The 219,608-nt window shown below is 56.7% G+C and overlaps 12 protein-coding genes and 1 pseudogene across 12 annotated transcripts; 8 read left to right on the forward strand and 5 right to left on the reverse strand.

Annotated features, from left to right (window-relative positions):
• Positions 1-11,287: 11,287 nt before the first annotated feature.
• Positions 11,288-16,266, forward strand: LRRC3 (leucine rich repeat containing 3). The gene is made up of 2 exons (XM_072807178.1): positions 11,288-12,838; positions 13,417-16,266. The coding sequence occupies exon 1, from the start codon at positions 11,333-11,335 to the stop codon at positions 12,290-12,292; it is 960 nt and encodes a 319-aa protein (XP_072663279.1). The 5' UTR covers positions 11,288-11,332; the 3' UTR covers positions 12,293-12,838; positions 13,417-16,266.
• A 7,167-nt stretch (positions 16,267-23,433) lies between these two features.
• On the reverse strand, positions 23,434-185,788 carry TSPEAR (thrombospondin type laminin G domain and EAR repeats). Its single transcript, XM_072807182.1, has 12 exons — positions 185,207-185,788; positions 78,949-79,169; positions 47,358-47,596; positions 45,261-45,351; positions 43,625-43,781; positions 41,976-42,107; positions 41,086-41,312; positions 39,304-39,490; positions 37,975-38,204; positions 27,836-28,023; positions 26,215-26,316; positions 23,434-23,895 (listed from the first exon to the last, which is right to left on the reverse strand). Exons 1-12 carry the CDS (start codon positions 185,289-185,291, stop codon positions 23,742-23,744), a joined length of 2,013 nt encoding a protein of 670 aa, XP_072663283.1. The 5' UTR covers positions 185,292-185,788; the 3' UTR covers positions 23,434-23,741.
• On the reverse strand, positions 48,670-49,501 carry LOC140621387 (uncharacterized). Its single transcript, XM_072806440.1, has one exon. It carries the CDS (start codon positions 49,462-49,464, stop codon positions 48,670-48,672), a length of 795 nt encoding a protein of 264 aa, XP_072662541.1. The 5' UTR covers positions 49,465-49,501.
• LOC140621388 (uncharacterized) lies at positions 54,270-58,168 on the reverse strand. Its single transcript, XM_072806441.1, has 2 exons — positions 57,270-58,168; positions 54,270-54,330 (listed from the first exon to the last, which is right to left on the reverse strand). The coding sequence occupies exons 1-2, from the start codon at positions 58,166-58,168 to the stop codon at positions 54,270-54,272; spliced, it is 960 nt and encodes a 319-aa protein (XP_072662542.1).
• LOC140621778 (uncharacterized) lies at positions 65,474-66,512 on the reverse strand. The gene has a single exon (XM_072807180.1). It carries the CDS (start codon positions 66,471-66,473, stop codon positions 65,754-65,756), a length of 720 nt encoding a protein of 239 aa, XP_072663281.1. The 5' UTR covers positions 66,474-66,512; the 3' UTR covers positions 65,474-65,753.
• On the reverse strand, positions 96,378-97,507 carry LOC140621777 (uncharacterized). The gene is made up of 2 exons (XM_072807179.1): positions 96,798-97,507; positions 96,378-96,737 (listed from the first exon to the last, which is right to left on the reverse strand). Exons 1-2 carry the CDS (start codon positions 97,470-97,472, stop codon positions 96,693-96,695), a joined length of 720 nt encoding a protein of 239 aa, XP_072663280.1. The 5' UTR covers positions 97,473-97,507; the 3' UTR covers positions 96,378-96,692.
• LOC140621774 (uncharacterized) lies at positions 102,330-103,912 on the forward strand. Its single transcript, XM_072807170.1, has one exon. The coding sequence runs from the start codon at positions 102,375-102,377 to the stop codon at positions 103,485-103,487; it is 1,113 nt and encodes a 370-aa protein (XP_072663271.1). The 5' UTR covers positions 102,330-102,374; the 3' UTR covers positions 103,488-103,912.
• Positions 116,994-118,536, forward strand: LOC140621366 (uncharacterized). The gene has a single exon (XM_072806434.1). The coding sequence runs from the start codon at positions 117,038-117,040 to the stop codon at positions 118,238-118,240; it is 1,203 nt and encodes a 400-aa protein (XP_072662535.1). The 5' UTR covers positions 116,994-117,037; the 3' UTR covers positions 118,241-118,536.
• Positions 128,340-129,612, forward strand: LOC140621389 (uncharacterized). Its single transcript, XM_072806442.1, has 2 exons — positions 128,340-129,204; positions 129,247-129,612. Exons 1-2 carry the CDS (start codon positions 128,377-128,379, stop codon positions 129,610-129,612), a joined length of 1,194 nt encoding a protein of 397 aa, XP_072662543.1. The 5' UTR covers positions 128,340-128,376.
• Positions 163,168-164,504, forward strand: LOC140621367 (uncharacterized). Its single transcript, XM_072806435.1, has one exon. The coding sequence runs from the start codon at positions 163,216-163,218 to the stop codon at positions 164,146-164,148; it is 933 nt and encodes a 310-aa protein (XP_072662536.1). The 5' UTR covers positions 163,168-163,215; the 3' UTR covers positions 164,149-164,504.
• LOC140621368 (uncharacterized) lies at positions 169,089-170,332 on the forward strand. Its single transcript, XM_072806436.1, has one exon. It carries the CDS (start codon positions 169,089-169,091, stop codon positions 170,034-170,036), a length of 948 nt encoding a protein of 315 aa, XP_072662537.1. The 3' UTR covers positions 170,037-170,332.
• On the forward strand, positions 177,760-178,814 carry LOC140621369 (uncharacterized). The gene has a single exon (XM_072806437.1). It carries the CDS (start codon positions 177,805-177,807, stop codon positions 178,537-178,539), a length of 735 nt encoding a protein of 244 aa, XP_072662538.1. The 5' UTR covers positions 177,760-177,804; the 3' UTR covers positions 178,540-178,814.
• A 26,850-nt stretch (positions 185,789-212,638) lies between the features above and the next one.
• LOC140621780 (transcription initiation factor TFIID subunit 9B pseudogene) lies at positions 212,639-213,388 on the forward strand (annotated as a pseudogene).
• Positions 213,389-219,608: the final 6,220 nt, after the last annotated feature.

Consider the following 219,608-nt stretch of genomic DNA (forward strand, 5'->3'; position numbering starts at 1 on the left):
CTTGGTTCTTTATCTAGACGCATCTACCTAGCCAAGCTAGCATTCAACTGGCAGCACCGAATGATGACATTTTAGAATCGTAAAGACTAAAATAATGCATTGTGCTCTGAAAGAACATCTCTAAGTTGAATTTCAGAGAAGCAGACGCTGACTTAGCTTGGCTGCGGTAACAAAATCCCGGACGGGGTGGGGGTGGGGAGGCTCCAACAACAGGCGTTTAGCTCTGGTCCTGGAGGCTGGCGGTCGGTCGGAGCCCCCGGGGCCAGCAGGGTTGGGGGCTGGTGGGAGCTCTCTTCTGGCTGGCAGTGGCCGCCTCCCACTGCGCGCTCACGCCCCGTCCTCGGTGTGTGCACGGAGACGGAGTGCTCTGGGGTCTCTTCCTACGGAGACCCTAATCCTATCACATCAGGGCTCTGCTGGAGGCCTCGGGTAACCTAAGTACGTCCTACGTCCGGAGAGGCCCCACTTCCCAGTACAGCCACACTGGGAGCCAGGGCTCGCCGTACTGGGCGTGGGGAGGGAGACACAAAGCTCCAGGCTGTAACACATGCACACCCCGCGCCGGGCACAGACCAAGCGCTGCGATAAGCCAAGAAACCATGAGAGTGTACGGCAAGTCTCTGTTGGGGCACGCTGGAAAAAATAAAATGTGATCACAGCCTTGCTGGGGTCAGTGGGAGCCGCGGAGGGGCTTGCGGGTGACCCCAGCGCAGCGGCGTCCTCTGGCTCAAGAGGAGGAAGGAGAGGCTGCGTGGCTCGGCGCGGGGACGGCGGGGCTCACGGGTGCGGGGCCGCTGAGCCGCTGGCAGGGCGGGGACAGGTGAATAACCGTAACCCCCTGCACCCCGAGAAGTTAGCTGGAAACCAGGCTGTGAGGGAAGCACCGGAACCAGCGGAGGATGGTTACTATGAAATAAAATGGCTCGAGACCCGCAAGACCATCCGGGTAAACAAATGACCCAGCTCCTGTGTCTTGTTTTCTATTTATTTTTCTCTATCAGCTAAGACCAAGGAAAGCATGATAGCCGGCAGCGTGGAGAAGGCGTGCGGGGCAGACGCTCGCAGAGAAAGGCGCGGACAGAGTTCTCGCAGAGCCACGGCCGCAGGCCTCCTGTGAGGAGCCAGGAGCCCCGAGGGGTGGAGGGCGTCACGGCAGCCTTCGCTTGGGAAGTCATCCCTCGCAGGAGCTGTTACCCCTCCGGCAACACGGCTGCTGCTTCTCCTTTTCCTTTTTTTTTTTTAAAGATTTTATTTATTTATTTATGAGACACCCAGAAAGAGAGGCAGAGACACAGGCAGAGGGAGAAGCAGGCTCCATGCAGGGAGGCCGACGCGGGACTCGATCCCAGGATCCCTGAGCCGGAGGCAGGCGCTCCACCACAGAGCCCCCCAGGTGTCCCAGCACCATAGCTTTTTAAATATATAAAGCAAACCTGATAGAAAGTCAAGGAGAAATTGGCAAATTCGCAGGAATATTTGAGACATTTTCTCAGAAATCGAGGAATCAAGAAGCCAAAGGAAAGCAGAGCAGAATTTGACTAAGACAATCAACAAGACTGAGGTCCGGGCAGCCCGGGGGGCTCAGCGGTTTAGCGCTGCCTGCGGTCCGGGGTGTGATCCTGGAGACCCGGGATCGAGTCCCTCATCAGGCTCCCCGCATGGAGCCTGCTTCTCCCTCTGCCGGTGTCTCTGCCTCTCTCTCTCTCTCTCTCTCTCTCTCTCTGAATAAATAAATAAATAAGTCTTTAAAAAAAAAAAAAAGAACAAAAACAAGACTGAGGTCCTTGTGTGTCCCTGCGGGAGGTGTGTGTGTGTACCTTCATACATACGGCGTGTATTTATGTGTAAATATATACGTATATGTCATGCGATATACACACGTGTGTAACTTAGATGCACATTCATTCACATGCAAATCACATGCAAATTATATGCCAACAACATGCAAATTAGATGTGAATCACATGCAATTTATAGGTAAATTATATGTGAATTATATTAAATAAGTGGGGCTCCCAGGTGGCTCGGTGGGTGAAGCATCTGCCTTCGGCTCAGGTCATGATCTCAGGGTCCTGGGATCGAGTCCTGCATCAGGTTCCCTGTTCAGTGAAGACTCCGCTTCTCCCTCTACCCCTCCCCTGCTCATGCTCTTTTGCTGACTTTCTCTCTTTCAAATAAAAAAATTGAATGGAATCTTTTTAAAAATCACGTAAGTGATGTACAATGTATTTATATATCGTATGAAATGAGTATGTATATGTCGTGCAAGTGCCACACGCACATAGACACAGCACTACACCAACACACCTTGCTCGTGCGTGTGTGTGGTCCTGTCCCCACCCCAAGAGCAGCAACAAGAGGCTCAGAGGAGACGCACAGGACCTTCACCAATCACCCCAGGGAGGGGATCTCAGAACTTTGCAAGGCAGCCCCAGCACGGGGCCACACTCTCTGGCCTTAGCCTCAGGACAGCAACGATGGAACGAGAACACACACCAGAAGGGACAGAAACAGGAGCCTGAGCTCGGGACTGTGGGGACCGGTCCCCTGGCCAGCTGGGAGGGCGAGGGGGCGGTGTCCAGGGCGGGGCTCTGCTGGTGGGGCAGCCCTCTGCCCTCCCTCAGAGCGGCTTCTGTCCTCACCTTGGGCCTCCGTTTCCTCAGGCAGGGGCACTAACAAGGAGGGCCGTGCCTCTGTCCTCAGAGCAGACGCTGTCCTTGTGACCCTGGTCTGCGCTCAGTCCCAGGAGCAGGCCAGGCAAGGCCCCTGAGCTGGGCGTTGTCCAGGGAAGGCCCAGGGGGGCCACCGTGCCTGCCACCTGCCACCTGTGTCTCTAGTGGGAAGCGGACCAACGCGAGACCGTGAGGGGTTCGTGTCACCCCCCGTGGGATGTGGCTGGAGGCTCCCAAGTGAACCTACCTAACCTTAGACGCCCTTGCTACAAAATCAAAGACAGAAAGTGAATGGTCTGAGGTTCTAGCTTCAGAAGCTCAAGAAACGGCTACGACATCGATGCAGGAGCCAGGGAAGCCGGGCTTTACGGAGGAGGGAAAATCAGAGTCGGCATGATGAAGACGTTAAAAAATCGGTTCTCGGAAACGCAGACAAAGCAGAGGGGACGTAGCCCTCCGTGGGCCAGTGAGGGGAACGTGGCCCTCCGTGGGCAGTGAGGCTCTGGGCACCCTTGGTTCCCGGCCCTGCCCCCAGGCTGCCCACCAGCCGCCCTTGAACCTCTCCCTCTGCGCTGCCCCAGCCCCTGCTGGGAGCCAGTCTCCCCGATGGTGTGGCAGGCCGGGCTCCTGTCTGGGGGTCCCCGCGGCGGGGCCAGCGCACACTGACACCCTGAGGAGGGGCGGCCCCCGGGGGAGCGCAGCGCTCCGGCCTCCTCCCTGAGATGTTTTGTCCCTCGGCCTGCTTCCGCCGTGGCCGTGGGCTGGTCCCTGGGGAGATGCTCTCGGCCCCGCTCGGCGAAACCACCTTCCTGGCGGGGAAGCAATTAAGCAGCCGGAGCAGCTGCCCAGCATCCCTGGGGCCGGCGAGCCTGGGTTCCGGGGATAAATGGGTGAGCTAATGGGCCCTGAGCCCAATTACAGTCGGAAGCGCAGCGACGGCGGGCAGACCATGCGGCCCGGAGGCATCAGGAGCTTCTGCTGTTCCTGAGCGACGCTCCCGGGCTGTGGCCTGCGCCTGGCTGGCGGCCAGCACCCCCCGAGAGGCCGGCCCTGCGGCCGGGGGCACCGCTCAGCGCACCCTGCAGGCGAGCGCCCCGCGTCCGTCTGCCCCGCTGTCCATCGAGGCAGAGCCACCTGAGAATAGCAAACCTGTGTGGCATGTTATTATCTTCTGCTGTGGAGGCAGAGCAAAGGCATCCGGGCAGATGTGAACTACGAGCCACCAGCACCCAGATCAAGATCCAGAACATACCGTCCCAGGAGCCCCTCCTGCCCTGTCCCATCACTGCCCTCCGGAACTTTCCGTAAGTAGAACCACACAGCGTGGGCTTGGCGTTCCGGCCTCTCCCACTTTGCTTTTTATGTCTCTGGATTCCCCTGCACTGACACTGTGCTTGTTGGTAGCAAACCCATTTAATTTGTTTAATTTGAATATTAAAATATTCCTGACCTTTGGGGTTCCCATTTGGCGTCTATGTGATTTGCCTTATACGTTGATGTACCAGCAGCTTCAAGGCTCACATTATTTTAATCTCCAAAAAGAGAGCTGGCTGCTGAAAGCAGAAATAATCACGCGTTACGAGGCCCCTACACACGAGGACGTGCGCGGGAGGACAGCGCACAGCACCGCTGCTCAGGCTGTGTCCAAACGTGCCCTGAAGGACTGCCCTGGTGAGCAGCCGCAGCCGGACACGTCGGCCTAGGCCGCCGCTGAGATAGCGTGGCTGGGGCGCAGCTCCGGACAGAAGGCACAATCACAGAATCCCGTGCTCCTAAAGGAGGCAGGAGAGAGGAGAAGGGAGCAGGGCAGAGGGACCGGAGCCCGAGCCCTGAGCACGGGCTGTCGCAGCCAGGACGGCACCACCAGCCAGCACGATGGCCTGGCCCTCGCCGTCCCCGGGCCCCATCGCAGTCAGCTCTGCTCTCTCCTCCGTCTTCTCCAGTCTCTCACTGACCCAGCCTTTCCTTCCTTGTCTTTTTTTTTTATAGACATTTTATTTATTTATTCATGAGAGACACGCAGAGAGAGGCAGAGACCCAGGCAGAGGGAGAAGCAGGCTCCCTGAGGGGACCCCGATGCGGGACTCAATCCCGGGACCCCGGGGTCACTCCCTGAGCCAAAGGCACACACTCAACCACTGAACCACCTGGACGTCCCTCTTCCTTGCCCTCTATGAAGTGCACTGATCAGTCACTTGTAACATGTCTTTCAGTTTGGGAGCGTCTGAAGAGCTCTCACTGCTGGACAGACACTATGCATGTTTGGCACGAATGTCACAGAGGTGCTGTTGTGTGTTTCTCCATCCACTGCATCAAAGGCTAACTGACACCGATCTCTCCTGATTTCTTATTACTGATGACTTTGACCTTGGTCGCGTAGGCAGGGTGGTTTCTGCTGTGCTTCTCCACTGTAAAATCATTGTTTCCCCTTTGTAGTTAATAAACATATGGAGGAAGAGACTCTGGTGCTATAGAAACCGTGCAGGTAGCAAAGTGTAAAGACACGGGTATGAGGATGGAACTCGACACCGCGGGCTGACCTGATCGCAAGGAGGCTGCAGTGGCTATGCTAGTGTCAGACAAAATGATCCGGGGGTGAAGAGCATTACCTCATAATGAGAAAGGGCCAATTTATAAAGAAGACATATTAATCTGAATAAAGGGCTTCAAAATACACGAAGCAAAAACTGATGGAACTGTAAGAACAGCAGACAAATCTACCATCAGTCAGAGACATCAACACCCCTCTCTCAATGATTAATAGAACACATGAAAGATCAGCAATGATGTAAAATGCTAGACTCACACTATCAGCCATCTTAACCTCATCAACACTTCTAGAACATTCCACGGAGCAGTCATACAACACGTTTAAGTAAACATGTAACAATTACTAACATGGGCCACTTTCTGGGCTATAAAATGAGTTGATAAATTTAAAAGGACCCAAAGCATATGGAGTATGTTCTCTGACAATGAATTTAATAATCAAAATCAGAAAGCACTCTGTAAAATCCCTAAATATCGGGAAACAAAACACTTCTAAATTCCTGAGTCAAAAAAAGAAATCAAAAGGTGACTTAGAAAATGTTTCAAACTTAATGGATGTCATTAAGAATTTCGGGGATGCAGCTAAAGCAGGGCTCGGAGGGAAACGTATAGCACTAAAATCCCCATACTAGAGAAGAAGGAAAATCTCAAACTGTGAAGTCAGCTTTCACCTTAAGAGACCAAAACAAACAAACAAATAAATAAATAAATAATGAAAAATAAAATAAAATAAAGAAGAGAAAAGTAAACCCAATGTAAGCAAAAGGTCAGAATGGGAGTCAATTGGGAAATAAAAAAGAAAAACAATAAAGAAATCAATGAAACTAAAAACTGGCCCTTTGAAAATGTCAATAAAATTGATAGACTTCTACCCTGAATGATAGTAATAGAAGAAAGAAGATGCAGATTACCCATATCAGGAATGAACTGACATCACTTTGTACTCCATATTGTAAAGGTAACTAGGGGACATTATGCATAACTTTATGTTGATAAATTCAACAATTTAAATAAAACAGACAATTCCTTTTTTAATTATTCAATTAATGGATATATAGTGTATTACTAGTCTCAGAGGTAGAGGTCAGTGATTCATCAGTTACGTATAACACCCACTGCTCATCTCATCACATGCCCTCCTTCATGCCCATCCCCCAGTTACCCCGCCTCCATCCCCTCCCCTCCAGCAACCTTCAGTTTGGTTCCTGTGATTGAGAGTCTCTTATGGTTTATCTCCCTGTCTGATTTCATCTTATTTTTTCCTCTCTCTTCCCCTGTGATCCTCTGTTTTGTTTCTTAATTTCCATATGTCAGTGAAATCATATGATATTTGTCTTTCTCTGATTGACTTATTTCACTTAGCACAAGTTCCATTTGGTTCCATCCGTGTTGTTGAAAATGGCAAGGTTTTTTTGATGGCTGAGTAATATCCCAGTGTGTATATAGACCACATCTTCTTTATCCATCATCTATCGATGGACATCTCAGCTTTTTCCACAGTGGGCTATTGTGGACATGGCTGCTGTGATCATTGGGGTGCAGGTGTCCCTTTGGATCACTATGTTTGTATCTTTGGGGTAAATACCTAGTAGTGCAATTTGCCTGGTTGTCAGGTAGCTCTATTTTTAACTCCTTGAGGACCCTCCATACTAATTTCCAGAGTGGTTGCACCAGCCTGGGTTCCCACCAGCAGGTAAGAGCTTCCCCTTTCTCCACATCCTCACCAACATCTGTTGTTTCCTGACTTGTTAATTTTAGCCATTCTGATGGGTGTGAGGTGGGATCCCACTGTGGTGTTGATGTGTATTTCCCTGACATGGAGGGATGTGGAGCATCTTTCCACATGTCTGTGGCCACGTGTAGGGCTCTTCTGGAGGGATGTCTGCTCATGTCTTCTTCCCGTTTCTTGACTGGATTGTTTGTTTCTTGGGTGTCAAGTTTGATAAGTTCTTTATGGATCTTGGATACCAGTTCTTCACCTGATATGTCACTTGCAAACATCTTCTCCCATTCTGTAGGTTGTCTTTTGGTTTCCTTAGCTGTGCAGAAGCTTTTTATCTTGAAGAAGTCCCAATAGTTCATTTTTGCCTTTTTTTCTCTTGTCTTTGGAGACATGTCTAGCAAGAAGTTGCTGAGACCAAGGTCAAAGGAGTTTCTGCCTGTGTTTTCCTCTAGGATTTTGATGGATTTCTGTCTCACATTTAGATCTTTCATCCATTTTGAGTTTATTTTTGTGAATGGTGTAAGAGAATGGTCCAGTTTCACCGTTCTGCATGTAGCTGTCCAATTTTCCCAACACCATTTGTTGAAGAGACTCTCTTTTTTCCACTGGATATTCTTTTCTGCTTTGTCAAATATTAGTTGACCATAGAGTTGAGGGTCTATTTCTGGGTTTTCTATTCTGTTCCATTGATCTATGCGGAAACAGACAATTCCTTGGGAGAGATGAACTATCAACATTCAGTCAAGGAAAAATATAACCTCAGCAGCTCTATCTCCATTAAATAATTTAACAACATATAAAAATGATGATACATCATAACCAAGTGGGATTTATTCCAAGGACACAAGGTTACTCAACACTTAAAAATCAGTTAATACAATATTGCATAATAACATATTAATTTTAAACAAGTTTCTCAATGGGTGAAGAAAAGTCAAAATGCTTCCTGATAAAAACTCTCAGCAAACTAGAAATACAAGGTATCAACCTTAAAAATAAAATGGCCTGGGATGCCTGGGTGGCTCAGCGGTTTACAGCCTACCTTGGACCCAGGGTGTGATCTTGGAGTCCTGGGATCAAAAATGTGTTTATTCAGTAATAGCAGAGGAATTGCAATTTGGAACAAGGCAAATTATAGTGAGCCATAGGCAGGTCCAAAGAGACAAAGGGAAGGTCAGCTCTTTTTAAGTTTCAGGAGGAAGTTGTGGAGGATTGTTTTGAACAGAAGTCTATTGGAGAAGAACAAGAGTTCGAGGTTATGACACTTCCTCATTGGCAGTAAGTGGTGGCTAGTTAGCGTGTTGTTGCTAGGCCTGGGAGGGATCTTCCTTCCTTCCTTCCTTTTTTTTTTTTTTTTTTAAGCAGGAGATTAAATTCCAATGGGAAAAATGTCCTCTCCCTCCAAGATAATTCTTATCTTCCTTCTTCCTGCTGGTGATGCAGTCCGCAAGGAGTGGTACATGCATAACAGTGCATCTTTGGGGTTGCCTGACTCCATTTTCAAAAAGTTTCCTGCATTTTTACAAAGGAAACTTCCTATTACTGATAACAACAGCTACAAAAAAAAATCTATCACCAACATTATTCTTAAAAGACTGAATATTCTCTCCCTAAGATTGAGATGAATTAAGATATATGCTCTCAGTCTTCTTACTCAGTATTGAACTAGAGAGGCTGTAGCCAAAGCAATTAGGCACAGATTGAAGTAAAAGGCATCCAGACTGGAAAACAGAATATTCTTTTTTATTTACAGATAGCATGATTGTATATGTAGAAAATCCTCAGGTATCTCAAAAGAGTTACTAGAACAAATAAGTGATTTTAGTAAAGTTAAGATCAGTATGCAAGAATCATCCTTATTTCTCTATATTTGCATTTAACAAGCAGAAATTGAAATGAAGATACCATCATCAATAACAAAATTATGAGAAATAAGTCTGACAAGAGATATGCTAGATATGTAAGCCAAAAACTACAAAACACGGCTGAAAGAAATAAAAGCAGTTCTAAATAAATGAGAAGATATACCATGTTCATGGACTGAAGGACTCAATATTGTCAAGATATTAATTCTCTCAAACTGATCTAGAGATTCAATGCAATCCCAAAAACCCACTACGCTTTTTTGGTAGAAGTTGGCAAGCTGGTTCTAAAATTCATGAGGAAGTGCAGAGGATCTAGGATGGCAGAGAGAACTTTGTGAAAGACCAAAAGTGGAAGATTATACTACCTGATGCAAGAATTATTATAAAGTAATACCAATGAAGATATCTTGGAAAATTGGCATAAAAATAGGCAAATAGAGGGATTCACGGGTGGCTCCTTGATTGAGCATCTGGCTCTTGATTTTGGCTCAGGTCATGATCTCAGCATGCTGAGATCAAGCCCCTAGTGGGGCTCTGTGCTCAGGGGGGAGTCTGCTTGATATTCTCTCCCTCTCTCCCCTTCCCCCACTCTCTAAATCAGTCAAATAAATAAATAAATAAATAAATAAATAAATAAAATCTTTTTAAAAAAAATAGGCAAATAGATCGATGGAACCCAGGGAGCACATAAATAGACTCACAGAAACACAGGACTACTGTTTTCCAACAGAGGTAGAAAGGCAGCGCAGCAGAGAAAGAATGGCTATTTCAACAACCAGCCCTGGAAACCAGATAGCCATAGGCAGAGAAAACAAGCTTGAATTATATCTCACACCACACACCAAAATTAACTCCAAACGGGTAAGAGATGAAAAATGGACAAAGCACGGAACATTCATATAATGCATTGCTACTCTGCAGTAAAAGGAATAACTATCGATTATTGCATCAACATGAGCAAACTTGAAGTAATTATGCGGAGTGACAGGAGCTAGGCAAGGGCGGACAAGACCACGGCTCTGTTTATACAACTGATGGGAAAGCAGACTGATGCGCAATGACCTTGCAGACCAGTGCCGCCCTGTGCAGTGACCCCCGCAGACCAGTGCTGCCCGGTGAGCGGCTGCAGGTAAGGGAGACTGCGCTGTTCACCTTGAAGATCCTGGGAAGGGCTGCACAGGTGTACCCGGATCCAAACAGGGCGACTGCAAACACGAGGGTCTGCACCTCCTTACACCACAATGAAGCTGTTTTTAAACCTCAAGCTGGCTCCGCTCCAGCTTCAACGCTGACCCCACCCCTGCTTTCCCTCCCCGGACACGGAAGGGTCTGCGGCAGGACCCAGTCCCGCGGACACCGAGCCCCATTTCCCCTGCCTGGAGGCGGGCGGGCCCGGGGGAAAGGCAGGGGCCCCCTGCCCCAGCCGGGACCGCGGGGCAGGGGCGGGGTCTGTTGCCCTACGCCCGCCCTCAGCCCCGCCCCCGCCCGAGACCACGCACCCCGCCCTCCGCGTGAGAGCGACGCTCCGGCCTCGCGGATCCCAGCCTCCATGCACGCCCCGCCCCGCAGCCGCCCCAGGCCCAGTCCGGCCCAGGTCAGCCCGCCTTGCAGGGCCCCCGCTTCGTTCTGGCCCCGCCCACCCAGGCCCCGCCCCCACCGCCCAGGCCCCGCCCAGGCCCCGCCCCGTCCCTGGCAGCCTTAGATCCCGCCTTCGGCCCCGCCCCGTCTTGCCTCTCGGCCCCGCCCCCGCCCCCGGCGCAGGCCCCGCCCCCGGCGCAGGCCCCGCCCCCCGCCCCGCCCCGCCCCGCCCCGCCCCGCCCCGCCCCGCCCCGCCGAGCCGCAGGCCGAGCCGCGTGTGTCCCGAGCGGCCGCAGAGGTGGGCGCAGGCCCGGGGTCGCCGCGGCGCCGGGTGTGGCTCGGGTCGGGCTCCGGGCGGCCGGGACCTCGCCGAGAGCGGCCTCCGGACGCGGCCGCGCAGGTAAAGCCCCTGCCCCGCCCTGGGCCGCCCCGGGGGTCCCGGGGTCCCGGGGTCTGGGGTCCCCGCCCCGGCCGCCGGGCCCCGCGCGCGCCCCGCCCTCTCCCCGCCCCCCGCCCCCCGCCCCCGCGCGGCCGCGCGCCCCGGGCTGGGCTGGCCTGCGGGCGGCTTCCCGGGGCCTCGGGCGCGCTGACATGCGGGGCGCCGCCCCCGGGGCCGCGTGCTCGTCCCCGCTGGGCGGACAAAGGGCTCGGTGCGCCCGCAGCCCCGCGGGGGTCCGGCTGCGCCCGGCGCTGAGCTCCGGAGCTCCGGCAGCCGCGCCCCGGCCTCGAGCGCCGGCCTCGGGGGGCCCCCAGCCCCGCCTCCCCGGAGTGCGGCCCCGGAGCGCCGAGCAGGTGGACCGTCGTCCCGCCGCGCCCCCGGGCCCCGAGGCGCGCCGTGGGTGTGTCCCGGGCTCCCGGGCCCCGGCGCAGCGCGACCTGCCCTCGCTCCCCCGGGGGCCTTTGCGGATCCCTGGAAGGAAGTCACGGGCAGCCCCGCTGGTCGGATGCTGCGGGCGCCCCGACATCCCCCCGAGTCAGGGCGCTCCCCGGGGCTGCCCTCTGCGCTCTCTTTCAGAACTGGGAGGAGCCGGAGTCGATGCCCGGTCGGACGGCCGCTCGCACAGGGCGCACAGGGCGGCCGGGCAGGTGAGGAAGACGCCGCAGCGCCTGGGGCCGCAGGTGTGGTCAGCATGGGCCCCGTGGGGAGGCAGAGCCCCGCACCCCTGCCCGTGCCCGCGGGCGGATCCTGCCTCATCCTCCTCTTCTGCCTGCGGCTGGGCGCCCCCTGCCCGCAGAGCTGCCAGTGCCCCGAGCACGCGGGGGCCGTGGCCGTCCACTGCAGCGCGAGGGGCCTGCAGGAGATCCCCAGGGACATCCCCGCCAACGCCGTGCTCCTGAAGCTCGACGCCAACAAGATCGCCCACGTCCCTAACGGAGCCTTCCAGCACCTGAACCAGCTCAGGGAGCTGGACTTGTCCCAGAACACCATCGAGACCATCGGCCCCGCCGCCTTCGCCGGCCTGGCCGGGGGCCTGCGGCTGCTGGACCTGTCCCATAACCGCATCCGCAGGATTCCGAAGGACGCCCTGGGCAAGCTCAGCGCCAAGATCCGCCTGTCCCACAACCCCCTGCACTGCGAGTGTGCCCTGCAGGAGGCCCTGTGGGAGCTGAAGCTGGACCCCGAGTCGGTGGACGAGATCGCCTGCCACACGGCGGCGCGCGAGGAGTACGTGGGGAAGCCCCTGATCCAGGCCCTGGACTCCGGTGTCAGCTTCTGCAGCACCCACCACAAGACCACCGACGTGGCCATGCTGGTCACCATGTTCGGCTGGTTCGCCATGGTGATCACCTACGTCGTGTACTATGTGCGCCAGAACCAGGAGGATGCCCGGAAGCACCTGGAGTACCTGAAGTCCCTGCCCAGCGCCCCCGTGGCCAAGGACCCCGTCAGCCCCGTGCCCTAGTGCCCGCTGCCTGAAGCAGGACACCGCCGACCTCGGCCCCGACACTCGGGTAGCAGATGGCGACCGACCTGTGCTTTCGCCGCGGAGCAGGGGACCTCACAGCCCCTCCTGCGCGGCGCCCCACCCCACAGAGCCCTTCTCGCGCTGCCTTCAAGCCACCCCGCCCCGCTCCAACCCACAATGTTGCCATCGGCCCACTTGACGGGCCAGGAAGCCCGAGCCTGAGAAGTGGCATTGCCCACCACCACTCCGTCGGGCGGCCACCCAGCTGGGACTCCAGCCCGGCCCGTCTGTCCACGTCCCTTGCGCTCTGCGGCTTCATCCACGTGGCGCCCCTAGGGTGTGACGGCATCACGAGAAGAGTGTGCTCGCCCACGCGCGTGAGGCCTGCCCTGCGGACCGTGGGGTGTAGACTCCTCTGTGGACGGCACAGAGCATCCTACGCGGCAGGACTCGTTGGCCTTGTCCCCCTGGTAGCGTTCCCCGAGCCCATCTGACCACCAAACTGTCTCCAGAACATAGTAGAGACCGGGTTACACTCGAGAGGTAAGTGCAACGTGTCCTTCACACTAAACTTTGAACGGCTTTGTTTATTCTCGGAGCGTTGGGTAAGGGCAACGCTGGGGCCAACGCCACTCCGGGGAGTGGGGCAAGAACCCTGAAGCCCCAGACCCAAGAAAACCACGGACAGAAACGGGAGAAAGGTCCGGATCACCCAGGGGGCAGTGTCCGCGGCCAGGCCGGTGCCCCTGCCCCGAGGCCTGCCCTGTGTGCCCGGCTTGGGGCCCGCATCCTGGCTCGGGCCGCGCCTTGGCCCCGAAAGCGGCTCCCTCTCAAGGACGGCAGGACCGGCGCTGGGTGTCCAAGGCCCCGCAGCGGGTTGGTGCCCTCCTGCCGGCAGCAGGGACTCCGCCTCCCGCCCTCTCTTGGCCTCAGAACTCGCTCTGCGCTGACTCTTACCTGTGCTGCGTGACCTTCGGGGTGGACGTGACCCCCACCTACCTAACTGCGAGTTTTATTTTTTGAGGTCTTTTTTATGAGTGCTTATTTTTAAATTGCTTCAAATATCCGGGGAGGGGGAGGCACACATTGGGATAAATTGCTTATGAACTTAAGGTGTACAGGTCACAAGAGGTTTGTACCTGGAGAGCGTCACGTGACCTGAAGTGGGCCGTGAACACGGGATCCTGTCTGCGCGGATTCAGAGACCCAGACCCCACAGCGGACACCCCCAAAGGCCCATCCAAACGAGGAAGGTCCTGACTTCACCGATCATGGTGCATTAAAAAGGAACGACTGACAGGTCCCAAATACTCTCCCGCGCCCGCCACCCAGACTAGGTGTGGGGGGACAGGAGGCAGGGCCCGGCGCCGCCCCCGTGGCCTGTCCCTCTCCGGGGCGCAGGTAAGCACTGCCGCTGGCCGAGCAGCAGGGCGCACAGGCTCCTTGGGCGGTTTGGTCCTCCTTCCCCATCCATCCCAGGGTGCACGCTGTGGGGAGAGGGGCCCCCCCACCCAAGGAGCTCACCACCCATGGGTGTGCCCGACGGAGGGGAGCCGACAGAGGTGTGGGGGCAGATGCCAGGGTCCTGCGGCTGCCACTCATGTCTGGGGGTGCCTCTCCTTCACGTGGGGAGCCTTAGCCCTGTGGGGGCCCTGTCGCGCTGCCGCGGAGCTCCCCATTTCCTCTATCACCAGAATTAGCCCAAAGCCTGGCTTTCACCCGAACGCAGCTCTTCAGGGGTGCATGGGGAGTGCGGAGGGGCCCCTTCCCTCCCGGCCCCTTTCCGAGGACCCTGGACACACCAGAAGGGTCCTCTCCTTATCACCCTGAGCCCAGAGTTGGGCTGCAGGGCCCTCCTTCTGGGCCTTTCTGGGAGCCTCACCCTTCAGGAGTGTCCCCGAGCGGACACCTCCCTCCAGGGAAGACCAGCGGGTCCCTAAACTTCAGGACCACGAAGCTCCCTCCTGCTCCTGGGAGCTCACACCCCTGGTACCTGGGAACCTCGCTCTTCTGGGGTACAGCCACCTTCTCCCCCCTTTCCCCTGCCTATCTCTCCCCCGAGGGACCCCTGGAGACGACACCTGCCTGGCCCACCCCCTCCTTGTCACCATGTGTGAGCACAACTCGCTGGACACCCCGTGGGCCCTGCAGCTGCCTCAGCCCTCACCCCTGCACCGATGGGTAGCTGACCCCGTCTTAAATCTGCAGGGGCTGGGCGGGGTCAGGCTGGCCTCATTGAGGAAATCAGTGTTGACAGTGTCCGGCACATGACAAAAGGGGTGCCTCAGTTGGCTCATCTGTCCAGGACAGCAGGGTCACAGCCTTATGGGACACGGGTGGCCCCCGGCTCTCACTGTGATACAGATAAGGGACCTTCAGAGCACTTTATGCGCACACATGGCCTGGTGTGCAAAGCGCTTTTGTCATGGGAGATGACACTTCACAAGGCTGAAGTCAGGGCAGGGTGACTTTGGGGCTTCCTGTGGGAACAGACACCCCAACTTGGGGTGGGGACTGGGCCTCATCTCCTTCCCATGGGGGTTGGTGGTGGGGATCTGTCTTCCAGGGAGGCCTTACGGCCAGAGGGTTAGGGGGCCGGTGAGGGGTGCAGGGAGCTGGTGAGGAGTGCAGAGGGGTGCAGGGGGCCGGTGAGGTGTGCAGGGGGCCAGTGAGGGTACAGGAGGCCAGCGAAGGGTACAGGGAGCTGGTGAGGAGTGCAGAGGGGTGCAGGGGAGCCAGTGAGGGGTGCAGGGGGCCAGTGAAGGGTACAAGGGGCCAATGAGGGGTGCAGAGGGCCAGTGAGGGGTACAGGGGGGCCAGTGAGGGATGCAGGGGACCAATGAGGGGTGCAGGGGGCCAGTGAGGAGTGCAGGGGACCAGTGAGGTGTGCAGAAGACCAGTGAAAGGTGCAGGGGGCCAGTGAGGGGTGTACGGGGGCCAGTGAGGGGTGCCGGGGACCAGTGAGGGGCGCTGGGGGCCAGTGACGGGTGCAGGGGGCCGGTCAGGGGTGCAGAGAGGTGCTCTTGGAGCTCTTCCGGAGCATGGTGTCCCTGCCCAGCCGCTGTGGTTGGGCTTCCTGCTCCCTTCCCAGCCTCACCGTGGATGCCTCTGGAATCCTGAGCCTAGGGGGGGACGCCCTATGCTCGTGGCCTCCTGGCCCCCCAGCCTCCCTCCTGTTTGGGCTTTGGGGTCACTCCCTTGGCCCAGGGGCGAAGATGGGCCATCCTGACCCTCGGGGGCTCTCCCTGGTGAGGAGGCTCCCAGCTCGGCTCCAGAAACCCTTCTACGGCCTCCCCTGGGAGCTGCCTGCAGGCCATGGGGGGCAGGCCGTGTACCCCCCGGGCTGCGGTGTGGCTGGGACGGGGGCGCCGGCTGCTGTGGGTGCGTGGAGCCTCCTGTGGACCCCGCCCTAAAGCCCTTGAACTGGGGGCCGCCCCCCAGCCTGGCCTGCAGTGGGGTGGCTGACAGTTTTAAGTCGGATGTGAGATTGGGTGGCCCTGGGGGTGGCCGCAAGCAGGAGACGAGGGGGGTCCAGCGGTTAAAAGCCGAGGCTGCGTCCCCCCGAGGTCCAAGGCATGTGTGCAGGTGGGCTCCCCGCTGCCGGGGGCTGGCCAGGCCCAGTTGAGCAGCGGCCCAGGGGTCAGCCGGGGTCAGCCAAGGCCGGGGTGCGGAGCACTTCCCCGGGAGCTGTGAGCAGCGGGGCTGGGTGCCGGGGACCCCCGGGGGGTGCCTTCTCCGCGGATGCCTGTAGCCCAGACTCTGACCCTGGACTGAGTCACCTGGGGAGGACGCAGGGCTGCTTGAGCAGACCGTGGCAGAGATGGAACGTTCTGGAGTGGTGGCAGCTCCCCGCAAACGCAGGCGCCTGGGATGCTCTCTGGAGTCCTCCGTCCCGGAAGCCGGTGTGGAGTCGGGGTCTCCTGTCCTCCCCGCTGCCTCCTCCCATCTCTCAATAAACCTCTGTGCTTACACGAGCGGGAGTGGGTTCTGTTTCCTGCCCCCCCCCGCCCCGGAGCCCCTGCCCCTCTCCCCGCAGAGCGTCCGACCCGTCAGACCCGTGAGCCCACGGCGTGGAGGAGCCGGGTCCGGGCTGCGGCGGCTGCCGGAGCCGGAGCCGGTGTGTCCCGGCTCGAGCCCTCGACATCACGGGGGTCGCGTGGGGTTGACCGCGGCCCGAGTCTTCACGGCAGGCGAGGGAAGCAGGCTCTGCTCCCGCCAGGAGGCCCGTGGCCGCCGGGGACCAGGCTGGCGCGAGGGTCACCGGAGAGCGGTGACCGCCTGCTGGGACGGGTTCTCCCCGGGATCGCAGCGGTGCTTGCCTCCCCAGCGTCCCCCCCTTCCGCGTCCCGGCCGCCCGGGCCTCTGTCCCCGCCCCGCTCCTGCCCCTGGCCGCTCTGGCCGGATCACACGTGCGCTCGGTGCCCCCCGCACCCCGGCCCCAGGCGGCGGGGGGTCGCTCTGCCTCTTGCAGGGACTCCCACCTGCCTCCCGTGTCGCGGGCCTGCCATTCCCAGAGGGATCCCAGCCCCTCCCCCCGGCCCGGGAGCCCCTCCCCTTTCTGTGAAGGGTGAACTCTTCCTCAAGGAGAAACCTTTTTCTGTAGTTTTACCTCTTCCAGAAGTTGCGGGTGAACACGAAACCATCATCACGCCGAAGATTATAGTGGCTCCCGACCGACGCCATTTAGCGGCCGCGTCTCCCGGGTGGCGTCGGACGGTTCCCGGGTTGGTGGCTGGGAGTCGGCGACTCCAGGAGGGGCGGCCCTTTCCCCGTGAGGGCTCCGTCGCCCCGGCCGCGGTTCCCCGCGGTTCTGTGCTGTCCCGTGGCCCTCCCCCGTCTGGGGGTGTCCCGCGGGGGCCCTTCACGGCGGGCGGGATGTGGGCACTGAGGTCCGCTGGGGCCCGGGGCTGGTGCTCGGCCCCGCGGCCCCTTCTCACAGGGAGGAGCAGCTCCCCCAGACGTGCGCTGCCCCGTGGCCGTGGCCGGGGCACGTGGGAACCGCAGGCGACTGCCGGGTCTCTATCCGTTTTCACAAGAGGATGTTGCTTCCTCGGAAAATGACCAGGAATTTTTTTTTTTTAAGATTTTACGTATTTATTCATGAGAGACACAGAGAGCTTGCCCTCGAGGCCCGACCCCCGTGCCCCGAAACCCCCGCCTGGTGTCCCTGTGCCCCCCCGCCCCCCGCCCGGCACCCGGCGAGCCCGCGGTGCTCTCGTGTGCTCCCCGCCTCGTGCCAGTCGCACAGACGCCCGTGTCCTCGTCCCAGGGGCCCGGGAGCGGGGGAGAGGGACGAGCCGCGGGAGGCGGGAAGGAAGGCAGGCGCCCCTGGGGGCCGGAGAGGCGGGGGCGGACCCCTGGAGCCCCCCGGGGCCCCCGGAGGAGCCGTCCTGCCCACACCGTGGCGGTAGCCCCGCGGGACCTCCAGAATCCAGGCGATCAGCTTGCGCTGTTGAGGCTGCGAGGTGGGTGGCTCTGGTTTCCGCAGCCCCAGGGACGGGAACGCTCCCCACTTCGCGAGTGGCCGCTGTGGCCCGAGCACGTGGCCGCCCTCCTCACCTCACGGGGTCTGCATTCTCGGGTCAGGGTGCGCTTGGCGCCCTGGGGAGCTCGCTTCGCCTGCGGGCCTCCCTCCGTCAGCAGAGGAGCGGTCACGGGCCGCAGTGGGGGGGTGCAGCAGGTGTACCCACAACACCACACGCTCTCACGCCTGCACCCCGCGACACACGCACACGATGCACACAAGTTCACACGTATAGCCCTATATGCACGTGTGCACACACTCTCGCTCACTGTGCACACGTACCAGGCGCACCCCCTCACATGCGTGGTCCCACATGTGCACACACACACTCACACAGGGCCACACTTCTCCCTCTCATGCAGGCCCCCCCGACCGGTGTACCCCCCCACACTCATCGTTTCTCCCTCGGAGCCCTGTCAGCCTCGCCCACAGGGGCTGCGGCGAGGGAGAGCCCTGCCGACCATCTGGCCTGGGGCCTCTGGGCACGCGGGTGGGGGCTCGGCGGGGCGCTGGGTGTGCGGCTGGAGGCGGGTGGGCATGTCAGGGGAGCAGGTGCTTGACACTGCTTTGGGGAGGGCGGGGATGGGAGCTGAGCACCAGAGTCAGAGGGTGCGCGGCCTACGGGGGGGGCGGGGAGGTCGGGGGCGGCCCCCCGGGCCCCAGGTGGACCCTGCACGGGCGGCCCCCCGGGTCGGGAATATTTCCATTTTCAGCTGAGAAGCCAAGACCTGGCGGCCTGGGGGGGCAGATGCCCGGGAGGCAGCTGCGGGGGCCAGGCTGGGCTGGGGTCCAGGCCCCCCCACACCCAGGCCTGCAAGTGCTCACTGTCGAAGCAGAGGGAGGCCTCGACCTCCCCGGGGGCAAAACCCAGGTGCGAGCAGGAGCGGAGCCGTCTGTGCGCCAGCGAGCCTGGACTGCGGGGCCTGCGTGGGGCACCCGGCTGGACGGGGCGGCGCAGGGGACTGCCAGGCCACCACCGGGTGCTGCTGGGGATGTTGGCTGCGCCCGCTGGGCGTCTGAGCAAAGGAGGTGGAGCGACGGGCCCCCCGGGCCCACTTTTCCTGTGGCCCAGACGCTCTTGGAGAGGGTGGGCGTCCGGAGAGAGGGCCGCGGACGCAGCGGGGGGGGGGGGGGCTGGCAGGTGTGAGGGCAGGTGGCCGCCAGGCAACGTTAGCAAGTGGGGGCACGGGGCACAGGGTGTGACCCGGCTGCGGGGGGCAACGGACGGCAGACAGACACGGGCGCTGACCCTGAAGCCTCAGCAGCCAGGCGGACGTGCACCGTCCCCTCCTCCCCCTGCACCTCCTCTTCCTCCCCCTACACCCCCACCCCTCCTCCCCTTGCACCTCTTCTTCCTCCTCTGCACCCCTCCCCTCCTCCCCCTGCACCTCCTCTTCCTCCCCCTCACCTCCTCTTCCTCCCCCTACACCCCCGCCCCTCCTCCCCCTGCACCTCTTCTTCCTCCTCTGCACCCCTGCCCCTCCTCCCCTTGCACCTCCTCTTCCTCTCCCTGCACCCCTCCCCTCCTCTCCTGCACCCCTGCCCCTCCTCCCCCTGCACCTCTTCTTCCTCCTCTGCACCCCTGCCCCTCCTCCCCTTACACCTCCTCTTCCTCCCCCTGCACCCCTCCCCTCCTCCCCTGCACCCCTGCTCCTCCTCCCCCTGCACCTCCTCTTCCTCCCCTTCACCTCCTCTTCCTCCCCCTACACCCCCACCCCTCCTCCCCCTGCACCTCTTCTTCCTCCCCTGCACTTCTGCCCCTCCTCCCCTGTACCTCCTCTTCCTCCCCCTGCACCCCTCCCCTCCTCCCCTGCACCTCCTCTTCCTCCCCCTACACCCCTGCCCCTCCTCCCCCTGCACCCCCCTCTCCTCCCCTTGAACCCCAGCCCCAGCACAGGCTTTTCCAAAGGGCAGGGAGGACCTGGGGCATCTCTGAGCATGGTCATCTCGGTGCTGGACTTCCCTGAGTGCCGGTTGTCTGAGGCCGTGTGCAGGGTGAGTCCCCCTGGCACAGCTCTGAGGTGCTGCCCCTGCCAGGCCCCACCAGGGTGCTGCAGGTGGCCCCCTTGGATGGGTGCACGCTGTCCTGAGCCCTCACTCCTCCCGCTGCCTCACAGCCCGCACCCCCTCTGCGCCCACTTCTGGGCACCGACCAGGGTGGGCCTGGCTTGGCCGGAGGCTGGTCCCACTCTCTGTGGCGTCAGTGGTGCTGACCAGAGGGCAGCCCTGCGTGCGCTCAGCCGGAGCCAGTTCCCCACCAGCCTCCCCTGCTCTGTGGTTTCTCCAGAGCCGCTTGCTGGACTCGCTGGAGCGAGGGCTCAGATTGGACGCCAGACCTCCTGTCCTTGCCCTGAGCTGAGAATCAGAGCCTGTCAGTCGGATGTCACAATAATTAGGACACCGAGCCTGAGGTCTTCCAAGCCAGTAACTTGCATCGCCAACGGACAGGAAGCACTCGCTCAGTTTTTAACTGTGTAGCAGCCCCGCGGGACCGACTGGGCAAGTCCTGTCATCACGACAGGCCCAGGAGCACCTGCCGCTGTGACATCCATGATGACTTGGGGATGTAACGCGTCAGGATTTTTTTAAAAGGACAACATTTAAAAATGCTTCAGAGTCACAGAGCCACCGCCTTGCCGAGATGCTCCTTCTCTACTCCAAGCTCGTTTGCGTGCTCCTGGCAGGACAGATCACTGCAAGGGCTCTCCCAATAAGAAACTGTCCTTCCAGGAGTGAAGAACCCCCCCTTGGGCGTTCTGTGATTTGCTCAGATGTGGTTCGAATCAATGATTCTATGTTCAGACATAGGAGAGCCTTTTCCTTTCTAATGTGACCTGAAGTACTCCCACATTGTTTAGGGAAACATGCCTGAGCAGGTGGGTGGCGATGAGGCACGTCCAGCCGTTCCCCGCTCACCCCTCCACGAACCCTGCTACGGGCCATGCGGCGTCCATACCGTGCCATCCTGCCACGGTCCCAGGGGAGGGGTCTCCCTATTTTAGACCCAAGGGACTTCAGGAGACCAAGGCCGACGGAGTTTGGTGACTTGCTCGATTCAAACAGCAAGGGGAAGAACCAGGGCTTGAACCCCTCTCAGTCTGACTGGAAAGCTGTGCCCTTCACAATCCCACTGCACTGTCTTCTCAGCAAAGTACACCCGGAGCTGGGGAGCACCCAGAGCACCTGCACCATGGGGGAGGCCGGGAGCACCTGGGGCACCTGCACCATGGGAAGGGTTGGGAGCACCTGGTGCACCTGCACCATGGGGAGGAACACTGAGGAGCCCGTACCGAATCTGCACCAAAGTTTCAGAGGAGGAGCTGGATACGAGTCAGTTGGCAGACATGCATGTTCCAAGTTTCTCTAAGTGTTGTGCAGTGAGGTGCCAGCAGGTGAAGTGAGGGGGTGTTTTGTGCCCAATGGAGTGTGGGGTGGGGGCTTCTGTTGACATGAGTCAGGGTGGGCAGCTTGGAGGGGCTGGGTGAGGGAAAGCTGAGACAGAGCACAAGAGAGGTGTCCAGCCTGGAGGGGGGCAGGTGGCCCGGGGTGGGGTGTGGGTGCAGCCTGAGAGCCTGGGCATTGGGCAGAAGAGGGAGGAGAAGACGGCCAGGGTCATGCAGGACCCTGAGGCTCAGCTTGAGAAATCCGGGTGTTAACCACTGGAGAGTTTAGTGGTGGCTGGGACTGTGTGGTCATGTGTGTGTCCCCAGACCCCGCAGGGCAGCTGGCACTTAGTGGGCACTGTGTGAGCAGACAGCCACTGCCACCCAGAGCATCAGCCAGCACTGAACTTCAGCTGAGCCAGGCCCCAGGGGACTGCCGAAGACACAGCCCTCGGCTAAGAGGGACTGGGAGACATGTGCACACCTGTGTGTGTGAGCACGTGTGTGCACAGGTGTAGGGTATGTGTGCTTGTGCACATGTGAGAGTGTGCATGCCTGTGTGTACATGTGCCGGTGTGTGTGCATGGATGCGTGCACATCAGTCTGTGCATGTGTGCAAGTATCTGTGTGTGCGCATCTGTAGATGAGTATATGTGGGGTGTGCATGTGTGTGAGGGACATGAGAGTGCGTGTATGGGTGTGTATGTATGTGTCCATGTGCAGATGACTGGGGGTGTGAATGTGTACGTGTGTACATGTGCATATGTGTGCATGTGCGTGGGGGGACATATGCGTGTGCGTGAGTGGGTGTGTATGTAGGGGTGTGCACGAGCGTGTATGCGTGCACGCCTGTGTGGCAGAGGGCGAGGGCCGCGCTGGGGGTGAGGTCAGGGGCGGCGCACGGGGAGCAGGAGCTTTGCCGGGAGTCCTGCACTGACTCACCTGACAGGTGGTGAATCGGGCGAGTCCCATCTTGGCCGGACCGGGGGGCACATGTGAGCCCGCACGGCGGGTCGCGGGGAGCCTTGTTCGGGTTTCGGGAGGGAGCCCGGGAGTGGGGAGCCCCTGCAGAAACTGCCACAGGCATAGCTCTCTGGGAAACCCCGGCTTCGAAGAAACCACCTCGAATTATGTGTCACAGTGAAGACCCTTGAAGCGCCTCGCACGGACGGACGAACGAGGCCCGGCGCGGCCAACGCGATGAGGCGGTGCGGCTGCCACCGTGGCAGGAACGCGGCCACGTCACAGCACAGGCAAACCCACGTGGAACCGATGCCGCCTCGCAGACGTCCGGCCGCGGGACGAGACCCAGAAGAGCTCACTCGGAAAAATGTAAATATTTTCACGTTCCGTCCATTCCCCTCTTGTTTGCACTCCCAGCTTAAACACGTCTTGGTTTACATTTTTCCCTTTCCACCCGGTAGAACGGGGGTCGGATATGGTGCCAAGGACGCGGTGGCACTGTTTGTCGGCGAGGTTGCGGGCCGTGTGTGCTGCTGTGTCACCTGCCGCTTTCCTCCCCCCTCCCCGGGGCCACCCCCAGCCCCCCGGTGAGCCAGATGCCACAGCGACAGCAGCCAGGCCAACAGGAAGCCGCCCAGGCCCCTCCCACACGGGTAAACTGAGGCTCGGTGATTGGGAAGAAGCAAGCAGAACCAAACACGAGGCGTCCTGGCTCCCGAGTGCCTTTGCCCGTGAGCCCATTGTGCTGGCCAGGGCTCTCCGGCAGGACAGGACGGGCAGAGGGACAAGAGCTTTGTCACGAGGGCTCGGATGGCAGGGGCTGCTGAGGGCTGCCGGCCTGGGGACACCCGGCGGGGCCGGACACGCAGCTCCAGTCCAGTCCAGTTCCCGGGGCACGTGTCGGGTCCCACCCAGCGGCCGTCCTGGGGAGGCAGGAGGCCCCCCACCCCCCGGTGTAGGGCTGAGGCATTAGACACGGGGGGAGCTGAGGCGTTCCAAGTCCATCCCGCACGCCCACGAGCCCAGCGACAGTGACCGGGGAGCCCGCCTGCGTGCAGAGCCATGGGGGCCCCGTGGACGGGCGCTGTCCTCATGGAGGGACACACGACCCGCACCCCTTGGGATCCCTCCCCTAAGCCCACCCCCACGGCATCCCCGGGAGAAATGAGGCCGGAGGAAGCTGCCCCCTGCAGGCCAGAGGTGGCTAGGGCCCCAGGGGTGCGCCCCCCGCTCGGGACCTGTTCACGGGGAACCGTCCCCCCAGAAACACACAGACGCAGCTGCGCTCTGTAAGGAGCGTCATAAATATGTTTCTGTATAGTTAGGATACAATAAATAGCCGGTACAAAACACGGAAGACGGCATGAGGCCCGCTGCCGTCCGGGCTGCGGGAGGGGGCAGGGTCACCGGGGGCGGTGGGGAGGCCCCGCTGGTTCTGAGGTAAACCTTTGTGTGAGCTTTTCCTTGAAAGACAAACCCCTGCAGGAGGCGCAGACTTGCGGGGCAGCGCCGGGCTTCGGGTCGGCTGCCGGTCACCGGGGCCCGGAGGTGGACGCGCGTCCCCGGCCGGTGCGGGTCAGCCCGTCCTCAGCCTCAGCACGCGGGAGCGGGGCTCCTTGGCGCTGGAGTAGACGAGGTAGGAGCCGGCCGCGGTGCGGAAGGCCTCCCAGTCCCTGCAGCCGAAGGTCGGGAGGCTGTGCACGGCCACGAAGCCCTCGTAGCCCTGCCACCTGCGGGAGACACGCCGTCAGCCGGGCCGCGGGGCCCTGCACGCCGGCACCTGTCCAGCCCGCCCCGTCCCCCGCTCCCACGTGTCCCTGGGCTGCCCAAGCTCCCCTCTGCCCGCGCCATGCTCCCCTCTGCCCGCGCCATGCTCAGCCTGCAGAGAGGGAAACTGAGACCTGGAACGGGCACCCGGCCCTCAGACCCCGCAGCGCCTCGTGTCCAGCCTGGGTCCTGCCCTGGCCCACAGTCCCCTGCAGGCACCCCCAGCGGGTCCCGGTTGTGCCAGGTGAACCGCAGGGGCCGAGCCTGGGCCTCCCCGCTCCCGGGCCGGTGTTGACAGTGAGCCCCTGTCCCCAAACACAGCTGTCAGCACACGGGCGGCCGCCCCCGGCCCCCCACGATCTGCCCCCCCATCCCGCCCGTCATGCGGCCGGCAGAGTCCATGGTTCTAGGCTTTCCCCGCCCAAACGGACCTGCAGCGGGTGGTTCATTCTCAAGGGGTGGAGCCCCCGGGGCGGCGCCTGGGCCATAGGGTGAGAGGGTTTCCCTTGGGGCAATTGTCCCGGCCGCTTCCCGGGGTGGCTCCCGTCCTGCCCACGCCCGAGTGCCGTCCTCCAGCTTCCAGAAAATGACTCCTCGTGCTGACTCACGGTTTTCATTTTCTCCCCGTGATTCCTGTGCCTACAACTCGCCCATTTCTCTAAACTAAAACAATCTTTTCTCCACTTGCACGGGTTGCTTTATCCGCCCCGTGTGTGGTCAGTCGTTCTCTCCGATATTGAATGCAAAGCCTTTTCCGCAGAAGCCCCGAGGTTTAGGGAGTCACCCGGCCCCTCTGCCGCCTGCTTGGAGGAGGTCGCGGCACCGGCACCACGTGGCCGTCAGGGCCCTCTTAGCCTTTCTGTTGATGTTTCTGCTGTTTCCGTTTTTTTTTTACGCTTAGATTTTCAACCCCTGGGAAGTTCATTTCCATGTAAAGTATGAAGCCAGGCAGATCGTGGTCCCCGTCCAGACAGACGGGAGATGACATATTTTATGAGGTAACACGTAACGGGTCGCTTCCCCGTTGACTGAGTCACAGCATTTACCGCGTGACACGGCTGCGAACCGCCGTCTCTCTTGGCCCGGCTGTGACCACACCTGCCCGCCCACGTTCGGTGGGAACCAGCTGCGGCCTCCACGCTGCGAGGGCCGCCTTCGCTGTTCTTCCTTTTCAAAGTCTTGGTGGCCACCTCTGAACACGCGGTCTTCCACACGAGCTCTCCAGCTACTTCGTCACGTTGAAAATTCCACTTTCTACTAAGTCAGGAAGTCGGAAGAGGATCGGGGACGTTTCTAGTGAGACGGGGAACGACCGGGATTGTTGGAGAAGAGGTGAAAAGCCTGGTTACCCCGGTGGCCGCGGGGGACACCGAGGCAGCTGCTCAAGAGACACCACTGACAAGGAACGGGGCCCGGGCGGCTTTGTAGCAGAGTTTAAGCCAACGGCAAAGAAAGCAGGTCCTGCATCTGGACCCTCTCAGTCCGCGGGTGCGGGTGCAAGACTCTGCACCTGTATTTATAGGTTAGGATCCAGATCAAACGGGATAAAGGTAAGTCCCCAAAGAAAATGCCGTTCATGCGGCGCCTGACTGGCGCCCTGGGGTCCCGGGATCGAGTCCCACGTCAGGTTCCCTGCATGGAGCCTGCTTCTCCCTCCGCCTGTGTCTCTGCCTCTCTCTGTGTCTCTCATGAATAAATAAATAAAATCTTAAAAAAAAGAAGAAATAAGGAGCAAAGTTGCTTGTACTCATGGATGTAATTATGCCCCTAGAAATTCCACGAGACTCTTCTTAAAGAAAACCAGCAGAAAAAAAAAAAAGAAAAAAAAAAGCAGAACTGAGATGACAACGTGGTTGGGCAGCTAGATGCTAAGGTTAAGTCATGACGAGCGGCTGCAAGTGGAAAGGAGAAGATCCCAGGTGCTGTGCTCTCGAAACCGGAAAGCCTCCCAGAAGCGAATCCAGGGCCGTGGCCCAGCCCGGATGAGGACCTGGGAACTTGTACTGAAGCGCACGTGGCAACGGGAGAGAGACACCACCGCGCTCCTGGACGGGATCGCTTAGAAAATTGCCAACCATGCTGGAAGCCTGCACACCTCCGGCCGGAATCCAGACCTCTGAGCGCCCGCGTGACCGGCGGGGCCACCTGGCCGAACTCGGGGCGTGACCCAGGCTCGGCCTGCGACCCCCGGCGGCTGGTGGTCGCCTGCACGGAAGGTGAGCCCCTCCCCTCCCCGGTAAACCCAGGCGGCGAGGAAGGGACAGCCTTGGGAGGCTCTTTACCTGTAGATAATACTGTTTACGGAGAAGGTGTTTCCATCAAAGGAGTTTGCAACCACCAGGAAATAATCTTCTCCCACCGAGAAAAACTCCCAGTCGAGAGCGCTGCGGAGACAGGGGAGCAGAGGTGAGCACACCCGGGCACGGGTTCCGGCCGGTTCTCCTAATCCCAGGACCCAGGGCCCCGTGGCAGCCCAAATCCAGGGCGACTTTCCTGCACAGTGAACTGGGTCCACTCCAGGGAAATGCATACCAGTCGTTGCCTTTTTTTTTTTCAATTTTAAAATTTAAATTATAAAATACAAATAGCATGATATGTGCCGTCTTGACCGTTTTCACGTGGTTTGGTGGTGACAGGTACATCGAGAGCGCTGTGCAGCCGTCACCGGCGTCCATCTCCAGGCCTTCCTCACTCCCCCAAACTGAGTCTCTGTCCCGTGGAGCACGAGCCCGCCCCCCCAGCCCTGGCGCCCCCACCCTACGCTCTGCCCCTGACGTTGAGCGCTCCAGGGACCTTACGAGTGGAATCACACCGCGTGTGTCCTCGGTCTCACTGAGCATGGTGTCCTCAAGGCCCGCCGTGCGGTGGCCTGTGTCACTGCCCCTCCCTTTCAGGCTGGATGACAGTGCACTACGTGGAGGGACCCGTTAGCTGCCCACCCATCCATCCTTGGACGGTGGGCTTGCACACGCACAACGCTGCTGGGCAAAGAGGGCGAAATCTTACAGTTTAAAGAGGTTGAAGTAGGGGCACGCGGGGGATCAGTGGTTGAACGTCTTGCCTTCGGCTCAGGGCGTGACCCCGAGGTCCTGAGATCGAGTTCCCCATCAGGCTCCCCACACGGAGCCTACTTTTCCCTCTGCCTGTGTCTGCCTCTCTCTGTGTCTCTCATGAATAAATAAATAAAATCTTTTAAAAAAATAAAAAGAAAGTGAGCCGTCTCGCTGTGAGTTCCCGCTGTGCCCCCAAAGCAGGTGTATTTCTGTTCAGAGCCACGCCCTTTGGTCAGAGGTCCATCAGCGGGCGACGGCTGGGGTCACCAGAACGGACCCGCCCGCATGATGGACTACCGATCGGCCGTGAAAGGCAGCGAAGGGTTGGCGGGCGCTCCTACGCCGAGGAACCGTGAGGACCTGTGCTGAGTGAGAGCAGCTGGGCACCGGGGTCGCCTCCCGCGGGTTCCACGCACACGCGGCGTCCGGAGCTGGTTGCTCCGTGGAGGCGGAAAGTAGGCTGCTGGCTGCCGGGGCTGGGGCGGAGGGAGGCGTGAGCGCCGGCGGGTGGGGGTTGCTCCCTGGACTGGCCCGAAAATGTTCTAAAATCACCTGCTGGTCATGACATATCTGCACTTTTTTTTTTTTTAACCTGCACATTTAATAGAAAATCGCTGACTTGCAGCAAACAAAGCACGGTGTCGGAAGGAAATTAGAGCCAAGGTTCCAAATAGCAGCCCCAGAGTCAGCCCACAGCCCCCGGAGGCCACATCACACCCCAAGGGCAGGGACGAGCCCTCACCGCTGCCGCCACCGCGTGTGGCTCTGGGGATCGCGCGCGGCCTTCAGGCGCTGGCTCCGGGGATAGCCCTCCCGTGCCCGCCCTCCCGGCCGCCCGCCCCAGGCACACCTGCACGTGGGGATCTCTTGGAACTTGACGAACGCCTGCGCGGTGACGTTCAGCTCGTAGATGACCGAGTTGACGACATAGGAGTCATTGTGCACCTGCGCCTCCACGTCGTAGCTGTGGCTGTTGGCCACAGCCAGGAACACCCTCTCTCCAATGCGGAACACTTCCCAGTCGGCGGCCCCGAACGTCTGCGACAGACAGAGCGAGAAGGAGTGCGGGGTGGGGGGGGCCGTGCGGGAACAGCGACCCTCAGGACGTCCCGGTGCTGCTTCGGGCAAACAGGGTGCCCCCCCACCCCCGCCTGGCTTTGCCCCCTGCCCGCACGAGTGTGCCCTCACCCGGAGAGATCATCCCTGCAAAGTGCTTCTTGGCCTTCTGTGCCTTCCCCCAGGGCTCCCGTCCTGAAGGTGCAGCTGCTGAAACACCTCCTCCAGGCAGCCCTCCCTGCTCCCCCCAGTCCTGGCTCTGAGCTCCTGAGCAGCCTCTAGATATGTGTGTTTCTGGCCACAGGCCGCCCCTGGCCCGAGGCTTTCCCTGGGCTCCATCAGCAGCCCCACCTCTGGGCTCCCGGGTGCTGCTCCTCTGGGAATCACGTATCACCCTCAAGGAGGGCAAGGGGCGCACGGGCTGCGCTTATGCACGAATGGCGAGCCCGGGAGCCCTTGCCCCGACCCGGAGCCGCATGAACGGGGCCCCCACGCGGACCCACGAGGAGGAGGTTCGTGTCCAGCCTACAGCCAGCATCTCAGGGGTTCTGGTGGGGCCGTGCAGGGCGGCAGAGAGGTCGGGGGTCCAGATCCAGGCCCCGACCTGAGCCCTCAGGAGAAAGGATGGGGGCAGAAACACATTTCCCTGGGGAAACGGGGGGGGCACGGGGGGGCCGTCTGGATGTCCCCACAGGAAGGCGGCAGATGGTGTGGGTGGCGCAGGAGGAGAGCGTGGCTGCTCCCTGTGGCGGGGTCTGCGGCGCGTGTCACTGCCCCCGGGGAGCCCGAACCACAGGGAGTGGACGCTGCCGGGCTCTCGGTTCCCGTGTCAGCAGAGACCCCGTCGGTCCCCGTGGGCTGCTGATGGCTGCAGAAGCTCCAGCGGCACACTGGCATTCAAGTTGTCTTTAAATGTTTGCCCCCCGACTTTCAGCTTCTGATAGCGGCAGAGGGATGCGGCCGGCCCGGCCCCCCTGCTGATGGCAGTTGTGAGCGGGACTGTGCGGGCCACCGTGCGACGCGACGGTTCTGGGGAGTGGGCACTGGAGGGGCCGCGACCCCCGAATGAAGGGAATCACGTGCATGGGGCGCCTGCTTATCCGACCTTTCCTCTGAGGACTGTCCTCACCGCATGGCGCGTGGGCACGGCGCTCGGCGGGTGCGGCCGGTGACCCGGGGTGGGGGTCCCCAGGTGAGCCCACGAGTGGAGCCGGAAGAGAAGGAGAAGAGGAGGAGAGGGAAGGAAACGCTCAAATGCACGAGGGCTAGAATGTTTCCAAATGCGGTTGAAGACACCAAACCACAGATCCGAGAGGACCAGAGACCCAACGCGTCCCGTTCCGGGAGCTGACAGAGAGGACGACGCGGGAAGCCTAGAGGGGATGGAGAAGACATGTCCCGGGCTGCACACCACGGGGACAGCGGCGCAGCGACACCCGAGACCGAGGAGGCTCGGCGTCAATGGCAAGACGTCCTCAGAGTAATCGAACGGCAAACGTGTGAGCCCTGAATCCCAAAACCGGTGAAAACAGCTTTCGCAAGTGAAGGTAAAAATAAGGTCATTTTCAGAGAACAGTGACAGAAGGAATTGCCAGGGGGCCCGATTTCCAGGACAGGCTGGAGGCGGTGGGAGTGCGGGCGGCCACGCGGCCGGGGCAAGGGGAGGCGAGCTCGGGGCGCACACGGACCGCGGGGTGTTCGCAGGTCGCGGGGCTCCTGTGACCAGAAGCCGCGTGAGGATACACACGCACACAGCACCCGATGGCCAGGCGGGGACGCGGTGTTGTCACGGGCTGTCATTCCTACGTATCAGTAATGACGATGCAAAAAAAATAAAAAAGAAAAAAGAAAAAAGAAAGAGAAAATGTGGGCAAAAGACTTGAACAGGCATCTCACAAGTGAAACTACAGAAAGCCAGGAAACCGGTGGGGACGTGTCCGCGGTCTGCAGTCCCCGGGGAATTACAAGCTTAAAGCACCCGAGACACCACTTCACACCCAACGTGTAAAACCAAAGGTCCTGGTGAAAGCAGACGTTTCCCCGCATCTTGGATCCTCCGCGTGGCCAAGGCGGAGCCAGAGGACGCGCTTGCTCCGCATCCAAGCTCCACCTGCCCCCGGAGGGAGGGGAGGGCGGGGTGGGGTCCAAGGGCAGCCCTCAGCTTTCCAGCTGCCCAGAGAGGGGCCCGGGATATGGGGCCCGGGATATGGGGCCCGGGATCCCTGCTCCCCGGCCTCCCCCGAAGCAAGAAAGAGACGTGCTTTCAGGACGTTAGATCCGTCGAGGCACATGCTTTGCCGGGTAGCAAGTCCTGCAGCAAGCTGAGGACAGGGAGTCGCCCCGCACCTCAGAGGGGGCATCCCCGCCGGCCGCTGTGCCCCCGACACCGCGACGCTCTCATGCTGGGGCAGCAGGTGGTTGTTAGCACCCTTCCCCCCCGGCACATGTCAGGGTCACGCTCAGGGCCAGGCTCCAGGAGGATTTCCGTTGCGTGAACTAGGGCCTGGGCCTGGGGACACAGGGATGCCCACAGCCCCCCAGTGGGCAGGCTGGGGACCGGGCTGCCTCCCTGGGGACAGATCCCTGAGTGGCCCCGGGTAGTCCTGGCCGGGCCAGAACTGGCTACATGGCAGGGGCACCCCGGGCCGACCGCTGCCTTCCTCCCTGCTTCCCAGTGCCCAGCGAGGCCCATGCCTGAGGGACACCCCACATCCCTGACCAGCCACGGCCAGCCTCACGTGCCTGCCCCTCCTCGGCACATCTGCCACCTGCTGGGATGCCGCTGTCCCCACATGCAAATCCAGGATGTGTGGCCCAGCCCACCTGCTTGGCCCTCCGTGGCCTCACTCCCTGCTTGGCCAACCTCAACCACAGGCAAAGAACATTCTGCCGTCGAGGTGGCATTTTCTCCAGGCCCAGCAGAGGGTGCCATTGCCGTGGCCCAGCGGGCCTGGCCCTACTGAGACGTCCTGGCGCTGCCTAGTCCAGCTCTAGAACGGGTCTGGCCCTGTCCAGAGGGGACGGACCGGGAACTTCCGGCTACAAGAACAAGACTCACCAGGACAAGGACCAGGGGACCAGGACACCTGCAGGTCACTGACTCCACGCGGGCGCCAGGAGCTGGGCTAGGGCTTTATTGGATTAGCGTGTCCTCTGCTCATGTGGCTCCATGAGGTGGCACCGTCTGTGCCCTGGGGCCGCCTCACAGCACCCGAGCAGGCTCACACACACTGGGGTCCACGGAGCCTTCAGCGTCATCCGCTCTGTGGCTGCTCCCCGGGACAAGTGCTGGGGGCCCACACCCGCGAGGGGTCACACGTGGCGGCTCTGCGACTCCCGAGAAACCAAACAGGAGTCGTCAGACCGACAGACCACAGGCTCTCTCCAACCCTGCGCTGAGGAATCCACGCGGCTGAGAAACCGCAACCTGTAAGTGCACAAGCCTGCACACATTCATGTACACACATGCACACGTGCACACACAATGCACATGCCTGCATGCACCCTCGTGCTCCTGTGTACACACAGCTGCGCCCACAATGCACACACCTGCATGCACACTTATGCACCTGTGTACACGTACCCACACCCACCTACACATGCCTGCATGCACACTCATGCACCTGTGTACACACACCTGCACACACAATGCACATGCCTGTATGTATACTCCTGCACCTCTGCACACACACCTGCACATGCCTGCATGCACACACATGCACCTGTATACACACACCTACACATGCCTGCATGCATCCTCATGCATCTGTGTACACATGCCTGCACACACAAAGCACAAACCTATATGCACACTCATGCACCTGTGCACATGCCTGCACACACAATGCACATGCTGCATGCACACTCATGCAACTCTGTACACACACCTGCACATGCCTGCATGCACTCTCATGCACCTGTGTACACACGCCTGCACACACAAAGCACACACCTGCATACACACACATGCACCTCTGTATATGTACCCACACCCACCTACACATGCCTACATGCACACACACACACCTGTGTACCCACATGCACACGTCTGCATGCACACATGCACACCTTTGCAGTACAAGTGGCCAGCAGGTGGCCTGAGGAGAGCATCTCCCTAGCTGCCAGGCTTCCTTTGGGCGCCGAGGCACGCGACCTCAGACCACTCACTCGTCACGGAGGGGCGTACAGCGGGGGGTGAGGAGGGGCTGTGGAGGGTCCGGAGACGAGGCCAAGGGTGTGGCCGGAGCAGGAGGCAGGGAGGAGCGCTCAGGTGCGTGTGGGCAGAGGGGTGCTCATCCTGCCTCGGTGCCGCGTGCCCACCCGATACAGCAAGTACGGGGGTGCCTCATTCGATTTGAATTCCAGACCATGACTCTTCAGTCTGTGTGTATCCCACGCACTACTTGGGGTGCTTTTACTAAGAAGTTATTCACTGTTTACCCAGAATTCAAACTGAACTAGGCATCGGGGTTTTATCTGGGCGGAGGGTGGCAGGGACCCACGCGAGGCCGAGGCCGCGGGCCGCCGAGGAGCCCTCCTCCCACCCAGAGGAACAGGGCCCACCCCTGCGCCCTCAGCCAGAGCCCAGGCTCTTCTAGCTCAGAAGTGAGGGTGGGGACAGCGCGCCTGCGGCGGCACCAGCCCGGGCAGGGGGTGCGGGCCCTGGGCCTGCTGCAGGAGGCCCCGGTTCTGGGTACTTTAGGGACTCATCAGAGAGAGAAGAAATCCCCACATCAAACAGCCCTGCCAAACCCTGCCTGGCACCGAGCAGGGTGGCCAGGCACCTGCTGGGCTGGGCGCCCCCCCCCACGGAATTCCCCTGCCACCCGCCCCAAAGCCCCCGGCACGGTGCCTGGCAGGCCGCGCAGGCACAGGGCGACGGCGCTTCTGGGGCTTGGCAGCGGGTGCACCTGGAGCCCCCGACAGCCTCCCTCCCCCGAGGGCGGGGCTGGGGGGGCTCCTCTAATCAGAGGATCAGCTGCTCGGCCAGGAGGCCCTTGGGTTCTGGCTTCCATGGAGCAAAGAATCAAGGCCTGGGAGCGCCTGGGGGACAGGATGGGGAGGTAGGGCGTGCTGCCGGGAGGGCAGGCTGCCCCCCAAAGGGCAGGGGGGGCCGCTGTCCTCAGGTGGGCAGCTGGCCAGGTGGGCAAGGGTCCCACCCGACCCAGGAGGCTGCAGGGGGCGGCGCCCTCCCTGGCGGACTTCTGGATGCCCCCCCCCAGGCTCCTGCCCACTGAGCAAACAGAAGTCCCCAGGAGGAAGCCCCTTCCCAGGGCCACCGGGCAGTGCTGACCACCCAGGGGCGCTCCCGCACCACCCAGCCCACGTCTGTGGCTCCCAACACCCCCCCCGCCCCGCTCCCACTTCCTGCCTGCACGCGTACCCACTTGGTGGACACTAGGTTTCTGACAAGCCCCCAGTTTCGCCTGCTGACCTGCTTCCCTAGCGCTTGGCTCTCTCCCCTCCGTGTCCCGTGGGCACTCGGCCAGCCCCTCTTGCCCTCGGTTGTCATTTCCAGCAGCTCGTCTCCAGGACAATCAACCCTGACTCGGCCACCTGCCCCCCTCCCACGCCGTGACCACAAGCCCTGCAGCCAGTTAAGAGCTCAGGGGGCAGAGATTCCAGTAGCTGGAGGCCGGACTCCCCGTGGACCGAGGCCATGCCTTCCTGGACACACCCAGCTCCGGCCTCCTTGGCTCTAAGACTACGAGGCCAAGTCACTGGGGCCTTGGTCTCTGCCGTCTGCAGGAAGGTTCTGGAATTCCTGGTGGGAGAGGTGGGGAGATGCAGAGGGTGGGGCTGGGAACGTGCCCGAGGGTGAGCAGCCCGCCTCCCCCTCACACCAGCCACAGGCCTGACCCTGTAGGGCCAGGGCTTCCTGGTGACACCCCCCCGCCCCCTACGGCCAGCCCAGCCCCCCAGCAAAGGCCCCTGTGAGGTCAGCTCCTCTCCATCACGTGTGCTTTCAGAGCACCCGGCACAGTAAGGCGATGCCAGGGCCTAGAAGGATTTGAACACAATGCAAAAATGCTGGCAAAACATGAAAGTGGGGTTCTGCGGGGTCTGACGCGTCACGGAGCCGTGAGGAGACGGCAGCGTCGAAGGGAAGGCCCCTGGGCAGGGTGCGAAGCTCTGGCCATCCCGGGCCTCCATTGGCGGCCTGCAGGGCTGGGGGGTGGTGGTGACCCCGAGGGGCCGGGTCCTGGGTCAGCCCCGCCTGCAGGGCTGGGCACAGACCGGGGCTGGATCCTGGATCCCGGATCCTGCCTGCAAACGCGGAGCGGCCGCCGCCTTCGGGCACCGCTGGTCCAGTGCCACCAGCGCCACCAGCGCCGCGGAGCGTGGAGTCCAGAACCCACCCCTCCCAGGGCCCCGGCCCACACCCCAGGCTCTGCCCAACCTGCGCCCCGCACTGGGTTCCCTCAACTCTCGCCTCCGTGTCCTCACTTGTGAAGCGGATCTGACGAGCGATCACGAGCCGCTGAGCAAGTGCAGCCGCGGACCTCCCCTCAAGTACCTCTGCAAACGCCAGGAACATCTCAGGGGACGCGAGAGAGGTTGCCCACCAGCGGCAACCCCAGGGCTTTGGCACGAGGCCGTGGGGAGCAGGGCAGCCGTGCCCCGTCACAGGCGGGGCCCACGGCCACTGTGTTCTGCTTGTTGGGGAGCCCGGCCCGCTGTGCCTGCCCCCGGCACCGGGACACAGAGCTGCCCCCGCCTGGGGCCCGGGGAGACCCCTGTAATGCCTGGTCTGCACCGCACACCCCACTGGAGCTCTAGGAGGAAGATATGGGGCCCCTCCCTTCCTTCACCTCCTCTCGCCCTTGTCCCGCCAACGAACCCCAACATATGCACTCGGGGTCCGACCCCAGCCCCGGCCCCTGGACATCATCCGCAGGATGACTCTAGACTCGAGATGTGAATGTCGGCGTTTATGGGGTCCTGGCACATCATGATGTCACTCTCGCAGAGCCCAGCCCTTCCCGGGGGGTTTCGGCAGCAGGAGGAGCTCGGAGCACCTGCCCCCCGGCCCCTGGGGACAGTCCCTGCATGCAGGTCAAGCAGCCCCTCCTCGGAAGGTGACCGCTCTTCCCGCGGCTCAGCGAGGCCAGCTGCTCCCTGTGGACGCCACGTCTACACCTCAGGACAGCACGTGCCCCACAGGCCCAGTGTCCCGTGTGGCTCATGTGACCGGGGCTGACCCTGAGCAGCGGGGGTGACAGCCAGTGTGGCTTCCCGCCTCTCCTGGCCCTGACCGTGGCTCCGACAGAGCAGCCGCAGGGCCGAGGAGACCCGGGGAGCCTCGTGGGGCCACACGCAGGATTCAGGCGGGAGTGGGCTCCCTCGGAACCCAGAGGGCTGCGGGAGAGGAACCCGCCCTGTGCCGCGTCCTGAGCCTCTCCGGAGCTGTCCTGGCGTCTCTGGAAGGTTCGGGTCTTCCCGTTGCCTCACAGCCAGTCCCGCGTGATGTGGTGTCCAGGGCCAGTGACCCGGCTGAAGGCGTGTTCCGGGCCCCCCAACGGCCCCGTTGCTCTCTGCTCCTGCGTCACTCCATCCGGATCTCCTGGGTGGATCCCCTCTCCCTCCCTCACCTTCTTGCTCCACATTCTAGAAGTCTCCCCCGCCTTCATTTTCCAGTGCGGTTGACGAGTATCTTCTTATATGGGCAGCGACCGTATTTTTAAGACCCGAGGACTGTCCTTTCATGGCACCCGCAGCCACTTTATAAACACGGAGTCTGCTTGGATACCTCTGACGGCGACTACCAGGCTTCAGCCTCCCTCGTGTTTCTGGGGCTGGCTCGGCTTCGTCCAGTGCGGGCGTGTGTCTACACTGCAGCCCGACTACCACAGTTTCGGGTCCTTTATCAAATCCCGGAGACCCCTCGCCGTCTGCCCCGTGACGGGTGAGGATGGCGGCGGGTGGCATGTGTCCCTGGCGGGCCGGGCCCCCGGGAGCCGCGGCACCTGCTCGCCGCCCCGATGAAGTGCCGCGAGGAAGAACAGCTTCCGGACCTGGCCTTTGGCTCCCGCGGAGGAGGCGGAGGATCACGGCGTGGGAGCCGCGGGGCGATGATCTCAACGTGCGCTCCGACCCACGGCAGGAACCGTGTTCACGCCAAACGCAGGCCACGGCCCTGCCCAAACCCGGGGTGAGGACCAGAAAGCCGCGGGCCACCCCAGTCCCACTCCTCCCGGGGGTCCCTCTCGGGAATCGGCAGCCCCAGGAGGGTCGTCCTCCTGCCAGCAATCTTGGGGTCGTGCTGCCTCCCTGCTCACATCGGGCCCCCTGGTCCCACCACGGCCCTCGGGAACCGGCTCCCCCGACGTGCTTGTCTCGCCCTGGCACTGCCCCGCCCCATGCACACTGGGCACGGCCGCCCTGGCCATAGCACGGTGCGGGTGCCCTCGCGTGCGGCTCTTGGCGGAGGCCGCCTTCCACCTGCGGGGCACCGCGCCCCGACTGCCCTCCCGCAGCGGCCCTCCCCCTCGGGGGCTGGTCCTCACGTCCCTGCCTGAGGGAACCGCCTGCCGCGGACCCTGGACCGGGTGCCCTGACCGCACTGCATGCTCTGAGGGGTGCGGGGCAGCGAGTGGGTGTCACCTGGATGGCGGAGGGAATGGCCCGCGGAGGAGCCTGCGCTCCGGGACATCATCCCTCCTTGCGTTTGAGACCCGCCCTGAGGGCAGCCTCCGGGCCTCGGGGCCTCCGTGCAGGGGCTGCCTAGCAAAGCCCCCACCGCCCTCCCCGTTTCCCTGCAGACCCGACGGGAGGGGGTTCAGCGCGTTCCCTCCTCCACCAGTGACGTCGAACGCCAACGGGGTCCCCACCCCAAGGCTCAGGGAGCCCTCAGCGCATTTCTGCTGGGTGAATGAGGGCCAGATAAACGAGCAAAGGGGTGTTCCGGAAGGATCCAGGGAGGAAGGCGTCGTGTTGGCGGTGACAGCCTCTCCATGACGATCCCAGCACGTAGAGGGAGTGCCCACAGCTCCATCAGGAACACAGGTGGGCCGCCAGCTCCAGCCCCGCCTCCTGAGATGGCCCGTGTGCACCCGCCTGGCACCTGTGCGGCCCTCCAAGATCCTCGGCCCTCGAGCCAGGACCAGGGCCAGCACGATGGCTCCCCGGGGCGCCCAGCGCCATCCACCCAGAGAGATACTCGTGCCTCGCTCGACTCAAAGGTTTCACCGGCATGTGCAGCCAGCTGAGGGACATCCGCGTTCTGAGGGGAAGCGGACCGTGCTGCCCCTCCCCTGCACGCGCCAGGTCAGGGCCAGTTTGGGGCCAGGTCAGGCCAGGTCAAGGGCCAGGTCTGGGTCAGGTTGGGGCCAGGTCAGGCAGGTCAGGGGCAGGGTCAGGGCCATCAGGGCCAGGTCAGGCCAGGTCAAGGGCCAGGTCTGGGTCAGGTCGGGCCAGGTCAGGAGGTAGGTCAGGGTCTGGTCAGGCCAGGTCAAGGGCCAGGTCGGGGCCAGGTCAGGGTCGGGTCAGGCTAGGTCAAGGGCCAGGTCAAGGGCCAGGTCAGGGGCCAGGTCGGGGGCCAGGTCGGGGTCAGGTCAGGGGCCTGCTGCCCGGCTGCCCCAGGCAGGAGCCTGACACTCATGGAAGGGCCAGTCATTGGCTGAGGCCTGCCCAGGGGCCACAAGGCCCGCCGAGCCCCCAGCGCTGCCTGGAAAAGCTCTGTGCCAGAGGGAGGGCAGGGCCAGGGCACCCTCCTGCCTCGCTTTAGGGCTCCCCAGGCTTCACTCGGGGTAACAGGGAACACCTCACCCTGAGCCATACGCAGGGGGCAGTGCTCTGGTGGGGAGGGTCTGGGGTGAGGGTCAGGGGCCGGGCGCTTGTCCTGGTTCTTGGGGCCCCAGTCCTGTGTCCTCTGTCTCCCACTGCCACGCGGCCTGCTGGAGGCTCGACGTGGGGGTCCCCCCGGCTTCTTACCAGGAAGGCCTGAAACAGCTGGAAGGAGCCAAGGAGCCAGACATACAGGTGGGAGTGCACCTTCGTGGACGTGCCATTGAAGGCGTTGGCCACCACCAGGAAGGAGTAGGGCCCCACGGTGAAAAACTCCCAGTCGTAGGCGCCCGACGTGGCAATGGTCTGGTTGGCCTCGAAGAGGCGGGTCCTCGGGTTCCACTTGTAGATGACACTGTCGATGTTGTGGTTGTCACCTGCAAGCCGAGCGGCCGGTGAGGGAGGGAGGCAGACGACTGAGGCCCTGCAGTGGCCTCGGTGCAGCCCTGCCCTGGCCCTGCCCCTGCCCCAGGCCCTGGGGGTCCCTCCACGGCAGTCATCCCCCTGGCCACCCCCATGCTCCCTGCCCCTGTGCCCAGATGAAAGTCCTCCCTGTGTCCCTTAGAGACGGGACCCCACCCTCCCTGCCTCCCCTCTCACACTGCCCAGGACCCCGCAGCTCTCGCCGTCACCCACAGGTCAGGCCTTCACACCTTCTGTTCCTCTACCCAGAAGCCCCGTCCCTACATCACTCTCCCTGGAGCCCCCCTGGCTGGGCCAGCCTCTCTCAGGACACCCACTTCCCAAGGAGCACTGGTTAGCAGGCCTCTGGGGTCCCCCTGCCCAGGAGCGGGGGGACAGGCGCTCCTCCCCAGGCCCCTATGGAGCTCCCTGGCCCGTTGGGGCCGAGGCCTGGCCAGAGATGCCCTCCAGGGCCCGCTGCCTCCGACCCTGCCCTCTCCCATTCCCCGGGAGGGGCCAGCTGTGCTCACGCAGGCCGTCGCTGGGCCAGAAACCAGCCCCCTGGCCTCTGCCGGGCCTGTGCCCCTGCACCCCCTGCACCCCCTGCATCACGGAGCCTGCGTCCAGAAGGCAGGAGCCTGTCCCCAAGGAGACAACAGCCAGCACCGACTCTCCAGCACGGCGTCCCCACCACCGTCCCTCTGCGGGACCTCGGCTGCCGGGCAAGCGCTCGCCTCCACACCGATTGCAGCCAACTCCTCCCACGAGGAGGCCAGTTACTTAGTTGGTTGGTCTGTTAGTTTGAGATGAGGCGGTGTGCGCGGCCAGGTGGCCCACGCTCCCATGACCCCCGTCCTGGGTGCCCACACACTGCCTCTGTCTCCCCACCTGGACGGGGAGAAGATGCTCAGGTGCCTCGGCCCGGGACGCCGCTGTCAGAGGGCCAAGCCCGGAGACCCGGGCCAGGTGCGGTTTATTGCAGTCTGTTAACGGGGTGAAAGCAGGCCCTGGGGGGGTGCAGGGGGTGCAGGGGGCGCCCCCCGGGGTCTCCTCCCACGCAAGGCCGCAGCCTACCTTCCCGGTGGTTGGCCACGGCCAGGAAGTGCTCCCCGGCCACCTCGAAGGCCTCCCAGTCCCGGGCGCTGTGGGTGGGGACCCGCTGGTACGGCGTGAACCTCAGCTTTCTCTGGCTCCATTTGTAAATGACGGAGAACTCCTGACCCTTCTCATTCGGCTCAAAATTGGCCACGGCCAGGAACACCTGAAACACACGCCCGCGAGCCTGGTTCCTGCCGTCTGTGCCCGGGCCGGCGCTGAGGCCACCGAGCACCCGCGTCCCTGTCCGCCCGCCCCGTCTCTGCGGATCCGCCCCTAACGTGTCTCTTCGCCGGCCCGTGGTGCCCAGACTCAGGGACGCTTCATGCACAGAGTGGTCCTTGTCCCCGGGGTGAGCAGAGCACCCCGGGCCGCCTCCGCTGGGAAGCACGCGCCTGTCGCGTGGCCGAGTGTGGCCGAGTGTGGCGCACAGGTGCCCGTACCTCATCAGCATTTCTTTAAAAACAGACAAAAAACTCCCTTCCCGTCCCCTCCCCTCTGAGGAACCCGGGGCCAAGCCGGCTGGGCGCGGGGCGGGGGGGGCACACCCGCGGAACACAGAAGCAAGTGTGCGCTCAGCAAGCCCCACACCTGAACGGGGACAGGACAGACCTGCCCCACCTTGTTTTTCTGAATTTCCTGGTATTTCTTTGATGGGAAGTCAGCATTTTTTGTAACGAAAATGTTGCCAACCGGGGCACCTGGGGCCTTCGGCTCAGGACGTGACCCAGGGTCCTGGGATCGAGTCCTGCATCGGGCTCCCCGCAGGGAGCCTGCTTCTCCCTCTGCCCGTGTCTCTGCCTGTCAGTCTGGGTGTCTCATGAATAAATAAATAAAATCTTAAAAAAAAAAATGTCGCCAACCAAAAGGCCAGAGCGCCAGCCAGCCATTCGCCACGCTGGGCTCGGGCACGGCTGGGCCTCGGGGGGGCGGGGGGGGGCTCTGTGAGCAACAGGAGCGCAGAGGCCTGTCCGTCCCGCTCCTGCTCATGCTCGGGTGGGCCCAGCTGAGGACAGGCCGCACCTGGCTCCGGTCAGCGAGCGATGCGGGAGGCACAGGAGGGCGGCCCCAGGACTCTCCCCCTGGGGTCCAGGGGGCAGGGGGCGCTGATCAGAGAATGTGTCGTGCTGGGGGCAGCCCTCGGCCCCTCCGGCCGTGGTTGCGCAGGGGCTGCCCGCGGGAGGGGTCCCACACCCTCACCTCCGGGCCCGGCCCCCTCCGTTTGGATACAGAGTCCGCGGAGTGAGTGTCTCTGTCGCCAATGATTTCCACGCTGTGGACCCGCTCCTGGGAGCCCACAAGCTGTTAATTTAGCCCCGATGGGTTACCTGGACCCGGGCGGCCGCTCGGGAACGGTCGTGCCTCCTATTTTGTAGGAAACCAGACTTCACATCCTGGACTTAGAGGCCCCGCTAAGTGACTGTGAAAGCTGCTTAGAACCGGAGCAGGACTTTGAAACCACGAGAAATACTTTCCCGACTACACGAGCAGAGCCAACGTCTGGACTCGGGGTTTTCCCAAGATAAAAAGGATTGAGAGGAGGAGGCTGGAGGGCAGCCCGGGTGGCTCAGCGGCTTAGCGCCGCCTGCAGCCCGGAGCATGATCCTGGGGTCCCGGGATCGAGTCCCACGTCCGGCTCCCTGCATGGGGCCTGCTTCTCCCTCCGCCTGTGGCTCTGCCTCTCTCTGTGTGTCTCTCTTGAATGAATAAATAAAATCTTAAAAAAAAAAAAAAAAAGAAAGTGGCTGGAAGCAGACTTGCCTTTTTCCCGATGGTGAAATGTCGCCAGGACTGCGCTTGGTGCGTGCGAATGTTCTGGTACGAGGCGAACTTTCCGTCCGTCCACTTGTAGATGGCGGACGCGGCCTTCCGGTTGGCGGCTGCGACGAAGAGCCCGGCCTCGGGGATGGCAAAGACCTCGATGCCCAGCGTCTCCGAGCTGGTGAACAGGCTCTGGTACTCCTCCACATAGTCCAGCTTTTCCTTGGCTGGTGAGAGAACCGTGCAGCCCCGGTCACGCCGCCCGGAACGGAGGCCACCGGCCGTCGGGGAGCGCGACCCAGGCCCCAGGCCCCGAGCCCCGAGCCCCGAGCCCGAGCCCGAGCCCCGAGGCCGCGGCCCTGGCCCCCGTCGGGGGTCTCCGGACGGCGAGCTGCCCCGAGCGCGTCTCACCCGCACACAGAGGCCGGCAGAGGGGCCCTAGCGTCTGCGCGGGTGTGGGGTGTGCGGAGGCCCCGTGACATGACGGGGTGGCCTGGGTCCCTCCTCCATGCTTCCCACGCTCACTGCTTGGTGCCCGAGGGACTGGGCTCCAGGCGGGTGAGCAGCGCTGCAGGCGGCTCCCGATCCCCGCGGGCGAGGGTCCCGAGCACCCTTGTCCCCACGCGGGAAGGCCCCGCGGGACGCACTCGGGAATGACGATCTCCAGCATCTGAGATCCCAAGGGCACACGCGGTGCCACGAGGCTGCCCCCTCGGGGCCTCGGGGACTCGACCCGGACGAGGGGAGCGCAACAAGCCCGCCCCCCACGTGCCATGCCCAGAGGACACACGATCCAATGAAATTGTGCGCGGGCCTGCTGTCCTGGGGGGCCGCTCCCTATTCCCAGGTAACCCTGACTCCCGGGCCGGGGAGCCCGCCGCCCGCCTCACCTGCTAACACGGAGACCCACTCGCTGCCCACACACAGGAACAGCCCCTTCCGGCTCGCGTCAAACCAGAACTGGGCGTCCTCCGCTTTGGTGCACGGGGGCCGGGACCCCAGCGTCACCTTCAAGTCGGTTTCTGGGGGGAGACAAGGAGGGTCCAGAGTACAGGAGCTGGGCGGTGGCCCCTGGCCCAGGCGGTCCTGCCTTTGCCTCTGCGTGCGGGGCCCATGAGGACACACGGGTCTCCACGTGGCCCCGGGGAGGGAGCGAGGCCCCCGCACAGTGGGACGGACGGTGCGAGGCCTCCCTGCTGCCTCCCCCCCACTGTGGACCACGGCCCTCCTTCCGTTGGAAAATCCTTGGCCAGGGGCACCTGGGAGCCTCAGTGGTTGAGCGTCTGCCTTCAGCTCAGGGCGTGACCTCGGGGTCCTGGGATCGAGTCCTGCATCGGGTTCCCTGCAGGGAGCCTGCTTCTCCCTCTGCCTGTGTGTGTGTCTCTCTCTGTGTGTCTCAGGAATAAATAAATAAAATCTTTAAAAACAAAAAGGAAACAAGAAAAGCTTTGGCCGTTATACAGCTGCCCTGCCCTCCTCTCAGACCGGTCACTCTGTGGTGCCAGTTTACCTAAGCTTGGTGGTTGCCCAGTTCTTGGCATCTGACCCCGTCCTCTGGTGGTCACACCTCCCCTAGGGCCAGGCCCACTCATCCTGAAGATGCTGCGCAGCCGACTTACAGCGACGTGGGTGCTGCACCCGACGGCCAGCGCTGTGACCAGAGCACCTGGGCCGGATGCAGCGCCCAATGGAGGCCTGGGCTCGCACTCCTGCCTCCTGCCTCCTGGACGAACTGGACAGATGTGGCAAATTCCCATTTAGGGCCTGAAAATTTTCTCTGTGCGGGGAAATTCTCTTCCTCTGTGTCTCTTCTTTTACTTAAAGATGATTCAAAATTGTACTGTTAACTAAGGAATCATTCAAAATCGTACTTTTGCTATAAAATTATTCAAAGTGTCATGACAATAAACTGCGTCAATTTGTAGACCATTTTCTCCAAGGTTTATTTATTTTAGGGAGAAGGAGAGAGAGAGCGTGAGCACACATGGGAGCAGGGGGAAGGGAAGGAGGGAGAGAGAGAACCCCAGACTCCCCACTGAGCACAGAGCCTGATGCAGGCCTCAGTCCCACGACCCTGAGATCACGACCTGACCTGAAATCAAGAGTCGGCTGCTGAACCGACTGAGCCACCGAGGCGCCCCAGTCTCTAGCCTCTCCAACGTGAGCACATAAAGAGCAGCAGCCGGTGCTTCTGGAGTTTGGAAGCCACCCCAGGACTGGACCGTGAGGGCCGATGCCCTTGAGGGGCTCCCCTGAGCGGGGAAGCATGGCCAGGAGGCCCGGGAGGGGCGGGCTGAGGGGTGGTGGGAGAGATTTGGCTGCTCCAGGGGCTGCATAAATTACATAAATTACATAATCGGTCCAAACTGTGACTTAACGTGGAGAACCCGCAAGCACACACTAAGGAGAGCCGCGAGGGCACCCTCGGAGGTCAGTTGGATAATCACCCCCGTCTTTGCTACCAGGGGAGGTCGGAAAGTGACAAAGCTCTTGGGGTCTGCCGTCAGTGCGGGGCAGTGGGTGGCTTTGACCTACTAACCATAGGGGTATTTCAGCACCTCATTATCTTCTGGCCTCCCCGAGGGACCTTGCAGGACAGGGGGGATGGACAGGACAGCCAGCTCGGCACTCCTGCAGGGACAGAGCCTCGGGGTGGCGTCCGAGCCGGGCAGCAACACCAGCTGCCTCACCAGGCCCTGCAGAGAGAGGGACAGCGTGTTTAGAACCTCACTTCCAGAGAGGACCTGGACCACTGGGCTCACTCAGCCTGTCCAGAGCCTGGGGGCCAGGCGGGAATGGGGATGAGGGTCTAGCCACCTCGAGAGCTACGAGAGAAGAGTCTGCTCATTGGCTGTGGGGGTGGGGAGCACTGGAGCAAGGGCAGAGAACTATACACCGTTCTAAGGTAATGTGGTCACAGAAGGGGTTTTCCCTGTGAACCAACCTCGGGTGACTGGGCTGCATTGCTCATCCATCCATCTGTCCATCTGTCTGTCCATCCACCCATCCATCCATCCACCATATGTCCTTCCATCACTCACCCATCCACCCATCCATCCATCCATCCATCCATCCACCACTCATTTATATGTCCATCCATCCGTCACTCACTCATCCATCCATGTGTCCATCCATCCGTCACTCACTCATCCATCCATGTGTCCATCCATCTAGCCCATCCATCCATCCACCATATGTCCATCCATCATTCATCCGTCCATCCATATGTCCATCCATCCATCCATCTATCCTTCCATCTGCCACTCATCCATCCATCCATTCATCCATCCATCCATCCATCCATCCACTATATGTCTATTCATCACTCATTCATCCATCCATCTGTCCATCCATCCATCAATCCATCCATCACTCACTCATCCATCCATGTGTCCATCTATCTAACCCATCCATCCATCCATCTACCCATCCATTCATCCACCATATGTCCATCCACTCATTCATCCATCCATCACTCTTCCATATATTCACTCACCCAACCACTCATTCAGCCATCTGTCACTCACTCATCCATCCATCCATCCATCCATCCATCCATCCCTCTTCTGTATGTTCACCCACCCACCCATTCAATCATCCATCACTCACTCATCCATATGTCCACCCGCGCACCCCTCCAGCTACCCATCTATCCATCCACCCAAGCGCGCCATCCGTAAATATTCACCAAGCACCTGCCATGTATCAGGCATGGAGCTAGGCACTGGACAGAGCAGGGAACAAGAGCCCCTACACTCATGCAACAAGGTCCTTCACCTGCACTCTAGGGGAGAGATAGGAAATGAGCAAATGCACAGCTGGTCTGAGGGCCGTCAGGGCTACGGGGGAGAAGACAACCAGGGGAAGGGGCTGGGTACAAGTCTCATCTTCTCTAAGTGGCAGGAGAAGGTGTCCATGGAAGGGGACATGGAGCAGGGCCCTGAGGGTGTAGGGTGTGAGCTGCGCTGGCAGTGGGGCGAGTGTGCCAGGAAGAAAGAACATGGGGAAATGTGCCTGGCAAGAACGGGGCCCTAGTGTACCCCAGGGCTCCTGGTCCTACGTGGCATGCACACCCATCTTTTGAATCAGAGCGTGAGGACACCAGGCCTGTAGTGACAGCCCCTCTGTGAGCGCTGCTGTTGGGAGGCCAGACAGGCAGCCCCTTCCTTCCTTACCGTGAACAGGCCTTTGGTCCTCTTCCGGCTGCCGATGAAGAATCGGGCTCCTCGCACCGACAGGGTGGCCGGGAAGGGCACGTCGGCCATTCTGAAAACAGTTGAATTTGGTTTTAGGGCCGTAGGGAGCAGGGTCACGGCCCGTTTACACAGAAAAGGACAGGGAGAAGCAGCACGTGAGGGGTCTCAGTTTCCCGGGGCGACTGTAACAAACTACACGCTCATCGTCAGGGCTCAGACGGCAGGTGGTCCAGGGATCTGGAGGCCAGAAGGGTGAGATCAAGGTGTTGCAGGGCCGTGCTCCCGCTGGAGGCTCCGGGGGAGGTTTATCTCAGCTTTTCCAACTTTTGGGGGCTTCTGGTCTTCCCTGGCTATAGCACGCGTCACCCTCCCCCCACCCCCCACTGCCTCTGTCTTCACGTGGCCCTCTCTGTGCCTCTCCTCCTCTTATAAGGACCCCAGACTCTGGACCAGGTCCTGCCCTACTCCAGTAGGACCTCAGCTTCACCTGATCACACCTGCAAGGACGCCGTCTCCAAGCAAGGTCCCATTCCCTGGTTCTGGGGGACCTGCATCTGAGGGATGCTCCTTGCCCCAGGACAAGAGTCTTCTGCAAAAGTGTGGCTGCAGAGTGGCTCCTCCATCTCTCGGGAACCTCAGATGGCTCAGACTGGCATTGGGTCCCCCGCCTGCCCACCCTCCACCAAGCCTGGGGGGCACAGATGACGTCTGGTGAGGAGGGATCCTTGCTGGTGGCCTGGGAAGTGTTGGAAGATGTGGCCGGAGCTGGGTCTTGACTCGGACATGGAAGCTGAACACTTGGGGTGGGGGGGCACGGTGGGCACATGCTGGAAGGGACGTCCTGGCCGGAGCCTCTGGAGCTGATGAACCAGACATGTGCTTTCTCCTACTGTCCCCTCCTGCTCCTCGGTGCCATATCCTCCCGTAAGATCACCTGCTCCTTCCGGGCTTGCGTCTGGCTGCAGCTGGCCATGGTGAGGCCAATCCTGACCGCCATCCCAGGATCCCCTGTGCTGCCACCAGAGCTCTGATCACAGGGGTGCCCTCCGTGGCTCCCACAAGGCCTGGAAGCCTGACCGCAGGGCCCGGGTTCCTCCTTGGCCACCAGTGGCTGCAGCCCTGGCTCCTTCCGTCCCCTTCCTTGGCCCCTGCACGTCCCCATCAGAGAGCCTTCCCCCTGCTGGGTCCCCACTGTCATCACCCGGCAAAGGCCCTGATGTACTTGAGGGCATGGGGGGGTGGCGCTTGTAGTAGAGACTTATTTAAACGAAGTGTATGACTGTCAAGGATTTTTTTTTATTATGGAGTCAGTTCCATGGTAACAAAGCAGAGTGAGAGTCTGCCTTTGCAAATAATATTTGGAATAATGATCGATTTTATGTAAGCTGGACAATTTCTGATTAAAAAAAAAAAAAGAAAAAGAGTCTCCAGCCCCACTGAGCCAGGATGGAAGCTGAGGGCGACAGGGGTCATCACTCCATGACGGGGCTGTGGGGACCCATGCGCCCTGGTCCAGCCTGGCGACCAGGTGACGGCGGGACAGGGTATGGACTCAGGCTTCTGGGGCTGGGTCGAAGTTACCGGATAGATTGTTCTGCACCCCATTATGTCACTCCGTCAACCCAGACAAGCAAACTGAGTCTTAAGTCAAGGGATGTGTTGAAAATGGCACAGCAGGAGCTGGGTTCGAGTCAAGACTTCATCTTGGCGCTGGTGCCTGAGCTTTGTGACCTTCCTCTGCGGCCTGTCATGATGGTGACCACATGCTGCAGGGCACATTTCCCCCGCCACGTCCAGTGCCCTCAGCTTGGGCACCTGCATCGGCCCCCCCACCCGCCGCGGCCCTTCCGGAGGACGGTCTGGTCCCCGACCCTGCTGACGACCCCACACTCCTGCCTCAGGGATGCCCCCGACGGCTGTTGGCCCACAGGCCCGAGCGCCCCGGTGCACACTGCACGACGCCAGCCGCAGCCGGGCCAGCCGCCCTGCACCGCCGCCCTGCACCGCAGCCCGGGGCCGCATCTTGGCGGGTGGCCCCCGGCCCCCTTGGCCTGCCCGCCGCATCCTGCCACCTACATGTCCACCGGGAGGCCACAGTCCGTGGTGAGGGAGAAGGAGCCTTCCGACACGGCCAAGACCAGCGTGTGCCACTGGCTGTCCATCAGGGTGGGACTGCGGAAAGTCACTCGCGTTTGCCAGGCTCCCGCCGCGTCCTGGCTCAGGAAGAGGAAGTGCAGCCGGGTGGGCGAGTACCGCAGGCCGAGCAGCAGGGCGTCGGGCTCCTCCGCCACCACAGTGAACAGGTATTCGTTCTTCTGAAAGAGAGCATGGGGCAGGGGAGGCTGGACAGGTGAGGGAGGGGCAGGGGAGAGACAGGGAGGGGAGGCTAGGCAGGGGAGGCCTGAGAGAGGGGGAGGGGAGAGGGGGGAGAGGAGGCTGGACAGGGGAGGCTGGGCAGGGGAGGGGGGAAGGGGAGGCTGGGCGGGGGAGGGGAGGCTGGGCAGGTGATGGTGTGGGGAGCTGGGCAGGGGACAGAAGGGGAGGGGAGGCTGGGCAGGGGAGAGAGAGGGGAGGGTAGGCTGGGCAAGGAAGAGAGGGGGAGGGGAGGCTGGGCAAGGGAGGGTGGGCAGGGGAGGAGGGTCAGGGGAGACTGGGCAGGAGAGGGAGGGGTAGAGGAGGCAGGGGGAGACGAAGCTGGGCAGGGGAGGGAGGGGCAGGGGAGGCTGGGCAGGTGATAACCAGAGAGGAGTCTGGGCAGGGGAGAAGAGGGGAGGGGAGGCTAGGCCCGGGAGGGAGGGACAGGGGAGGGCCAGGAGGGGAGGCAGGGCAGGGCCCACCACAGTGACAAGGTCAGTGCAGCCCTGAAGGGCTGAGGTAGAAAACAGTGCGGGGGCCCTGGAAACGGTGACAGGAAGAGGCCATATGACCCAGCCGCCCTCCCTCGCTGAAGGCCGGCAGTAGGCTCTGGGGGACATGAGGCAACGACACGGCCGGGACCCACCCGCAGAGCAGCCCAGGTACACGCAGACTTCCCGGGGCGCCTGCGGCTACTCGGCCTCAGCCAGGAAGCCCCAGCGCCCACACGGTCACCACCATGAGAGTCAGATAAAAGGAAGCAGGTCAGCTGGTGAAGTGAGTTTATTGGGGTACTTGAGAGGGACCCACAGGTTGGAGGGCAAGGCCAAGTGACCAGAGCAGAGGAACTGGGAGGGAAGGCAGGTGACCCAGAGTAGGTGGAGGTGCGTCCCGGGAGCAGGAGCCCCGGAGAGCCACGGGGTCAGCGTTCTTAGGAGGAAGGTGGTGAAGTCAGCTCAGGAGAGTGGACACCTGGGAAGGCCACCGTCCCTGGGTGGGGCCTGAGCTGAGCGCCCCGGAGGAACGTGCCCCATCAGCAGGAGCACCCGGGACGGCACAGCAGGGACACACTGGAGGCCTGGGGGCAGCAGCTGGGCTGGCAGGGGGAGGGGGAGGCGCAGCAGGCGGGCCTGCACACTGGGCGGCAGAGGAGGGACACGCAGGAGGAGGGTCTGCAGGGGCTGGGCTGGCAGCAGGGGGAGGCCTGGCAGCAGACGGGTTTGCAGCAGACGGGGGTGCAGCAGACAGGGGTGCAGCACACGGGCTTGCAGCACACGGGGGTGCAGCAGACAGGCTTGCAGCAGACAGACACACAGCTGTCTTCCTGGCAGGGGGAGGAGCTGCAGCAGGAGGGCTGGCAGCTAGACTGCTGGCAGCAGGGGGAGGCTGAGCAAGGGGATGCCTCACAGCACACAGGCTTGCAGCAGACAGGGGTGCAGCAGACGGGCTTGCAGCAGACGGGGGTGCAGCACACGGGCTTGCAGCAGACAGGGGTGCAGCACACGGGCTTGCAGCAGAAGGGGGTGCAGCACACGGGCTTGCAGCAGACAGACACACCGCAGCCCTCCTGGCAGGGGGAGCAGCTGCCGCACGAGGGCTGGCAGGAGCCGGGGCAGGCTGGTGGGCAGGGGCTGGACCCGCAGCTCGCAGGGGTGCAGAGGAGGGTCAGGCAGGAGGCTGGGGCGCAGCAGGGGGGCTCGCAGTAGCTCTCGGGACAGTCGTCCACCTGCCAGGAGGGGTCGGGGCAGGAGTCGCCGGAGCCGGGCAGGCAGACGCGGCCGCCGTAGCTCAGGTCGCTGGAGCAGATGGACAGGGTGGAGGCGGCCATGGTGTGGGTGCTGGGGCGGGGTGTGGGTGCGGGTGAGTGTGTGGGTGCGGGTGTGGGTGTGAGTGTGCGAGGTGCTGGGCCGGCGGCTTTTATATGGCCCTGGCGCGTGCTGTCCAGCGACAGGCTCCCGAGACTTCCCCTTCCTCGTTGGTGTTTTGCCCGAGTCCTGCGAGTGCTTATTATTCTGCTGTATTTACAGGAAGGACTTTGCTGCCCTAAAAATGCCCGTCGGGGCCGAGGACCCCCACAGCCGGGGACACCGGGGGCCCGGGAGTCGCGGGTCGTGTAGCCGCTGAGGCCGCCCTCCGGGTGGGGACAGTTGCCCGCGGGCCCCGAGGGCCACATTCTCCATGAGGGCCACAGGGTGCTCATGAGCTGCGGGGCGTCCCCTGCACCCACGGAGGGCGCCCGGTGGCCAGGGCAGTCAGGGGCGGATGAGGGGCTCCCAGGTGGGATGTTGAGGCCACGAGGGGAGTGGATGATGTCGTCCAAATCCAGCCTTCATCAGGAGATTTCCAGAAAGATCCGCCACGGGGAACAATTCTCTGAACAGAGGGAAATGGGGTCTCCAGATGGGGACCGCTGAGCAGACGTGGGATGAGGTGCAGGGAACGGGCGGGTCGAGGCCCGCTGCTGAATCCCAACATCCCAGCCACCCGAGCACCCCAGGTGCTTCCAGAGAGATCGGCACCACACGGCAACCCTGCGACCGGGGGAGGTGAGTTCAATTCTGGGTCCCCGGAGCCAACCAGGGGACCTTGCGACACTACAGCTGTTCTGGAAACTGCCTGGCGTGCACCACCTGGGAAAGCATCGGGACCACCGGGCCGGTAAAACTCAACCAGCAAAAACGAAGAGAAGTAGAACATAAAAGATAATCGAGAGAAAAAAAAAAAATCTGCCAAAAGCTTGCGGTCCTCAGCTTCTTCAGGGAGAGGAGTTTTGCCCGCGTGACCTCCCCGAGGCAAGCAGATGCTCCCGTCCGCCCTCCTCCCCCCACAGGGGACGCGCTGGCAGGTGCGCAGCGCTGAGACCTGGCGGACGCCCAAGGCCGCCACGTGCCGCGCCGAAGTCCCCTTGCGTCCCCGTCCCTCCACCCCAGGCCCCTGCAAGCCCTGACTCCTTCACTACAGTTAGGTCTTTTCCAGAAAGTCACCTACATCCGGTGCGCAGCCGCCCGGGGCTGCTTCCTTCACTGGAGGGGCAGGCGCTTGGGCGGGACTCGGCCTCCCGCAGGGACCCACCATGATCCCGCCATCCTGTCGTGGGAAGGACGTTTCCTGCGCCTCCCGTGCTTGCGGGTATGAACACAGCTGCTGCCATGCGCGCAGGCGTTTACCCGGCTGGAGCGTCTGTTTGTCCTGAGTACACACCCGGGGGTGGCGCAGATGGGCCACAGGGAGGCCGTGTTGGATGCGACACGAAACGGCCCAACTCTTTTGCAGGTGCCTCTGCCGTTTGCACCCTCACCCACGGCGCAGGGCAGTTCCGCGCCTCTGCATCCTTGCCGGCCCTGGACGTGCCAGGTTTTTAAAATTATTCAATATCAGCCATTGGTGTGCGGTGGCATCTTACCGGATTTAGTTTGCGATGCCCTGATGCCCAATGCCGAGCCGAGATTCCTTACCACGCTACTTGCCCCCATGTGTCCCCAGGGGTGTGAGACACTGCAGTCCCCCGGCGCTGTTCGAGCGCCCCACTCCCCGCGTCCCCGCCAGCGCCGGGCGTGGTCAGGCTTGTCCCCGGTGGCCCTTCTGAGAGGCGTCTAAGGGTGTCTCGCTGCGGCTTCAGTTTGCATCTCCCTGATGAGGAATGGTGTTGGGCCTCTTTTTCACGTGCGTATTTGCCATCTCCTGCGTCTTTTGCGCGTTTCTTCAAAGTGCAGGCCTCGTCCTTTCTTAGGTGTCCTTGACATTGCATTTTGAGAGCTCTTTCCGCATTTTGGAACATGAGTACAGTTGACCCTCGAATAACGTGGGAGTGTAGGGTGCCAACCGCCTCGAGCCCTGACTGCCCAGAAACGAAACTGCTAACAGCGTCCTGTGGACCCGAAGCCCTACTGACAACGCAGAGTCCATGGACACATCGACTCGTGAGCTAGAGAAGAAAATGTTCGTACAAAAGTCAGCAGGAAGAGAAAACACATGCACGGAAGGACTTGTATTTCCCGGAAACACCGCGTCTGAGTGGGCAGCAGCCGTCCACACCCGTGTTGCTCAAGGGTCAGCTGTACTTTGCTCAGATGTGACTTGCAAATATTTTCTGCAACTCCGTGGCTTCTCTCTCCATGCTCTTCACAGCGTGGTTTGAAGAGCAAAATGGTTTAATATTGGTAAAGACCAACTTATCAATTTTCTTCTTTTTCAGACCAAGCTTTTGGTTCTTAAGCCTAAGAACTCTGCTCAACACAGAGATTTCACAAGGATTTCCTCTAGTGTTTTCTTCTAAATGCTTAAAATGCTTACATTTTACATTTAGGTCTATGATCATTTTTATTGAATTTTTATACTAAGTGTGAGGTATGGGTCAAGTCTCCTTTCTCTGTTTTTTTTTTTGTTTGTTTGTTTTGTTTGTTTTTTTTTTTTTGCATTTGGGAAGTCCAGTTGTTCCCAGTACACTTCTGTCTTTAACTTGACTTTGCGTTTCTGTCAAAAATCAGCTGACTGTATTCATGGGGATCTATGTGTCTATTCTGTTTCATTAGTCTACGTAATTATATCCCTTTGCCAACATCACGTTGTCTTGATTACTGTAACTTTATAGGAAATCTTGAAGTCAAGTGGTGAAGTCTTCCAACTTTGTTCTTCATTTTCAAATGATGTGGATACTTGAGCTCCTTTGCCTTTCCAAATAATTTTTTTTTCTTTCCAAATAATTTTAGAGTTAGCTTGCTCATATGGACGGGAAGCTCCTACCGGATGTGGATCGGGATTGCCTTGAACCTATTATAGACCAGGCTGGAGGTCACTGACACCATAACAATATTCCAACCTGTGAACATGATCTAGCTCTCCATTTACTTACAGCTTGTTAAACTTCTCTCATCAGTACTTTGATAGTCCTCATATGTCCATATTCTCTGAGATGTATACCTCAGTTTTCACCATTTATTCTATTGCAAATCACACCTTTAAGCAACATTTTTCAATTCCAATTATTTGTTGCTACTATATAGAAATGCACTTAATTTTAATTATTTTAGACTTGCACACTTCAACCTTGCTAAACTCTCTGATAGTTCTGGGAGATTTGTGTGGATTCTTGGGGATTTTCCATGTGCACAGTCATGTCCTCTGTGAATAGAGAGCATTGTATTCTTTTTTAAGATTCTATTTATTAATTCATGAGAGACAGAGAGAGAGAGCAGAGACAGAGGCAGAAGGAGAATCAGGCTCCATGCAGGGACCCTGATGTGGCACTTGATCCCAGGAACCCAGGATCATGCCCCGGGCTGAAGGCAGGTGCTAAACTGGTGAGCCACCCACGGATCCCTGAGACCATCGTATTTCTTAATTTCTGACATGTATGCCTTTTATTTCTTTTTCTTGCTTGTTGCATGGATAGGACTTCGGAATGATGTTGAGTAGGAGCAGTGAGAAAGGACGTCTGTATCCTCTTCCTCATCTTTAGAGGAAAGCTCTCAGTCTTTTACAGCTAGGCATGGTGTTGGCTGTAAGTTTTCTTTTCTTTTTCTTTCCTTTTTTGTCTGTAAGTTTTCAACAGATGCCTTATATCAGGTTCACAGTTGTTTTTTTTTTTTTCCAATTAATCCTTGTTCACTTTAGTCTTTTTTTAAAAAAGATTAAACAAGGTGGAAGAGTCCCCCATTCATTCTATGAGGTTTACATTACCCTGATAACAAGCCAGTCAAAGACATGATAAGAACAGAAAACCACAAACCAATATCCCCCATGAACAATGATGCAAAAGACCTCAACAAGATACCAGCAAACTGAATTCAGCAGCATAGTCAAAGGATTATATGCAACAACCAAAAAGTTGTATCGACTTCTGGAATTCAAGGACGGTTCCGCATATGAAAATCAGTCAATAGAAAACCCCACATTCGCAGAGTAAAGAAGAAAGTACACGATCCTCTCAACTGATACAAAAAAAGCATCTGACAAAATTCAAGACTCTTTCATGGTCAAAACACTCAACAAATTAGTAATAGAAGGAACTATCTCAACATAATAAAATATATATGTGAAAACCCCACAGCACACACACACTCAATGGGTAAAGACAGCTTTTCTTCTAAGATCAAAAACAACACAGGATGCCCACTTTTCCTGCGTCTAATCACCACAATACTGGAGGCTCTAGGAGAGTAGTTAGACAATAAAATAAATAAAAGCAGTCTAAATTAGAAAGGAAAAAATGAAATCACCTCTGTTCACAGATGCTATGATCTTATATGTAGGAAATCCTAAAGACCTGTTAGCACTAGGAATGAATTCAGAAAGATGGCAGGATACAAAGTCAATGCACAAAAATCAGTTGCATTTCTATACACCTATAATGAACAGCCCAAAAAGCAAATTATAAAAACAATTCCACTTACCATTGCATCCAAAAAGAATAAAATAAAGGGAATTAACCACGGAGGCAAAAGCCTGGATGATGAAACCTAAAAAACGTTGCTGACAGATGGTAAAGAAGACATGATTCAATGGGAAGACATTCCATGTTCACAGGTTGGAAGGCTCAGGATTGCTAAGACGTCAATACTACCCAAAGCAATCTACGGACGTGATACAATTGCTATTGAAATCTCAATGATTTTTTTTAAGATTTTTATTTATTTATTCATGAGAGAGACAAGGAGAGAGAGAGAGAGAGAGGCAGAGGGAGAAACAGGCTCCATGCAGGGAGCCAGAAGAGGAACTCGATCCCGGGTCTCCAGAATCACACCCTGGGCTGAAGGTGGCGCTAAACTGCTGAGCCACCCAGGCTGCCCTCAATGATGTTTTTACAGAAACATTAAACCCCTCAAACTCACATGGAATCTCTGTATAGTCAGAACAATTCTGAAAAAACAAGGCCAGAGGACATACACTTCCTGATTTCAAAGGCACAAAGCTACAATAATTAACACAGGGTGGTACTGGCATAAAACGGGCGGCCATGTAAACTAATGGAATAGCATAGAGTCCAGAAATAAACCTTCACATTCAGGTCAAATCATTTTTCACAAGGATACCAAGTCCATTCGATGGAGGAAGGACAGTCTTTTCAAAAAACGGTGCCAGGAAAACTGACTATCCACATGCAAGAGAATGAAAGGCCCCTACCTCACACCACACACAAAAATGAACTCAAAACAGATCCATGACACAAATGGAAGACCTAAAACTATAAAACTCTTGGAAGAAAACAAAAACACAGGATGAAGGCTTCACAACACTGGGTTCCACAGTGATGTCCTGGATATGATAGCAAGGCACAGCAACATAAAAAATAAAAAACTTGGAGTTCACGAAAATTTTAAATATTTTCGCCTCAAAAGACAATACCAATGGAGAATAAAACATAACCCAGAGAAATGGGAGAAAACATTTGAAAATCACGTTCCGTTAAGGGATTCATATCTAAAATGTTCAGAGAATTCCCAACACTCAATAACAAAAAGCCAAACCACCCCATTCAGAAACAAGCAGTGGACTTGAATAGACGTTTTTCCAAAGACGTACAAGGTATGTGACCAATGAGCAGATGAAAAGATGCTCAACATCGCTCATCATTAGAGACATGCGCATCAAAAGTCCAATGAGAAGCCACCCATTTTACACCCATTAGGATAAATATATAATATTTATGTAAATATTATCACAACGAGGAGATAGTGTATATGATATATATGCAAGAAGAAGATAGCAAGTGTTGATGAGGATGTGGAGAAATTGAAGCCCTTTGGGGTTGTGAGTGGGAACGTGAACTGGCCACGGCCACTATGGAAATTAGTACGGTGGTTCTTCAAAAGATGAACAGTAGAATTACCACACGGTCCAGCACTTATACGGGCATTTGCTCAAGAGAACTGGAAGCAGGCCTTCAAGGAGATCTCTGACAGCCGTGGTCACAGCGGCATCATTCACAAGAGCTAGAGTCGAGCGGCCCAAGCGTCCACCGAGGGATGAGTAGAGAAGCAAACGCGGTCCCGCCCGCGGAACAGTGTTCAGCCTTAAAGAGGAAGCGAGTCTGACTCCAATGTGGGTGAGGCATGAGGACCTCGAGGCCGGAGACACAGGGCAGTCACAGAGAGACAACTAGGACGTGACCCCCCTTCTCTGAGGTGCTTCGGGAACAGAGGAGTGAGGGTGCGTGACAGGGGCGGCGGGAGGGGTGATGGCGAGTCTGTGTCCCACGGGGACGCGGCTTCATTTTCCCAAGAATGGAAGAGTCTGGGGGACCGGCGGCGGGATGGTCGCCCCACGTCAAGAACGTGCTTAGCACCCCTGAACTGTATGCTTGAGGACGGTTAAGAGGGTAGATGTGGTGTTACGTGCATTTGGCATCAATAGAGACAAATTTTAAAAAAGAAGAATAAGAGGAAGGGAGCGTTCACACCGTGAAGAGACGCAGAGGAAATTTACACACCCCGGCGGGAATAAAAAATCCACCCACGGAGTCCCCGCGCTGTCTGTGCATCCTGCCCTAGGAGGTCCCTGGAAGGACCCAGGGTGGAGATGCTACGCCAACAGGTGCCGCGGGCTGCACCGGAAGGGTGGGGTGGGGCACAGAGCGACCCCGGACTGTGACGGGGACCCCAGACCCAAACACTGGCTGCCTGTGCCTCCCCCAGTGCCCAAGGCCATCTGTGAACTTGAGGGTGCCCGGAGCTCCGCTGGGGTGGCCCTCCTGCATGGGGCCAGAAATATTCTCCAGGGGGTGAGAGCCCCAACGGCGATAAGCACCTTGTGCTTTTCCTTCCCCGCTGTGGTTGTCCCGTGCTCCTCGGGTCCTGAACCTGACACGCTGGCTTCAGGGTCTTGTCAGGGCTCTGGGTTGGCCCAGGTGGGAAGGTATCCAGTCCTATTACCCCATCTTGGCAGCAACCTGCATCCCACAGCCTGCCACCTCTCCAGGGGATGAGAACAGCACTCGGGAGGACCCCAGGCCCCCAGGAGCTGTGCTGCCCGCAGCCCCAAGGCCGGCTGTCTGGGCCGCTTTGCCCAGCTGGGGTGGTGGGTGGAGATGGGCCCCGGCCCGGCGCCCCAGGCCTCGCCCCATGTGCAGGTGGCCAGGCTCCGGAGCCCCGGGGACGCATGTGGTGCCCAGCAGCCCTGACCATCCTACGCCAGGGCGGGAGACCCACCCCGCAGCCCTGACCAGAGCAGTTGGGCCCTACCCTTGGGGACCTCTCATCCTTACTCCCAGAGATGTTTAGGCAGGACGAGACCACTGTCAGGTCCAAACCCGGGCACCCCACCCCCGTGAGAGTCAGATGAAAGGAAGCAGGTCAGCGGGTGAAGTGAGTTTATTGGGGTCTGGGGAGGTGCCAACAGGTCGGAGGGTGAGGCCAGGTGACCAGAGCCGAGCAGAAGAACTGGGAGGGAAGGCAGGTGACCCAGTGCAGGTGGAGGTGTGTCCCGGGGGCAGGAGCCCCGGAGAGCCGCAGGGTCAGCGTTCTTAGGAGGGAGGAGGTGAAGTCAGCTCAGGAGAGTGGACACCCAGGGGGACCCCGTCTTGGGTGGGGGCAGCTACCTAGCACAGGTAAGGGCTGGGCTGAGGGGTGGCCGGGAGGCCCAGCATCCTTGGGTTGGGACCTGAGCTCAGAGCCCCAGGGTCACGTGTCCCATCAGCGGGAGCACACGGGACGGCACAGCAGGGACACGCTGGAGGCCTGGGGGCGGCAGATGGGCTGGCATAGGGAGGGGGATGCACAGCAGGCAGGTCTGCACACGGGGCGGCAGAGGAGGGACACGCAGGAAGAGGGTCTGCAGGGGCTGGCCTGGCAGCAGAGGGAGGCCTGGCAGCAGACGGGTTTGCAGCAGACAGGGGTGCAGCAGACGGGCTTGCAGCAGACAGGGGTACAACAAACTGGCTTGCAGCAGACAGACACACAGCTGTCTTCCTGGCAGGGGGAGGAGCTGCAGCAGGAGGGCTGGCAGCTAGACTGCTGGCAGCAGGGGGAGGCTGAGCAAGGGGATGCTTCACAGCAGACGGGCTTGTAGCAGACAGGGGTGTAACACACGGGCTTACAGCAGACAGGGGTGCAGCAGACGGGCTTGCAGCAGACAGGGGTGCAGCAGACGGGCTTGCAACAGACAGACACACAGCTGTCTTCCTGGCAGGGGGAGGAGCTGCAGCAGGAGGGCTGGCAGCTAGACTGCTGGCAGCAGGGGGAGGCTGAGCAAGGGGATGCTTCACAGCAGACGGGCTTGCAGCAGACCGGGGTGCAGCACACGGGCTTGCAGCAGACAGACACACCGCAGCCCTCCTGGCAGGGGGAGCAGCTGCCGCACGAGGGCTGGCAGGAGCCGGGGCAGGCTGGTGGACAGGGGCTGGACCCGCAGCTCGCAGGGGTGCAGAGGAGGGTCAGGCAGGAGGCCGGGGCGCAGCAGGGGGGCTCGCAGTAGCTCTCGGGACAGTCGTCCACCTGCCAGGAGGGGTCGGGGCAGGAGTCGCCGGAGCCGGGCAGGCAGACGCGGCCACCGTAGCTCAGGTCGCTGGAGCAGACGGACAGGGTGGAGGCGGCCATGGTGTGGGTGCTGGGGCGGGGTGTGGGTGCCTGTGAGTGTGTGGGTGTGGGTGTGCGTGTGAGTGTGCGAGGTGCTGGTCCGGCGGCCTTTATATGGCCCTGGCGCGTGCTGTCCAGCGACAGGCTCCCGAGACTTCCCCTTCCTCGTTGGTGTTTTGCCCGAGTCCTGCGAGTGCTTATTATTCTGCTGTATTTACAGGAAGGACTTTGCTGCCCTAAAAATGCCCGTGGGAGTCGAGGACCCCGAGGGTGTCCGTCTGGAGCAAACAGCCGGGGGCACTGGGGGCACCGGGGGCCCTGAGTCGCGGGCCGTGTAGCCGCCAAGGCCGCCCTCCGGGTGGGGGACGGTTGCCCGTGGGCCCTGAGGGCCACAGCCTCCATGAGGGCCATGGGGTGCCAGTGAGCTGCGGGGTGTCCCCTGCACTCACGGAGGGCGCCCGGTGGCAAGGGCGGTCGGGGGCTGATGAGGGGCTCGCAGGTGGGATGTGGAGGCCGCAAGGGGAGTGGATGATGTCCAAATCCAGCCTTCATCAGGAGATTTCCAGAAAGATCCGCCACGGGGAACAATTCTCCGAACAGAGGGAAATGGGGTCTCCAGATGGGGACAGCTGAGCAGACGTGGGATGAGGTGCAGGGAACGTGCGGGTCGAGGCCCGCTGCTGAATCCCAACATCCCAGCCACCCGAGCACCCCAGGTGCTTTCAGAGAGATCGGCACCGCACGGCAACCCTGGGACCAGGGGAGGTGAGTTCAGTTCTGGGTCCCCGGAGCCATCCAGGGTCCTGAAGGTAAAGCCCTTGGGACACTACAGCTGTTCTGGAAACTGCCTCGCGTGCACCGCCCGGAAAGCATCGGGACCACCAGGCCGGTAAAACTCAACCAGCAAAAACGAAGAGAAGTAGAACATAAAAGATAATCAAGAGCAAAAAAAAAAAAAAAAATCTGCCAAAAGCTTGCGGTCCTCAGGTTCTCCAGGGAGAGGAATTTTGCCCGCGTGACCTCCCCGAGCCGAGCAGGTGCTCCCGTCCGCCGTCCTCCCCCCACAGGGGACGCGCTGGCAGGTGCGCAGCGCTGAGACCTGGCGGACGCCCAAGGCCGCCACGTGCCCGCCGAAGTCCCCTTGCGTCTCCGACCCTCCACACCAGCCCCCATGCGCGGCACAGGGCAGTTCCGCGCCTCTGCATCCTTGCCGGCCCTGGACGTGCCAGGTTTTTAAAATTACTGAATATCAGCCATTGGTGTGCGGTGGCATCTTACCGGATTTAGTTTGCGATGCCCTGATGCCCAATGCCGACCGAGATTCCTTACCACGCTACTTGCCCCCATGTGTCCCCAGGGGTGTGTGACACTGCAGTCCCCCGGCGCTGTTCGAGCGCCCCACTCCCCGCGTCCCCGCCAGCGCCGGGCGTGGTCAGGCTTGTCCCCGGTGGCCCTTCTGAGAGGCGTCTAAGGGTGTCTCGCTGCGGCTTCAGTTTGCATCTCCCTGATGAGGAATGGTGTTGGGCCTCTTTTTCACGGGCGTATTTGCCATCTCCTGCGTCTTTTGCGCGTTTCTTCAAAGTGCAGGCCTCGTCCTGTTTTAGGTGTCCTTGACATTGCATTTTGAGAGCTCTTTCCGCATTTTGGAACATGAGTACAGTTGACCCTCGAATAACGTGGGAGTGTAGGGTGCCAACCGCCTCGAGCCCTGACTGCCCAGAAACGAAACTGCTAACAGCGTCCTGTGGACCCGAAGCCCTACTGACAACGCAGAGTCCATGGACACATCGACTCGTGAGCTAGAGAAGAAAATGTTCGTACAAAAGTCAGCAGGAAGAGAAAACACATGCACGGAAGGACATGTATTTCCCGGAAACACCGCGTCTGAGTGGGCAGTAGCTGTCCACACCCGTGTTGCTCAAGGGTCAGCTGTACTTTGCTCAGATGTGACTTGCAAATATTTTCTGCAACTCCGTGGCTTCTCTCTCCACGCTCTTCACAGCGTGGTTTGAAGAGCAAAATGGCTTAATATTGGTAAAGACCAACTTATCAATTTTCTTCTTTTTCAGACCAAGCTTTTGGTTTTAAGCCTAAGAACTCTGCTCAACACAGAGATTTCACAAGGATTTCCTCTAGTGTTTTCTTCTAAATGCTTAAAATGCTTACATTTTACATTTAGGTCTATGATCATTTTTATTGAATTTTTATACTAAGTCTGAGGTATGGGTCAAGTCTCCTTTCTCTGTTTTTTTTTGTTTGTTTGTTTTTTGTTTTTTTGCATTTGGGAAGTCCAGTTGTTCCCAGTACACTTCTGTCTTTAACTTGACTTTGGGTTTCTGTCAAAAATCAGCTGACTGTATTCATGGGGATCTATGTGTCTATTCTGTTTCATTAGTCTACGTAATTATATCCCTTTGCCAACATCACGTCGTCTTGATTACTGTAACTTTATAGGAAATCTTGAAGTCAAGTGGCGAAGTCTTCCAACTTTGTTCTTCATTTTCAAATGATGTGGATACTTGAGCTCCTTTGCCTTTCCAAATAATTTTAGAGTTAGCTTGCTCATATGGACGGGAAGCTCCTACCGGATGTGGATCGGGATTGCCTTGAACCTATTATAGACCAGGCTGGAGGTCACTGACACCATAACAATATTCCAACCTGTGAACATGGTCTAGCTCTCCATTTACTTACAGCTTGTTAAACTTCTCTCATCAGTACTTTGATAGTCCTCATATGTCCATATTCTCTGAGATGTATACCTCAGTTTTCACCATTTATTCTATTGCAAATCACACCTTTAAGCAACATTTTTCAATTCCAAATATTTGTTGCTACTATATAGAAATGCACTTAATTTTAATTATTTTAGACTTGCACACTTCAACCTTGCTAAACTCTCTGATAGTTCTGGGAGATTTGTGTGGATTCTTGGGGATTTTCCATGTGGACAGTCATGTCCTCTGTGAATAGAGAGCATTGTATTTTTTTTTTAATTTTTATTTATTTATGATAGTCACAGAGAGAGAAAGAGAGGCAGAGACACAGGCAGAGAGAAGCAGGCTCCATGCACCGGGAGCCGACGTGGGAATCGATCCAAGAGCATTGTATTCTTTTTTAAGATTCTATTTATTAATTCATGAGAGACAGAGACAGAGACAGAGCAGATTCTATTTATTAATTCATGAGAGACAGAGAGAGACAGAGGCAGAAGGAGAATCAGGCTCCATGCAGGGACCCTGATGTGGCACTTGATCCCAGGAACCCAGGATCATGCCCCGGGCTGAAGGCAGGTGCTAAACTGGTGAGCCACCCACGGATCCCTGAGACCATCGTATTTCTTAATTTCTGACATGTATGCCTTTTATTTCTTTTTCTTGCTTGTTGCATGGATAGGACTTCGGAATGATGTTGAGTAGGAGCAGTGAGAAAGGACGTCTGTATCCTCTTCCTCATCTTTAGAGGAAAGCTCTCAGTCTTTTACAGCTAGGCATGGTGTTGGCTGTAAGTTTTCTTTTCTTTTTGCTTTTCTTTTATTGTCTGTAAGTTTTCAACAGATGCCTTATATCAGGTTCACAGTTTTTTTTTTTTTTTTACCAATTAATCCTTGTTCACTTTAGTCTTTTTTTAAAAAAGATTAAACAAGGTGGAAGAGTCCCCCATTCATTCTATGAGGTTTACATTACCCTGATAACAAAGCCAGTCAAAGACATGATAAGAACAGAAAACCACAAACCAATACCCTCATGAACAATGATGCAAAAGACCTCAACAAGATACCAGCAAACTGAATTCAGCAGCATAGGCAAAGGATTATATGCAACAACCAAAAAGTTGTATCGACTTCTGGAATTCAAGGACGGTTCCACATATGAAATTCAGTCAATAGAAAACCCCACATTTCCAGAGTAAAGAAGAAAGTACACGATCCTCTCAACTGATACAGAAAAAGCATCTGGCAAAATTCAAGACTCTTTCATGGTCAAAACACTCAACAAATTAGTAATAGAAGGAGCTATCTCAACATAATAAAATATGTATGTGAAAACCCCACAGCACACACACACTCAATGGGTAAAGACAGCTTTTTTTCTAAGATCAAAAACAACACAGGATGCCCACTTTTCCTGCTTCTAATCACCACAGTACTGGAGGCTCTAGGAGAGTAGTTAGACAATAAAATAAATAAAAGCAGTCTAAATTAGAAAGGAAAAAAAAATCACCTCTGTTCACAGATGCTATGATCTTATATGTAGGAAATCCTAAAGACCTGTTAGCACTAGGAATGAATTCAGAAAGATGGCAGGATACAAAGTCAACACACAAAAATCAGTTGCATTTCTATACACTAATAATGAACAGCCCAAAAAGGAAATTATAAAAACAATTCCACTTACCATTGCATCCAAAAAGAATAAAATAAAGGGAATTAACCACGGAGGCAAAAGCCTGGGTGATGAAACCTAAAAAACGTTGCTGACAGTTGGTAAAGAAGACATGATTCAATGGGAAGACATTCCATGTTCACAGGTTGGAAGGCTCAGGATTGCTAAGACGTCAATACTACCCAAAGCAATCTACGGACGTGATACAATTGCTATTGAAATCTCAATGATTTTTTTTAAGATTTTTATTTATTTATTCATGAGAGAGACAGGGAGAGAGAGAGAGAGAGAGGCAGAGGGAGAAACAGGCTCCATGCAAGGAGCCAGAAGCGGAACTCGATCCCGGGTCTCCAGGATCACACCCTGGGCTGAAGGTGGCGCTAAACTGCTGAGCCACCCAGGCTGCCCTCAATGATGTTTTTACAGAAACATTAAACCCCTCAAACTCACATGGAATCTCTGTATAGTCAGAACAATTCTGAAAAAACAAGGCCAGAGGACATACACTTCCTGATTTCAAAGGCACAAAGCTACAATAATTAACACAGGGTGGTAAAGGCATAAAACGGGCGGCCATGTAAACTAATGGAATAGCATAGAGTCCAGAAATAAACCTTCACATTCAGGTCAAATCATTTTTCACAAGGATACCAAGTCCATTCAATGGAGGAAGGACAGTCTTTTCAAAAAATGGTGCCAGGAAAACTGACTATCCGAAAGGCCCCTACCTCACACCACACACAAAAATGAACTCAAAACGGATCCATGACACAAATGGAAGACCTAAAATTATAAAACTCTTGGAAGAAAACAAAAACACAGGATGAAGGCTTCACAACACTGGGTTCCACAGTGATGTCCTGGATATGATAGCAAGGCACAGCAACATAAAAAATAAAAAACTTGGAGTTCACGAAAATTTTAAATATTTTCGCCTCAAAAGACAATACCAATGGAGAATAAAACGTAACCCAGAGAAATGGGAGAAAACATTTGAAAATCACGTTCCGTTAAGGGATTCATATCTAAAATGTTTAGAGAATTCCCAAAACTCAATAACAAAAAGCCAAACCACCCCATTCAGAAACAAGCAGTGGACTTGAATAGACATTTTTCCAAAGACATACAAGGTATGTGACCAATGAGCAGATGAAAAGATGCTTAACATCGCTCATCATTAGAGAAATGTGCATCAAAAGTCCAATGAGAAGCCACCCATTTTACACCCATTAAGATAAATATATAATATTTATGTAAATATTATCACAACGAGGAGATAGTGTATATGATATATATGCAAGGAGAAGACAGGAAGTGTTGATGAGGATGTGGAGAAATTGAAGCCCTTGGGGGTTGTGAGTGGGAACGTGAACTGGCCACGGCCACTGTGGAAGTTAGTACGGTGGTTCTTCAAAAGATGAACAGTAGAATTACCACACGGTCCAGCACTTATACGGGCATTTGCTCAAGAGAACTGGAAGCAGGCCTTCAAGGAGATCTCTGACAGCCGTGGTCACAGCGGCATCATTCACAAGAGCTAGAGTCGAGCGGCCCAAGCGTCCACCGAGGGATGAGTAGAGAAGCAAACGCGGTCCCGCCCGCGGAACAGTGTTCAGCCTTTAAGAGGAAGCGAGTCTGACTCCAATGTGGGTGAGGCATGAGGACCTTGAGGCTGGAGACGCAGGGCAGTCACAGAGAGACAACTACGACGTGACCCCCCTTCTCTGAGGTGCTTCGGGGACAGAGGAGGGAGGGTGCGTGCCAGGGGCGGCGGGAGGGGCAATGGCCAGTCTGTGTCCCACAGGGACGCGGCTTCATTTTCCCAAGAATGGAAGAGTCTGGGGGACGGGCGGCGGGATGGTCGCCCCACGTCAAGAATGTGCTTAGCACCCCTGAACTGTATGCTTGAAGATTGTTAAGACTGTAGACGTGGTGTTACGTGCATTTGGCATCAATAGAGACAAATTTTAAAAAAGAAGAATAAGAGGAAGGGAGCGTTCACACCGTGAAGAGACGCAGAGGAAATTTACACACCCGGGCGGGAATGAAAAAGCCACCCACGGAGTCCCCGCGCTGTCTGTGCATCCTGCCCTAGGAGGTCCCTGGAAGGACCCAGGGTGGAGACGCTACGCCAACAGGTGCCGCGGGCTGCACTGGAAGGGTGGGGTGGAGCACAGAGCGACCCCGGACCGTGACGGGGACCCCAGACCCAAACACTGGCTGCCTGTGCCTCCCCCAGCGCCCAAGGCCATCTGTGAACTTGAGGGTGCCCGGAGCTCCGCTGGGGTGGCCCTCCTGCATGGGGCCGGAAATATTCTCCAGGGGGTGAGAGCCCCAACGGCGATAAGCACCTTGTGCTTTTCCTTCCCCGCTGTGGTTGTCCCGTGCTCCTCGGGTCCTGAACCTGACACGCTGGCTTCAGGGTCTTGTCAGGGCTCTGGGTTGGCCCAGGTGGGAAGGTATCCAGTCCCTATTACCCCATCTTGGCAGCAACCTGCGTCCCACAGCCTGCCACCTCTCCAGGGGATGAGAACAGCACTCGGGAGGACCCCAGGCCCCCAGGAGCTGTGCTGCCCACAGCCCCACGGCCGGCTGTCTGGGCCGCTTTGCCCAGCTGGGGTGGTGGGTGGAGACGGGCCCCGGCCCGGCGCCGCAGGCCTCTCCCCATGTGCAGGTGGCCAGGCTCCGGAGCCCCGGGGACGCATGTGGCGCCCAGCAGCCCTGACCATCTTACACCAGGGCAGGAGAACCACCCCGCAGCCCTGCCCAGAGCAGTTGTGACCTACCCTTGGGGACCTCTCATCCCACCTCCCAGAGATGTTTAGGCAGGACGAGAGCACTGTCGGGTCCAAACCCCGGGACCCTGCCCCTGTGAGAGTCAGATGAAAGGAAGCAGGTCAGCCGGTGAAGTGAGTTTATTGGGGTCTGGGGAGGTGCCAACAGGTCGGAGGGTGAGGCCAGGTGACCCGAGCCGAGCTGAGGAACTGGGAGGGAAGGCAGGTGACCCAGGGCAGGTGGAGGTGCGTCCCGGGAGCAGGAGCCCCGGAGAGCCGCAGGGTCAGCGTTCTTAGGAGGGAAGAGGTGAAGTCAGCTCAGGAGACTGGACAGCCAGGGGGACCCCATCATGGGTAGGGGCACCCCATCATGGGTAGGGGCAGCTACCTAGCACAGGTGAGGGCTGGGTGGGGCCTGAGCCCAGCGCCCCGGGGGCACGTATCCCATCAGCGGGAGCACATGGGACGGCACAGCAGGGATATGCTGGAGGCCTGGCGGCAGCAGCTGGACTGGCAAGGGGAAGAGGATGAGCAGCAGGCGGGCCTGCACACGGGGCGGCAGAGGAGGGACACGCAGGAAGAGGGTCTGCAGGGGCTGGGCTGGCAGCAGGGGGAGGCCTGGCAGCAGACGGGTTTGCAGCAGACAGGGGTGCAGCACACCGGCTTGCAGCAGACAGGGGTACAGCACACAGGCTTGCAGCAGACAGACACACAGCAGCCCTCCTGGCAGGGGGAGCAGCTGCCGCAGGAGGGCTGGCAGCTAGACTGCTGGCAGCAGGGGGAGGCTGAGCAAGGGGAGGCCTCACAGCAGACGGGCTTGCAGCAGACAGGGGTGCAGCAGATGGGCTTGCAGCAGACGGGGGTGCAGCACACGGGCTTGCAGCAGACAGACACACAGCAGCCCTCCTGGCAGGGGGAGCAGCTGCCGCACGAGGGCTGGCAGGAGCCGGGGCAGGCTGGTGGGCAGGAGCTGGACCCGCAGCTTGCAGGGGTGCAGAGGAGGGTCAGGCAGGAGGCCGGGGCGCAGCAGGGGGGCTCGCAGTAGCTCTCGGGACAGTCGTCCACCTGCCAGGGGGAGTCGGGGCAGGAGTCGCCGGAGCCGGGCAGGCAGACGCGGCTGTCATAGCTCAGGTCGCTGGAGCAGACGGACAGGGTGGAGGCGGCCATGGTGTGGGTGCTGGGGCGGGGTGTGGGTGAGTGTGTGGGTGCGGGTGTGGGTGTGAGTGTGCGAGGTGCTGGGCTGTCGGCTTTTATAGCCCTCCTGGTGCGTGTGTTGTCCCAACAACAGGCTTAGTGAAGCCTCCCCTTCCTTATTGTTCAGCGTGTTTATTCCCACGGCTGGTCACCGTCTGCCGCTGGCTTGTGGGGCTCCTGACCTGCGTTTGTCCTCAGAGGAAAGACCGTGGAAATGCCTTGATGCTTTTGTGGAGACCATAGCAATAGGTGATTTTCTTAAAGTGACAGCTTGTGCTCCCTCCCACGGTGGGGGGCAGGGGCGCCGTTCTCCTCAAGGGAAGGGCTGAGGCGGGAGCAATCCTGGAACGTGGGCTTTGAGCGGGAGTGAAATGTTCAGCTCTGGACAGTTCTGATGAGGCTCAAGCGGCCTGGCCATGGGGTTTGTGGGCTGATGCTGCTGGTTGTAGTGGGTGTTGATGGGGCATGGGTCTCCCAGGACAGAGCCCTAGGGCAGGTGTGAGAAAAGTGTCCTGGGGGCAGAGACTGGCGCATAGACGGGGCCAAGGACCCGGATGCAGGTTAGCACATAGGAATAACCATGATGGGCAATGCATTTGCTTCATTGCTTCCTGCCCAGATACTTGGTTCCACGCCTGAGACGTAGTGAGTATGCAACACCCTGCACGGCCCCTCATGCCCTCACGGACACTTGGCCGCCATCCTCTGCCGAGTTCCTGAAGCGGCGAGGGCAGGGCCTTGGTGATGCTTTGAGCTGCAGGGCTCCATCAAGACTCGTGGGGACCAGTGGGTGTCAGCGTTTAAAGCCTCATCAGCTCTGATGGGTGGGACTGGGGGCTGCCCTGGGGGCGGCAGGGCAGTCAATCCTCAGTGGAGAAATGGTATCATCTCAAAGAAATAATGACTTAAATCTTTCCAAATCTATTGAAAAACTTTAATCTACACATCCAGGAACTCAATGCACTGCTAATGGGGCAGGCACAAAAGACCCACAAACGGACCCATCACGGTGAGGGTGCTGACAGTCAAAGGCAGGAGAAAAGCATCGAGTCACCCACAAGGGCACACCGTGAGTTCCACAGCCGAGTTCTCATCACGGACGGGGGATGAGGTCGTCAAAGTGCTCAAGAGAAAGGAAGTGTCAATCAGGAATCGTCTGTCCAACAAGGCTAGTTTTACAAATGAGTCAGAATACATTCCCAGGGAAATAAAAACGGAGGGAATTTGATGTTGGCAGGCCCCCCCATAGAAGATGCAGTGAGGGGAGTCCCTCAGGCTGAAGGGGAGCAACCCCAGCTGGGAATTCTGATCCCCAGGGGGACAGGAAGCACACCAGTGAAGGTGGTCACGTGATTACAACGGACGGTGCAGATGCGTGCTTTTCTCCCTCACTGAGTGAGTCTTAGACGGCTTGCTAAGTTGGAAAGCAGCTGCCTACACAGAATTGCACGTACCGCTTTGCTGGGCCTGTGTGTGATGTGATGTATTTGACAACATGGGACCAACGAAGCAGGTGGGAGCAAAGCCGCATCCAGCGGAGGAAATGACCCCGGATGGCAACTCAGATCCACAGGAAAATGTGAAAAGAACTAGAAGCAATAAAAGGCTGTAAATAGAATACTCACTTTCCCGTCTTCTCTCAGCTTCTTAGAAGTCATAAAAGCATCTTAGGTAATAATTATGACAATATATCGAGTGTTTTTCAACATTGACAGATGGAGTATATGTAAGAGCAAGACCACAAAGAGATAGGAAGGGATGGAGGTCTGTAGAAACAGCGTGTTTTTACGCCATGGAATTGACTTAGTGTAAACAGGAAGCTGATTCTACTAAGTTAAAATAAATATATGGAAGCCCTAGAGCAAAACTAGGAAAAAACTTAAAAAAAAAAAAAGAAAAAAAAAGAAAAAGAAAAACCATTAAAGATACAAAATGCTGAATGAGAAAATATTCACTAAGTGCAAAAGAGTGTGTCAAAGGAGAGAGAGAGGAGCCCACACGAGAAGACACAAGACAGAGAAAGCGGAACGGCAAAGCAGCAGGCGAGATCCAGCTGCAGCCAACTGGAGCCGCTGGTGGAGATCGTGTTACGGAAAATCGCGAGGCATGCTGGGTTAGCCCAGCGCTCCCAGTGTTAGAACTAGAGTTAGGTTCCTGTGGGCCTTTGGTCCCATCTTCATCAACCGATCAATACAGAGCCTCCTTGTGTGTGTGTCTAGGAGAATCGCAGCCTCTTCCTTCACTGTAATGCTTGTGACAGCAGGTGTGTGGGTTTTTCCCACCGACCAGCCCTCTGATGCTCTCTGGGTGTCCCACGACTCAGTTCCAATCCAACCCTAACCTAGTGCAGGCAGACTCCCAGGTTAAGGACTCAGGCCCGCAAGACTGGCTCCACTTCAGATGCCAGCAGTAGACACCCCGTCACCCACAACTTCCATCTGACTCAGCTACAAATCAGAGGTTCCCATGACCTCCTCCTCGGGTTCAACCCTCAGCTAGGGCACCTCACAGAACCCAGGAAAAGAGCTGACTTCCTATTGGTGACCTTATTGCAAAGGATATTTTGCAGACAAACAGCCACGTGGAGGGATACACAGGGCGAGGTCTGCGCGGGTCCTGGGTGAAGGAGCTTCTCTCCCTGCAGAACTGGGGTGCGCCACCCTCCTGGCACGTGGACATGTTCATCAAACTGGAAGCTCCCAGAATTCCATACATTTGGATTTTTAGGGAGGCTTCAATGTGTAGGCATGGTTGATTATTAATTCAATTTCTAGCCCCTCTCCCCTTTCCTGAGGACAGGGATGGGGCTGAAAGCACCAGGCTTCTAATCAGAGCTTGGTCTTTCTGGTGAGTAGCCCCCATCCTGAAGCCAACTAAGAATTACCTCGTTATAACAAATTCATTCCTATCACCCAAGAAATTCCAAGGGATTTAGGAGTGCAGTGTTAGAAACTGTGGTCAGAGACCAAACTTTAGTGAAAACCAAGGACAGAGACATATATATTTTACCATATATATATATAATATGTCAAAATACATTATTATTTCACAGTGAATACTTAATATTCATTGCTGACTCTTTAACACTGAAGTTCCTTCCAACAGCAACATAACACACCTGAACGAAGCTTATCTATCACATGTATTTTCTCTGTGAGGCACATCACAGCCTTCCTGATTTATGAGGCCATTTCAAACAGTGACATCACCAAAGAGAAGCACAAGAACATGGAAAGTGTGGCACTAAATAGACATCACAGGACACTTGTTTGCAGCATTAACTGAAATAAGACGTGGAGCATCTTGTTTGACCTCAGCTGGGAACACGCATGTGGGGCCACCCAATGTTTTGCTGTTCTGTGCATGTCCACAAATGAATGTGAAGCCACCGTGAGTACTGACTTTGAGGCTACAAATCAATTTCAGTGAGTAGGTGAACCTGTAAATGCGATATCCATGAATAATGAGGATCAACTATATATCAATAATAGCATCAATTGTGAATTAATACAATCAAAGGGAAGATTGTTCTTCTGAATAAAATTGAGATTCAACTATACACTCACTATAGGAAATGCACTTTTATAGTAAAAGATACAGCTAGATTGAAAGTAAAATGATGGAAAAAGATATACCATGGAAACAGTAACAACAAGAAGATATTAATATTTTACTAACATCAGATAAAGTAGACTTTAAAACAAAAATTGCTACTGGAGACAAAGAGTGACATTTTATAGTGATAAAAGTTCAATCCATGAGGAATATATAATAATTATAAACATACACACAAATAATAACAGCACCAAAATACACAATCAAAAGCTAACAGACATACAGGAAAAAAACAGAATAATATTCATTGAAGACCTCAATATCCCAATTTCAACAATGGACAGAACAACCTGAAAGAAGATCAATAAGGACACAAAGAACAGCGCTGCAAACCAGCAAGACCTAATGGACATCTGTCAGACACCTCCGCCACCAACAGCAGAGTATAGCCTCTTCAGAAATGCACATAGTATCCTCAGAATGGAACATAGGCTAGGCCATAAAACAAACCCTAATATGTTAAAATAGATAGAAATAACACAAACTGTGTTCTCTGGCCACAATGGAGTGATATTAGAAATTAGTAACAGAGGGCTCCTAGGTGGCTCAGTGGCGGAGTATCTGCCTTCAACTCAGGTTTTGATCCTGGGGTCCTGGGACCGAGTCCCTCATCTGGCTCCCCACAGGGAGCCCGCTTCTCCCTCTGCCTGTGCCTCTGCCATTCTTTCTGTGTCTCTCATGAATAAATAAATAATATCTTAAAAAAGAACTTAGTAACAGAAAAAACTGGAGGGATTCATAAACATGTGGAAATTAAACAACACACTCCTAAATAACCAAAAGATCAAAGCAGAATAAAAAAAGAAAATCATACAATACTTTTAAATGAATGAAAGTGAAAAACAAAATACTATAATTTATGGAATGCAGCTATAACACTTCTTAGAGATTTACAGCTGTAAGCACCTATACTAAGAAAGAAGAAAGGCCTCAAATCAGTTACCTAAACTTTCACTTTAAGGCACTGCAGACAAGCAGAAGGAAGGAAATGATAAAGATTAGGGCATAAATAAGTGAGATAGAGAATAGAAAAATGAGAAAATCAATAAAATTGGCTCTTTGAAAAGATAAATAAAATTGACAATATTTTAGCTACATTGATCATGAAAAAGAGAGGGGGAGAAGACTCAAATAATGAGAATCACAAATGAAAGAGGGGACACTGCTATCAGCCTTACAGAAATAAAAAGGATTACAGAGAAATGCTATGAACAACTATATGCCAATAAAGTATATAAATTAGATTAAATGGATACTTGAAAACAAGATAACTGCAAAAGTAGTTACTCTGAGAGCTGTAGAGAATCAGTTTTGTTTTTTTTAAAGATATATATTTTTTAAAGATTTTTATTTATGTATTAATGTGAGACACAGAGAAAGAGGCAGAGACACAGGCAGAGGGAGAAGCAGGCTCCCTCCGGGGAGCCCGATGCAGGACTTGAACCCAGAACCCATCATGACCTGAGGCAATGGCAGATGCTCAACCACTGAGCCACCCAGGTGTCCCAAGTTTTGTTTTGTTAAAGAAAATCTAAATCCATGGGAAAACATCCCAATTCAAGGATGAGAAGATCTGACACTATGCAGATGGCAGTTATCTCCCATTTACAGACTTATGCAATCCTTATCAGAATCCAAGTTGACTTCTTAGTACAAATTGAAAGTTGTTGTTAAAATTCATATGGAATGCAGAATAAGCCAGAACGGAATAAGCCCAAACAACCTTGAATAAGAACAAATTTGGAGGCCCCTGGGTGGCTCAGTTGATTAAGCATCTGCCTTCAGCTCAGGTCATGATCCCAGGATCCTGGAATGAAGCCCTGCATCAGGGTCCATGCTCAGCGGAGCCTGCTTCTCCCTCTGCCTCTCTTCTTCCCCCTGCCTGTGTGCGCGTTCTCTCTCTCTCTCTCTCTCCTTCCCCCCTCTCTCTCAAATAAATAAATAAATAAAATCTTTTAAAAATTGGAAGACACACATTTCCCAATTTCAAAATTTACTACAAAGCTATACTTACTAAGACAGTATGGTACTGGCATAAGGACAGACAATAAATTGGCATTTATTGATTCATCAATGGAATACAATTGAGAGTCCAAAAGTAAATCCATATATCTATGGTCAATTGACTTCAACAAGGGTTAAGACCATTCAATAGGGAAAGTATGGTCTCTTCAACAAATAGTGGTGGTACTGCTGGACATCTGTGTGCAAAAGAAGGAAGTAGGCCACTACCTCTCACCAAAATTAATTACAAAAATTAACTCACAAACTCACACAGACCAAAGACTAAAATAAAAGCACTAAAGCTATAAAACTATTAGAAGTAAACATTGGGATAGGTTTTTTTGACCTCAGATTTGGCAATGGATTCTAAGATATGACGTTAAAAGTATAAGCAAGAAAAGAAAAAAAAAAGATAAATCTGGCTTCATCAAAATTAAAAGGTTTTGTAAAAGCTTCAAAGAACACTACAAAGGTGAAAAGACAACCTACAAAAGAGGAGAAAATATTTGCAAGTCATATATGATATGGGGCTTCAATTTAAAATACATTGAAAATTCATCACTCCACAACAAGAAAAAATTCACTTAAAATTGGGCAAGGGACTTGGATATGTATTTCTCCAAAAAGATGGACAAACAGCCAACACACACATGAAAAAACATACAACATTATTATTCATCACAGAATGAAAATCAGGACCCCATGAGATGCCACTTGCTGCCCATGAAGATGGCTAGATTAAAAAAATAAGATCATAAGAAGTGCTGACAAGGATGTGGAGAAATTGCCAGATAGTGCAGCTACCTCGGAAAACAGTCTGGCAAGTCCTAAAAAGTTAATCATAGAGGGATGCCTGGGTGGTTCAGTCGGTTAGGCGTCCGACTCTTGATTTCGGCTCAGGTCATGGTCTCAGGGTTGTGAGATCAATCCCCACGTTGAGCTCCAGGCTGAGCTCAGAGCCCGCTTAAGATTCTCTCTCTCCCTTTCCCTTTGCACCCCTCTTAAAAATGTAATCATAGAGTCGCCATATGACCCAGCAAGTCCACACCTAACTATATACCCAAGAGAATTAAAAATATATGTCCACACGAAACCATGTAAGTAAGGTTTATAGGAGCACTATTCACTGTGGCCAAAGGGTAGAAACAGCCCAAATATCCATCAGCTGATGAATGGATAAACAAATAGTCATAGGTCCATGCAGTTGAAAATGATTTAGCCAAGAAAGGAAGGAAGTACTGATGAATGCTCCACACACATGAACCTTGAAGACACGCTACATGAAAGAAGCCAGGAGCAAGACCATATATATGTGAATGGATCCAATTACATGAAATGTCCAGAGTAGGCAAACAAGTAGGACATAAAGTCAACTAGTTGTTGCTGGTTACAGGGGGTGGGGCAACCCAAGGGCATAGGGGGGTCTTCCTGAAGTGGTGGCAAGTGGCAAATTGCCCACAGCAAGGGCTGCACAGATTGCTGGGGACACTGAACATCACCAAATTGTGCACTTGGCACAGAGAATTAGGGAATGGTGTGGTATGGGAAGTGTAGCTCAAAGAAGCTGTTAAAAAAAAATCATCTTTCAGACCTAAAAATGCACAGAGATTGAAAGTGAAGGGGTGGAGAAATATCTATCATGCAAGTGGATGTCAAAAGAAAGCTGGAGTAGCCATACTTAGATGGGACAAAATAGACTTTAAAACAAAGCCCATAACAAGAGACGAAGAAGGACACCATGTCATAACAAAGGGGACAACCCATCAACAAGATGTAACAACTGTAAATGTTTATGTCCCTAACTTGGGAGCGAGCAGCCAAATACATACAACAACTAATAACAAACATAAAGGAACTCATGGATAACAATACAATAATAGTAGGGGACTGAACATCCCCCTCACAGCAATGGACAGATCATCCAAGCAGAAAATCAACAAGGAAACAAGGGCTTTGGATGACACATTGGGCCAGGTGGATTTCACAGATATATGAGGAACATTCCATCCTAAAGCAGCAGAATACACATCCTTCTCGAGGCACATGCAACAGTCTCCAGCACAGATCACACACTGGGTCACAAATCAGCCCTCAACACGTACACGAAGATTGAGATCATATCATGTGCATTCTCAGACCACAGCGCAGTGAGACTTGAAGTCAGCCACAAGAAAATATTTGGAAAGACCACAAATACATGGAGGTTAAAGGACATCCTACTAGAGAATGAATGGATCAATCAGGAATTAAGGAGGAAGTTTAAAACACATGGAAGTAAATGAAAACGAAAACACAACAGTTTGGAACGTTTGGGATGCAGCAACGGCTGTCCCAAGAGGGAAGTATATAGCAATGCAAGCCTACCTCAAGAAGGAAGAAAAGCTCAACTACAGAACCTAACCTTACACCTTAAAGGAGCTGGAGAAAGAACAACAAATAAAGCCTAAATCCAACAAGAGAAGAGAAATAATAAAGATTAGAGCAGAAATAGGGGTGTCTGGGTGGCTCAGCTGGTGAAGCATCTGCCTTCAGCTCAGGTCATGATCTCAGGGTGCTGGGATCCAGTCCAGCTTCACTACCCCTACTCAGCAGGGAGTCTGCTTCTCTCTCTTCCTCCACCCCTCCCCCTGCCATTCTTTCTCTCTCTCCCCCCATAAATAAATAAATAAATAAATAAATAAATAAATAAATAAAATATTAGATCAGAAATAAACAATACAGAAACAAACAAAAACCCAGTAGAACAGATCAATGAAACCAAGAGCTGGTTCTTTGAAAGAGTTAATAAAATTGATAAATCCCTAGCCAGTCTTATCAAAAAGAAAAGAGAAAGGACCAAAATAAATGAATCATGAATGAAAGAGGAAAGATCACAACAACACCACAAAAAATAATCATAAGAGAATATTATGAAACACCATATGCCAACAAATTAACAACCTAGATGAAATGGATAAATTCCTAGAACCATTCAAACTACCGACACTGAAACAGAAAGAAATTTCTAGAAAATTTGAACAGATCAATAACCAGCAAAGAAAATGAATCAATAACCAAACACCTCCCAACAAACAAAAGTCCTGGGCCAGATGGCTTCCCAGGGGAATTCTATGAAACATTTAAAGAAGAGTTAATACCTATTCTTCTTGAACTATTCCAAAAGACAGAAAAGGAAGGAAAACGTCCAAATTCACTCTATGAGGCCAGCATTACCCTGATACCAAAACCAGATAAAGACGCCACTGAAAAAGAGAACTACAGGCCATTAACCCTGATGAACATGGCTGCAAAAATCCTCAACAAGACACTAGCAAATCAAATCCACAAGATATTTAAAAAGTCATTCACCACGATCAAGTGGGGTTTATTCCTGGGCTGAGGGGTGGTTCAATATTCACAAATCAATCCATGTGATACATCACATCAATAAGAGAAAAGAGAAGAACCATATGATCATTTCAATAGACACAGAAAAGGCATTTGACAGAGTACAGTATCCATTCATGATAAAAACCCTCAACAAGGTAGGTTTAGAGGGAACCCACCTCAACCTAATAAAGGCCATATGAGAAAGTCCACAGTGAACACCATCCTCAGTGGGGAAGAACTGAGAGCCTGTCCCCTGAGGTCAGGAGGAGGACAGGCACGTCCACTCTCACCACTGTTGTTCGACCTAGAACTGGAAGTCCTAGTCTCCGCAGTCAGACAACAAAAAGAAATAAAAGGCCTCCATATCGGCAAGGAAGAAGTCAAACTTTCACTACTTGCAGATGACATGACACTCTATACAGAAAACCCGAAAATCTCCACCGAAAAGCTGCTGAAACTGATTCGGGAATTCGGGAAACTCTCAGGACAAAAAGTCAAGGTAGAGAAATCTGTTCCATTTCTGTGCATCAGTAAGGAAGCAGCAGAAAGAGAAGTTAAGGAATCAACCCCATTTATAATTGTACCAAAAATCAATAAGCTACCCAGGAATAAGCTTAACCAAAGACGTAAAAGATCTGAAAACTACAGAACACTTATGAAAGAAATTGAAGATGACACAAAGAAATGGAAAGGCAGGATCCCTGGGTGGTGCAGCAGTTTAGCGCCTGCCTTTGGCCCAGGGCGCGATCCTGGAGACCCGGGATCGAATCCCACATCAGGCTCCCGGTGCATGGAGCCTGCTTCTCCCTCTGCCTGTGTCTCTGCCTCTCTCTCTCTCTGTGTGTGTGACTATCATAAATAAATAAATAAAAATTAAAAAAAATAAAAATAATAATAATAAAAAAGAAATGGAAAGGCATTCCATGCTCACAGATTGGAAGACCAAATATTGTTAACATGTCCATGCTACCCAGAGTGATCTACACATTCAGGGCAATGCCTATCAAAATACCAGCAGCATTTTTCACAGAGCTGGAACAAACAATCCTAACATTTGTGTGGAACCACAAAAGACCCCAAATAGCCAAAGCAGCCCTAAGAAAGAAAACCGAAGCCGGAAGCATCACAACTCCAGACTTCCAGCTGCACTACAAGGCTGTGATCATCAAGACAGCCTGGTGCTGGCACAACAGCCGACTCACAGATCAATGGAACAGAAGCGAGAACCTAAACATGGACCCTCAACTTATGGTCGGCTCATTTTTGACAAAGCAGGAAAGAATATCCAGTTGAAAAAAGACAGTGTCTTCAACAAATGGTGCTGGGGAAACCGGACAGCAGAGGAGTGGAACTGGACCGTTTCCTTATACCAGACACAAATACATTAAAAAATGGGTTAAATACCTAAATGTGACACCTGAAACCATAAAAATCCTGGAAGAGAGCACAGGGAGTAATTTCTCTGACATCTGCCATAACATGTTTCTAGATAAGTCTCCGGAGGCGAGGGAAGCTATTGGGACTTCGTCAAGATGAAACGCTTCCTCACAGCAAAGGAAACAACCAACAAAACTAAAGGACAACCTACAGGATGGGAGAAGGTATTTGTAAAGACAGATCGGATAAAGGGCTGGTGTCCAAGATCCATGAAGAACTTATCAAACTCAACAACCCCAAAATGTAAAAAATCCAATTTAAAAATGGGCGGAAGACGTGAGCAGACACGTCTCCAGTGGAGACCCACACGGGGCCCCAGACACGCGGGAAGATGCTCCACGTCCCTCGCTGTCCTGGAGACACACACCAACACCATGTGGGACCCCCCACCCCATCCCGCACGCCCGTCAGGACGGCCACCGTCGGGAGGCGACAGGTGAAGGGAGGATGTGGAGAAAGGGGAGCCTCTCTGCGGCTGGTGGGAACGCAGGCGGGCGGCCACTGTGGGGACGGGAGGGGGTGGCCTTGGGGAGCCGGACACAGAGCTGCCCTACGATCCCGAAAGTGCACTGCTGGGTACCGACCCCGCAGCCCAGAGGCGGTGAGCTGCAGGGGCACCTGCACCCCGCGTTCCCAGCGGCCATGTCCACGGGGGCCGCGCCACCGGAGGAGCCTCGACATCCACGGACAGATGCTGGAGGGAGGAGACGTGGTCCCTGCGCACCCCGGGTGTCACTCGGCCGTCAGAGCGGGGAGATCTCGCCATTTACACCGACGTGGGGGGAGCCGGAGGGCGTGATGCCGAGGGGGGCGAGTCGGCCGGGGAGAGACATGATCGCACGGCCTCCCTCATACGGGGTATTTAAGAAATAGAACAAAGGAGCAAAGGGGAAAAAGGGAGAGAGACAAACCAAGAAACAGATGCAACCCCAGAGAACATGCTGCCGGTCACCAGAGGGGAGGCGGGGGAGGAGATGGGGAGTCGGGCGTGCACCTGTCCTGATGGGCACTGGGTTCTGTTGCAAATGTTGAATCATCCATTGCACGCCCAAAACTAATATTACCCTGTATGGCAACTACCTGGAATTTATTTTTTTTAAGATTTTATTTATTTATTCATAGAGACAGAGAGAGAGAGAGAGAGGCAGAGACCCAGGCAGAGGGAGAAGCAGGCTCCATGCAGGGAGCCCGACGCGGAACTCGATCCAGGGTCTCCAGGATCACGCCCTGGGCTGCAGGCAGCGCCAAACCGCTGCGCCACCGGGGCTGCCCAACTACTTGGAATTTAAATTAAAACTTTAAAAAAAAAAAAAAAAGCACTCTTTAAGGGCGGTACATGCGTGGGAATCGTCCACAGAATGGAGTCCTTGCATCCAAATATTTGGAGTCGTGCTCAGGACAGTAGCTGAGAAGATGGAGGCTTTAAGCTGAGAAGTGGAATTTATATAAAATAGAAGAAAATGGAAATTATGGAACAGGGAAAACGCAAAGACTTGGGAGAGAAAACGCAGCCGAGTCGAAGGCACGAAGAGAGGGCTTTCGTGAGCAGACGTCCCCGGGACGGGGAGCAAGCCCACGGGGAGGATCGCGGCCAGGGCGGACGGCCTTTCCGTCCTTATCTGAGATTCCGAGTGGGTCCCAGGCCTACGCGCAGCACCGTCCGGGGCCCCGCGGGGCAGCAGCGCTGGGCACTGAGGGTCCTCAGCTTTGGGGGCGGCGGGCCGAGGGGGGCGGGAATGCTGGCTGCATCTGGGCTGAAGGGGCCACAAGCCACGGGTCATCGGGCCCCGAAGGGCACGCTCTCCATTTCCCGAGGACAGATGTCAAACTGAGAAGTCCAAGCATTGTCCCCGAGCCTTGGACCGGTCAGCCCACCTCGCGATGATGCCACGGGCTCCGCCTGCACGCGCGCTGTGATGGGGACCTCACTACCTATGGGGTCGGCCGCTTGACCCTGAAGATGCCCCGGAGCCCGCGGGAGGGGCCTGGCCACGGTGGGGGGGTGGGGAAGAGTGTCACTGACCTTCGGGGGAAGACTGGGAACTTTCAAGGTTATGACGATGGAAAACTCTTCAGGGAAGAGGTCGCACCGGAAGAAAATCCTCGAGGCAGGGAAGCTGACGGCGTGGGGGGCGGCGGCCGAGAGCTGGAGTCCTCGCACGCCGTGGGCCTGGGTCACCCTGATTCCGCCCGCGGCGCCATTCGGAGGGACGGCCTCTGCCAGGATGTCCAGGGGGCGCAGGTCTGTGTCGGGGAAACCACAGGTAGGTTAGACGCGTCCGCGAGCGTCCCCTCTGCCGGCGAGGATCGGCGCCCCTGGGTCTGCAGGGACCCCCCACCCCGGGTTTCCCAGAAGGAGCTACACTCGCACATTCCGGGGCTCGCTGCCTCCCGGCTGATGGCCTCGCGCCGTGCTGGGCGTGCGAGGGGACAGAGGGAGGACGGCCCGGGGAGGGCATGCCCCGTGCTTGCCATGGAGCTCCATGACCCATGTCCCCGCGTGCCGTGGAAGCGTGCAGCCTCCGGTGTGCCCCGCAGGCTGCCCGGGACTGGGCACTGCTCCTCGCGCGCACTGTAGGGAGGCAGATACGGCGCCGCAGAACCTCTGCCTGCACTTCAAGGTCGCCGGAGCGTGGCTGATGGGCGGGCCGGCCTCCGCGAGGCCCACGGCGGGAAGGGAAGTGGGGAGCCCACGCAGCGCCGGGGCCAGAGGGGCCCAGCCTCCGGAAGGGAAGGGAGGGGCTGCCCTGGAGCGGAGCCACGGCCACCGCCTGGACCCCCACCTGGACCCTGCCCGACCCCGACTCCGACCCAGCCACCGCGTGCCTGGCTAGGTACGGAGCCGGAATGAATTAGCTGCTTCTGGAGCCGCCCCTGGGCCCAGGGGGCCTGCTGAGGGCCTGGGCCTCACACGGGGGTGCTGGGCCCACAGCCCGCGGTCAGCAGGTCAGCAGCGATGACAGTGGAGCTGACCTGAGCCCACGGTGGTGCATCAGGGATGCCCCTCCCCCCTCCCTCCCGGAGCCACCGTCCCTCGATGCAGGGACACTCCCAGGAGGGAGCAGCCTCGCCAGGACAACAGGCCCTGTGACCAGGGCCTTCAGGGGCTTTCTGGGCAGTGACAGCCTGGCGAGGCTCCCGGCACGTTCCCACTCGTGTGGGCGTGGGGCACAGCGGCCTGGGTCCGCTCCCGACAGTGGGGCCTGTGCACATCGCGCACCTGGCGACTCCGCGTTCCCAGAAGTGCGCGGCCAGCGCCCGGCGGGCAGTACCTGCTAAGTAACCGTCTCCCAGACTGAAGCAAGGAGCCTCCAGGGCCGGGCTGCGGGCCGAGGACCGCGACCAGCCCCGCGGCGAGAGCCGTCTGGAGCTGTCTGGACCCAGGCATCCGGACCCCGGCTCCCGTGAGCGCGCAGCGCCATCCGGGTTACCCGTGGGCTTGACGCCGAAGAAATTCGGCCGGTCACTGCCTGGTCCAAGGGAAGCGGCTCTTCCCAGCGGGGTCACTGTCACCAACAGAATCCAGGGAACCGTAGCCGTCCCCGGCCGTTAGGGAGCCGGCAGGCTCTGTCCCCACGGGCGCTGGGCGGACGGGCACTCTTCCCGTCTGTGTGGCTCTGACCCCCGGGCCTGCTGGCAATGACAGATGGCCAGTGTTTGGGGGTGTCCACAGCGTGGCCCCGGCTCGTGTGGCTTCAAGGGTGCGGCTGAGTCCTCGACCCCAGGAAGGCCTCCAAGGCCCTCAGCAGGGGGCAGAAAGGGTGCCCAGCCCCCTGCCTTCTGAACCTGGGCAAGGACACCTCGTGGCAGAGCCGAGGGCCCCTCCTCAGCGAGACCGGGGAGCATCGCTCCTCTCGGGGGCCTGAGTCACACGGCCACCCACGGGTCATGTGGGACCAGCCCTGGGCTGGGGCAGACGCAGGCCTACAGCTCCCAGGCAGCCCGCAGAAGGACCCAGAAACCCCAGAGACACCCCTACTTAGGGGTCAAGCCCTTGCTCTTCCTCGAAGCACCCACGGCTGAGGCCCAAGTGGGTGTGGAGGTCCTGGGTCACTTCCAGCCTGTGGGGGCACAGGGAGGTGACACGAGGGCCCCAACCCTGTTTTTGCAGGAAGCACAGTCAGACGGCAGCGCCGTGAGAATGGCGGTGGCCACCCATGTGGCAGAGGGGCCCTGAGGCCCGCGGGCTCTGCGGCTCAGCGGATGGGCCCCGCTGCACACACCCCACGCCTCTCCCAGGACAGGGCGGGCTGAGCCCGGAGCCCCTGCCCCTCCAGCGGCCACTCCCTGCAGGGGTGAACACAGCGGGAACGCAGCCTGGGACGAGGGCGAGTGGGCCCCGCAGTGGAAGGTAGAGCACAGTTTCCTCCATAAATCCAGGGAATTTAGAAAAAGTGCCAGAGGGCAGGCACCCAAGGGCAGAGAAATGACGGGACCCCCTAACGTGAGCTGCGGGAGAGCGGTCAGAGTCGGGGGGAGCCCCGACCCGAGGGGCCCAGGGGCTGCGGCACAAGGGGCAAAGTCAGGACACAGGGGAGAGGGAGGGGGCTGGAGACAGAACGATCCTCGGTGAGTGTAGACGCTCCTACCACCTAATAACCCCCCTCCGGAAGCCCGCCGGCTGTGCGCCCAGGGCCTCACAGGGCCTCACAGGGCAGGAGCCCCGGGGCAGGAAGCGCACTGGACACGGCCCAGCCTCGCTCACTGCCTGCAAGGAGGGTGACTGAGGTCACACCTGCCCATCCCCTGTGACCGACTGCAGGTATGGAGCAGGTCACCAGCCTGGGCGCAGCAGGGGACACTGAGGTCCTTCCGGAGGGGGCTTGACAAGGGTGTGGACGAATGGCCATCCCAAGCGCACTGCTGGTGGCTGTCAGGTGGCGAGGGGACGGTGGGGCGGGAGTGGGGGCTGAACCGTCGGGAGGACACTGCCCGATGACCTCTGGGGCGCACTGTGAGGACGGGCAGACAGATACGCAGTCATTCCTATTCACATGTTGCAACTGCAAGCAGAGAGCGAGGTGAGGGGCGCCCGGAGGGACAGACAGACGGAGGGACACTGGACGCTGGAGCACAGCAGCTCCGTGGAGCGACAGCGGGCGATCGCGGGACGATGGCCTGCATCCTCCAGGTTTCCGAACACCGAGGGGTCACCCCCGAGGCAGCTGTGTAGGTCGCTCTGAGGTCCCACACCGCCTAGAGGGAGCTCGCTGGCACCGCGGGCTGGGGCGAGCCTGTGCTCCGGGACCTGACCCTGGCGAGCCTCGGGCTGGTGGGCACCAGGCTTGGAGTCCGGGTCCTGGGCGGTTGGGTCTGGTCGGGGTCCCTGGAGGGTGTGAGGCCCCAGTAGACACCGTGCCCTAAATCCACCCTCAGCCCGCTGTGAGACGCTGGGCCCGGCCTGGCGGTTTAAGTGGACGCCCCCCAGGGCCTGGCCCCTCATTCAGGACCCACGGGTCCACCGCCAGGCAGGCTGCCAGCGCCGAGAACATGCCTCAGCCTGGCTGAGCCCCGGGCACAGGCAATCAGGGTGCGTGAGCAGCAAGGGGAACCCCGAATGCGGCTAATCCCAGGGAGAGCCTCTCCCTCCATTGTTTGGCTGAGCAGCCTCTTCCCCTCGCCCCACCCCTGCCCCTCCAGCCCATGCAGATGAGCAGGCTTTGCTCTGACAGATGCTCAGTCTACGGTATCCGGCTCCCCACCCACACCTTGTCTGCAGTCTGCACACACAGTTGGAGGGTTTCCAAGGTTTTGTACCTCCCCGGAAACCATCCTGCTGGATGCAGGGATGAGGGGTGACCGAGTCCACAAAGTCAGAGCCCCCGCTGGAGGTTCAGACACACACGGCGATGAAGCTCTGCAAATTAATTCTAATCCGTTAGACACACGTTCACCGCAGCTGCTATATTCACGCTGAGAGGCTGTCTACACAAGCAGACCGTGACCGAGCCACCTGCGCACAGTAGCCGAACCCTGACACGTGGCCCCCACACCAGCCGGGACCTGGCCAAAGACTGAGTCTCTCTTTTTCCACTGTAGGCTCTCCCCCTCCCCTGCTTGGAGTCTCTGCCAAACCCAGTGCTGTGGGGGACCCCCTGCTACAGCCAGCTTGCTTCTTCTCATCTAGGTGGTCTCTGTTTGTTCTACAAAGGCTTCTTGAAAGGGCAGCTTCAGAAATCGTTTTTGTTCTCAAGGTACTTAGAGTTTAGCAGAGAAGATGCAATGGTAGCCACAAATACATTAACTCAAAACTGGCTGCACAGAAGGTCCTGAACTAGCCTCAAGGTCTTAAGGTCTGGCCCACAACTGACTCACTGTGCCGCTCAGAACCTCAGTTTGCTCATCTGTAAGATGGGATGGCAGTGACCTCCCCCGTCAGGGACCCAGATGAGCAGCTGGATATTGGGGGAGCCCATTACAGCAGCAAGCCAAACTGGAAGAAACAGTGAAAACTTTAGTCACTTATTTCAAGAGGCTAAAAGCACAGGAAGTCCTGACCCCCCACCCCCCACGGAAGGACATGTGGTGGGGGTCATGCCCAGGAGCCCAGGATGAAAGCCTGCCATGGGTTGATGAGCCCTGGGGCCCAGGAAGGAGGAAGGAGGGCTGGGTGTAGAAAAATACCGGGTACTGAGTCAGAGCGGGGTGCGGGCAGGGGAGAGTAACTTCAAGGCGCCCCACAAGGAGGCCTCTGATGGAGGCACCAGGACTACAGATGCAGACGTACATCCGAGCATGGCAGGCAGGCCTGGGTCCCTGCCACGTTTCCCCCAGGACAGCAGTGCCCTGGCTGCGTCCCAAGCCTGGTGTGTGGTGGGGCTGTGTGCCGTCCGCTGGATGAAGACCTTATGATCGCCTGTGGCTGGGCCTGATAGATCACGTATAGGATTTTTGGCCAGGAGCCAGACTCCTCGTGCCCCAGAACTGGTTCCTGGAAAGACTTTCTATACTGGGGCCAATCAAGACCCAGATTATTCAGAAGAAGCCACCTGCCTTGGCTGGGGGTCCAGGTGTGAGCCACAGCCCCTCAGCCAGGTAGACTCTGCACACTCTAGACAGTCTCTAAGGAGAGGACCCTCCAGTGGGGTGGGAAGGGAGGCAGAACAAAATGGCCAAGAAAATCCTCCTTACTCTGTGGATTTCACCAATTTAAATTGTGTGCCCAGGGCCCCGGAGGAGTTTATTTCCAGGAATTTAGGTTAGGGTATTGTAAGCGTTGCCCCACTGGACAGTAAGGCCGAACGTATAGCCATCATCACAAAACAGGCCAGTTTGGGCCCAGGAAGAGGCAGGTAGACCCATGGAGAGAAGAGATGGAGATCTGGAACACCCATGGCCAGTAGTCCACGCAGATCAGTGAGGAGGCCAGGGTCATTGGGAGAAAGTGATTGCAAGGCTGAGTGTCTATGGGGAGAAAACCAGGCTGAACTCCTCCCCGACCAGGATACACAGTTCAGTTCACCTCTGCAGGAGGGGTGGTTGGAAGCCATTTCTGTGACTTTGGGGGTACAGATGATTACAACAAGCTCAATAAGCACAAACCATCAGAAAGAAGTCATTACACTTGCTCACATCAAAACAAGACCTTCTGCTCACGAAGAACACCATGGGCAAGGCCAGTGGTCCTGGGACAGAATGAGAAAGTATTTGCCATAACACGAGAGGTACAGAAGGAACAGGGAGCCCCTGAAAACCAACAAGGAGAACATCAGAACTATCCCTTAAAAAAAAAAGGCAACCTAAAAAAGAAGAAACCCAAAGGGCCCACATATGACAAAATGCTCAAGTCAATACGAGTCAGAGAAATGCAAATTAGAACAGTAATAAGTGATCACTTTTCTCCTACTATACTAGTTTTAAAAAGGAAATAGGAAAACAATGTAAGATGGAGCATGCATGGGAAAATAACTCATGTCCCTTTTGTGTGTTCAAACCTGCTTTTTAAAAACTTGTTTTAAAGGAATCCACAGGATGTGGACCAGGTTGGCACACTGGGCTTTGAGCGGGACTCCTGGACTCTGGGGCTGCAGCAAGGATGCATGGATGCCTGGGAAGGCAAAGGCAGTGTGGCCATCAGGCCGCTGAAGCCTCAGGGAGGCACCAAAATAGCAGCGACACCAATAACCTCACAAAGGCGTGATAGGGTGCTCTGTGGCCAGCCGGCGCTAAGCGCTCCACACACATCAACGCTTTCAAAACCACACTCGTCCACTTCAGTCACCCGGCAGAGCCAAAGCGGTCTCAGGATGCACCACACTGCCCAAGGGGTCAAGCAGACAGTATAGCAAGGACCGCGGCCTTTGCCCCCAGCTCTCCTGGGACGCGCTATGTCCTGCGGTTTCTGTCATCAGCCTTTCAGAGGCTCCGTCTCCTCATCAGCAAAAGGGGATGTACCCTCCTTTCTTGTAGGGCTGTGGGAGGGACTGGAAAATACTGTCTGGCAGGCAGAAGTCACTCCCCAGAGGCAGACTACAGTGACTGAACTGGAAATGGATGACCCATCCCTCAGGATGCAGTCAGCCTTGTGTGGGCCACATTTGCGCTCAACTATTAACTTCCTGCATGAGTCTGTGGGAGGATATGTGTTTGACTGCGGGAATGCAGGCGGCCAGGGCTGGCGAAGCAGGACTCTTGAGTAAGACCCACGCAGCTAGTACACAGCTGATGTTAGGTTCACTTTACATAAATCGGCAATGGGGCATCCGGGTGCCTTAATCAGCTGACACAGAAAAATCCGCACGCAGTCTGGGAACAGGCCCACTTGCTGGACTCACACTGGCCAGCCCCAAACCAGAACCTTCTTTTCTCACCTTTCTCGCATGTTGTCCATTAGGTATAACAAGCACCTGGCCTCTCTGGGCACGTGGACATTCAGGAGGCAAAAGACAATGCACACATCACACAGACCTGGCACAGGGACAGGGGGTTTGATCTGAGCTCTTCCCGAGACAGGATGCTCAGCTGCCCTCAGGGTCCCACCCACAGAACTTGTCTCTAATGATCCAAAATGCCACCTCTTAGTCTCCTCTGCCAGGAGCTGAGAGGTGGGAGAGGCAAAGATGAAGCAGCAGTCCCTGCCCCCAGGGGACCTTTGTAATAAAAACACCTCTCTCTCCTGCCAGGCATGATTATCTCTGCAATCCAGCCAGCTTTCCATGCTCCCTTATCTCACGTCCTCCTGGCGAGTGAGAACAGGAACAGAGGATGAATCCGGCTATAGTGGCCTCAGGGATGTGGAAGTCCAAACGTCAGCACCTAGAGCTTTACCTGCCTTCCAATCCCATTGTGTGAGCGTCCTCATCAACTCTATTGCCCTTCAAATACAAGCACTGAGTCCAGGAATCACAGAATCGCAGCTGGAAAGGGCCAATAGATCAGGGCTATCGACACAGACAGGGCTGGTCGGGGGCAGCTAAAGGAGAAGGAGGTTTACAGTACTAAGTGTTTCCATTAGAAGAGACGACAGGAATCAGATCAACCATCTAAATTTTGACTTAAGAAACTTGAAAATGGAAGGGTAAGTCAGTGTGATTGTATAGAATACAACTCAGTGTACATGAAAACAAGAAAAACAGAGATCAATTGAAACAAAGCTAGTTCTTTGAGAAGATGAATAAAATTGATAAACTTCCAGCTAGACTGACCAGGGGGGGAAAAAAAACAAGAAGAAATAATTTACCAATACCAAGAATAAAAGATGGGATATTAGAACCATTTTTCACAAATTAAAAGGATAGTGAGGAGCTCTATAAACAACATGATGCCTATATATTCGAAACCTTGTGTGGGGGCACCTGGGTGGCTCAGCAGTTGAGCACCTGCCTTCAGCTCAGGGCATGACCCCGGGGTCCCGGGATCAAGTTCTGCACTGGGCTCCCCACATGGGGCCTGCTTCTCCCTCTGCTTGTGTCTCTGCCTCTCTGTATCTCTCATGAATAAATAAATAAAATCTTTAAAAAAAAAAAAACTTGAGTGAAATGGACCAACTCTTCAGCAGGCTCTCATTAAAGAGGAAACAGATGACCAGAAAATCCTATTTCTATTAAAGAAAACTTCAGTTTCTCAGGAAAATCTCCTAAATATTTAAAGAAGACCAAATACTGACTCTATACAATCTTTTCTAGAAAGTATAAGAAGAAGAAACCCTTACTAACACCTTTTACAAGAGTGGCATTATCAAAACTGAAGACATTCCAATAAAAGAAGGCTACAGACCAATATCCTCACGAAAATCCTAAATAAGATATTAGCAAGTCAAGTCCAACAACATAGAAAAAGGATGATACATCACAACCAAGTAGGGTTTATCTGGGAATTCAAGGCTGGTTCAACATTGAAAAATCAAGTCATTTAAGTACATGGCACCTCTGTGTACTGGCTCAGCAATGTCCTTTCATCTCTAATTATTTCAAAATAAAAATCTTTAAAAATCAATTAATGTAATTTGGGATGCCTGGGTGGCTCAGCAGTTGAGCTTCTGCCTTCGGCTCAGGACCTGATCCCAGCGTCTGGGATCAAGTCCCACATCAGGCTCCCTGAGTGGAGCCTGCTTCTCCCTTTGCCTATATCTCTCTCTGCCTCTCTCTCTCTCTGCGTCTCTCATGAATAAATAAATAAAAATATTTTTTAAAAATTAGTGTAATTCACCATATTGACAGACTAAAAGAGAAAATATTATCATTTCAACAAATGTATAAAAAACATTCCGTGAAATCCAACATCCATTCATGATAAAAATCTTTCAGTGATAAGAGGGAGCTTTTTAGCCTGAGAAAGCTGATCCAGACAAAGCCTCAGCGACCACCAGCCAGCCAGCATGAAGACTGAATGCCTCCCCCTAAGGCCAAGCACCCGTTCGTACACTTCCTTGCTCTGCCCACGAAGAGGTGACACCCCGGCAGCAATGAGCGCACCTCGCTCCAGATCTTGGTTTCTAAATACCATCATCCACCAAAAGGAGCAGTGTTCCCTGAAGAAGTGGTCAATTCCAGGGATGCGACAGGGAGAATTTCAGAGGAGCTGGGGCCAGAAGTGAGATGTCGGGGAGTTGGAAGCCTGCTGAAAGTTACCAGACCCAAAATGAAGGAGGTCTCAATGCTCAATGCTGGGACAATCTGAACAACAAAATAATAGAAGAGTGAACTATAAGTCAAATAACAAAAACAAATATTCTTTGGTCCATAATGAAATAAAACAGAACAGGTAAATAAATGGAGGAGACGGGATAACTCCTCCTTATAGAAGGATTCCAGTTAGTAAGTGGAGGTGGAAGGCGGAAGTAGAAGCTCACCCTCAGAACACCACAGTGGCCTTGCTGCAGGCACGGCCCCCAGAGGGACGCTAAAACCATTGGGCAAACATTACGGCAGAAACGGGACATTTGCAAAGTCTCATAGAATCTCCCCCCACCCCAAATATGTATTAATTACAGAGGGAAAAACAACCATATCCCCAGGGACGTGACACATCCTCATCATGTACCTCTGCTTCCCTGGACTCATTACTTCTGTGAGATTCTTCCCCAAACACAATAACCTCCGTCTAACGGCGAAGAAACTTCAGACAACCCCAAATTTCTTCTGCAACACACGTGACCAGGGTTCTTCACAAGCAACAAGACATAAAGGATAAGGAAGGACCAAAAAGCTCTCTCAGACTAGAGAAGACCGGGGAGACCTTACCAATGCTGCGGGGAGTTCTAGGCTAGAGAGGGGCCATTCACGGGAAATAGGATAGATGCCAATGCTGATTTCTAGGATTTGTCATCGATCTATGGATACGTAAGATATTACTAGAGGAAGCTGGGCGAGGGCATGGGTAAGCACACAGATAAGTGTCCCATGAGCTCAGCTGTGCCTGGACAAGCAGGAGATGTGCGTGCGCGGCTGGCCTGTCAGGCCACGCGCTACCTGCGCCCCATCCTTCCCTGCCGCAGACCACAGTCCCCAAGAAAGGAGACCCGTTCCGCATTTTCTCCCATCCCAGATTCTGGCCTTGTCTGCTTCCGAGCAGGTGCTTGCTAAGAGTCGAAGTCCTAACCCCTAGTATCTGGGAAGTGACCTTTTTTGGAAAGACAGTCTTCACAGATGATCGAGATCCAGTGAGGTCACTGGGGAGAGGAGTCCTAACCCGATACAATTGGCGTCCTTGTTAAAAAGAGAAAATGTGGACGCAGACAGGCACCCAGGGAGGATGCCGTGGGAGGATGCAGGCAGAGAGCGGGAGATGCTTCTCCAAGCCAAGGAACCCCAGGGTTGCCAGCAAACCCCCAAAGCTAAGAGAGCATGGGACAGCTTCTCCCTCACGGTCCCAGAAAGAGCCAACCCTGCCCATCCTTGATCTCGAGGCACAGGCCGGTGCTCGGCCAGCAGAGCGCTCAGCCCAGGGCCTAGGAGCCAGCACCCGCCCCCAGGTATTCCACCCCGGGCCCCCAACAACCCTGCTAAAACAACAAGAAACCTGCACTCCACCCCCAAGTTTGCTTTCTAGGACTAAAAACAGGTAGAGACTCCCAGGCCAGATTCCAGAGTTTCATGAACTGAGCAAGGACTCTTGGAAGTTAAAAGCTGTGGCTGGTTCTGCAGGACCCAGCACTTAGCACCGAGGAGGGAAGGGCATCGGAGACGACTGCTGGGACAGCACAAGCCAGGAGGGTATGAAGAGAAAGTCAGGGCAGCTGGTACACCCACACCCACCCGCACCCACACACTCACCCGCACCCACACCCCGCCCCAGCACCCACACCATGGCCGCCTCCACCCTGTCCGTCTGCTCCAGCGACCTGAGATACGGCGGCCGCGTCTGCCTGCCCGGCTCCAGCGACTCCTGCCCCGACCCCTCCTGGCAGGTGGACGACTGTCCCGAGAGCTACTGCGAGCCCCCCTGCTGCGCCCCGGCCTCCTGCCTGACCCTCCTCTGCACCCCTGCGAGCTGCGGGTCCAGCCCCTGCCCACCAGCCTGCCCCGGCCCCTGCCAGCCCTCGTGCGGCAGCTGCTCCCCCTGCCAGGAAGGCTGCTGTGTGTCTGTCTGCTGCAAGCCCGTGTGCTGCACCCCCGTCTGCTGCAAGCCCGTGTGCTGCACCCGTCTGCTGCAAGCCCATGTGCTGTGAGGCCTCCCGCTGCTGCCAGCCCAGCCCCTGCGCCCCCTCCTGCTGCAGACCCTCCTCCTGTGTCCCTGCTCTGCCACCCCATGTGCCTGACCTGCTGCAGCCCCACCTCAGCCCAGAAGTCCTGCTGCAGATGGGGCGTGTCCCCCCCACAGGTCCACCCAGTGACTGCAGTCCTCCCAGCCACCCCTCCTCAATCTGGTCTTGCCCCATGACGAGGGGCTGCTGCTCCTGAGGACGGGGCCGGTCCCACCTGGAAGCTGACCACCATGTCCTGAACTGCTCCAGCACATGGACCAGTGTCTGCTGGTCCAGTGTGCGGCTGAGCTGGACATGTAGAAAAACTAAACATCCGCATGCAGTGCCACGGCCCTGGGGAGGTCTCCTAGGAAGTCCCCACGGCAGCGGCCTCCCCTCCTTATCTCCCACCCCTCAGGAGGGTCAGCCCAGCCTCTTCAGCTCAGTGACCCTTCAGAGACCCTCAGACCCTCAGAGACCCAGTGTCCAGTCTCTGGACACTGACTTAAGCAAGCTGACCAATAAACGCCCAAGACCAAGTAGAGCACTGGCTCCGTCCATCCTATCATTACCCCCCACCCCGACCACACGTCCGCTTCTCCCCTCTGCGCACAACATTGCCGCCCTGCAGGACCCTGTGTGGTTTCCTGCGACTCCCTGAGGTCCCCGCTGGGCAGCAGAGGGTGGGGGTGGCTATTGTAGCCCTTTGGCCACTTGGGGTCTTCCCGGGCTCATCCTTCTCCCTCCTGTACTGTCATCCATTGAATAGCTCTTTTCCTTGATTTGCCCCTGCCACTCCTCACGACAATCAGGACTAGGATCTGCTAGATCCATGTTTCTCCAAAGCATGTCCCGATGTCCTCCTAACTTTGAAACTAGCAATCTTTATCACTGTATTGCCTAAAACCTTCTCACACGCCCCACTGATATTCCCCGTGTGGCGTCGGAGCACACCGTGTGATCTGTTGCTTACATCCTTCCCTCTCTGGGTCTTCATGTCCTCTCCAAGGTCAGAGTAATAGGACTCACTCTTGCAATATTTGCAAGGATTGGCAATAATGGCAAAGGGCAAGTGCATTCTGATTACAGTGAACGTGCAGGGCCCAGGCGGACTGGTCAGGACAGAAAGACACTGTGGAGACTTCCGGGTATTTTAAGAACTCTTTAAAAACTATGCTTGGAATACTGATGTGTTGGAGTCCTTGGAGGAAGTACTGATTCTCTTCCAATGATGATAAAATCAAGAGGGATTTTGATGTGAAGATGTCTGAGGCTTGCCCACAACTTGACTGCAGAAGAGGCGGAGGTTGTATGGGACACCGGAGCACCCACCATGTGGAAAGCCTGGTTCCAGGATAGATGAGAGTGTTCACCACACAGGGTGCCCACAACACAGCTCGATGTGCCAACTCTAACACATGGAACAAGAGAGAACAATAATCCTGAGAACGGGAATTCTGCGGGGGAGTCTTCAGTGGCCCAGCAGAGATGGCCATTCCCAGTCATGGCAACCAGGGGCCTTCCCAAAGTCAACTCTGAGTGCAGAAGGTAACATGCTGGCAGGTGGGGGGCAGGAAGGAGGAAGCAAAACCCAGCAAGATATCCAACACTGTCACCCACTTCCACTGGCCATTTGGGAGGGGCCTCATCTCATTAAGACTTATTTCACAAAAACCAAAATCCCTGTAGTGGTAATTCATTCACTAAGAGATATTCTTTCCATTTCTAAATTAGTGATAACACAAAGGTTGGAGACTCAAGGGACAAACAAAAACTGTGACCAGAGGTCATATGTACCCCCTTGAATAACTGGTGATGGTCACTGAGCCCAGAGACCAAGACCCCGGGATGTCCCCCAGGTCTGCATCCTCAGAACCTGGGGTAAAGACTCAATGTTCCCATGCCCTCGAATGAACCCCGATCTGTGAAATTCATTATCACCAGGTCAAGCACTTTCCTAGCTTGTTTTAGATGCCTGAGGGTTCCTCTCTGTTGCTACAGACCAGTCTGATGGAGTACATTTGACCCGGGGAATCTGCAAGGTCCATAACTAAGCACATGCTTTGGCCTCTCAGAGCGGCTTCGGACTCTTCATGCATGTGCCATTTCTCCCTAAAAATGCTCTCTGTTCACTGACTAGAACTCACCAGCAATACCAGGATCCAAATCCAAGTACCTCTCTTGGCCATTCCTTTTATTTTTAAGACTGATTTATTTTGGGCAGCCCAGGTGGCTCAGTAGTTTAGCGCCGCCTTCAGGCCAGGGCCTGATCCTGGAGACCCGGGATGGAGTCCCACGTCAGGCTCCCTGCATGGAGCCTGCTTCTCCCTTTGCCTGTGTCTCTGCCTCTCCCTGTGTCTCTCATGAATAAATAAATAAATAAAATCTTTAAAAAAAGACTGATTTATTTGTTTGAGAGAGAGAGAGGAAGAGACCACAAGTTGGGGGAAAGGCAGAGGGATATAACTTTCAAGTAGACTCCCTGATGAGTGTGGAACCCAACTTGAGGCTCAATCTCACCACCTGTGAGATCATGACCCTGAGATCATGACCTGAGCCAAAACCAAATGTTGGACGGTCAACCACCTGAGCCACCCGGGCATCTCCCCCTCCTCCCTTGGCCACTCTTACCCACAAAATTCTTAGCTGTATATCTGGATTTTGCCTGAATCACTCCATAGATGGGGCCTTCAATTAGGGCTTGACATACTTACTATGGGATACAGGCAAATAGGACCCCATTGAACCTTGCGTGGGATGCAAGATTGGTGTTGTTTCTCATGGAGGTCGGAGCCCCAGAGAAGTTGGGTTGAGGCTCCAGCATCCACTATGAGAGTTCCCACTTGAAGACTGTTGGCTACATGCTCCAGTCCTGGGGCAGCAGGTAAGTCTCAGGTTGGGCTTCAGTCTAGCTGGAGCATTTCCCAGAGTGGAAGAAGGAAGACTCAGTTTCAGAGTCAGGGAAGATCTCGAGTAGTCAAAGAAGGAAGCAAGGGATTGGCTAGAGGAAGAACCGAAGTCTCAAAACAAAGGAGTGAGGCTTTGCTTCAGGACATGATGGACCTGACTTGTCCTCCCACCTTAAGTAACTAGAAAATGAGACAAGATATATAAGAAACCCATTTTCAGACATTGGACAACTGACAATGCAGAACTTGGATTCCTAGGAGAAGACAAACAGGAGATCCCTATGATTGCCCCAGCCTCCTGGCTGGGTTTCTGGGCTGCAGCATGTGGAGGGGAATGCTGTCAGTATAGGGGTTGCTGAGCTGAAGAGAGGGAAATCAGAGTCAAAGAGGCTGAGGCACCCAGAATTTGTGGGGACAGACACAGAAGAAGAGAGAGATATACAGCAAAGAGCTCCACGGGAACACCTTGAGTCCACTGCCCAATACTCAGCCATTTGTCAGAACTCAGAACCCCATGAGTCTGGACAAGAACAATCACGGAGCTTGAAGGGGAACAAGTCCCAGAGCTTAAGCAAGGCTAAGAGGCAATGGGTTTCCGAACGACCAGAGTGGAGACCGCACTGGGTACCAGAGGCATTCAGTACAGATCCCAGAAGTCACATATCAAGAGCCGTGCTAACCCTGCCTGAGAGTAAAGGCCTCTCTAGATCCGCCGTAACAAAACGTGGGAACAAGCACAGAAGCATCACCATTATCAAGCCGGTCCACGGGTGGTAACTGCCAGATGGAACAAAGCCCAGCACTGTTTAGAGGAAGGAAACAAAGTACAACACTCAACAGTATTACACTATTATTTTATTGAAACCCAGCATCCAATAAAAAATTACTAGACACTTTTTAAAAAAAGATTTTATTTATTTATTTATTTATTTATTTATTTATTTATTTATGAGAGAGAGCTTGTGAGCATGAGAGGGGGCAGGGCAGAGGGGGAGGGAGAGGGAGAGAGAATCTCAAGGAGACTCTGTGCTATGCATGGAGCCCAACACACGGCTCCATCCCATGACCGTGAGATCATGACCTGAGCTGAAAGCAAGAGTCGGATGCTCAACTGACTGAGCCACCCAGGTGCCCCAAAATTACTAGACACATTCAGAGGAAAAAGCTAACCCATAATCAAGAGGCAAAATAGATTATACAAACAAGCCCAGAAATGACCGTTGCTGGAATTAGCAGACAAGGTAGTTAAAACAATTATAATAAATATGTACAAGGATTTTAAGGAAAACATGAACACAAAGCAGAGAGAAATGTAAGATATAAAAGTGAACTAAATGGAACTCCAAGAGCTGATAAACATAAGATCAACAATAAAAAATGTAAAGGATGAGTTTAAAGGCATAATAAACACTGCAGATGATCAGTGACCTAGAAGACATAATCATAGAAAATACCCAAACCAAAAGGCAGTAAAGAAAAAAATTTGAATTAACAGAGCCTCAGTGGGGGCACCTGCGATGCTCAGGGGTTAAGCGTCTCCCTCCGACTCAGGGCGTGACCCCGAGGTCCTGGGATCGAGTCCCGCATCGGGCTCCCTGCATAAGGCCTGCTTCTCCCTCTGCCTGTGTCTCTGCCTCTCTCTGCGTCTCATGAATAAATAAATAAATAAATAAAATCCTTAAAAAAAAAAAAAAAGGGAAAGTGAAAAGCCAAGCCACAGGTGGAAAAATTTGCAGCATACATGTAGGATAAGTGACTGGGACTGGCATCGTAAGGAACACTTGCAAACAGTCTGATTGCAGAGCAGTGGGCAGAGGATCTGAGCAGACGCCTCCCTGCAGAAGACAGACCCACGGCCGGCAGGCCCACGAGAAGCTGACACCGCCCCCGGCCCCGCGCAGTAGCCTCCAGGAGGTGCACACGCCGCTCTGCACACGCCGCTCTGCACACTACTACCACGGCACCCCGCAAGCCTCCCCCAGGGCTTTCCCCAGGAGAAACGAAAACCTGCAGAGCGCAGGCGCTTAGGCGGCTTCATCGTCGTTCAAAGCTGGAGGCGGCCCAGAGGCGCGGACGTACTTCAACAGGTGGATCCCCGCGGGGCCTCGCCGGGCAGTCGGACGCACCTCAGCAATTCAAACGGAGTTGATGCGAGCGCAGGCGACACAAGAGACAAGTGAGTGAAGCCAGACACCGAGCAAACCTGTCGTGCTCCCACCATACCGGACGCTCCAGGAACGATCAACTTTGGCGACGGAGCCCAGTAGCCGCTCCCGGGCCCAGGCGGGGCGTGGTGGCTCGGGCGCCCGGAACCTTCGGCAGGAGGGACAGCTTATACCCCGACCCGAGTGGAGGGTGAAGGTGCGGGTTTTTCTCAAAACTCATCAAACTGTACAATGAAATCGGCTGCGTCCCATTATATGGGAATTTCAAACAGATTTTAGACGGAAGCGCTGGTTGGGGGGGGGGGCGTGGAGGCAGGGAACATGCAGCAGGTGGGCGGTGTGGCGCCGGGGGCGGTGGCTGCGGGTGACGGAGGGCACTGAGCCCGGGACGGCCGGGCTCGCTTTGTGGGTTCTGGCCCTGGACACAGCTGCGGGGAGGGCACCTGGTCCACCTGGAGGCTGGGGGGACGGGGGAGCCAGCTCTGATCCTTCTGGGGAAGGGACACTGGGCCACTGCTTGCAAGAGTTCTGGAACCCTGCCGGGCGACATAGGGGGATGCCTCTGCCCTTGTCAACGAGTGTCCTCGCGTGACGCCAGTGCCATCCTGACATCAGAGCAGCATTGCCCAGAGCACCGGGCACATCCAGGCCTGACGGGGTTCCCAGCTCACTGGGGAGGCCCTGCCCGGTGACTCCGTGTCCCTCCTGCTCCCAAGTGGAGTCCAGACCTACCAGCTGATGTCCTGAGTCCTGCCCAGGACAGGACCCTGGGGCTCCTGCCACCCACCCTGAAGACTGTGCTTCCAACCTAGTCGTTTCCTTTGGGGGCTTGGAGCAGTGCCTCCCCCAGCCTGCCGCCTCTCCACGGGATGAGCAGAGCACGCGGGAAGACCCCAGGGGGACCCCAGGAGGCCCCCAGGCCCCAGGGTCTGTGCTGCCCAGAGCCCCCAAGCCAGCTTGTCTGGGCCGCTTTGCCCAGCTGGGGCAGTGGGTAGAGAAGGGTGTGGGCTGAGCCCCCCAGGCCGCACCCCGTGTGCAGGTGGCCAGCCTTAGGGGCCCCGGAGACCCACGAGGGGCCCAGCAGCACTGACCGTCCGTGTGAGGCCGTGAGTCCCACCCCCCGGCCCTTGGACCTCTCATCGCTCCTCCCAGAAATGTTCACGCAGGAAGGGACCACTGTCGGGTCCAAACCCCGGGACACCACCCCCGTGAGAGTCAGATGAAAGGAAGCAGGTCAGCTGGTGAAGTGAGTTTATTGGGGTGCTCAGGGAGGTGCCCACTGGTCAGAGGGCGAGGCCAGGTGACCCGAGCAGAGGAACTGGGAGGGAAAGCAGGTGACCCAGGGCAGGTGGAGGTGCGTCCCAGGAGCAGGAGCCCCGGGGAGCCACGGGGTCAGCATTCTTGGGAGGAAGGAGGTGAAGGTCAGGTCAGGAGAGTGGACACCCAGGGGGACCCCATCGTGGGTGGGGGCAGCCACCTAGCACAGGTGAGGGCTGGGCTGAGGGGTGGTCGGGAGGCCCACGGTCCCTGGGTGGGGCCTGTGCCCAGCGCCCTGGGGGCACGTGCCCCATCAGCGGGAGCACACGGGGCGGCACAGCAGGGACATGCTGGAGGTCTGGGGGCAGCAGCTGGGCTGGCAGGGGGAGGGGGTGGCGCAGCAGGCGGGCCTGCACACGGGGCGACAGAGGAGGGACACGCAGGAAGAGGGTCTGCAGGGGCTGGGCTGGCAGCAGGGGGAGGCCTGGCAGCAGACAGGGGTGCAGCACACGGGCTTGCAGCAGACAGACACACAGCTGTCTTCCTGGCAGGGGGAGGAGTTGCAGCAGGAGGGCTGGCAGCTAGACTGCTGGCAGCAGGGGGAGGACTCACAGCAGACAGGCTTGCAGCAGACAGGCTTGCAGCAGACGGGGGTGCAGCAGACAGGGGTGCAGCAGACAGGCTTGCAGCAGACAGGGGTGCAGCACACGGGCTTGCAGCAGACGGGGGTGCAGCAGATGGGCTTGCAGCAGACAGGGGTGCAGCACACGGGCTTGCAGCAGACAGGGGTGCAGCACACGGGCTTGCAGCAGACAGACACACCACAGCCCTCCTGGCAGGGGGAGCAGCTGCCGCACGAGGGCTGGCAGGAGCCGGGGCAGGCTGGTGGGCAGGGGCTGGACCCGCAGCTCGCAGGGGTGCAGAGGAGGGTCAGGCAGGAGGCCGGGGCGCAGCAGGGGGGCTCGCAGTAGCTCTCGGGACAGTCGTCCACCTGCCAGGAGGGGTCGGGGCAGGAGTCGCCGGAGCCGGGCAGGCAGACGCGGCCGCCGTAGCTCAGGTCGCTGGAGCAGACGGACAGGGTGGAGGCGGCCATGGTGTGGGTGCTGGGGCGGGATGTGGGTGCGGGTGAGTGTGTGGGTGCGGGTGTGGCTGTGAGTGTGCGAGGTGCCGGGGTGTCGGTTTTTATACCGTCCTGGCTCTTGCGTCCCAGGGCCCAGCGGCCCGCAGTTCCGGCTCCGAGGCCCCGAGGGATGCTAATTTGCAGGCACGTTGTGCAGCTCGTAAATCTCCTGGAGCATCTGACTCCCGAGGTGGCCCACGTGTCCCCGGGGATTCGGGTGCAGTGACAAGGTCTCAGCCCGGGTTCTCAGGGCAGGGGATGGATGGGGTGTCAGGCGAGTGTCGAGACCATCCGGTGTGCGGGGCAGCCCCCCAGGGCAGGTGCTCCCTCGGAGGCTGACGGCGTTGGGCCGCCGCGTTTCTCTGCGGCTTAACACCTGCCCCCTGGGGATGCAGGGCTGTTGCCCCCGTGAAGGCGGGACCCGAGGCCGCGGGGTCAGCATTTCTAGGGGTTACCCCACTGCAGCATTTCTCATCACCAAAGCACGTCCTGTCCGTGTGTCTGCTTTGCACCTGCCTACGTGCTCGGGGGACGGCCTGGCTTGTGTTCAACTGTGTGCCTCCCTCCCCTCCCGGGGCCGTGGTCGTGGGTGAGCCCCCGAGCAGCAGGGCCTGGCAGTGGCGGTGCAGTCACTACCCCAGCCCCCCTCTGGACAGTCCCCGCCAGCCCCAGCCCCCACCCTGCCCCTCTTCCAGCCCCGTAGGACCCCAGGCACCTCAGGGTGTCACTGAGCAGCCCCGGGACACAGAACCGCAGGGAAGGTTAGGAAACAGGGCCAGGGACAGTGAGCGACCCTCAGCCCCGCCTGCCAGCCCCACCCTCCTCTCAGGACGCAGCCACATTCCCCCCCCACCACCGTATCTCTGTGTGTGTCTCTCCGTGTGTCTCACTCTGTCTGCACACACGGGGGCACACACGCGCACGCAGGGCATTCTCATCACAGTAGCCACGTTCTAGAAAGTCGCCGAAAACCTGGCATGAGCAGATACGGGGAACGCTGAACCAGCACCCCTGGGGGAGGCGGGCAGGGGCCCTGCAAGCGCGGGTCACACCTTCAGCAACCTCATCCATTACCTGGCTTGAGTGTGTTTCTGTTCACAGTGACTTAGGTAATAAGTACTTGATACACATCTCACGTAACATTGGACTCAGGGCCCAAGTCTCACCTGAGCACGGCTTACCTGGGATTTTCGCTGTAGGATGCGAGTCCTCCTGGGCTCAGAGCCCCACACCCTCAGGGCGGTGCCTCGCGGCGGCCACTTCCACCCACTAAGTCACAACATAAAGTACAAAATACGGCACGAAGGACACAGTGAAAGGACAGGTGTAGAGTCCCGGAGGCACAGGAGGCAGAACCTGTTCCCGCTCAGCTGGGATTGCACGTCCGCCTCCTAAATTGGGGGCACTCTGCCCATGTCCACGGATGGCCACGCACACTTTGCGAGTCTGGATTTGGGGTTACAGATAAACTGTCGCAAGTAAGTGAATCCCAGCTGAAGAATCCGTGAATAATGAAGACTCTCCTCTCCGTGTGGGCACACACGCGTGCGTAATGTATGTGTGTGCATACATTTTTAAAATACAGATTGTACCACATTCTATCCACTCCGATTTTTTGCGACTTAATATAACATGGAGCCTCCTGCCTATGAAAATACAAAGATTCCTCTTTCTTGTTTGCAGCTGCACAGAATTTCACGTTGTCCTGTGTGTGTGTATCTTTCTCATCCTTGTGCTTCCAATCCTCTGGGCCCTTGTATTCAGGACCCAGTTCTTGGAATTCGCACACATTTTTTTTTTTTTTTTGGTGCAGACTAACAATCTTTATTTGTAAATTGAAATATCTAATAATTTACACTTGTTTTTTTTTTTGGAGAATTGAAGTTATACTTTCCTAATAACACTAAGATTACTACAGCATTTTTATAGACTCATCAGCACACTGGTGGCTTATATTAAACTTTTTTTAAAAAATTGTTTTAAGATTTTATTTATTCATGAGAGACACAGAGAGAGAGGCAGAGACACAGGAAGAGGGAGAAGCAGGGTCTCTGCGGGGAGCCCAACATGGGACTCAGTCCCAGGGCCCTGGGGTCACACCCTGAGCCGAAGGCAGACACTCAGCCACTGAGCCACCCAGGTGCCCCATAATTCTTGATCGAATGTTTGACATCGTCTACGAAAAATTCTAGCAGCTCTGGATGAGTTTCTCTCCCCATGCTAGCTGGCGGCCTGAGAGGGGCAGAGGACCCTACTGACCTGAGGCTGCCCTACATCTGGCTTCCCCACTCCTGGGTCTGAGCTGTCCAGGGGTCCCACCTGAGAACCACTCCTGTTTGGCCATGTCTTCTTGGCAATGAGGCTGCAAAAGCTCTGCTTGGGTTCTGCTGGTTTTCCGCTGGCTTTCTTAGCGTCTTTCCTGCCTAGCATAAACATTTGGCAAATGCCCTGAGATACAAGCTGCGGCTCTAGAGCTCCCTCGCCTCGGTGCCTGCCACCTCCCTGGGGTCTTATCCCCTTGGGTCCATATGGCCTCCGCAGTTGCAGACTCCCGTGTAGTATCTCCACCCTCCCAGGTTTCCAGAAGCTCCACTGGCCTCTCTGTATGCTACTTACTTCCCCTCACACCACACAGAAGATTCATCAGCTGCACCTGGGGAAGAGCCATTTGGAGATGCCAGCTCGCCTCTCTGGAGTCCCCCCCCGCCCCCGCCCCAGCGCATCTCCACATGTTGCCCCTTAATGCTCAGTCTCATCAGCCGCCTTCACAAGCTAGCACAGACACTCTTGTATTTTATCCAGCTTCCGAGCTGTCCTCAGCTGGGTACGAATGTCTGGCAAGGGCTGCCTTGTCATAGACGGCAAACCTCTCCTCTCCCCGTCTCTGCCATGCACTTCCAGCCGACAGATCGCTTCCCGTGCCTCCAGAGGGACCGGAACCTGAGCATGGAAGGCCAGGCTCAACCTGTACTATTTTTGTAACTCAAGACATAAAGAAAGGGCGCCTGGGGGATCCCTGGGTGGCGCAGCGGTTTGGCGCCTGCCTTTGGCCCAGGGCGCGATCCTGGAGACCTGGGATCGAATCCCACGTCGGGCTCCCGGTGCATGGAGCCTGCTTCTCCCTCTGCCTGTGTCTCTGTGCCTCTCTCTCTCTCTGTGACTATCATAAATAAATAAAAATTAAAAAAAAAAAAAAAAAAAAAAAAAGAAAGGGCGCCTGGGGGGCTCAGTGGATTGAGCATCTGCCTTCAGCTCAGGTCATGATCCTGGGGTCCTGGGATCGAGTCCTACACTGGGATCCTTGCGTGGAGTCTGCTTCTCTCTCTATGTCTCTGCCTCCTGCTCATTCTCTCTCTCTCTCTCTCTCTCTCTCTCTGTCAAATAAATAAGTAGAATCCTTTTAAAGAAATATAGAGGGACTCCCGGGTAGCTGAGCAGTTGAGCATCTGCCTTCGGCTCAGGGCATGATCCCGGGTCCAGGGATCCAGTCCTGCATCAGGCTCCTTGTGTGGAGCCTGCTTCTCCCTCTGCCTGTGTCTCTGCCTCTCTCTCTTTCTGTCTTCATGACTAAATAAAATCTTTTTAAAAATAAAATAAAGAAATAAAAGATATAAAGAAACTCAGTCTGTAGTTTAATTGAATTCCTAGAACCCCTCTGCCCCATCATGAACTTCCTCGTGGCTGAGGGGCCTGGGGTGAGAACCACTGCTGCAAACAGAATGGCCAGGAAGGGCGAGGACTGGAGCTCACAGACGTAGCAGGGGCACCACACGCTGCCTGAGTGCCCCCAGAGCCCTCCCCCAGGGGCTCCACGCACCAGGCCGGGCCCTGGGCACCCATGCATTCTCGAGCTTGGCACCACTCCCAGCACATGTTGGGGGGGCTGGCTCCCCAGTGAATAAGTTCACACTTGGAAGGTAGAAGGACCAGAGATGATGGAAATTTATTTAGCAGAGGAAACCAAAACCACTTGGTGGCCACTTGGATATTACTTCCAGAAGAAAGGAAGGAAGGAAGGGGTTCAGATGACATTCAGGTTCCTGGCTGGGGTGACCCAAGGAATTTTTCAGCTAACAATCAAGAAAATCAATAAGAAAGACAAAGACAATCATTGTTTTCCACATGGAGGCTTTGCTGGAGCTGCGCCTTCTGCACGCCTGTTTGTACTCAAGGTTTGCGGTGTTTGGGGCATAAGAAGGCTGTGCCCAGATGCAGAACCCACGGCCTCAGTGACTGGTCAGGCATAAGAGGCCTGGTGGCCACCCAAGGACATGGAAGTGGCCACCCGACTGTCCCACCGTTACCTGCTTGCCACCTGCAGGTGCCGTCAGAGGAGCCCTCCGCACCAGGGCGTCACAACTAGAACACTTCTTGCCCCACAGCTTCTTTGACCCTGGCTTCTCCAGCCTGGCACTCCGGAAGCTGCACCACCCTGGCTAGCAGAGACCCCTCCCCACCCCACTCCACCGGTGTGTACGAGATCCACCCGGGTGTCAACAAAGGGCACTTAGGATTCCAAGGGATGGATTTCTTATGCAGCAACCTGGCCCCAGGACATGCTTTTTGCAGACTCACACCTTTACTAGCTCAACGTCTGTGCTGCACCAAAGGAACCAGAGGATGTGTTAACAGATCCCAAAATATACTAGGAGTTTTATAGCTAAGCAACACCTCATAGGACCAAACATAAAGCCGGCACTAATGAGAGTCCCGGGCTCCAAACACCAACAAGGAAGGCAGGCATGCGGGGCCGGCTGCTGGACAGCACGCACCAGGAGGGGTATAAAAGCCGCCGGCCCAGCACCTCGCACACTCACACGCACACCCGCACCCACACACTCACCTGCACCCACACCCTGCCCCAGCACCCACACCATGGCCGCCTCCACCCTGTCCGTCTGCTCCAGCGACCTGAGCTACGGCGGCCGCATCTGCCTGCCCGGCTCCGGTGACTCCTGCCCCGACCCCTCCTGGCAGGTGGACGACTGTCCCGAGAGCTACTGCGAGCCCCCCTGCTGCGCCCCGGCCTCCTGCCTGACCCTCCTCTGCACCCCTGCGAGCTGCGGGTCCAGCCCCTGCCCACCAGCCTGCCCCGGCTCCTGCCAGCCCTCGTGCGGCAGCTGCTCCCCCTGCCAGGAGGGCTGCGGTGTGTCTGTCTGCTGCAAGCCCGTGTGCTGCACCCCTGTCTGCTGCAAGCCCGTCTGCTGTGAGGTATCCCCTTGCTCAGCCTCCCTCTGCTGCCAGCAGTCTAGCTGCCAGCCCTCCTGCTGCAGCTCCTCCCCCTGCCAGGAAGACAGCTGTGTGTCTCTCTGCTGCAAGCCCGTGTGCTGCACCCCCGTCTGCTGCAAGCCCGTCTGCTGCACCCCTGTCTGTTGCAAGCCCGTGTGCTGCACCCCTGTCTGCTGCAAGCCCGTGTGCTGTAAGGCCTCCCCCTGCTGCCAGCAGTCTAGCTGCCAGCCCTCCTGCTGCAGCTCCTCCCCCTGCCAGGAAGACAGCTGTGTGTCTGTCTGCTGCAAGCCCGTGTGCTGCACCCCTGTCTGCTGCAAGCCCGTCTGCTGCACCCCTGTCTGCTGCACCCCTGTCTGCTGCAAGCCCGTCTGCTGCCAGGCCTCCCCTTGCTCAGCCTCCCCCTGCTGCCAGCAGTCTAGCTGCCAGCCTTCTTGCTGCAGCTCCTCCCCCTGTCAGGAAGACAGCTGTGTGTCTGTCTGCTGCAAGCCCGTGTGCTGCACCCCTGTCTGCTGCAAGCTCATCTGCTGCAAGCCTGTCTGCTGCCAGGCCTCCTCCTGCTGCCAGCCCAGCCCCTGCAGACCCTCCTCCTGCGTGTCCCTCCTCTGCCGCCCCGTGTGCAGGCCCGCCTGCTGCGCCTCCCCCTCCCCCTGTCAGCCCAGCTGCTGCCGCCAGGCCTCCAGCGTGTCCCTGCTGTGCCGCCCCGTGTGCTCCCGCCAGGCCTGCTGCGGCCCCTCCTCGGCCCAGAAGTCCTGCTGCTAAGTGATCTTCATAAGAGCACCCAAAGCTCGAGAGCCCGCCTGCACACCCTGGATTCTTTACTAAGCACCAAGTCAAGTATCCAGTCCTCTTTCCTGGGCTCCTGCAGTGGACACTGGTCACCTGTTTCCCATGGTGCATTTGTCCCACTGACTTTCTTCAGGTACTAACTTTCCCCAAGTCAATATGCCCTGCCTCCTCCACCTGGATTGGCAGTGACTTCAGCAAGGCCAGCTGGGCTCCCCCAAGCCTTTGAACCTCGTGGAGCGAAAGAAGACAAGATAAAGTATCTTTTCCAGAGCTGGTTTCTCACTATTGCCCCTGGACCCGGTATGGCCCTGGCTCCTCCACTGATTCCTGAGCTTATTTCTTCACCAACCCTCATTCTGTAGCTGTCAGTCCCTCCAATAAATTCCTTTTTAGATCAAGTTGAGCAGAATTCATTTCTGGGGTTTCCAACAAAGATCCCCACCTAACACCCCCCACGTAAGGATGGTCCGGGTTGTGCCCTAGGACCACCATGTCCTGTCTTTAGTAGTGTCCAGGAAGTGCCTCTGGCTACATGTATGTCCAGGATGTGGACACATTTTCAAGGACATAAAGGCTAAATAGTCTGATGGCAGTGCCTACCCTGGGGAAGAGCCACCCATCAGGGCGACTTCCCTGAACCCAGACTGTCTCCAGCCCCCGCTCCAGAAGGATGGACTCCACAGGCCCTGTGCAGTTAAGAGTCAGCACCGCAGGCCTTGGGCAGCTGTCTTTAGGCCTGCTCATAAGGTAGGCCCTTAGGGGGTGCCTGGGAATGTAGACTTTGGGAGAGTTTCCACCCATGTGATAGGAGGTCCTCACTGGCATAAACTGTACAAATACTACGGCTTGTGTTGAGTAGTCACTCTTCCTGGAAGCCTGGAATTTTGGTACAAGCCAGGCAGACGGTGCCCATGTGATCTGGCCCTGATAAAAACCGTAGGTGCTGATCTCTGATGAGCTCCCTGGGGAGTGACGCATCATACATGTTGTCACAGCTCCTAGCAGCGGAGTTAAGCATGTCCTGGGTGATCCCACTGGGAAGGGCTCTGGAAATATGTCCAGTATCACTGGCGTCTCCCCACGCACCTTTCCCCTGGGCTGACTTCGCTCTACATACTGAGTCCTGGGAGGTCCCCCAGCAAATCACCAAAATCCTGGGGACCCCAATGCAGAAATGTTCAAGTCTGATGACAACAAGCATCGCCCAAAGTGTAGAAACAAGGTCTGCTTATGCTGCAGGTGAGAGTCATGTTTCAAAGCAAGTCGGTAACATCTGGAAAAGCAAAACCTGTGCACATCCTATACCCCGAGCAGCTCTCCTGGAGAAGACTTATGTGTGTGCACTTGACGCCCACATAGATTATTGTACAATGGAGTCTGAAAGGCCTAAAAGTTAAACACCACCTTTAGTGGGAGAATGGACAACTAGACCACAGTCTATGCACACAAGAAAAGAGCATGCGGTAGTTAGCATGACTGAACTGGAGAAACACAGCATTACAGATGAATGGCAGAAACATAACATCGAATAAAAATAAAAATCACATTGCAGATTGATATGTGCAGAAAAGCCCACACTGAAAGGTTAAAACCACAAAGTGATACTTTGCCTTCATGACTATAAACTTCTCTACAAAAACTACAAAAGCATGTGCAGGAATGTGAATGCCAGCCTCCAAACAGGGGGCTATCCCAAGGGGGGCGGTGGACACATGGCGTGTCAACAACATGTGGAATATTCTGCAAATACAGCAAAATGTTAAGGTTTCTGTTAACTCATAGATATTTGGATGTCTATTCTACTATTTTCTATGCTTCCTGAAATATTTTATTAAAAATATTAAAATTTTATTTAAAAATTAAAAATTTTATTTAAAATTTTATTTAAAAATACTATCTAAAAAGGTAAAAAATGTTATATACAAACCAGTTTCTGTGACAGATTCATTAAGATGAACTTATAAAAATAAAAAGGAAGTTTTGTTTGGAAAATTTAAAGTGCTTCCAAACTGGGGAGTAAACCAAAGCACAATAATCCTCAAGGACATACAGTAGTATACAAGCAAAATTGAGAATAAATAAGATTTCAATTCAGAAACTTCCAAAGGAAATAAAAGAAATAAATTAATAAAATTAATGAATTAAAGCAGAAAAAGCAACAGTAGATATAATCAAAGAAACCAAGCATTTATTTTTTTTTAAGTCTATAAAAGGAGAACAATGTTGGAAAACCTAAAAAAAAAAAAAAGATAATGGATATTAAGTATCAAAACAGACACATGACCAAAGATGGAGAAAATTTTAAATTATGGAAAGAAATATACATCTTTAAATCAATACAGTCAGATTTTGTGGGCTAAGGGGACAATTTTCTAGGAAAGTATCACTGAAATCGGTGTAAGGAAAGGTAAAGCCCTTGAGGAGGCCAGCAATCACGGGAGAGCTTGAAAGGTCAGGGTAACACTTTCCATCACAAAAAGTACAAGATCCAGATGATGACACAAGAGCAGACGCACAGAACAAGAGGCCCCAGGGGTCCAGTAATGACCCTCGCCCTCAGTGTCACTGATTCCCTGATTCCCAATCAGGGTGCCGCTGCAGCTTAGTAGGGTAGTGACGAGACAGGCCAGCTGGTGTCTGTATGCGAGGGTAAAAAAGTAAACTTTGCCGTCTGTCTACCTCACTTCATGTACACAATTAATGAGGGGAGGACAAGGATATCAGAGCTGAATGCAGAAGGCGAAGTGGTGGAGGTCCAGAAGGATACATGGGAGAGTATCTTCACAATGTGCGGTACGCAAAGATTGGCAATGGGACGCCAAGAACACTAAACACAAAAGGCAAGAGTCATCAGCCCTCGACACAAGGGTTTGTAAAAAAGTAAAAAAGAAAAAGGAGGGAAAAAATGAAAAGAAAAAAGAAATAAACAAAAAAGGCAAGAGTCAGGGGTGCCTGAGTGGCTCAATCAGTTCAGCATCTAACGCTTGGTTTCTGCTCAGGTCATGATCTTATGGGTCTGGGATTGAGCCCCTGGTAGGGCTCCTTGTTCAGCAGAGAGTCTGTGTGGAGGTTCTGGCCCTCTGCCCCTTCCCCACACTCACACATTCTTGCTCTCTCTCTCTCTCAAAAGTAAATAAATAAATGTATTTTTTCTTTTTCAAAAGAAAGTGTCATTACACTGGACTTCATTAAAATTAGGAGCTTCTATTCATCCAGGACACCATGAACATCACAACACATCCATCAGGACACCTCAAGTTAGAAAGTCTAACCATCGTGAGTGTCAGCAAAGATGTAAAAGAACATACACATTTGCTGGAGGGAATGTAAACATGTGTGGTCACTTGGGAACCGGTTGGGCAGTCTGTCAATCATACACCAATCATGTGGCCCAGACATCCCACTCCTGGCTGTTTACCCAAGACAAGTGGCAACATAAGTCCACACGAGGAATTGTTCATGAACGTTCATACCAGTTGTGTGTGCATCAACAGCTCAGCGGGATGAATAAATTGTATTATATCCACACAATGGAAAATTATGCAGCACAAAAAGAAGGCAGCCACATACATACTCATATATCTCAATACACTCAAGAGAAGAAGCCAAACCCTAAGAATTCATATTACATAATTTACGTGAACCTGTAGAGAACACAAAGCTAACCTAGATGGGAAGGAGTTCTGTAGTTTCCTGAGGCCAGGGTGTGACAGGGTGGGATTAAGAACACGTGAAATTTTCAGGATGATGGAGAAGTTCTATATGTTCCTTGTGGCAGTGGTCACTCTGGTGCATATTTTTCCAAAACTAAGCAAATAGAAACTTTAGACAGGTACATGTTACAGTATGCAAATCACACCTCAATAAGTTGACTTTTTAAAAAGGATACCATCCAGAGGATGAGAAAAACAAGTCCCTGACTTGGAAGAGACGTGTGTAATGCTTATACCCGGTGGAGTGCTGAAGCACACTTGTACCACTTCTTCCCAGTTCTGTGTTCAAAACATCACAATAAGAGCTGTGGTGTATTTATATCATGGGAACTGGTACATGCAATAAATTAGGGCTTTTTGGTTTCATTTTACAGACAGCCAGTTATCAAACATTTATTACACACCACTGTATACATGCAACAATTAACTCATATTTGGAAAATATAATAAATTTGCATAAGCCAATGAGAAATACAAATAATCCTACTTTTAAAAGCCACGCAAATGACTTAAACATGCAACCTCAGAAGAAAATATATTCAGGTGCTCAATGAGCAGCTTTAGTCATCAGGGAATGAAATTAATGCAATGATGTGGTATCCTTACACCCTTTCCAAAATGGATAAAAATTTAAAAGATTGACAATACCTCATTTTACAAAGGCTATAGAATGACAAGTCATTATACAAGTCATAAGATTGGCCAATAGGGATGTAAATGTGTTTAGAAAGCCGTTGGGACAAGATATATGCTAAACAGCACATGTGCCTATCGTTCAACCCAGAAATTCCACTCATGGGTGCACACTGAAGAGAGATTGCTAAATACATCCACCAAAAACCCCCAAAATGTACAATAATTCTTATAGCAGCATTATTAATATTAGCCAAAATCTGTAAATAGTCTAAATTTGTATCATCAGGAAAAGAGAGTGGATCAATAATGCATCACCCATGTGGCTGCTTATCACAGACACTCTGTTGAGCAAAAGGAGCCATAAACTAAGAAGTAGACTGAACAGGTGAAACCAATCCATAGGGAAATAAGATGAACTAGTGATTCCTTGGGAGAGTTGGGTTAACTGAGAAACAGCACAAGGGAACATTTGAAATTCTGGAAACATTTTATGTCTTCAGCAAAATATTCTAAGGGATAATTCTTCCAATCCAGAAGATTATACCCAGCTAAATTATCAATCAAGAATAAAAGCAGTATGAAGTCATCTTTACTTATTCTATGCTCCAAAATTTATCTCCTATGCACCCATTTTCAGAAAGCTATATGTTCCTTGTGGCAGTGGTCACTCTGGTGCATATTTTTCCAGTTCCAGTCCAGTGGGCCCCCTCATCCAGAAGACCAGTCCAAATGTCTGCTCACACTGCATCTCCCAATTCAGGAGCTCCATGGAGGCTGAGTTCTGGTGGTGGTGATGATAGGTCAGACGGTGTGCTCCACCCAAAGAAAGACATAAGCCCAGAAAGGAAAGGACACTATGTTCAGGAAATAAGAGACCCATTATAGGAGAGAGATGGAGGAAAATCCAAAGACAGTGATGAGAGGAGATCCATGGGTGATGCCTGGAATACACAGCAGACATCATCCCATAAATGGAGCTCTTGGAGAGACATCTCCACAAAATAAAGAGAGCCAGCAGATTACCTGATATGTTCAACCCTCTTGAGTGGAGCTTGGAGATAAATTAGAGGATTTAGTGTTGATCTAATGATAGGTACACAGAGAAAGAAGCAAATAAACATAAGAAGCAATTGTTAACTCTAAAAAAGGAAAAACACAAGCAAAAACAAAACATGTACAAGTGAGGAAATTAAATCTGGCGCCACTATGCAGACCTGCCTATGAGCAACATGCTCTGGTTTGAATGATACAGATTTGACAATGGTTTAACCAAATATTGGGATATTTCTACCTCCTGAGGCTGGGGAGAAGAACTTTTCATGGGGTTGGGGGGGAGGGGCGGACAAGAGAAAGTGCCTTCCTTCACGACACAAAACCACATCCTATTTAACACTGAAAACTCAAGGGGTGGGGGAAGAGGGCAGTTGAGTAGGAGAGCCCTAGTCTCACCTCATCCCATGAATATAATCAGATAATTCATCCTAAATACCCCCCAGAAATTGATCTGAAAACTGCCAAAACAAACTCCACAACTAATGGGAGAGAAGAAGCCACACAAAGAAGATAGAAGTGCAGAGACATGGCTTGGGTGAGAAACAGACCATGGCCACCACAGTGGGGAGGGGGCTGTGGCCACGCAGAGGGGCAACAGACTAAACTAGCACACAGGGGAGCACACGGGGAAGATGAATCCCCACGGCAACTAGCATGGAAAGCGAGAGGGCCCAAATTTCATGAGTTCTTACAACCAGCAGAGCTTAGAGACTGGAGTTTGGATGGTCAATGTGGTTGGCTCTGGGGGAATCTGGAGGAAGTTGGAGCTGCTCCTCGTGGAGAAAATGCAGGGCAAACAGCCCTTGGACATACAGCATGGAAACAGTGACCCGAAGAAAATCTAGGGCACCAGTGGGGAGGTTATTTGCTCATCTGGGAGTACAACCCGGAGAAGCAGCATTTATGGAAAGATGCCTTTGTGAACAAAGGAACTGACAGGTACCATTTCCCTCCCACACTCCTCCAGTATAAGCACAGAGCCACCTGCAGAAACCAGCCCAGTGATGACACTGGCTACCTAACTTGCTCACATCCAGCCCCACATCCCCTGTGCTCTTGAAGAACCACCATTCCCAGTCATGCTCATCTCAGTTCCAGTCCAGTGGGCCCCCTCATCCAGAAGACCAGTCCAAATGTCTGCTCACACTGCATCTCCCAATTCAGGAGCTCCATGGAGGCTGAGTTCTGGTGGTGGTGATGATAGGTCTCATTTCACAAGCAGATCAGAACACACTAATTAATATGCCACATTCAGACCAGGGACCAAACACTAGCCACAACAGGTAAAGAAAGCCTAGAGATGACTGGCCTGAAGGATAAAGTGGCAGGACACAAGAGCAGAGCACACACAGCACACACAGGAGACAAGCCTTGAAGCACAGAGCCCTGGGGAATAGGGGACACTGTGTGGCAGGGGACTACAGGACCTCTTCTTCATAAGAACAGGAGATGTAGCTGACTTTCCTAACACAGGAAAACAGACACAGAAAGTTAGACAAAATGAGAAGCCGAGGAATTTGTCCCAAATGAAAGACAGGGCCACAGCTGGAGATCTAAGTGAAACAGATATTTCTAAAAATGCCTGACAGAAATTTTTTTACATATTTATTTATTTATTTATTTATTTATTTAGAGAGAGAGAATGCATGGGAGGAGGAGCAAAGGGGGAAGGATAAGTAGGCTCCATGCTGAGCATGACCCTGAGATCATGATGTGAGCTGAAATCAAGAGTTGCACACTTAACTGAGCCACCCAGGTGCCCTGCCTGTTGGAAAATTTAAAGCAGTGATTATAAGGATACTTACTAGGCTTGATAAAAGAGTGGAATGCATCAGTGAGACAATTAACACAGAGATAAGGAATAACAACAGAGATAAAGGACTCAATAAATTAAATGAACAACAGGCTGGAAGAAGCAAAGGAACAAATTAATGACCTAGAAGAGAGAGTTCTGGAAAATAAAGAAGCTGAACAAAAGAGAGATAAAAGGATTATGGAACAGAAAAAAAGACTTAGGGAATCAGTGACTCCATCATATGTAATAGCATTCATATTACATGGGTCCCAGAAGATGAAAAGTGTCCAGATAATTTATTTGAAAATATAATAGCTGAGGGATGCCTGGGTGGCTCAGTTGATTAAATGCTGCCTTCAACTCAGGTCATGATCCTAGGGTCCTGGGATGGAGCCCGTGTTGGGCTTCCTGCACAATGAAGGGTCTGCTTCTCCCTCTTCCTACTCCTGCTCATTCTCTCTCTCTCCCTCTCTCAAATCAATGAATTAATAAATAAATATTTTTTTAAAAAAAGATAGAATAGCCAAAAACTTCTCTCATCTAAGGAAAGAAACAGACATTCCGATCCAGGAAGTAGAGAACTCCCACCAAAACCTAAAAAGCAGCTCAATACCAAGACATATTGTAATTAAAATGAGGAAACATAGTGACAACAAAAATATTAAAAGCAGCAAGAAAAAGAAGACATTGAATATTAAATTATAAGGGAAAACACATAGGCTAGCAGGGGACTTTTCAGCACAAACTTTGCAAGCCAGAAGAGAGGGGCATGAGGTATTCAAAGTGCTGAATGGGAAAAATCTTCAGCCAAGAATACTCTGTCCAGTAAGGCTGTCATTCAGAATAGAAGCATGGATAAAAAGCTTTTCAGGCAAAGAAAAACTAAACTAGCCCTGCAGGAAATATTAAAGAGGACTCTTTGAGTGGGAAAGACCAAATGACAGTATGAAGGCAGGGAACACAAAAGGAGTAAAAAAGAACATTTCTATAAAAAATCAGTCAAAGACCTCAGAAAATAAAAGGATGTAAAATATAACAACACATACCTAAAAGTGAGGAGGAGAGGAGTAAAGAATGGTTTCAAACTTAAGTGACCATCAACTTAATATGGACTGTTATTTGCAGAAGAGGTTATATACAAGCCTAATGGTAACCATGTATTAAAACCATTAATAAATATGCAAAGAATAAAGAGAAAGGAATCCAAATATATCACTAAAGAAAGCCAACAAACCATGAAAGATATGAAGATTTAAAAAATCACAGAAAATTTTCAGGAACAATCACAAAACACTAAAGTGGCACTAAATACATACCTATCAATAATTACTCTGAATGTAAATGAACTAAACACTACAATCAAAAGACATATGGTGTCAGAATGGGCAAAAAAAAAAAAAAGGACCCATTCATACTCTGCCTACAAGAGACTTATTTTAGACATAAAGATACCTGAAGATTGAAAGTGAGGGGATGGAGAAACATCTACCATGTAAATGGATGTCAAAAGAAAGCCAGAGTAGCCATACCTATACTAGACAAACTAGATTTTAAACCAAAGACCGTAACAAGAGCTGAAAAAGGACATTAAGTCATAATAAAGGGGACAATCCAACAAGAAGGTCAGAAGATCTAACAATTGTAAATATTTATGTCCCTAACTTGGGAGCAGCCAAATACATAAAACAGTTAATAACAAACGTAAAGGAACTCGTGGATAATAACACAATAATAGTAGGGGACTGAACACCCCATTCATAGCAATGGACAGATAATCCAAGCAGAAAATCAACAAGGAAACAAGGGCTTTGGATGACACATTGGGCCAGGTGGATTTCACAGATATATGAGGAACATTCCATCCTAAAGCAGAATACACATCCTTCTCGAGGCACATGCAACAGTCTCCAGCATAGATCACACTGGGTTAGCCCTCAACGCGTACACAAAAATTGAGATCATATCATGCATATTCTCAGACCACAGTGCTGTGAGACTTGAAGTCAGCCACAAGGAAATATTTGGAAAGACCACAAATACATGGAGGTTAAAGGACATCATAAAAAATAAAAAATAAAAAAATTCATTCTACTAGAGAATGAATGGATCAACCAGGAAACTAAGGAGGAAATGTAAAACACATGGAAGTAAATAAAAATGAAAACACAACATTTCAGAACCTTTGGGGAACTGGGGGACAGTTCGGAACCTTTGCATCTTGGGATGCAGCAAAGGCTGTCCCAAGAGGGAAGTATATAGCAATACAAGCCTACCTCAAGAAGAAAGAAAATCTCAACTACAGAACCTAACCTTACACCTAAAGGAGCTGGAGAAAGAACAACAAATGAAGCTTAAAGCCAGCAGAGGAAGGGAAATAATAAAGATTAGAGCAGAAATAAATGATATAGAAACTAAAAAATCAGAGAACAGATCAATGAAATGAGGAACTGGTTCTTTGCAAAAATCAACAATTGATATACTGATAAATCCCTAGCCAGACTCAGCAAAAACAGAGAGAAAGGAATCCAAAAAATAAAAGCACAACTGAGAGAGGAGAAATAATAACAAACCCCCAAGAAAGCCAAACAATAATAAGAGAACATCATGAAAAACTATATGCCAACAGTAACAACCTAGAAGAAATGGATAAATCCTGAAAACGTACAAACTACCAACACTGAAACAGGAAGAAATAGAAAACCTGGACAGACCCATAACCAGCAGAGAAACTGAATCAATTATGAAGAATCTCCCAGCAAACATAAATTAAAGACTAGACACAGGGCAATTCCACCAAAAATTTAAAGAAGATGTAATACCTGTTCTCAAACTATTTCAAAAAAATAGAAAAGGAAGGAAAACTTCCAAATTCACTCTATGAGGCAGCACTACCCTGATACCAAAACCAGATAAAGACTACACTAAATGGGCAACTTGGGTGGCTCAGTGGTTTAGCACCTGCCTTCAGCCCAGGGCGTGATCCTGGAGACCCGGGATTGAGTCCCGCATCGAGTCCCGCATGGGGGTCCCTGCATGGTGCCTGCTTCTCCCTCTGCCTGTGCCTCTGCCTCTCTCTCTTTCTCTCTCATAAATAAATAAAATCTTTAAAAAAAGACTCTGCTAAAAAAAAGAGAACTACAGGCCATTAACCCTGATGAACATGGATGCAAAAATCCTCAACAAGACACTAGCAAACTGAATCCAACACATTTTAAAAAATAATTTATCATAATCAACTGGGATTTATTCAATATAAAGGGTGGTTCAATATTCACAAATCAATCCATGTGATACATCACATCAATAAGAGAAAAGGAAGAACCATGTGATCATTTCAATAGACACAGAAAAGGCATTTGACAGAGTACAGTATCCATTCATGATAAAAACCCTCAACAAGGTAGGTTTAGAGGGAACCCACCTCAACCTAATAAAGGCCATATGAGAAAGTCCACAGTGAACACCATCCTCAGTGGGGAAGAACTGAGAGCCTGTCCCCTGAGGTCAGGAGGAGGACAGGCACGTCCACTCTCACCACTGTTGTTCGACCTAGAACTGGAAGTCCTAGTCTCCGCAGTCAGACAACAAAAAGAAATAAAAGGCCTCCACATTGGCAAGGAAGAAGTCAAACTTTCACTACTTGCAGATGACATGACACTCTATACAGAAAACCCGAAAATCTCCACCAAAAAGCTGCTGGAACTGATTCGGGAATTTGGTAAAGTCTCAGGACAAAAAGTCAAGGTAGAGAAATCTGTTCCATTTCTGTACGTCAGTAATGAAGCAGCAGAAAGAGAAGTTAAGGAATCAATCGCGTTTACAATTATATCAAAAATAGTAAGATACTGGGGTGCTAGAGTGGTTCAGTCAGTTAAGCATCCAACTCTTGATTTTGGCTCAGGTCATGATCTCAGGGTCATGAGATCAAGCCCTGAGTCAGGCTCCTCACTAAGCACGGAGTCTGCTTCAGACTCTCTCTCCCTCTGTCCCTCCTCACTGCTCATGCTCTCTCTCTCTCAAATAAGTAAATAAATCTTAAAAAAAAAAAAAGATAAGATACTTAGGAATAACCCTAACCAAAGAGTTGAAAGACCTGAATTCTGAAAACTATAAAATGGTGATGTGAGGAATTAAAGATGACATGCTCGTGGATTGGAAAAACAAACATCATTAAATGTCCATATTACCCAAGGCAATCTACACAATCGATGCAATGTCTATCAAAGTACCAGCAGCACTTTTCACAGAGCTGGAACAAACAATCCTAACATTTATATGCAATCACAAAAGTCCCCAAATAGCCAAAGCAACTTGAAAAAGCAAAGCAAACTGGGGGCATCCCAATGCCTGACCTCAAGCTATATTACAAAGTTGTGATCATCAAGACAGTCTGGCACTGGCACAACAACAGACACACAGATCAGTGGAACAGAAGAGAGAACCTAGAAATGGACCCTCAACTCTATGGCCAACTCATCTTTGACAAATCAGGAAAGAATATCCACTGGAAAAAAGACAGTCTCTTCAATAAATGATGCTGGGGAAATTGGACAGCCACATGCAGGAGAATGGAACTGGCCCATTTTCTTACACCACACAGAAAAATAGACTCAAAAATGGTTGAAAGACCTAAATGAGACAGGAATCCATTAAAATCCTAGAGAAGAACACAGGCAGCAACCTCTGTGACCTCGGTTGCAGTAACTTCTTGCAAGACACGTCTCCAAAGCCAAGAGAAACAAAGGTAAAAATGAACTATTGGGACTTCCCCGAGATAAAAAGCTTCCGCACAGCCAAGGAAACAACCAACAAAACTAAAAGACAACCTACGGAATGGAAGAGGCTCTTTCCAAGTGACATATCAGATAAAGGGTTAGTTTCCAAAACGCATAAAGGGTCTGTATTTACTCAATACCCCAAAAACAAATAATTCAATCCAAAAATGGGCAGAAGACATGAACAGGCATTTTTCTGAAGAAGACATCCAGATGGCCAACGGGCCCATGAAAGATGCCCAGCATGACTCATCGTGGAGGAAATACACATCAAACCATAATGAGATCCCACCTCACACCTGTCAGAACGGCTAACGTCAACAAGACAAGAAACAACAGGTGTTGGCCAGGATGTGCAGAGAAGGAAGCCCTCGTGCATGTTGGTGGGAATGCAAACTGGTGCGGCCACCCTGGAAAACACTGTGGAGGTTCCTCAAAAGGTTAAAAATAGAACTACCCTGCGACCCAGCAATTGTACTATTGGGTATTTACCCCAAAGATATAAAAATACTAATTCAAAGGGATATTTGCACCCCGATGTCCACGGGGGCCGCACCGGGAGGAGCCTCGACGTCCACGGACAGATGCTGGAGGGAGGAGACGTGGTCCCTGCGCACCCTGGGTGTCACCCGGCCGTCAGAGGGGGGAGATCTCGCCATTTACACCGACGTGGGGGGAGCCGGAGGGCGTGATACCGAGGGGGGCGAGTCGGCCGGGGAGAGACATGATCGCGCGGCCTCCCTCATTCGGGGAATTTAAGAAATAAAATAAAGGAGCAAAGGGGGAAAAAATAGAAGCAAAGAGAGGCAAATCGAGAAACACTCATAACTCTAGAGAACACACTGATGGTGACCAGAGGGGAGGCAGGTGGGGGACCTGGGGGAAACAGGTGATGGGGACTAGGGGTTGCACTTATCATAAGCACCGTGCGATTAAAAGATTAAAATTAAGACTCCTGAAAATTAAAAATTTAAATAAATAATAAAACTGAAAACTCAAGAGAGTACAGAATATGCACATCACTGGGGAACCGTGCGATAAACAGCGGAACAAGGACAGTGTCGGGCGCGGACTGTGGGAGTCACCCCACCAGAGTCTGCAGGTGGAGCAGGAGATGGGGGGCTCCTCTGAGCCAACACACTCTTATTCAGTGAGGGGTTTGCGGCCACGTGTGGAGCATCTGCAGAGGCCAGAATTCACACCAAAGACACACAAGCAAATACGGAAAGAGGAGCCCAGGTTATCCAGACACACCCAACCCTGAGCTGGTTGACCAACAGGAACTGTGCACCTCAGTGTTTCCACACACAAGCAACCAGGCATCACTGGACACACTCAGAGCCTTGGGGACAAACATCGCACCGCAAATAAACCCCTAAGGGTTGTCAGGAAATACACGCTGAGCAACAAGGAAAAGGAAGGCTGGTGCAGGCTCAGGCGAGGCTCAGCACCCCAGGGACAGGTATAAAAGCCCCGACACCCAGAGCACCTCACTCGCACACCTGTCACACACACCCCTGTCCTGCTCACCTCCCAGCACAAAACTCCAGCATGGCTGACACCTGCTGCTCCCGGACCTGCCTTATTGCCGCCTCCACCCTGTCCGTCTGCTCCAGCGACCTGAGCTGCGGCGGCCGCCTCTGCTCGCCCAGCGCTTGCACCAGCTCCTCCTGGCAGGTGGACGATTGCCAGGAGACCTGCTGCGAGCCCCCCTGCTGCGCCCCCGCCTCCTGCCTGACCCTCCTCTGCACCCCTGCGAGCTGCGGGTCCAGCCCCTGCCCACCGGCCTGCCCCGGCTCCTGCCAGCCCTCGTGCGGCAGCTGCTCCCCCTGCCAGGAGGGCTGCGGTGTGTCTGTCTGCTGCAAGCCCGTGTGCTGCACCCCCATCTGCTGCAAGCCCCTGTGCTGTGAGTCCTCCCCCTGCTGCCAGCAGTCTAGCTGCCAGCCCTCCTGCTGCAACTCCTCCCCCTGCCAGGAGGGCTGTTGTGTGTCTGTCTGCTGCAAGCCCGTGTGCTGCACCCCCGTCTGCTGCAAGCCCCTGTGCTGTGAGTCCTCCCCCTGCTGCCAGCAGTCTAGCTGCCAGCCCTCCTGCTGCAACTCCTCCCCCTGCCAGGAGGGCTGTTGTGTGTCTGTCTGCTGCAAGCCCGTGTGCTGCACCCCTGTCTGCTGCAAGCCCTTGTGCTGTGAGGCCTCCCCATGCTGCCAGCAGTCTAGCTGCCAGCCCTCCTGCGGCAGCTGCTCCCCCTGCCAGGAGGGCTGCTGTATGTCTGTCTGCTGCAAGCCCGTGTGCTGCACCCCCGTCTGCTGCAAGCCCGTCTGCTGCACCCCAGTCTGCTGCAAGCCCCTGTGCTGTGAGTCCTCCCTCTGCTGCCAGCAGTCTAGCTGCCAGCCCTCTTGCTGCAGCTCCTCCCCCTGCCAGGAAGACAGCTGTGTGTCTGTCTGCTGCAAGCCCATGTGCTGCACCCCTGTCTGCTGCAAGCCTGTGTGCTGCAAGCCTGTGTGCTGCAAGCCCGTCTGCTGCACCCCAGTCTGCTGCAAGCCCGTCTGCTGTACCCCTGTCTGCAGCAAGCCTGTCTGCTGCCAGGCCTCCCCCTGCTGCCAGCCCAGCCCCTGCAGACCCTCCTCCTGCGTGTCCCTCCTCTGCCGCCCCGTGTGCAGGCCCGCCTGCTGCGTCCCCCTCTCCCCCTGCCAGCCCAGCTGCTGCCCCCAGGCCTCCAGCGTGTCCCTGCTGTGCCGCCCCATGTGCTCCCGCTGATGGGGCACGTGCCCCCAGGGCGCTGGGCACAGGCCCCACCCAGGGACCGTGGGCCTCCCGGCCACCCCTCAGCCCAGCCCTCACCTGTGCTAGGTGGCTGCCCCCACCCACGATGGGGCCCCCCTGGGTGTCCACTCTCCTGACCTGACCTTCACCTCCTCCCTCCCAAGAACGCGGACCCCGTGGCTCCCCGGGGCTCCTGCTCCCGGGATGCACCTCCACCTGCCCTGGGTCACCTGCCTTCCCTCCCAGCTCCTCTGCTTGGTCACCTGACCTCGCCCTCCAACCTGTGGGCACCTCCCTGGCACCCCAATAAATTCACTTCACCTGCTGACCTGCTTCCTTTCATCTGACTCTCATGGGGGTGGGGTCCCGGGGTTTGGACCCAACAGTGGTCCCTTCCCTCGTGAACATTTTTGGAAGGAGCGATGAGAGGTCCCCAAGGGCCAGGGCCCAACTGCTCTGGGCGGGGCCGCGGGGTGGGACTCACGCCCTGGCGCAGATGGTCAGGGCTGCTGGGCCCCGAGTGGGTCCCCGGGGCCCCTGAGGCTGGCCACCTGCATACAGGGCGTGGCCTGGGGGGCTCAGCCCAGGCCCGTCTCCACCCACTGCCCCAGCTGGGCAAAGTGTCCCGGACAAGCCTGCCTGGGGGCCGCAGGCAGCACAGCCCGGGGGGCCTGGGGGCCTCCTGGGGTCCCCCTGGGGTCTTCCCGCGTGCTCTGCTCATCCCGTGGAGAGGCGGCGGGCTGGGGAAGGCACTGCTCTAAGCCCCCAAAGGAAACGACTAGGTTGGAAGCACAATCTTCAGGTCTTCAGGGTGGCAGGAGCCCCAGGATCCCGTCCTGGGCAGGACTCAGGACATCAGCTGGTAGGTCTGGACTCCGCCTGGGAGCAGGAGGGACACGGAGTCACGGGGCAGGGCCTGCCCTGGGAACCCCGTCAGGCCTGGACATGCCCAGTGCTCTGGACAACGCTGCTCTGATGTCAGGATGGCACTGACGTCACGGGAGGACACTTGTTGACAAAGGCAGAGGCAACCCCCTATGTCGCCCGCCAGCGTGCCCCCGCCCCTGCCCTCACCTCAGGAACGCTTGTCCTCAGTGGTTTGCACAAGTGACCTGTGACTCTCTGGGCTTTGCTGATGGTGCCTGGCATGTGTCACTTCCGGAGGGCCCATGGGGTGAAGTGCCCTGAGCCCACGTGCTATTCCTTTGATTTATTTGTGACAAACACCGCTGGCCTCACCCAGCCCTAGCCGTTCTCATGGCAGTTCGCACTACGGCAGGCACCCAAAGGACGGGGGTTTAAACTCACAGCTGCTCTCTGACGTCTGAGCTCCTCATCCCCTCCTCACCTCCTCCTTACTGGGAGATGAAGTGTTGGGAAAACACAGTAGAGAGACACCCATGTGGCCTGTAGCCAGGAAGCCATAAAGGCCACCCAGGAAAGGCTCCTCTGGGCACCCCTGACCTCCACCCTGACCCCACCCAGCCCCAGGCCACCACGTGTCACAGCATCTGCTTCATGGCCTCCAGCCTGGGTGTCCCAGGGCCACCTGCTTCCCACCACCTGCCTCTGGGCTATGAGAGCTCCTGGGCCCCCCAGGGGCTCAGGGCTCTGCTGGGGCGGCCCCTGTGCAGCCCACCTCCTCCTGCAGCCCAGCTGGCTACTCCATGCGCTTCCCCTCGGGGTCCTGCCTGCCTGACCTAGACTGTCCCCTAAAGGCCCCTGCCTGCTGCGGAGCCAACCTCTCCAAGCTCACCCTTGACTCAGGAGGAAGCCACCCAGCCAGCCATTCCCTTTCACAGCCAGTCTGTTACTGTGGACTCCTTCCAGGGCTGACCCACCCACATCTGCATCCCCCGCCCCCAGAAAGTGCCCCAAAGCACCCCCGGATGCCCTGAAAGGTAGAGCCCAGGGACCCCTCTGGGCCAGACAGGCAACAGGAGACTTCCTCAGCCCCACATGACCCCTGGGCCAGTCTAACCATGCAACTCGCTTCCTGCAGAATAACCCCCAACAAATACTTTAGAGTCTCACACCCTTTTCCTCTGTTTCCTGTGGTGGTTTCACTGACAAAGGGGACCCACAACTCATCTGGGAACACGGAGCTCAGGGGAGCGATGTGATCATTAGCCGGCACCCAAGGACCTCTGTCCCTCCTCTGTGGGGCTTATATTGTCATCTTTGGAGGACCAGGAGCTCCTGAACATGATGCCTGCCATGGGCCATGTCTACTTCCAGTCGTTGCTCTGCTGTCTGGCCACCATCACAGTCTGAGACTTTGTTCCCAGGAAAACCCTGTGGGCACCAAATGGGCTGAGAACAAAGACCCCAACCCACTGTAAGTAGAAGCAGCTCCTCCCCACGCACAGATGAGGGCTGTCCCGACATCAGCACATGCCACAGTCCTGTTGGGAAGTAGGGACAGGGAAGACTGGCAGTTGGTTTGTCTGGTGTCCAGACAGTCTTCTAAGGACAGGTGGCATCCTACATTCACAGACACCAGAATGTCGTGTGCTCCAGCACCGTGCCAGCTGCTGGGATGCAGAGGGCAGAGAAGAGGACACAGCCTCTGGGGCTCCCACCTACTGGGCTGGGTTGGCAGAGAGCAGCTGGGAAAGGATGACTGGAAACAGCAATAGTGGAGAAAGGCCAGAACAGTGTGAAAACATGTCCAGACCAGAGGGTGGGAGCAAATGTCCCATGTCCAGATATAGCCAGACGCAGCTTCCCACACACGTGAGCAAATCTGAGAATGAAGTCCTGGAACTGCAGAGCAATGGGTCAAATGGTGGAGGCAAGAAAATCACATTGCCCACAGAGGGTCCTCTTTACAGCAGTATAGATTCTCAGCATGGGGGTTACCTTTTTCTATCTTTGCCAACTTGATAAGAAATAATACCTTATGGTTGCTCCTTGTCCCTAGACACATAGAATCGCAAAGGGTGATACACCGTTAGGGGTTTATGCAGAAACAGGGGGATGGGCATCTGAAGTCTCTCCAGTTTTGATCATTACAAACAATGCCACCATGAGGGTCCTCACCGCTTACCTGTGTGCACAGGTGTATGTTTTCACCGTGCCTAAATTCCCAGAAGTGGGACTTCCAGGTCAGAGTTTGCTGATTTTAAATTCTGAGAGATATCAACAAATGTCCTCAAAAGGACTTTTAAAAGTTGTGCCTACTAAGAGTGATCAGAAAAAATGGGCAGTAGGGAACTCTAAGGGCCCACCCCTACACCCCCATAGAAACACTGAAAAAAACTGGCAAAGAATCAAATGGTCAAGGGGTTACAATGACCAAGGAAATGCTCCATCAAGAACAAAGTGGTTGCAGCCTGGTGGACTGGGTGCCAGTGAGGGGCCTGGTTCTGGCAAGAGCAAGCCCCATTCTATGAGAAGTGTGGTTGTCTGAGCAGTGGCTCTGGAGGTGCCCACACCAAGGGCTTGGCTTAATTTCTCATAACTTCAAGGCAAAGAAGCAGCTACATGGAGAGAGTTTGTCAAATGAACCCACTGCGGCCTGGGGAAAAGGTATCAGTTGTGGCAAACAGAAGACACCCCAAAAAGCCAAGGACAGAAAGCTGGGGAATGAAATGTTTGGAGGAATAAGGTTTTCAGGTTTTCACAGATGGCTGGGAGACCAGAAGACCCCACACATGCCTGCAAGGGGCCCATGCTCAGAAAGGAGCTGAGAAAGCCCTGGACACTTACCACTGGCTACACGTCCAGTTCTGACAGGCATGATGTGAAGGTGAAGGCAGATCTGTCAACTGTCCAGCCCAGGGCTGTGGGCTGGTCCCAACACACAAGCAGAGCCCAGCCGCCAAGACTGGGAGAAAAGTCTTGTTTGGCTCCAGGTGTTTAAGGAAGTTTCTGTCAAATCAGTATCTGACCACTAGGCTAATGGAACACTGAGCACACCTGACAAAGAGTGCAGTCATTACAATATAGTTTAGAAGGGTCACTGAACAAAAACACAATGACAGGTCACAGCAATCAGCAACAAAAACTATAGAGAAGGGGAGAATCTGATATCCAGAATTATCACATGATAATACTCAAAATGTCCAGCTTTCAACAAAAAATATGAAGGATGCAAAGAAAGAAGAAAGGATGACTCGTTCACAGGTTAAAAAAAAAAAAAAAAAAAAAAAAAAAAAAAAAGCAATTAGCAGAAAATGCCCTTGAGAAAGCCCAGGGATTTAACTTTCTAGACAAAACTTTTATTTTTTTTAAAGATTTTATTTATTTATTTAACACACAGAAAGAGAGAGAGAGAGAAGGCACAAGCAAGGGGAGCAGGAGGTAGAGGTAGAGGAAGAGGGAGAAGCAGGCTTCCTGCTGAGCCAGCAATCCCCATGGGGCTTGATCCCAGGGCCTCGGGATCATGACTTGAGCTGAAGGCAGATGCTTCACCAACTGAGCCACCCAGGCGTCTCTAGACAAAACTTTTATTTTTTTTTTTTTTTTTTTTTTTTTTTTTTTTTTTTAATTTTTTTTTATTTATTTATTTATGATAGTCACAGAGAGAGAGAGAGAGGCAGAGACACAGGCAGAGGGAGAAGCAGGCTCCATGCACCGGGAGCCCGATGTGGGATTCGATCCCGGGTCTCCAGGATCGCGCCCTGGGCCAAAGGCAGGCGCCAAACCGCTGCGCCACCCAGGGATCCCAAAACTTTTATTTTTTTAAGATTTTATTTATTTATTCATGAGAGACACAGAGAGAGGGAGAGGGCAGAGACATAGGCAGAGGGAGAAGTAGGCTTCCTGCAAGGATCCTGATATGGGACTAGATCCCAGATCCCAGGATCACACCCTCAGCCGAAGGCAGACATTCAACCGCTGAGCCATTCAGCCATCCCTAGACAAAAATTCTAAGTAAACTCTCTTAATATACTCTAAGAGTCAAGGAAAATCATGAACAAAGAACTAAGAGAAACCAAGAGCATAATGTTCATGAAATTGAGAATATCAGTAAAGAGACAGAAGTAAAAAAAGGAACCAAACAGAAATTCTAGGGTTATTGAACCAATTGCAATCACTGAATCGATAACTTTACTAGAGGAGCTCAATAGCACATGTGAGCAGGCAAAAGAAAGAATTAGTAAATAAGGAGACAGGACAGTTGAAATACTCTGGTTTGAGGAGTCGATGGGAAAAAGGAATAAGGATAAGTGAACAGAGGCTGCGAGACCCGTGGGACGCCATCAAGTAGACCAACATGCACTCGACAGGAATCTCCTAAAGAGAGGGGAGAGAAGAGGGGCTGAAAAAAAAGTTGAAGAAATAATGGCCAAAAAAACTTTTCGAATTAAAAAAGAATAGGAGTCTACACATCTAAGAAGCTCAGTGAACTCCAAAGAGAATAAACCCAGAGACACCCACACTAATATATGATAACAAATTATACAAAGACAAAGAGAGAATCTTAAAAGCAGCAAGAGGGAAGATTAGCAGCCAATTCCTCATCAGAAATGTGGGAGCAGGAGGGACAGTGTGTGTAAAGCGCTGGAAGAAGGACCACCAACCAAGAATTTCATGCCCCACAAATGTGCACTTGCCAAGTGAAGCAAAGATTAAGACACGTCCAGGTAAATGAAAGTTAAAAGGCTTCATTGCCCATGGACAGACCTGCCTAGGAGAAATGATAATTTGAGCTGAAATAAAAGGACACTAAACAGTAACTTGGAGCCATAGGAGGAGATAAAGGACTCCAGTCAGGGTGTTGGTTTGGGTAGTTTCTGTGTTTCTAAGGATTTTTGCAGGACACCAAAGTCTTTGGTGTCCAGTTAGAACTCTCATATAACCTTTTTCACATACATAAGGTCAGTAGTGATGTCCCCATTTTTATTTAATTTGAGTCTTATCTCTTTTTTTTCCTAGTCTAGATAAAAGTTTGTCCATTCTGTTGCTCTGTTCAAAGAACCAACTTTTGGTTTCGCCGATTCTCTCTGTAGTAGTTCTAGTGTCTGTTTCATTAATCTGTGCTCTGTTTCCTTCCTCTCCCAGCTTTGGGCTTGGTCTGCTCTTCTTTTTCTAGTTCCTTAAGATGTAGAGTTAGGTTGTGGGTTTAAATATTTCTTCTTTTTAAATCAAGTGTTGACAACTATGAATCTGCCTCTGAGCACTGTTTTTGCTCCATCCCCTAAGTACTGGCTCATTGTGTTGTCATCTGCTTTCATATCAAAGTATTTTCTAACTTCTCTTGTGAATTTTTCTTCGGTTCATTGGTTGTTTCACTGTGTGTTTAATTTCCATTTATTTGTGAGATTTCCCATTTTTATTCTGTTATTGGTTTCTTTCCATTTTGGTCAGAGAAGATACTTGGTACGATTTCAGCTTTTAAAATTTACTGAGATTTGTTTTGTGGCCTAACAGAGTCTAATCTGGAAAATATTCTATGGGGACTTGAGAAGAACATGCATTCTGCTATTGCTCAGTATTTTGTATACATGTTGGGTTTAGTTGGTTTATAGTGTTATTCAAAGCTTCTGTTTCATTGTTGATCTTTGATCGAGTTGTTCTATTATGTCATTTTTTTATTAGTGGAAAAGACATTGAAATCTCCAACTATTATCATAGAACTGAAATTATTTCTTTAATTCTGTAATTTGTGCCTTATATATTTGGAAATCTGTTAGTAGGTGCATATGTGTTTATAGTTGTCATCTCTTCTTGATATGTTGACCCTCTTAACAATACTTAATATCCTTTTTTGTCTCTTACAACAAATTTGACTCAAAGTCTATTTTGTCTGATTTTATTATAGCCATCCAGCTCTCGTTTGGTTATTATTTGCATGAAGTATCTTTTTCTATCTTTTCACTTTCAATCTATTTGTGTCTTTGAGTCTCAAGTGAGTGAACTGACTCAAGAAGAAATAGGCAAACTGAATAGACATAAAACAAGGAATGAGATTAAAATATAATCCGAAACCTCCCCCAAAAGTAAAGCCTGGGACCAGATGGTTTCATGCTGAGTTTTGCTAAACATTTATAGAACAATTAACACTAAATGTTCTCAAATTCTTCCAAAAACGGAAGATGAGGGAACACTTCCTAAATCATTCTGTAAAGTCTGCATTATCCTGATATCAAAGCCAGGCAAAAACAAACAAAAGAAAACTACAGACCAATATTCCTTATAGATAAAGATTTTTAAGACTTCCCCCAAATACTATCAAACAAAATCTAGCAGTATGTTAAGAGAATCATTCACCATGATCAAGTGGGTTTATCCCAATAATGCAAGAGTAATTCAACATATGGAAAAACAATCAAACTAATACATCACATTAATAGAATAAAGTGTGTGTGGTGGGGGGTGGGGAACGTGATGATCTCATCTGATGCAGAAAAAGCATCTGACAAAAGCCAACACCCTCTCATAATAAAACCATCAACAAACTATGAGAAGAGAACTTCCCTAGCATAATAGAGAGTAGATGAAAACCCCACAGTGAACATCAGCCTCTATAGTGTAGGACAGAAAGCCTTCCCCTAAGTCAGGGACAGGCAAAGATGCCCTCTTTCACCGCTTCTATTCAACATTGTGCTGCAAGCGCTAGCCAGAGCAATTTGGCAAGGAAAACAAACAAAAGACGTCCAAATTAGAAAGGACACACAGAAGTTACTACAAAGCTACAGTGATCCAAACAGTGGTACTGGCATAATGACAGACATAGAAGTCAGTGGAATAAAACTGAAAATGTAGAAATAAACCCATACTTATCTGGTCAATTGATTTTCAACAAGGGCGTCAAGATCATCTCGTGGGGGAAAGAATAGTCTCTTCAACAGAGGGTGCTGGGACAACTGGACATCCACGTGTGAAAGAATACAGTTGAACCCTACCTCACACCATATACAAAAATCAACTCAAACATCAATCAAACACCTAAATATACATGCTGACGCTCTAAAACTCTTGGAAGGAAACATAGGGGACAATCTGCATGACCTTGGATTTGGCAAAGAGATTGTTTTGGTTATGGCACTAAACAAAAGGAAACAGGTGAGTTGGATTTCATCGAAAGTTACAGTTCTGTGCTTCAAAGGATGCTATCGAGAGAGTGAAAGGCAACCCACAGAATGACAGAAAATATTTGCAAAGCATAATTTAATATCCAGAATACATGAAGTACTCCTGTAACTCAACAAAGCTACAGATAACCCAATTAAAAATGGGCAAAGCACTTTGACAGACATCCCTCCAAAGAAAATATTCAGACAGCCAACAAGCACTTGAAAGGAAGCCCAAGAGTATCAGTCGTCAGGGAAATGGAAGTCAAAACCGCAGTAAGATGCCAGCGTCTTATTACGATGCCAATCATAGCCAAGGGTGGCTACGATTTTTTTTTTTTTAAACCAGAACAGAAGCAACGTCGGGGAGCATGTGGAAGGAACCTTGCCGTTGGAAATGCAAAACGGTGCAGCTGCTGTGGAAGGCAGCCTGGCAGGTCCTCGAACGTTAAATGCAGAGTCACCATCTGATCCAGCAACTCCACTGCTAGGTAGACACCAGGGCGAACTGAAAAGACGCGTTCGAACAAAACCGTGTACAACGTCCACGGCGGCGCTATTCACGACAGCCAAAAGGTGGAAACAACCCCGATGTCCGCTGACTGATGATGAGCAGATAAATAAGATGTGGGGTGGCCGTTTGCTGGAATATTACTCGGCCGTGGCAGGAGTGAAGCGCGGACACGCTGCAACCTGGACGAGCCTGGCAAACATCACGCTCCGTGAAAGGGGTCAGACACGGGGCCACGTACTGTGTGAGCCCTTCCAGGCAGAGTGTGTGGACGAGGCAGGTCCGTAGAGACAGGAAGCAGATTGCTGATTGACAGGGTTTCCTTCTGGACCCATGAGAACGTTCTAGAAATAGATGGTGGTCATGGTTGTACAACATCATGACTTTGCTAAATGCCACCGACTCGTACACTTTAAAAGGGACAAAATCACAAATTGTATCATTGTGGGCCCAATCTGTAAAGATCATGCCTGCTAGGGGTCTCGGGGTGGGGCCCCCACGCGCAGCAGTGCTACAAGTCCGCAACGTCCTAAAGCTTTGTTGATCTTACAGATGTGACATTTTTTGTTTTAATTTGGGAACATTTGATTCTTAATGAGCTCAAGTAGCTTTCCCTGTGCTTATTGGAAACTCGAGTGCTTTGAATTTTGTATGTGATTCTTTCGTACCCTCTCCTGCTTCCGCGGGGAGGACCTTCTCACGTTCATACTAACCTTCTCCTCCATTCATGTTCCAAACAGATTCCCTTTGGGTTTTGAAATTAAGCAATGTTGGATTGTCCTGGATAGACTGTCCCCACGTCACCCTCGCTCCACGCCCACCTCCTCCAGATTAAATCTCAGCCCACTTTCAGGCCCCAACCAGGGAAATGCCTCTGCCAGGACCACTGACCGACCACAGGCTCCGGGGAAGAGCGTTAGGCCCCAAGGATCAGTCCTTGAATCCGGTCCTCCCAACGACCTAGGGAGTTCAGGCCTCCCTGGGACATTCTGGCTCCTCCTTGGGGAGGGTGTGTCGGGCCCTGTCTGTGGGCATCCGCCTCCTCCTCACTGGCCTTGGTGGACACTGGGACCACAGAAGTTCACCAGCCGCCCAGGAGCGATCGGTCCCACGTCACCTGTGCCCTGAAATATGCACCTCTGTCCTCCTGCTCCATAACCCGCTGCTCCCCGTGAGGCCCTGCACACCCGGGCTGGGGCCACACGGGGCAGGTCACGTGAGCCCAGGGCTGGCACCTGGACCCTCAGCACATAACCTGCCAGGAGGGTGCCACAGAGTCAGCCACAGAGTGGGCCACAGGGAGGCTATACCTTCCCCACGGGGCTCCCAGGAGAACTGGGCTCACATCAGGGACAAGCAGCCCTGCCCAGCGGGGAGAAGGCTTACAAGCTGAGCGACATCGGGTCGTGACAACAGGCCTAATGATGGTCCTCACGGCCCAAAACACCAACAAGCCAGGGAGGCGTGGGGAGCGTCGCCTGGGACAACACAAACACTCCACGGGGTATAAAAGCCGCGGCCCAGCACCTCGCACACTCACACCCACACCCGCACCCACACACTCACCCGCACCCACACCCCGCCCCAGCACCCACACCATGGCCGCCTCCACCCTGTCCGTCTGCTCCAGCGACCTGAGCTACGGCAGCCGCGTCTGCCTGCCCGGCTCCGGCGACTCCTGTCCCGACCCCTCCTGGCAGGTGGACGACTGTCCCGAGAGCTACTGCGAGCCCCCCTGCTGCGCCCCGGCCTCCTGCCTGACCCTCCTCTGCACCCCTGCGAGCTGCGTGTCCAGCCCCTGCCCACCAGCCTGCCCCGGTTCCTGCCAGCCCTCGTGCGGCAGCTGCTCCCCCTGCCAGGAGGGCTGCGGTGTGTCTGTCTGCTGCAAGCCCGTGTGCTGCACCCCCGTCTGCTGCAAGCCCGTGTGCTGCACCCCCGTCTGCTGCAAGCCCGTCTGTTGCACCCCCGTCTGCTACAAGCCCGTGTGCTGTGAGTCCTCCCCCTGCTGCCAGCAGTCTAGCTGCCAGCCCTCTTGCTGCAGCTCTTCCCCCTGCCAGGAAGACAGCTGTGTGTCTGTCTGCTGCAAGCCCGTGTGCTGCACCCCTGTCTGCTGCAAGCCCTTGTGCTGTGAGTCCTCCCCCTGCTGCCAGCAGTCTAGCTGCCAGCCGTCCTGCTGCAGCTCCTCCCCCTGCCAGGAGGACAGCTGTGTGTCTGTCTGCTGCAAGCCCGTGTGCTGCACCCCTGTCTGCTGCAAGCCCGTGTGCTGCACCCCTGTCTGCTGCAAGCCCGTGTGCTGTAAGGCCTCCCCCTGCTGCCAGCAGTCTAGCTGCCAGCCCTCCTGCTGCAGCTCTTCCCCCTGCCAGGAAGACAGCTGTGTGTCTGTCTGCTGCAAGCCCGTGTGCTGCACCCCTGTCTGCTGCAAGCCTGTGTGCTGCACCCCTGTCTGCTGCACCCCGGTCTGCTGTGAGACCTCCCCCTGCTGCCAACAGTCTAGCTGCCAGTCCTCCTGCTGCAGCTCCTCCCCCTGCCAGGAAGACAGCTGTGGGTCTGTCTGCTGCAAGCCCATGTGCTGCACCCCCATCTGCTGCAAGCCCGTCTGCTGCACCCCCATCTGCTGCAAGCCTGTCTGCTGCCAGGCCTCCCCCTGCTGCCAGCCCAGCCCCTGCAGACCCTCCTCCTGCGTGTCCCTCCTCTGCCGCCCCTTGTGCCGGCCCGCCTGCTGCGCCTCCCCCTCCCCCTGCCAGCCCAGCTGTCGCCCCCAGGCCTCCAGTGTGTCCCTGCTGTGCCGCCCCGTGTGCTCCCGCCAGGCCTGCCGCCGCCCCGCCTGCAGCTGAGCAGCCTGAACTGCCCCGGGAGCTGCCATCTCAGCTGCTGAGCCCCCCGTCCCCCAACCCCGGGACCCCCTGCCCCCGGTGGACATGCGGCTGCTGCCAACTGGGAACCTGAACAGGCCACCCGCCCCTCTCTGGGGAGACGGCCCGCAGCCCTCAGCAGGGGCGACCTGCGGCCCCGAGGCCCTCGTCTGCAGGAGCCGTGGCTTGTAATCCGCGTGACTAAGGCCAATTACTGTGATCAATAAAGCGTTTGTGTCATGAAGTAGAGACGGGCGTATGTCTGTCCCTCCTCCTCCGAGCCCGGAGAGCCCTGGGTTGGAGCCGTGGCTGCTGGGGGGAGCCGCAAACAGTGACGACACAGTCTCACTCAAGCTCAAAAGCCCCTGAGAGACGAGGTCTGAATGCGGATGTCGCCTGCACGCACCTGGCCCTTCCCCTCCCAGGACCCCCCCACACCCACACTCACACCCACACCCACACCCACACCCACACCCACCCACGGTGCGGAGCCCTCCCAGCCTGGGCCCGGGAGGTGAGCAGGGCCGCAGAAGGCCTGCACCCTGAGTGGCCTTCGGGCTCCGGCCCACCCGGCCCCCTGCCCGTGCAGGTGAAAGGGAGCTGCAGGACCCTAACTGGTGGGACCCCGAGGGTCAGTACCCAGCACCGTGCTGACTCCCCTGGGGAGGGGTCCCCACACAGAGGAGCGGCCGCTTGCTGGGTGGGCACAAGGGCTGGCGCTCTGAGCCCCGCAAATCCCTGTAGACCCCGAGAGGGGTGCAGGGTGGGTCAGGCATCATCCACTCTACTCAAAGCTTCGAGGCCTGATTAAGGAGATGGGGGCAAAAAGGTGCCTTGTGGACAAACCCTTGGGACAGCGGGGGAGGACGGGCCTGCAGTCTCAGGGGACCACAGCGCTGGGGGGCCAGGCGGGCACCAGGCAGACCAACCAGGCCGGCATCAGGCCCCCCTATGTCTTGTGCCAGGAACAGGGGGGAGAGGCCCGGGGGCAGAAGAGCAGGGGCGCGGCAGGCGGGAGAGGACAGGCGCCCCCTCAGAGGCTGGCTCCCCTGGCCCCAGGCGGGCTCTACCCCGGGGGAGGACCCAGAGCCAAGGGGCCTCGAAAGGGAAAGGGGCTGGGCTCTTAAACCCCTCAGTTCGCCTGAATTGATTCAAAACCTGTGCCCATTACTTGTTTATTTAAATTTCATGAAAACCAGACCATCTGCACAGATAAAGGCGGAGACCCGGGTGGATCTCAAAGGGCATGAGGTTGACTCCCCAGGAAGTCAACCTCCCAGCAACCCACAGCCCACAACAGCGCCAAAATAGTGCGTAGGAGGGTCAGGTGGGGCCCTGCGGGAGGCACCCCTGCCCTGGGCTGGTGGCTTGACGCAGGGGCCACCTGACGGTTCCTGCAGGAGGCTCAGGTACCCTGCAAAGGCCTGGCCAGCCTGCCTGTGGCCAACGACCCCTGGCCGGGGCATCTACACGGTCAGCAGGACTGCTCCCAGATGGGGCGTCTACACGGTCAGCAGGACTGCTCCCAGACAGGTTGCTCACAGAGGGGCGTCTACACGGCCAGCCAGATGGCTCCCAGATGGGGCGTGCACATGGTCAGTCTGGCTGCTCCCAGACAGGGTGTCTACACAGCTATCCCAGCTGCTCCCAGACAGGGCATCTACACACCGAGCCTGGCTGCTCTCAGATGGGCTGTCTACACAGCCAGGCCGGCTCACAGAGGAGGCGTCTACATGGCCAGCACGGCTGCTCCCAGAGGGAGTGTCTACACGGTCTGCCCCACAGCTCCCAGACGGGGCGTCTACACGACCAGCCAGCCCCCGTTGCCCAAGGAGAGAATGCGATGGAGGTGTCAGCCTCCGGGTCGCGTGTTCTGCTGCAGCGATGCGGCTCAGCGCTCCCAGCCCCCACTCCCCCACCCTCCGAGCTCCCCACTGCCCCCACCCTCCGAGCCCCCATCTCCCCCCTCCGAGCCCCACACCCCCACCCTCCGAGCCCCCACACCCCCACCCTCCGAGCCTCCACGCCCCCACCCTCCGAGCTCCCCACTGCCCCCACCCTCCGAGCCCCCATCTCCCCCCTCCGAGCCCCACACCCCCACCCTCCGAGCCCCCACACCCCCACCCTCCGAGCCCCCACACCCCCACCCTCCGAGCCCCCATCTCCCCCCTCCGAGCCCCCCACCGCCCCCACCCTCCGAGCCTCCACGCCCCCACCCTCCGAGCCCCCACCGCCCCCACTCTCCGAGCCCCCATCCCCCCACCCTCCGAGCCCCCATCTCCCCCCTCCGAGCCCCACACCCCCACCCTCCGAGCCTCCACGCCCCCACCCTCCGAGCCCCCACCGCCCCCACTCTCTGAGCCCCCATACCCCCACCCTCCGAGCCCTCACCCCCACCCTCTGAGACTTTACACCCCCAGCCTCAAAGCCCCCACCGCCCCCACCCTCCGAGCCCCCCAGCCCCCACCCCGACCCCAGGGAGCCCCTCTGCTGGCGGCGGCCTGGTGCACCCGGGAGCAGCGCGGTCCCCCTCCCACCCCTCAAGGGCATCCCCGGGGCGGGGCCTTCGCGCTGCCTGTGGCGGCCCGGGGGCGCCCGGGGGGAGGGGCCCCGGCTGGACACGCGGTGGGGCTCTCGGGCCGGGGCTGGAGGAGGGAGCCCCGCAGGCGCCCCGGCCGGACCCTCACATGCTCGAGACCCGAGGCCTGGGGGTGCCGGGCGCTCCCAGAACCGTGGGTGCGCGGTCCCGGCGCGGTCAGGACCCCGCGGGCGCTCCCCGGGGACCACGTACTGGTTCAGGCGCACCCCCCCCCCCCCGCTGACCCCGGCTCCCCTGGCGCTGCCCTGCCCTCGTGTGTCCCCGGCGGCCCGCGCCCCGGCCCAGGGAGTCAGCCCGAGGGTGTCCGCGGTCCCCCGCAAGGGGCGCAGGCGCATCGGGGCAGGGCCGGTTGGCGGGTCGGGGGTCCCCACCCGGAGCCACGCGGGCCCCACGCGGGAGCGCGGACGGCGGGCGTCGAGGCTGGCGACGCAGGGGCTGAGTCTGCGCGGGGGCCACGGGGACGCACGCACCGGCGCTGCGGGAGCACCGACCCCGGCGGACGCTCAGGTCCCGGCGGCCGCTCTCTGGGGGGCCCGGTCCTTGCGGAGCGCCCGCACACCTGTCCCCCGGCCCCCGGGCGCAGCGCCGTCCCCGCGCGGGGCTCCCTGCTCCGTGCTCCCTGCACCCTGCACCCTGCTCGGGGCTCCCTGCTCGGTGCTCCCTGCGCGGGGCTCCCTGAACCCTGCTCAGTGCTCCCTGCTCCCTGCGCAGGACTCCCTGCTCGGCGCTCCCTGCTGGGTACTCTCTGCACCCTGCTGGATGCTCCATGATTCCTACTTCATGCTCTCTGCATGGTGCTCCCTGAGCAGGGCTCCCTGCTTGATGCTCCCTGCTCCCTGAGTGGTGATCCCTGCTTCGTGCTCCTTCCTCGGTGCTCCCTGCTTAGTGCTCCCTGCACCTTGCTCAATGTTCCCTGGTCAGTGCTCTGTGCTCCACCACCCGCTCCGTGCTCCCCGCTCCATGCTCCCCACTCTGTGCTCCAAGCCCGCAGCGCAGCATCCCGTTTCCCACGGCCTCCTCTTCCACACACCCCCATCTCCTTCTCACGAATCCCTGGATCACACGGGCCCACCCGGCCCACCCTGCCCACCTCCCAGTGCATCAGCCTCAGGTCACCCATCTGCGGAGCCGCCTCGCCTGCAGGGCTGTATTAACCCATCCTGGGGACAGGGACGCGGGCGACTCCGGGGTGGGGGGGAAGTTACCCCCAGAGCCCTGTCCCCGTGGGCGAAGGAGGAGCTGTGCTCTTCCCCGGAGCATACACGTCTCAGTTTTCGACCAGGTTGGCTCCGTATGTTAGTGGCTGAGCGGGGATCTTTGTACCTAAAAGGCAGGTGGGAAGGTTGGAGACGCACCCTCAGTCCCTCCCAGCAGAGCAAGAACGAACCTCGGTGGTTCGAGGGACAAAGTGGGACCAAAGGAAGCTTCAGGGGCGCCTCAGGCTGAGCAGGAGGCCCACTCGCCCCCTCGCCGCCTGGGCACGGCCACCTGGTAACCGGGGCGCCTCGGCAGAGGGAGCACTCCTGGATCCTAGGGAGCCACCCGGAGAAAGCAGTTTCGAGAAAGGCCCTAAAGGAGACACGCCGCACACACTTGGGGGCTTCGCACACGCTCCGGGATTTATTAGACTGTCGTGGGGGCGGCTGCAGAGCCTGGGCACTCCCACCAGCCAGCTGGGTGCTGTGTGGGTGACCCAGGCCGGGGCCTGGGGACCCAGTGGGCGACCCGCTCTGCCTGGTTAGTGGGGATCAAGTGGCTTTGCTGGAAGATGGTCCAGTTGGGTCCAGAATGTCTGAGGCGGGTGATGCCTGGGCTGCCTGGTAGGAGCTCAGAGCAGCTACTTCTGATTGCAGGGAGGAGGGGTCCTAGGAGGCCACAGCTCAGCAGCAATTGGGGGTGCCACATGGGCCAGGGGTGCAGACCAGGGTGGGGCACGAGGGCTGGCAGCAACCAGAGGACTGGCAGGAGGAGGCCACATACGCGATGGGCTTGCAGCTCACGGGCAGGCACACGGCAGGCTTGCAGCTCACTGGAAAGCACACAACTGGCCTGCAGCTCACGGGCACACAGCTGGACACCTGGCAGGAGCTGGGCACGCAGCTGGACACCTGGCAGGGGCTGAGCACACAGCTGGACACCTGGCAGGGGCTTGACACACAGCTGGACACCTGGCAGGAGCTGGGAACATAGCTGGACACCTGGCAGGGGCTGGGCACGCAGAAGGTCACCTGGCAGGGGCTGGGCACACAGCTGGACACCTGGCAGGAGCTGGGCACACAGCTGGATACCTGGCAGGGTCTGAGCACGCAGCTGGATACCTGGCAGGGGCTGGGCACACAGCTGGACACCTGGCAGGAGCTGGGCACGCAGCTGGACACCTGGCAGGAACTGGGCACGCAGCAGGCCGGCTGGCAGCCCTCGGAGCAGCTGGTGTGGCACATGGTGGAGTGGGGCTGGAGTGGAGTCAGGGACGAGGACAGGCTGGTCTGGAGGCTCCTCCCTGGTGGCCTTTATACCCAGCTGTGGCGTCCCTTCCTCCAGTCGCCTGATGGTTTTCCTCCTCCTCCTCCTCCGCGTCTCTTCCCGGAGTTCCTGGTGCGAGTGACTCAGTTCAGGAAACCCTGTGTCAGCTGCAGGCTCGCCGTGACCCAGCGGCCCAGGGAGTTCTGGATTCAGAGCCCGGGTAGGATGGCGAGGGACCGTCAGCTGGGGACAGGGGACCCCACATCGGGATGTTGGGGGGCCTCCCCGAGCTGATACACCATCCTCCGTCCACACAAGCACCGTCCTGTTCGCCAGACCGGGATCGATTCGGAAACTCCGTGATCCAGAATCTTCCCGACGGACCAGAGCCAAGCAGCAGGGCTCCTCGTGGCCGGCGGCCGTGGCCACATCACACACATCACACAGTCCCAGCCCTGTGCCGGGCACAGGACCCTTGCACGTGGATCCGCTCATCCCTGATTAGTCACCAATCCCTGTCACCATCCAAGGGGTGGGGGGGACCCCACTTACATGGAGGTGCAGTCAGAGTCCCTGACGTGCGGGCCTTCTCACCACCGGGTGAAGCAGCAGGAATCTGAAGCTGCTCGGTTGCACCCTGGAGTCCGGGGCCTCGACCTCGGTGCCAGATTATGCGGGACTTCAGGGGTTTTCTGAGACTCTTGGATCGATAAATTAGAATTTAAATAAAAACAAGTTGGGGGAGGGGAGTCCTGGGTGGCTCAGTTAGTTAAAGATCCGACTCTTGATCTCAGCTCAGGTCTTGACCTCAGGGTGGTGAGCTCAAGCCCCCCGTTGGGATCCACACTGGGCATGGAGCCTACTTGAAAAACCATTGGGGACTTTGGTCCACTATTTACGTCTCAATATCATTCTCTGCTCCTCCTTGGGTTGGGATCGCTCGTTGTTAGACTTCCTGATACGGTCCCCTAGTCACTTTTCGTGTGTCTTAATTCTGTTCTCTCGGCATCGCCTCCACCCGGGGGGGCCCCAAACCACCCACCAGCGCCTTCACTCCTCTTTACCTGCTGAACCTGTTTTTCTTTCTGGGACTTGGTCTGCTCTGGAATCATTTCACGCATTAACTTTCACGCACTCGTTCATTGCTCGCCCTGAACAACGTGCTCGCCCTCACGGGGCCAGCACGTCTCTGTGGCCGGCACACAATACATATGTGTTGCACAAACAAACCAGCTGTTGCATAGGTTACTAGGAGGCAGAAGGGGTCACCTCTCCATAAAGGGAGGAGAGTAACTATTTCAGGCTGGCAGTGGCCTGCTCTCGATAAGCACCCCGCGTTACAGAGCAAGCCCCAGACAACACGGAAGCAAACGAGCATGACTGTTTCCAATAAAACTTTATTTACAAAACAAGCGGAGGCCCGACTTGTCCCACAGACTTCCCTGCTTCCCAGCATAGGGATCCCCACTTTAATGTTCTCTGTGCGGCACAAAAGCTCAGAATGCATCACTGCCCCCAAAGTGCCCCCAGACGGCATGAGGCAAGAAGGGATGAAGGATGCAGTCCGGAGTGGAGCCAGTGGTGCTGTGTGCACAGTGCGGGCCTGGAGAGATCACCCCAACCCCACACAAAGTCAAACCAGAACAACCTGTTTACAGAAGAAGAAATTGGCCTCTACGCTAAACGTATTTATGGTGGAGCCTGACACAGGAGAGCACACCCGCGACAGGATGCGGGGGGAAGCGTGGTGGAAACAACTGAGGAAGTCAACAGGCAGTCATGCTCCAGGACGCTCCAGCCGGGGTATAAAGGCCACCCCGGGAGCACCCTCCAGACACCTCCACCCTCCTCCCTGACACCAGCCCAGCTCCACGCCAACATGTGCCACACCAGCTGCTCCCCGGGCTGCCAGGCTTCCTGCTTCACCTCCAGCCCCTGCCAGGCGTCCGGCTACATGCCCGTGAGCTGCCAGCCCTCCGTGTCCATGCCCGTGAGCTGCCGGCCCTCCGTGTCCATGCCCGTGAGCTGCCAGCCTGCCGTGTCTGTGCCTGTGAGCTGCCGGCCCTCCGTGTATGTCATCCCCTCCTCCCAGTCCTCCGTGTGCCTGCCCGTGAGCTGCAAGCCCCTGGTGTTCGTGGCCTCCTCCTGCCAGTCCTCTGGGTCCTGCCAGCCCTCCCGCCCCACCCTGGTCTGCAGGCCCGTCTCCTGTCGCACCCCGTCCTGCTTCTGCCCATGAGCTTCCCTCCCGGCCGCTCCCAGGGCACGAGGGCCACACCTGTACCCTTCCTGGAACGAGCCTTCGGTGGGTCTCCAGGTTCTGCATGGGGCAGATGAAGAACATGCCCAGCAGACCCTCTGAAGCCAGTGGCAAGGATGGAGCAGGATGATCTGGATCCTTCTGTGACCCTGGGAAGTGTGCTCCCCACCCCCGGGAAGCCCTGGTTTTCCAGGGTCCTCTGTCTCCAGCAGAGAACCAACCCTGTGTGAGCCAAATAAATCATGCCTTCCTGATGCAGCTTGTCCCTCTGGTTTACTCTCACATATTTTGAAGTTCTTATCTCGAAGACATATACAAGCATAAGTACAACAGCCCTTCCTCAAAGAGCCCTTTCTCCAGCAGCTCAGCTGGGGGTGGAGGGCCTTGGAGGGTGCAGGGGGAAGGGGTCATCCCCACATCCAGCACCTGAGACTCACTTTATAGATGGGGAAGGGCAGAGGAAGAGCTACCCCCACTGAACAGGGGCCAGGAATCAGAGCGCTGCAAAAGGCGGGGGGCAGGGGAAGCTCACACAAACCCTCCCCAACTACAAAGTGGAGTCTGGCCATTGCAGGGAGAAGCAGTAGGAAGTGAGAAAGCCTCACCCTCCACGACCCAGGCACATAGGCCTGCTCAAGACTGACCCTGGGCCAGGACAACAGAGCCCTCCTGGTCCAACTTAGCCTGGCTGGTAGAGCTGCAGGAGGAGGAGCAGTCATTGGAGGGGGAGGCAGGCATGTGTAGAGGTCCCCTCCACGTGCCAGACACACGGGGGCAGGAGAAAGGGCAGAGCAAGAACACCGCCTCCAGCCCTTGCCCTAAGCACACAGCCCTGGAAGCCCACCACAAAGGAATCCAAACTCTTAGGTACCTTGAAGGTCATCACATAACAATAAAACACACAGCTAAAGAGGGGATTAGAAAAATCAGAAGGCAGGTCCAAAGAAAGTATCCAGAAAGCACTAAAAAGAGTCAAAGTGGCAAATATGTAAGAGATGTGAATATTTATGGAGGACATGTGGTAAATGTATAGATAAAAGCGTGAGAATGACAAATATTAAATTTAGGATGATCGTTACCTGTGGGATGGAGTGACACATTCTATCGTGTGGGGCAAAGAAGGCTTCTATTAATTAATTAATTGTGATTAATACACAAATTGTGTTTTCACACATGTGTGGCGATGCTTCCCCATACCTCCAACAGTGCTCTGGGACACCACATGGTGTCCTAAAATTTAACTCAGTTCTGACACTATCTACTTGGAGACAGCATCAGACCCAAAGGTTAATTGCTCAGTCCTAGAAGACTGACACCACACCCCACTTCAGATGCCACCTGCAAGCTTAGCCTGTCACCTAAATTTCTGACCAACCGGCTCTGGATCGGAGGTCCCTAGGTTCAACTGATATGTTACAATGCCTCACAGAACTCAGAGAAGCTTTTGCTCACTAGATTTCCACTCTATTATAAAAGGATACAGCTCATAAACAGCCAGAGGGAAGAGATGCAGAGAGCAAGGCATGAGGAGAGGGTGCAGAGCTTCCATGAGTCTCCAGGCTCAGAATATCACAATATGTAAAAGGACAGTGTGTAAAACACAGACTAAATACATGAACAGATAGGGAATTTTGGAAGAGACATGGAAATTGTAAGAAAGACCCAAACAATAATATAAAATTCAAAATACAGTGTCAAAAATTAATTCCTACAATGAGCTCATGAGTATACTTCACACAGCTAAGAGTGGAATCGTTCAATTTGAAGATAAGTAAATAGGGATCCCTGGGTGGCGCAGCGGTTTGGCGCCTGCCTTTGGCCCAGGGCACGATCCTGGAGACCCGGGATCGAATCCCACGTCAGGATCCAGGTGCATGAAGCCTGCTTCTCCCTCTGCCTATGTCTCTGCCTCTCTCTCTCTCTCTCTCTCTCTCTCTGTGTGTGTGACCATCATAAATAAATAAAAAATTTTAAAAAAATGAAGATAAGTAAATAGAAATTTCCCATATTAAAACACAAAGAGGGCCATATGGCTGGTTCAGTCAGTGGAGCATGCAACTCTTGATTTCAGGGCTGTAAGTTCTAGTCCCACATTGAGTGGAGAGATTATTTAAAAACAATAGTAAAATCTTTAAAACACACACACACAAAGAGAAAGTGGGAGGAAAAACAAGAACAGAACATCAAAGAGCTCTAGGAAGATATCAAATCATCACTAATGCATGTAATTAAAGTCCCAGAGAAGCAGGAGAGAGAAAATAAGGCAGAAGAAATAAGAGATAAGAGCTGAGAAAGTGTCTAAAAATAATGAAATACATAAAACCACAGATCCAAAAAGCTCATAATACCTCAAGTAGTATAAATATATCCCCAACCCCTATAAAACATAATGACGTGGACACATCATTAAAAGTGTGACTATAGGGATCCCTGGGTGGCGCAGCAGTTTAGTGCCTGCCTTTGGCCCAGGGCGCTATCCTGGAGACCCGGGATCGAATCCCATGTCAGGCTCCCGGTGCATGGAGCCTGCTTCTCCCTCTGCCTGTGTCTCTGCCTCTCTCTCTCTCTCTCTGTGTGTGACTATCATAAATAAATAAAAAAATTTGTTTTAAAAAGTGTGACTATACAGGGACACCTGGGTGGGTCAGTGACTGAGCGTCTGTCTTCGGCTCAGGGCGTGATCCCAGGGTCCTGGGATCGAGTTCCACATCGGGCTCCCCGGAGGGAGCCTGCTTCTCCCTCGGCCTGTGTCTCTGCCTCTCTCTGTGTCTCTCATGAATAAATAAATAAAACCTTTTAAACAATGAAAGTGTGACTATACAGAAAAATCTACATTCAATGCAAATACCGTCAACATTTTTCACAGAGTTGGAACAAATAATTCTAAGATTTGTATGGAACCAGAAAAGACCACAAATACCAAAGGAATGTTGAAAAAGAAAACCAAAGCTGGTGTCATCACAATGCCTGACCTCAAGCTGTATTACAAAGCTGTGACCATCAGTGTGGCACAGAAACAGACACACAGATCAATGGAACAGAATAGAGAACCCAGAAATGGGCCCTCAACTCTATGGCCAACTCATCTTTGACAAAGCAGGAAAGATTATCCACTGGGAAAAAGAGTCTCTTCAGTAAATGGCATTCGGAAAATTGGAGGCCACATGCAGGAGAATGAAATGGGACCACTTTCTCACACCATGCACAAAAATAAACTCAAAATGGATGAAAGGCCTAAATGTGAGACAGGAATCCATCAAAATCCTAGAGGAGAACACGGACAGCAACCTCTTTGACCTCAGCCACTTCCCTGCAAGGGAAACAAAAGTAAAAATGAACTATTGGGACTTCATCAGGATGAAAAGCTTCTGCACAGCAAAGGAAATAGTCAACAAAACTAAAAGACAACCTACAGGATGGAAGAAGATACTTGCAAATGACAGATACTAGCCCCTAGATAAAGAGCTAGTATCCAAGATCTATAAAGAACTTCTCAAACTCAACACCCAAGAAACAAACAATCCAGTAAGAAATGGGCGGAAGGCATGAACAGACAACTCTCCAGAAGAGACTTACACGTGGCCACAGACACATGGAAAGATGCTCAACATCACTTGATATCAAGGAAAAGCACATCAAAACCACAATGAGATCCCACCTCACACCTATCAGAATGCCTACAATTAACAAGACGGGAAACAGCACATGTTGGAGAGGACGCGGAGAAAGGGGAGCCTCTCACCTGCTGGCGGGAATGCAGGCTGGTGCAGCCACAGTGGAAAAACAGTATGGAGGGTCCTCAAAAAGTTAAAAATAGAGCTACCCTATATGACCCCGCACTTGCACTACTGGGGATTTACCCAAAAGATACAGATGTAGAGATTCAGAGGGGCACCTGCACCCCAGTGTTCACAGCAGCCGTGTCCACAGGGGCCACACTGTGGGAGGAGCCTCGACGTCCATGGACAGATGATGGAGGAAGAAGACGTGGTCTATGCACACACCGGGTGTCACTCGGCCGTCAGAAAGGATGAATAATTACCATTTGCTTTGATATGGATGGAACTGGAGGGTATTATGCTGAGTGAAGTAAGTGAATAAGAGAAAAACAATCATCATATGGTCTCACTCAAATGTAGAATATAAGAAATAACCAAATAGATTATAAGGGAAAGGATGGGAACTGAGCGGGGGAAATTAGAGAGGGAGACAAACCATGAGAGATTCCTAACTCTAGGAAACAAAGGGTTGCAGAAGGGGAGGAGAGGGGGCTGGGGTGACTGGGTGACGGACACTGAGGAGGGTACTTGATGGGATGAGCACTGGGTGTTATATGCTGGCAAATTGAATTCAAATGAAATATTTTTTAAAAATAAATGAAGTTGGAATGTCTATACTAATATAAAATGTATATTTCAGAATACAACATGGTACCAAGGATAAAAAGGAATATTGCATAATAATAAAGAGGTTAATTCACCATGAAAACATTAAGAATCCTAAATGTGTAAGAACCTAATAACAACATTTCAAAACACTTGAAACAAAACAAACCAAAAAAAAACTGAAAGAACTGCAGGGGAAAATGGACAAATCCACATGTTTTGTTATCATGGGACTTGAGCTTCTCAGCAGTGAATCGAACATGTAGACAGAAAATCAATAAGGATGTAAAGGGCCCAACAGTACCGCCAACCAACTTGGCCTAGTTAATACTTATCAAACATCACCCGGCGACTGACGAATACACATTGTTTTCAAGTGCTTATGGAATATATACCAAAAAAGACCATGTTATCCACCATAAAAATAAACTTCAGCAAATTTAAAGGAATTGAAATAATACAATATATTCTCTGACTACAGTGAAATTAGACATTAATAACAAAAGGATAGCTGGCAACCTCCCACGTAATTTGGAAATTAACCAACCCACTTCTAAATAATCCATGGTTCAAAAAAAAAAAAAGAATTTTCCCCAAAACTGATCTATAGTTCCAACACAATCCCAATCAAAATCTCAATATGAATTTTTAAAGATATTGATAAGCTTACTCTGATGCCTATATGGGAAGACAAAGAAACTAGGACTGCCTAAAACAACTTGCGTAAGAAGAAGGAGCAAAGTTGGAAAACAAAGAGTAGGTGATTTGGGGAGTCCCCCTAGAGCTACATTGATCAAGGCAAGGTGGCATCAGGACGGACCCCTAGCCCGCAGCCCGGCTATCCCACTCCTGGACAGTTACTCAGGGGGAATAAAAACATATGCCTACAAAGAAACCTGCGCGTGAGCGTCATAATGGTTCATTCGTACTAGCCAGAAACTCGAGGCAAACCTCACGGCCACCACCACCGAGGGGGTGTCCGACACTAGTCAGCAAATCAGAAGAACATGCTACTGACGAAGGCAACGACGTGAATGAGCCCCAGAGGGACTGTTCCAAGTGACGGGAGCCAGAGAAGCACGGAAGGCTTCGTGCCATGGGTTCCATTTATATGGCGTTCTAGAAGAAGCACACCGGGATCCCTGGGTGGCACAGCGGTTTGGCGCCTGCCTTTGGCCCAGGGCGCGATCCTGGAGACCCGGGATCGAATCCCATATCGGGCTCCCGGTGCATGGAGCCTGCTTCTCTCTCTGCCTGTGTCTCTGCCTCTCTCTCTCTCTGTGACTATCACAAATAGATAAAAATTAAAAAAAAAAAAAAAAGAAGAAGCACACCTAGAGTGACCAGATCGGTGGTTTCCAGATGCTGGGCCGGTCGTGAGGGCATATGGGGTGGCGGGGGGCGGGGGGGTGCGTCGTGAAGTCCTGTGTCACCATCGTGGTGCGGGTGTGATGTAAACCGTACACATTTATACAAGTTCTTTGCAAGTACTCGTAAAAAGACTAAATTTTACTATATGTAAGTCGCACCTCAACACACCTGACTTTAAAAAGAGAGAATCAGGGCTAAGCGGCGCCCCGGGTGGCTCAGTCAGTTAAGTGACCTACTCCCTGGGTTCAGCTCAAGTCATGATCTCAAGGTTGTGGGATTGAGCCCCCGCAACGGGCTCCGAGCTCAGCTGGAAGTCTGCTTGGGGTTCTCTCTCTCCCCCTGCTCCTCCCTGCACTCGTTCTCTCTCTCTCTCCTCTCTCTCTCTCTCTTTCTGTCTCAAATAAATAAATCTTTAAAAGATAGAGCATCAATAAATGAATGAAATATAAAAAAAAAAAAAAAAAAGCAGCTCAGGTGGCTCAGCAGTTTGGCACCTGCCTTCAGCCCAGGGCCTGGTCTTGGGGTCCCGGGATCGAGTCCCACGTCGAGCTCCCTGCATGGAGCCTGCTTCTCCCTCTGCCTGTGTCTCTGCCTCTCTCTCTCTCTCTCTCTCTCTCTCTCTCTCTCAATCTCTCTATGTCTCTCATGAATAAATTAATGAAATCTTTTAAAAAGAGAGAGATTGAGAGAGAGAGCATCAATACTAAGCTTTATCAAGGATGAGGCCCTGGAACCCCTGCCTCCTGGTGGAAGTGTAACTTGGTGGAATCGTGCTACACACCTTACCTTAAAAGGATTTATGTTGGGTATTGTCTAGTAGGTTGAAAATATGCGTGTCCTAAAAACCCGCAACTCAGCTCCTAAACACGTGTCTGATAGAAATGTGTTCACACATCGTCACAAAGGGCACACGCGCAGGTGAGCGTAACGTCTGCGTGGGCCCCTCCATGAGCAGGAGCCAGCCCAGAGGTCTGTGGACCGCAGGCTGGGTACCGTGTGGCACATCCCTACCGTGGGCACAGGGGGAGTAAAAATGCCTAAAATACGTGGGGGGGGGGACCTGCATCCCCACCTATCATGGAGAGGAGGAGGCACGGAGCCAGACATGCTGCACGACTCCATCTCCTGGGTCTCGGAAACGAGGCTGTGCTGTAGAAGCCAGGGCGCGGCCCGGTCGAGGAGGTGATCAGAGAAGCTCTGAGGGGCCACGGATGGGGTCCACGCCATGGCCGCCCTGGGGGCCTTCGTTGGCCAGGGTCACAGGTCATTCGCTGATGAAGCGAGGGCGGGTAGAGGCCTCCGGTTAGGGTGTCCACGGAATTTGTCATCAGTTTTGAGTGAGAGGGGCATTGTTCACAATGGCACAGGGCCCATCGGCCCCCTCATTCCAAGGGGCTTGCGCCTGAGCCCCTCTCTGGAATCTGGAGCCAAGGGCTGAGCTTCGGGCTCAGGGAGGTGGCCGGCCTTGCTGGATGGCTCCTGAGGACATGGATGAGGAGACCAGCACATGTCCAGGATATCCCAGAGGCCAGAGGGGGACCCCACTCTCCTCGTCCCCGACCCCTGCTCCAGAATCCACCCTGTGCCAGGATCGCCCACCCACTGGGGGCGCAGCTCGACCTGGCTTCAAATCCCCGCCACTGCCCGGCCTGGGACCGGCTCTCAGCACAAACAGGGACAGTGATTTCTTCCCCAGAGATTCACAGCGAAGTTTTATCAAGATCCTATGTGGAAGACCCTCCACCTTTGTGGTTCGGGCACGTGGGACCCGCGGGGCTGAACCCTCCTCAGCAGGTTACCTGCTGTCTGGGGCGAGACCTGGTCACCCTTCCCGGGGCTGCAGGGCCTTGGCCCCACCTATCCCATCCTGGGCCAGGCCCGGGCGGCTCCCCCATGGGCAGGGGTGAGGGCACGTCCAGCCACGTCCTCCCATCTTCCCACAGCCAGGCCCCACACCAGCGGGCAGGATGCCTGGCCACCCCAGCAAGAAGAGGCCCAGAAGGGGGAGCTGATAGACCCAGCATGGACAGGCCACGGGGTACAAGCGTCAGCACCCAGCAGGGACACCCAGGGAGCCAGCAAGCTGTTGTTGGGGGGACGACCCCGGGGGCGCCCGTCTGTCCACCCCACGCCAACAGGCCACCAGCCAACATGCCCGCAGGGCCCATCCGGCACCGCGTGGCCTGAACCCTTCCCAGCTGAGGCTGTGCCCTAGGCCGGGGTCACCCTGTGGGGCTGTTTCCCGGAGCCCCCGGCACAGGAAGGGCCATAAGCAAAAACAGCACAAACAGAGGGTGTGTCTGTCGCCAGGACACCAGCAACCCGGGGAGGCGGCCTGCAGACCCGCCCGGCCACGCCCTGTCACACCCCGGCCACACCCCCAGGCCCAGGCCCCCCCACCCCAGGGAGCACCTGCAGGACACCCCCAGGAAGAAGCACGGGACCCGGGGGCGGGCAGGGACAGTGACTTTAGAAGCTGGGAGAACATGTGGATGGACAAACATTAACCGAGGAGAAGAGCTGCAGATGCTGTGTGGTTAGAATAAAAATCAAGTTAAAACTAGAGCCCTGGACACGCAATGCTGATACGTTGCAGGGAATCTGCTTTTATTCTCAGGGCGAGAAGGGACGTGACCAACGCCAGACCGCTGGAGTCCTCGGGACCACGGGGGAAAGACGAGACGGCGTGGGAACGTCACGACCAGGGAAGGGGGAAAACACAAGGAGACTCGTAAAACGTCAGTGCGAGCGCAGGTAGGAGAGGACTGCTCGGAGCGGCGTGGAACAGTGGGGCAAAGAGAATCACAAAATAAGACGACAGAAATAAATTCCCATGTATTTGCGACCGTGATAAACAGAGTGAGATGAAAGTGTCCAGGTGAGAAGCAGGGATTGAATTTTTTTTTAAATAAAATTCAAAAAAAAAAAAATTCAGCTCCGCGTGGTTGCCGTCTACATGGGGGTGCCCGGCTGCGCCCCTCGCAGAGGCCCAGGGCTGCGGGCCTGGCCTCACTGGACACGGCCACGCTCCTGGGCTCGCACACCGTGTGTGGCTATTCGTGCGGCAACAGCAGGGCTTCGTGGCTGCGGCAGAGACCAGGAGCCCGCAAGCCGGACAGACGGACAGATCTGCTCCTACTCCTTTACATGAGGTGTCAAGCCCCGTCCCCGAGGTCAAGAGCAGAAAGGTTGAAAGTAAGGAAGTGCGCCCAGCAGACCCTAACCAGGAACATCAGGTGCAGCGGCCGCAATAGGCGAACTACACCTTGAGGTAGAAAGCGCTGCCAGTAACGATGCGTATTATCATCAGTGATGATGAAATTCAGCGGGAAGATGTGACTCTCCTGCGCTTCAACATACCACAGAGGACAGCCTCGAAATGCAAAATGTGCATTCATGCCTCGGAGGAGCCACGGCCCTTCGCTCACAGGGAGACACTGCGGCACACGTCCCTCGAACAGGACTGGGCAGGAAGAAAAGTGACGTCAAGGATCAACTTACTCAGAATTTGAAAAATTGAGGATACTTTTCTTCAGCTTTTCATGAGTTGTGATGAAGTGAGACACTGGCAAGGAGTGTTTTATCTCGAAAACCTCCAAGTAGGGATGCCTGGGGTGGGTGGGGCGGGGGCTCTGTGATTGAGCATCTGCCTCTGGCTCAGGGCGTGACCCTGGGGTCCCAGGATCCAGTCCCACGTCTGGCTCCCTGCATGGAGCCTGCTTCTCCCTCTGCCTGTGTCTCAACCTCTCTCTCTCTGTGTCTCTCATGAATAAGTAAAATATTTTAAGAAAGAATAGAATAGAATAGAATAGAATAGAATAGATTAAATTAAATTAAATTAAATTAAATTAAATTAAATTAAATTAAATTTTAAAAGGATGCCCGGGTGGCTCAGCGGTTTAGCATCTGCCTTCAGCCCAGGGCATGACCCCGGGGTCCCGGGATCGAATCCCACGTCGGGCTCCCTGCATGGAGCCTGCTTCTCCCTCTGCCTGCGTCTCTACCTCTCTCTGTCTCTGTGTCTTTCATGAATAAATAAACAAAATCTTTTAAAAATATAATATAATAAGCAATGGATGTCACGAACAACTTCACCCCAATAAATTCTCTAACAAAGTATATAGCTTCCCAAAATGAGTCATTTAGAACTTGAATAAGCTGTAACCATTAGAGAAATCGGATCAGGACTCGGAATCCACCCTCTTGTCTTAAGGCCAGACCCAGGGGGTCTGTGGGTGCCAGCTGGCACTCCAAGCAGTAAACCTCTCCAAGCTCGTACAAAAACGAGCCCGCTCCCTCGCCTGTTTTCTGAGCTAGATGAACCCGAACACCAGAAACAGACTGCAGGCTAGCAGGAGATCCCTCTCTCAGTAAGTTCAGAAACAGGGGAAAGTCCTCAGTTGTGCTGGAGATCGGGGTGCTGGCCACCCCAGGAGGACGGGGGCGGGTGGGGGGGAGGCACGGAGGCTCTGGGCACGGGGCGCGTCCACTCCCTGGACCCGCGGCGGTTACAGGGAACACCCACTTTGTGAATGTTCACCAAGCTGTGCCCTCAGGTTTTCTGTACTTTCCTGCATGCTTGTCATCCTATTAAGAAAAAATAGAAAATAAATCTCCCAAGGTGTATCTCCCAACTGTGAGGCTGCCCACGTGGGGGTCATGCAACTGTAGTGGCCACGGCAGGAGACGTGGGACAGCCGATGCCTCGGCGGCTGGTGTGACAAGTGGGGACAGCCACTCTGCAGAGCGGTTCGCACGCTCCAGGGTAGGCGAAGGCCACGGAGGAGCAGGAGCACTTCTGGGGAGAGAACGTCGAGCCACGCTGGCACGTGGGCACCAGAAGAGTTAGAAGAACGGAAACGGGCAGCATTTGGGGCAGCAGCTAAAAATGAAGAAGACCCCAATGTCCGTGAAGGAGAATAAATAGGTGGCAGTCCGCCCCGCGGTGGAATCCTACACGGCCGCGAACAGGAGCGGCCGACGCTGCGGGACTCATCAGGGATGGACGGCTCCGCATGACGCTGACGGGGGAGAAGCATGTTACCAAAGGATGCACAGCTCGTGGTGCCATTTAAATGTCAAAAACACGCCACGGAACACACCGCACTGTTTCAGGACACGGCGGACAGGTGCGCCGGGGTGGTCAGGCCCTGCCCGCGGGTTCCTGCAGGAGGCCTAGGCAGGGCTTCCCGAACCCGGGGAAACTTTTTCCCTTCTCCGGACTCCGCCAGCAGCCTTTTTCTTGCCACACGCTGTCCACGTGGCAAAGTAGCTGCCGGCGTCCCGTGTCGCATCCTATGCTGTGAGCTCCGTGGGAATTCCCACGGCCGGGTCAACAAGGGCCCCGGTGAGCCAGCGCAGTGCTGCGTGTCTGCGTGTGAGTGCCCGTGTGTGTGCACGTGTGTGTGCCCTTATGCGTGTGCATGGGTGTGTGCTCGTGTGTGCATGTCCGTGTGTGCTGTGCACCCATGTATGCGCCCCTGTGTGCATGCTCGTGTGTGGACATGGGCGTGTCCATGTGTGTCCCCTTGTGCACATGTACTTGCCTGTGTGTGTCCCCTCGTGCACGTGTGTGTGCCCATGTGTATGCCCATGTGTGCATGCTTGTGTGTGTCCCCTCATGCACATGTGCATGCCTACGTGTGGACATGTGCATGCTCGTGTGTGTCCTCTCGTGCACGTGTGTCCCCTCATGCACATGTGTGCCCGTGTGTGTGCCCGTGTGCATGCGTGTGCATGTGTGGCCTACAGCACAGGACCGAGTGGGGGAGGCAGACGCAAGGCGCCCAGGTGAGAGGTTCCGGGAGGGAAGCTGAGGGCGGTGCTCTGATGCCCGAGCCGGACACCACGGGCGCGGGTCTGAGGTGCCGTCCACACCACAACCGCTTGGGAGGGCGAGTGCAGGACCACGTGAGAGCAGAGCACCGGGCTCTCCTCTGCAGCGGGAGGGGCTGCCGGTGTCACAGGTGTCACAGCCCGAGCACAGCATCCCACACACCATCCAGACACTTGGGCGGCGGGAGCGTCTGCTCTGTGTTGCCGTCCCCTGCCCCGCGCCACCACGCGTCACACCTGCTACTCCCCCGTCACACCCCCGGGCCAGGGGAGCACCCAGCGGCCTGCAGCCAGGGCTGCTCCTGCCACCTGCCCTTGAGGTGCCAGGCGCCGTGGGGGGCCCTCCTGCCAGGCCTCCTGCCCTCACCTGCAGGCCTGTCTCCTTTGCACTCCACCTGCTGCAGGGCATCCATTCCCAGTCCCCAAATCCTGGAGGAACCACTCTGGTCACGTCAAGGAGCCCAGCGGGAGCTGGCACCCACGCCCCCTCCGCAGACCCTCCCAGAGCGGGTGGGGGCCCAGCCCAAAGGCCGTTTCCCACTTGCTCATTTGCTTCCCTTTATCATGACCTTGAAGATAATTGGACCTTCTTTGGGACCTGACCTTAATTAATAAGTTGGTCAGGGCAGCCCAGGTGGCTCAGCAGTTTAACGCTGCCTTCAGCCGCAGCGTGATCCTGGAGTCCGGGGATCGAGTCCCACATCAGGCTTCCTGCATGGAGCCTGCTTCTCCCTCTGCTTCTCTCTCTCTGTATTTCTCATAAATAAATAAAATCTTAAAAAAAATTAATAAGTTGGTCAGACCTGCACTGTCCTTTGGTGTCTCACGCTCTAAAGCCTCACTTCCTAAGACATTCCCGAGGGGGAAACCCAGCACCACGGAACGGAGGCTCGGAGGGGCCTCAGGGCCCCACAGCCCGCGTGGGGTAGCTTCCCCGTGGGGCCGAGCTGTGCTCCTGCCCTCAGCACACGCTCTACTCCGCGGGTTCACCTCCCTCTGCTAGCCGGGCACACCAGATGCCTCGTGCGTGTGTGACTGTGTGTGTGAGATGTGTATGCGCTGGGGCGTGCATGGTGTATGCGTGTACGTTATGTGTGCACACGTGTGTGCGTACACAGGGCGACGCAAGTACGAGAGGGAGCATCTCCACCCAGGTCGACTGGTCCCATTCCCGGCTCGGCTTTAACCAAGCCCCCCCCTCCAATCTTGGAGGGAGGGGTCAGAGGACTGCGTCCCCTCCTTGCCCGAGGGAAGGGATAAGGGGCTTTACCCTTTTTTTAAAGACTTTTATCTATTCTTGAGAGATCCAGAGAGAGAGGCAGAGACACAGGCAGGGGGAGAAGCAGGCTCCATGCCGGGAGCCCCATGCAGGACTGATCCCAGGACCCTGGGGTCACGCCCTGAGCCGAAGGCAGGCGCTCAACCACTGAGCCACCCAGGCGCCCTCTGGTTGGTGAGCGAAGGAAGCCCCCCGATTTAAGGGCCACACCTTGGGAGCTGAGCCGCCTCCCACCCCACACACGCCTCCTCTGGAATCTGGGAGACCCTAGGGGCAGGGGGCAGTGCTCCGGAGACCACCCCCAAGCGGGAGGGCAGCCAGGCTCCCGTCTGCTGGGCAGGGTCCCCGCCTCCGCCGGGAGCAAAGCAGGGGAGGCCAGTGGACTGTGGTGCTGGCCGGTCTCAAACGCACCCACGTCTCCAACTCAGAAAATTCAGTGCAGAGCAAACCCCCCAAAACAAGGCGTGGAGCCGTGGTGGCTGCGGAGACGAGGTGCATGAGAAGCATGACCGCCGCGGCCTGGTGCTCCCTGTTCCCCGGGGGGTGCAGCTGGCTCCCGCGGGCACATGGCCTCGATGCAAGGGTCACAGGTGCCAAAGGAGGGGTGGGGACAGTCCCCGGCCTGGCCCTCCCACCCCGCATCCACTCGCCACCACACCCGCCCACCTACAGGAGCAGGTTCAACCTGAAACAGCACCACTTCCCCCTCCACCCCCCCAAGCAGAACAGCAGGGAAGGGTCAAGGGGACCCAGGACACAGGGCGCCGATGAATCCCAGCAGCAGCGGGGAGAGGACAAAGTCCATTCCCGGCCGGTCCGTGCAGGATGACCCCTCCCACCGCCCTTCAGAGCCTGCATGAGAAAACCCGCTTTCCGGGGCCACACAGACGCGACGGGCGCGCTCTTTGCAAACAGCACACGATGCTGCCGGTGGTCACCCCGAGAAGCTTGGGGGAGTCAGTGATGGGTCCTAGCACCAGGTTAGGTGGAGGGCTCCTGGGGGTTGATGACAGCAATCAACAACGGATCATCCGCCAATTAGAAATGGGCCACGTGGACCCGTAACAGAAGCGAGTCAGGAGCTGAGAGCCCGAACTGATCCGGTTCTAAGATCTAAGGTCTACAAGAGCTGAAAGCTGGACTCCACGTTCTGAGACGCGGGACGCAGGACACGGGACACCTGACGCGGTGGGGAACACCCGTCCTCACGCTCCCAGGCAGGGGCCGACAGCCAAGGGGAAGCAGAGCAGCCCTGGAAGGACGAGTCACCGCCCCAGGCAGGTGCACCTGCACATCCCGTGAGCCCTGTGACAAGGGGACCGGCCTCCCCCTCGTAGCATGGACTAGGGCAGAAAACACAGAAACGCACAGAGCTGCATCAGGAAGGCACCATTTATTTGACTCACATGGGGTGGGTTCCCTGCTGGAGACAAGGGCTTCCCAGGGTCACAGAAGGATCCAGATCATCCTGCTCCATCCTTGTCACTGGCTTCAGAGGGTCTGCTGGGCATGTTCTTCATCTGCCCCATGCAGAACCTGGAGACCCACCGAAGGCTCGTTCCAGGAAGGGTACAGGTGTGGCCCTCGTGCCCTGGGAGCGGCCGGGCGGGAGGCTCATGGGCAGAAGCAGGACGGGGTGCTACAGGAGACGGGCCTGCAGACCAGGGTGGGGCGGGAGGGCTGGCAGGACCCAGAGGACTGGCAGGAGGAGGCCACAAACACCAGGGGCTTGCAGCTCACGGGCAGGCACACGGAGGACTGGGAGGAGGGGACGACATACACAGAGGGCCGGCAGCTCACGGGCACGGACACGGAGGGCCGGCAGCTCACGGGCACGGACACGGAGGGCCGGCAGCTCACGGGCACGTAGCCGGACGCCTGGCAGGGGCTGGAGGTGAAGCAGGAAGCCTGGCAGCCGGGGGAGCAGCTGGTGTAGCACATGTTGGCACGGAGCTGGGCTGGTGTCGGGGAGGAGGGTGGAGGTGTCTGGAGGGTGCTCCCGGGGCGGCCTTTATACCCGGGCTGGAGCGTCCTGGCAACACAGAGCCGCCTGTTGACTTCCTTGTTTGCGTCTCCTCCAGGCTGTCTCCCAGGACTTGGTTTTCTGCTGCGGGTGTTTTACGTGTTTGGGCCTCACCCTCATGACTACCTGCCCTCGTCAAGCTCCTCTCACACTTGGAAACCTGCCCGGGCGCCTCGCCAGCACCGGCCGGGCCCCGCCTCCCCCTTACGGAGTCGCCAGAGCTACTTGTGTGTGGACCTGCCAACCCGGACGTCCCCATGTCCCTCCCTCTGTGCGCGCCGACAGTCCCCAAACGGCCTCCCCCACGTCAGGAAGGCTCCGGGGCAGACGCCGGGAGAACGAGGGAGTCTGGCCGGTGTCTGAGCGTCCCCGGAGCTTCAGGCCGGAGGCCCAGCACTGGCCACCTGCCCACGGCGTGAGCGTCGCACGGAACTCCCGGCGGGCAGTGACCTCGGACCCCATCTTGAGAAAGCCCCCTCGTTCAAGATGCACCATCAGCAAAACCGCGAACCTCCAGCATGGAGACGCAGCCCCACCAGAAGCAGGGGCGTCCCGGGAAGTGTGCGCGGCCGCGGCACGAGATAGCACCCCCGCACCCATGCAGCCCACAGACGTCACGGCCCCGGGGACTCAGATGGGCAGCTGTTGGCGTCTGGTGGCGGGGCTCCCTCTCCTCCCTGGGCTCTCGCCCGACTCCTACCACCAGAAGGCCAGCAGGGAAGCCCACGCTCCGCCGTCCGCGGGGCTCTGGCTCGTAGACTCCGGAGTCCATCGACACCCCCCCCAGCCCTGACAGTGAGAAGCCCCCAGGATTTAGTGCAGAAGATGGTATTTGTGAAAACAGCTGTGCAAGAGGCTGCTGAATTATAAGACTTGGGACTGGTTTATGAGAATTTTCCAGAACAGGGGCCCAAAGATGGACACACAGTTCAGCGAGGTCCAGGCACCCAAAGGGACACACGTATGGACCCAGAGAAGCACAGGCCACGGCTGTTCGTCAGGGAGGCCCTGTTCCCTGTCCTGGGTCCCCTCCCTGAGGAAAGACACCCATCTGTGCTCCCGGCACCCCCACCCCACCCCGCTCCACTCCACTCCCCTTCGCACTCTTTGCACAATAAATAAATCTTGAAAAGAAAAAGAAAAAAGAGCCTGTGAGCCGGTGCCAGACAGTCTAACGCACAGGTCAGTTCAGTCTCCAGAGGGAAGAATGAAATCAAAGCATAAAATGTGTAGAAGACTCAACGGACAGTTCTCCCAAACTAGATTTAAAAAAAAAAAAAAAAAAAAGGACACTGACCTACAGGTGTCCCGGGATCTTTGAGAAAAACCCAAGCTGGATAAATACACAGACTCTGGGCCGGCCCGTCTGCAGAGGGCACCCGCTGGGGTCCGCCCGCACAGGGCCATCTCAGCCGGAAGACTCTGGCCTCTTTTGGGGGGCAGAGCTGGTGTCATCTAGGATTTTCCAGGACAGCGTGTCACTGACCAGAGTCTGTTCTGGGAGCCACACTCCTCGCCAAGCCCTCCGAGTGTTGTATCAACGACAGCAGGTGGATTGAGCTACGCCCGCTTGATCGCTGCCCCTCTCCCCTGGGGCCCCACCAAGGCCAAGACCAACGGCACCACCTCTGCTGCCTGGACTTGGAAGCTCGCAGCACAGACAAGCGTGGAATCTCGGAGAACAACCCAGGGAAACCCGACGGAGCGACGGTAGCCGTCTCGCCCTCTCCTCAAGCACACAAGTCAGGCACAGTGATGAGCCCTCAACAAGCGGCTCGGATGGGCTCCCGAGAGGAAGGAAACACACAGCGCCCTCCCCCTGTGCCCGGCCCGCTACCCCGGGCGGTCGGTGTCCCAATGGCAGGATAGTGAGCTGGGGGGTCTTGGCAGAACATGGTGGGCCACTTGCTGAGCAGAAACACGGTACTGGTTGGCGCAGTGGAAGCATCTAGAATCTGAAGAGTGGATGGGACACCAGGAAGGAGGGAGCACGCATGAGTCTGTGAGAGTCCCGTGTAAATCTGCGGAAGGCAGCAGGGCCGTCTACACTCAGGGCAACACCACCGGAGGCCTAACATTGAGCATCTGCCATAGGATTGAGAGTACAGGGGCACCTGGGTGGCTCAGTGGTTTAGCGCCACCTGCACCCCAGGTGTGATCCTGGAGACCCGGGATCGAGTCCCACATCGGGCTCCCTGCATGGAGCCTGCTTCTCCCTCTCCTTGTGCCTCTGCCTCTCTCTCTGGGTCTTTCATGGATAAATAAATAAAATCTTAAAAAAAAAAAGGATGGAGATGCAGCCCCCCCAGCAACCTGCTAAGACCCCGTACAGCCACACCCAGGGAGCAGCGACCATACCTACGGTGAGGCCCACTCCAGACCTGCCCTAAAAAGCCAACCCAGGACAGCACTTCCAGAGAAGACAGTTTGGCATCTGAGTCCTGCCAAGAGAAGGAGCTTAGGAATCACTCTGAAGTCTCCACAGACCAGGCGAAGAAGGTGTAAAGCCAGGCTTGGCCACATTCAAGACGATCACCCAGTGATGGACTCTCTGCCAGGACGAACATCAGTAGCCAGTGAGCGAGAACACACAGACTTCCTGAATGTATTAACACTCATTTCAATAGACAATAAAAAAAAACCCCACTAGACAAAAAGGGTATAGACAATGTAATCCGCAGTTAAAGGAACAAATCAATCGGCAGTAATGAAACTCGGGATGGTCTGGACACTTGGCTGGGCAAACGGTGGCCGTAGAGCAGCTACTATAAATGTGTCCCAAGAGTCGAAGGAGGATACATTCAAAGAATTAAAGGAAAGGGTTATTGTCATGACTGAATGGAGAGGGGATGTCAGGCAGTTCAGTGGGAACCAGTGGGAAATGGGAATTAGAACTGAAAACACGACAGTGGAGATGGGATGTCCCCTGGGAAGTCGTCATGGCAGAGTGAAGACGGGGAATAAAGGGTGTGCAAGAGTGAGTGCACCTCGAGGGAGATCGTCTAACCCGAAAGAGAAGGAAGAGCTAAGAAAAATACACAGAGGGGCCCCCGGGGGCTCAGCGGTGGAGCATCTGCCTTCAGCCCAGGGCGTAACCCCAGGGTCCTGGGATCGAGTCCCCCATTAGGCTCCCTGCAGGGAGTCTGCTACTCCCTCTGCCTCTGCCTCTCTCAGTGTGTGTCTCTCATGAATAAATAAATAAAATCTTGAAAAAAAAGAAAGAAAAGAAAAGAAGCCCCCCCCCCCAGGTGGCTCAGTCAGTTGGGCATCTGACTCTTGATTTCAGCTCAACTCATGATCTCAGGGTTATGAGATTGAGCCCCATATCGGGCTCTGCACTCAGTAGGGGGAGTCTGCTTGGGATTATCTCCCTCTGCCTCCGCCTCTGCCCCTCCTCCACTCGCACTCTCTCTAAAATAAATAAATAAATCTTTAAAAAAAGTGGGGGGGAGAAAGAAAAACTAGCCTGTGAGCCGGTGCCAGACAGACTCACGCACGGGTCAGTTCAGTCTCCAGAGGGAAGAATGAAATCAAAGCATAAAATATGTAGAAGTAAAAAAAAAAATTAAAAAAATTAAAAAATAAAATATGTAGAAGTCTTACCAGACAGTTCTCCCAAACTAGATTAAAAAAAAAAAAAAAGGACACCGACTTATAGGAGTCCCAGGATCTTTGAGAAAAACCCAAGCTGGATAAATACAAAGAACACTGTATCTGGGCACATACCAGAGGGATGAAAACCAAAAGGACAGAGCAAAGCCTTCAAAGCAGTGAGAGGAAAATCACTTCACGGAGAAGAAATGGTGACAGCTGACTTGTCATGAGAAGTGGAGACCAGAGGACAAGGTGCTGAGGGGCTCAGGACAAACAGCGCCGATCAAGAGGTGTACGTATAGGGAAAAAAAGGGGGAGAGAAAGAAAAGAAAGGAAAGTCTTTTGAAACGGTGAAATGAAACCTTTCCAGACACTTGGAAGCCAGGAGGGCGGCTCCGGTGCAGAGGGCACGAGCCGGGGGGGTGCCGGGGGGGGGCGGTCTGCAGGCAGGAGGAGGGCAGGCAGGTGGGCCGCACCGGCAGGTGTAAAGGTGCGTTCGTGCTTTCTCGAGAGACAAGCGACCAACTGACATGTGCGACTCCGTTACTGGGTCATGTCTGGATATGTGGTCACCCGTGGTCGCCCCGAATCCTCTTCACGTGGCCGGAGCCAATGGAGGGGTGTGTGGAGGGCTGGCCTCACGGACTCGTGGCTCGTCCACAGGTCACGCCGGGGAGGGTCACGCGCCGTGGGCTGTCGGAGGACGCGGGCTGTTCACTGTCTCAGCACCCACCACAGCGTGAGCCCCTCTGTCCCCACCCGCAGACTCGGGGGGACCCACCAGCGGGGAGAGGGCCTGGAGAGAGGGCCACCCCTGCGACGTGGCGCCAGCGCTGATGTGCGTGCTGTGGCTGATGTATAAGAGCAAAGGGCCAGGGAGCGCGGGGACACCGGTCCACACCCCTGCCCCCGCCTCCACCGCGGAAGGGACTCGGGGAAGGTCAAACCTGCTCTGCTGGACCTGGGCTGGGGGAGCACCCGGCATGGGCCGCTCACCCTCCCCTGCCCAGCTGGGCTCCGGCTGCTGTGCCCCGTCTAGGAAGGCAACTCGCCAGAGAGCTCGGGAGCCACACGGGCCACACAGATGGGACTGACGCTTCCACCTGTCTGTCACTCAGTCTCGTCTGTCCTGGCCGACTCGGGACCTGAGGGTATGTCACCATGGAACCCCTGAAGTCCCGCATAATCCGGCACCAAGGTCGAGGCCCTGGACTCCAGGGTGCAACCGAGCAGCTTCAGATTCCTGCTGCTTCACCTGGTGGTGAGAAGGCCCACACCTCAGGGACTCTGACTGCACCTCCGTGTAAGTGGGGTCCCCCCCACCCCTTGGATGGTGACAGGGATCGCTGACTAATCCGGAATGAGTGGATCCACGTGCAAGGGTTGGGTCCGCACGGTGCCCGGTGCAGGGCTGGGACTGTGTGACGTGTGTGACGCGGCCACGGCCACCGGCCACGAGGAGCCCTGCCGCTTGGCTCTGGTCTGTTGGGAAGATTCTGGATCACGGAGTTTCCAAACCGACCCCGGTCTGGCAAACAGGACGGTGCTTGTGTGGACTGAGGACGGTGTATCAGCTCGGGGAGGCCCCCCAACATCCCGATGTGGGGTCCCCTGTCCCCAGCTGACGGTCCCTCGCCATCCTACCCGGGCTCTGAATCCAGAAATCCTGGGGCCGCTGGGTCACGGCGAGCCTGCAGCTGACACGGGGTTTCCTGAACTGAGTCACTCGCACCAGGAACTCCGGGAAGAGACGCGGAGGAGGAGGAGGAAAACCATCAGGCGCCTGGAGGAAGGGACGCCACAGCTGGGTATAAAGGCCACCGGGGAGGAGCCTCCAGACCAGCCTGTCCTCGTCCCTGACTCCACTCCAGCCCCACTCCACCATGTGCCACACCAGCTGCTCCAAGGGCTGCCAGCCGGCCTGCTGCGTGCCCAGCTCCTGCCAGGTGTCCAGCTGTGTGCCCAGCTCCTGCCAAGTGTCCAGCTGCGTGCCCAGCTCCTGCCAGGTGTCCAGCTGTGTGCCCAGCTCCTGCCAGGTGTCCAGCTGCGTGCCCAGCTCCTGCCAGGTGTCCAGCTGTGTGCCCAGTTCCTGCCAGGTGTCCAGCTATGTGCTCAGCCCCTGCCAGGTGTCCAGCTGCGTACCCAGTTCCTGCCAGGTGTCCAGCTATGTGCTCAGCCCCTGCCAGGTGTCCAGCTGCGTGCCCAGCTCCTGCCAGGTGTCCAGCTGTGTGCCTGTGAGCTGCAGGCCAGTTGTGTGCTTTCCAGTGAGCTGCAAGCCCGCCGTGTGCCTGCCCGTGAGCTGCAAGCCCATCGTGTATGTGGCCTCCTCCTGCCAGTCCTCTGGCTGCTGCCAGCCCTCGTGCCCCACCCTGGTCTGCACCCCTGGCCCCTGCAGCACCCCTAACTGCTGCTAACAAGTCACCTGGAACATCCATATCTGCTATTGACCTCTCCCGCCCTGTCTCATTCCTGAAGCACTGACGGAGCCACAGTGCACAGAGGCTAGAATTCCCTCCTGCTTTTCCTATCCATGAAAGCTTAGTGATCTATTAAAAATAAATCTCTGTGCTCCTCAGTTCTGTATCTTTCTGTGATTTTGTCCTGAAGCTGCTTCTCCCTGTCATCTGCTTCCTTGGACAAGCCAGTGAGTGAGAAGTCGTCCTGTTCAAGGGCGGTTCTCCTGGGACTTCATGCCCTTCCGCAGGTTGGGGAGCCCCTCTGAGACACGTGGAGACCCAGGCTGTTGAATCCGAATGGGGCATTCTTTCCCACTGTTTCAAATGAGGACTTCGTGCACGGTTCTTGGGATCCTAGAAACCACCAACTTCCTTCAATGACAAAAGGAATAGGCACAGCCTGAGTGACCCACAGTAGCTTGCAGTTCCCAAGAAGAGAGGTTCATTGTGTGACACCCCAAAAGTTGCATCAAGGAGCCAGGGTTACAGGGATACAGATCTCCACTCAAGGAAGAAAGAGTTCCCTAAAAGTCAGAGCTACCCTGCAAGATAATGAGCAGCAAGAGGCTGTTCCAGCTTCTGGGTGGGGAGGGCTTGAAGAGAAGGCACATTTATTCCACTCTCTTACTAACAGATCTGGAATCAACCCACATGGCCATCAACGGGGACAGATCAACAAGCCACAAGAGTCCTACAATGGAATACAAATCAGCAATTAAGAGGACCGCACTGCTTTTGCAACAGCATGAACAAATTTCAAAAACATGATGTTGGTGAATGGAGTCAGACAGTAGAGCACCTGCTTCATGAATCCATTTAAGTGAGGCTCTCAGAAGAGCTGAGCTAATTTACTGTTTTTAAAAATCAGAACAAAAATAATAAAAAAAAATATTGAACAATGGCTGTTTCTGGAGATTTTGAGTGAAACTGAGTAGGTGGAGGAAGACACTTGGGGAGGCTGGTGAGGTCCAGGGCCAGAGGGGCGGGCACAGGTCACATCCAAGACCCTGATAAGGCTGGGTGCACGGTCAAGTTGTGGGCCCTGATAGGGTTTGGGCTACTCAGGTGTTTGCATTTGTCAAAATTCATCGAGTGAAACACCTCTAAGATTCATAGGATTTCACACACAAAAGCACAAAAATAAAATTCCTGTTAATGATACGCTTCCTAAGTGTTTGAGTGAAGTGTACTTGTTTGTCACTTACTTTGAAATGCTCAGAAAAATAAGATGTATGGATAAGAAGGGTGGTTTGATGGACAAGTATCTGAGAAAGTAAATGAGGCTCAGTGTTAGCTATGGGCTCCAGGAGTTGGGTATGTGGATATGCACTGTTTAATTCCTTCAGCTTTTCTGTATGTTTGAAATTTTTCACAATAAAATGAAAGTAAAAATAGTTACAAATAATTGTTGAGCTTAGTAGTTTAAAATAAAATTTTCCTTATAAAAAAAATAGAAGCCAAAATGGGATTCCTGCTTTGGATAGGAAATTAAACCAATAGCCTCCATGCTGTGGCAACCTAATGTTCCAAGTGAGTTGGGGTGCACACAAAGAGAATTTGGGTACCCAGCATTCAAATGGAATGAGGGTGGACTGTGGATCAGCCAAATACCCAGAGTATCGGGTGGTTGTGGGAAAGCCATCACTCCAGGAGAGCTGACGCTTCCATTCAAGATGGTGGGCTGAGCCCACCAATCCCATCTCCACCCTCCCAGGACCCACTGTGTGGGAGAAGCCAGCTTATGATGGGTAAGGGACTCAACAAATGCAATGGGAAGCAGAGGCGAGTGTGCTCACCCCAAAGCAAGGCAGAGGACGTAGGAACCAGTGGGCCCTAGAACATGACATCCCCTGCTCCTGATGAGGCCCAGTGGAGGAGGAGTGTATCCTCAACGGAGAGGAACAACCAGGGCCACCGAGTCAGGCACCCCCCCCAAGGCAGAGTGTCCAGCAGTCCCACTTCTCCCCAAACACCACTAGTGTGTACCTCTAGGACAGTTGAGCACCTCACCCAGGAAGGGCTGAGGTTCCCGGGGAGCTGTTGTCACCCGCAGGTGCATAGCTCTCATTCTGGCTTCTGAGCTCCCAACTTTCTTATTCCCGAGACCCCCACCTCCAATCCCAGAGTGCCACGTCAACTTCCCCACACGGGTGAGCTTTCTCTAACTCGACACAGGCTGACACAGGTGGAAAAGGAGCCCAGACCACCAAGGACCACTCCCATCCTTACCCCAGCACATGAGCAAAACCAGTGGCACAAGAAAGAAAGCCTGAGACAACAGATATAAAAATACAACCCAGAGGAAGCATACAGTTTACAAAGCAGAAATCACCTTTTAAATTAAAGTCAAAATTAAATTTAAAAATCTTAAATATAGTCAGACATCAAGAAGATGTTAGAGCCAGAAAGCAAAGGCAAGAGGCTTTGAAAGGGAACAATTAGAAAACAAATGCCCCAGAAGTCATAGATATCAAATGTATTGATGATATTTAACATTAAACAGAGGAGCTTGAAGATGACATGAGAAATCCCTGAGACTTAGAACAAAATGTCGAAGAGGTAGAAAGTACGAGGGAAAACAAGTCAGCATGAACGACCTCCCCCAGGAGTACAGGCTCTGCTGTGGGGGTGGGGGAGCACAACGAGGACACAGGGGAATGAGGAAATGCATTCCTAGAGAGGAACACATCCCACAGTAGAAGATACAGCCTCGAGGTTGAAAAGACTAAGCAATATGCCAAGAAAAACGAATGGGGAAAAACCCAGACACATCCTGTTGAAACCGCAGAGCATTAGGGATAATAAGTGGTTCCCAAAAGCATCTGCAGAGAACTAAACAAACAAAAGTCATCTGCGGAAAAATAAAAATCACATTGGCATCAGACTTGCCATTAACAGCACTGCATATGCTACAAACTTCAGGAACGGCACCCGCAGTCGTGGTGACTGGAATCCACCCTGTGCTTCCACACATGAGCAACGCTACAAATAAACAGATGATTGGAAAAATACATAAACAGTGTGTAAATGAGCAGCGAGCACAACAGCACGTTATTGGTAATAGATGTAGTAAATAAGCCTGTTTTTCTAAAACTAAGTGACATGTATTTTCTCGTGTGGTCATCTGCTTTTCAGCGTTTTTTAAGGCGTTTTTTAAGGCAGTGAAAATCACATCTGAAATAATAAAATATCAGGTTATAAATTAAACGAAAGGGTAAAAGACCTGTGCACCGATAACTATAAAACATGCAGCAAGAGCAGAAGACACGAGCATCCCATGTTCATGGATGGGAAGACTTTACATTATGGTGGCAGGACTAACCAAAGCGTCATGCAGATTCAATGCAATCCTTATTAAAAAACCAAGAACCCGGCAGCCCGGGTGGCTCAGCCATTTAGCACTGCCTTCAGCCCAGGGCGTGATCCTGGAGACCGGAGAGACGCTGTCGGACCCACAGGTAGGAGGGCCTGGAGGAGCGGGACTGGGAGCCAGAGAAGAGGCTGGGGTCAGGGCTGGGGCGTGGGTGGCACGGGAGGCGGTGGCTAATGGGGACAGAGCGCCCTGCACTCACGGCCAGGGGGGCGGTGCCCCCCACACACTGACACACGGAGAAGCGCTCACCCCCCAGGACTCCCCTGGACAGCTCGGGCTGCCGCGAGGACGGCCTGCGCTCCGCCAGTACCTGACCACGGCGGCCCGGCCCAGGGCGGCCTCCCCTGAAAGCTGGACCCACGACCCCAGCTCCTTGCACCGATGTGCCCTGCACAGCCACGGGGTCTCCGCGGAAACACAGGCCACCTCGTCTCCTTGGGGGCCAAGGGCCTCACCCCAGAGTGCCGATCCAGGCCCAGGTGGCCTCGCCAGCGACAACACCCTTCACGTGCCCTCCCTGTCTCGGCACGTGCACGGGCACCCACTCAGCAGCATACCCTCACCTTGGTCCCCCGCGTCACCCTCAGTAATACAATCTGCCTTCCTCGCTGGTCACCTGGCTTCCGCTCACCATGGCGTGGACATCCCGACCACCCAGGGGAGTGGGGGCCGCTCCAGGGGCCTGCACCTGCCTCGGCTCCGGAAGGATGGGCCCTGGCCCTCGGGGGATAGCAGCCTCAGCTCCCCACGCTCCCCAGAGAGGCCCCTCACCACCTCCAGAAGGGGACTCCAAGGCGAGGCAGACCCCCCCGGAGCTCCTGGGCGCGCACACTGCCTGGCCGCTCCTCCATCCCACTCCCCTGGTGACACCAGGCTCCCTCTCTGGACCCCAGGACCGCCACCACCACCACGGACCAGCGTCCCCAGGCCAGACCCCGAACGCGGCACCAGGATGGTTCCCCCTCCCTTCGCGGACCTTCCGCCACAGGGTGGGCAGCCGGGCAGCAATCACGACCTGAAGCTGGCGGGCCTGCGCGGACACTTGCAGGGGCTCCCCTGGCCCTGCCCCAGCTAGGCGCAGCCTCCCAGGGGGCAGATCCCCGCCCCCAGACCCTGGGCCCCACACAGGCAGCCGATGTAGCTCACAAGCGCCCCTGCCCCACACCCGGGACTCGGGCAGGCTGTGCCTCTGCGCTGAGCCCCTGCAGGGCCGCCTGGCTCTGCAACATGGAGGACCCTCCGTCCCGAGTCCTTGGGCGGCTGCCTGGGCCCCACAACCCCAGGGACCCACCCCTCGAGCGCCTGTGGGGCCGCTGCAACCCCAGGGACCCTCCACCGGGGCTCTGCCAGCCGCCTGGGCTCCACGACCCCGGGGATCCTCCCCCTGGGCCCTTGCCCGGCCGCCGCGGCTCTGCCTCAGTTTCCCCATCGGTAAGGTAGAAACCACAGTCATTGTCACGGGGCTGATGTGTACAAAGCTGCTCAGGAGAGTTGCTGGCATAGACCTGTGACGCATGTGTTTGCTAAAAATAAATACAGCTCACAGCCATTCACTGGTTCCTGGACTCGGGAGAGGATTATATCCCCAAAGAAAGATGATCGACAAAATAACGACAATAAAATATGTGTGTGTTTCCACCGCGTGCTGAGGAGCATGGGGTCCAATAGTGGGAAGCCCCCAGGGAGACGCTGGGAGCAGGGGTGAGGGCGGGATCGGAACCACTGACCCGCCTGGATAACCAATGGGCCGAGCTACCCACCGGGGTGCGCGTGACCCGGAGCCTCAGGCACCTGCTCCCACAACAGGAAAAGGCCTTTCAGGGCCTCGTGATGGACAACACGCCGCCCTGGGGTGTATATAAGCCCAAACACCCGACTTCACACACTCACAGCCACACCTGCACCCACACACACTCACCCGCACCCACACCCCGCCCCAGCACCCACACCATGGCCGCCTCCACCCTGTCCGTCTGCTCCAGCGACCTGAGCTACGGCGGCCGCGTCTGCCTGCCCGGCTCCGGCGACTCCTGCCCCGACCCCTCCTGGCAGGTGGACGACTGTCCCGAGAGCTACTGCGAGCCCCCCTGCTGCGCCCCGGCCTCCTGCCTGACCCTCCTCTGCACCCCTGCGAGCTGCGTGTCCAGCCCCTGCCCACCAGCCTGCCCCGGCTCCTGCCAGCCCTCGTGCGGCAGCTGCTCCCCCTGCCAGGAGGGCTGCGGTGTGTCTGTCTGCTGCAAGCCCGTGTGCTGCACCTCCGTCTGCTGCAAGCCCGTGTGCTGCACCCCTGTCTGCTGCAAGCCCGTCTGCTGCACCCCTGTCTGCTGCAAACCTGTGTGCTGTGAGTCCTCCCCCTGCTGCCAGCAGTCTAGCTGCCAGCCCTCCTGCTGCAGCTCTTCCCCCTGCCAGGAAGACAGCTGTGTGTCTGTCTGCTGCAAGCCCATGTGCTGCACCCCTGTCTGCTGCACCCTTGTCTGCTGCAAGCGTGTCTGCTGTGAGGCCTCCCCCTGCTGCCAGCAGTCTAGCTGCCAGCCCTCCTGCTGCAGCTCCTCCCCCTGCCAGGAAGACAGCTGTGTGTCTGTCTGCTGCAAGCCCATGTGCTGCACCCCTGTCTGCTGCAAGCCCGTGTGCTGCACCCCTGTCTGCTGCAAGCCCGTCTGCTGCACCCCCATCTGTTGCAAGCCCGTCTGCTGCAAACCCATCTGCTGCCAGGCCTCCCCCTGCTGCCAGCCCAGCCCCTGCAGACCCTCCTCCTGCGTGTCCCTCCTCTGCCGCCCCGTGTGCAGGCCCGCCTGCTGCGCCCCTCCCTCCCCCTGCAAGCCCAGCTGCCGCCCCCAGGCCTCCAGCATGTCCCTGCTGTGCCACCCTGTGTGCTCCCGCTGATGGGGCATGTGCTCCCGCAGAGCTGGGCTCAGGCCCCACCCAGGGACCGTGGGCCTCCTGACCACTCCTCAGCCCAGCCCTCACCTGTGCTAGGTAGCTGCCCCCACCCACGACGGGGTCCCCCCGGGTGTCCATTCTCCTGAGCTGACTTCGCCTCCTCCCTCCCAAGAACGCTGACCCTGCGGCTCCCCGGGGCTCCTGCTCCCGGGACGCACCTCCACCTACCCTGGGTCACCTTCCTAGTTCCTACGCCTTCCCTCCCAGTTCCTACGCCTTCCCTCCCAGTTCCTCTGTTCAGGTCACTTGGCCTCGCCCTCCAACCTGTGGGCCCCTCCCGAGCACCCCAATAAACTCACTTCACCAGCTGACCTGCTTCCTTTCATCTGACTCTCACGGAGGCGGGGTGTCCCGGGGTTTGGACCCAACAGTGGTCTCTTCCCGCGTGAACATTATTGGGAGGAGGGATGAGAGGTCCCCAAGGGCCGGGGCCCAACTGCTCTGGGTGGGGCCGCGGGGTAAGACTCACGGCCTCGCCCGGGACTGTCAGGTCTGCTGGGCCCAGCATGGGTCACCGGGGCCCCCGAGGCTGGCCACCTGCACACGGGGCGTGACTTGGGGGGCTCAGCCCGGGCCCATCTCCACCCACCGCCCCAGCTGGGCAAAGCGGCCCAGACAAGCAGGCCTGGGGGCCGCGGGCCGCACAGACCCTGGGGCCTAGGGGCCTCCTGGGGTCCCCCTGGGGTCCTCCCGCGTGCTCTGCTCATCCGTGGAGAGCCGGCGGGCTGGGGGAGGCACTGCTCCAAGCCTCCAGAGGAAACCACTAGGTTGGAAGCACAGTCTTCAGGGTGGGAGGCAGGAGCCCAGGGTCCCGTCCTGTTGCTGGGGGGCACGTCCCCCAGGGCCAGCAGGGAACTCTGGGGACCCCGAGCTCTCCCCCTGCCAGCCTCCCAGCTGCTTTGGGTCTGTGTCTTGGGAACCCCCGTGACCGTGGACAGCACCCTCCTCTCAGGCCAGGAGGCGGTTCCCATCACACTCAGGAGAGCCCTTCCCACGCCCACGGCCGTGTCCTCGCAGGGTCCGGCGTCCTGCCTAGGGACCATGTCCACAGGGAGGCCTCGGTGGTCTCACCTCCTCAGAGCTGCTCCGATAAACCGCATAAACCTGCCTTGAATTAACCCCGAGGACCCTGGGCTCTCCGTGGGCCTTTTCTAGCTGAATTGCCAGCCCTCCCCGAGGGCGCCCGGGGCCCCCGCTGCCCGGCCCATCCTCAGCCTCTGGGCCCCTCCAGGGACGCCCCTCGCCGGCCTGGTCCGGGGCTCCCGCCCACAGCGTCGGGGCCAGTCCCAGGCAGGGCGGCCACGGCCACGGCCCGGGCACCCCCGTCCCAGAAGCGGGCCCTGGTGGGCGGATCCTCAGGGACCCGGTCGCGGCGCCGTAACCCTGGGCACCCTCCCCTGCAGGGAGCCCGCAGGACGTGCCCTGAGCGGGGCGGACGGGAGGGGAGGGCCCAGCCGCCCCCGACCCAGCCCCGCACTGCGTGAGTCCCCTGCAGGGTGGAGCCTCCCGCCCCCGGGGACCCTGTCCGTCCCTTACACACTCCCCCGAGGCCCCCTTGTCCCCACCCTCCCGCACCCGGCCCTGACCCAGCCTGGCCCCGTCCCCGAAGTTAGTCTCACCCTGTCCCGTCTCCCGGGGACTGTCCCTGCAGAGCTGGGCCCTGGGCTCCCGCACACACCTCCGTCCTGCCGCGCACCTGAGTTTTCTGGGGCCCTGCACCCTGAGCCCGCACCCCCCACCTGCTGGGGCGTTGAGACCTTGGGCTGCCCTGATGTGTCCGGCCCGGGGCCTGTCCTGGGCGTGCAGGGAGCCCGGGCCTCCTGGGGCGCCCCTTCCCGGGGGTGGGGGACAGCTCTCGGGGTCCCCAGAACCTGCCTGATGGCCCAAAATCTGCCCTCGAACCCTCTACGCGGCGAGGCCTTGGCCACCCCCAGGGACCCTGAAGCCTCGGGCCCCCTGCACAAATTCTGGTCACACCCCGTGCCTGACGGCAGCCACAAACTTTCCAGCAAAGCGCATGTCGCTTTCCTAGGTCGGGGGCCCCGGGGTCCCGCTGTGACGCGCCATCCTTCCTGCCACACGGCCCCTGCCTCTGGGAAGCTGTGCAGGAGCGTCAGGCCGTGCCGTGCTGTCACATCATCCTCGCGGGACCCTGTGACTCGGCCGCCCCGGGGTCCGGTCTTGCGGATGGCCCCTGTGTGGCCAGGGGATGGCAGGTCGCTGCGGAAATTCAGGGAAACTCGGAATCCGGCGGCGGGCAGATGGGCAGGCGGCCAGGTGGGCCCTCGACGCGGGCACAGGCGACCTTACGCCAGGGGGGCAAGGCCCCGTCCTCCTTCGCCTGCAGACCCGGGGGGCGGGGGCGACGGGACCAGAGGCAGAGCTGCAAGGCCGAGGCCCCGCGGCGGGGAGCAGGGCCCCCAGGCTGAGGGGGCAGGAGGGCCGTGCCCAGGACCCCCCGGGGGGCAGCCCTGCCCACACCCTGACCTCAGCTCAGGACGCTGAGACCTGAACGTGGATTGTGAAGCTCAGGGTTGTGGTCACCCGTTACCGCAGCCTCGGGAAGCAGATGCGGGTGAGTTTGATCAAACCTTCCTATTTCTACCCACTCTGGTCTCAGGTGTCAATGAGACAACATAAAATAAAAATTATGATAAAAATAAAATAAGGGCAGCCCAGTTGGCTCAGCCGTTTATTGCCAACTGCAGCCCAAGCCCTGATCCGGGGGTCCCGGGATGGAGTCCCACGTCGGGCTCCCTGCATGGAGCCTGCTTCTCCCTCTGCCTGTGTCTCTGTACCCCTCTCCCTGTGTTTCTCATGAATAAATAAATTTAAAAATCTTTAAAAAATAAAAAAAATTAAAATAAAGCCTCAGCTGCATCCAGCTAAGGAGTCGGGTCCGGCCACCCCCAAACCCCAGCCAAGGATGGAAGCTCTAACCCCCTGGGGGTCTGCCTGCCATCCCAGCCACCCCAGGCCCCCGGGCATGGCCCCTGGACGCCCCCCCCCCAGGGACTGAGACATCAAGGACCCCTGCGATCTGGCCTCGCTGATACCCCGAGCCCCCCAAGGCCCCTGCCGCCTGTTACTTGTCCATCTGTCCCCCTCCGCCTCTTGCAGGGACCCTGGCCCAGCCCAGCCCCGGGCCCCGGGGGTGCCAATTTGAAGAGCCCTCAGGGGCTGCTGCCTGGACACTGAATAGCCCACAGGGGTGTCCCAAGGGCTCACGGAGAGGGCTCCCGGCCCAGCCACCCAGGCAGACGGCATGAGGGTCCGAGTGAGGAGGGAAAGGAAACGCAACAAGCTGCCCCCCAAGGCCAGCCCGGGGCAGCCGCTCGCCCGGCACCACCACGGAGCCTCAAGGCCAGAGCTGCAGGGCCCCGGGACCCACAGCTTGGAAAGGGGACACGCCCCGAGCTTGGGGCCGCTGCCTGGCCAGCACAGGCCCAGCCCATCACGGACCAAGGAAAGAACCCCTCCGCCCAAGGCCAGCCCCGCCCTGGGCCACAGCCTTGCACCACGCCGTGACCACGGTGACCGGGGAGGGACAGCCGGCCCGAACCCCGGACAGCGCCCTCCCAGGTATGTGTCCAGCCTCCCTTCATCTCTGCAGACGTGGTAACAAATGCAAAATCACAGGGATCACCTGCCTCAGAGATGGGAATCACTGCGGAGGCCAGAACCTAAGTCCCCCTCCCCCAGCACCCCATCCCCAAGGTGGCGGCCACTGCACCCCAGCCTCGGTTCAACCCTGGCCAGATGCCCCCATGCCCTCCAATCAACAGGAATGTTGGACCCAGCACATGGGCAGGACTTTTTTTTTTTTTTCCATATTGAATTGATATTTATTTTAGGACATGCCATGTCAAAATAAAACAAAGAGTCAACCCTTGCCTTTAACAATAATAATATTGTATTATAAAAGCACTTTACAACTCCATCCCATCTTTGAGTATAAGTTACTGGTATGTGGGATAATGATTATCTGACAGCATTTCTCTATTCAGACCCATAATCCAAGTGCTCTCCGAATATTACAAGGTGACAATAAGTGGGAATTGGAGAAGGAAGAGGAAAGAGGGGAATAAGGTTCTCCCAGCTAAGGGCTTTGTTGCAATGAGGGGCTGAAGGAGTAGGAATTATTTTTGTTGCCTTTTCATCTTTATACTGTGTTAAGTAATGCTTACAACGTAGATTCAGGAGGCTTTTCCTGAGCTGTAACTCAGAAATTTTCTTCCTGCAAACAATGTATTTACGAACGTATTTATTAACTTACACAGCAATCTCACAATAACTAGTAAAGATTAAAATGGTGCACTCCTAGTATATTTGTTTACGGTGTTTTAAGGGAAATATATATTGCCATGGTGATGAAGCTCTAAATAGATTAGATAAAACATCTAAAAACTGAAAGTAGTTTTTAAAAAAAAAAGGCAAAGAAATATCAAAGAGATTAATTCTAGCTTAAATGTAAAACTAAATCACTGGTTAATTAACCAATTAATACAGATCTAATAAAAAGCAAAACCAGACTAAAAGGTCCAACGTTAAAAAAAAAAAGCTAAAAAATAAGGCATAAGTCTACATAATATTGAGTTATTTCCATTCTCTCCTTTCCCTCTTGTATGTATGCTTTTCCATATCTGACGGGCAGGACTTTTACGAGCTGGGTGGCATCTTCTGGAAAAATAAAGCAGCCCTAATGAGGGGTCCCTGAAAACCAGCTCCCAACACCAACAAGGAAGGGGAAGTGTCCTCAGTTACGCAGGACAACACGCACCAGGAGGGGTATAAAAGCCGCCGGCCCAGCACCTCACACACTCACAGCCACACCCGCACCCACACACCCACCCTCACCCACACCCCGCCCCAGCACCCACACCATGGCCGCCTCCACCCTGTCCGTCTGCTCCAGCGACCTGAGCTACGGCGGCCGCGTCTGCCGGCCCGGCTCCGGCGACTCCTGCCCCGACCCCTCCTGGCAGGTGGACGACTGTCCCGAGAGCTACTGCGAGCCCCCCTGCTGCGCCCCGGCCTCCTGCCTGACCCTCCTCTGCACCCCTGCGAGCTGCGGGTCCAGCCCCTGCCCACCAGCCTGCCCCGGCTCCTGCCAGCCCTCGTGCGGCAGCTGCTCCCCCTGCCAGGAGGGCTGCGGTGTGTCTGTCTGCTGCAAGCCCGTGTGCTGCACCCCCGTCTGCTGCAAGCCCTTGTGCTGCACCCCTGTCTGCTGCAAGCCCATCTGCTGTGAGGCATCCCCTTGCTCAGTCTCCCCCTGCTGCCAGCAGTCTAGCTGCCAGCCCTCCTGCTGCAGCCCCTCCCCCTGCCAGGAAGACAGCTGTGTGTCTGTCTGCTGCAAACCCGTGTGCTGCACCCCTGTCTGCTGCAAGCCCGTCTGCTGCACCCCTGTCTGCTGCAAGCCCCTGTGCTGTGAGTCCTCCCCCTGCAGCCAGCAGTCTAGCTGCCAGCCCTCTTGCTGCAGCTCCTCCCCTTGCCAGGAGGACAGCTGTGTGTCTGTCTGCTGCAAGCCCGTCTGCTGCACCCCTGTCTGCTGCAAACCCGTCTGCTGCACCCCTGTCTGCTGCAAGCCCTTGTGCTGCATCCCCGTCTGCTGCAAGCCCGTCTGCTGCACCCCTGTCTGCTGCAAGCCCATCTGCTGCCAGGCCTCCCCCTGCTGCCAGCCCAGCCCCTGCAGACCCTCCTCCTGCGTGTCCCTCCTCTGCCGCCCCGTGTGCAGGCCCGCCTGCTGCGCCACCCCCTCCCCCTGCCAGCCCAGCTGCCGCCCCCAGGCTTCCAGCGTGTCCCTGCTGTGCCGCCCCGTGTGCTCCCGCTGATGGGGCACGTGCCCCCGGGGCACTGGGCTCAGCCCCACCCAGGGACCGTGGGCCTCCCGGCCACCCCTCAGCGCAGCCCTCACCTATGCTAGGTGGCTGCCACCACCCAGGATGGGGTCCCCCCGGGTGTCCACTCTCCTGACCTGACCTTCACCTCCTCCCTCCTAAGAACGCTGACCCTAAGATCCCCGGGGCTCCTGCTCCCAAGACACACCTCCACCTGACCTGGGTCACCTGCCTTCCCTCCCAGTTCCTCTGCTCGGGTCACCTGACCTCCTCTCCGACCTGTCCGCACCTCCCTGGGCACCCCAATAAACTCACTTCACCTGCTGACCTGCTTCCCTTCATCTGACTCTCACGGGGGTGGGGTCCCGGGGTTTGGACCTGATAGTGGTCCCTTCCCGCGTGAACATTTTTGGGAGGAGGGATGAGAGGTCCCCAAGGGCCAGGGTCCAACTGCTCTGGGCGAGTCTGCGGGGTGGAACTCAAGCCCTGGCACAGATGGTCAGGGCTGCTGGGCCCCAGATGCGTCCCCGAGGCTCCCAAGGCTGGCCACCTACACATGGGGTACGGCCTGGGGGGCTCAGCCCTGGGTCCATCTCCACCCACCGCCCCAGCTGGTCAAGCGGCCCGGACAAGCTGGCCTGGGGACCGCAGGCAGCATAGCCCCTGGGGGCCTGGGGGCCTCCTGGGGTCCCCCTGGGGTCCTCCCGCGTGCTCTGCTCATTCCATGGAGAGGTGGCAGGCTGGGGGAGGCACTGCTGCTGCCAAGATGGGGTAACAGGGACTGGATACTTCCCACCTGGGCCAACCCAGAGCCCTGACAAGACCCTGAAGCCAGCGTGTCATGTTCAGGACCCGAGGAGCACCGGACAAACACAGCGGAGAAGGAAAGGCACAAGGTGCTTATCGCCGTTGGGGCTCTCACCCCCTGGAGAATATTTCCGGCCCCATGCAGGAGGGCCACCCCAGCGGAGCTCCGGGCACCCTCAAGTTCACAGATGGCCTTGGGCACTGGGGGAGGCACTGGCAGCCAGTGTTTGGGTCTGGGGTCCCCATAATGGTCCGGGGACGCTCAGTGACCCCCCCCCCACCCATCCCGTGCAGCCAGCGGCACCTGCTGGCGTAGCATCTCCACCCTGGGTCCTTCCAGGGACCTCCTAGGGCAGGATGCACAGACAGCGCGGGGACTCCGTGGGTGGCTTTTTCATTCCCGCCCGGGTGTGTAAATTTCCTCTGCGTCTCTTCACGGTGTGAACGCTCCCTTCCTTTTATTCTTCTTTTTTAAAATTTGTCTTTATTGATGCCAAATGCACATAACACCACATCTACCGTCTTAACCATCTTCAAGCATACAGTTCAGGGGTGCTAAGCACGTTCTTGACGTGGGGCGACCATCCCGCCGCCCGTCCCCCAGACTCTTCCATTCTTGGGAAAATGAAGCCACGTCCCTGTGGGACACAGACTGGCCATTGCCCCTCCGCCGCCCCTGGCACGCACCCTCCCTCCTCTGTCCCCGAAGCACCTCAGAGAAGGGGGGTCACGTCCTAGTTGTCTCTCTGTGATTGGCCTGTGTCTCCGGCCTGAGGTCCTCATGCCTCACCCACATTGGAGTCAGACTCGCTTCCTCTTTAAGGCTGAACACTGTTCCGCGGGCGGGACCGCGTTTGCTTCTCTACTCATCCCTCGGTGGACGCTTGGGCCGCTCGACTCTAGCTCTTGTGAATGATGCCGCTGTGACCACGGCTGTCAGAGATCTCCTTGAAGGCCTGCTTCCAGTTCTCTTGAGCAAATGCCCGTATAAGTGCTGGACCGTGTGGTAATTCCACTGTTCATCTTTTGAAGAACCACCGTACTAACTTCCACAGTGGCCGTGGCCAGTTCACGTTCCCACTCACAACCCCCAAGGGCTTCAATTTCTCCACACCCTCATCAACACTTGCTATCTTCTTCTTGCATATATATCATATACACTATCTCCTCGTTGTGATAATATTTACATAAATATTATATATTTATCCTAATGGGTGTAAAATGGGTGGCTTCTCATTGGACTTTTGATGCGCATGTCTCTAATGATGAGCGATGTTGAGCATCTTTTCATCTGCTCATTGGTCACATACCTTGTAGGTCTTTGGAAAAATGTCTATTCAAGTCCACTGCTTGTTTCTGAATGGGGTGGTTTGGCTTTTTGTTATTGAGTTTTGGGAATTCTCTGAACATTTTAGATATGAATCCCTTAACGGAACGTGATTTTCAAATGTTTTCTCCCATTTCTCTGGGTTACGTTTTATTCTCCATTGGTATTGTCTTTTGAGGCGAAAATATTTAAAATTTTCGTGAACTCCAAGTTTTTTATTTTTTATGTTGCTGTGCCTTGCTATCATATCCAGGACATCACTGTGGAACCCAGTGTTGTGAAGCGTTCATCCTGTGTTTTTGTTTTCTTCCAAGAGTTTTATAATTTTAGGTCTTCAATTTGTGTCATGGATCCGTTGTGAGTTCATTTTTGTGTGTGGTGTGAGGTAGGGGCCTTTCGGATAGTCAGTTTTCCTGGCACCATTTTTTGAAAAGACTGTCCTTCCTCCATTGAATGGACTTGGTACCCTTGTGAAAAATGATTTGACCTGATGTGAAGGTTTATTTCTGGACTCTATGCTATTCCATTAGTTTACATGGCCGCCTGTTTTATGCCAGTACCACCCTGTGGTAATTACCATAGCTTTGTGGTTTTGAAATCAGGAAGTGTACGTCCTCTGGCCTTCTTTTTTCAGAATTGTTCTGACTATGCACAGATTCTGTGTGAGTTTGAGGGGTTTAATGTTTCTGTAAAAAACATCATTGAGATTTCAATAGCAATTGTATTATGTCCGTAGATTGCTTTGGGTAGTATGGACATCTTAGCAATCCTGAGCCTTCCAACCTGTGAACATGGAATGTCTTCCCATTGAATCATGTCTTCTTTACCATCTGTCAGCAACGTTTTTTAGTTTTCATCATACAGGGCTTTTGCCTCCATGGTTAATTCCCTTTATTTTATTCTTTTTGGATGCAATGGTAAGTGGAATTGTTTTTATAATTTCCTTTTTGGGCTATTCATTATTAGTGTATAGAAATGCAACTCATTTTTGTGTGTTGACTTTGTATACTGCCATCTTTCTGAATTCATTCCTAGTACTAACAGGTCTTTAGGATTTCCTACATATAAGATCATAGCATCTGTGAACAGAGGTGATTTTTTTTTCCTTTCTAATTTAGACTGCTTTTATTTATTTTATTGTCTAACTACTCTCCTAGAGCCTCCAGTAGTGTGGTGATTAGAAGTAGTAAAAGTGGGCATCCTGTATTGTTCCTGATCTTAGAAGAAAAGCTGTCTTTAACTGTTGAGTGTGATGTTTACTGTGGGGTTATCACATGTATATTTTATTATGTTGAGATAGTTCCTTCTATTCCTAATTTGTTGAGTGTTTTCATCATGAAAGAGTGTTGAATTTTCTCAAATGCTTTTTCTGTATCAGTTGAGAGTATCTTGTACTTTTTTCTTTAATCTGGGAATGTGGGGTTTTCTATTGACTGATTTTCATATGTGGAACTGTCCTTGAATTCCAGAAAAGGATCCTTTTTGGTTGTAGCATATAATCCTTTGACTATGCTGCTGAATTCAGTTTGCTAGTGTTTTCTTGAGGTCTTTTGCATCACTGTTCATGAAGGATACTGGTTTGTGGTTTTCTGTTCTTATCATGTCTTTGACTGGCTTTGTTATCAGGGGAATGAAAACCTCATAGAATGAATGGGGGACTCTTCCACCTTGTTTAGTCTTTTTAAAAAAGACTAAAGTAAACAAGGAATAATTGGGAAAACACTGTGGACCTGATATAAGGTATCTGTTGAAAACTTACAGCCAACACCATGCCTAAGCCTGAGAGCTTTCCTGTAAAGATGAGGAAGAGGATACAGGTGTCCTCTCTCACTGCTCCTACTCAACACCATACCGAAGTCCTATCCATGCAACAAACAAGAAAAAGAAATAAAAGGCATGCATATAGAAATTAAGAAATATGATGGTCTCAAGGATCTCTGGGTGGCTCACCAGTTTAGCACTGCCTTCAGCCCAGGGCATGATCCTGGAGTCCCAGGATCAAGTCCCACATCAAGCTCCCTGCATGGAGCCTGATCCTCCCTCTGCCTCTGTCTCTGCCTCTCTCTCTCTGTCTCTCTCTCTCTCTATCTGTGTGTGTGTGTGTGTGTCTCTCAAGAATAAATAAATAAAATATTTAAAAAAAAAAACAGAAATACAATGCTCTCTATTCACAGAGGATATGACTGTCCACATGGAAAATCCCCAAGAATCCACACAAATCTCCTAGAACTATCAGAGAGTTTAGCAAGGTTGAAGTGTGCAGGTCTAAAATAATTAAAATTAATTGCATTTCTATATAGTAGCAACAAGTAATTGGAATTGAAAAATTTTGTTTAAAGCTGTGATTTGCAATAGAATAAATAATGAAAACTGAGGTATACATCTCAAGAATATGGACATAATGAGGACTATCAAAATACTGATGAGAGGGATCCCTGGGTGGCGCAGCAGTTTGGCGCCTGCCTTTGGCCCAGGGCGCGATCCCGGAGACCCGGGATTGAATCCCACGTCGGGCTCCCGGTGCATGGAGCCTGCTTCTCCCTCTGCCTGTGTCTCTGCCTCTCTCTCTCTCTCTCTCTCTGTGACTATCATAAATAAATTTTAAAAAAAATACTGATGAGAGAAATTAAACAAGATGTAAGTAAATAGAGAGCTAGACCATGTTCACAGGTCAGATATTGTTATGGTGTCAGTGACCTCCAGCCTGGTCTATAATAGGTTCAAGGCAATCTCAATGCACATCCCGGTAGGAGCTTTCCGTCCATATGAGCAAGCTAACTCTAAAATTATTTGGAAAGGCAAAGGAGCTCAAGTATCCACATCATTTGAAAATGAAGAACAAAGTTGGAAGACTTCACTACTTGACTTCAAGATTTCCTATAAAGTTACAGTAATCAAGACGACGTGATGTTGGCAAAGGGGTATAATTATGTAGACTAATGAAACAGAATAGACACATAGATCCCCATGAATACAGTCAGCTGATTTTTGACAGAAACGCAAAGTCAGGTTAAAGACAGAAGTGCACTGGGAACAATTAGACGTCCCAAATGCAAAAAAAAAAAAAAAAAACAGAGAAAGGAGACTTGACCCATACCTCACACTTAGTATAAAAATTCAATAAAAATGGATCATAGACCTAAATGTAAAATGTAAACATTTTAAGCATTTAGAAGAAAACACTAGAGGAAATCCTTGTGAAATCTCTGTGTTGAGCAGAGTTCTTAGGCTTAAGAACCAAAAGTGTGATCTGAAAAAGAAGAAAATTGATAAGTTGGTCTTTACCAATATTAAACTTCAAACCACGCTGTGAAGAGTGTGGAGAGAGAAGCCACGGAGTTGCAGAAAATATTTGCAAGTCACATCTGAGCAAAGTACAGCTGACCCTTGAGCAACACGGGTGTGGACGGCTGCTGCCCACTCAGACGCGGTGTTTCCGGGAAATACAAGTCCTTCCGTGCATGTGTTTTCTCTTCCTGCTGACTTTTGTACGAACATTTTCTTCTCTAGCTCACGAGTCAATGTGTCCATGGACTCTGCGTTGTCAGTAGGGCTTCGGGTCCACAGGACGCTGTTAGCAGTTTCGTTTCTGGGCAGTCAGGGCTCGAGGCGGTTGGCACCCTACACTCCCACGTTATTCGAGGGTCAACTGTACTCATGTTCCAAAATGCGGAAAGAGCTCTCAAAATGCAATGTCAAGGACACCTAAGAAAGGAGGAGGCCTGCACTTTGAAGAAACGCGCAAAAGACGCAGGAGATGGCAAATACGCACGTGAAAAAGAGGCCCAACACCATTCCTCATCAGGGAGATGCAAACTGAAGCCGCAGCGAGACACCCTTAGACGCCTCTCAGAAGGGCCACCGGGGACAAGCCTGACCATGCCCGGCGCTGGCGGGGACGCGGGGAGTGGGGCGCTCGAACAGCGCCGGGGGACTGCAGTGTCACACAGCCCCTGGGGACACATGGGGGCAAGTCAGCGCGGTAAGGAATCTCGGCTCGGCATTGGGCATCAGGGCATCGCAAACTAAATCCAGTAAGATGCCACCGCACACCAATGGCTGATATTGAATAATTTTAAAAACCTGGCACGTCCAGGGCCGGCAAGGATGCAGAGGCGCGGAACTGCCCTGCGCCGTGGGTGAGGGTGCAAACGGCAGAGGCACCTGCAAAAGAGTTGGGCCGTTTCGTGTCGCATCCAACACGGCCTCCCTGTGGCCCATCTGCGCCACCCCCGGGTGTGTACTCAGGACAAACAGACGCTCCAGCCGGGTAAACGCCTGCGCGCGTGGCAGCAGCTGTGTTCATACCCACAAGCACGGGAGGCGCAGGAAGCGTCCTTCCCACGACAGGATGGCGGGATCCTGGTGGGTGCCTGCGGGAGGCCGAGTCCCGCCCAAGCGCCTGCCCCTCTGGTGAAGGAAACAGCCCCGGGGCGGCTGCGCACCGGATGTAGGTGACTTTCTGGAAAAGACCTAACTGTAGTGAAGGAGTCAGGGCTTGCAGGGGCCTGGGGTGGAGGGACGGGGACGCAAGGGGACTTCGGCGGGCACGTGGCGGCCTTGGGCGTCCGCCAGGTCTCAGCGCTGGGCACCTGCCAGCGCGACCCCTGTGGGGGGAGGAGGGCGGACGGGAGCACCTGCTCGGCTCGGGGAGGTCACGTGGGCAAAATTCCTCTCCCTGAAGAAGCTGAGGACCGCAAGCTTTTGGCAGATTTTTTTTTTGCTCTTGATTATCTTTTATGTTCTACTTCTCTTCGTTTTTGCTGGTTGAGTTTTACCGGCCCGGTGGTCCCGATGCTTTCCCGGGCGGTGCACGCGAGGCAGTTTCCAGAACAGCTGTAGTGTCGCAAGTTCCCCTGGATGGCTCCAGGGACCCAGAACTGAACTCACCTCCCCCGGTCGCAGGGTTGCCGTGCGGTGCCGATCTCTCTGGAAGCACCTGGGGCGCTCGGGTGGCTGGGATGTTGGGATTCAGCAGCGGGCCTCGACCCGCACATTCCCTGCACCTCATCCCACGTCTGCTCAGCGGTCCCCATCTGGAGACCCCATTTCCCTCTGTTCGGAGAATTGTTCCCCGTGGCGGATCTTTCTGGAAATCTCCTGATGAAGGCTGGATTTGGACGACATCATCCACTCCCCTCGCGGCCTCAACATCCCACCTGGGAGCCCCTCATCCGCCCCTGACTGCCCTGGCCACCGGGCACCCTCTGTGGGTGCAGGGGACGCCCCACAGCTCACGAGCACCCCGTGGCCCTCACGGAGACTGTGGCCCTCGGGGCCCGCGGGCAACCGTCCCCCACCCAGAGGGCAGCTTCGATGGCTGCACGGCCCACAGCTCCTGGGTCCCCAGTGCCCCCGGCTGTTTGCTCCCCGACAGACACCCTCGGGGTCTCGGCCCCGGCGGGCATTTTTAGGGCAGCAAATCCTTCCTGTAAATACAGCAGAATAATAAGCACTCGCAGGACTCGGGCAAAACACCAACGAGGAAGGGGAAGTCTCGGGAGCCTGTCGCTGGACAGCATGCGCCAGGGCCGTATAAAAGCCGCCGGCCCGGCACCTCGCACACTCACACCCGCACCCGCACCCACACACTCACCCGCACCCACACCCCGCCCCAGCACCCACACCATGGCCGCCTCCACCCTGTCCGTCTGCTCCAGCGACCTGAGCTACGGCGGCCGCGTCTGCCTGCCCGGCTCCGGCGACTCCTGCCCCGACCCCTCCTGGCAGGTGGACGACTGTCCCGAGAGCTACTGCGAGCCCCCCTGCTGCGCCCCGGCCTCCTGCCTGACCCTCCTCTGCACCCCTGCGAGCTGCGGGTCCAGCCCCTGCCCACCAGCCTGCCCCGGCTCCTGCCAGCCCTCGTGCGGCAGCTGCTCCCCCTGCCAGGAGGGCTGCGGTGTGTCTGTCTGCTGCAAGCCCGTGTGCTGCACCCCCGTCTGCTGCAAGCCCGTCTGCTGCACCCTTGTATGCTGCAAGCCCGTCTGCTGTGAGTCCTCCCCCTGCTGCCAGCAGTCTAGCTGCCAGCCTTCCTGCTGCAGCTCCTCCCCCTGCCAGGAAGACAGCTGTGTGTCTGTCTGCTGCAAGCCCGTCTGCTGCACCCCTGTCTGCTGCAAGCCCGTCTGCTGCACCCCTGTCTGCTGCAAGCCCATCTGCTGCACCCCTGTCTGCTGCACCCCCGTCTGCTGCCAGGCCTCCCCCTGCTGCCAGCCCAGCCCCTGCAGACCCTCCTCCTGCATGTCCCTCCTGTGCCGCCCTGTGTGCAGGCCCGCCTGCTGTGCCACCCACTCTCCTTGTCAGCCTAGCTGCTGCCGCCAGGCCTCCAGCGTGTCCCTGCTGTGCCGCCCCGTGTGCTCCCGCTGATGGGGCACGTGCCTCCGGGGAGCTGGGCACCACGGGGCACCCCCGCTCTCCCACTGCCTCCTAGGATTTAAGCCAGCAGGATCTCTGGGACTCGTCAGCACAGTGCTCACCCTCGGACCCTCACAAGCAGGCCTGAGCCTGTGCACAGCGTCATGTTGTGCCCAGATGCACCTGAGACCGCCCTCGCTGTCACTGATGGGTCCCCAGGTTGTTTGGGACATCCATGCCCCTGCCCTGTCTCTGCCCCTCCGACAAGTGGTTTGCCTCCCCCCCAAACACACAGCTGAATAAACTAACTCCAGAGGCGCCTGGGTGCCTCCGTCAACTAGCCTCCGACTCCTCACTGCGGCCCTGGTCACCGTGTCCGGGTCTCGAGATCAGGCGGGCGGGTCTGCTTGGGGTTGTCTGTCTGCCCCTCCCTCTGCTCCCTCTCCCTCCCTCCGCCTCTCCCTCTGCCCCTCCCCCCATCGATCAGCCTTGTGTCCATGCCTCTGTGCGCCTCTCTTGCCAACTGGTTTTGTTGCGTGTTTTTGGATCCTCTGGGCTCGCAGACCCTGGTGTCAGCAGTCTTGCTGACGAGCCCCATCCTGGGAGCATCTCCAAGGGCGCTGAGCTGACCCCCACCCTGTGGTCCCCACTTGGGCCTCCAGGCAGCACAGGGTGGCCCTGCTGAATGTCAGGGACCCAGGTGGCCCCTTGCAGCAGGACCCCCGGCCCCAGGCCTGTCTCCCGGGCGGTGGAGCTAGGAGGAGGCTGAGCCAGGGCCCTCTGGGGCCACCGTGGAGGCGGCGCATCTGTGCTCCAGCCAGCCTCCTGAGTCCACCCTGGTCTCCCGTGAACTGCAGGGCTTTGTCCAGAGTGCCACCCTGCTGTCTCCAGCTGCACAGGCCGGCGCAGCGCCCCTTCGCCCCAGGCCCACCCAGGCCGCCCTCGGGGTTCTCACTTGGGGCCAGTCGGGACAGGCCCCACGTGTCCTGGGGCTTCCTGGACCCAGGTTCCCCTCCTAGACAGAGCCACCTCCCAACCTGCCCTGCTGCCTCCCCCCTCGAGCCCACCCGGTACAGACACACCACCCTCGCTCCCTGGAGGCCTGGACCCTGCGAGCCATTCCCCGAAGGGAGGACGGTGGACAACGAACGCCCCCCTTAGAGGACAGGGTAACCGGGTGCACACAGACGAGCGCCCGACAGTCCCCGTCCACATCTGGAGCTGCCCAGGGAGGTGGGAGTCCTGCCCCCCGCCTGCCCCCAGGACCCTGCTATGGAGGGAGGGAGGTGTGAGGAACCAATCCTCCCTGCTGCTCTGGGGCCAGAAGTCCCCTGGGACCCCGCCCACCAGCTCCCCTCTGGCCCCTGCAGCCCCGTTGGACGGTGGCCCGGGGAAGCCCCACCTGCGTCCTCGCCCTCTCTGGGGGCTGCTGAAACCCCGGCCCCGCACCGGAAACATGATCCACGTGTGTCAAATACAACACCGCAGGCGTCAAGGGGACACAACTGTGCGAAAACACAGTCACCAAAATGCTTTCAGAGCGAATGATGCACAGATGCAGGCTCTGCCACTGAGGCACTGACGGGGCGGGTTCTCCTGCCCACGGAACAGGATGCAGATCTGCGATGGGGCGCGGCCGCCGGTGGCTTCACCCGTGACTGGCCCGGGACGGCCAGTGTGGCAGCTGCATCAACTCTGCGTCCCTCGCCTGTTAGTGGGGGGGCGTCAGGGCTCCGAGAGGCTCCGCGCCCTGAATCCCACCCACCAGGCCCCGGGAGCCCGCGGCCCCCTCAGGGAAAGCGCACACCCCGCTTTCACCAGGAAGGAGCCCCCAGCGCCGAGCCCCCGAGCGCCAGTGCCCCCCGCTCTGCAGGGACGCCAGCGGCAGCCTGTCACCCACACCGGTGCCCTTTTCCCCGGGGCGACCCCCAGATGCGCAACACGCGGGGTCCCCAGCCTGCACCCCGGCCAGCGCCCGCTGGACCCGGAGCCGCAGCCCCGCGCCAGGTGGGGCTCAGAGGGATGTCCCCACACCTGGATGCGCAAAGGCCCAGGGGGCTTCCACATGAGTGACACAAATGTTACCCCCGGGGGTTGCCCCTGCTTCTCCCCACAGCACGGAAGCTCTCGCTCACACACGCTCACACCCTCGTGGGCATGCACACCTGCACACGCTCTGGAGCACACGTTCACTCGCGGGTCACATCTGCCCGCCCCTGCCTGGCTGCGGACGGGGCCCACCCTGAGGATGCCAGCGGGAGGCCCCGGGCCTGGGCTCTGAGTCCACAGGGCCCCTTCCACCTGCCGCCCCACGCCCCCTCCCGGACCCAGAGGCACCCGAGGGTACCGGCTTCTGGGGCCCAACTCCCCCTCACTCCGCGGGGCAGGTGGCAGGGGGGTCACAGAGACCCAGGGCCCCCCCTTCAGGCGGGTCCAGGGTGTTAGGAGGAGGAGGGAGGGTAATATCCAAGGACCAGTTCCCCCCGTCGCTCCCCCAGACTCAGGGTGGGGACAGAGAAGTGGGCACCCCCTGCCCCCTAAGCCAGGAGCTCAGAATCCACCTAGGAGGGCAGGGGCGAGAGGCCACGAGGCGGGGTTACAGGGGTGGGGCGGGGAGGGACGGGGTGGGCCGCCCGGAAGCAGGCGCAGACCCCACGGGCCCCGGGGGTGGCTGATTTTCCCGTTGGTGAGTAGCGAACAGTAAGCGCCGCCGCCTAATGGCGGAGAATTTCTAAAAAGGAAACTGAGGTCAGGGTGGCGGGGCCGGGCCCCCCTGGTGGCGGCAGGGACGACTGGGTGGCCTCTTCGGTGCTGGGGAATGAGGGGTGGGGGTTCTGCGACGCTGTCTGGGGAGACTAGGGGGAGGGCGGTGGTGGGGTCTGGGGCAGGGGCCGTCCTGAGCCTGCAGAGACGGCTCGTTCCCCCAAGGGCACATTCGGGGGCGCTGAAAGCCACGGAAATAAAAAGCCTCAGCAGCACGACAAGCGCCCAGACATCTGTCCCCAGCGGCCAGCGGCTCCCAGCCCCGCGCAGCTGTGAAGCGCTGGGGGGGGCTCACCCTGGGTGCCCTGCTTCCCGGGAGGTGCGGCTCGCGGTCCCCTTCCCGGAGGGGCCCCGGCACCCACCTGCAAGGTCGGCGGCTCCCCAACTGCACCCCGGAGGCCGCTCGCCTGCTCCCGGGCGCCGCCAGGAGGGGGCGTCGTGCCCACGCAGTGTCTCCCAGGAACCGCTTCGGGGCCTCCCAGGGGACCCCGCGCCCAGACTGCAGCCACCCTCCTGCAAGCTCCCCGTTAGAGGAAGTCCGCGGGCAAAGCTGGCGCCCCCGAGAGCAGCCCAGGAGGGGCGGGGGGCACGTCCTGCCCCCCAAATGCAGAAGAGGCCGCCCCCAGGGACCCCGCGCTGTCGGAGAGCTTTTAAAGTGCAGGTCTGTCCCTGGGGCCTCCTGGCTGCTTCCTCCACCTGCGGGATGACGGGCGGAGGCCAGAGCGCCCCACGCACCCCTGCACCTGGCCCTCTGGGGTCCCCGCCACCACCCTCCAGGTTTCCTCCTCTGGGGCCACCTGGGCTGGTGGGCAGGCTGTGTGCATACCCAGGGCTGCGCACAGCCCCCTCCCCGCCCGGGTCGCGTGAATGAAGGAGACAAGGCACGGGGAGAGGGTGCCCTAGACTGGGTTCTGGGTGCCACCACGTCTGTCCTGGGGAGGGGCCCACCTGTCCGTGCTCCCGGGTGATGATGCTCCAGGGCACAAGGCACAGATGAAGGCGAGACACTGATCCTGACACCTGCAGCCCAGACTTGTCGTCCTACCCTGTCCCCCTCTGCCCCTCCGCCCCTCACCCCTTCCCTGTACCCAGCCTCTCGGAGCCTACCAGCGACCCAGCCCCGCCAGGGCCCAGCTGTGGCCCCTTTGGGCTCCCACAGAGTCCCGCCACCCTGGCCTCTGGTCTCCGTGGAGACGAGCTGGGATCACCCCATGCCACCCACTGCTGCTGCTCCCCCGACCGAGAACCCACACCCAGGACTCGGCCCACCACGGTGTCCCCCCAGGACGGCCCTGCACCTCACACGCCACGCGGCCCAGAACCTCGGGTGTCCTCCAGGAGCGAGCAAGCATCTTGGGGGCCCCTGTGCCAACCCTGTCCAGAGCCGCTGGCCCATCTCGGGGGAGCTGCGGGGGGCTCCGCGGTCGGAAGACTGGGGCTGCCTCCTGGGGTCACGGAGGCCAATAGTTGGAAAGGGCATCTCACCCCAGAATCCTGTCTGCCACGCCCCACCCCACCCTGCCTCCTGCCCTGAGCCCGGGGCCCCCGCCTGCAGCCCCGCCCCGCTCCCCAGTGCCCTTGTCCACGCCGCCGTCTGTCCGGCCTGGGCTGGGCTCTGGGAGACCTGCCCCACCCTCAGGCGCACCTGCATCTGCGCAGCAAGGCCAGTCCCCAGCCCGCCACCCGCAGGCATTGAACCCAATCTCCCCGTCGCTACAACCCGGGCTTGTGCGAGGTGTCTGGCAGCGGCGAGCCCCCCCAAAGGGCCCCGTGAGCTCACACCAGCCCGAGGACCTGCGTGACCCTGGCCGTGGCTTCCCGGCACGCCCCGCCAGCTCTCCCGCCCAGACCCCGGGCCCCGCATGCAGCTGGGGCTGTCCGGCCCTCCATCCACCCGCGGCCTCCTGACTCGACGTCCCACCGAGCCCTGCCCCCTCCTCCCAACCCCGGGCCACCCCGGCCTGGCTGCCACGGCCAGCCCCGAGTGAGCTCCTTCCCTCCTCCCAGGCGCAGGTGTCAGGGTACCTTCACTGCCCCACTGCGGTGGGGACGCCCGAAAACCCCAGCTGCCACCCCCCGACGGCCTTACAGTGAAGCCTGCAGAAGGGCAGGCCGAGGGGGGGCGGAATCAAGCGCCTGTCTCCCCAGCGTGGCGCCCCCCACACCCAGGGCCAGGCCCGCCGGCCACAGGAGCCCTCGGCGACACCGTCACTCGCCATCGCGCCAGGCTGCTGTCATCGGGGCCCCGGCCTCGGACTTGGGGCCAGGACATCGAGAGCCAGGGTGGGGGCCGCCAAGGCGCCGGGCGCTTCGCCCCCCACCCCGGCTCGCTCACACAGCCTCACGGCGGAAAGCTCAGGTGCCTCTCAAAACGGGACGGAATCAAAGTGGGTTTGTTTGGGTTTTTTTTAACCATTTGAAGTCCTGATGAGCCACGTGCAAGCGTGTTGGGAGGACTCCAAACGCAGTTCAATACGATTTACTCGACTTTTATCTTTCGTCCCGAGTCCCCGGTGTTTAGAACTGGGTCATCTTTTAACTCTGCAGCAGCCTCCGGGGCAGAGGGGGCGGGCTTTATAAATAACCTTTATTATTACTGTGCAGGTTGATTCCGTTCCCAGGGCTGCAGGAAGCATGAAGGTACATGTCGGTGACTCATCCCCCACCGGGAGACTGCGTGTGCTAGGACAGCGCTGGGCTCGGCGCCGCCCGGGGGTCCTTCTGGGGCTGCCGCTGCCCGCGGCCCACGGGGTGGTCTCTGCGCCTTCTGTCCCCCGAGGCCGGGGGGTTTTGCTTGGGAACAGGCTGACTTGGCTTCTGTGTGGTTTGCAAATCACGAGTCCCAAGGCAGGCGCTGCAGGCGGGAGCTCAGGGCGGGGACGCTGGGGGGACCTCGGTCCTGCTCCCCGGGGCCTGCGGGCCTCCCCGCTGTGCCGGACCCCCCACCAAGCATTCCAAACTGGGGTCCTCATGCCCCCGGGGCGTGCCACTGGGAACGAAGGGCCATCGGGCTATCACGGGGAGGGGACCGGGATGAGCGATCTGCAAATAGAACTGGAACCACACGGCAGACCGGTGCGCGCGGGGCTCTGACACCCACGCCACTGACCTCCTGGGGAGGCCGCTCGCGCTCAGTGGGTCTCCAGCCACCAGGTCTCCTTTCCCTGTCGCTTTGTTCTTAATGTTAAATTTGATAAATAAAAGCTCTGGGTAGAAACTCCAGGAAGGGGGCCTCCCGGGGGGCTCCATCAGTGAAGCGTCTGCCTTCAGCTCAGGTCATGATCCCCGGGTCCTGGGATCGAGTCCTGCATCGGGCTCCCTGCTCAGCAGGAGCCTGCTTCCCCCTCTGCCCTTCCCCTCGTGCTCTCCTCTCTCTCTCTCTCTCTCTAATAAATAAATAAAATCTTAATTAAGAAAAGAAACTCCAGAAAGATACAGTGATGTCACGGTCATTAGCGAGCCAGCAGAGCCTCCTAAATCGGGGCGGGGTGGCGGTGGGGCTGCAGACCCTCCCTCGGGGGAGCCAGCCAGTGCCGCTCTCGGGGGCGCCAGTGTCTGAGTCGGGGGCCGTGGGACAGCAGGGCCAGCCCCGGGGCGCGCGGGCAGACCTGGGGTTCTCCGCGTTTGGGGCCGCGGGGGGATGGCTCATTCCTGGAACAGGTGCAAGGCCTTTCCCCAGGACGCCGCACAGGTAAGTACTCGTGAGGCCCTCAGATGGCGGCGGGTTCTCGCTTTGAAGCGGGTCCCCACCCTGTTGGCATTTCCACGGCGAGGCCTCCCCCAGCCCTTTCATCTCTGCCTGGCCCCCTCTGCCCGTCGCCTCTCCCGGGCCAACCGCTGGGGCCGCCCAAGCAAACCCAGGCCTCCAGCTGACCGCGTGCGGCTGCGCCCTCCGCCCAGCGCGATGCCCCCTTACCTGTGCAGGGCTCCCATGGCGGGGTGCCCCGGCCTGGGGTCGCCAGGGCCAACAGCACCACACACAGCGTCAGCAGGACAGACATGAGGGGTCCGGGTCCCAAGCTCCATGCAGGGGCCCTGCCCTCGGCCCGCGGGGAGGCAGCTGCTCCTCAGACACCTGGGCCAGCCGTGTCGGGGTGGCGGCGGGGGACGGGGGGGCCCCGGGGCAGTCACTGTGGTGGCCACATGCCGGGGTCCAGCGACAGGGACAGAGGCGGCCGGGCGGCAGCAAAGCTCCTCCGGGCTCGGCTGGGGGAGGCAGGTGGTCCTGGCGGGTCGGGCTGCAGCCTAGCTCATCCCCGCGCGGGCCTGGGTCCTGCCTTGCAGGTGACAGGTGAGAGCATCCCAGCGGCGGCACCGCGATCAGTCATTGGCAAAGCACGTTGTTCCCAAAGGAAAGAGAAATAGACGGTCGGGCCGAGAGCTGGGGGCAAACCAGAAACCCCGGAGACCCCGTCTGCTCGGGCGCTGCTCGCGGGCCGCTGCCCTAGGACAGCCGCCGCCGGGCCGGGCGCAGCGCCTCCGCCGGCTGGGCTGACAGGCAGTGGCCGTCCCCACGAGGGGCCGGGCCGCCAGGAAGGCTTTTATCTGGTGCCCGGCCCTCCCGAGGGTGTGTGGGTTTGTCAACTGTTGGGTTTCAGGAATTCCCCTCCGGAGGGAAGCCAGTCCTCCCCGGGAACAGCTAATGAGGAGGCTCGGGAGGCTCGCCCGGGGGAGGGGAGCGCCCAGCTCAGGCGGGAGCTCCACGTCGCGGCCCGGGGGCCACCGGGGTCCCAGTGCTCAGAACCTCGGGGACCGCAAGGCTGCCCCAGGCCCCACAGCTCTTCGGTGTGGCTGCTCCTCGTCCACACGCCCTACCCTGCACCAACCCCTCTCCAGAGCCTTCCGGGGCCTGCGGGGAGCTGCCCTGCATGGGGGGGCCCTGCGCCCCGGTCCCACGTTGCTGGCTTTCCTGGTCACGGGCCCCTGAAGGGATGTCTGCATCGTAGCTGCACGACAGTGTCTGCAAAGCCCCCGCCCCAGGTCTGCGCAGAGGCTGCGTGAGACACGGATGTTTGTGACGGGGACGGACCCCACAGGGAGGGTTTGTTGGGGGCACTGAGCGCAGGGCACGGGGGACAGAGACAGATAGAGATAGAGACGCAGGGACAGAGAGAGGGAGGCAGAGGGAGTGTGCAAAACTCTGCGTGAAACTCACCCTGTGCCCGGAGAGACCCTCCCTCTGTCCCTAGACAGGCAGGCAGACAGACAGACAGACAGGCATGTCCTACAGCTACTACCCGACGCCCTCCACCCTCGTCCTGTGATTCTGGTTACCTGAGGCCACAGGAGGGAAACCTGGGAAGGCCCGCGGTGCCCCCGACTGTCCGCTCGGGACCCCTGCCCGCCCAGCACAGGGACAGAGCCTGCCCGGCCCCATGGGGCAGGCGCCCGTCACGGCGTGGGGGAGACGCCGCCCCCCAGAAGCGGGGCAGGCCCCACCTGCAGAGAGAGGCCAGCTGTCTGAGCTGACGGGCAGCCTCCCATGCGCCCGGCCCCATGGGCGAGAACCTCGTGGGTGTCGGCGGCCCTGGGCGGTCACGGGCTGGCACTTCCTGCACGACCCAGACCCAGGCCGCACCACTGTGACTCCCGCGGCCTCCCGCCTGACCGCTGACCTCCGACCCGCGCCTCTTGCTGGCCTTCAACTGGTTGGATCTATTCTAACAGCCGGATCTGAGGAATCCCAGTTAGGCTACCGTGAGCCACTCCGGGAAAACTCGCTTCGGTCGCATTTGATCCGGTGACACCAGGATCCAGCGACACAGGCTCCTTAGTGGAAACCCCGTTCACGTTCACAACTTAGCAAACTGCACCCGAATGCAGGAAAACAGCTCAGAACTTCCAGACTGGTCCCCGCGTCACCCCGGACACGCCACTTAAATGCTCCAAGTCTCAACGTCCACACCCGCAGTAAGTGCCCAGGGAGGCCTGTGCGGCAGGACAGCCCGTCAACCAGGAGCCAAAGCCGCACCTGTGCAAAGGGGTGCCGCACGCTCGGCCCGGCGACGCTGGGGGGACATGCATGTGCAGGGGTCCCTGTCCCTCCGCGGGCCCCGAGCCCAGGACCGTGAGACAGGAAGCCCTCCCCGCAGGCTGCTGGCCTGGGAATCCCTCAGCCCCCGCCGCCGGAGGTCACGTGGATGCAGAACCGGCCGAGACCAGTGGCACCGGGGGAAGAGCAGAGCAGGTCCTGGGCTGTCCTGTGACAGCTCCGGGTCTGCTCGCCGCCTCCACGGGGACACAGAAAGTCTGTCCCTGAACATCCAACTCAGGTGCCCGCGGTCACTCCCCGGGTCCGCTGCGGTGACAGAGGAGGGCCTGGGGACACGGGTTGCTCCAGCAACACACAGGGCGCCCACCTCGTCACGCGGCAACAGTGCTGGGGAGCACGGCCGCGTGGACGGAGCGAGTCGGCCTCCCCGCCGGGCCCGGTGGATGTTTCCCACCCCGGGAAGGACAGTGAGGAGACGGCACAGGTCAGATCAGAGGACTACGACGTTGAGCTCAACCCGCCCATCACCCAGTCTGGGGCCCTGTCGGACTAAGCCGTCACCTACGGGGGTGGGTGACCCCAGAGGCTCAACATAAACATGTTGATTCCTCCGGAGTATGTGCCCTAACTTGACGGTTAGTGACCCCGGGGCTAAGGGGGTTTGAGAGGGTCTCCGGGGAAGAAAGAGCACCTGGCGTGTGACGGGGAGTCCCCACCGACCCCTGGCAAGCTGGCCCCGGCCACCAGCCCACCGTCCTCAGGAGCGCAGGCCGGGATCCGATTCTGGAAGAGATTTAATACGAAACGGCTCGTCACTGACCGAGGGAATAAGAGTTTGCTTTTCCCATCACGAGATGAGTCCTAGGATGGCGGCGCCAGTAATCCTGTCTGCTAAAGGGTGGCTGCAGATATTTTCCCCATCACTTTTTTTTCCTTTTTTGATCCTTTAGTTTAAACCATTTTTCTGATGCTTTTGTCTTTGGCCAAGTATTTTTTTTTTTTTTTTTTTTTTAGATTTTATGTACTTACTCATGAGAGACACAGGGAGAGGCAGAGACACAGGCAGAGGGAGAAGCAGGCTCCAGGCGGGGAGCCCGACGCGAGACTCGATCCCAGGACGCCCTGAGCCAAAGGCAGACGCTCAACCCCGGAGCCCCCCAGGCGCCCCGTCTTCGGCCAAGTGTTTAATAACTTTTATTGAGTCAGCAGCAACTCCCTTAAGAGTATGGTCTTCGGATACAACTTGTCGAGGTCCCTGCTATTCCGCTGTGTGCTTCCGCTGGGCTCCCCGTGCCACCTGGGGTGTGATCTGGGGTAGCTGGAATGCGCCGACGAGCTCTGCTCCAGAAGGCTGTCGTGCACGCACCATGTATTAAGTGCCTCTCCTTTCCCCACCACCTTGAAATGTCACATTTATGATGGATTAGGCCTCCACACATACTTGGAACTCTTCCATTCTTCGTTGTTCTACTAATCTCTTTGTCTATTTCCTTTGCCAGCACATTATTTTGGTGAGTGTTTACAGTAAGTGTTCAGACCTATAGATCAAGGGCGTACACGCTGGCTTTCTCACTTCAAAAACGTATTGGTGGTTCTCTCTTCTTCTCTTTCATATTTTCTCTTTCATGTGAACTTTAAAAATTATTGCCTCTCATTTCTACCTCCAAAACCAAAATCAAACAAGCAAAAATGTCATAGGAATACCTATTCGCGTGGCAACAAGTTCACAGATTGATTTCAGAAAAATGGGCATTTAAAAAAAAAAGAGTAATGGACATTTTTATGATACGAAGTCTTCCCACTCAGAAACACGGCTATCTCTTGGATTATTCCAACCTCAAATTAAGTTCATCAAAAAACTTTTTTAGGGATCCCTGGGTGGCGCAGCAGTTTGGCGCCTGCCTTTGGCCCAGGGCGCGATCCTGGAGACCAGGGATCGAATCCCACGTCGGGCTCCTGGCATGGAGTCTGCTTCTCCCTCTGCCTGTGTCTCTGCCTCTCTCTCTCTCTCTCTCTCTCTCTCTCTCTGTGTGACTATCATAAATAAATTAAAATTAAAAAAAAAACTTTTTTAGTTTTGACTATAGAGGTTCAGCACATTTTCTGTAAAATTATTCCTGTAAATGTCCTATACATTTATTTATAATTTTATCATCATTATGAACATAATCCCCCTATTTCCACCTGTAATTAGTTATTGGTAGTATAAAAAAAAAAAAGCTGGTTCATTGCAGTACAACTATCTTGTATCTAGCCACGTTAACTTACCAAGCGATTTTAGAATCTCCTGTTTTTCTAAAACATACTGTCTGCCTATAAGAATAATTTTGGCTCTTCTGTTTGAATACGTGTACCAATTTGTTTTCCTTCTCTTTTACTTAGAGTAGGAATAACCACTGCATTTTCTCAAAATTTTTTGAATTATTTATTTGAATTCAACTTAGTTAACGTAGAGTGTATTATTAGTTTCAAGGGTAGAACTTAGCGATTCATCAGTTGTACGTAACACCCGGTGCTCGCGACATCACGAGCCCTCCTTCATGCCTGTCCCCCAGTGACCCCGTCCCCCACGCCCACCCCTCCAGCCACCCTCAGTTTGTCTCCTGTGATTAAGAGTCTCTCAGGGTTTGTCTCCCTCTCTGATTCGTCCTGTTTTACTTTCCCTCCTTCCTGTGACCCTCTGGGCTGTTTCCTCTAGTCCCTGTGTGAGGGAGGCCGTGCGATCATGTCTCTCCCCGGCCGACTCGCCCCACTCGGCATCACGCCCTCGGCTCCCCCCACGTCGGTGTAAATGGCGAGATCTCCCCCCTCTGACGGCGAGTGACACCCGGGGTGCGCAGGGACCACGTCTCCTCCCTCCAGCATCTGTCCGTGGACGTCGAGGCTCCTCTCACGGCGCAGCCCCCATGGACACGGCCGCTGGGAACGTGGGGTGCAGGTGCCCCTCTGAATCACTGTCTGTATCCCTCAAATGCTTTTACACATCAATTGATATGATTTCACATATTTTTTATTTTAATTTGTCAGTGGAATTAATTACAGTGCCCTCTCCCCTAATGCTGGGGCATCCTCATGTTCCTGGGGTCACAGTGCATTTTTCTTTAGTATGTTGTGGGATTCCAACCAACACTTTATTTAGAATGCTGCTTTCCTGCTCACGTTCTTCTCCTTGCTCTCTCCCTCGGGCTCCTACCTTCTCCTAGATGCGTGAGGCTAAAAAACATGTGCCACAGCCCCACGCTCCCGGGCGTCGAGAAGGCACCGTCCAGTGCTCCCCACTCAGGGAAGGACTCCCCCTCCAGGGCTACAGGTCAGAAACCAGAAATTCATCCTTGACGCCTCCCTGGGGAAGCCCCTTTGAGCTTACCCCAAGCACCTCTGCCCCCCTGTACCCACCACCTTCCCTGTCCAGCCACTTTCATTCCACACCGTCACTGCCCAACTGTCTCCTGCACCCCTCAGACCCCCTCCTGATGTGAGCAATCTCTGCAGCACCCAAGCCTGGCCGGACTGGTCTCCCTTCTGGCTTCCCACTGATCCCCAAATAAAGACAGTGTTCAGAGAAAGGCCTGCAAGGCCCTGGAGTTTGAACCTGCCCAGTCTGGTGTTGGGCATGGACATGTCACCCGCCATACACACACAGCCTCCCTCTGGGCTCCAGCACATCTCTCCCAGACCCATATCCCGGATGTGGCTCCTCCTACCAGGGCTGTTCCCAGCTTGGGCCGTCTCTGGACACCCTCCTCCCTCCTTGGCCTAATTAACTCCTCTGGGGAGAGCCTCCTCGTTTGGGGCTCCCAGCACACCTCCTCCACCTCTGGGTCACTGTCCCGTGATCCTTTGAGTGACATGTGTCTTTCTCCCCAGGCTGGAAACTCCAGGCCTTGTATCCCGGCGTTCAACAACACGTGATCAATTTGTGAATTGACTACCTTGATTGTAGGGCGATAGTAAGGTCATGCTGGCTAAAGCCAGCTAACTAACTCAAGGGCTTTCTGTGCTTCTCTGCGCTCTAGGAGACTTTAGCTAGTGTACGGATTTGTTTTTTGCAACCTGGGCCTCATTTGTGAAAATGTTTGAGCCTTCTTCTTGCAACATTTTTAAAGACTTTTCAATTCTAAGAAAATTTGACCAAACATTTGCTTTGCCCTGACGCACCCGTTGGTGATGGCTTGTCACGTGTGCACCCCTTGCAAGTCTGCATGTGCCTGTGTAAACATTTTTTCTGTTGAGCCATCTGGACACAAATTGTTAACGCGACGTTCACTCTAGATATTTCTGCATGTGTTTCCTTAAAAAAGAACACGTCCCAACATTTCTATGGTAGGGTCCTCATATCTAAGAAAAATACCATTAATCCAATAAAGTTAGCTACTACAGGGACCATATTAAATTCCAGATGGGACTCTTTCGATGGCAAATGTTTCAGACAGACCTCCATTTCTTTCATTTGTTTATTCTGTTTTTCTGCTCCGTCATTAGCTAATATTGATGACATTTCTCTCTCTCTCTCTCTCTCTCTCTCTCTTTTTAGGTAAACCCTACACCCAACATGGGGCTTGAACTCACAATCCTGAGATCAAGAGTCGCACACTCCACTGACTGAGCCAGCCAGGCGTCCCTGATGACTTATCTCTTACAGAGAGATCACCCACTTCCTCCAAATTTCCAAGTGTACTGCCAAAGATTTAACATAATATTCTCTTAAAATAAAATTAATCTCCTCTTATCTGTAATTATGTATTTTTCTCACATCTAATGTTGCATATTTCAGCATTCTTTTCTGTTAAGGTTTGCCATGAAGTCGTGTAATCCACTGGTCTTTTGAATACCCATGCTTTATTCTCTTACTAACATGGGGTATCACCAAGACCTTAGATTTTCTTCTTTTTCCCTAGACTTGACATTTTATCATAGTTCTTCCTTTAAGTTTGTAGACTTTAATTCAATTATAATTTTTTTTAAGTATACGAGTTGGCAGACAGTTTGACCAGCATTATCCATGAAGTAGTGTGTGTCCTGCAGTCGGGGGGTTGTGTGTGTGCTCGAGCACTCCTGCACTCTCCACTCCACCCTCCCTGAGATTCCACCTGTGTGCTCCTGGGCTTGTGCGCACTCCGCTCCGCCCTCCCTGAGACTCCACCGAGGCTGCGCTGCCCCCTGATGCCATCTTGCCAGGTGCATTCAGGGTGCATTCACGCCTGCGAGCCCTGTATGCTCTCAGCTTATTTTCCCTGGTTGCTCTCTAACATTCCTCCCTCCACGAGCTCTCACCTTTCTAAAATTTGTTGGGTGCATTTACAAAACATGTGCCTTTGTCTCACTATCCCGAGTTGCTGCTTTTTCCCATCTGGGCAAAATACTTTAAGTTGCAGAAACTGATTTCCCCGAAGGAAATGTGGTGACAGGAGACGGGGTGGACACAGAGGCAGAGCCGCCAGCAGAGAGGACCGAGGGAGCCTCTGCGTGCAGGCCAGCGGGAGGCCCGGGGGTGGGGGGCGGCCAGGATCCTGCTGCAGCCTCGGAGCAGCCAGACACAGACGGGACCGGGTTGGGGAGCCTGCGGTGTGCGGGCTCCTCCCTGCATCCTCCGCTGGGGAGCAGAACTTCAGAACCTGCGGGAATGGGGTCGACCCCCACTCTGCCTGAGTTAAGGATGCTTAGGAGGAGAGTCCCCGCCAGAGTCTCCTCCTCCCCGGTGAGAGAAGTTTCACACATAACACACCTCCTTACCCAGAAAACGATATTTGTGTGACATTTTCATTATATAAAAATATAACTAGGCAAAAAAAGAACGGTGCCTAGATTGCACTACAGTAGCAATTCTAACGCTTTGGTGTCGATTCTTCTAGAAGTCTCTACATAAATACACCTGGTTTTGTCAAGCGATGCCGAGCAGTAAACCCTGGCCTGTGCACCAAGTCTGGATGCTGGGGAAGGGGCAGGAGGTGGAGCTGAGGGGGAAGGGGCAGGAGGTGGAGCTGGGGAGGGGGAGGGGAGGAAGTGGAGCTGGGGGGAGGGGCAGGAAGCAGAGCTGGGGGAGGGGAGGGCAGGAGGTGGAGCTGGGGGGAGGGGAAGGCAGGAGGTGGAGTTGGGGAAGGTGGAGGGCAAGAGGTGGAGCTGGGGAAGGGGGAGGGGAGGGCGGTAGAGGGAGGGGGAGGGGAGGACGAGAGGCGGAGCTGGGGAGGGGAGGGGAGGGGGAAGGGGAAGGGAGGGCGGGAGGGGGAGGGGAGGGTGGGAGAGGGAGCTGGGGGAGGCGAGGGCAGGAGGCGGAGCTGGGGAGGGGGAGGGGAGGAAGTGGAGCTGGGGGGAGGGGCAGGAAGCAGAGCTGGGGGAGGGGAGGGCGGGAGGCGGAGCTGGGGAGGGGAGGGGAGGGGGAAGGGGAAGGGAGGGCGGGAGGGGGAGGGGAGGGTGGGAGGGGGAGCTGGGGGAGGCGAGGGCAGGAGGTGGAGCTGGGGAGGGGGAGGGGAGGGCGGGAGGTGGAGCTGGGGCGTGCACCCCGGCTGCCGCCCTCTGCAGCAGGACCTGCGCTCAGGGCTCCTAACCGAGGGGTGCCCGCGATGTCGCCCTGGGGCGCTGCTCCTGAGCTTTCGTGGGAACCGGTGCCGCCGGCATGTGGCGGGGCAGCGTGGGTGTGGGGTCAGGTGCGGGATCCGTCCGGGGCTCCCCGACGCGGGGTCCCTGGCCTGCGCGCACCCCCGGGCCGCCTGCGCTTCGGGGCCTTCGGGGCCTTCGGGGCCGGGGCGCAGCGGGGAGGCTCGCGGGGGGGCGGGCGGGACTTCGGGAGCCCCAGGCCCTGTTTGCGCAGCCTCGGGGATCTCCCCAGAAGCACCGACTGAGCAGCCGGCCCTCGGGCCCCACGGCCGGGCGCGCTCCCGAGAACCAGGCCCCCCCCCCCCCCCGCCTCCCCCGGGACGTGGCTTCGGGCTCGGTTCTAGGATCAAGCGCAGCGCACGGTGGTGCCTCCGCGGGGGACGCGAGGACCCGCGCTCCAGGCCGCGGGGGAGGGGGTCACCAGGCGCGTCCTTGCAGCTGCCCCGGGCTCCGGTTCCCACCTCCAGGCGGAGCGTGTTCTTAAAATTCTTTACAGATTAACCCACATTAATGTAAACCCGGCAAAAGCACGGGGTTGCCGTCCCCCGGGAGCCGCATTGTAATTTCCCGGGCGACCTGCTGAAAGGACCCGGGATCCTTAGCAACCGCGGCGGCCGCAGGGAGGCTGCAATTAGCGGGTGCGAGCGGGCGGCGCACGGGCCCCCACTTCAAAGGCGCGCGGGGCGGGCGCGGGCAGGGCTGTAATTAGCGCCGCGGCCCGGAGCGCAGGGGCCCCGCGCACGCACGGCCGCACCAACAAAGGCGCCGCTGTTTGAAGTGAATCACCCCGAGCCCGGCTGGGGCGGCGCCTCCGCCCTGCGCCCCGCGCCCTGCGCCCTGCGCCCTGCACGGAGACCCCGCGGGCTGCCCGCCCTCCCTCCGCCGAGCAGTGAGCGGGGGGCTCGGCTTTGGGGTGCGTGCGTCCCCTCCCCGGCGCCCCAAAGCGGGGTGCAGGGCGCGTGGCCTGAGCGCCCACACTGGGGGGACCAGGGCGCCCCGGGGGCGGCCCGGTCTGCCCTGAGCCCGTCTGGGGCTGCGCGCACCCTGGGGGCCTGCAGAGGAGGAGGCCCGGAGCCTTCCCATCTGCCCGGGGCGGCCCTTTGCCCCCACCTCCGGCCCGGAGACCAGAACCCCCTCGAGCGTCCTGACCCGGCTCCGAGAACTGCGCCTGCTGCGCCCTGTGCTGGGGTGCCGGGTCCCCGGACAGAGGCCCCAATGCCCCACTGTGCCCGCTTCCCTCCTGTCCTGCTCCGCGGGCTCCCGCCCAGCCCGGCTGAGCCTGCTCCCCCTCCTCCAGGACCGTGGCCGCGGATGGGGCCCCGCTGCAGTGCTGGGGTCGCAGGTGGGTGGGCGAGTCGCTGACAACCCGAAACCATCCTGCGTGCCCTGGATCCTGAGGGCGCAGCTGCTAGGGCGTGGAGCAGAGGGGCGCCGGGTGCAGCCAGGGGCGAGCAGAGGCCCTGAGGGGGCTGGTGCCAGGGTGGGGGCCGGGGTGGGGAGTGGGGTCTGGCGTGGGGCGAGCCACCCCAGCAGTGCGTGAGCTCCGCCTCCCCTGGGGGTGAGGTGGGGGTGCACAGGGCGCCCCTCGGGACAGCCAGCCCCCCGTGTGTGGCCCAGACAGAGGAGCAGGGAAGCCCGGGCCGGCAGGAGCCTGAGGACAACCGGGGTGGCAGCTGCACCAAGGAAGAGGGAGAGATCTGAGGGCCCGGGTCCCGGGGCAGAGCTGCCGGCTGGAGGGTGCTTGTCCTCCCCGAGCCGGGCGCCTCCTCCTCTGCGAGGCCGCCAGCCTGTGGGGAGGCCTACCCCATGCCCCTCCAGGGGCCCAGCTCCATAGACCGCCCCTCTGAGGTCCTGGGGGTCAGGGCTCCAACGTGCGCTCGGGGACACAGTCACCCTAGAGGAGACACGTAGAGCCCACCGTGGTGCTCATGCTCTTCTGGGTGTTGGGGGGTAACCCCGTAACTGGACGGCTGCCCGTGTGGAGCAGGGGTTCGGGTGGGGGGTGAGCAGGCACGGCAGACCCCACCCTGTGGGGTGGCCCCACACGCGCAGAGTGGCAGTATTGGGGGCACTCTGAGGTGCTGGCAGGCCCAGGGCCCCCGCCCCTCACGGCCGCCCCTCCGGGCCGTTGACCAGCCTGTGCTCACGTCTTTGTGGGGTTTGTTAGAAGAACGGTGACAGAAAGGCCACTGAGCGTGCCAGCTTGTTCCCCGCTGGCAGGCCCGACGGGCTAGGGCGCCCCAGCCTCATCTGCCACGGCCCTCGTCCATGATCCCCAGCAAATAAGTGACATCACTTAGACACACACTGGCTTTTAAAAATAAGTTTATTTTTACTACACAAGTAAAAATAGGTTCATTGTTGAAACCTCTTCACGTTCTGCTGAGAAATAGGAGAAAATGAAAATTATTCATAATCTTACCGACAGGATCACTTGGCAGGTTGGCATGAAGCAGCAAGAACTGTGTGCACACACGCACACATATGCACATGCACACATAGCACACATGCACACCACACACCACCCACAGTGTGCACATATGCACACGGCACACAGTGCACACACCACGCATGCACACGCACAATGTCCATCACATAGATGGACACACACATCATATGTGTGCACACACACATCATACCATACATACATGCATGTACACACACCACAATGTAGGTGCACATGCACACACGCACACACGCACACATGAGCCAGCACCCGTGGAGACACACACTTCCCTTCTGCCCTCCTCACAGCCGGTGCTACAGCTGACCCACGGCTCCCACGAGCACAGAGCTCCGGGGCGCCACGCAGGACGGGAGACACCGCGTGCGGCAGCCCGTCGCAAGGGTTCCCTCGCTTCACGTGGACACGCTCCCTGCTGCTGACCTGAGGCCCTTGACCTGTAACGAACTAATCTACCCTCTTGGAGATGTGCAGCCCACGGCCCTGAGAAGGCCCAGAAGGCCCCGGGCACGGCGGCCAGCAAGCCTGTCTGGAGCCGCCTCGGGGCCCAGCGACCTGTTAGCCACATGTTCCTCAGGGCACACGAATGGGTTTTCGGAGCCCCTCTGCACACCTGCAGGCCTGGCCCCCCCTTGCAGAAAGAACGGAGCACTCCTGCTCGTCACAGAACAAGAACCGGCCCTGGCACAGCCCGGGGCACGGGGATAGCTCTGCAGCGGGCACCATCGGTCCGCGCATGACCAAGAAATGTTGCAGCCACGCGCGCCCCGTGTGCGCCAGGCAGAAACCGCGGAGTCGGCTCTGGGACAAGAGGCCACCTTCTCCCCGGCTAAGCAGCCTCCTCCATAAAGCTCAAATTCCCTCCCTCTAGACGATCCACACTCATCTCCCGGGTCCCTTTCCAGCGATGGGCAGCTGACCTGGGCTCGGTGCTGGGAGGGGATCGGCCCCGGCGCCCAGGCGGGCGCCTCCGTGCCGTGGCGGTGCCCAGAGGACCCTTCCCGAGACAGTCCCCGCCCCGGGGCCCCCGTCCTGCTCTCACACGGGCCCTGCGGTCTCCAGGCCCATTCCCAGGACAGAGGCCGGGAGCCGCGTGGACGCTGCGGGGCCAGAGCAGCAGGTGCAAGAGCAGGGAGGGGCTGGCTCCACGGCCCCTGCTACCCGGGTGCCAGCCCGTGCCCCAGCCTGGCACCAGCTCCTTGGTCCTGCAGGAGCCAGATCTGTGGTTTCTTGGGGTGCGGGATGCAAATGGGGGCCCCGAAACCGCGTGTGGGATGTGCTGCCCCAAGGCTGCCTGATGGTGCCGCTGATATGCTCTGAGGGACGCTGTGCAGCCTGAAGAGATGCTCTGGGCTGGAGAGTGGGTGATGCTCTCCGAGCTCCCGGGCCCAGGCTGCTTCTGGGGCTGCCAGGGGCGCCGAGCACTGCCCCGTCCAGCAGCCTGCAGCGCCCCCAACCAGCCTGCACTGGGCCAGCACCCACGCTGGGCACCCCAGGGCTCCCCGGGCATGTTTACCCAACAGAGGCCCTGCCTTCTGACAGCAGCTTAACATCGAAAGGCAAGAGGAAGACGCCGTGTTCCCTGGCTCTGACCCAAGACAGACCGCACAGCAGAACCCACAGGAGCCTCCCCCGCAAGACGCCCCACTCCTGCTAAGTCAAAGCTCCGCAGCCCAAGCTGGGCTCGTTCGCAGAGCCCAGGGGAAGAGGGACAGTTTCTCTCTGTCAGGCGTGTCACGTGCCCTCAGAATCCTCAGGGTCTCACCCCTCCGAGGGGGCCTTGGCAGGGCACGACCCATAGGCAGGCACCACGGCGGCCAGAGGCGCTAGTTCTGTCCACGTGATGTCCAGGTGGGCCTGGCTGACTGTGGGCAGGTGTATTCCCTTCCAGGGCCGCTGGTCAAACGGGCCCACGCGGGCAGCTTAGGTGTGGAGGGCTGTCCTCCCCCTGCTGGGGGCCGCAAGTCCAGGTGAGGGCACCGCGGGGCCCCGCCCTTTCCCAAGGCCCTGCCTCGTCCAGCTCTGGGGCTCCGGGGTCCCCTGGCTCAGGCACATCAGCCCACTCTGCGCCCCTGTCGTCCCACGGCTTCTCAGCCTCCACGTGAGGACACAGCCACTGGGTGAAGGTCCACCGCTCCAGTCCCAAGTCATCTTAACCATATGTCTGTGATGACCTGGTCTCCGACTAAGGTCACGTTGGCAGGGACCGGGTGTCAGGACTCCAGCGTATCTTTTGGAGGACACACTCAGCCTGCAGTAGGTGACCACCAAGGGCTGTGGGTGCTTCTACGAGCTGACCTCCGAGGTCACAAGGTCCAGCCTGGGCTGCAGAGGCAGAAAGAACCAGGGACTTCTCCATGGGAGCAGGGCCTCGTTCCTGGCTGTGTGTGTCATCCCTGAGCCTGCAGGGCCCTCCAGGAAAGCCTCACCTTGGGGCTGTGGGTCACCCCTGTTGCCACATCCCTGGGTCCTGGGGCGCCAACGTCCAACTCTGTCCTCTGGAGCCACAGTGAGGTCCTGAACACATCCACCCCTCTTAGAGACCCCGGCCCCCGTGGAGAGCAGACCCCTCATCTCATCACTTACAAGGAGTCCACACGAGGAGTGGGCATGAGGGACAACGTGCAGGGGGCTGCACCACTGATGGCCCCGGGGTGGCAGCCCAGGGGAAGGTGCTGGCAAGGTCGGGGGCACTGCATCCAGGGGAAGGCCTGCACACGTGCGCTTAGGGGAACCCACACCCCCCATATGTCACTCCTTCGCCCCACTAGCCTTTTCTGGGCTGCACCACTTGTGGAGGTGGATGATGGAAACCAGTGTCCAGAGGGAAGGGGAGGGGAAGGCTGCACACAGGCAGCAGAGAGTGATGGGTGGGCTGGATTAGAGCAAGACGCCCGCAGAAGTGAGTTGACAGGGGAGGCAGTGAAAACAAGGGAACAAGCCTGGAGTTCCTAGGAAACAGCTGGAAGGATGGGGAGGGGGGAGGGGCAGAAGGAGGAGAGGGCAGGGGGAGGGACAGGTGGTGAGGGAGGGAAGGGGAGGGGAGGGGAGGTAGATGGTGGGAGGGGGAGGAATATAGGGGGTGGAGGGAGCAGGGAGAGAGGAGAGGTGAGGGGAAGGACAGGTGATGGGGAGGATAGGGGAAAGGAGGAGAGGTGAGATGGGATGGAGGGGGGAAGAGTGGGAGGGTCAGGACAAGGGGGAGGGGGAGGGTCAGGACAAGGGGGAGGGGCAAAGGGGGAGGAGGGGAGAGCAGGAGTCTGCAGGGCCTCATCCTGCTGGGCCAGGGAAGGGGTTGAGCAGAGGTTGGGGCAGGACCTGAGACTTGGGAGCAGAGGTGGGGGCCCGCGAGGAGGATCTGGGACATTTGGGCAGAGGCTGCACGGCACAGACGGCCTCTGAAGGCCAAGCAGGCAGAGCTGCAGGTGTGTGGGAAGCGAGCAAGAGGGGACCCTCCCCTGCACAGCATGGCTCAGCCAGACTGCAAACAGCACACTGCCACCACATGGCCTCTGAATTTTTCTCACTGTGGCCAAAACCACACTGTCAAGAGTGATCTGGGGGAAATAAGTTTAAAAGGTGTCATACTGCAGATAAAGCATTTTGAACAATAAAGGAAGATGTTTCTAGAAGGGTGTGGGAAGTAAATGACCGCAGCCCAGCACAGGTGCCCCCACATTCTGCCGGACAGCCCCCTGGAATGGGGGACTCTGCACACAACAGTGGAGCAGCGACTGCAGAGCACACTGGGGAGGCTTTCTGGAAGAGAAGGTGTGTGAGGCCGGCCTTGGAGGATGAGAAAGGGTGTCTGGGTGGAGAGAGGAGGAGACTGAAGCTCTAGGTGGGGAAGAACGTCCAGGAGTGTCTCATCATGACAAGCTCACCAAAAAAGCCACCATTGACTGGAAAGTGCAGAGGAGGCCTTAAGAGCTCACCACTGCCAGTGGGGCCAGTGGGGCCAGTGGGGCTGGGGCCATGCTGCCATCCACGCTGTGGGGCAAAGCTTACCCGGTGAGCACGGGGCTCCAGTGGTTAGTCCAGCCTTCAGAACAACGATCCCTTACAAGCCAGTAAATCCTGTTCAGGACATTTGCACATATTTACTCCTACCTCCACACAAAGCCACCTGAGCAAGGCTGTGAGGACGGTTTTGTGTGTAAGCACGGGAGACGGAAACCAGGAGACAGCCGGTCAAGGAGGGCCTTGAGAAAGGCTGGACGCCCATGTGACAGCCACACGACAGCCACAGAGAGGAGGGAGGCGCTTCTGTGAGTGTTCCACGGCACAGGAGCCCAGGCAGGTCACCAAGATGGAGAGGGCCAGTTGCACATCCCAGCGCACGTGGTGAGTGTGCACAAAGCGGGCAGCTGGCAGACAGGCAGGGGAACACGGAATCACTCCGTGTGGCCTCAAGCCACACACATGCATCATCTACTCAGAACAGTCCATTTTAAGCTTAAAAGTGCAGCCTTGAGCCTGACGGCACCAAGTGAGCAGAGTGGCTGGCACTCGGGCAGAGACCACAGAGTGCAGCCACCCAGGGCCCCTTCCCCAGGGCTGGCTGGGGTCACACACACCCCCCGCCCACATGAAGCATGGAAGACCCATCCTGCAGCCCAGCTGTCCCCTGTCCTAGGGCTGGGATGCTGGGCCTGACTCCCCTGATTGGCCTGGGTCCACGGCCAGTGCGCAGCAGCTAGCAGGGTGCAGGGGACTGGGTAGGGGCGCTGGACAGGCCCAGGCCACCCGCAGTCCTGCAGAGAAGCCAGCAGCGACCTCAGCAAGGGAGCAGCAGAGGGAATGGGAACCCCACACCTGGACTAGAGACCCAGCCTTGGAGCAACGGTCCTCAAGTCCCCCAGGGCTTCAGGGACAGACATATCCCTGGCTGCACGCTGAGAGTGTGGAGTGATGAGGGGATGCCAGGGCCACACGGAGCTGGGAAGGCAGCACACGGCAGTTCTGAGGATGTATGGCTCCAGGGACAGTCCTGGTTGAGTGAGGACAATGCCGGGAAGGACTCCAAGTGGCCGTGGGGGACTCTGTGCCCAGCCCGTCACCCACCCACTGGCAACTGTCCCTCCAGGGATGTCAGGGCAGGGAGATTCATGCATGAAGCGGCTTAGCCAAAGGCCTCTTGCGTCCTCTCTGTCCCTCCTGCCCACTTCATGCTCTGCCTCGCATCTCCCCGCAGCCTCCAGAACTTCCAGGAGGAGAAGGTTGGAGGCGTCACATTGTACCCCTGAGGGACCAGGGATGCACCTCTGAGGACGAGGACAGTGTTCCCCTCCCAGAGCCTGGTGGCCAGTACCACAGCCCAGGCTGTGCTGCCGGAGAGGCCAGGTGGTGGAGCAGCACACGCCAGCCAACAGCCAGGCCGTGAGGGACATGGTCAGTGTGACTGTAACATCGTCATCAATAAACGACACACCAACCACGGGAAAATCCAAACCCCCAACTCAGCAAGAGATGCATTTCTAAAAAAGAAACAACAACAACAAAAAAAAGCCTATTGTGTCCTTACATATTTTACCGAAAATTGTGAATCAACGTTTGTACAATTTATCCACTTTCCTGCTAATACTAATTTAAGGAAACCCCAAAAGAAGTGATTGAGAACTTAAAGCCTGATGCTCATGGCATTGTTTTTTTTTTTTTTTTTTTTTTTTTTTTTTATTTATGATAGTCACAGAGAGAGAGAGAGAGAGAGGCAGAGACATAGGCAGAGGAAGAAGCAGGCTCCATGCACCGGGAGCCCGACGTGGGATTCGATCCCGGGTCTCCAGGATCGCGCCCTGGGCCAAAGGCAGGCGCTAAACCCGCTGCGCCACCCAGGATTCCCCATGGCATTGTTTTTGTGGCAGAGACAGATGGCAGGAACAAGGGCCTCTCCGGGGTAAACATGTGATGTGGAGCACGTCTTTGGGGCACCAGCCCCCTTGTCCCCTGCTCGCCTCGGGGTCTCAGCGTCCTTCTCCCACGCTAGACCAGCCTGCTCCCCACGGGGTAGAGGCATCGGACAGCCAGGGCCCAGGCCATGAACCACCCCCGCCCCCGCCCACGGTGCCCTCCAGGGCAGGTGGTGCTCCCGGTGCCCGGCATCGCCTGGGAGCTCATTGGCAAGCTAGACTCTCAGGCGCCACCCCCACCCTGGGAGGCGCTCTGCTGCTGGGGAAGGCCGGGGAAGGGGAGGGGGAGGAGGGTCTCAGCAGCGGGGGTGGAGACCCTTCAACAGAGAAGTCGGAGTCCCCCAGACCCACAGGCACCCGGAGCCGTGGGCGGGGCCCCACACCCCAGAGGTCAGGGAGCCCTAGGACAACGTCACAGAAGGTCAAGAACCATTTCCCGAACGCCCAGGCCCTGCCCGGAGGCCAGGCTAAACCTGCATTTCCCCCCGAGGTGGTTCGTTGTCTGGATGGGCCCACGCCCACGCCTGGGGGAGGGGGGGTCAGACCAGGAGCAGACAGTGCAGGACTTCGTCTCAGGAAGCGTCCAGAACGGGTGAAGCCAGGGCAGGAAAGGGCGTCCCCTCAGGGGACGGGGTGACCGCTGGCGGGCTCGGGGCTTCTCCTGGGTGATGGAATGTTCCGGAACTCACAGGCCGCGGCTGCACAGCAGTGTGAATGTACTAAATGCCGCTGAGCTGACCACATTAAAATGGTTAGTTTTATAGAAATTTTGTCTCAAAAACAAACTAGCTGGCGCCACAGCGTGATTCCATCCCAGCGCCCACCCACACCCTTATTAGCGACATCACGAGCCCCCCGGGGAGCAGAGCTGTTCAGGCCACTGGCCAGAGAGTGGCCGCCCGTGGTCAGCAGGCCACCCTGCCCGAGCCTCCTGCTGCAGGGTGCTGGGGCGCTGCTGTGACACCGGCGCCCTGAGCCCCCGAGCCGCCGAGGTGACTGAGGCTGGGGGCACGCGTGTGCTCCTGCCTCTGGGTGCAGGGGGATCCTTTCCAGAACTGCAGCGCGTCGCGGGTGCCCTCACCCCCTGGGACCCGTCACCCCAAGCCTCCGTCCAGAGCACTGCCCGCGGCCGCTGAACGAGGAAGGCCAGGAGCAGGAAAGGGGGGCTGTGGCCGGCGCTCACGTTCCCACGTCAGCCAGGTTTGGGGGCCGGGGCGGCCAGGCACAGGGCACCCACTGCTGACCCAGGCGACCCCGACGCCTCCCAGGCGGGTCCCGGGAGCTCCCACCTGACCGGGGCAGCCTACACCACTGCCCCCTCCCCTGGTGCCTGCGACGAGCCCCCCATGAAACACCGCCACCTGCCACGCCGCAGTGTCTGTGCTTTACCACCTTCCTGGCGCCCAGGGCCCCCTGGCCGGCGAGTAAACAGTCCTTAGTCCTTAGGCCTGGTGGCGGGTTTGCAGCCAGGCTGGCGGTGGCGCAGGCTGCCCAGCCCCTGTCCGAGGGGTTTGAAGCACTGTGTCAAATCTTTTTTTTTTTTTTTTAATTTTTTTTATTTATTTATGATAGTCACAGAGAGAGAGAGAGAGAGGCAGAGACACAGGCAGAGGGAGAAGCAGGCTCCATGCACTGGAAGCCTGACGTGGGATTCGATCCCGGATCTCCAGGATCGCACCCTGGGCCAAAGGCAGGCACTAAACCGCTGTGCCACCCAGGGATCCCTCAAATCTTTCTTAACCTCATGCCATGATCTCAGCCTACTCCCCCTGCATCACCAGGCTGCGCAGAACAAGTGGGTGGATGCCCGAGCGTCCCTGCCCCAGCGATGCCCCGCTGACAGCCCACCTGCCTTGGATCTGGGGCTCCCCCTCAGCTCCCCACGCCTCGCCTCCCCGGGACCCGGACCCCAGCCTGGGGCAGCAGCTTGAGCATCAGAGGGCCGGGGCGCGAGGCTTCCCCCAGCCTCACCAGGAGCCTGTGTGGTTCCGAGGGTCAAACCGCGTGACACGACTGTGCCCACGGTGCCTCCCAGCTGCGCCCGAGTGGGTTCTCTCCATGCCCCACACTGTCCGAGGCAGGAGCGTGTGCGCAGACAACCCGACCGTGGGGCAATGCAGCCCTGCTGGCTCCTCTCCCTGAGACCCAAGCAGCTTCCCCTGCAGCGCAGTGAGCTCCTCACTCCACCATGGTGGGGAGGAGTCACGCGAGGGAGGATCATATGCCAGCCGGATCGCATCCACGGAGCGGGCGGCTGGGGCGAGGGCACCGAGGGTGACGGCCATGACCGAGCCACAGCCCCTGGGGTCCGCCTGCCCACGTTGGCGCCATTCTCTCCAGCCCTGGGGACACGGCTGGACGCACGGGGCAGAGAATGTCCCCAAGGGAGCCGAGCCTGGCAGGCAGCGTTCCCATGGAATTCACCAGAACACCTGGGGGCCCGCTACGATGAGCACCGAAGGAAGAACGTGCAGGCGAAGGCCAGGCCACCCTCACCTGGGGAAGCCACCGCTCACAGCTCTGTGTGTTTGTGTGCGCACACGTGTGTACATGACGTGCATGTGTGTGCATGTATGTGTGTGCGCGTGGGGCCGTGTGCCCATGCGGGAAGTGTGCATGAGTGTGCACCTATGTGTGCATGCACACATGTGTACATGCATCTGAATGCATGGGGGCTTGTATGTGCCTGCATGTATATGCATGGAGCACGTGCCCACACCCCTGTGTGTACATGGTATGCACGAGTGTGCCCCACAGGCGGTGCGTGCATGTGTGTGCGTGCGTGTGTACGTGATGCGCACACGTGTGTGCGGCCGTCTATGCAGTAGGGCCGACAGCCCCCCCGGATTCTGCGGCCGTGAGTCAGGCCGCCGCGGGGGGTGAAAGCTGGGGGCAGGCCAGGGGCTGCGAGCGGGCAGATAGGATCTAGGCAGACGGGGTGATTGCATCTCCAGGTGGCTGAACGGGAGAAGCTGGACACGTTCCGAGTGTGACTCTGGTTTCGAGGGTGAAGCACCGGGAGCGACATCGCCGTGTGCCATCGCTAATGAGGCGGCTCACGACTCGTCTGGACTCGCGTCTCCCCAGCAGGATGAAAGAGGAGCCCTGGGGGCTCACACGTCACCTCAGCAGGGCTCGGAGGCCCGGGCCTGTCCCAGCGTCCCCGGCCGGCGGGCTGCTCCCAGGCTGGTCATCGGGGCGTGTGTGAAGGGGGCGGGCACGCTTACGAGACACCGCACAGTGTCGCCTACCGTCAAGCCCCGGGCGCTCGGGCCCTCGCCACGGTCCCGCTCTGGGTGCCTCTGCGGCCGCGCTGCCCACCCGAGCAGTAACCCAGGGCTGCTGTGGCTCGCACTCACGCTCTTGCACACGGAGGACCCAGACCCTGCCCACGTCCCCTGGGTCCAGGTCCCAGCCAGCCCCTTGGCCGCTCTGCGACCGTGATGGACGTGAGAATGAGGGCGCGGGGGCCGCCCGGCCGGCGCCCTCCCCCGGTCACGCAGCTCCTGCACCAGCGGGCGTGCTTCCCGGGTGGCCTCGGTGCAGGGCGGAAGCCCGTGGCCGCAGCAGCGTGAGTGATGCGGGCCCAGTGCGCTCTGCCCCGGGGACCAGCGCCTCTGCCCCTGCCTCCACCTTCGCCCGCAGCCTCCCTCCTCACACTGAAGAGGGACCCGGCTTGGGCCTCCCCGACGGCGCCGAGGGCCACAGGCACAGGGCATCACGGGGCCGAGGCCCCAGCGAGGCCCAAAGGCCGAGACAGGGGCCAGCGTTCGGAGCTGCTTTGCTCCGGGGGCGTCGGCCTGCCCTGGGGAGGCGGCTGGGAGCCCCCAGCTCGGAGCACGGGAGGCAGCCCCCCCAGGGGCCCCCGGGGAGCGCCCCTGCACTGCGCCCTCGGCCTGGAGGCCAGCGCCCCGTGGCCACTGTCTGCAGGCGCCTGCAGGGTGAGTCACGCTACCTGCGGAGGTAGCGTCCCGGGCCTCAGCGTGCTGTCACAGCACAGCCCAATACGGTGCCCCGCAAACCAGGGACGGGCACACGCGTTCACACGGCCGCACGAGCAGAGACCGGCCAAATCCACAGAAAGTGGAGACGGGCCGTCAAAGCCTCCGCGGTGGGAACAGTCAGCAGACGTCAGAGTCTGAAGCTCCGAGAAACCAGAAACCAGAAACCACAGCGGGGGGCAGGGGGGGACCGCCGCTCAGGAACCACACGACCTGCACACGCAGCGTCCCCTTAGTTTCCTACAGAAGCACGAACCTGCTGCCAGGGGGCTCCCACGACCCAGTGCACGATCTGGGCCCTCAGGGGGACGCACCAGGCCCACGGGAGATGCACCGGGCCTGTGGGGGATGCACCGGGCCTGCATGGGACGCACTGGGCCTGCGGGGGACACACCAGGTCTGCACGGAATACACCGGGCCCTCGGGATGCACCGGGCCTGCGGGGGATTCACCGGGCCTAAGAGGGACGCCCTGGGCTTCTTGTGGGGCTAAAGCCAAGGCAGCCCCAGGGGAAATCCACTCGCAGCCCAGGGCTCCATCGTCATACGTCCTTCTCCAACGTGGACCCTCTGCCGCCTCCTCTGAGGACCCCGTGAGCCATCAGACCCGCCGGGATAAGCCGGGTCACCTCATAGCTCGGGACCCCTAGCTGAATTGCACCTGCCAAGTGCCTCCTGTGGACGGCGCGCCCACAAGCATCAGCCTGGGCTGGCACAGCGTCCAGAGCTGCCACCCTGCCCCCCGCGCTTGCTCGGCTACAGAATGAAGGACCTGAGCAATGGGTTCAACGCCAAGTTTAAACCACACCTGAAGAGGGAAAAGGTAAAGCAGAACGCGGGTGGGAACAGAAGACACGTCTGGAAAGACGTGAGGCCGAAGTGCTGGCGGGCAGCGGGCAGTAGGACGGCGTTGCTGGGACCCAGCCCCCGCCTGCCCCCGCAGGTGCCCTGGACACCGCCCCCCCCCCGCCCCGCAGCAGCCGGTGGGAACATGGGGACCCGCTGCGCTGCACCTGAGGGCGCCGCTCAGGCCATCAGCACGCAGGGAGCACCGGGTCTGAGCCGCGCGCCCGTCTGGGGGCTGGAAGAGTCGGACAGGAAACGACGAATGGGGCCTGGCGCTGCTGGGGACGGCCTGATCTAGAAGCGGGGAGGTCGGAGAGAGCTGCCGACACCTGAGGAAAGGCCCAGGGGTGCGGGAGCCGAGGAGGCAGGCCGGCAGGGGCGCAGCCAAGGGCCTGGGGTGCTCTCGGTCCCGAGCAGGGTGAGGCCCGTGGGAGGATATTTTTAGTATTTTGCAATGAACTAAACATATCGTTTTGACCTTGAGATTCCCTAATCAAAAAATTTTTTAAAAGATTCACTTATTCATTTGGGGGGGGGGGCAGAGGGAGAGGGAAGCCCAAGCTGACCCCCTGCAGCACACAGAGCCCCACACGGGACTCGATCCCACGACCCTGAGATCATGACCTGAGCTAAAACCAAGAGTCCGACGCTCAACTGGCTGAGCCCCTCGGACGCACCAAAGTCCAAATTACTTTTTTAATTTTTAAAATTTGAGTTTATGAGCAAGATTGGGTGACGAAGGAGAGTCCTGGAGTGCAGGAAAGTTCTGGAAGACCCAGGGCTGGAGCACCCAGGCACGCCGGAGGAGCAGGGGGTCCTGAGCACCAGCCGAGGCCCACGGCCCCCAACGCATCCCTGCAGGGCCTCCAGCGCCCACTCGGCCGACCAGCAAGGCCCACGACGGCACGTGGACGTGGCCTCCCCGCCGCCTGCAGCAGCGGTCCCGCCACCGAGGAGCAGCCCGGACCCCGGGTGGAGGGCTGAGGAGCCCACGGTGGTGGCTCCGCGGCGGGGGACGGTCCAGGACACGCGCGGCCCAGCGAGCGGCGAGGGCAGGAGTGAGGCGGGCCCAGGCAGTGGCTCCGCGTCGCTGACCTTCACCTTTCCTCGTTTTTCCAACTGATTTTCCGAAACGATCAGAAATGGATTTTGCATTAAGAATTTTAAAAGTTTTTTCAAAAAAAAACTTTTTTCACTTGTTTTGTAATCAGAGGCTGTGGCCGTGATCCAGATGAGGGGCACAACGTAGGGGTGCGTGGGGGGGGGGGGTCAGAGCGTGTGGGCGCGTGTGGGTCGCAGGCTCCCGCCTGGAGGGAGGCCAGTGAGGGCGGCAGCTGCGGGAGGTGCCCGGGGGCCAGGCTGGCTGGGGGCAGAGAGGAGCCCGGTCCCCTCCGCACCGTGTCCATGCCCCCCACCGGGGCTCACCAGACAGCGGGCAGGCCCCACGGCCCCCACGGCAGGGTCTCCTAACCCTGTGCCCCTGAGGCCAGGGCCCCAAAGGGCCACCCCCTCCGGGCGATCAGAGCCGTGAGCACAGGGGAACCCACGCGGGGAGCAGTGAGCACGTCCAAAGCCACAGCCGCCAGCACGGGCACCGCAGGGCGCCTGAGGGGAAGGGGCCGGTGGCGCCCTGCAGCTGGCAGGGGCGAAGGCAAACACTCCCCGAGGATCGCGCCTCCGTGGGCGATGGGCTCACGAGAGCCGCGCCCGCGGCGGGATGGCGAAGGGCAGGAGCAGAGCCGCCGACGCGCCCCGAGGCCACGCTGCACGCAGCAGGCTTGCCGGGCGGGGAACCGGGGCGGGGGTCGCCTCCGCCTTCCTGGCGGCCCCCACGGACACACCAGGGATGTAGGGCGCCGCGCTCCCAGCCACGGGGACCCCGCACTCCCGGAGCGGACGCTGTCCCACGCGCCCATCGGCCTGACGCAGAAGGGGACCGGGGCCGTCGAAGGGCCGACCAGGGACGTGCAGCTGCCGAGGCCGAAAGGACACTAGGAGCTTAAAGAAACTGCAGCTGAGCAGGACCTCGGCTGGTGGCTCCGCCTGGAGACACCCCGGTTCCCGCTGTGCCCCCAGTGCCGGTGAGGGAGGGCTCAGGAGGGCTCGAGAGGCCAGCCCGGCTAAGCCGCGCGTGGGGTGAGGCGTGGGCACCGCTCTTGGAGGCCCGCGGGCCCCTCCTGGGTGCCGAGCATCAGGCGGCCGCCTCCAGCCACAGGCTGTGAGCGAAGTGACCCCCAGGGGCAGGGCTGAGGCCTCGGCCTGGGCCACACGTCGCCCCAGGTCCCAGCGCGGACAGCACGCTCACGGAGGAGCAGGGACGGCCGTCCTGGCACCTGCTCCCGCCGGGCGCGGCCCTGCACGGCGCCCTCCGGGTCCTGCGGCCACCGGCCCATGTCCGTGGTGTCCGGGGCCTCAGGGGCTGCTCGGGAGCCACAGTGGACCTCGGGTCGTCCAGGGGGCACTTCACACCCCGGAATGCCCTGCGGGTGTTGGTCCAGACCGGCGTGCGCCGCAGCGGGGACATTGCACGCGGAACATTCAGGTCGCACCTGTAAGAATCCAAGTTTCGAAAGTTTAACTTTAATCATTTTTATTGACCTTTTATAGTCATTATAATTCGTTTTACGAATTATAGTTTGCATTTTTTTAAAGATTTTTTTTAATTTGTTTATTCATGAAAGACACAGAGAGGAGAGAGAGGCAGAGACCCAGGCAGAGGGAGAAGCAGGCTCCATGCAGGGAGCCCGACGTGGGACTCGATCCCAGGACCCTGGGGTCACACCCTGGGCCCCCCGGGCTGCCCCGCATTCACATTTTGAACACTTTGAACATAATTACAGTTTTTAAAGCTATTTTAGACCAGTGCTGTTAATAGATACTAATTTAATGACAACTGTGAATAACGTAAGTAGGGATTTTGTTGAAATACAGGTGAATTAAAAAAAGACACAGGTGAAAAACATAAAATGTATGGGACGAATGTCCAACGTGTAAATGGCGTGGGTGTGCGCTGAGTGCCACGTCCAACATCGCCAGCCTGTGCACAGAAGCCCAGACCCGCGTGGCCACGGTGAAACCACGTGTGTTTTCACGTTGCGTCAGGCGTGGGGACACCGAGCCTTACGCACGTGTGTCAGGGCGGGGACGGAAACTTTTACGCAATCAGCAGGGCTTCTGGTTTCGTGCGTGGCTGGACATGGCCAGCCTGTGCACGTGCTCGGAGCTGCTGCCGCCTCTGGGAGGCCACGTGGAGGGGGCTCAGCTGCGGTCTGCGTGGCCCTGTGAGGCGCAGCCCCCGTGGCCTGGGGGCCCCTGCACCGCCCCGGGCCCAGCCGAGGACCCGACGCACGTCCCCCCCCAGGACCCGCAGTGCTGCAGGCGGTCTGGAGGCATCAACAGCAGCACGGTGGCCACCAAGACCAACCCTGAGACCCTGGGCCTGGCACCAGAGGATCACCCTACCCCCAGGGCAGACCCCCCGGCCGTGGGCTGGGCAGGGGCCGTGCGGGGGCCTGGGGCAGGAGGGGGTCTCAGCCCCCGAGGGAGCCTGGGCTGTGATGGCACGACCCGGACCCTGATGCCCCCTGACCCCTGATGCCCCCTGATGCCCCCAGACACCTGATGCCCCCAGACACCTGATGCCCGTGACCCCTGATGCCCCCTGACCTCTGATGCCCCTGGATCCTTGATGCCCCCTGAACCCTGATGCCCCTGGACCCCTGATGCCCCTGACCCCTGATGCCCCCAACCCCCGATGCCCCCTGACCCCTGGTGGCCCTGGACCCCTGGTGCCCCCTGACCCCTGATGCCCCCTGAACCCTGATGCCCCTGACCCCTGACACCCCCTGACCCTTGATACCCTCTGATCCGATGCCTCTGATCGCTGATGCCCCCTGATACCCCCTGGCCCAATACTCCCTGATCCGATGCCCCTGATCGCTGATGCCCCCTGCTACCTGCTGACCCCTGATGCCCCCAGTCTGGGGAGACAGCAGCAGGTGTGTGAGGGGTTGCACTCCCTGCCGACTGAGGCAGCCAGGCCCCTCCCCTGGCGGTGGGCGCCGTCTTCCCATGGGGACGCTCCCCTGGACGTCGAGCATGTGCAGGCTGGCACACGGCAGATGATTCATGTGGCTAATTTATTAGGACAATCAGGCTAAAGGTAGGTTAATTACTTTTTAATCATTCTCTCGAGGGTACATGAAAATGCGAGCGCCTAGCACGGCTTGGCTAGCGGGCCGGGGACGGGGACGGGGCCTGGCGCGGCGGGCTGGCCAGCTGGAGGGAGCTGGCGCGTCGCTGCTGCAGCGTGCCGAGGGGCGGCCGCGCAGGGGTCCTCTCACGCATCGGCGTGACAGCGTGCGCAGCCCACGGCCCGCTGGGTAAGCCTGGACACGCAGACCTGGGGCGGCCTCTCCTCCCGGGGCCCCAGGTGGCCCACCGCAGCTGGCACGGCAGCTGGGCCTGGGCCAGCACAGCACAGGTACCAGGCCCGTGTCTCTGGGCGGGCACAGGACTGGTGTCCCACCGTGAACCGCAGGGATGGGAACGTGAGGCCGTGGGGGCCGCGGGGCCCTGCCCGGGGATGGTGTCCACGGCAGAGCACGTGCCAGGGCAAGCGCTGGACAAGTGGCAGAGCTTGGGACGGCCCAGTTGGAGCAGCAGCCACCGCCGTCAAGGGGAGGGAAGCGCACGCGTGGCGCGGGACAGCGGGCGGGCAGGAGGCCGTGGGTCCGGAAGGACCAGGGCAGCTGCAGGGCCGTGCAACAGGCCAGGCGACCGGGCAGACGAAGACACCCGTGCGGGGAAAACCACCCAAGAGCTACGGGCTGAAAGGCCGGGATGTGGCCAACGCCTCGGCCTACACAGGCAGAGGCCAGCGGGGGGACACAGGAGGCGACAGGACCGCCACGGCCTGGCCTCCGGGCGGCGAGGTCTGAGGAGGGCAGCCCGGGCCCAGGGGGTGGCCTTGGGGAGCAAGGCCACGGCGAAGCCCATCCGCCCCTCTCACCCCCACGCGGGGAGGGAAAGAGGAATCGCGGCTCCCAGGGGGGCTGACGCTCTTCTGCTCCCCCCGATCCCTTAGCAGGACCGCTGATGGCAAAGGCCGGCGTGGCGTCGGGGCGGCCTGGCGGGGCAGCTGTGCCTTGGGTGACAGCTCCCAGGGCCCACCGGATCCCGTGTGGCTCTGGTGACCCTAAGGAGATCGGAGGGTGAGGCGGGGATACTGCAAACCCCGGGGCAACCGCTGAGGGATGAATATGTCCCACGATCAAATGCAATGTATTTACTGCTCGTGCAGACAAATCATATTTAAAAAGCAGATTAGGGATCCCTGGATGGCGCAGCGGTTTAGCACCTGCCTTTGGCCCAGGGCGCGATCCTGGAGACCCGGGATCGAATCCCACATCAGGCTCCCGGTGCATGGAGCCTGCTTCTCCCTCTGCCTATGTCTCTGCCTCTCTCTCTCTCTCTCTGTGACTATCATAAATAAATAAAAATTTAAAAAAAATAAATAAAAAGCAGATTAGTGGCAGGATAACATGCAGTCGGGCAAGGTGGCGCCTCCCAACGCTCCAAGAGATGCCGGTAATGGCACAAACCTTGAAGGATATGGGAGTTATGGAGTACGAACCAGCGGTTATGAATCAAAAGTTGGAATTTGCCTTCCGGTATGTGACTACCATTCCGGATGATGCAAAAATTTATTGGAGTCCTGCTAAGAAACCTAATGTGGATGCCGATGACGTAAGGCTGGCGTTGATCGATCGCCAGCCTTACGCGTCGCGTTGATCCATCTTTGACTTCTCCTCCCCCAAGAGGTTATTTTTACTAGCTATTGCAAGGCAGAAAAATCAAACCCCTTTACCCCTGATTAAGCCATTTGCAGGACCCAGACTGCACCTGACAGAGGCTGCTCATCAGCTCCAACACTAGGCCCAAGTCCTTAAGTGAAGGGACCTAACCAAGGGAGGACGGTTCCGCTGTAGCAACCCCACGGACAGCACCTGTCCCAAAGCTGCACCTCCAGTGTCAGTGACGAGCCAAAGACTTACGGTGCAGATTCCACATTCTCAGTCGACACCCGTCAAATCAGTTCCTGCAACTACTGCAGTTCAAAATATTCTGATTAACCCTTCAGTAATTGGGCCCCAAAATATTCTCATTACCTCCAACATGGTTTCATCACAGAAAATGGCCAGTGACTCAAACCCACTGAAGAGAAAACACGAAGGTGATGATGATAATGATACTATGTAAGGAATACCATAAAAAAAAAAAAAAAAAAAAAAGGAATACCATCAAGACGCGTTTCAAATGTGTAGTTGGTTTGGAGCCCGTTATACTGAACTGGAATACTCTATCGTCTCAGGTTTTATCCTAGAAAATGTAAAAGTAGCTGCAGTGATTTTCACATTAGCTTAAACTGTTAGATTTCTTTTTTTGAAACTGTCAGATATCTTAAGTGAGTATACCAATGCTTTTTCATTAGGCTTCAAGTAAAAAAGCATTTGTTTCCTAATATTTTGATTAACGTTGAATTCTTTAACAGTTTTATATTTGGAAGCAGTTTTCTGCATGTATCAGCCTCTACAGCCTGATCAGTGGGCTAATCTTTAACAGCATGATTTCTAATTTACATTCAAATACTTTCTTTTGTAAGGTAAAAAAAAGTCACAATTTTCGTTTTCACCAACTTTTTTGACCAAATCTCTAAATTTAGGAAATATTTTTGGAAAAGATGGATTTAAAGGGATTCTAAATTTATTTTGAGTGTGTTTCTTGGTATTCCCTAACCTCCCACCTCCTCAACCCAGTTTCTAGATCCCATTCATTTTCTGTACCACGTCTTCCCCATGGGCCTGAGTTTCCACCAATACTCTTAGAAGGCCAAAGCCCGAATTTAAAAAGTCTAATCTGGGGATCCCTGGGTGGCTCAGCGGTTTAGCGCCTGCCTTCAGCCCAGGGCGCGATCCTGGAGACCCGGGATCGAATCCCATGTCGGGCTCCGGGTGCATGGAGCCTGCTTCTCCCTCTGCCTGTGTCTCTGCCTCTCTCTCTCTCTGTGTGACTATCATAAATAAATAAAAATTAAAAAAATAAATAAAAAGTCTAATCCCTGATAATACAGTTCAGTGTCATTTTCCTATTTTTAAAACCTGCTTTACATGCCTAAAGGTTTGCTTTGCTTTCTTTCTCTCCATATTAGAGCAGTTGGGCTTTATCCATTGCCTTTTATGCTGTTTGAGCTTTACTCTGCTTTTAGCAGGTAGTTTGGGGCAGCCCGGGTGGCGCAGCAGTTTAGCGTCAACTGCAGCCCGGGGTGTGATCCTGGAGACCCGGGATCGAGTCCCACATCAGGCTCCCTGCATGGAGCCCGCTTCTCCCTCTGCCTGTGTCTCTGCCTCTCTCTCTCTCTCTCTGTGTCTCTATTAATAAATAAATAAGAAAAATCTTTAAAAAAAAAACAAATGGTAGTTTGGCATCAGTTACAGTTTGTCTTATATTGCAAGTTGATAACTCCATATTTCACATGTCTAAATTTAACAGAGAAGATGCCATAGCTTAAAATCTGCCTTGAAAAGTATATTTACACTGGACCTAGGCAGAAGCCATTAAAGAGCAAGTGTTTTTTTCCTTTCTACCATACATATATGCTACGATCTCTACTGCTTGAACCCTTCTATTGGTATAATTCATTTTTCTAGCTTGTTGCTGAGGATATCGTACATGAGATGGGATCAGAGCTGAAAATCCCCCAGAAGGCCAACAACAAAATCAAATCAGTGTAATGTGACCTGCATTTAGGTGTACAATGCATAGGTTTCCCGGTAATGTTGCTCAACACCTTTCACCATTTTCCACTTATACACATGTAAACGTCTTAGAGGAAAAGATTGCAAAGCTTTCAAAAATACAAATAGGCCTGTTGTTTTCAAGTAAGTTTGACATATTCAGTATAGGAATACTTTAGCAGAGTTTTCTAAAATAGATTTTCATATGTCATAATTTAGAACTTACAGCCAAGGATCCTCAAACTTAAAGCACAGGAAAGTTTCATGTTAGGATGGTGCTTGATACATTGAAGAGAAATAGTCCAGGGACCGAAAAGACCTGTCTTATCACAGTTTGAGTGTTTTTGGATATTAGGGAAAAGGTGGTATCAAACTTATAAAAACAGGTCCGATCACGATAGGAGAAGGATGTTCATCGTATAGCATAGGATATCATTACTTGAGTGTTCTCAGGGAAGTAGCATGTCAAAAAGCCTAGGTTCTAGCCCTGGCTCCCATCACTTACCAGCTATGTGACCTTACTTCACCTCTGAACCTAGTTCTCAGCAATAGAAAAATAACACCAACCCTGCCTACCTCACAGGGATGTTGTTGAGGGTTTAACTGGTATATGAGAAAATTATTTCAAAATTGTAAAATGGTTTATAACACCAAGAAATTGTTGATGTATCTGTCCTATGATTAATTTAAAAATTTAACTTAAGGGGGATCCCTGGGTGGCGCAGCGGTTTGGCGCCTGCCTTTGGCCCGGGGCACGATCCTGGAGACCCGGGATCGAGTCCCACGTCGGGCTCCCGGTGCATGGAGCCTGCTTCTCCCTCTGCCTATGTCTCTGCCTCTCTCTCTCTCTCTCTCTCTCTCTCTGTGACTATCATAAATAAATAAAAATTTTTTTTTTAAATTTAACTTAAGAAAATAAAACTGAAATAAAAACAAATAAAAAACAAATTAAGCTAAATGGAATACTAATAATTATTCCAAGAATCCAAACGAAGGCAGGAAAGCCAGAGCAAAGTCACAAGCACTTAGAGGGGACGAACAGAAAGCAAAGAAAAACAGTAACAACAGAAGACCGAAATCCAAACATCTCAATTATTACATTAAACATAATTACACGGGGCGCCTGGGTGGCTCAGTGTCTGCCTTCGGCTCAGGTCACGATCTTGGGGATCAAGTCTTGTGTTGGGCTCCCTGTTCAGCAGGGACACTGCTTCTCCCTCTGCCCCCCTGCTTGTGCTCTGCCTCTCTCTGAAATAAATGAAATCTTTAAACGAAAACCCCCCATAATTACACTAATGAAAAGATGGAAATTAAAAAAAAAAAAGATGGAAATTGTCAGATCTGATAAAAAACAATAGGGCAGCCCCAGTGGCCCAGCAGTTTAGCGCCACCTTTAGCCCAGGGTGTGATCCTGGGGACCCAGGATCGAGTCCTGTGTTGGGCTCCCTGCAGGGAGCCTGCTTCCCCCCCTGCCTGTGTCTCTGCTTCTCTCTCTTTCTCTGTGTCTGTCATGAATAAATAAATAAAAAATCGTAAAAAAAAAAAAAAAAACAAAAAAAAACAATAGAAACTGGGATGCCCCACTGGCTCAGTGGGAAGAGCAAACAGCTCTCAATCTTGGGGTCTCAGGAGTCCAAGCCCCATGCTGGGTGCAGAGATTACTTAAAAAATACAAAATAAAAAAATGTTTTAAGTAGTAATAAAAACAAAAATTTAAAAAAATTTTAATGTATCTTATAGATACATGATAAGGCCATAGATATTTTAAATGTTTTTTTTTTTTTTTTTAAAGAAAGAGTTTCCCCAAATTGAGCAGCAGGCCCAGGAGCTTAGCAACTGAATTCTATGAACCTTTCAGGGAACAGGTTGTCCTATGAGAAGAAAGAACAAGGACTCTGGCTCCGACGCCAAGGCCAAAGGAAGCCGGGTCCTCGCTCATCCGCGCGGGCGCAGAACTACTGGAGGAGACCCCAGCCAGGCGGGGTGACCGGGGTGCTGCCCCCGAGGGGCAGCAGCGTCACAGGATGCCCGTCGGCATCAACCACATCAAGGGGGCCCTCCCAGTCCCAAGGCCAGACGCGAAGAGCAGGGCGCGCTCCAGGGCCCTGTGTTCCCGGCGGTGGGGACGGCATCCCCCTACTGCGCCTGCGCCCCAACAGCACACGCACCCCACTGTGCAGCCAGGCCTGCAGGGGTGCAGCTGTGCGGGAGTGGACAGGGGTAAGGGTACGCGTGTGTCAGGGCGTGTGGTGTGTGGGGTGAGGGAGCCAGTCTGCAGGCGTGCGGTGTGCCACCGTGGGAGGGTGCGGGTGTGCGGGCGAGTGCACGTGCTTCAGCGTGCACGCGTGGGTGTGCGGTGTGTGAGCGTGTGGCCGGGGCGTGCACCTGCTGGGGCAGGAAGCTCCCGACCTGAGCAGCCCACGGCCCCACCCTGTAGCCCCCATCCCGCTGGGCCCCAGGCCCTGAGCCGGCGCCCGCCCCAGCCCACGGGAGGCAGCAGCACAGCCTCGTGCCCGCGTGACGGCCGTCGCGTGTGCAGGCCTCGCCGGCTGCCTGGGGGCCGGGCGCCCCGTGACACACAGACGGGGGCCGACTGGCCGCACACCAACGGGGCTGGTTTGGGCCACTGCGGCCAGAAGCCTCCGAAGGGGGCGCATCCAGGGTCACGCAGCCGGAGGCGGCAGGTGGGCGCAGCGCCGCAGGTGCAGCCGCGAACACGGCTCCCAGGCCCTTGGCGGCCGCGGCCCCCCCGCCAGGCCCCGGCCTCTGTAGGCGGCCTCCGACGGCCAGGTCTCGGGCCCTCGTCCTGGCCACACGCGTCCCCACTGCCGCCACGGCAGGAGCTGCCCCAGCAGGCGCCTCCGCCCAGGCCAGACCCCCCACCTGCCGGCCGGTGCTTCCCGCGGAGGGCGGGGGGCAGGGAGCCCGCGAGCAGGCCCCGACGCCACAGGGCCCGCGCCCCGGAGGAGCCAGAGTGCAGGTGCACGGGTGTGCGCGGGTGGGCGTGCTGACAGGCGCCCACCCGAGCACCCTTGCACCCACGCGTCAGGCAGAGGTCTTCACGGGGGCGGGCGTGCCCGCGGGGGTGGCGCCCGGGCCCTGGCGGGGGGAGCGCTGCCACCGGGCGGGGCGGGAGAGCCCCGAGAGCCCAGAGAGCCCCGAGAGCCCCGAGAGCCCCAGCCGGCTCTGCCCCGGAGCTGCGACTGTTTAATGTGGTTCCAGCTCATTTAGCGCATTACCCGGGATTTCAAAGAGCCATTAGCACAAGACAATCCCTCGGTCTCCTGCTTCCACCTGAACGGGTTCCAACGTCAGGTCCTCTGCCAGGAGGGCGAGCCCACGTGCACACGCGCGCACACGCACACACCACATGAAAGGAAGCCGTCACCGCTGCTTCCCCGCAGGCGGGCGCGCGGGGTGTCGCCGCCATCCACACGCTCACACGCTCACGCAGGCTCACTGCGGGGCCGAGGGCCCGGCCTGTCCCCCAGCCCACAGGGCCCGGCCCCCCTGTGGCCGGCTGGTCCCGCTCCGGGCCTGGAGAGGGCAGGCTGGTCCCACAGCTCGGGAGCACCGCCCCCCCAAGCCTCCCCGCGCGGGAGGAGGAGGAGAAGCAGCCCCCACCCCGGGCAGGGAGCTCGGGTGCAGGGCGACCACGCAGCAGCCCGGAGACACAGCGCGGTCCCCCACGGCCCGCCGCGTCCTCTGCACACCAGGCCCCGGCCACCCCCGCTTGCCCAGCCCCAAGTGCTGAGCCCCCTTCTGAGCGGGTCCCCGAGGCGAGGCCCGGCCCGGCTCCCAGGGACACGCTCTGCCTCCCGCCACCTCGAGAGGACAGCACCAGGACGCCCTCGGACTCCCGGGGACGAGAAGTTGAGAACCTTAGAACCACAGAAAGGCCCGGGGCTCTGCAGGCACCCACGTCCGCAGCGCCCACGGGGGGCACCCAGTAGGGCCAGCCCCACCTGCCTGCGCCGTGAGAGCCCACTCGGGCCGGCTATGCATCCTGCGCTCTTCCTGCCTCCCACGCCGCTCCTCTCACGTACAGCTGCCCCCCCACAGCAAGGCTAGCTCGGTCGGAGGAAAGTCAGGGGAAAGGACAGCACGTGTCCTCGGGCTGGCAGGGCCACCTCCACCAGCAACGCGGCCACCTGCCCTGTGCACGGCCTCCTGCCTGCTGCGACAGGGTCCCCACGCCGGGCCTGCCTCCCCAGCCCGGGGCCCAGGCCTCCCCTCGTTCAGATGAGGAAGCCCCGTGGGGAGGTGGTGGGGACTCGGCAGGTGACCAGGGAGGGCTCCAGGGCCCCACCCTCGATAGCAGAAGCAGGAGCCCGAGGGACAGGGGAGGGCGGCCACCGGGTCAGCTTGGCAAGTGCCGCGGGGGGGGGGTGGCTGGCGAGGGGAGGACGGGTAGTGTGGCCGTGGGAGCGGAGGAGGCGGAGGGACATGCCCGGCGGGTACCCGGGGTCCCTGAGTGGAGCAGAGCGGGACACACGGGGGCGGTGCCGAGGGCGGCGCGGGGAGTCCCCTGTCCCAGCTGAGGGCGGCCACAGTCCTCGCCCCCCACCGAGGCGGCCCCGGGAAGGCACCTGCAGGCCCCAGCCTCGCCCTCGCCGTCAGGAACCCGATTCGGAGGCGGGTCAACAGCAGCGGCCACTTCAGAGTCGGCGTGTGGCCTGCGTTCTGATGTCTGCAGAGCCGGGGTGGCCTCAACGCC

The sequence above is a fragment of the Canis lupus genome, chromosome 30 (genome assembly GCF_048164855.1).
Source record: "Canis lupus baileyi chromosome 30, mCanLup2.hap1, whole genome shotgun sequence".
Lineage (NCBI taxonomy): Eukaryota > Metazoa > Chordata > Mammalia > Carnivora > Canidae > Canis > Canis lupus.

What these genes read in the sequence shown, in the direction of transcription:
- LOC140621366 (XM_072806434.1), top strand. Translation starts at nt 117,038, where the DNA reads ATGGCTGACACCTGCTGCTCCCGGACCTGCCTTATTGCCGCCTCCACC.
- LOC140621777 (XM_072807179.1), bottom strand. Translation starts at nt 97,472, where the DNA reads ATGGCCGCCTCCACCCTGTCCGTCTGCTCCAGCGACCTGAGCTACGGC. An exon ending in TGTCCCTCCTCTGTCGCCCC is followed by an intron (nt 96,738 to 96,797) that starts GTGTGCAGGCCC and finishes TGCTGCCCCCAG; the next exon opens with ACCTCCAGCATGTCCCTGCT.
- LOC140621778 (XM_072807180.1), bottom strand. Translation starts at nt 66,473, where the DNA reads ATGGCCGCCTCCACCCTGTCCGTCTGCTCCAGCGACCTGAGCTATGAC.
- LRRC3 (XM_072807178.1), top strand. Translation starts at nt 11,333, where the DNA reads ATGCTGCGGGCGCCCCGACATCCCCCCGAGTCAGGGCGCTCCCCGGGG.
- LOC140621389 (XM_072806442.1), top strand. Translation starts at nt 128,377, where the DNA reads ATGGCCGCCTCCACCCTGTCCGTCTGCTCCAGCGACCTGAGCTACGGC. An exon ending in CCCCTGTCTGCTGCAAGCCT is followed by an intron (nt 129,205 to 129,246) that starts GTGTGCTGCACC and finishes GTCTGCTGTGAG; the next exon opens with ACCTCCCCCTGCTGCCAACA.
- LOC140621388 (XM_072806441.1), bottom strand. Translation starts at nt 58,168, where the DNA reads ATGGCCGCCTCCACCCTGTCCGTCTGCTCCAGCGACCTGAGCTACGGT. An exon ending in TGCCGTCCCGTGTGCTCCCG is followed by an intron (nt 54,331 to 57,269) that starts CTGATGGGACAC and finishes TGGCTCCCTGCA; the next exon opens with TGGAGCCTGTTTCTCCCTCT.
- LOC140621774 (XM_072807170.1), top strand. Translation starts at nt 102,375, where the DNA reads ATGGCCGCCTCCACCCTGTCCGTCTGCTCCAGCGACCTGAGCTACGGC.
- LOC140621369 (XM_072806437.1), top strand. Translation starts at nt 177,805, where the DNA reads ATGGCCGCCTCCACCCTGTCCGTCTGCTCCAGCGACCTGAGCTACGGC.
- LOC140621367 (XM_072806435.1), top strand. Translation starts at nt 163,216, where the DNA reads ATGGCCGCCTCCACCCTGTCCGTCTGCTCCAGCGACCTGAGCTACGGC.
- TSPEAR (XM_072807182.1), bottom strand. Translation starts at nt 185,291, where the DNA reads ATGTCTGTCCTGCTGACGCTGTGTGTGGTGCTGTTGGCCCTGGCGACC. An exon ending in GCCATGGGAGCCCTGCACAG is followed by an intron (nt 79,170 to 185,206) that starts GTAAGGGGGCAT and finishes TCCCCGACACAG; the next exon opens with ACCTGCGCCCCCTGGACATC. An exon ending in GGTGCTGAAATACCCCTATG is followed by an intron (nt 42,108 to 43,624) that starts GTTAGTAGGTCA and finishes GTCTCCCCCCAG; the next exon opens with AAACCGACTTGAAGGTGACG.
- LOC140621387 (XM_072806440.1), bottom strand. Translation starts at nt 49,464, where the DNA reads ATGGCCGCCTCCACCCTGTCCATCTGCTCCAGCGACCTGAGCTACGGC.
- LOC140621368 (XM_072806436.1), top strand. Translation starts at nt 169,089, where the DNA reads ATGGCCGCCTCCACCCTGTCCGTCTGCTCCAGCGACCTGAGCTACGGC.